This window comes from Mobula birostris, chromosome 8 (genome assembly GCF_030028105.1).
Source record: "Mobula birostris isolate sMobBir1 chromosome 8, sMobBir1.hap1, whole genome shotgun sequence".
Classification (NCBI taxonomy): domain Eukaryota; kingdom Metazoa; phylum Chordata; class Chondrichthyes; order Myliobatiformes; family Myliobatidae; genus Mobula; species Mobula birostris.
The window spans coordinates 77987365-78192934 of record NC_092377.1 but is presented as its reverse complement, the minus strand read 5'-3'; the positions used below and the strand labels follow the sequence as shown (position 1 = coordinate 78192934).

The 205570-nt window shown below is 40.5% G+C and overlaps 4 protein-coding genes across 9 annotated transcripts; 1 reads left to right on the top strand and 3 right to left on the bottom strand.

Annotated features, from left to right (window-relative positions):
- Window positions 1–7485: 7485 nt before the first annotated feature.
- Window positions 7486–21209, bottom strand: mkks (MKKS centrosomal shuttling protein). The gene is made up of 4 exons (XM_072265501.1): window positions 20218–21209; window positions 17295–17476; window positions 10329–10439; window positions 7486–9452 (listed from the first exon to the last, which is right to left on the bottom strand). Exons 1-4 carry the CDS (start codon window positions 21200–21202, stop codon window positions 9012–9014), a joined length of 1719 nt encoding a protein of 572 aa, XP_072121602.1. The 5' UTR covers window positions 21203–21209; the 3' UTR covers window positions 7486–9011.
- A 32-nt stretch (window positions 21210–21241) lies between these two features.
- On the bottom strand, window positions 21242–21610 carry LOC140201424 (uncharacterized). The gene has a single exon (XM_072265505.1). It carries the CDS (start codon window positions 21608–21610, stop codon window positions 21458–21460), a length of 153 nt encoding a protein of 50 aa, XP_072121606.1. The 3' UTR covers window positions 21242–21457.
- A 1472-nt stretch (window positions 21611–23082) lies between these two features.
- On the bottom strand, window positions 23083–28607 carry LOC140201423 (uncharacterized). Of its 2 annotated transcripts, none has more exons than XM_072265503.1 (2): window positions 28521–28607; window positions 23083–23296 (listed from the first exon to the last, which is right to left on the bottom strand). In XM_072265503.1, exon 2 carries the CDS (start codon window positions 23275–23277, stop codon window positions 23083–23085), a length of 195 nt encoding a protein of 64 aa, XP_072121604.1. In that variant the 5' UTR covers window positions 23278–23296; window positions 28521–28607. The 2 variants fall into 2 exon arrangements, with proteins under 2 accessions (XP_072121604.1, XP_072121605.1); XM_072265504.1 differs by lacking the exon at window positions 28521–28607 and adding an exon at window positions 28390–28502.
- Window positions 28608–28938: 331 nt separating this feature from the next.
- Window positions 28939–174852, top strand: slx4ip (SLX4 interacting protein). 5 transcript variants are annotated; one of them, XM_072265497.1, is made up of 8 exons: window positions 28939–29024; window positions 50276–50331; window positions 75361–75450; window positions 88960–89092; window positions 119517–119594; window positions 131087–131175; window positions 165341–165447; window positions 173682–174852. In XM_072265497.1, the coding sequence occupies exons 2-8, from the start codon at window positions 50305–50307 to the stop codon at window positions 174529–174531; spliced, it is 1374 nt and encodes a 457-aa protein (XP_072121598.1). In that variant the 5' UTR covers window positions 28939–29024; window positions 50276–50304; the 3' UTR covers window positions 174532–174852. The 5 variants fall into 5 exon arrangements, with proteins under 5 accessions (XP_072121598.1, XP_072121601.1, XP_072121599.1 ...); XM_072265498.1 differs by lacking the exon at window positions 28939–29024 and adding an exon at window positions 44732–44790; XM_072265496.1 differs by lacking the exon at window positions 28939–29024 and adding an exon at window positions 58974–59234 and having other exon boundaries at window positions 50279–50331.
- The last annotated feature ends 30718 nt before the right edge of the window (window positions 174853–205570 follow it).

Below are 205570 nucleotides of genomic sequence, written 5' to 3'. Positions count from 1 at the left end.
AAAAGAATTGAGGAATTGCTTTATATTCTGTCATCTGCGTGAGTTTATCTCACTCCCTGGTTTCTTATTAATAATATTAGACTCATCACTTTAATTCCACTTCCCTCGCTGTTCTCAAATTTTCTCACAGGGATTTGATGATTCGTTTATTTCACATGCCAAAATGGTGCATTTTTTTTCATTTTTTTCCACAGATTTTTGAACATTCTGCCGTTAACATTGGTAACCTTTAAATTGTTGTTTTATTTTAGTAATTATTCTATTGAAGGTATCAAGAAACACGCTGCTTTTTCTATTGCCACATTCATTAAACTATTTTCACGTTTGGTTCCTGTTTAAATGAGGTTTAAATTAGCTTTTTAAACACTGAAAGGGATGGAAAGTCCAATCAAGTTGCTCCATGGTGGTGAGTTATCTATTATAAGTACAATGGAGGAAAAGTAATCCCAGAAGAGTTCTAAGAAGGGTATGGTAGATTTCTCAATGCAATGCTTGTAATGATGGCAGTCAAAGCTAGAAAGTGACTAGGGAGAAACAACAGGAAGAAAGGTGGGAAAATTGTAAACCATTCTTTTTTAACAAGCTGCTGAACTTATTCTACAATATTTGAACCAACCATACTACAAAAGACAGAAAATCTCTAGTACATTCAGTTAAATGAACCTTGATTCAACCAAGCAGCTATCTGTTACTATAATTTCAAAATAAAAGCAGAAGACTATCAAATATTACCATAAATATGCCTAGCACGGTCTCCACCCAATATTTATACAAAAGCATTTCAATCAGGGGATTAATGAAAGCAACAAGCACTGTAAATACTTACAATACTTAGAAATGCTGATACCAACTGTGGCATTAGGCTGAAATCAGCTAATTCTGCACAGACTGAGGATCAAACTGGGATCCTGCCAATCTCCACGGCTCAGCACCTCAATGTGTAAAACTGACGCATTGGGGGAAGCTATAAGCTCTCAAGCATTTCAGCAAAAGTTCAAACACGATTTTGACAATTCACAGAATACACATTTATAAATGACCATGCCAGGAAGTTGCTTCTTAGGTTGTTTAAGATCTCAATTAAACACCTCAAGTCACTTAGGCAGTTAGTCAAATATTTATGGATGCTCAGACACATAACACAGAGTTCTGAACGTGCTCGATTTGAAAACAAACAGTGTCTGATGACAGGAAGTCCATTATGAAGGTTAAAACACCAAGTCTTTTGAAGTTAATGGCCTGGAAAGTCAGAGTTGGTGGATATATACAGGTTTCGGCATGCCCACTTATCGAAGAAACTTATAGCTTCATCAGCTATTTATTTATGGTTAAAAGTCTGACAAAGCATTTTAACTATTTGTGACCAGTTAGTCCATACCATGGTTGCCCAATCTGATGGAAGGGATCGTGTCCTTTTTAGACCTGAAGATAAAGTACAAAATTATACCTGAGGGGATAGTCCAATTCGTTTTCTCTCAGGCTTTTCATAAGTTGTGCATTTTGTGTCATGAATATCAATGTTATGTTCTGCCAAACAGTGACTTTTCTGGATTACCATGTAACAATTCTTGTACTTCAGCCATCAATTACTCACCCTCAGACAAAGTTCCCACACTTTTTCTAAAATTCATTGACGCTTTTGCCATATAAATCATTAAGTTTTTTTGGAACATGGCCTCTGTGTTACAGAAAAAAAACTGTAAAAAAAAGTGTGGTTGTCATGTACCAGACAGAAACAAATCCAAAAGGATTAGGGATTTTTAATAGTGGCAGTCACTTGTGAGACACACTGCATGTCAGAACACAGTTTTAAAAAAGAGCTGATACAAGAGTTTTCTTCACAGCCATTGTATCTCTACAAAATTTCTAGGGAGAAAATAATTTATACAATTGCTGGAGCTTTTCATTCACATTATTTCTGAGAAATTTGTGACTCAGAATAAAATCTATTGAAACCTTATTCCTGACAAATGGACAGATTTAGGAATAGGTCACATATTTGGGTAATATGATTTTAACGCAGTGAATCCAATTCCTAAGAAAAATTTTTTAAAACTTGTTTGAATTGGAGATAACTTTTTAATGTTCCCACAGTTCTGTATGGCAATATGTTTTCCATAACAAAACATGGTTCTCACAAACAAATCATTTGTGAGCTACACACATTGTCATCAGAGACAAACATTGAAAGATCCACACTATCTCAGCAAGTCTTTCAGGCATGACGTGATTTTTGTATCTGAGAAATTCAGAAGTGCTACACATGATTGAACAGGAGAAATATCAGCAGAATACATCTGTAATAAAGAAACCATTATAAGATAGAAGCAATAGGGAAAACATAAAATTTACTGTATGTGTTGAATGTGTTTTGCCACCAATAGCATATTTTTTTCCCCATCAATTCAAGTACTTATGCACTTAGCAGTTCTCATGAAATTGTTCTCTTTCATTTTAGGCATCTTTTTTAATGGCTTATTGAAAAGAAACACTGGAATAGCGGCAAGATTATTGTTTTGGAATACTAATAAAAAGTGGAAACATATTAAGAGTTGATACAAAGGAAGCAGCAGGTTAGCTGAAACTTAAAAGCAGGACAGTTAAGGAAGCCGCTACAGCCAGAAGTGAGATAAAAACCAAAACAAAGCCAAAGGAAAAGCCTTTGATAAAATGCTGCAGAACAGTTGTGTTGCAAGAATTAATTAAAAAAAGGGGCAGGATTAGTACAGGTAGGGAATTGACTGTGTCAGGAAAGAGTATTGATGAACATCTGGGTTCTCCCTGATGGAAGTGTGCAATGGTATTAGGACAACTCTCTTTCTTAATATATATTAATAATTTAGATATTAATATACAGATCACTATTTCCAAGATTGCTGGAATGAATGGCCATGTAGCAGAAACAATTCAGCATGGAAAATGTTGAGAATCAGGTTCAATATCACTGGCCAACAGTATATCATGACATTTGTTGTTTGTTTATTTGTTTGTTGCTTAATGACAGCAACACATAATAATAAAAATTATAAGTAGATATAAAAAATAAATTAAATAAGTAATGCAAAAAGAGAGGAGAAAAAAATGAGGTGGTGTTCATGGATTCATTGTCTGATGGCAGAGGGGAAGAAGCTGTTTCTGAAACTTTCAGTGTTTCTTCAGACTCCAGTACCACCTCCTTAATTGTAGCACTAAGAAGAGTACTGAATATCCTGGATGATGGGGATCATTCATGATGGATGCCGCCTTTTTGAGGCATCACCTTTTGAAGGTGTCCTTGGTGCTAGGGAGGTTGATGCCCATGATGGAGTTGGCTGAGTTTACAACTTTCTGCAGCTTTTTTCGATCCTGTGCAGTGTCCCTCTGTTACAGACAGTGATGCAAACAGTTAGAATGTTCTCTATATTATATCTGTAGAAATTTGTGAGTGTCCTTGATGATATACCAAGTCTCCTCAAACTCCTAATGAAATATATCCCCTGTCATGCCTTCTTTGTAATTGCAACAACACGTTGGGTCCAAGAGAGATCTTCAGAGAAGTTGACACCCAGGAACTTAAAACTTCACCTTTCTGAGCTCTATGATCAATTCCTTGTCATTGAGTGTAAGATTATCGTTACAACATCACTCAACCATCTGAGCTATCTTACTCCTATATGCCTCCTCTTCACCATCTGAAATTCTGCCGACAATGGTTGTATTATTATCAAATTTAGATGTGCTTTGAGCTGTGCCTAGCCACAGTCGTGGGTGTAAAAAGAGTAGAGCAGTGGGCTAAGCACGCATCGCATCCTTGAAGTGCGCCAGCGTTGATCGTCAGTGAGGCTGAGATGCTATTTCCAATCTGCACAGACTGCGGTCTCCTGGTGAGAACACAAGGTTCCAGTTACAGAGGGTGGTACCGAGGCTCAGGTTTTAGAGCTTGTTGATTAGAACTGAGGGTAGGATTGTGTTGAATACTGAGCTGTAATCATTAAACAGCAGCCTGACATAGGAATTGCTATTGTCCAGGTGATCCAAAGCTGGATGGAGAGCCAGTGAGATTGCATCCGCTGTAGACCTAGCTCGGCAATAGGCAAATTGCAATGGGTTCAGGTCCTTACTTAGGCAGGAATTGATTCTAGCCATGACTGATCTTTCAAAGGACTTCATGACATTAGATGTGAGTGCCACCGGGGGATTGTCATTGAGGCAGTTGACCCTGCTCTTCTTGGCCTCTGGTAATGATTGTCACCTTTTTGAAGCAGATGGGATCCTCTGACAACAGCAGTGAGAGATTTAAGAAGTCCTTGAACACTCCTGTCAGTTGGTTGGCACAGTTTTTCCAGGTACACCATCAAGGCCTGATATCTTATGAAGATTGAGAGATGTTCTGACGTCAGCCTCTGAGACAAAGATCACAAGATCACCAGATGCTGCAGGGATTCACACAGGTGTAGTTTTACTCTCCCTTTCAAAGAGTGCATAAAAGGCATTGAACTCATCTGGGAGTGAAACATCACAGCCATCGTTACAAGCACTTGCAGTTCAATGCTTTGAGTGATTATGCAGAAAGTTTGAAGTTAATAATTCATCTCCTACCTTAGGCCACAAACTTATCAATCACCCCTGATGAGCTATTAACTTCAAACTTTCTGCATAATCACTCAGAGCTGAACTGCATGTGCATGTAACGAGAGCTGTATAACTCATCTCCTTCAACCTTAGGCCACGCCTCAATCACCCCTGCTGTGGACACTTTCTGGAGGTCCAAGATCCGTATGCTCCATGACCACTGGACTAAGTGTGTAAATGTAGGAGGGGACTATGTTGAAAAATAAATGTGCCGGGTTTTCTAAAATTGACGCCTTCTACCTTAGGCCACAAACTTATCAATCACCCCTCAAAGCTATATTTATATAACCATATAACAATTACAGCACAGAAACAGGCCATCTCGGCCCTTCTAGTCCGTGCCGAACTCCTACCCTCACCTAGTCCCACCGACCTGCACTCGGTCCATAACCCTTCATTCCCTTCCTGTCCATATATCTATCCAACTTAACTTTAAACGACAACATCGAACCTGCCTCAACCACTTCTGCTGGAAGCTCGTTCCACAAAGCCACCACTCTCTGAGTAAAGAGGTTGCCCCTCATGTTACCCCTAAACCTTTGTCCTTTAACTCTCAACCCTTAACTAATTTAGTTAACACTTTCAGAAAACTTATGAATTATAAGAGATTTCTGAATTATAAAAGATTTCCAAACACAGGTAAAATTCTTCCAAACTGAAAGAACAGACCAAGGAATTGCAGGTGAATGAATCGCCCATTGCAGAAACTGAAGAATGAATTCTAGTTCTTTTCTGTCACCCTGTCTTTCTGGCATTCTCTTTGTCATTTCTAACTATTGCCAATGCTTTCTAAAATATGCATTTGGTGTTTTCCAGATATTTTCGCTGGGATAAAATTACTTACACAGATGGCCCCTGAAAAGTGAATTCCATCACACTATCAGCCCAAGTCTAGATATTGTCCAGGTCTTTCTGCATTTGTTTATGGCTTGCTTCTTTTTGAGGAGCATGAAAGGTGTAATCATCAGCAAACATCCTTACTTCTGACCTTTTGAAGAAAGGTCATTGCTGAAGCAGCTAGGCCTAGGTCATCACGATGAGGAATTCCTGCAGAAGTGTTATTTTGATGAGAAGATTGACCTTCAACTACAGGTCATCTTTGTTACGTGCTAGGTATGATGATCTGCTTAAATAGAAATGGGCCCCCATTAAGTGGCAACTTTTAAAAAGGAATTGGTAAATTTTTGGGGAAAAAAAGACTACAATGAATAAGCAAGGAAATATGAAGTACTGGGAAGAGGGGCACAGAAAAAATGGACTGAACAACCATCTTCTGTGCTATGTTTTTTTTAGAAAAATCTATTTACATAAAAACAACTTACTGTAATTCCTTTTTTGTTTACTTTCTTGCTCTGATAGCAAATATAAAAATGCAAGTAATCTGTCACCCAACCTATTATAATTTCAGAAGTTTTTAGTTCATTATTGTAATAACTGCCATGCAAGTAGCATGTGTTCTAATGGGAACTTAATCTAAGACCTTAGATCTTACCGTTTCATATGTCTCAGATACACATCTCATAACAATGCTTAATTTGTGATATGCTTTATAAGAAGCATTATACTATAAAATAAAATGCAATGCAAAATTACTGTTGTAGTTTTTCAGCATACACTCAAATAAAGTGTAACTTCATTGTTGATTGTTCAAAAAGCTTTGCAAGTTCTACAGATATTGTAAAGATTATCCTGAGTTTTGAAAACATTCCAAATTTGGGATGAATAGTTACCTCACATGATTTGTTTGAACGTGACCTGCGACAAATATCCAGGATGTTCCCTCAAATTCAGACTTACTTATCAAATATACATCCAAGCATACAATGAAATGTGTTGTTTGCATTAACAACCAATACACCTAAGGGTCTGCTGGAGGCAGCCTGCAAGGGTTGCCACATACTCCAGTGCCAACGTAAGATGCCCAAAATGCTCAGCAGAACAACACAGAAAATAACAAATTGGAACACAATGAGCAAGAAAACAAGCCCCCTTCCTCTCCCTCCCACACACATGGACTGTCCTCCAATTTCAGAGCCTTCAGGCTTCGGCCATTGTGCTATGACTTTTGATCAATATTCACACTTTGATCTTGAGTATTGACCCCTATATGCGCTGATGAAGGGACCCCATGGACCAAACTACGAGCTGACTGGCCCCCCTACTTCCTTGTGCCTCTTACTTGCACAGGCATGCACTGACCGACCTGGGACAGCCCGACAGCCACAGATATCCTTCATCCCCCATGTCCACATCATTGGCCATTGAGCAAGGAGCGGAGATCTGGAACCCCAGATGTCTTTCGTCCCAAATCCACATCGTTGGCCTTTTGACCATGGAGTGGAGGTCTGGACTCCAGATATCTTTCAGCTCAAATCCACATTGAGCATGGAGCAGAGGCCTTGACTCATCACCCAGCCACATCGCTGGCCTTTGTACACAGAGCAGACTCCTGATCTTTTAACTTCTTCACATCCCTGTCCCTAAACCTTTGACCTTTAACTCTGTTTTCTACCCACAAAACCATCCTTATGAACATAAAATGTCTGAGTGACAATCTCGATGGAGACCACAGCTCAGTGCCATCTTGAAGCCCTAGAGGAACATGAGCTACAAATTCTTGTATTACAGCAAACAGGAAGTGCAATGCAAGTATAACAATTCCTAACATGTGTTGCTATTTACAAAGTTCAGGGAAGTTGCCAGCTAGGGCCACAGAATATCGTGTCAGTTCTTCACTTAGTTAAAATGTTCCTTTATTATTAGAAGTACTTAGGCATTACTGTTGTAGATACATTTTGATTGATACATATAAAGAAGACACAATTGACCATGACTTCTTATACGTTAAATCTTTCACAAACTATTGCTTTTGAAAATATTCTATGATAAAGATAATAGAGAATTTAAGCAAATAACTTCATGTTTATTCAAATTTATTTTGCACCAGAAGTGGAATTTTATTAATACTAAAATACCAATAAGTTGATAATCTAATCACTTTCTGGAATCCTATTACAACACAAACGCTATATTTCCCTTTCAAAAATAGCTGTATTTCAAATGTACTTTGTTGACAATGAAGTACTTGGAGATATTCTGATTTTATGAAAGGCACAATTACAAATGACCATTCACTTTTAATAACATTCTAAAGCAAATAAATATATATTTCATATCTCAGAATTCACATTTTCCAAGAATTGTGCATTGTCAAATATGAAGTTCTTTGTTCATAATTACAAGCCATTTGTTCAAATGTCTTGATCTCTTCCTAAAGTAATCCTTTCACAATAGATAGGTTTAAAGAGCCTTTTGGCTCTCATCTCCATTACAGAACAAAGTTAGAGCAATCAACAAATCATCAAAGGGATGTGCAGTTCCCTAGCTGATCTGTGTTTGAACATAGTGGCTAAACTTGCAAAGAGTCAACTTTTGGATGGTCTGGAAATATGAAAAACACAAAAGGCAATGAATAACAAAGATCGACTTTATCACAATTAAATTAAGGTGATCAATTAAAAGACAGTTGTGATTATAATTAGATTTCAGTCAACAAGCTTTGACAAGATAATTTTACATGTTGAAAGTGTAGAAAGATTTGCTAAAATCAAACTTTTACATTTGCGAACATTATAAAATCCTTGTTAAACATAAACAAATCAACCACTAATAAGCAGAGAATTCAGATTTTTCTCACTGCATTTATCCAAGAACTTATGTGCAAAATTAGCATAGTATCTCCCATATAAGTACTCCAATTAATTTAAACCAACAATCACTGGTATGTTATTTCCAAAAATACAGCTTAACTGTATCTTGTCTAGCACTTTTGCACTGTACTGTGGTATATTTTATGTATTGCACTGCACTACAGCAAAAAAAATTGTGACATATGTGAGCGATCATAAACCTGATTCTGATAAGCATCTTGATTGCTGGCAGAGAGTGGGAAGGGGGCAGGGAGAGGGGAATCAAGGGTAGGAGAAGGGAGAGGTGAGGGAGCAGGAAGCACCAGAGAAGCATTGTGTAATGATCAAGAAATTAATTGTTTGGAATTATATGACCTTGCGTGGTGTCTCAGGGCTGGGTGCGTCTGCACCCACGCCACACCCCCTTAGCCTTGGCACTCCTTCTTTGCCACCTGTTCCACACCCCTCCAGTGGCACACCACCCTCGCCCTTCCCAACATCTTTGCTCCTGCCAGATTTACAAACTCGCTCTCCACTCCATGTTGACAAATATAGTTATGCAAAAACACGCATAATTTTTCCAATATTTGTCCACAACTTTGTCAGAACGTTTTAACTCACTACAGCTATGTCACCAGGTTGAAAACTATATCTTAAGTCTGGAATTGAGTAGGATAGAAAAGAGGCTTTAATTATAATAGGTTTGCAAATTTAATTCTGATCTTGAATAACATATTGCAATTCCATTATCAAATTAGCGGTTTCTACTGCTACTTGTATAGCATTAAGTTTTGCACTGTACGAGTCCAATATAGATTGATTTGGGAAATATTCACTAGGCTTCTCAAGTGATGTTTCTAAGCTAGCTATTGTTGTCTTATTACCTAAAATAGTCCAGTTCAGGTCTTGGTGTGCTGTATAAAATCCACAAACACATCTAGAAAATACTTCAGACCAGTGAACATGCAGAGGCGTATTGGGCAGGACTAACCAACGATGGCCATATTTGGCATCAATGAAGTTTTGCCCACCATCATGTTCCAATGAAGATGCAGTACGTGCCAGTGAGCGACAGAAACTATCAGCAACAACTTTGTATTCTGTTTGGGAGCAGCCCAGCTCTGCTAATTTTTCATCAGTCACATAGTGGCTCTGTGAAGAAAGTTCAGTTTAAAAAGTATTCCACAGTGTTCCATTAAATTATGATTTACATGCACAAGTGCAACAATCATATAATTAGCAAAAATCAAACTCACTAATGATTTCTCTTCTGTCTCCCTCTCATACGGTTACATTCCGCCTCTCTCCCTCCCTTCCAATTTCTCAAGGTATCTCTCATTGTCTGCATGTGTCCCTTTCTCTCTGACACAATTTATTTTCCCCTCATGCTTTTTTCCCTCCATTTCTGCCTTTTCCCTTCTCTTTTTCTCTCAGTTCCTTCTTGCTCTGTGACTCTGTCAATACTCATCTGAATGTTTCCCTCCCCCACTGTCACAATTGCTCCCTCCCTTTCCATCCACTGTAACTCTCCTATGTCTCTTTCTCTCTACCTCCCTCCCTGCTTTCCTCTATTCATCCTCCCCTCTTTCTCCCTCTGCTAATCACTTTACTCTGCCCTTCACTGTCTGGAGACATAAGGGGCATAAACGCTGGCACCTATAACAAAAAAAACAAACTGCTGAAGGAAATTTGGGGTCAGGGCAGAATCTGTGGGGGCAAAGGGATCAGGTCCTGATGCAACTACCCTATTGCCTCTACTGATGCAGCTTGCTTTTGTTTCCATGCCACATGAATATATGTACGAAATGGTGATATACCATGTACAGGCAGAATGGATTCGTTTAATTTGGCAGCGTGCAAGCCACAGACAACGTGTGCCACAGAGCCCGTTCCTGTTCTGTACTGTTTTATATTCTAAGTATAAAGCTCTTCCTCTGATTTGTATTGCAATGACAATATTATTATGAAAAAACTTTCATTAAAGGCAACAAACAGTTACCTTTAATGAATTGCAAATACAGCACAAACCTTATATTCTATGGTAGTAGCTAGATGACATTCAGTGCACCCTCCTCCGAGTAAGACAAAAGGCTCTTTGAGTGCCAGTTTCAGGACACATTCTGCTGATTGACAGACAACCTAAAACAAACAAGTAGATAATCTTTATAACAGTGTATACAAATGTAATAAAGGAAATCATGATATACTTAACTGTAACAACTGTCCTTTATATTATTACCACATTCAGATAGGTATATTTGAAAAAAACATAAATTGCATCATAATTACAAATAGAAAATCACATTATATTAGAAAATGATTAATTCAAATAATCAAGATCAGGTACAATATCACAGGCAGATTTTGTGAAATCTGTTGTTTTGGGGCAGCAGTACTATATATATACCTTATTGCAATTTATTACTATGTGTTATAATTTCTTTCCTCTTTTTGCACACACACACACACACACACACATATATATATATTTTAAAATATATAAATAAATTAAATAAGTGATGCAAAAAGAGGGGAAAGATACTGAGGTAGTGTTTATGGATTCATCGTCCATTCAGAAATCAGATGGCAGAGGGGTAGAAGCTGTTCCTGAATCGTTGAGTCTACATCTTCAGGCTCCTGTACATCCTCCTTGATGACAGGAATGAGAAGAGGGTACATCCTGGGTGATGAGGATCCTTAAAGAAGGATGCAGCCTTTTTGAGGCATCGCTTTTTGAAGGTACCTTGGGTGCTGCAGGGAATAGTGCCCGTGATGGAGCTGGCTGAGTTTATAACTTTCTGCAGCTTTTTCCAATCCTGTGCAGTGGCCCCTCCATACCCGACAGTGATGAAACCAGCTGGAATACTCTCCATGGTACATCTGTAGAAATTTGGGAATGACCTTGGTGACACTAAAGTCAGCTATATCAGTATTTACAATGGAATAAAGAGATTACTGAGGCACGAGAGAGGAGTTGGCCAGAAATGATTGAAAAAGAACACTGGCAGGGATGACGGCAGAGCAGCAATGGCTGGAATTTCTGGAAACAATCCAGAGGGCACACGATATGTACATCCCAAAGGAAGAAGTATTCTAAAGGCAAGATGACACAACCGTGGTTAACAAGGGAAGTCATAGCCAACATAAAAGACAAAGAGAGGGTACATAATAGAGCAAAAATTAATGGGAAGTTAAGAGTATTGGAAAGCTTTTAAATACCAACAGAAGGCAACTAAAAAGTCATTAACGTAAGGATGGAATATGAAAGTAAACTAGCCAATAATATTAAAGAGGATACCAAAAATTTCTTCAGATACATAAAGTGTAAAAGAAAGGCGGGAGTGGATCTGTTGGAAAATGACGCTGGAGAGGTAGTAATGGGGGACAAGGAAATGGCAGACAAATTGAATAAGTATTTTGCACCAGTCTTCACTGTGGAAGACACTAGCTGTATGGTGGATTTTCAGCTGTCAGGAGTCATGAAGTGTGTAAAGTTATCATTAATAGACAGAAGGTTCTTGGGAAACTAAAAGATCTGAAGGTAGTTAAGTTGAATGGAGCAGATGGTGTACATGTCAGAGTTCTGAAAGGGGTGAGTGAAGAGATTGTGCAGGCAGTAGTAATGATCTTTCAAGAATCACTAGATTCTGGAATTGTTCTGGAAGACCGGAAAATTACAAAGGTCACTCTACTTTTCAAGAAGGGAATGAGGCAGAGAAAGAAAAAAAAGTTGTCTGACGTCAGAGGTTGGGAAGATGTTGGAGTCAATTGTTAAGGGTGTGGTTTCAGGGTACTTGAAGGCACATGATAAAATAGGCCATAGTCAGCATGGTTTCCTCAAAGGGGGATATAAAAGGAAGGAGGTAATGTTGGGACTTTATAAAGCACCAGTGAAACCTCACTTGGAGTATTGTGAGCAGCATTGAGCTCCTTATCTTAAAAAGGATATGCTGAAACTGGAGAGGGTTCAAAGGAATTCACGAAAATTATTCCAGGATTAAATGGCTTGTCATATGAAGAGTATTTGATGGCTCTGGGCCTGTATTCACCAGAATTCATAAGAATGAGGGGTGACTTCATTAAAGCCTATTGAATAGTGAAAAGCCTTGATAGAGTGGATGTTTCCAATGGCAGGAGTGTCTAACACCGGAGGACACAGCCTCAGAATAGAGGTATGTCCTTTTAGAATGGAGAAGAGGAGGAATTTCTTTAGTCAGTGAATGGTTAATCTGTGGAATTCATTGTTACTGGCAGCTTTGTCTTTATGTATATTTAAGGCAGAGGTTGATAGGTTCTTGATTGGTCAGGGCAAGAAGGGATATGGGAAAGAAGACAGAAGATAGGGGCCGACAGGGAAAACGGATCAGCCATGATGAAACAGCAGAGCAGGCTTGATGAACCAAATGGACTAATTCTGCTCCTATATCTTATGGACATTCCAATTGTTCTCAAATTCCTAACAAAATATATCCATTGTTGTGCCTTCTTTGTCATTGCATCAATATGTTCGGGTCAGGATAGATCCTCAGGAACGCTGACACTCAGGAACTTGAAGCTGCTCACTTTCCACTTCTGATCCCTTGATGAGGACTGGTGTGTGCTCCATCGACTTATCATTCCTGAAGTCCACAATCAATTCCTTGGTCTTATTGTCATTGAGTCCAAAGCTGTTGGAGCGACACCTCTCAACTGGCTGGTCTATCTTGTTCCCGTACATCTCCTCGTCAATATCTGAAATTCTGCCAACAATATTTGCACTGTTGTCAAATTTATAGATCAGTGTTTGAGCTCTGCCAAGCCACACATTCATGGGTGTAAAGAGAGCACAGCAGTGGAATAAGCACACATCCTTGAACTGCACCAATATTGATTCTCCACAAGGAGGAGGTATTATTTCTGATCCACAAGGACTGTAGTCGTTGGGTGAGGAAGTCAAGGATACAGTGGCAGAGGGAGGTACAGAGGCCAAGGTTTTGGAGTGTTTTGATTAGAACTGAGGGTACGCTTGTGCTGAACGCTGATCTGTAGTCAATAAACAGCAGCCTGATATAGGTTTTACTATTGTCCAAGGCCAAGTGGAGAGATAGTGTGATTGCAACCACTGTAGACCTATTCTGACAACAGGCAGATTGCAGCAGGTCCAAATCCTTGCTTAGACAGGAGTTGATTCCAGCCATGACCAACCTCTCAAAGCACTTCATCACAGTAGATGTTGGTATCACTGGGTAATAGTCATTGAGGCAGCTCACCTTGCTCTTCTTGGGCACTGGAATGATGGTCACCCTTTTGAAGCAGGGTGGGAACCTCTGACTGCAGTTGGGAGAGGCTGGAGAGGTCCTTGAACACCCCTACCAGTTGGTTGGCACAGGTTTTTGGGGCCTAACATCTTGTAAGGGTTCACCCTCTTGAAAGATGTTCTGATGTCAGCCTCCAAGAAAGAGATTACAGTGTCACTGGGTGCTGCAGGATTCGCATAAATGTAGTTTTATTACCCCTTTCAAAGTGGACTCTTAAATAAGAGTTTCACACCAATGTAAAAATAATGTACCATAAAGCACTTACCAAATAGAAAGAGTCCTCCGAAACATGAGGTAATTTTAAACTGAGTGTTGCAATCTATTTAATGTGCAATTTGTCAGATTTTATATTACTAAAACATTCTGTCCATCATCAATTTAAGCCTGAAGATGGTTCACATTTAAAAATAAACGTGGAATTTCAATCCTTCTTTAAACTACATGCTGTAATGTTCTGAAGAAACAATATACGTACTTTGTCATCCCTTTTGGTTCCTGACAATATTATGATGCAAGTTTTGAGATTTTTAAATCATTCAATGTAAAAGTAAGAAAAAAAAAGTGCTTAAGAAGCTGGTGGATCAGCAATTGCTCCCAGATGTTCTTAAATGTGTTGTGGTGCCTTTCATAATGCACTTATAAAATATGGATGTATTTTTCCATGTTGCATTGTCTACTATGAAAAATGAGATGATTGTAAACAGCATAATAAAAGATTTTCTAGAAGACATTTCAAATAAGTACAGCAGATGAGGTACTTTATGAATCAAAATTCTCTAAGCCAAACAATGATATTGGTCTTCCTTGAACCTGAATTATGGGGTAACAATGGGCATTTGCGCAACGTAATATCTTATCTTTACCTACAACAGACCCAATGTGCCAGTAAACATGCAAGTCAACAATTACATAAAATATTTTGATTTTAAAATTATGAATTATGAAAATATTCTGTTTTTGTGCTGCTTCTAAAAATATAATTTTAATTAGGTTTCTCGTTAATAAGTTCACAAACATTGCTTGAAGAATCGAGGTGGTATTGCATTCGAAGTGGGCCACCATCCACACAAAAAAATCCTTTTCAAATTCTGGTTTATTTATTTCATTTATTTGGAGATACAAGTCAAGTTTATTGTCATTTAACTACATACATGTATATAACTTATATAACCATACAATATACATAGAAACAAGACGTTTCTCCGAACCAGGGTGTAAAGGGTGTATAGTACACATAACGCACAATAATTTATGAAGGCAAGGATAAAATCCACAAATGAATCACACATAAATAACAAACTAAATATTGTAAAGTGTAGAACAAATTAACCAGTGACACCTCGAATACGATGCAGCAAGGAGTTCAGAAGCCCAATGGTCTGAGGTAAGAAACTGTTTTCCATCCTGACCATTCTTGATTTTAATCTTTGGGGTCTCCTGCCTGATGTTAGAAAGTCAAAAGGGATGTTGGATCCTTAGTAATACTAAGGGCTCCTGATAGATGTCCCCAATGATCCTCTCAGCTGTTCTCACAGTTCTTTGTAGAGACTTTGGGTCCGATGCTTGGCTGCTCCTATACCAGATGGAGATGCAACTTGTCAGGATGCTCTCAATGGTGTCTCTGTTAAACACAGTTAAGATGGTGGGGGGGGGGGGTGGTGGCAGGGAGTGGAGGCACCGCCTTGCCTTCTTGTTCAAGTAGGTGATATTAAGGGACCAGGTGAGGTCATCTGTGATGTGAATTCCCAGGAACTCAGTGCATAGCACAGGCCCTTCCAGCCCAACAAACCACACTGCCCAGAAACCCCCACCCCATTTAACCCGAGCCTAATTCCATGTTTGAATAGTTTGTTCTATGAAGAATGTTTCATGGCTCCAGACCTGAATTCACTGGAATTCAGAAGAATAAGGGGTGACCTCATTGAAACCTATCGAATGATGAATAGCCTTGAAGGAGTGGATGTGGAGAGGATTTTTCCTGTTGTGGCAGAGTCTAATACCAGAGGACACAGCCTCAGAATAGAGGGGTGTCCTTTTAGAGCAGGGATGAAGTGGAATTTCTTTAGCCAGAGAGAGGTGAATCTATGGAATTTGTTGCCACTGGCAGCTGTGAAGGCCAAGTTTTATGTGTACTTAAGACAGAAGTTGATGGATTCATGATTAGTCTGGGCATGAAGCAATACAGGGGGAAGGCTGGAGATTGTGGCTGAGAGGGAAAATAGATCAGCCATGATGAAATAGCAGCATAGACTCGATGGGCCAAACGGTCTACTTCTGCTCCAAAGTCTTATGGTTTGATCACGGGAAAATTTACAATGACCAATTAACCTACCAACCAGTACGTTTTTGGCCTCTGGGAGGAAACTTGAGTACCTGGACCAAACCCATACTGTCACGGGAAGTAGGTACAAACTTCTTACAGACAGCATCAGAATTGAACTCTGACGCTCCAAGCTGTAATGGTGTCATACTAACCATTATGATACTGTGGTATCTTGTGATTCTCTAATTATTTCATAATATGACAGCAGCTGTCTTATTCTCTATCTTATTTGCTATTCCTCTGCCCCATTGATTTACTAACTAGTTGTTAGCTTCCACTTCATCTGATTTTTGTAAGCTAAAAATTCTGTTATTTATTTTACAAAGAGAATATTTTCATTCTCTTAATGTGTCATCAGATCGGAATGATCCAAAATATCATTATAGGTTTATGCTTCTTTCTAATGGCGAATTCTCCACTGGAGGTCTGTTGATTGACTTTGGATACAACCATTCAAGTAAGGTTTTGTCAGCATATTACACAGAACTAAACAGACTTCCTAAAAAAATTATACCCAAAATTTTAAACATTGCTACATCAATCAACAAAGTAAATGGTTCTTTTTCCTATAGTTAGTTCTTCATATTAATAAAAATTGGCTACTGTTTGTATATATGAGGAGCACCTCTAAATATCTCAGGTAAGCTCAGGTAAGCATTCAACATCCTACACTTTAAAAAAATAACTTATCAGCAAATTTGAAAATTCTAATCTAGCTCATTTGCTTACTGTTAAGTGTGCAGATCAAATCACTGGGCCATGGCATTGTTCCTTGGACGTTTCCCAGATCAAATAATACATTCATAATTAGTCTGAGTTTCCTTTTGCCTAACCAATTTTCTGTTCACTACTTCTGTAAATACTCAATTTTCTTAAGCCTCTAAAACAAATGGTTTTCAAAATCAAGAAGCTTAGTTTCACAGGGTGCCACACACTCTAAAGTTAATATCACAGGTCACTGATTTTTCATCAGAGAAAAACTTAAACATTGTTTTATTTTTAAGCCTAATTATGTTACTTAAAATAATCACAATAAGAGCATAAAGAGTTAATGACACCTCAATTCAAAGATTTTCAATATATTTTTCATGCTTATATGATCCCTTTCTCTATCCTTTGCTATTCCTCTGTCCCATTGACTTACTACTATTTTGACTCAATTTCTCGGTTATCTTTCTAAATCTGTTTTAAACAATTAAGAAAATAAAATACACCCAGAAAACAAAGCTGGTCTTGCAAATTGCAAAATCCTGATTCACTTTTAATTAGAAATTTGGTAATGGGTGCTCCTTGTACTAATATAGCTGCTGTGAAAAGGTATGATATCATTGGAACTGAAAAATCGCATTCTGGGGTACAAAAGATTGGGCCTACCTTTAACTCATTCAGTCCAGCTTCACTTCTATTGCAGAGTATTAAACTACATATAGGCTTGTTCTCATTTGGAATGAGATGCAGGAATTGCCTGGAACCACACTTCACAAACAACAGATTCTTAATATTGCCATAACAGCTTGGTGAAATGGGATGATAATACGAACTAATAGGCTGTGCACCTGGTAAATTCAAAGAGGGCAGAAATTACAAATTGTAGGCAATACAAGTGGATAATCACATTAAACATATTAAATTTGGAAAAAAATAATAAAAGTCCCACTAAACTTAGCACCACCAGCTTTTTATTGTCAAGAGGCCAGAATATTTGGACTGTCTCGGAAATGTACCTCAAATTCAAAAAAATTTCCCTGCCATAACTTAAATCAACTTTATATGAGCATGTATTTTGGACAATGTTTAAGAATATTACATTTTAATTATCAATAAAGTAATACATTTATCCTTCCTCTGAGTTAGTTTCAAAAAATGTTCTGAAGTCGACAGTACTCAGAATACTCATGGTTAGCAATGTATAGCCTTGAATAACACATATTTGGCTTGAGTAATTGCACAACCTTTGCTCTTCTAGATTTCAGAAATATGCTATTTATCCAATATTGACAATGACCTGGATTTTGAGGGAAAATTACGTTATAACTTCTGATATATCCCTATAAAGTTGTTAGCAACTTCAGCATTTTCATATGTGAGCATGTGATTTAAGAAGTTACAATTCTGCTGACTGTATTCTAATGTTCATTTCTTTGACTTCAGGATGGAACTTGTGGAGTATATTCACCATTTAGTGGGCAGAATTTGATTCAGGTCAAATGTTTGGAGAGCATTTCCCCAATCTTTTTAGTGAGTCTCAAGTGACTGGCCTCCAAGAGGACTAAACCTTGTCGTCATTTGGATGCATGTGTGCCTCAATGACCTAGAGAACTATGTTGGCTGGAGTCAGGGCTTTACGTGATGGCCTTTGGTAGGGTCACCCACACCAAACAAGTCAAAAGATAGAGGCCAGACGAAGAGAGGTCCACCAGGGCTCCAGGTTTGGGGTTCAGCTCTGGGCTAACAACCCTAACTAGTAAAACAAAATTGTTATGGAAACAGCAATGAAGAATCCTTTTACATCTGAGTGCGATGGTATTCCTGAGTCTCCACCCGGGACTTACACCTCTGACAGTAGTAAAAACAGAGAGGAAGCTACTGACATGATGAAGGAAGCCTTGAACACCACCAGAGATGGAGCACCTTCATTGCTGAACTAAACGCCAGCAGCATAACGGGCAGCGACACACAAGTGACTGGAAGAAGTATTTATTAGTTTAGTTATTTTTAAAATTATTTCATATTGACTATGTCTTTAATAGTATTTCTCACATCCTGTGAGGATCATCAAACTTAAGTTCAAAGTTTTCAGAATCTGATCCAAAAAAATAATGACTTGCCATAGACGGCAAATTCTGGCTCAATGACCTATATTTAAAGTCAGTTACTATTGCTTTGTAAGTAAATGAGAAATCCAGTGTTGCACCCAGATGAAATCTCGAATCAGGTGAAAGCCTCATACCTATGGAATCCATTCTTGAATTAATGTCAAGATTTGCTATTCCATCACTATTTGTACTTTTATCTGTTACTTTTACCATATTTAATATTCAAATGTTGTATGAAAAGCATTCCAGATCAGATTTTATACATATCTGGAGCAACTTCAATGGCCCAATTTAATATCAGACAATGTATACAGTATACAACCCAAAATTCTTACTTTTCACAGAAATCCACAAAACAGAAGGAAACCCCCACAGAGTGAATGACAAAACGTTAGAAACCCAAAGGCCTCCTCCCCCTTCCGTCCACAAGCAGCAGTATCAACCCACCCCCTTCACCTACCAGCCTCAGCTAAAGCATCAGCCCCCTACCACCCACCACGCGAGCAATAGCAAAGCTCCCAAAGAGACCATGATGTAGAGTCCATCCCAACACTTTGACATTCCACAGGCTCTCTCTCTCACCAAAATGGGAGAAAAAGAGGCATCACTCCTGCTCTAGTAATTATAGAGGTCTACAATATATTTCCTTTGAAAGTAAGATCATTCATTCCAATGTAACATTTCTATATTGGAACTATTAGCTCAATTCATATTTCTCTCTATTTCAGGGGTTGCCAACTTTTTTTATGCTGTTGACCAATATCATTAAGCAAGGGTCCTGTGGCCCACAGGTTTGGGAACTGCTGCTCTATTTAGATTTATTCCTCTAACACATACACAGCTGCATAACCAACTGCCAAGAATCTCTGTGCTGGTCATGGGTGTTATGAACTGCAAGTATGATTAACTTCATAATGTTGGCATGAACACATTGTCATTGGGTGCAACTTAAGAATTTATGATGTAGGTTGCAGTAGACAAACTTGATAATTATCTTGTCGTGACACTCGGGAAATATGTTAAAATGTACTTATTCAGTAATACATATATGAAATTCTCTAGACCTCAACAGGCATCGCAATTGCCTTGATAAATGTTATTTATCAAACAAGGTCATGTATACGAATTCTCTTAAAAATTACCACTTTGCTCAGCTGAAATAAAAATTGACTGCTGCATTTTTTACAGAAGTTACAGTATTTCAAAAGTACATTTACAGTACTTGGAGTCATCTTGAAGTAATAAAAAGATAGCTGAATGAACATTAATTTCTTAAAACTGTTATATTAGGAGGTAGATTTCCACTCACCTCCCCACACCAATCATCCCTCAATACACCACCTCATAGCTGTGTCATTTTGAGAGTTTAAGAAATGCACAATTGGTCAACTTTTGTATCCTTTCTTTCTGAAAAAGGATATGTGCATAACATTACATCTTAGCGTTAGAGACACTAGTACAAATATGCACAGCATTCTGACCTGTCATTTGGGCCAGTGGCTCCATTAGGGCAATCCCGAGGCGATCTTCCACTATTATATGTTGCTCCTGGAGATATTGTTTTAGAACCGGATGAATTACTTTCTGGCAGACCACGAGATGAACTTGATCACAAACAAGCTGTTCTCCCACCTTCAGCAGCTGTACAAGCGATTCACCTTCTGGGCAAAAACCTGATGCCACCTCCCAATGCCCATTCCCACTGTCAACAACATCTCCTGACATGGAGACACTGAATACTGCAATCTTAATACAACCAAATGTCAACTTTGCAGTATCAATTTTCATTGAATAAGATGCAAAGATTTCTATAAGGATTCCATGAAGTACACAGGAGTCAGTAACATTTTGTCCCTCAATAGGAACAATCAACGTCTTTCCCAAGGTTATGTTATCTCCAATTACTGAAGGAATTGTATGAAAGAATGCTTTTAACACCAATGAACTGATGTAGTCAGTTTCTTTGATAGTCAACATGCAAGTGGGTTTATTTATCACTGTGCCAACAAGTGAAAGCAACATTTTTGTGTTACTAAAATCTATTTGTATTTTGCAGCTACAATCCTCAGAACTCAGATAGCTGATGCAAATATTCAGAAGATCTTTCTGGATTTTGACTATGTGATTGCTTGGTATGTTAAGTTGTTTTGCACTTTCAGTCAAATTACAGCATAGAATTGTTGCAAATAGTCCAGAATCAGTAAATCGAGAAATGTGATTCCACATAGAAGCCATTAGTAGCTTTATCACAGGATGTGACAGAGAAAGATTACGCAAAAGGACTGAAGAGTGTGATGTGGTTATAATGTTGCCTCCAACAGCATTATGTATTAGTTTTAGTCTACCAAAAGGGCCGTAACAGGACTCCACAATTCCTCTGACAATAGAAAGTGCTTGACAAAGCACATTGCTATTTAAGGGTCCAGAACTACATGTGGATGATACTTTCGGTACAATGCGGGACATTGTTCAGGTGGGGCAAAGGTTTATAGACAGAAACCCGTGTTAAAGAATGACTCTTTTATTTTTATGAGAAAACTAAAGTTTACATACAATATTTCATATCTGATTTATAAGTATGATGCTTATATCTTTGCTGCATAGGGCAGTCATATTATTAAAGTGATGAATAATTATTAGCAATTTCTAAATGCAGATTTCCATAATAACTGAACTGGGGAATAAAATCTGGACACAGATGTCCTGTGTGACATTTCTGTATTATTTATCACCAATCTTCTTCTTAAGTTCTATATCTGACTGAGTTGATTTCTTTACAAACTTCTGCATCAAGTAGGTGACTGAATGAATTCCGAATAAGGACAGTCCTGCCACGAGAATCCAGTTTTGCCGTAACCACCTTTTATTCTTCATTCTTCAATCAGGATTTTGCAATTAAAGTATCTGCGATCTGATTTATATCTGCCTGTAACTGGAAAATACAGGAAGTTCAAAAATTTTAATTATACAAAGAATCAAATAACCTTTCAGCATTTAGCTCACTGCACCTGTGCCAGCTTTTAAGAATGTTTCCTTTTTAGTCATACTTATTTGCAAATTATTCCTCTGTAAGTACATGCCCTTTTAAGGTTGCTGTGAAATCTGAATGCATTAACCTTTCAGGTACAGCATTCTAGAGGACTTCTTTATTTCCTCTCTTGTTCTCAAGCCATTTATTTTAAAAATATGACATCTGGCAAACTATCAACGTTCCAAAAGAAACAAGGAAGAGTCCTTTCCTACATGCTCTATCAAAACCACTCATAATTTTAAATACCTCTTCTTTGTCTCCTTATATTCTTCCTCTTATAAGAGAAGATTCCAATCTCTCACATAACTGAACTTCCTCATGCCTAGTAGTTTCATAGTAAACCACCTCTGTTCCACTCAAGTGTTCTGGCATCCTTTATGTGGTATAAAGATAATTAAAACCTAATCAGGTATCTCTAAAGGTTTAGTAGACTGTACTCTTGTACTTAACATCACTATTTACTAAGCCCCATATCTTACATGTTTTAAATGCTATTCTAACTTAGTGCCTTCATTATAGATTTGTGAAAAATATTTTTCTTGTAATCCTATAAAAGTTGTACCAATTTGCTTCTGTGTGTTTTAGTTTCTGAAGTACATTCTGAATTAGCTGCACTGAACTGAACTCTGCTGCTATCATACTATTCATTACATTGCCAAAGTTAATCTTAGCTTGAAACTTCAATATTGTATAATATATTTCCAATGTCTAATATAACACTGACTCTATGTGACCTAACTGCATGCTTGTCCAATTAGAATATCACACTTTCAACAACTAGTTTTGGCTTTTTATTTCTTAACCTATTTCTTACTCACCTTGCCACCTAATTTAGTAAATGTCTTTCAAAATTCACATCAATTGTACTTCAACTTCAGCAGCATACTTAAAAACTAGAGAGAAGTCAACAAAGACTAGTTTTGTATCTGTAAGTTTTCAATTGGAGCAAATAGCACAAAACTCCCTCAAGTATTTAAGCTATTTAATACATTTGTTGAAAGCCGTAAGTGTGCATTATTTAATCACTTTTTTTTCTGTTGTTGCCTGATCAGTTTATTCATTTGTTATAATAGCCAAATTTGGCATTAGCTACACTTCCTAAATGTCATCTACACTAACCTGCAACTGAAAGGTCTCAGTAAATAAAACAATTTGACTCTTATGAAGTAAAATTGCACCTGGAAAAAATAGAAGCATCAACTGGAAAACATCAACCAAAATTATTTTCATCAATAATAATGTTAACTTACTCATAGTTCTTTGAAATACAAATTGTTTTATGTAATTAATGGAACACATTACCTAACAAATCCAGTTACTGTTTTCTTTTAGGCTGATTTTCCTGCTGCGTGATGTGTGTCACAATTCCAGGTTCTGGAATATAACTTTTGTTTTCGTTCTTGAAAACTTCACTAGACTTGATGTTATACCATCCCCAATGAATCATTGCAAGACTTGTTCCCATAACAATTAAAAACCTGTAATTCTTCCAAACAGTTTTAAGACTCATGTTGAATTTAAACAATTACCTGCAGATAAAATAATATTAATTCGATTAAATATATTAACATATTGCTTAAAGCTATTTTCTTCTCTAAAAACTTCATAATGTAACTCAAACTAATAATTATAAAATACAAAACATACAATAACAGATCAAATAGCTGAAAAATCCCATGCAAATATTTATACCCACGGGAGCCTCCTTCCATCTCTCATCAAGATACCCCTCATTGCCTTTTTTCCTTGTACTCATCTAGCTTACCATTAACTGTATCTTGACATTTAAAACAAAGCAAAACAACAAAACAATTAAAATAGAATTATTACAAAAACACAATTTGCTTATAATTGTGTGTTGTGAAATTTCTTGGTCAAGGACTACATCTGCAGCATGTTACCACCCACACTGGACCCTCTACAATTCGCCTAACGTAACAACTGATTGACAGATGACGCAATGGCCACAACTCTACACGCTGTCCTTAAAATACCTCGAAGAGGAGGATGCTTATGTGAGAATACAGTTCAGCATTCAACACCACAAGTCCCTCCAGGCTCGACAAGAAGATCAAGGACCTCGGCCTTCACCCTGCCTTGTGCAGCTGGATCCTGGACTTCCTGTCAGATCACCAGCAGGTGGTAAGAGTGGGCTCCTTCACCTCTGCCACTCTGACCCTCAACACAGGAGTCTCTCAGGGCAGTGTACTAAGCTCCCTCCTTTACACACTGTATATCCACGACTGTGTCGCCACCCACAGCTCCAATCTGCTAATTAACTTTGCTGACGATTCTACATTGACTGGCCTCATCTCAAATAATAACGAAGCAGCGTACAAAGGAGTCATCACCCTGACACAGTGGTCAAGAAAACAGCCTTTCCTTCAACGTTGTAAAAACAAAGGCGCTGGTTGTGGACTACAGGAGGAATGGAAACAGGCTAACCCCATTGACATCAATGCATCTGGGGTTGAGATGGTGAACAGCATTAAATTCCCTGGCAAACACATCACCGAGGATCTCGTTTGGTCTGTACATACCGGCTGTGTGATGAAAAATACATGACAGCACCTCTTTCATCTCAGACGGTTGAAGAAGTTTGGCAAAGTCCCCAAATCCTAAAGACTTTTACAGGGGCACAATTGAGAGCATCCTGACTGGCAGCATCACTGCCGGTATGAGAACTGTACTTCCCTCAATCACAGGACTCTGCAGAGTGTGGTGCGGACAGCCCAGCGCATCTGTAGATACAAACTTCCCACTATTCAGGACATTTACAGAGACAGGTGTGTAAACAGGGCCCGAAGGATCACTGGGGACCTGATTTACCCCAACCACAAACTGTTCCAGCTACTACCATCCAGGAAACGGAACCACAGCATTAAAGCCAGGACCAACAGGCTCCAGGACAGCTTCTTCCACCAGGCCATTAGACTGATTAATTCATGCTGATACAATTGTATTTCTATGCTACATTGACTGTTGTACAGTCAATTTATTGTTGCACAGTTTCTTACAAATTACTATAAATTGCACATTGCACATCAGGCGGAGACGTAACGTAAAGATTTTTATTCCTCATGTATGCAAAGGATGTAAGAAATAAAGTCAATTCAATTCTTGTATGCTACATAATTGTGACACCATTTCTTTTTGAGTGAAGAATGATTTGAGAACACAATGTCTTAAAAATTGAAATTTTCTTCTTTCAGAACCAGAGTCTGAATCAGGTTTAATATCTCCGGCATATGCTGTGAAATTTGTTAACTTAGTGGTAGCAGTACAATGTAATACATGATAATATAGAAAAAAATAAATAAGAAAATCAATTACTGCAACCAGTTACAATACATAGTTAAATTAAAACTAGCGCAAAAAAACAGAAATAATAAAAGTGAGGTGTGCAGTAGCACCTGTCCCGCGCCCTGTTCCAGACAGTGATGCAGCCTGTCAGAATGCTCTCCATGGTACATCTGCATAAGTTTTCCAGCATCTTAGGTGACAAACCAAATTTCCTCAAATTCCTAATGAAATAAAGATGTTGCCTTGCCTCCTTGATAGCTGCATTGATATGTTGGGACCAGGTTAGGTTCTCTGCGATTTTGACAACCAGGAACTTGAAACTGCTCACTCTCTCCACTTCTGATCCCTCTATGAGGATTGGTTCATGTTCACTCGTCCTATCCTTTCTGAAGTCCACAACAGGCTCTTCAGTTGTACTGACGTTGAGTGCAGTGTTGTTGCTGCAACACCACTCAATTAGCTAGTATATCTCGGTCCCGTACACCCTCTCGCCTCCACCTGAGATTCTGCCAACAATGGCTGTATCATCGCAAATTTATAGATGCCATTTGAGCTATGCCTAGCCACACAGTCAGGTGTTGCAGAGCAGTGGGCTAAGCATACATCTGTCAGGTACAGCATTGTTGATCCTCAGGAAGGAGACTTTGAAAGGGTATTTGCCTTTTCTACCTTTGAACAACCCTTCTTACAAAGTCAGGTCATTCAGATTTCTTCAAACAGAAATATTTCATTTTTGACTATCTTCATACCACCTTTATTTAGTATAAATCCACAATTCAAAAAGGCCAGGATGTTTCCAATTTCCTCAATTTTCTGTACTTTGATTTTAGATCATTAAGTCCGGATTTTATAATATAACTTGTAGAAGAGTATGCAAGTAACACATCCAGCGAAGCTTCAGCCAAATACATAAGAAAGAAGAATTGGAAAGGTATGGTGTGGTTATGGACAGACAGCATGGCTTTGTGCAGGACAGGCCATGCCTTACAAACTGAAGTATTTTGTGGAGATGACAAAGGTACTCGATGAAGGCAAGGCAGTGGATATGATCATTTGGACATTTGAAAAGATCCCGCATGGTAGTGTAATTCAGAACATAAAGATGCATGGGAACCAGGGTAAACTACAAACTTGGATATAGAACCGGCTTGCCTACAGAAGACAGAGTAGGGGTGGAAGGTGTTACTCTGGCTGGAAGTCCATGACCAGCAGTGTTCTATGAGGATTGGTACTGGGACCTCTGATGTTTGCAATATTTAGCAATGGTTTCTATGTAGAAGAATGGATTAGCAAGTCTGTAGATGACACTAGTATTAGTGGAGTCGTGGACAGCATAAAGGACTATGTACAGAATACAGGGGGTTATGGATCAGTTACTGATGCACCATGGAGAACATTCTAACTATTTGTATCATCGCCTGGTATGGAGGCTCCAATGCACGGGATTGAAAGAGGCTGCAAAAGGTTGTAGACTCACCCAATTCCATCACAGGCACAAAGCTCCCCACCATTGAAGCCATTTTCAAAAGGAAACATCCACCATTAAGAACTCTTACCACCCTGTACATGCTTCTTTTCATTACTACCATAAGGGAGGAAGTTTAGGAGCCTGAACACCCACACTCAACATTTTTGGAATAGTTTCTTCCCTTCTGCCATTAGATTTTTGAATGATCCATGAAGCCATGAACACTCTCTTGCTTTTGCACTATTTATTTATTTGTAATCGTAACTTACAGTAATGTTTTGTCTTGCACTGCATTGCTGCCACAAAAAAACAAATTTTATGACATACATCAGAGATAATAAACCTGATTCTGAATCCAGGCAAGTGTGAGTTATCACACTTTGGGACATCAAATGAAAACAGAGAGTATGCAGTTAATGTTAGATCCATCAATAGTATTGAGATACAAAGCATTCTTGAGGTCCAGGTCCATGGTCTACTGAAAGTAGCTATGGAAGTAGGTAAAGCAATAAAGAAAGTACATGCAAACAACTCTGCTCTCAAACGCATCTCCCCCATTTCACACACATCTGCTCTCACTCCATCCTCTCGCCACCCCACTAGGAATAGGGTTCCCCTTATCCTCACCTACCACCCTACCAGCCTCCGGGTCCAACATATAATTCTCCGTAATTTCTGCCACCTCCAACAGGATCCCACCACTAAGCACATCTTTCCCTACCCCACCTCTGCTTTCCGCAAGGATCGCTCCCTACGCGACTCCCTTGTCCATTCGCCCCCCCCCATCCCTCCCCACTAATCTCCCTTCTGGCACTTATCCTTGTAAGCGGAACAAGTGCTACACATCCCCTTACACTTACTCCCTCACCACCATTCAGGGCCCCAGACAGTCCACTCAGGTGAGGCGACACTTCACCTGTGAGTCGGCTGGGGTGATATACTGCGATGATATACTGGGGTGCTCCCGATGCGGCCTTCTATATATTGGCGAGACCCGACGCAGGCTGGGAGACCGTTTTACTGAACACCTACGCTCTGTCCACCAGAGAAAGCAGGATCTCCCAGTGGCCACACATTTTAATTCCACATCCCATTCCCATTCTGATATGCCTATCCACGGCCTCCTCTACTGTCAAGATGAAGCCACACTCAGGTTGGAGGAACACCACCTTATATTCCGTCTGGGTAGCCTCCAACCTGATGGCATGAACATTGACTTCTCTTACTTCCGTTAATGCCCCATCTCTCCTTCCTACCCCATCTGTTATTTATTTTTTATTATTAGTAATTTTTTTTCTTTCTCTTTTTCTCTCCCTCGGTCCCTCTCACTTATAACTCCTTGCCCATCCTCTGGGCTTCCCCCCTCCCCTTTTCCTTCTCCCTAGGCCTCCTGTCCCAATGATCCTCTCATGTTCCTTTTGCCAATCAACTGTCCAGCTCTTGGCTCCATCTCTCCCCCTCCTGTCTTCTGCTATCATTTTGGATCTCCCCCTCTCAAATCTCTTACTATCTCTTCCTTCAGTTAGTCCTGACGAAGGGTCTCGGCCTGAAACGTCGACTGCACCTCTTCCTAGAGATGCTGCCTGGCCTGCTGCGTTCACCAGCAACTTTTATGTGTGTTGCTTGAAATTCCAGCATCTGCAGATTTCCTCGTGTTCTACCCTACTCTGCAGCTTGTGCTGTAAAGGCAGGTGTTCGACAGGCCAGATAGAGAGATTATGAAGATGGATTACATATTAAACATTTCACGATTTCACGTAAAGGAGAAAGGTGGGTGGGGAACTCAGCGGGCAGTGAGAGGAAGGTCGAGGCCGATAGTCAAAACAAAGTTCAGAGAGTACTTCCGCCTACCGTTTTCCTTCACCTTTAACAAACACACCAAGCGCCTTTTTCCAGCACTACGGTGCTCAGACGGTTGGGAGATTTCGGTGCCGAGGTTAAATCCCGCATGGGAACCCCCAGCCGATGCAGGCTTGACTCACCTTCAGTTACAGCAGACGCTCGCCATGGAGCGACGTGACGGACGGCCTCAGCCCTGCAGCCAGATGGTGGGGGTGGCGGTGGAGGGCCTTACACTTTGGGGCTGTCCGCTACATTCCCTCCTACCGTATCCAGGCGGAACACTTAAAATCTCTTCGGCTTCGTACGAATAGAAATGGAGCTTGTTATTAAATTGCATTTTTTCGCCAGTTCACAGGCTGTACTTTATTTTCGTATTTTAATCCGGCGTCAATGCCGCCCAACCCTGCAAACATAATATATATTGATATGATTTGCGAGTGTTCGTTTAAATTTGATTATGAGGGAAGAGTGGGAATTATATTGGGATTTCGACGGCGGCAGCGGCGAGCAGGCCCTCCCGTATCCAAGGACCGGCGGCGCATGCGCGGTGGCTGATCGGTTTGAAGCGGGCCGCGGTTTTTTATTGTGCGGGTTAGCGGAGTTGGGACCTGGGGTGAAACATCAGTGGATGCGGGGCTGCAGTGGTAAGTGGACTGCTGCTGCCGTGGGCGAAGGGAAGCAAGTCTGCTTCTGGACGGATGGCTGCGTGTGGGTGGGATGCGGTGTTGGGTACCAATTTAGGCTGTGTGCGCTCTCGGTTGGAAGATGGGTTTTTAGTCTAGAAAATTGGACAGCACAACAATCTAGGTTGATTGATTCCCCCACCCGAAATATATTTTAGCCGTAACGCACAGAACTTGTCATTGTTTTAGTTCCCTGTACCACTTCACTATATTTACCTACAATATTGTAAATGTCACTGTTGTTTCAGCCCAAACGTTGCATAGGTGAGAAGTCGTTTTACAGAGTCCACCCTTCAGAACTTTAGACGCGATTCTGCCCCTACAACCGTGGTGGTACCTGCACCAAACTTCCCACCGCATGTACTCCTTCACCTTGGAAACTGCTAGCTGTGGGTGCCTTCTTGTACTGGAAGGCCCCAGAAACTTTGGGCAGAACAGAGTGCATCTTTATACTAATTGACTTAATAATCTTTCAGATGCAGTTGGCATGTGTCTCAGAATGTGATTCTGAGATCTTTTCATGGAGCACAAGGTCTTGTATTATTCAGCTGTTGGGGATGCACATCAAGAAAGACCATTGCTTTCTGAAGAAGGCTCCCAGAACTTTCTCCCTAAAAATAGATGCACAGGTTGAAAGGGTGGTAAAGAAGGCATATGGCATGCTTTCCTTTATCAGTTGGGTCATTGAGTTCAAGAGCCTGGAACCTATGTTGCAGCTTCATAAAGTTTTGGTTAGGCCGCATGTGGAGAATTGTATTTGGACCTGGTCGTCTCATGATGGAATGCAGAGACTTTGGAGAGGATGCAGAAGAGGTTTACCAGTATGCTGCTTGGAGCAAAGGGCTTGTGCTCTGAGGAGAGGCTGGACAAACTTGGATTGCTTTCTCTGGAGTGATGGAGGCTGAGGGGGAGACCTGATAGAAGTTAATAAGATTATAAGGGGCATAGAGTAAACAGAAAGTATCTTTTTGCCAGGATCTAGTGTTAGAGGATATGAATTTAGGGTGAGAGTGGGTAGGTTCAAAGGAGGTATGCAGGGCTTTACACAGAGAGTAGTGGGTGCCTGGAATGTGCTGCCAGGGTGGTATTGGAGGCAGATGTAAGATGTTCCTAAATAGACATGTGAATATAAAGAGAATGGAGGGATATGGACTCAAAAACAGTTACTTTCCCCAAGCTATAAGGATGATCAACACCTCCACCCACGAATTCCACCACTACTTTATTATTTCCGGCCAGTCACCTTATGTACAGTCTGGCGTACCTTTATGGACATACAATCAATCTATTTATATAGGCTATTTAGTGTATTCATACTTATTCTTTTTTTTAAATCATTATTGTGTTCTTTATCTTTCTTTTATTTTTGTGCTGTATCAGACCCAGAATAATAATTATTGTGTTCTTCTTTACACTTGTGCACAATAAATGACATTAAATAATCTAATCTTGAGTATGCAGAAGGGACTACCTCAGTGCGCTGTTGTAATGAATTGCTCTATATGCAAGGCAATTTTTTCACTGTATCTCAGTATATGTGATAATATGAACCAATTTTAACTACTAGTTTAATTTGGCACAACATCATGGGCCAAAGGGCCTGTTCTGTGCTGTACTGTTCTATTGCATCTATTTATGGCAAACCTACAGCCAACGAAGCAGTGATTGACCTCAACCATTTCACGGACACTTCCTGCTGCCTTAAAACTGATAGAGTTCCTCTTGTCCTTAGTGCCACCCTGTCAGCCTCTAACACATCATGCTCTGCATTTTCCACTATATCCTAAGGGATCCCACCACTAAACATATCATTGCCACCCGTTTCCTCTCCACTTTTCTCAGGGATCACTCCCTTCGTGATTCCCTTGTCCATTTATTCCTCCCCACTAATCTTTTTCCTGGCACTTATCCTTGCAAGCAGTCAAAAATGCATTCAGCTCATTCCCCCCCCACCCCAACTCCATTCAGAGCCCAGAACAGTCCTTCCAGGTGAGGCAACACTTCACCTCTTGTCTTTGTGTCCAGTGCTCCCAATGCAGCCTTTGTTACATTGGTGAGACCCATCATAAATTGGGGGAACCGATTCATTAAGCGAACAAGTGAAACTTTCCGGTGGCCAAATATTTTAATTCCGATACACAAAATGCGGCCAGCCAGCATCTATGGAAAAGGATACAGTTGACGAATTGGGCCGAAACCCTTCAGCAGGCTTGCTGAGTTCCTCCAGCATTTTGTGTGTTTTGCTTAGATTTCCAGCATCTACAGATTTTCTGTTGTTTGTGATTTTTTAAAATTCAGATTTCCATTTCAGTTCCAATGTGTCAGTCCATGGCCTCCTTGTGCCAAGATGAGGCCAGCCTAAGGGTGAAGGAGCAACACCTTATATTTCATTTGGGTAGCCTCTTACCTAATGGCATGAATATCAATTTCTCCTCTGATTAATAAAAAAAATTTCTCCCCCCCCCCATTTCCACTCTGACCCTTTACCTCTTCTCACCTGCCTATCACTTCCTCTTGGGTCCCCTCCTTCCCTTTCTCTTGTGGTCTCCTGTCAGATTCCTTCTTTTCTGGCCCTTGCCCACCCACTCACCTGGCTTTACCTATCACCTTGCAGCTAGCTTCCTTCCCCTCTCCCCACCTTTTTATTCCGGCTTCTTCCCCCTTCCTTCTCAGTCCTGAAGAAGAGTCTCCACCCCAAATTGTTAACTGTTTATTCATTTCTATAGATATTGCCTGACCTGCTGGGTTCCTCCTGCAGTTGGTATGTATTGGTTTGGATTTACAGCATATGCAGACTTACTCATGTTTATTATAATCAAGATGTTCTTTTACTGCAGAATTTTCTTTTTACAAGGGAGAGATGTTGTGGTGCAGCTCACCCTTGTAGGATATTCTGTGGCAATAGAGCCAGGCCCATCCTTTGAGTGAGCAGGGGTAGGCAGAACATGAGTGTGTGATGACACTTGACGTTTGCTTGGCCAAATGGCTTGATGCAAAAGTGATCATCACAATGACAGCTATGTTAGCTATGGTTTCCCCCTTTTACTTTGAGGCCTTACAAACACAAACTATTTTGAACCTTCAGATGAAATAATAGATGGTTCAGATGATTGCTGTGGTTCAGAAGTGAGTTAAATGTTATATGTTTCCCATCTGGTGTCTCTCCTACCATCGGGGGTGGGGGGAGTATGGCGTTGCCTCCATGTTACAACCTTATGCTTCAATTTAGCTATTTGCTCTAGTCAGTTCCTGCCATACATTGCTTCCAACACCTTAAGGAATTTGGGCTTGGTCAGTTGTACCAGAGGTCAAAATGGTAGGTTCAATTTGTAGAGATTAACTCTGGCCCTTAGATGGCTGGTGGTATAGTGGCATCCACACCAGACTTTGAGGTGAGAGATCCTGGGTTCGAATCCAGCCAGCTCCTTGCACGCTTTCCTTCTGTGCTGGGTTGAGCGTCGAACTAGCACACCAAAAAAACCTCGTAAAAACACACACAAAATATGCTAAAGAGATAGCAAGGTTGCCACCCGATGCGCCACAAGGCGCAGAAAGGAATAACAACAGGAGAGGGAAACCAGAGGTCCATGAGCCAGTACTCATCAGAGGATCAGAGGTGGAGAGGGTCAGTAACTTTAAGTTCCTGGGTGTCACTATCTCAGAGGACCTGTCCTGGCCCTGATGCTAATATCTCCTGATGGTCTCAGTATCTGAAGATGATGTGCGGGCTGCCTTCAAGAGAGTTAGTGCAAGGAAAGCATCCGGAGTACCTGGCTGAGTACTGAAGACCTGTGCTGACCAATTGACTGGTGTGCTCATGGATGTCTTCAGCCTTTCGCTATGGCAATATGTGGTACTCACTTCTTCAAACAGGCATCAATCATACCAGTGGGCAGAAAGCATGGAAACCTGCCTCAATGACTATTGCCCAGAGGCACTTACATACACAGTGATGAAGTGTTTTGAGAGGCTGGGGTTGAAACATAATCAGCTCCTGTCTCAGTGGCATCTTGACTCTGCTCCAATTTGCCTACCGAAGCAACGGGTGGTGTAGTGCCATCTGCCACAGCAGATGCCATCTTATTGGCTCTTCGCACAACCGTGGAACATCTGAGCAGTATACGTAAACTTAAAAAACGCCGGACCAAATAACCACAGCACAAAAGATTATTACTTATCCTTTCACCCGTTTATTTCTTCGAGTTTAGCCGTTGAGTGAACTTGGTCCCGACATCAGGGGAGAAGCATTCTCATCCCTCCGGTGGTTCAACAAGTTCACTGCCTGATGTCAGAATTGTTAGAAGTTATAAGGCCACCGATACAAAAGAGCAATCAGTTTGATAACCATTCTAGCTACGTCAATAGACTATTGATACAAAAGAACAATTAGTTTGATAGACACTCCAGCCACTTTAATTAAGAAAGGAATGTCCTATCTAATTTCCATCAGGTACTGCCTTTTGTCAAAACCAAAAGGTGTGAAGAATCAGGAGACATCTTATGTGGATCTGTGTGAACTTTAGCCTTTATCTTGCTCCAAAGAAGCAGCTGTGAGACATTATTCAAATAGACTGCAGTCACTCACAAAATACACAGACATGGTCAGTACTTAATCCATTATTTACAGGAATCTGAAAATTCCCCCAATTCCCTTAAACTTCATCATTCCCTCCTTTTTATTATTACATAATAACTTTTTCAGAACAGAATGTCACTTCTACAACATGATACAAAGCATACCCAACATGCTCCCCATTCTACTTGCTTAGCGTAGATATGGCAGGGAGACAGAAAAGTGTTAACCTGGGGCTTCCTGAAACAGGGGCAGGTCCCCTTCGGGTCATTAAAAGCAGCATTAACCAATACATTTTCCAGTCCTTATCAGTTCCGCCAGTAACGTGTTTGCAGTCCGTTTGATGTATCCACCAGAGCTGCCCTTCCACCTTCACTGCAGTAGGTGTTGTCAGTAGCACTTGGTACAGTTCTTTCCATCCCGGTTCCAACTTCTTACGATCCCAGTTCTTAATCAGGACAAAATCTCCAGGCTCGATGGTGGGGTAGTCACCCTTAGGCTGGGTGTCGTCCTCGTGATAGGCCTGTCGTACCTGTGAATGCAAGCTTTGGAGAGTTTTAGTTAACTCGCATAAATATTTTCCCATCTCCTCCCCTAAGGTATGCATATCCATCTTTTCAGGAAGGGGAGGTCGGGCCAGTTCCAACCCCCATGGGGTTCGCATGGGCTTTCCATAGATGATTTCTGCTGGGGATAATGCAGTTCTAGTCGAGGGTGTGATTCTCATGTGGAACAATGCCAGAGATAAAACCTTAAGCCAGGTTAGCCCAGTTTCTTGCATAAGTTTGGTTAGCTTATTCCTTAAGGTTCCATTTGCTCGTTCCACTATACCAGCTGCTCTTGGATGGTGAGCACGGTGAAGTTGCTGTTTTATTGCCAGTTCTTTACAGATTTTCTCATTTATCTTAGCAATAAAATAAGGTCCATTGTCTGAGCTTATTGATTCAGGTAATCCATAACAGGGAATCACTTCTCTTAATATTTTTACAACAGTATTATCAGTAGCGGGTATAACCTTTATCTGCTAAAAACATGTACTAGTACCAAGCAATATTTACGACAATGTACTCTAGGTAGTTCTATAAAATCAAGTTGTAAACAGGAGAAAGGTCCACCAGGCAACAGGGTAGTTCTGGAAACACAAGGCATTCCCTTTCCAGCATTCATTTTTTTTACATGCAGTGGCTCACTTTTCAGCTGCTTTCTGGAAATCAGGGCGCCACCAAGATATTAACCATTCCCTCCTTGCTCAAGTGTGTACAATTATTTACATAATCTATCAAGACAGATAAGAACACAGAGGGAACACAAACCTGTCCCGCGGGGGTCACCCATAAATTGGTCTGAGGTTCAAGGTGGCAACCCATTTATGACAGTAGTTTGTGCTCTCCTTCAGGGACGTCCCCCTGTTAGTTACTTATCTCCCCCTTGTCTGGCATACCTGTCCTTAGATTTTGTCTAATAGGAGCTTGCTGGGTTCCCGAGGGGACTAAAAGTGTGGGATTCAAGGCAGTTTGTCTAACTGCTACATCAGCCTGAGCATTGCCCATAGATATCTCAGATTCCCCAGTATGGGCTGCACATTCGATAATAGCCAAAACTCAAGGTAACTGAAGAGCGATGAGTAAGTTGTTTACAAAGGTAGCATTATAATGGGGTAGCCAAAAGAAGTCAGGAAATCCCCAAAGTTCCGTAGTCAGTGCATAATGGGAGTCTGTAAGTTTGCACTTTAGTCTGTTGCCAGGATACAGGCATGAGTCAGAGCAAACAGCTCAGCTTTCTGGGTGGAGACAGCTGTTTCAAAAGAGGCCTGCTCATTTGCTTCACTGTCTGACACTACTGCATCGTTTCCCTGCTGGATCCACAAAAGAGCTTCCATCCTCATAAAACGTCACCTCGGGCTTGAGAGGGTATTGCGGAGGGGATGGGAGAGTCTGTCTTTCTTTCAGTGATCTAGACGGAGGGTGGGGGGCAGTTGGTGCGACCGACTTCATGGCCTGAAATTTCCCAGCGATGTGGTACAACATCTTGAGTTCGGTCAGTATTAAACAAGTGTCTTACCAGATGTCCCGTCTTCACCTTTGATGCCTTCCAGTATCGGAGTTGGCCCGCGGCCAAGTCTTGCCAGTCACCCTCGGTGCTAGAGGCTTGTTTCGTCATAGTGTAGGCAAGGAACCCAGACTCTTTGGCTTGAACCCAGGGTAAAGCCTAACAGTGGTATGGAGAGCCACCAGTCCTGTCTGTCACCAAAGGAAATACGGAACTTCGGCCAGTAATGCACTGCCCTCTCTTCCTTTAACCTCTCCAATCACCGTGACTGGGAACTACTGTCCCTCGAGGGGTGCATAATACTGGTTTTCCTCAGTTGAGCACCCTGTAGGATCACAGCACAGAGTCACATGAGGGCCTGCCTCCGGCAGAAGGGGTTCAACCAAAGTGGAGTCCAAATTAAGTGCCCACCAGCAGGGGGGATCGGTAACTGGGGAAGCTGTTGGTTGTTTGCTAGTCCCAGGGTGACACCCTTGTCCATGCATACGATCTTGACTTCCAACAGACAGAGCAAGTCTCATTCTGCTAGATTACACCCCAGTGGCTGGGGATGTGAATACATGCGTTCCTTGCTTCGGTTCCCGTTTCTGATCCCCCAGATGTAGCCCGCTCGCATCCTTCTTCCTGCTGAACATTTTCACCTTTAATATTAGTTCATAGAATAGTACAGCACAGTACAGGCCCTTCGGCCCACAATGTTGTGCCGACCCTCAAACCCTGCCTCCCATATAACTCCCCACCTTAAATTCCTCCATATACCTGTCTAGTAGTCTCTTAAACTTCACTAGTGTATCTGCCTCCACCACTGACTCAGGCAGTGCATTCCACGCACCAACCACTCTCTGAGTAAAAAACTTTCCTCTAATATCCCCCTTGAACCTCCCACCCCTTACCTTAAAGCCATGTCCTCTTGTATTGAGCAGTGGTGCCCTGGGGAAGAGGCGCTGGCTATCTACTCTATCTATTCCTCTTATTATCTTGTACACCTCTATCATGTCTCCTCTCATCCTCCTTCTCTCCAAACACTAAAGCCCTAGCTCCCTTAATCTCTGATCATAATCCATACTCTCTAAACCAGGCAGCATCCTGGTAAATCTCCTCTGTACCCTTTCCAATGCTTCCACATCCTTCCTATAGTGAGGTGACCAGAACTGGACACAGTCCTCCAAGTGTGGCCTAACCAGAGTTTTATAGAGCTGCATCATTACATCACGACTCTTAAACTCTATCCCTCGATTTATGAAAGCTAACACCCCATAAGCTTTCTTAACTGCCCCTCTGGGGTTGATCGGGATTCGAAAGCTGGGTCCCAACAATATGTCAGCTCATTGTATTCGATTTTGATCATTGTCAGGCCAATCTATATCATTTGTTTTAATCATGTTGGCTAACTTAACTGGTAAGCATTGGAGCAGTAAGGCATTAAACTGGGGGGGGTGGGGGGTGGAACGGATTCCCATTACTAGAGGCTTGGTCTCCTGTGAAAGTGCCATCGCAGGCCACAAATCGCTCCCGACTGTCTGTAATCTGGTCTGCCTGTTCATTCTAATTATGGATTCCCACCTGTAACTCCTGATAGATTTGGTATCTTGATTCTGCCTTCCATTTCCTCCCCTCATCATGCAGCAGACACCGAATAAATTTTGCAGGGTGGCATTATACATTTGTATAGTACTGCAGACCTACTGAGCAAACTGTTGGTTTTTCTTTTTTTTCTGGGGCCTGATTCATGATCATTATCATTTCCTGAGGCTTCCAGGGGACGTATATTTCAATGGTTGGTGGTTGGTTGCCCCCCCCCCCACCCGCTTGGGGACTGGGCAACTGCCTAATAGGGCACTGCTGTTGGGGGTTCAGTTGGATTCCTCCAAGCTTATCACAAAGTTTAGACTATCCATCTCCAGAATCTCCGGGCCAAGATCCTCTCCGGGTTTGTTTTCTGGGATTTCTCTTTACTCGCTCTGCCACATTCGATCCTTCGGGGCCTGGTATGGTGGCGGGGGTGGTGTGGTTGGTTGTGAGAGGGGTAAGGAAGGGGGGTGGTGGCAGTCTAGGAACATCCCCACTCCTCATCCCTATCAGTATCTTCCGAATCATCAAAAAGAGTCGGTATGCCAGACATGGGCTCGGGTTCCCGATCAGGCCTCAGAGTTCTCCCACAGTGCTGTCGTCCTAATCCTTTCTGTCTGTCCATATCAGCCTTTGCCTGCTTACGCTGCCTTTCCTGCTCTCTCTCTTGTCACCCATCTGCCCACTCACACTCTGCTTTCAGTGTCTCCCAACTCTTGGGAGTCCCTTCTGCTGTACATACCTCTATCCCTTTATCACATGCATTATTCCTCCAACTGGCCAGTAAAGTGTTATTCCATTTTACATCTGCTTTATCTTTCCATTCCTTAATCAGGAATTTCCATTTCTTTCCACAGTTCTTTTTCCAGATTATGTTAACCGCTTGTTCACGTGACCCTATATCCCAAGTCCCACTCCCCCCGCCGCCCCCCCCCCCCCGGGGCCAAATATCAGATCCCAAATGTTTAGTAAGTGCAAAAACTTAATCTTTGTAAATTTCGTCCTCTGATTTAGGTAATTTTTCACACATACTTTGGAGGGGAGTTCCCTTTCCAGCTATATCAAGGGCCTATCCCATTATTGCCCTTATTATATTACCGGTTATTCTTATTTATATAGCACATTTAAAAACAAACCACGTTGACCAAAGTGCTGTATAAAGCAAAGCAAGTAGCTAAAATCAAGAATTACACGAAACACAGACAAACCAACGAGGCAAACAGCTTATAGGCACAAAATACACAACACAAGGGCCTAGGCACAAGCCAGAAAAACAGTCACTGTTTATGCCACTGGGTGAGAAATTTAGCCAGCCTGCTTCTCTGTTAATCAATTTCAACCGGCCATATTATCAGGAGGCAGCTGATATGGTGAAATCCGTCAGGTAGCGGTCCCACCTCTCCTGACCGGGGTCCCCAGTCCCGACTCTTTCCTTAGGAACGATACAGAATACGCAATGTCACCCGCAGCCTTAAATTCTCACAAAAACTGCTAGCCTATTTTCTGTTAATATTTGCAAGAAAAAAACAACTCTCACCTACTCTGGAGGCCTTTCCTCCTTTTATCCTGAACTTGTCTCATTAAATTTCAACCAGCCATATTTCTGCTGCCAAGGTGAGAATTTTACCGGGCTGCCAGTCTCATATCATTTTCAAATTTCAACCGGCCATAGCTTGAGACATGTGCAACCCCTTTTCCGAATCATCAAATTTCAACCGACCGTATCCTGTCACCTGCAGCAACGTAAAAGAGACAACTGCTTACCTTAAATCCTGTATTCAAACGTGTCATCTGATCCCGTCAAGGTACCGGTCCCAATGGGCGAGGGGCAAAAATGCTCGGTTGGACACAAGGAGTAGCCAGAGGTAAACTACCTCGGGGCGCCCTGCCACTCAATTGTGTTTGATTCAAGCCCCCTGTCACTTACTCAGCCCAGAGAGACGATCCCTATGTTGGGATCCGAGTCACGGCACCAAATGTAAACTTAAAAAATGCTGAACCAAATAACCACAGCACAAAAGATTATTACTTATCTTTTCACCCGTTTATTTCTTCGAGCTCAGCCGGCGAGTGAACTTGGTCCCAACATCAGGAGAAGTGTTCTCATCTCCCTGGTGGTTCAACAAGTTCACTGCCTGATGTCAGAGTTGTTAGAAGTTATAAGGCCACCGATACAAAAGAGCAATCAGTTTGATAACCATTCTAGCCACGTCAATGGACTATTGTTACAAAAAAACAATCAGCTTGATAGACACTCCAGCCACTTTAATTAAGAATGGAATGTCCTGTCTAATTTCCATCAGGTATTGCCTTTTGTCAAAACCAAAAGGTGTGAAGAATCAGGAGACATCTTCAACTACTACACAGAGTCTTGTCATCTTCAGAAGTGTTCTGATGACTCTGCCATAGTTGGATGCATCAGCAAGGGAGATGAGGCTGAGTACTGACGTAGGAAACTTTGTCACATGGTGTGAGCAGAATTATCTGTAGCTTAACGTGAAAAAGACTAAGGTGCTGGTGGTAGACCTGAGGAGAGCTAAGGCACTGGTGACCCCTGTTTCCATCCAGGGGGTCAGTGTGGACATGGAGGATTACAAGTATCTGGTGATACGAATTGACAATTGACAATAAACTGGACTGGTCAAAGAACACTAAGGCTTTCTACAAGAAAGGTCAGAGCTGTCTCTATTTCCTGAGGAGACTGAGGTCCTTTAACATCTGTCGGATGATGCTGAAGATGATCTACGAGTCTGTGGTGGCCATTGCGATCATGTTTGCTGTTGTGTGCTGAGGCAGCAGGCTGAGGGTAGCAGACACCAATGGAATCAACAAACTCATTCGTAAGGCCAGTGATGTTGTGGGGATGGAACTGGACTCTCTGACAGTGGTGCCTGAGAAGAGGATGCTGTCCAAGTTGCATGCCATCTTGGACAATGCCTCCCATCCACTACATAATGTACTGGTTGGGCACAGGAGTACATTCAGCCAGAGACTCATTCCACTGAGATGCAACACAGAGCGTCATAGGAAGTCACTCCTGCCTGTGGCCATCAAACTTTACAACTCCTCCCTTGGAGGGTCAGACGCCCTGAGCCAATAGGCTGGTCCTGGACTTATTTCCTGGCATAATTTACATATTACTATTTAATTATTTATGGTGCAACTGTAACAAAAAACAATTTCCCCTGAGATCAATAAAGTATGACTATGACTATGTGGATCTGTGTGAATATTAATCTTTATCTTGCTCCAAAGAAGCAGCTGTGAGACATTATTCAAATGGACTGCAGTCACTCACAAAATACACAGACATAGTTGGTACTTAATCTGAGAATCTCCAATTCCCTTAAACTTTATCACATAGATGCATACATCAGGATGCTCTTTATCGATTACAGATCGACATTTATAACCATCAGCCCCTTAAAGCTAATCAGTAAACTCTGAGACCTGGGCCTCAATAGCCCCTTGTGCAGTTGGATCCTGGATTTCCTCACTTGCATACCCCAGTCAGTTTGGATTGGCAAAAGCACCTCCTCCTCAATCTCCATCAACACAGGAGCACCGCAGGGATGTGTGCTTAGCCCCCTGCTCTACTTGCTTTACAACTATGACTGTGTGGCAATGCACAGCTCCAACAGCATGTGCAAGTTGTGGGCTGTATCGAAGGTAGTGATAATCAACATGAAGGAGGGAGACTGAACATTTGGCTGAGTGGTGTAATAACAACAATCTCTCTTTCAATGTCAGCAAGAACAGAACTGATTGTAGACTTCAGGAGAGGGAAACCAAAGCCAGTACTCATCGGAGGTGAAGAGGGTCAGTAACTTTAAATTCGTGGGTGTCACTATCTCAGGGGACCTGTCCGGGACCCATCATATAAATGTAACTGCAAAGAAAGCACGGCTCTGCCTCTACGTCTTCAGGCGTCTGTGAAGATTCGGCATGTCATCTCATCAAAAATCTTGGCAAACTTGAATAGGTGTGAGGTGGAAAGTGTATTGACGGCTGCATTAAAGCCTGGTATGGGAACACCAATGCCTTTGAGCAGAAAATCCTACAAAAGTTAGTGGATATAGCCCAATACATCATGGATAAAGCCCTTCCAGCCATTGAGCACATCTACATGAAATGTTGGCATAGAAAAGCAGCATCCATCATCAAAGATCCTCACTACTGCTTTTCTCGCTGCTGCCATCAGGTAGAAAGTGCAAGTGCTTCAGGACTCACAAAAACAGTTATTACTCCTAACCATCAGGCTCTTGAACAAAAGGCAATAACTACACTCATTCCATTTCTGGTGTTCCCACAACCGATGGTCTTACTTTAAGGACTCTTTATCTTGTTATTTCATGCTCTCTCTATTTAGTGCTATTTATTTATATTTGCATTTGCACAGTTTGTCATTCATTTTGTTTAATAGTTACTGTTCTATGGGTTTGCTAAGTATGCCCGCAGGAAAAAGAATTTCAGGGTTGTATGTGGTGACAGGTATGTACTCTGGTAGTAAATTTTACATTGAACTTTAATTCAGACTAATGGCAGATGCTGATGAACAGCTGGTCTCGGGAAGCTCTAAAATGAGTGTTCCTGCTGCTTGAGATTCTCATCTCCCTTAAATATGCGTCCTTTTTTCTTACAGAAACATATGCATGATGCTAAGCTAGGGCACAGTGATGTTACCTGGGGCTGTCAGGTGTTTCGGGTCTTTCAACATCATACACCCTCGCCCAGGCGACCCGACCGGGGTTGATCAGACCCCGGCCTGTGCCCTAGCAGCAACCCACAGATCTGCCCTCTTTATCCAGAGCCATCTTGATGCTTTCTCTGCTGTATCTGGTGGTAGAAATGGCTCTCCTTCTTCTCTCTCCCGTGATTCCAAGTGCAGTGTACAGTCGGCCCTCCTTATCTGGGACCCCTCGCGGATACCAAAAAATGCGGATGCTCAAGTCCTTATTCAACCTGTCTCAATGCAGTGGACCTTAGGACCCAGCAGAACCCCGGACCTTATTTAACCAGGCTCAGTGCGGTGGGCATTAGGACCCGACGGCGGAGCTCTGAATCCGCAGTGTTTCTGCTCACAAAAATAATCATGATTGCGATTTAAAATAAAGTGGAGATAATAAAGCGATCAGAAAGAGGTGAAACACCGTCGGTCATTGGAAAAGTGTTAGGCTACAGTCGGTCAACGATCGGAACAATTTTAAAGGATAAAATGAGAAAGGCTCTGCCCGATAAAAGCAACAATTATTACGCAGCAACGCAGTGGTTTAATTATTAGGTTTTGGGGTTTTGGGTTTTTGATCCTTCACATCAACCCGGCAGGGATGGACAGCGTGCTCGGGAGTGATCTGTCACTGGATCGAACTCGGGAACTTCTGTTCCCGAGCCCGGCGCTGAAACATATGTTTCTTAAGTATTTTATATGCATAGAAAGGTAAAATATGTACTATATATTAAGACAAACGTTTGACTAACTGATGCTGAATAACATCGGATGTACCTGTTCCGACTTATTTAGTAAGAGAACTTCCGGTTTTTTTTCGATTCCGATCCACGATAACCTACGCACGTCCTCCTGTATACTTTAGATCATCTCTAGATTACTTATAATACCTAATACAATGTAAATGCTATGTAAAATAGTTGTAATACTGCATTGTTTAGGGAATAATGACAAGAAAAAAAAAGTCTGTACATGTTCGAACAGCAAGTGCTGGAAGAGCACTTCCGGGTTTTCTCGATTCGCGGTTGATTGAATTCGCGCTTGCAGAACTCGCGGATAAGGAGGGCCGACTGTATACTTTGCAGAACGACTGGCCTGCAAAGCCACGACACCCAACCTCCAGGGGCCAACACTTTGCTCTCCAGCCTCTTTGGCAGTTGTTCTTCAGATCTCCATACTTGGCTCTTCTCCGCTCATAGGCCTCCTCCATGCATTCTTCCCGCGGCATGGTACGCTCAAGCATAAGGACGTGCTGCAATGAGTCGGACCACAACACAATGTCAGGCCGCAGTGTAGTCTCTGTAATGTGGGTAGGAAACTGCAGCTGTTTTCCCAGGTTTGCTTTTAGCTTCCAGTCCTACGCAGTGAAGAGTAACCCGGTTGCTTTCTGGTGTTCTGTTGGTCTTTTCCCCCTTCGACAAAGCAGATGATATTCTTGACCGGACTTGTCTTCCGGCAGATGCTAAGGGTGCTGCAGATTGTCTCAGCAATTGTCCGGAGGACCTGGTCATGCTGCCACCGATAACGGCCATCAGCAAGAGTTCTGTGGCAACAACTCAGAATATGCTCTAGTGTACCGGTCTTCTCACAGAGGGGGCAAGCTGGTCATTCTGCAAGGCCCCAGCAGTGCAGGTTGGATGGGCTAGGAAGGACGTCATAAACAGCCTGGATAAGGAACTTGATGTGGTGTGGATCCACCTTCCAGAGATCGTTCCACGTCATCTTTTGCTCGATCACCTGCTGAGTATTCATAAGTATTTGGCAAAAGGCTTGGTAATACCAATATGACTGAGTAGAGACTAACCTTGCCTGACTCCAGATTTGATGGGGAATCTTTATGTACATATGGGATATTCTGTCAGAGACCTTGGGCATGTAAATACACCACCCTAAACCCTATTGTCCTGCGTATAGGTGATTGTAGTCCTGAGTATCGCAAGGCTGTTAGAAGCATTTCTACCAGTTACAATGTTGATCCGGTCTTGGTAAATCATGAGGTATGGAGAAGACTCAACTCAGTGCCAACAGTCTTGGACAAAACCTTGTAATTTGCATTTAACCATGAGATGGATGGCCAGCTCTGATTTCCTTTGCCTCCACTTCCAGCAGGTCACTTCTATCTAGAGTAACACACACAAAATGCTGGAGGAACTCAGCAAGGTAGGCAGTGTCTGTGGAAAGGAATAAAGAGTTGATATTTTGGGCTTAGACCTTTCATCAGGACTGGAAAGGAGGGGGTAAGAAACCCAAAACAGGAGGGTGGGGGGGGGGGAATGAGTACAAGCTAGCAGGTGATAGGGGTTAGGTAAAGGAGAAGGTAGGTAGGTTGATGGAGGAGGGATGAAGTGAGAAGCTGGGATGTGACTGCTGGGGAAGGGCTGAGGAAGAAGGAATCTGCTAGGAGACAAGAGTGGGCCATTGGAGGGGGAAGGAGGAGGGACACCAGAGGAAGGTGATAAACAGGTGAAGAGAAGAGGAAAGAGGGGAGCCAGAATGGGAATGCAAAAGGGTGAAGGGGGAAGTGGGGAGAAATTACCGGTAGTCATGCCGTCAGGGTGGAGGCTACCCAGATGGAATATGAGGTGTTGCTCTGCCAACCTAAAAGAGGCTTCACATGGCAATAGAGGAGGCTGTAGATTGACATGTCAGAATGGGAATGGGGATTGGAATTAAAATGTTTGGCCACAGGGAAATCCTGCTTGTTGCAGGCAGAACAAAGGTGCTCGACTAGGCTCCGCTTTTCTACTTCAGGTCTCACTAACGTAGAGGTGGCCACTCCGGGAGAACAGAATACCGCAACAGACCCACAGGTAATGTGTTGCCTGACTTGGAAGGACTATTTGGGGCCGTGAATGGGCAGATGTAGCACTTTTTCCATTACAAAGAGTTCACTTCTATCCACTTCTACAGTACCAAGTGGAATTCTGGTGCCTAACAGGCAATTTCCAGAGATTGGTTCCCTGAACAGAACTTGTCAGGTCCTCCAGGGTTAATGGTCATTTCAGACTTGTTGATGTCTCTCAACCTTGGCTGATGGCTGCAGTGCAACAATTGAGGGAATGCTGTACCTTCAGAGATGCTGCATGCCTGTGGCCTGTCAAGAGAGCATTGAAGATGCTATGGCAGAATACTGAACAAGGCCTGTGGAGTCTTTCCCAGTATCTTAATTAATATTTATTTCTCAATCAATTTCACTGAAATATCAGATTATCTAGTAACTGGTGTATGTGGAAGCTTGCTGTGCTCAAATTTTGTTAAGTGCATCCTCAATGTAGTACACTGATTGTAGAACCTCCAGAGGTTATTAAAAACATTCTTTAAGAAAATGTGTATATTTTACCACCTTGCTTTGAGGTGAGGTACATTCTGTATGTGTTAATGTGATGTGGATCCAAAGTACAGGTAGTTCTGCTATACCAGGATAGTTGTTTCCTTTTTCTCTTGGTTAATTTTTAAAGAATTACAGACTCAGGAAAGGAGGTGGAAGAGGTTTCTGAGTGTTGCAGGATGTGCATGGGGTCACAGACACAATGTGACCTCCTGGTCAAGCATAGATTAGGCCACTGTTTCACGAAGCACTTGCACTCTGCCTAAAGTGGCCATCTTCATTTTCTGGTTGCATGTCAATTTAACTCCTTCCTGCTCCCACGCTGACCCTTCTGTCCTTGACATGCTCCTTTGATACAGAAAAGGCAAAACACAATTTGGAATAACAACATTCTTGTATTCTGCTTGAGTAACTCACAAACTGATTATATGAATGTTGACATTTCCCACTACGGGTAACCAATGCCCTCTCTGCTTCCTCCACTTGCTTCACCTGTCTACCCAGTTTTCTATCCCACACCAGCTCATACTGCTAAATATTGGCTATCTTTCCCTCCTCTCTCAGCCTTGATGCAGGGTCTTGACCTGAAACATCAACTCCACAGATGCTTCTTGACCCACTGAGTTCTTCTAGCATTCTGCTTTCTGTTATTGCTTGGAAATTGTGTACATAGCTTTATAAACCATGGGTATTTTTATGCAAGCTAACTTACCTGTTATGACTACTTAGATAGAGTTAATCAGAAATCCTTTGACATTACACTATATTTTTACATCAAATTATAAGTTTGATAGTTGACAGGCTGTAGTGGTGAAATGTAATTTGAGACAAGTTGAGACTCGATCAACTTGCTTTCAGCACATCATTATAAAAGTCATTGTATGTGCACTGAACCAGGAAAGGCCATTTCAACAGGAACTTAAACAAATGGGAAGCATTCTTAACTTTTTCATTCTTCTAAGTGGTTCATTTTTCAATGTAACTGAATATTCAATTGCAGCACTGTCTGAGAAAATCTGAAATATACTATAGCATAGAATGTTATATAACCCAATTGTAAAACCAATTGCTGCCTTTGTTGTTAGTATGTTGTCATCTGAGACCAGAAGAAAAAAGGATTACCACAGTGGTAACTCTTATTTCATCCCTGGTCTCTTCTGCGTAAGTGGGAGTACACATCCCACTACCTCTAAAATCTGGAGGTAAAAAGGCATCTCTAGTTGAAAGTGTGGCTTTGAGAAAGTTGCTAAGGATTGCGTTGCCATTTGTGTCATGGTCTGTGATTGGCAAAATCCATAGGAATTAATGCTGTAACCTGAATGAGGAGAGAGAAATAATTTAGTACCTTGGTGACTAGTCAGTAATTTCAGAAAGGGAAAGAGGTTTGGACATAAAGAAAATTACATAAAAATAATCACGTGACAGTATTTTCTAAATTGATGTTGGTTACATTCGAGTATGTGTTATTTTCATTTTTCACAAATGATTTGTAATCAATTTTATACTAATGTAACTCTCAGTTCAGCTAGCGGCTTAATATAGGGGATGATAGCCCCCCCCCCCCCAGCCCCGCCAAACTTAAGAAATCTCCTTTGGATGGATGCTACGCAATGTGTCTCCTGTTACAAATCAGTACCACGAAATAACAAACAGTACACAATATGTGTTTAAACGATTGAGCTGTATAATTCTCAATTTGACTGTGTGGTTAGTAAAGAAAACAGAAAAAGAAAAAGGGCCCATTCTCATGAAACAGTCTAATGTGCAACGTTGGAGCTCACTGATAAGGTCGCTCATCCACCATCAACCTCCTCCGATCATTGCTGACCTTTGGACCCTTGCTCCAAGTCCACCCCATCCGAGGTCTACCAACTCTCTCCATTCGTGTCTTCTCTCCTCATCTCTCCCTGGCAAAAGACCATGAACTCCCGGCTCCCAGACACACAAGAAAGAATAACATCCTGCTCATTGGTTAGCATGTCCCGTTATCTCTAGTCGTAACCCAAACATTGCTGCTACAGAGATACCATTACCTCAGCAGTGGAAGATTACAGAGAAGCCATTATATTAGCAGTGAAACCTTAGAGCATGTTACACTAAAATATTGAATAACTTCCTTTTAGTACAATTTGATCATTGTTGATGAGATTGACAGATAATCACTGTCTTTTTGGGATCACGTTGTCTCCAAATAGAATTTCTGGTAGTGTTAGTTTGTAACTGAGTCAATCCTGTTTGGCAAATATCTGGTAATCTTAGCTTATCAGACCTTCAGTGCTGAAAGACTTGACGAATGAGCTGCCAGTCTGGCTCATTGATAAGCTTTGAAGTTGGAAAGGGTTAAGATTCCTCACACTTGGCTTCAGATGACTCTACTGCAAGCCAGTGCCATTATTAGTAGTTAGGACTGATTCAAGCTAGACAAGCACCCTGTATGGATGGATACCATACATTCCATTATTTGGAAAAAATAGTGACTTGATCCATTAAATATGCTTGTGTAAAAGAGCATCATGGATACTGCACTAATTGATTAAACTGCTCAGGTTTAGCTGGCTAAATTCGGCAGTAGCTTATACACTGTCTATTTCATAGCAATGATGGTCCATATTAATAAGCAGAGATTTAGGATGCTAAATGTCTTAATTTCCTTCTTAAAATAAGATCAAGAGGACTAGAGTGTTCTTGTGTTCTTTATTCCGTGTAAGTGCAAGCATGTTGACTACATCACTTATAGAACTTAATAGAAGTTAAAATTTAATATAAGTAAATTAAATTCATTTTCACTGGTTAGAAGCAAGTAGCCTGTGTGGCACTGAAATACCACCCCACCAGAGAAAAGTGATGCAGTTGATATTTTATTGTTTCTGAATTTTCCGAGACTCAGTCTTTGAACTGTTTGACATGATTCAAAGGCTTCAGGGAGGAAACTGCTTGCAGATATATTGCATCTTTCAAAACTTTAGAGTAACAATTTTTATTTGCATATCTAGTTTCCACGAACAGGAAAAAATGAGCAGTTTGGGTTTCTTTTTTGATGGTCTTGATGAATAAGATAGTCTTGTACATGACTGAGAGAACTTCTTACTCATTAAAAAGAACTAAGTTCTTTTCATATTCATTCAACCATTAACATTCCATTCTCAAATATTGGAGTGGTTCCTCCACAACATTTCAGATATCAACCTGGATCTTGTGCTGCTGTTTTAAAAGTGAAGTAAAATACCCACAGTCTTTCTGACCAACAGATGGGTGTTGACGATGAGACAAATTGGCACTGTGCTCGTGTTTAATTAATACAGGTTTCCCCTGCCATCCAAAGGTAGAGCGTTCCTATGAAACGGTTTGTAAGCGGAAATGTCGTAAAGCGAAGAAGCAATTATCATTTATTTATATGGGAAAATTTTGTAGCGTTTGCAGACCCAAAAATAACCTACCAAATCAGTCCAAATAACACATAAAACCTAAAATAACAGTAACACACAGTAAAAGCAGGAATGATATGATAAATACACAGCCTATGTAAAGTAGAAATACTTTTCCACAATCATTACTGAACTGTTCTCTGTAGCAAAAATCTCACACAAGCGCTGTCGGCAGAAAATCTCACGCAAGTGCTGTTGGCAAAAACCTGGTGCAAGCGCTCTCCGGTAACCTTTAAGCTATGAAACTGCCAAATCATACCAAATAACACGTAAAAATACACAGCTGATATAAAGTAGAAATAATGTATGCACAGTGTAGTATCACTTACTGGAATTGGGAAGACAGCGCAGAGCACACTGATGATGGTGTGTTAGACTGAGTCATCGCAGGTTGGGGTGGTGCCGTGGCCCCCACCCTCCAGGCCGCCGACCGATACATTGCCGCGAAGCATGCAGGGGTCCAGCGGTAGCTGAGAGGCATCCAGCACATCATTAAGAAAAAAGCCGAAATAAACATGCTAAATAATTAGGTGCTGCCCGGCATGTAATTGTCGGCCCAGATCAGTGCCGATTGCCGATTGCATCGCCTTTGATTTGGGCTGACATTTAAGTGTGGGGCGGCACCTAATTAATTAGCATGTTTATTTTGGCTTTTTTCTTAAAGATGTGCTGTGAGCCTCCCAGCTACTGCTGCATTCTCCGCGAATCGGTACAGTACCTGTCCGCAGCCTGAGTGTTGGGGTGGTGGGACACTGGGGTGTCATCAAGTCGTCTATTTCCATTAGACAGGCAGCTCATCTTCTCCTATGACTGCCTGCCTCGATGTCGAAGGTCGAGGTTCGTTGTCTGCTGTGGCTGATGTGGAAGGCTTGCTTGACTGCTGAGCCTCGCGCATTTTTCTATCACGCAGTTCTTTGTAAGGACTCAAACCATGCTGCAAATATCTCCTAAACCTACGTACCCTATCAAAATTAAAGTCGTACTTATCATTGCAGCGAAAATCTCACGCAGTTGCTTCACGTTCATTTCGCTACTGCATTCGGTTTCGATTGTTATCCTTTCCTCTTCCAATTGCATCAGCTCTTCATCTATCAGTTCTTGGTCATGGGATGCCAAAACCTTTTCAACATCATGTTCGTTAGCTTCCACAAGCCAAACTGACTTTGTCCTTACTTTGTTCACCACGATCGAAACGCTTAATTATGTCTAGTTTTACGCTAGGTGTAACACCCTTACGAGCTCTTTTAGGCTTTTCCGACACCATAGTACTCACCTTGCAAACGGCTGCTCGGGGCCTTTTATCGCGCGCTGATTTTTTTTTATCGCACGCTGCTTTTTTTTCGTAACAGTGAAAACGCCTTTGAAAGCGAAAGCAGGGTACTAATGTAGGTCTTTCGTAACAGTGAGGTTTCGTAAAGTGAACGTTCAAAAAGTGGGGGACACCTGTATTTTGTTCCATCTCATGGTTTTTATGTCTTTATTGAAGTTGGCTGACTGATTCTGTGAATGAGATTATAGTAATTTATTAAACTATCGTTGCAGGTTAAGCAGGATATATTCCTACTGCAGTAATGTCCTCAAATAAATTTGTACTTAAGGTAAGTTTTTGCTTCTTTTCCCTTGTGATACTTTGTAGCTTATGCAAGTAATCTTTTTGATTTAAAACTAATGCTTATCTTATCTCATTCTTGTTTCAAAACACATTTTTAGATTCTCTACGAATAAAATAAGTAGTAGTATTTTAAATTGCCACATAGAAGGGTGATTACATTTGTTCAACCCTTTGGCCATTAATTCTTCTAAATAAGAAAAATTGGATTTGGGTTTGCATGCTTTAATAACCTCATTGCAAGCAACTCAAATGGCAATTCTTTATTTGAGAGCAAACATTGAGCTGGTGGAAAGGAAGAAAGAGAAAGGGATGGCAGCAATGGAGGAGATTTTAAGACATTAAGGAATTAGCTTTATTTGTCATGTACATGGAAACATCGAAGCACATAGTGAAATGTATTGTTTGTGTCAATGACCAACACAGTCTGAGGATGTGCTACGGGCAGCTAGCAAGTGTTGCCATGCTTTTGGCGCCAACAAAGTGTGACCTCAACGTACTAATCCTAACCTGTATGTCTTCGAAAATGGGAGGAAACCAGAGCACGCAGAGGAAATCCATGCAGTCACATGGGAGAATGTACAAACTCCTTAAAGATATTGTTGGGAATTGAACCCCAATCGCTGGCACTGTAAATTGTGTTAATTGCTATGCAACCACGAGCATCAGCTGACGACTTGGTGGAGGTGCTAAATATGTAGCATGAGATTTTATTTTATGATGGGACTGTCTATTTCAAGAGTCTGGTGTCTTTGAGTCCAAGCTCTGCTGTGGTAAAAGACGGGCTGATGGATTAAGAAAAAGATTGAAGGATGTGCTCAAAGCCTCCTTGGGGGGGAAAAATGCAGCATTTCCAGTGGCTCCTGAGAATTTGGCCATGGTCAAGGAGGAGCATTTGGATAATATTGAGACATGAGTGGTGGAACGAATAAACCAGTTCACAAATTATTCACTCCCCTATCTGTTGCTACTTCAAGTTTCATTTCTAGAAAACTCATTGGTTTCTGCATTAGCTCCAATAGTCATCAGTTTCATCTTGCAGGAGAGAAGAGAATCTGAGAAGTTTTAGGAAATTAAAGTGATTTAGGTTTGGCAGATGAAGGCAATGCCACTGATGGTGGATCAATTAAATTTGGAAATACCCTAGAACCTAGATTTGGAAAGGTGCAGGTATCTCGGAGTATTATAATGCTGGAGGATATTACAGCGATAAGAAGGGAAAACCATGGACGGATTTGAAACTAGGGATGATCATTTTAAAACTGAGTTGTTGCTTAACTGGGAAGCAGTGTAAGTCAGAAAGCATGCAAGTGTTGAGTGAATATGTCACAGATTTGAAGGTGTGCAGTTGAGCGTTAGATGGAGAACAAGAAGAAAAAAGCGTAGCTAACAGTGAGAAGAAATAGTAAGACTTGGAGATAACAAAGAGATGACAGTTTCAGCAGCAGATAAGCTTAGGTGTAGACAGAATTGGGTGATGTTAAGGAAGTGGAAGTTGACAGTCTTTGTGATTGTATGACCATGAGGTCAGAATGCAAGGTGGGGTTATGTGGAACTAAAACTGTGAACAGTTTGGATTATTTTTGGACAGTAGCTAGGGAGAAGAGTTAGTGGTAAGGAACAGTTTATAATCAGAATCAGGTTTAATATCACTGGCGTATATTGTGAAACTTGTTAATGCGGCAGCAGTACATTGCAATATAATAATAAAAAATGCAAATTATAGTAAGAAGTGCTTTTAAAGTTAAATTAAACAGAGAGAAAAAAAGTAGTGAGGTAGTATTCATGGGTTCAATGTCCATTCAGAAATCTGGTGGCAAAGGTGAAGAAGCTGTTGCTGAGTTGTTGAGTGTGTGCCTTCAGGCACCTACCTATACCTCCTCCCTGATGGTAGCAATGAGAAGAAAGCTTGTCCTGGGCAATAGGGTTTTTAATGATGCTGACTTTTTAAGACATTGCACCTTGAAGGTGTCCTGGATGCTGGGGAGGCTAGTGCCCATGATGGAGCTGACTGAGTTTACAACTTTCTGCAGCTTATTTCGATCCTATCTGCAGACCCATTCCGTGCTGAAGCACCCGGATCAAATCACACAAAAAAAGAGTAGCTAGAAACCAGAGCACATGTTCCATGAAGCCAAAGTCAGAACATTTTTCAAGAGGGTGAACCCTTGCATGGCATCAGGCTGTAATGGTGTACTTGACAGGGCATTTAAAACCTGTGCCAACCAACTGGCAGGGATTGTTCAAGACCATCTTCAATCTCTCAATATTGCAGTCAGAAATTCCCACCTGCTTCAAATCAACTCCTGCCTAAGTTGACCTGGGCCTGCTATAATTTGCCTATCACCAGCATAACTGTACAGCAGATGCAATCTCACTGCCTTTCCACTTGGATCACCTGGACAATAGTAATACATTCTATAGCTGCCATTTATTGACTACAAATCATTGTTCAACACAATCATACCCTCAGTTTTAATCATCAAACTCCAGAATCTGGGCCTCTGTAGCTCCCTCAGCAACTGGATCCTTGTCCACCTCAGCGGGAGACCACATTCTGGATGAATCAAAAGTAACATCTCCTCCTCACTGACAATCAACACTAGCACACCTCAAGGATGTGTGCTTAGCCCACTGCTCCACTTTCTCTACACCCACAATTATGTGGCTAGGAACTGCTCAAATGCCATCTATAAATTTGCCAGCAACACAACCATTGTTGGCAGATTTCAGATGTTGATGAAGAAGTGTACAGGAGTGGGATAGATCAACTGGTGTCACAATAGCAATCTTGGACTCTATGTCAGTAAGATCAAGTAATTGATTGTCTTCTCAGGAAGAGGAAGTGGAGATAACATACACCAATGAATAAGCAGTGGAACAGTGAGCAGTTTGAAGTTCCTGTGTGTCAACATCTCTGAAGACCTATTCTGGGTCCAACATATTGATGCAATCACAAAGAAGTCATGACAGCACCTTCCTATTTCCTTAGGCATTTGAGGAGACTTGGTTTGCACCAAAGAGTCTTGCAAATTTGTACAGGTATACTGTGGAGAGCATTCTAACTGGTTGCATCACTGTCGGATATGGAGGTGCCATTGCAAGTCCTGGACACTAGCCTCCCAGCATTGAGGACACCTTCAAAACGCAACACCTTAAGAAGGTGGCATCTATCATTGAGAACCCTACCTGCCACCATGTCTCACTAAAGTAAAAAATGAAACTAAGACATGTTATTCCCAGCTTTGTGTATTTTTATCAATTGGTTTAATGTTTTGGTGATGGAACGCAACAGTGGTGACAAAGAAGTTGTAAACAAACATGAGACAACTACCTACCTGTTGAAGCACAGCAAAATGTTTGAGTTTTTAAAAAAGCACAGCAGGATATTCGAGTTTTTTTAAAAAATTGCAAACTTTTTTTTCCTTGCAGAGGAGAAAGACATTTGAGTTTAAAAATAGGCAGAAAGCAGATGAATTCAGGGTTCATAAACAGTGAGTTCTGGCTGATGATCATAAATAAAAAATGCAGAAGTGGCTGGCTATATTGGAAAGATTGATGCATTCGATTGCCCAACAAATTAATGGATTTTGTGAATTGAGCAGTATTTTGAATAGATGAAATAGCCAATGAAAAGCAAGTGCCAGTTTTGTTGAGTGCAGTGGGTTTAAAGGCATGCAGTTTGCTTCCACCAAACTGATACTGTGAAAGTAATGCAGGAACATTTATTACCAAAAGCATTGTTGATTGCAAAATGCTTCAGGTTTCATAAGTGGAGTCAAAAGGAAGGGGAGTCTATTTCAATATACATGGCTGAATTGCAGAAATTGTCTGAGCATTGCCAGTTCAAAGATGGGCTAAATGATTCACTGAGTGATCCCTTAGTTTGTGGAATCTTACGAGAAAGTAGTCAAAAATGGCTCCTTACTGAAACACAACTTACAGAGCGGTTGAAATCGCTGTATCAAGGGAAATAGCAGACAGAGATGCAATTGTGTTGCAGTCAGGAATGCAAGTGAGCGTGAAGCAAATTGTACCTTCTAAATAGAAACTGGTCTGGCCATACAAATTGTGTTACTGATGTGACAGGGGCTCACGTACACCAGACTAATGCGGATTTAAAGGTAAAACTTGAAGAAAATGCAACGAAGTAGGGCACATACAAAATGCAAATAAATGGACTGCACAGGGAAGAGAAAAAGATTTTTTAAAAAGTCAAGTTGCAGTTTCAAAAAGAGAACGAATCTGCATACTGCTGGTGAAATTTCTGATGATGAGAGTGACGCAGGACTGGTAGATTTGAGGATTATAATGTAAAAACTAACACGAGACATGCAATATGGCTTACACCAGAAGTGAATGTCAAATTAATTAAAATAGATTTGGACACTGGCTTGGCTATTTCAGTCATTCCACAAAATGGCTTTTCAAAGATACTGAAGCCTACAAATATCCAACTAAGAACTTATACTGGAGAAAAGATAACTCCTGTGGGAATGACATTCGTACCAGGGAAATTCAACAACCAACAAGCTACATTTGGCTTGTATGTGGCAAAAAACAGGAGGTTGGCATTGGCTGAGACAACTACAACTTGATTGGTGATCCATCCACCATTTGTATGCCACATCCTCTTTGCATAGAGGCTGAAGGAGTTCTCTCCATGGTTGCATTATGCTCATGGGTAATGCCGGTGGTCCCAGTAGCCAAGAAGAATAGGTCTGTCAGGATCTGTGAAGATTTTAAGGTCACCATCAACCCGATACTGAAAGTAAATCAGTAATTTTTTTTAAGGAAGTTACCAGGAAGGGGGGATGAAGGAAAGGCAGTGGATGTTGTCTACATGGACTTTAGTAAGGCAATTGACAATGTCCTGCATGGGAGCCTGGCCAAGGAGGTTCAGTCACTCAGCATTCAGGATGAGGTAGTAAATTGGATTAGACTTTGGTTTTATAGGAGAAGTCAGAGAGTGGTCATAGAGGGTTACCTCTCTGACTGGTGGCCTGTGATGTGCTGCAGGAATCAGTGCTGGGTCCTTTGTTGTTTGTTAACTATATCAATGATCTGGATGATAGGGGTCGTAAAGAAAGCTTTTGGCACATTGGCCTTCATGAGTCAGTGTATTGAATATGGAAAATGGATGTTATGTTGAAGTTTTATAAGACATTGGTGAGGCCTAATTTGGAGAATTGTGTGCCATTTGGTCACCTACTTAGAGGAATGATGTAAACAAGGTTGAAAGAGTGCACAGAAAGTTTACAGGATGTTGCCGTGTCTGTGGGACTTGGGTTTTAAGGAAAGATTGAATAGGTTAAGAATGTATTCTTTACAATGTAGAATATTCAGAGGAGTTTCAGCAGACGTATACAAAATTATGAGGGGAATAGATAGAGTAAATACAACCAGAGATTATGGCTTAAAGGTGAAATGGGAGAAGTGTAAGGGGAACATGAAGGGAACTTCTTCAGTGCAGGTCGTTGGGATCAGGCAGTTTAAATGGCTTTTTGGCATGGACCAGATGGGCCAAGGGACCTGTTTCTGTGCTGTACTTCTCTATAACTCTGACACTCTGCCCACAATAGAGGATATCTTTGCAAACCTTTCTGGAGGGAATCACTTCAGCAAAGTGGACTTAGCTGAGGCCTTCCTATAGATGAAGAGGGGATGGAAGAGGAGTCCAAAGCGTTTCTCACCATAAACATTCACAAAGGGCTTATTTTTGGAGTAGTATCTGCACCTACACTCTGGCAGAAAACTATGGAGCATGTGCTGCAACGCTGTCCAGGCACTCACTCAGTGTTACCTGGATGGCATCATCGTTACTGGTAAGGATGATAAGGAACATCTCCAAAGTTTCAGACAGAGTTAAAAAGATTAGAATTTTATGTGCTCAGAACACAATGCAACAAATGTGAATTCATTAAACCGAGCATCACTTACTGTGGTCACAACATTGACACATAAGGATTACACCAGTGTGTTGGGAAAGCTCAAGTAGTGGTAGGTGCCCCAAGGCCAAAGGACGCGTCACAGTTGCAGTCCTTTTTAGGATTTGTCAATTACCGTAACAGGTTCCTGCCAGACCTGGCTACTCTGCTCCAACCTTTGAACCGATTACTACAGATTGGGAAGAAATGGCAATGGACAAAGTAGTGTGAAGTGGCTTTTCCATAAGGTAAAGAAAACCGTGACGTCAGACGCTGCACTCACACATTATGATCTATGTGGTCCAATGAAGCTAGCCTGTGACACCTAATCTTACGTTATAGGTGCAGTTATGTCACATGATATGAGTGATGGAAGTGAATGTCCCATATTCCTTTATTGTTACAGAGAAAAGATATGCAAAAATTGACAGAGAGACCTTGAATCTGATTTGGGGTAAAAAATGTTTCAACCAGCACTCGTATGGGAGAGAGTTTACCCTTATTACTGATCATTGATCACTAGTGTCCATCTTCAAGCCACAGCAGTGCATTCCACTAATCGCAGTAGCACAGATGCAGGCATGGGCTCTGTTTCTTGGAGGATGCAATTACAACATTGAATTCAAGAGGACAACTAATCACGAATATGCTGATTGATTGTCCCATTTACTCTAGAAAAAGAAATACTGGCAAATTTACAAAAGGGTACACTCCTTGACATATTTTCACCAAATCAAATCAAAAGTCTCCCTATTATGGCAGAGATGATCCAAAGGGAAACCAGAAAAGACCCCACACTGTCTCAGGTCTACATGGCCAAACAAAATGGCTGGAATGTGCAGCAGAAATTCTAATTCCCCCATTTTTGTTAGCGACAGTGTGAACTTGCCTTCAACAGAAGTTCCCTTATGTGGCAATTGAAAGTTGTTGTAGTCCAGTTGCAGAGGGAAGTACAGAGGCCCAGGTTCTGGAGCTTTTCAATCAGAATTGTAGGAATGATGCTGTTGAACACTGAGCTGTAATCAATAAACAACATCCTAACAGAGTTACTTCTGCTGTCCAGGTGATCTAGGCTGCGCGGAGAGCCAGTGAGATCATGTCCACCATAGACCTATTGTGGCAATAGGCAAATTGCAGTGGGTCCAGGTCCTTGCTGAGGCTGGAGTTGATTCTAGCCATAACCAGCCTCTCAAAGCACTTCATCATCGTAGATGTGAATGCTGCTGAACAGTAGTCATTAAGGCAGCTCATCCTGCTCTTCTTGGGCACTGGTATAATTGTTGGCATGGACAAAGTATGCCAAGGGCCTATTTCTCTGCTGTATGACTTTTACTCTGTACTGTATTTGCTGCACCTGTAGATAATATCAACCAGAAGAGGGAGCTCTAGAGCTGCATTTATTTATACGGTAATTAAGTAGGCAATATTCTTTTTGAAAATATGTAATGTAACTTCATTTTGGAAGTACCTTACCTCTGTTTAACTACTTACTTTCAATATTATTTGTTTGAAATCACAAATAAATTATGCCCAATGAATTTAAATTTGAGTGGATCCAAACTAGAGATGCATGTGAACAAACAGTCCAGGAATAATACATATACACAGCAGTTCTGTTAAACAAAAGTCCCAACTTCTAATCCACCATTGTTAACTTGGATTTGTCAATTCTGGTATAGCTACTAAAAGTGCTATATTAACAATTGTGTCCAGTTTATTTTATAGATTCTGTTGCACTTTGGATTTTTTTAATATAACATCTAACAAAGTGAACAAACTCAATCCTGTCTGATAATTCAAGTTATATTACTAAATTTCTTCGTTCATTATTTCTGAAGAAAAGCAGAGTAGTGTTTTCAGAACTGCCAGTTAGTTGTATTAAAGTTATGTTCCATTGTAATTGTGACACTTTGCTTTTGGATCAATCATCACTTTCTACTGTTGCTTACTTCTCATCAGAAGTAATGATTGACCAACCACAAAATCGAATGTCTTTGACGGTGGGTTAATTGTTGATTAATAGGTGTTTGTTCACACTATCATTCAGCTGGTTCCAGCTGTGAAGCTGACTGGTCCCCCCCCCCCCCCCTTTGAATTAGGCCTTGGTCTACTTCTTAGCATTAGCTTGGCTTAGTTGACAAAGTTACATACCTCCAAAATGCAAAGGAATCAGTATATAAACACATAATCGCGCCTATAAGAAGTAAATACTGGTTATTCATCTCACTGCTGAAACAGTATGCTTGCACATAGGTCATGGAAATCAATGGATGTAATTAATTGTGGGAAGCACACTTGACGTATTTCAATCATATGCTATGTAAATGCAAGTAGTTATTATCAATTGGCATTGTAAGGGTACAGCAATGTATGATAATTATTTTATAGCAGCTGCCTTTATTTTGCCATAACAGTGAAATTAATTCAAAAGAAATGCACATGATATGTTTTCAATCCATTTCTGAAGTGATTGATAACAGGAATTATCGATGGTTTACATTTCACCATTTGTCACAAGGGTGGAATTCAGGTCCCCAGAGATTTCCTTCTATCCTATTTTTGGTACTTCCTTTACTTCTCCAGCAAGTTGTTGAATGTTCTGAAAAATGGAATTGTTAATTTAATAAAGTTGTACTCTTTCTTAACTCACCACCTTCATTTGGTGAATATTGCAGCTGTCTTTTTCTCACTTTCTTTCACTCAGCCCAAAATTTTAGGTGCTGGTGGCTTTGGCCTATGCTGAGTCTTTTAGTGGTCTCTTCGTCTGATCAACTAGACCCTTCTGTTACTTCAAGATCCCTTGTATCCTGTTTAGACATGATAGAACTTCTGTAATTTCCATCTTGTCAGAAGGATTGGCAGAAATCCTGCAAGTTACTCCATAGATAAAATAGATTGCGGTTGGATGGATCCAGAGACAGAAATCACATCCTACTGGAACTCCAACCCAGAGAGTAGAATCCAGGTATGGCTGGGATCTTTTTGGTAGAAATTGTATAATATCTGCATTATTCTAAAAGTGTTTTATTTGCGTGTCAATGTATGGCTACTTTCTAGCATTTCTCTTAATTGCTTGTTTGTTGCTACCTATATGTTGATAGAAACAACAAATATCCTGGCTATAAGCCAAAAATTAGATTAAAATTGTGAAATCTAAGAATTAACTTAATTTACTAATAATATAAATAAAATGTAAGCAGGCCATAATAACTGAAGCCCAAGAAGTTGGTTTCATTAATGTGAAGTTCAGTTTCTCATTTAAAAAAAAGAAAAGGAGTAATTTTATTTTCTTAACATATATTATTACCTACTCAGTTTGGAGCTGTAATACTTTCATATACATACAAAGGAGCATTTTTTGGTTTTGCTAGTAAGGTTATTACCAACATGGATGTATGCATGAATTTTTTTCAGACAATTAAAGCAAATTCAGAGGTATTTTGTTGAAAAATGGGGATTACTTACATGAGGAAACCCATCAGCCTGTAGCTTCTAGGTATTTCTCATTCTATGGTAGGGCATTTGAAGCTATTTCAAAAAAACTCAATTTTTTGCATAAAGCATTAATGCCTTATAAATTTGGAATGAAATATTGCTTTTAATCGCATGTAAACTATGGTATACGTATTTATGTGGTCAGTAATAGTTGCAGATCTATAAAGCCAACTCAATGTGGTATTTTTGTGCTGCTTAACTAATCATGTTTCCTGAGCAAAATCAATTTTTGAAAATCACTTTACTTCTGATCACTGAGTAATGCAGTCCAGTTTGCTCTTAATTTTTAAAGTAACATTGAAAGGTGTAGACAAAGTATTGTTCAGTTGAGTGAAAATTGTATATTTTGTATTTGAATCTTTGTATCTTGTTTTTTTCATCGAGCTGCTTCCTGTTTTTAAACGAGATGCTATCTATTGGCCTCATTAGCTCACTGTTTTTCAAATATCTTCATCTTAAAATCTCTGGTTTATACAATGCTTTCTTAGGCTCTTCCTATCTGTGTAACTATCCTTGCCTCTCCAGCTGGAAGCCATTTCTCTAGATCTAGCCTGTGAAAGTATACACATCACTAAAAAACACAAGAAATTCTGCAGATGCTGGAAATCTAGAACAGCACGCACTGGATGCTGGAGGAATTCAGCAAGTCAGGCAATATCTATGGATGGGAACAGACTGTCAAAGTTTTGGGCTGCTGAAGGTTCTCAGCCTGAAACACTGACTGTTTATTCTCCTCCATAGAAACTGTCTGAATTGCCGAGATCCTCCAGCATTTTGTGTGTGATGGCTATCACTCTCATTGGTTTCTCCCTTGTAGCTTTATCCACTTAGACCCCATTTATCAGAATTCTCTCCTGTAACCTTTACATCTCCTGTACCTAATTTTCTGTTGGTTGCAGAAAATTGCCATGGGATAACCAAAATACAGCAAATACTAAAGTGTGGCGAATGCATTGGCACTGGATTTACCGGTTCAGTATTCTTACCCTGGAATTGGTTTATTATTGTCACATGTGAAAAGATTGTTTTGCATATTATTCAAGCGGATTTAGGATGGGTTTGCTTTAGAGAGAGTTTTACCAGGATGCTTCCTGGATTGGACAGCATGTGTTAGGTGGGTAGATTGAGCAGGCTAGGGCTTTTTCTCTTTGGAGTGAAGGACAATGAGAGGTGACTTGATATAGGTATATGAGATGATAAGAGACATAGATCAAGCAGACAGCCAGAAACTTTTTCCTAGTGCAGAAATGTTGACTATGAGGGGTCATAGTTTTAAGGTAATTTGAGGAACGTGTATGGGAGATATCAGAGGAAAGTGTTTTTTTTTACACAGAGAGTGGTGGGTGAGTAGAAAGTTCTGCCAGGAGTAGAGGCAGATACGTTAGTGACATTTAAGAGACTCTTAGATAGGCACCTGGATGATAGAAAACTGGAAAACTATGTGGGAGGGAGGGATTAGATTGATTTTAGAGTTAGTTAAAGGGTCATCACAGCATCCTGGGCTGACCTTTTAACCAGCTGTCCTGTAATGTTCTGTGTTGTAGATCAAATTACTTCTCAGTGCACTGAGGTAGAACAAAGTAAAACTATAACTGTGCAGGATAAAGTGTAGTAGCTACAGAGAAAGTGCAGTGCAGGTAAAAAATAAAGTGTAAATTCATAACAAGGTAGACTGTAAGGTCATGAAACCATTCAACAGAAGAGGAAGGTACATGCACACACACACTCTCTCTCTTTCCTAGTTCTGATAAAGGGTCCTTGATTTTAAATGTTCACTGTTTTTCTTACTATAGATACTGTTCGACCTGCTAAGTATTCACCATACTTACTCTGTTTTTATACCATGAAATTGTATTTACAAAGCCATTTATTGATGCCATTTGCTATTTTGAAAAATTACCAGAGGCAATCATTACATGCTTAATGATATTTCTGAAAATGTTTAAAAATTGCAATGTAGTGTAAGTACATTTTTGTATGCTATACAAAAATACTATAAAATAGTAGCATACAAGTATTGTATATTTCCCATTAAAGTTGTCAAGGGTTGTATAGAGATCAGAAACAAATGTATTTCTCGTCAGGTATCTTACAGCTTTGCAAAGTGACTCTAAGTTTTTCTGGCACATGAAAGGATGACCTAGATATCAGATCAGAAAACAACATACAATGAGTTACGATAGTATTTCATTGTTGGGCTTGCAATTGTAAAGGTAGGTGAGTTGTTATAAATTAGGTGGTGTTATCTGTAAACTATTTTTCCTCTAGTTCTGTTTATTTGGATCTGTTTTTGGTTACTGGTGCTGCACACAATATGCACATTATACTAACTGGTTGTGGTTTCTGTAAGACTTCTGACAGTGTGGCAGCCGAAATCCTGTAGCTTGATAGCGGTGTCAAAGGGCTCAGAGGTGCTGAGCAATGCTTTCATTTATGTTGTGGATTACAACACTACAAAAACATAGCTTGGTAGTGGGAAACTAAGCCGGAGATAAGAGGTAGTGGAAAGATGCCTGAGAGCTGTGAGTGATGTAGAACAGAGCTGGGATGGGCAAAATGTGAAAAGATTTTTCATTCATGCTATAAATTTGTTTTGACAATTAATAGTCTAACACATAAAGCTGAGAGCAGATGGAGTGTGATCATTAAATATATCATGCAGAATAAAAATCCATTTAATGGGAATAGGTAGTACTTTATGCAAAATAACATTATGAAAACTGAGTTTGACAAATCTGTTTTTTGAGGATATATGTAGCAAAGAAGATGGGAGATTACCAGCAGGTCTGAATTCTTTGAAAGGCTTTTGATAATATGCTGTAGAAGAGGTTACTCTATGAGATGAAGTCACATAAATTTGGGATTATATATTAGTTTGATGATGCAAAAAGTGGCAGATGAAATATAATACAGGGAAATACAAAGCTTCCTTTGTTAGAAAGACTGGGAAAACAGAAACGGATTCCACTCCCTTAATCCTATATACCCTCTTCCTTCTAAACTGCTGATCACCTAATGTTCTTGTCTATTTCACATTACCAAATACTGTTAATGGTTTTCTCTTTTCCGGTGCCTCTTCCAGACCTCTCGCCTTCTTTCCTGTCATTAACTAAACAGAAAATGCTGGAAATATTCAGCAGGTCAGGCCACGTCTACGGGAATCTTGTCATTATGTGCTTCCACAAAAAAAAACACTGTTAACCCTTCTGTTCTTGCAAACTAACTCCTCACCTTCAACTTGGCCATCCACCATGAAGTCCTTGAATGTGCTGTGTCTCCCAAATCTATTCAGTTTTTGAATTCTTTCAATTATCTTTCCATCCCAAACAAACTCTGTTCCCTTTCAGACTGCTACTAGCCCTGGTAGGTGTTCTGAGCTTGAACCTGAGTATACTCAGACCAGTGATTGTTGGATTCTTGGGGACAAATTAAATAATTAGGGATGAGAAAATCAAACTGGGAAGTAATGGCATGGCATTATAGTATTATAACTATTTCATTGAATGACAGGATAGACTTTTAGGTGGTGAATGGCCTGGACCTTATGCTTTTGTAATGCAATATTAAAATACTGCAGAATTTCCTTATCCTTCCATAAAGGATAACAATCAAATTCAGCAAATTATTCTTGATTCCAAGACATCGGCTAATTGTTATTCCTTACGCAACACTGTTTCACACATATCGGGAAACCGACTGGCTTTAATTTTAGTGGCTTTTAATTATTTTGTCTTGAGTTGCAGTGAACATAAATATAGTTTCCAGTTAATAAACAGTACAGCATGTTGTCTTAATGTTTTAACATGAAACACAAAGGACTTGCGTATCTATTGTACTCATTTTGAAAACATCGGGCTAGAATCAGATCTTATCCACACTATGGGCCAAGGATGCATTCATCACTAATAGGCTTATTTGTAGGAATTTGAAGAAGCTTCGAAAAGTAGTTCCTTAGTGCACAAGGATAAAAGTACATAGTAGGCACAACTTCCCAACTCAGTGATATATTCCATTCTATAGCAAAAATATTTCATGTTTTAGTGTCACTTTCTGCTTTTTAAGCTGTCTACAGTTGAGGATAATCACTATGATTAAATTTTTATTTCATTTCAGCTGTATTAATCTAGCTTTGCCCAGCTAAACTCATTATTTAAAGAAATACTTCAAAAGCACAATTTTGAAACAGCTTTCCAATACAAGTGCAATCTTGGACAATTTGTATCAGAATCTTTGGAGACAGTCTGTCGACCGATATCTTTTATAAACCCACTGATTCCCACAGGTACCTGAACTATATCTCTTCCCACCCTTTGTAAAAATTCCATTCTCTTCTCTCAGTTCCTCCTTCTCCACCTCATCTGTTTTCAGGATGAAGCTTTTCATTCCAGAACTACTGAGATGTCCTCCTCCTTCGAAGAAAGGGGCTTCCCTTCCTCCACCATCAACGCTGCCCTCACTGCATCTCTTCCATTTTGCGTACGTCTGCCCTCGCCCTATCCTTCTGCTGCCACTCCAGGAATAAGGTTCGTCTTGTCCTCATCTACCACCCCACTAGTCTCCGATTCCAACACATAATTCTATGTAATTTCTGCCATCTCTAACAGAACCCCACCACCAAGCACGTCTTTCTCTTACCCACCCCCCCACTTTCTGCTTTCCACAGGGATTGCTGTCCACACGACTCTCTTGTCCACTCATTCCTCCCTTGCTGGTACTTATCTTTAAAGTGGAACAAGTGCTACAACTGCCCCTACACCACCTCCCTCACTACTATATGGTTCTTTCAGGTGAGGCGACACTTCACCTGTGATTCTGTTGGGGCCATCCACTGTCTCCAGTGCACCCAGTGTGGCCTCCTGTATCCTGAGATCCGACATAGATTGGGAGACTGCTTCACCGAGCACCTATGTTCCATCTGCCAGAAAAAGTGGGATCTCCCTGTAGCCACCTGTTTCAATTCCACTTCCCTGTCCATGGTCTCCTCTATGGCCGCAAGGAGGCCACACTCAGGTTGGAACAGCAACACCTTATATTCTGAATTGGTAGCCTCCAACCTGATGTCATGAACATTGATCTTTCCAACTGTCCATAATTGATCCCCTCTCCTCTCCTTCACCATTCCCCATTCCCGTTTTCCTCTCTCACCTCATCTCCTTACCTGCCCATCATCTCCTTCAGGTGCTCCTCCCCCTTCCCTTTCTACCATGGTCTTCTATCCTCTCCTATCAGATTCCCCTTTCTTCAGCTCTGTATCTCTTTCACCAATCAACTTCCTAGCTCTTTACTTCATCCTCTCCTGATTTCACCTATCACCTGCCAAATTGTACTTCTTCTTCCCTTCTCCCCACCTTCTTACTTTGATTTCTCCCCTTCCTTTCCGGTCCTGAAGAAGGGTCTTGGTCCGAAACATTGACTGTTTTCTCTTTTCCATAGATGCCTCCTGGTCTGCTGAGTTCCTCCAGGAGTTTGTGTGTGTTGCTTTGCATCAGAATTGCTAATCATGGTCAATTGTTCTTAGCATTTACAATTGCATAAACCTGACCAGTTTAGATTGTTTTATAACTAAAAAAGAAAAGAAGTAATTGTTCAATCAGAGGTTTTGTTAAATAAGCCTATCAGATTTGACTTGGTTTCCCTGTTGTTGAAAGGCAAGTTGTTTTTTTAAAGCCTACAGTATGCAGGCTCATTAGTGCTTGTTAAGAATGTAGCCAATGGTGATTTGGTTCATTTTTATGCACAGTATACTCTTATACATTTCTAGTGTAACTCATACACAGTTTGATTGGAGCATTAGACTCTATGTCCCTTTTATATGCTGGAAGTTTGCAAATCTGGGCAAAAAAAGGGAAATATCTAGTGGTTGGAGTTATATTCATCAGAAGGGAGATGGTTGTGGTTGTTGAAGGTCATTCATTCCAGCCCCAGGATGTCACTGGAAGAGTTCCACAGGGCATTGTTCTAAATGTAGGCACCTTCAGATGCATTATCAATAACCTTTCCAAAACAGTTGTACAAACCCCATTTCCAGAAAAGTTGGGATATTTTCCAAAATGCAATAAAAACAAAAATCTGTGATATGTTAATTCACGTGAACCTTTACTTAACTGACATAAGTACGAAGAAAAGATTTTCAATAGTTTTACTGACCAACTTCATTGTATTTTGTAAAAATACATACATTTAGAATTTGATGGCTGCAACACACTCAACAAAAGTTAGGACAGAGGCATGTTTACCATTGTGTTACATCACCTTTCCTTTTAATAACACTTTTTAATCGTTTTGGAACTGAGGATACTAATTGTAGTAGATTTGCAATTGGAAATTTTATCCATTCTTGCTTGATATAAGACTTCAGCTGCTCAACAGTCTGTGGTCTCCGTTGTCTGACCCTCCTCTTCATGATGCACCATACATTTTCAATAGGAGCTAGATCTGGACTGGCAGCAGGCCAGTCAAGCACACACACTCTGTGTCTACAAAGTCACGCTGTTGTAGCCCATGCACAATGTGGTCTGGCATTGTCCTGCTGAAATAAGCATGGACGTCCCGGGAAGAGACGTCGCCTTGATGGCAACATATGTCTCTCTAAAATCCTAATATACGCCACAGAGTCAATGGTACCTTCACATACATGCAACTCACCTATGCCGTGGGCACTGATGCACCCCCATACCATCACAGATGCTGGCTTTTGCACCTTTCACTGATAACAATCTGGATGGTCGTTTTCATCTTTGGCACGGAGAACTCAACGCCCATTTTTTCCGAAAACTAGCTGAAATGTGGACTCATCTGACCACAGCACACGGTTCCACAGTCTTTCGGTCCATCTGAGATGAGCTCGGGCCCAGAGAACTCGCCGACGTTTCTGCATAGAGTTGATGTATGGCTTCCTCCTTGCGTAATACAGTTTCCAGTTGCATTTCTGGATGCAGTGACCGACTGTGTTGAGTGACAATGGTTTTCCAAAGTACTCCCGAGCCCAGGTGGCTATAATTGTCACAGTAGCATTACGGTTTCTTAGGCAGTGCTGCCTGGGGGCTCGAAGATCACGCGCATTCAACAGTGGTTTCCGACCTTGCCCTTCACGCACTGAGATGTCTCTGAATTCTCTGAATCTTTTCACAGTATTATGTACTGTAGATGTTGAAAGACCTAAATTCTCTGTAACCTTGCATTGAGAAATGTTCCTTTTGAACTGACTAACAATTCTCATGAATTTTGGCACAAAGGGGTCTGTCCCAACTTTTGCTGAGTGTGTTGCAGCCATCAAATTCTAAATTTGTGTATATTTACAAAATATAAAGAAGTTGGTCAGTAAAGCTATTGAAAATCTTTTCTTTGTACTTTTGTCAGTTAAATAAAGGTTCACGTGAATTAACATATCACAGATTTTTGTTTTTATTGCATTTTGGAAAATATCCCAACTTTTTTGGAAATGGGATTTGTAGATGAGTGTGTCCCACAAAATCATCCAGCGCCTTCCCCAACCAGAAGCCCTGGAAGAAGAATAAGATTCTCAATCTTCTCGCGGCCAGATCAGAGACATTCAAGACTGGTGACCGAGAAAGTTACAAGAGGTCTAGGTACAATCTCTGAAAAGCCATCTCATAGGTGAAGTGGCAATTCCAGACTAAACTTGAATCAATGAAGGATGCTTGAAATTTGTGGTAGGGCTTGAATGATATTACTTCTTGTAAAGTTACATCAAGCTTCACTTCCAGATGAGCTTAATGATTTCTATGCTTGATTTGACCATCAACACATAGAGGAACCACAAACTCCCACAGCCCCCAGTGATCCTGTGATTTCAGTCTCTGAGGCCGATGTGTGAACAGCCTTCCAGAGGGTGAATCCACGAAAGACCTGTGCTGATCAACTGGCTGGATTGTTCACTGAGATCTTCAATCTCTCGTTTCGTCAGTCTGATGGTATTGAGTGCTTCAAGGAGACTTCGCTTACACCAATGCCTAGGAAGAACATCATAACCTGCCTCAAAGACTTATCATCCAGTAGCATTTACATCCACAGTGATGAAGTGTTTTGAGAGGTTGGCGATGAAATACGTCAACTCCTGCCTGAGGAGCGACTTGGATCCATTCCTCCCCTCCCCCAACCTTCTTACTATGACTTCTCATCTTTTTTCTACAGTTCTGATGAAGGGTCTCAGGCCAAAACATCGACTGTTACTCTTCCATCGATGCTTCCTGGCCTGCTGAGTTTCTCCAGCATTTTATTGCTTGGATTTCCAGTATCTGCAGAGTTTCTCTTATTTGTGATTGGATCTGTTCCAGTTTGCCTACTGGAACAATAGATCCACAGCAGATGCCATCTCTTTGACTCGCCAGTCAACCCTGGAACATCTAGGCAGCAAAGATGCATACATTAGGATGCTCTTTATCAACTACAGCTTGGCGTTCAATACCATCATCCCCTCAAAACTAATCAATGAGCTCCAAGACCTTGGCCTCAATACCAACTTATGCAATTGGACCCCAGTCAGTTTGGATTGGCAACACAATTTCCATCAGTACAGGTGCACTACAAGACTGTGTGCTTAGCCCTTTGCTCTACTCACTTTACACTATGACTGTGTGGCTAAGCACAGCTCCAATGCAATGTACAAGTTTGCTGATGGCACCACTGTGAGAGGCTGAATCAAAGGTGGTGACGAATCAGCATATAGGAGGGAGACTGAAAATCTGGCGGAGTGGTAACATAACAGCAACCTCTTAGTCAATGTCAGCAAGACCAAGGAACTGATTATTGACTTCAGGAGGATGAAACCAGAGCCCCATGAGCCACTCCTCATCAGACCATCAGGGGTGGAGAGGGTTAGCAACTTTAAATACCTCAGTGTTATTATTTTACAGGACCAGTCCAGGGTCCAGCACGTGAGGGCAATTACAAAGAAAGCACGGCAGTGCCTCTACTTCCTTGGTAGTTTTTGAAGATTCAGTATGACATCTAAAACTTTGACAAACTTTTATGGATGCGTAGTGGAGCGTATATTGACTGGTTGCATTGCAGCCTCAGCATGGAAACACCAATGCCCTTGAATAGAAAATCCTACAAAAAGTAGTGGATCTGGCCCTGTCCATAATGGGTAAAATCCTCCCCATTATTAAGCACATCTACATAAAGTGTTGTCACAGGAAAGCAGCGTCCATCATCAGGGACCCCCATCACCCTGGTCGTGCTCTCTTCTTGCTGCTACCATCAGGAAGGTACAGGAGCCTCAGAACTCATGCTACTAGGTTCAGGACATTACCCCTCAACCATCAGGCTCTTTAACCAAAGGGGATAACTTCACTTGCCACATCTTTGAAATGTTTCCACAACCTATGGACTCATTTTCGAGGACTCTTCATCTCATGTTCTCAATATTAATTAATTATTATTAGTTCTTTCTTTTTGTATTTGCATAGTTTGTTACCTTTTGCACAATGGTTGAATGCCCAAATTGGTGCGGTCTTTCATTGATTATATTATGGTTATTATTCTATTAATGGATTTATTGAGTATTCTTGCAAGAAAATGAGTTTCAGGGTTATATATGTACTTTGGTAATAAATTTACTTTGAACCTTTGAACTTTGAACTTATTTGACCAGGCTATTTCAACAACACTTCTTTGACTTGGCTACCAAAAAGAATAAGGATTCCAATACTCATTGGAATAGAGCCATCTGCCAGTTCTCCAAATCACACACCAGACTTTGAAATTTATAGATAGCTCTAAATCCAGGAAACACTTCACCAGAAGAATTACAGCAGTTTTTTAAAAAAATCCATTACCTCATTTTTAAGGGCAATTAAAGATTGACATAAATGCAAGGGTACAGTAGCATAGTGGTTAATGTAATGCTATTACAGGTCCAGCGACCCACATTCAACCGCTGCTGTCTGTAAGGAGTTTATACATTCTCTCCATGACCACATGTGTTTCCTCTGGTGCTCCAGTTTCATCCCACTTTCCCAAGAAGCATGGGTTAGTTGGTTAATTGGACACATGGGTGTAATTGGGCAGTGCAGGCTCATTGGGTGAAAGGGCTTGTTACTGTGATGTATCTCGAAATATATAATTTTAAAAAATGCACTTTGACCAGCAATACCCAGACCCTAGAATTTGAGGCCTCTGTCGGTTAAGGTCGATCATGGTTGTTGCGTCCTAGCAGTCTAGATACTATGGAGAGCAAGTTGTTGCCCATATATATATATATATATATACACACACACACACACACACACACACACACACACACACACACACACACACACACACACACACACACACACACACACACACACACACACACACACACACGATGAACCCAAAGGGATGGCAGAGATTGATACAGTTTGGCACCAGCAACCTCAAAAGAGCTGTCAGTCAGCATTGAACTCGACGTAGGACTGCCTTTGGGATTCCAACTCTGGATTTTCCCTTGGGGTTTACTCCTGAAGCTTTCCCCATGAGTGGGTACCGACATAAGGCAGTGGAGGTTTGAAATTGGAGTTTTCTTTCTCCCAGTTGAGCTGCCAGCTACGGCTGACAAGCCCTCTCAGCCTGAAGCGACTGATTTTAAGATGCCAGTAGCCCGCCTTTGCCCCTTCTCCAGTCAGTAGAAACAGATCTGCTGGGCTTAGTAGCTAAGTCACACGTGAAGGCCAGGAGCTGGACTTGGTTGTCAGAGGCTATTTGAGTTGCATTTAGGAGCATTTAATAGGTAGTGGGAACTTGTCTACACTTCCATTCCCTGCTATAACAACCTTAAGGAACCAGACCATAAGAAATGCATAAAAATGGATTAATTAGTTTGTATGGCTGATTTACACCTGCAGTTGCATTACAACATGTGCTACATTTTTTTTCAAAGTACAGCACACAACATACTACAATACCCCAAAGGCATGCTGGAAGCCATCCCAAAACCTGGCCTTTGGTGCTACCATGCGATTTTGATCCCTTGGTGTGGGGTAGCGAAAATCTGCCCAAGAAATGGAGGTGCATGACCCTTTATTTGCTTCCTCCAATTGATATGGACTGTTGATCACAGTCTTGGTTATGATAATCTTCAGTGGGACAGTGTATTGTCCCGAGCTGGTTGTCATTGGATGCTTGACCAATGATTGATAGTTTCATCCTGCTCTATAGATATTTTGCCAGGTTGTCCTTACCTGAGGGTCTGGAGTCTCAATGGCTATGCAATTGAGCAAACCGTGGTCTGCATTCATGGTAACTTTGACTGCAGAATTTGTTTTAGAAACCTATTTTCTTTCTGGAATACACCCTTTTGTAGGTAACATGATCATGATCAAGTTTTCTGGTCATTAATTTAGAAGCAAAGTTCAACTTATCAGGTGCAGTAAGTAAGTGGAACTCATTGGTTTGAGGAACTACAAGAGAACCAAGCTGTTAACAGACAACTCTTGGAGTTTCTTCTGCTGCTCCACCAATCACAAAGCACAAAGCTTTTTAAGAGAGGTTTTGGATATTGAAGCTTGAAAATACTGCTGTGTGCAAAGTTATAACCTACTGAGTGTTCCAACATTTTCAGTTTTTATTTTGTATTTTTAATATCTGCAATATTATACATTCAATCTGGCTGTTTTGCCAGTGCACTATGCATATTTTGTGCAATTCTGGAGCCAAGAATTAATCTGTTCAATTTCCCTGGTCTGCTTTAGTTAATAATCTGTAAAGGTCTAAAATTAGCATTTGTAAAGAACTGAAGTGAGTATCGGATCTATTAACTAGCAGTTTGTGATAAGATCGCATATCAACATGGCAAATGTATATTTAAAGTTACATTTTTTTCCCTGTGAACTATCAGGATGTTAAAAGTGCTCTCATTCTCCCTGACCATTAACTAAAATGTAACTTGAAGCAGCATCTGTTGATAATTTGAAACATTAATGATTATTATCAAGATGTTAGATAAATTCTGGAGAGAAATGCAAAACCATTTCACATGTTGATACATGTTGATTGCTGAAGTATCTTCTTTGCTCTTGTAATTTAGATTAAAGCACAATTGATAAAGTAATGAAAATGATTAGCAGTAAGCAAATCAAAGATAATCATCTGAGTCACTGGATGAAGTTACTCTTGCAAAATTATTTCCTTGCATCCTTTAATTTTATGTTTTTAAGATAAATTTCAGGAGTTTGTGACCTTTTTTTCACCTTGAATTAGATGCTTTGTCAGAGATTTGCTATGATGCTTTCTTTAATTGGGGCATATTGACATCTTTTGAAAAATTTTAAAGTTTATTGAATTGTATTTTCAGTCTGTTAGATAATCATATTTATGCCTGCAACTAACCAATTATTTTTTTAAATGTACTTTTAATTAGCTCAGATACTCATGTAATTCACTAATATACACAAAGAGGAAAGACTCTGAGCTCATTGTGTTTCTTTAGTTAACGTTTTAACTCTCTACAAACAACAACAATTTTTAAATAAGCAAATTTACCGATTCTGAAAAATGTGAAATAACTCACCAATTATGTTATCATCTGTTGCTGGAGTTCATATAATACCATTTAGACTCCATTTTTTGTGCCTATTCTGCACTGCTGATGGTCTGTTTGTTCAATCTTCAACCATGTAGCATATATTTTAATTTGTGTGTCGTGCATGTGAACTTCAGTTTTCTGTAGCAACTTTCTCTAGCCACTGGACAGTAGTCATCGAGGCAAGTTATTGTTGCCCTTTTGGGCACTAGGATGATGGTGTCTGCCTTGAAGCCTGCAGGGACTGTGGGCTTTTCCAGAAAGATGTTGAAGATGCCTGTTGGAACCTCTGTTGACTGGGCTGTACGCTCCCTCAGCAGCCAACCAGGTATGTTATCGAGCCCCAGATCTTTATGGGTTGACCCTGGCTAGGGCTTTCCTCACATCAGCTGTGACCAGACAGAGTGTCTGCTCCTCCGGGAGAGCAGGGGCCTTCCTTGCCAGCACATCGTTCCGTACATCAAACTGTGTTTAAAAAAAAACATTCAGCCTACTGAAAGAGAGGCATCACTGTCATGGTGGCTTGCAGTCCGTTATGGTCTGAATGCCCTGCCACATGTCACAGAAATGGCTGAATATTCCCTGTGAGTAATCCTGTTTTGCCTTTCTGATGATGCAGAACAGTGCAGCTCTTGCTGACTAAGAGCCATCTTGTGCCTTGATCTAAAGGCAACATCCTGATCTCTCAACATTGCCCGGACCTCTGCTGTCAGCCATTACTTCTGACAGATTGGTTTAATTGCCTCACATTGATTGGTTTAACAATGGTGTTTAATAAAATTGGGATGATCAGCACAAATGGTGGCTAATAAAAGCTCTAGTTTGGGATAAATGTTTGGGTCTTGAGCACTATGGATTTTAAGATATGTGCTAGATCATCCCCACAACTTCTTATCTTGTTTAACCTGATTAAATAGAATGGTGTTGGATATTTATTATTATACAGTATATACAACTAAATAATGTATCAACTAATGAAAATTCTATTTTTAAATTGTCCTCATTACTGTGGATAATAACTAATAATGTACAGTATTTGAACAACCTGCCTTGGCATGTCAAGTCTGCTGGCAAGTTCCCACACTGTCACCGAGTTGACTTCAGTACCATATGGAGGTTATAAAGAGAAAAACTATATACTTGCCTATTGTTTTCTTTATTCTTCAGCACTACCTTCACAATTTTTCTTCTATCTCTGAGCATTGTGAAGAGCTCTTCATTTTTGAATGCAACCTGAATTATCATATGAACCTTTAATGAGCTGTGGGGAATACCCTATGAGATGGTGCCAATATATTAAAAAAACATCTCAAGTGGAAGCCATCCCTCAAGTTATTTCTTAGGCCATGATCCAGGTCTGGCTTCATTCCAGCTATGAGTGGAAATACTTTCTAGCCAAATAGGCTCTACAAACTAGGTAATCTTCAAGTATTTTATAGTTCATAACATGAAAGAAAAAAGACCACCTAATATTTGGCTACACGTCAGCGTGAGGATTTTTTAAAATTAAATATGAATGAAGAGAATATGGAGCATAACTTAGGATGTGAGCTACAATCAGCCTGACTTGCTTCATGCCGCATAAATATTTCATTCTGCATAAGCTTAAGTGGGTCCAGTTCATTTTCTGCCCTTGCGGTAGCTTCCGAGATAGATTTTCTGAAGACATCTTTTAGTAAAGCTGGCCTGGTATAAGTTAGATAACAGGAAATGAGGATTAAGAAAGGAAACATGCCAGACACAACAGAATAAGGAGTCGGATAATGCACATTTTACGTTAAAGTCTGGTGGTTTTCTGGGAACAAATTCCGGGGAAGCTGTAGGTGGTAAATATAAAAGAATCAGAGACTATTGCATTCCCGAAGAGAGAATCAACTGAGAGATTTGATAAGGAGCACAGATATTAAAGACAAAGATTAAAGATTATTTTGTCACATATACATTGAAACATCAAAATTTACAGTGAAATGCATTGTTTGCCTCAACAACCAACATGGTCCAAGGATGTGCTGTGGATAGACTGCAAGTGGTATTATACTTCTGGCACCAACATAGCAAGCCCATAACTTAGTAACCCTAACCTGTATATCTTTGGAATGTGGGAGGAAGCTGGATCACTTGGAGGAAATCCACGTGGTCATGGGGAGAACTTAAAAACTCCTGACAGAGAGCTGCAGGAATTGAACCCCAATCATTGTAAAGCAGTACGCTAACCGATTTGGTAGGTGGCTAGAAGGTGCCTTTCTGTTTAAATTTTCATCATTCTGGTTTGGCTTGGAGTTGATAGTTAGCATTATTTCCTTTAAAGTCCCTAAAGTGAAAATTCTTTATATAAAAAAAGACTCACTCCAACATTGAGATGAAGGTGTTCATTTTACCCATTGTTTGGGGCCGATGGTATTTTGCTAAAGAGCTAAAATTCAATGCAACTGTATCAACACCATTCATTCACATTTGCTTATTTTTGTATTATTGTATGGGATAGAGCATGGTTTCAAAAGATTATACAAACATTTTGTAGTGCAAGGAAGTACCGAAATTGAACAGTAAATAATGGCACTGCGATCATTATGAACAAAAACGTTTAAAGCAGCTTTGAAATACGAGATACAACAATTTGGGATTGTATTTCAGTGAGTGAAAGTAATTGAATAAAGCAGTAATGTATTATTCTCATCTTGGAAGATGTTAAGTCTTGTGGTTGCTTTGGTGCTAATCCGGATATACAACTAACTGTAGTATAAATAAATTGAAATTTGTTAGTGTTGATTGACTTTGATATTAGTACTTTGTATAGTTTATGTCTTAGTCTTGGTGCAATTTTATGATGGATGTAGCTAATGCTTTTATAGCTAATATAACACATTTTGGAATTAAATTGATTTTCAGTGTATTCTTGTAAAAGGTGTCCACTTAAAACATTAAATCTTGATTTAAGTTAGTTGATGATCATCTCAGGCTAAATATTATTTTTTATTCAAGAAATCAGCTGTGTTAAAGTCTGATAGTAATTTTTTCTATCTATAACACAAGTATTTTCCAACAGTCAGTAACATTTCCTTTTGTTTTGTAGTGTGGGAACTTCGCAGTTCTTGTGGATCCTCATATTTTGCCTCAAGGAACAAATAAAGACACCAGCTGGTTTACTGAACACCATAAGGAGGTATAAAATCTGCTTTCCTGATCAAAAAACAGATAGCTGCAAGAAAAGAATGGAACACAATGAAGTATATAAATCTTGAGCATTGTTAGGAGGCTAGTTTGAAATCCCAACAATTCTTGTGATATCAAAAATTTATGGTATATTTTATTTTGTCTTGTCATATAATACTTTTTAATATAGTTAATATTTTTCAAAATGAGATTTGAATAGCAAGCTCATCTAATTTGGCCAATAATATTTTCAAAATAATTAATGAGATTAACTATCTACACAAAATGAAAAATAATGGCATGAAAAACCATAGGCCATACTTTGCAGGAGTGAGACATTTGACATCTATCCAGCTGGACTTTGAACCTTGAGGTTTGGAAGAAAATTAAAAAGTTGCTGTTTGCGTGAGGTGCTAACATTGCAACAAGGACAGCAAAACATCTGTGTCAAGTTATCTTTCTTAATCAATGATCTTAAGGATTGGGAAGTAGTTATGGAGAGACAAAGACTGAGTGAAATAAAGAGCTGAAAATCAATGCTAACCACTGTACATGAAGAAAAGTAAATAATAGCCAGGCTTTTGAAAAGATCCCAAATGGTCATCCAGTCAAAAGAATAAAATTAGAAGCATGAGATCTAAAGTAAGTTGGATCCAGAACTGGTTTAGTGGCAGGAAGCAAAGTAAAATGTTGGCAGTTTTGTATGTTACTGTAAGATTGTTATCAGTGGTGTTTCTTAGTGTTCCTTTTAAGACCATAAAACCATAAGACATAGGAGCAGATTTAGGCTATTTGGCCCATCGAGTCTGCTCTGCCATTCAATTGTGGCTGATCCTTTTTTTCTCCTCCTCAACCCCATTTCCCAGCCTTATCCCCATAACCTTTAATGCCACATCCAATAAAGAACCTATCAATCTCTGTCTTAAATACGCCCAACGACCTGGCCTCCACAGTTGCACAATACTTAACTGTACGCAATACTTAACGTGAGACCTCACATTAGCATCACATCCCTGTTCTTGTATTCTAGGCCCCTTGAAATGAATGCTAACATTTCATTTGCCTTCCTCACCACAGAATCAACCTGCAAATTAACCTTTAGGGTGTTCTGCATAAGGGCTTGTGACGGACTTGTGCACTCAGTAAATGCATCTATCAATCTATCTATCTCCCCCCACCTCTCCCCTCTCTCCCACCTCTCCCCCTCCTTCTCCTCCCTTTCCCCTCTCTCCTTCCCCTCTCTCCTTCCCCTCTCCCCTTCCTCTCTCCCCCTCCCCCCTCCCCCTCTCCCCTCTCCCCCTCCCCCTCTCTCTCTCTCACCCCCTTTCCCCCTCTCTCTCACCCCCTTTCCTCCTCTCTCTCTCTCACCCCCTTTCCCCCTCTCTCTCTCTCACCCCCTCTCCCCCTCTCTCTCTCTCACCCCCTCTCTCTCCTCACACTCAACTCGTTATTCTGCTGCTGTTGTGCTGAGTGTACACACTTCAATGTCTTCCCCGGAATATTCTCATAATGGGTCCTAAATTGAGCTGATACACTCGGATTGGCTTTATAGTGCCTTTCCCATCATACACAGCAGAATATTCCTTTTCTTTAGTAATGGGGATGTGTAAGTGTTGATTGTATATATTATGTAAGGTAAATCATTCTGTTTATTTTGCAATATGATTGTAACTACATTGTGGGGTACATCATATTCTAATTCACATTTAATCTTAAGGGAATTGTGGGGGTAATTAAAGATGGTATGTCCTGGTGCCTAATAAAATGGGGTTCTTCACTCTCACTCAGTATGAGAGAGATCAGGGCTTCCAGGAGTTCACACTGAACAAGTATGGAGCAATAATTTTTTTCTGGTAGATGTCTTTTTGTAAATATTGGCAGTTTTCTTTTCACTATTTTTGCAAGCTTGAATTTTGATGTACCTAATAAACCCACTTGCACTTAAATACTAAGTAACTCCAGCCATTTTTCCTTTGGATTTAACCCACATATCTACACCTTTCATTTTTTTAAATAAATTTATGACTTAGTCCAAAATGTTGGAATCATAATGAAATAGTTTGCATTTGATTCAGAAATTGGCAGCATGATTAACTGGGTGGAACAAAACTGTAGAGTATAACGTTGTCTGCCAAATGAAATTTAATCTAGAAAAATTTTACTGTGATGAGTTTGGGAGATGAAATAAGGCAAAGGGAATACACAATTAATGGAAGGATATTGAATGGTAGCAGCAGGTAGCACTGTCACTAAGCTCATTTAAAAGGCTTATGGAATGATTTCCGTTGTCAGCTGAGGCCTAATTCAGTCAAAATATAAGATGGGCACAAAAGAAGGGATTGGTAAAAGAGATGATGAAATTGTCAGATTGTTCTAAAATCCCTAATATGTAGTATGCTGGAATTTGTTACCGTGCCACTATATATTAGAATGTGGACCACTAAACATTAATTAATCAGAATCAGCTTTATTATCACTGACACACGTTGTGAAATTTATTTTGTGGCAACTTTATACTGCAAGAATAAAAGTTACTGTAAATTACAGTAAGTTGTGCAAAATAGGAATAGCAAATTAATACACACAAAATGCTGGAGGAGCTCAGCAGGCCAGGCAACATCTATGGAAAAGTTGATGTATTGGGCAGAGACTTTTTATCAACATTAATAGCTAACTAATGTTCATGGGTCCATAGACCATTCAGGAATGTGATGGTGGAGGGGAAGAAACTTCCAAAAATGTTGAGTGTGTGTCTTTAGGCTCCTGTTCCTCTTCCTGATGGTAGTAATGGGAAGAGGGCATATCCCAGATGGTGAGGGTCCTTAATGACGGATGCTGCCCTCTTGAGGCATCGCCTTTTGAAGCTGTCCTCAATGGTGGAGAAGTTCATGGAGCTGGCTTAATCTAAAATCCTCCGCAACCTCTTTTGATCATGCACCTTGGAGCCTCCATACCAGGCTGTGATGTAACCAGACAGAATGCTGTCTACCATGCCTCTGTAGAAACTTGCTCATCTGGTGACAGACCAAATCTCTTCAAGCATTTAATGAAGTCTAGCCACTGGTATGCCTTCTTCATGATTGCATCAGTGTTTTGTTGCCAGAATAGATCCTCTGAAATATTAATGCCCGGGAACCTGAAGCTGCTCATCCTTTCCAGTGCTGAACCCTCAATGAGCACTTGTGTGTGTTCTCCTGATTTCCCCTTCCTGAAGTGTACTATCATTTCCTAGGTCTTTCTGACATTGAATGCAAGGCTGTTGTAACACCACTCAACCGGCTGATCTATCTCACTGCTGCATGCCTCACCAAGAACATCGGGTACTGCAGGGCTACTCCATCAGTGAGCTGCTTGTTGATTGGAGTAGCTGGACTGGTGTCAGTGGCAGAGCCAGCCGAGTTGTTGAAGGAGCCCGTTCGCTGGCTGCATTCTGTGTTGATGCCCACTGCTCTGAAGCATCGGAGTATAACTGTGGGAGATTATCTCGGACTTTCACTTGCGATCATACACTCTGTTAACAATGTTGTAAGTTGCTGCAGGCCTGTTAGCCTAGTCTGGTGGAGGGACAGCTGACATGGGAGCTGTGTAACCTCAGTTGTAGCGAGAACCAGGCCTCAAGCTTCGGGTTTACCTTTGCTGTGGAGCAGCTGAAAGACAAGGAAGCGCTACAGCATGGTTGAGCTCGGCTGGGGCCTGACCTTGTCGTTCAGTGCTGCCCTCCAGTGTTCAGCCAGTGGAATGACAGGCTGAATTGTGCACATACGTACACTGCCAGGAGACTGTACCATCGATTGGTGGACATTGTTGCTCAGGGAATTGTACTATATATGTTTTTTTTTCGAGTGAATATGGTTCTTTGCTCGATATTTTGGATTATGTTATTCACTAGTTTTGAATGTTTCAAAGGTTTCAAAGCTACATTTAATGTCAAAGAAATGTATGCAATATACATCCTGAAATTCTTTTCCTTTGCAAACATCCACAAAAACAGAGGAGTGCCCCAAAGAATGAATGACAGTTAAATGTTAGAACCCCAAAGTCGGCCCTCCCAGCTCACTCCCACCCACGTGTAAGCAGCAGCAAAGCAACGACCCCCACCCAGCAAAAAAGCATCAGTGCCCCCCACCAAGCATTCAAGCGTGCAGCAAAGCATCAATAAAGACACAGGCTTGCAGTACCCCAAAGACTACTCGTTCACCCGGTAATTCAACATACCACAGGCTCTCAATGTCTCCCTAATAAGGGAAAAAGAGGTGTCCTGTTTCACAGTGAGAGGTGAGACATAACAAACAACTCACTGATTTATGGTGTTAAAAGTTTGTTGTGTTGCTTTTTCCAAACTCTGTGCACAAAGAACTCAGGTGTGTGGACATACAGCCCTCAACAGCCTGCCTGTTGCTTCCAACCTTCTGTGTTCTCCCATGACATGCCCGTTTCCTGCGGTGGCACCGACCTTGAGTCTGTCTGCCTCCGGAGCCACAAAATCCCAGAACCCTGAAGGCACACTAATCTTCCAGGACGCGTCCTTGGCATATCGAATAGCTGTCAGTCATGAGACTCGAAGAGTAGATCCCCTTCCCACAGAACCGAAGTCAGCATGTAACTCCAGGTTAGGGTCTTCAAAACAACCCTGAAAGGGAAAAATAGAGATATTAAAGATAGAAACAGAGCTGTTGCCAAAGACACAAGCAAAAGAGTCGCCGATAGGCACCATCATTCTCCTAATCTTGCTATTTTGAATATTTTGCACCTCGGCCCTAGAGGCACGCTGTCTCGATCAGTTGTACCTTTGTATGGTTTGAATGATAATTAAGCTTGATTTGATTGTCAACTGAGGCTACGTCTACACTATGCCGGATAAGTTTGAAAACGCCGGCTTCGAGTAAAAACAACAGGCGTCTACACTAAGCGTTTTTCAAAATACCTCCGTCCACATTAGGCGGATATTTGGGGGAATCTCCTCCTACTGGGCACGCACAGGATACACAGAAAACAAGCGAAGAGGAAATGGTATACTTGGTGCGTGTTTGTCCAGTTACAGAGTAGAAAAACTTAAAAGGAATTGCTCTTGGCTCTCGCGCAGGAGAACTTAAAACTAAAAAAAACAAATACTGGAGCGTATGGAGGCAACCAACAGGGAGTTCACGGACAGTATGACCCGGCTGACGACGAACATTGGAAAAACTGACTAACTCTGTTGCATTAATAAAGCCCCTTGTGAAATGTATGCATCAGTGTTATCTTGTATTTCCATACAATGTTACATTAGGCTGTTACACATCTATTGTCAGAGAAGTACTTGCATAAGTAGGTAAGCCACCTTCTACAAGCAAGGACAGAAAACAGGGCAAAGTGAGTATACTTATTTATTCAGTAAGCTATGGGTCAAAGTATTTGGTGAGTACATTTCTAACTCCTCTGGCTTCAATCTCGTTGCCATCTGTTCTGAAATTTTTAGGTTATGTGGGGGGTTGCGTTCAAGAAAACAACGAAATGCCGCACTGCGGCCATCTGTTCCGGCACGCCATGACAGCGTTTTTAAATAGTCAAAAAAGCTCACTTTACAATTTAACTCTCACACTGTTCACACCGACTGCGCATTATAACGGCCATCCGGCAGTGCTTGTGCAGTACCAAGCAGAAGCAGAAAAAGCATTGTTGTTGTGGTGTTGTCATGAGAGTGTTTTTAAATCTCTCCGTTTACCCCGTACACACTACAACGGATATTAGGCGTTTTCAGATTTATTCACTCTGGAGACCGTTTCTGAAAATCTCCGTTTTCGGGGGATGAAAACGCCGTTTTAGTGTGGACAGAGGGTCAAAACGAAGAGAAAAAGCTTCGTTTTCAAAATTATCCGGTGTAGTGTGGACGTAGCCTGAGATTCTGCCAACAACAGTAGTGTCGTTAGCAAGTTTATTGTTAGCTTTTGAGCTATGCTTAGCCATGCAAATATCTAGTTGCAGAGGGATGTGCAGAGGCTCAAGATTTGAAGCTTTTTGGATAGTACTGAGGGAATGATGGTGATCTGGGTGACTGAGTAAACCCCAAATTTCATAAATGATATACATAAGTAGTCTGGTCAGTACTAGAGTAGTTCAGTAACCTGTCCATTTAAAACTGACAATTGAGGGTGTTGGGGATTAAGATGTTATGGAATTATATGAACATAGCAGATATTTACTCAAACAAGAGCCAGTCTTTAGTCTTCAATGTAATTTGCAAGCAGTAATCATTTTGATTTAAAGAGCTTTGTTACGAAAGCCTCTGAGGTCTTAAGTTTCCCGTCACTATCCAATTGACACATGGCATCTTGATAAGGAAAGATAGACTCCTTGGTTGTGTGGCTATTTTGAGTGATGGTAGAATCAAGAATGTGAATCACAGCCACTGCTGTTTCATTAGGTTCTGCATCCGTGGCCCCAGCATGAAAGCTCGTTTGATAAAAGCCATGTGCTCCTGAAAGGCCTGAGACAGTGCTGCAAGTATCAATGCTGCTGTAGCCTCAAAGCCAGTACACAAGACCATGAAACCGAGGAGTAGAATTAGGCCATTTGCCCATTGAGTCTACTCCACCTTTAAATCATGGCTGATTTGTTATCCCTCTCAACCCCATTCTCCTGCTGTAACCTTTGATGCCCTGACTAATCAAGAATCTATCAAACTCTGCTTTAAATATATTCAATGACTTGGCCTCCGCAGTTGCCCATGCAAATTCATTCCACAGATTCACCCCCCCCCCCCAGCCCGCTAAAGAAATTCCTCCTTATCTCATTTCTAAATGGTCATCCCTCTATTCTGAGGCTGTGCACCTCTGGTCCCAGACTCACCTACTATGGGAAGCATTCTCTCCACATGCACCCTAGAGCTGCTCAGGCCTTTCAATATTCAATAGGTTTCAATGAGATTCCCCTCCTCATTCTTTTGAACTCCAGCAAGTACAAGCCCGGAGCCATCAAACGCTTCTCATATGTTAACCCTTTCATTCCTGGAATCATTCTTGTGAATCTCCTTCCTCTGGACCCTTTCTAATGTCAGCACATCTTTCTTTTAAATATGGGGCCCAAACTTCCTCATAAGATCTGTCAATTCTTTATTGATCCCAGAGCCGAAAAGAACTGTGTCAAGATGTGACTCGAGTCTCAGATTAGGAGGAATTGTGTTACTGGTTTTGAGAAGCTCTGTGTTTGACTAGTAATCAGAAGGATTCATGACATTGCCACAAAGGGAAAATCTAGGCCTGAAAAGTGAACCTGTTTGTTGTACAACCGCAGAGATTAATCTCTGTATGTGTACATTTATCTACTGTTTTTTTGAAGATCTTATCATGTAGAGTATTGCCCATATATTTCTGTCTTGTGAGTTTGAATGAGTTAGCACTCTCTTGTCTTTTGTGAGAGTGTTGTGTTTTCTGCGTAGTGCATCAGTACTATCTATTCACCTCAGGGTGCAAGTAATTAAACTGAGAGCCACAAGTACTGATAGTTTGGGGCAGGAAAGTAAAGGAGAAACAAATGGAAAGCTAAACAGTATTTCTTATAATGCCATCACTCTCTTTGTTGACTATGTCGACATGAGCCATGCGAACATCTCCTTGTTAGAGCCAATAGTCAGTGTTTGGGTTTCTTTGCAGAATAAACCATAAACAAAGGAGCAAAGCTTTACAAATCCAACAAATGCCTGTTAAACATGAGCAATTGTGGTTTATCCTTTCCAGTTAATAAAATGTCCCGTGGGTGCTCACGGGTGAGGCTCTGTAATATTTAGTTAATCCTAATGTAAATTAGTCAAATTTAACTAACTGGAAGACTGTTTACTCACTTCTCAGTTCACTAATATTTTAACAGAGATTGTACTTTTTTATTGTATGTGAATTGTATTGTCATGATAAATATGAACTTTATAAGTTGAAGTTATTTTTCTTTTAATTTCAAATTAACTTCCTTTGCTTTGGCATTAGAACTTTAAGAATCCTAGAAAAAAATTTCATTGTAATTTAAATACAAAAATTTATATGCCAAAACTAAATTGCAAGAAGTTAACTTTCACTGTATATTAAAACCTATTCCAATGTCATTTGTTGGTTGATAATTGTCTAATTCCCCACTCAAGAAAGTGTTAACACAGTAAAAAGTAAATTATGGCAATGTAATTCCAGCAACATTGCCTTAAACTAGCAGGTACCTGTGAAGTGTATGGATAAACTGTTTTTAAATTTTGTTTTCTAATCATTTTGGCTCTTGGTGCTGTTTCAAAGTTATGTCCATTCCAGAATCACAGATAGCCCCTCCCTTGCCTCAAGATTGTTGCTGGACTGAGAAATCTATAGAAAGAACCATGTTCCACATTGCAAGATGTTGCCAAAGACTAGAAAACAAGATAAGATGTAATCTAGAAAGCATAATTGGGTTTTATTAAGTAAATGTTTGAACATCTGTAGATTGTAAATGACAGAGGGAAGTTGTGTGCCTGGGAAAGAATGTATTGGAAGTGGTGGAGGCTGGGGAGTTGATTGGGGTTTGACATTCCAAGGCATTTCAATGCCAGTAGGGGAAAATAGCAACAAAGTTAAAAGGAGCACTGCCTGTAGTGTAGTCAATATGATCATGGTTACACAGGGCGAAAGAGATTTGGGTAACTAACTTCCTGCAGCAGCTCCTCAGTGCTTAACAATAAGCATTGTATGGCATCACAAAATGTATGGTTCAGTATGTTTTCAAGTTTAAAATGAATTTATTGTCAAAGTATGTATAAGTTACCATATACTACCTTGGGATTCATTTTCTTGCAAGCATTTACAGGGAAAAAAGAAATACTGTAAAGTTTTAATAAAAGCTGTGCATAAAGATTGACAAACAGCAAAAGAGGACAAAATGTGCAAGTAAGAATAATTCTGGGAACATGAGTTGTAAAAGTCATTGAAAATGAACACACTAAAATTCAGGCACTGCTGAGGCCCTGTTATAGAAGAAGACAAGCTTATCAAATTTTAAAGGCAAAGAAGCAAGTTATGATAGTGCGAATTAGTTTGCAAATAGAAGATAGAGTTTAGAAAAAAGCATCTGCTTTTATAGAAAAAAATAGAAATTATAGTAATTGATTGACTGGACTCTTGCAGGTACTATTACATGCTATAATTGATTTTTTAAAGTTATGTGTAAAAGTTAATGAAAAAAATAAAACAAAGAACTCGCCCATTCAGGGCCTCAGATATCCCTTCACGGTGAAGCCACATTTCACATGCAAGTCTTTTGGGATCATCTATTGTATCTGGTGTGAGACCTGACAGGGATTGGGATACCACTTTGTTGAGCACCTTCAGTCTCCCACGGCTACCTATTTCAATTCAACTTCTCATTCCTATTCTGATATGTCTGTTCATAGCTGCCTGACTGTCGTGGTGGTAGCTATCCCTCGAGGTCGAGGATGATGGTCTTCGTTCTGAAGAAGTGGCCCACAGAGTGAAGACGCCTGTGCGTGTATTTGTTTAACGTGTACTTGATGTTGCACTTCAAGAAGTACACGATACTTCACAAACCTACCAACTGATTCCAATGGCATGGAAACCACGACGATTGGAGCTGATGGATTTGTTGCAGCCTTCATCCGCGAAGTAACTTCATCCGCCTGTTCCACTGTTGAGGTCTTGGCTGGATTGTTCTTTGTCAGGGACCTCACCCTCGACCTTACCGCCATGGGTGACCCTACCAGGAGCATAGCTCCAGGCGGCATTGCTCTCGGGATCACAGGACTACACGAGCTTCTCCACCACGACAAGCCTGACTGTATTGCCACGATGAGGTCAAACTTGGGTTGAAGGAACAGCACCTCATACTCTGTCTGTAGCTTCCAACCTGGTGACATGTACATTGATTTCTCTAGCTTCTCTTAATTTCTCCCCCCTCCTGTCTTTTTCCATTCCTCTTCTGGTTGCCCTCTCACCCCTTATCTTCTCCTTACTTGCCGATCATCTCTCTATGGTTCCTCCCTTCCTTCCCTTTCTTCCAAGGTCCACTGTCCTCTTCGATTATATTTGCTCTTAGACCATAAGACATAGGAGCAGAATTAGGCCCATTGAATCTGCTCTGCCATTCCGTCATGGCTGATCCCGGATCCCACTCAACCCCATACACCTGCCTTCTCACCATATTCTTTGATGCCCTGAGTGATCAGGAAGCGATCAAATTCTACCTTAAATATACCCACAGGCTTGGCCTCAACCGCAGTCTGTGGCAGAACATTCCACAGATTCACTACTCTCTGGCTGAAAAAAGTTTCTCCTTACCTCAGTTCTAGGGGCCGTGGACAATTCTGATTTGATGGAGAATGGACGTGAAAGCACAGAGGAACATCTGGAGAAATTTCTGAAACGCCCGTTCGCTGCTGTTATTACTGTGTGATTGGAAATCTTTCGAAGGGTAGGCCTCAAAATCCCCGGCCTTGCCTGCTTTTGATGACCGAGAAGGAGGTCGAATCGTTCGGACAGAGATGGCGCTCAGTACTCGGTGTTGGAGAGCTGATCAGAGCTCGAAGTTTTCGGATGACTCAGAGGCGGATTGTGGTCAGCATGGCAGGGAGCGTTTTTCTTCCTTCTCCCGTCTGCGTGAGATGTGGGACATTTGAGAAACTTTGAACTTTACTGTGCTCATGGACTTCTTCATCAAGTTATGGTATTGTGCACTGTTGTAACTGTATGTTATAATTATGTGGTTTTGTCAGTTTTTTCAGTCTTGGTTTGTCCTGTGTTTTGTGTTATCACACCGGAGAAAATAATGTATCATTTCTTAATGCATGCATTATTAGATGACAATAAAAGAGGACTACATGTCTTCATAATCTAAAAGGTTGCCCCTGAATTTTGAGGCTGTGCCCTCTAGTTCTGGAAACCCCCACCATAGGAAACATCATCTCCACATCCACCCTATCCACCCTTTCAACATTCGGTAAGTTTCAAAGAAATTCCCATGCATTCTTCTAAATTCCAGTGAGTACAGGCCCAAAACTGCTAAATGTTCCTTGTTTGCTAACCCCTTCATTCCCAGAATCATCCTCGTGAACCTCTGCTGGACTCTCTCCAATGACGACACATCCTTTCTGAGATATGGGGCCCAAAACTGTTGACAATACTCTTCTTTAGCCTTTACCTCTTCCACCTGTCCCCTCACAGTTTCTCACTTTATCTCCCCTCCCCACCCCGCCCACCTTCATGTATCACCTGCCTGCTTGTACTTTTTCCCTCCCCCTCCGCCACCTTCTTATTCTGACTTCCACACCCTTGTAATCCAGTCCTGATGAGGGGCTCGGCCCAAAACATCAACAATTTATTGCCCTCCATAGGTGATGCCTGAGCTGCTGAGTTCCAGCATTTTGTGTGTTTTGTTGAAGCAATGAACTTGAATTTATGGAACAACTTTAATAACTTAAGAACATCTAGTTTGATTTGTAGATAATGGAAAAATGCGTTTATTGGGAATTGAGTAGGAGGATGCATAATTAAGATACCCAAGGAAGTTTTCTGAGTCTCGGCTAGGACTTAGTAGCAAGAACATAATTAGATAAATAAGATATAGCAAGGATATTTAAAAAAAAGGTAGGTTCCTAACCAGGATCAGAACTTTGTCTGGAGTAGGGAGGGTTGGATGGTGGTTGGGGTCCTAGTAGCTGAGTTTTAGAAAGGGATCTTGGGAATGTTGGGTCAGGACCAGAGCCAGAATAAGAGCAGGAAGAAAGCCTACTCATGGGGATTTCAGCCCTGCAATGAGACATGAGTGGCAAATGATACCCTTAAAACAAGCTTGTTCTGAGAGTGCTCAATGACAGTACATTTCAGAACAACGTGCATTTATGCTTTTAGGCAATACTCTTTAGATTAGGCTAGATTTTTACAGGTGTTTTTACACTTTACAGGTGTTCCTTGAAGAATTCTATTACTCAATGTTACGTTCTGCTGATGCCGATTTTTGAGGCTTCTGATCATAATTTATATTAATTTTATATCTTTACGCTGTACTGCCACCACTGAACAACTGATTTCATGTCATGTAAGACAATGATAATATTCTGATGCTGACCCACTTAAGCAATACTTTGACATTTGTACAATAATACACCCAACCTTTTGCAAAATCTTTGTAAAAGTGTAAGTGCGTTTTCTGACTTGGTATTTTCCTGTTCCATGTTTTATTCCCTAATGACTTCGAATGTATTATTTATTTTAGTTATGAAGATATTTAAGAAACTGTGTTTGAACTGAAAGAACAAACCTGATGTGTGGAACCTGTAACTAATTGTTTTAGACTCTAGGGTTCCCATTCCCAAACCCATTGCTATGAAAGGCAATAATTGAAGCCCAGTAGCAAGTTCAAGGCAACATTACCATTCATCTGGACATTCTCCAACACCTTCTGAAGCAGATTGTGTACGATTTGGGAAGATCAAAGTGAAACAACTGAAGTGCAATATTAATCATGTGCATTGAAATGTTTGTTTAGCAGGTTCAACCATTGACAGGCCAGCAGTATTGTGTATTTGATGATTCAGCACGGTGATTAATAAACACATCAGCATTTCTGTTGTACTGTTCTTTCTAGTATGTTTTATGATACAAGAAGATCAATCCTATTATTTTGCTATTTAGCTGTGAGTTTTATGAACTGAAAATTTGACGTTTGGAGTAAAACTTTTGGAGTAAAACATTTGGAGTAAAAATTTTGTGCATGAATTGCAAAAAGTTGGCTTGCAGGTAGAGCAGGTTATTAAGGAGGCAAATGGAATGTTGGCCTTCATAGCTAGAGGGGTTGAATTCAAGAGCAGGGAGGTCATGCTGCAACTTTACAGGGTAATGGATAAGTCGCACCTGGAGTACTGTGTGCAGTTCTGGTCTCCATACCTGAGGAAGGATGTGCTGGCTTTGGAGGCAGTGCAGAGGAGGTTCACCAGGTTGATTCCAGAGATGAAGGGGTTAACCTATGAGGAGAGATTGAGTCGCCTGGGATTACACTCTCTGGAATTCAGAAGAATGAGAGGGGATCTTATAGAAACATACAAAATTTTGAAAGGGACAGATAAGATAGAAGTAGGAAAGTTGTTTCCATTGGTAGGTGAGATTAGAACCAGGGGACATTGCCTCAAGATTCAGTTGAGAAGATTTAGGACAGAGATGAGGAGAAATTGTTTTTCCCAGAGAGGGGTGAATCTGTGGAATTCACCACTGCCTAGGGAAGCAGTTGAGGCTTCTTCACTAAATATATTTAAGATACAGTTAGATAGATTTTTACACAGTAGGGGAATTAAGGGTTATGGGAAAAGGGCAGGTAGATGGAGCTGAGTTTACGGACAGATCAACCATGATCTTATTGAATGGCGGGGCAGGCTCGATGGGCCGGATGGCCTACTCCTGCTCCTGTTTCTTATGTTCTTATGTTAACTACAAATTTCAATGTTTTTTCAGGGCTTCTATTAAGAGAAATATTTTGGATGCTAATTTTAAGGTGTAATCGTACCTAATTTTTCTATTTACAGGAGATAAGTGCACTTTTAAAGGAAAATATTGATTTAAGGATCAAGCAATATCTTGAAGCAAGAAAACAACGTGGAAATACACAAACTAAACCAAAGAAAGAACTTACACCCAATAATCCACTTTGCATCAAAGGTAAAATAGAATCTGTATTAATATGTTAATTAATGAAAGTAAAATCTCTATTGAAATTAAACTGTTGCCAAATTGTAAATCAAAAGCACAAATCTGAGTCCACTAAATTGAAAGAGAAATCTTCTTGCAGGAAGAAGCAGATTAAATGTGAGATGTTTGATAGGCTAATCCTTATTTTGTTTTCTGGGGCATGCCACTGTAATATTCCTTTAAAGGATCCAACAAGCATCAGCACTTGATGAATGGCCTAAAGTGTGGAGTGGGAGGATTGAGGATCAAGGGAGCTGTGAGAGTTTTTTTGACTTACAATGTTGTTTGACAGGACAGGAGACAGAACTTACAGAAGAGAAGGTAGAGTTAATGAAGTTCAAAAGTAAAATAGGAGAAAAAGATTTGTCAGAGCTGTATCATTAGTTTTTCTAAATGTATTATGGGAAAATGGTGATCAGCTAAAACAATTCTGCAGTCTGGGTATAGTACCAAATTCTTATTGGAACCAAGAGTGGTTACCTTGTGTTTCTGTCTATTGTAGCTCCATAGATTTATTTGATGTGAATACACCCAATGATAGCCAGCTTTTTAAAGTATGCACTTTCATTCGAACAAAATTCTAATAGCTCATTAAAAGGGCATGGGACTTCTCCTCTCAGATAACATCCTAGGTGATGAAGACAGTCTTATCTGTAAAGGCAGTTTAATCAGCAATTCCCAGTTTGGATGTTCTGATTTTGTAGTGAAATTTATTGCTTCGGAAAAACTTTTTGGCAGCAATTTCTCCTGTGGAATCTGAGTGTCTGAGTTTTGCAGTCAGTATTTCTTTTTCATCTTAAATTCAGTATTAGTTTTCAATCTCTGAGATGTCAGTTGGAAATAGTGGGACAATCTATCTAATTAATGCTTGGTACATTGTTCCCTCACTATGCTCTGTGATTGTGATTGTTGACCATTGTTCAGTTTATAATACTCCAGTCTCTGTGTTGGAGGGATTTTGGTTCAAATCATACTCAGGAGAGTTGATCTCAAAATTCTTGGCTGTTATTCCGTTACAGTTTTGAAGGACTGCTGCAGTGTTGGATGAGATGTTAAACCTAGGCTCCATCATTCTCTCAGGTGGGCATAAAAGGCCCAGTGCCATTTTTTCAAATAAAAGGTATCTCAGCTAATATATATCCCTTATTCAATATCTTTAAAACAGGTAATTAGGTATCACGTTGCCATTTCTTTACAACTTGGCAGTATCCTATTACAATGACCATGTCAAGAACTTAAGTGACTTTGAAGCACTGGTGTGTATTGTAATTATGCAATGTGTGTCTTAATTGGAAGCCTTTCTTTTTTATGCCTTGAACTTCATGGAAAAAAACCCCTAAAAGTAAGCAGTCGTGGTCATGACAATTGATATAATCTTTTAAAAATAATTTATTCTAAATTGACTAATATGTGATGAATTACTATGCTAGTGCAATGTATACTCCTATTTGTATGATGCCACACATATGCTAATCTAACCCAATTCTTCTTCACCATTAATTCTATTTACTCCACCATGCTCCTGATTTGTTATGCTGCTTGTTCAATATCCATTAAGAGACACTGACACTCACCACTTTATTAGGTACACCGGTACACCGGTACACCTGCCTGTTAATGCAGATATTTAATCAGCCAATCATGTCGCATCAACTCAATGCACGCAGACGTGGTCAAGAGGTTCAATAGTCCAAGAAGGCTATAGCAGTTACTTGGAAATCGGATTCGTATTTAAGTATGGATCATTGGAATAATGAAATTTCTAGTTGTATTCCACTCGAAAAAATTACTTATAATTTAAGAGATAAATATGATACATTTTTGAATATTTGGCACCCATATTTACAAAAGATAGGATGGCATATTTAGTTGCTCCGATGATAAAGATGTTGGTCCCTTGGGGAAAGTAATAAATAAATATACTAAGTTTATTTTGAATTCCATGGAGCATGTGGAACCTTCCAATATCCAGGCAGTTCTTCTTTCTTCTTTCTTTTTCTTTTCCTTTCTCTTTCTTTTGTTTCAGGTAGGGGTATATATCGGGGGGAAGGGTTAAGGGGAGGGGGGAGGGTAGATATTACTATTTTATGTAATCATTTCGAAAACTCAATAAAAATTATATTTTAAAAAAAAAGAGGTTCAATAGTTATTCAAACCAAACATCAGAATCAGGAAGAAATGTGATCTAAGTAACTTTGACTGCGGAATGTTTGTTGATACCAGACTGGGTGGTTTGAGTACCTCAGACACTATGGATCTCCTGATATACAACAGTCTTGAGTTTACAGAGAATGGTTCGGAAAAATGAGAAACATCTAGTCGGTGGCAGTTGTGTGGGTGAAAACACCTTGTTAATGAGAAAGGTGAGGGGAGAATGGCCAGACTGGTTGAAGCTGACGGGCAGGCAGCAGTAACTCAGCTAAGTGTATAACAACAGTGGTGTGCAGAAAAACAACTCTGAACATATGTCAGTCCTTGAGGTGGATGGCTACAGTAGCAGAAGATCATGAGCACACACTCGGTGGCCACTTTATTAAGTGACTGAATGTATGTCTAAGTTTGATAGTTCTTGGGAATGTTATCCAGATATACAAATAACCATATGACCATATAACCATATAACAATTACAGCACGGAAACAGGCCATCTCGACCCTTCTAGTCCATGCTGAACTCTTACTCTCACCTAGTCCCACTGACCTGCACTCAGCCCATAACCCTCCATTCCTTTCCTGTCCATCTATCTATCCAATTTAACCTTAAATGACAACATCGAACCTGCCTCAACCACTTCTGCTGGAAGTTCGTTCCACACAGCTACCACTCTCTGAGTAAAGAAGTTCCCCCTTATATTACCGCTGAACTTTTGCCCCCCTAACTCTCAACTCATGTCCTCTTGTTTGAATCTCCCCCACTCTCAATGGAAAAAGCTTATCCACGTCAACGCTATCTATCCCCCTCATAATTTTAAACACCTCTATCAAGTCCCCCCTCAACCTTCTACGCTCCAAAGAATAAAGACCCAACTTGTTCAACCTTTCTCTGTAACTTAGGAGATGAAACCCAGGTATCATTCTAGTAAATCTTCTCTGTACTCTCTCAATTTTGACATCTTTCCTGTAATTCGGTGATCAGAAAATAAATAGTGCCCAAGAATTTAATTTTTTTTTAGCTGATTTCAAGGGCTACACAGGCAAGGCCAGATTTTGTAGCCCAAACCTAATGGTTTGTGAGGTGGTGGTGGTAAGTTGCTGTTTTACCATCACCTCACAAACCATTAGGTTTGGGCTGCAAAACAGCAACTGGATTGGCAGCAACACAGACAAAATGTTGGAGGAACTCAGCAGACCATGCAGTAACTCTGGAGAAGAGCAAACATTCGACATTTTGGTCCAAGCCCTTCATCAGGACTGGGAAAAAAGATGAGAAGTTAGAGTGAAAAAATGGGAGGAGGAGGGGAAGTACAAGGTGCTAGGTGAAACTGGAAGGGGGGAGAAGTGAAGTAAAGAGATAAAGGACTGGAGAAGGGCGATTCTGATAGGAGAGGGTAGAAGAGAATGGAAGAAAGGGAAGGGGGAGGAGCACCGGGGGAGGCGATGGGCAGGCAAGGAGGTAAGGTCAGAGAGGGAAACAGGAATGGGAAATGGTGAAGGAGAAGGGGGGCAATTACTGGAAGTTGGAGAAATCAGTGTTCATGCCGTCAGGTTCAAGGCTACCCTGACAGGATATAAAGTGTTACTCCTCCAACTCGAGCGTGGCCTCATCGAGGCTGTAGAGGAGTCCAAAGGCTGATATGGGAATAGGACGTAGAATTGAAATGGTGGCTACCAAGAGATCCCACTTTTTTGGCAGCTGGAGAGTAGGTGCTCCACAAAGCGGTCTCCCCATCTACGTTGGGTCTCACCGATTTACAGGAGGCCACACCAGGAGCACTGAATACAGCAGATCACCTCAACAGACTCACTTGAAGTGTCGCCTCACCTGGAAGGACTGTTTGGGGCTTTGAATGGTAGTGAAGGAGGAGGTGTAGGGGCAGGTGTGGCACTTGTTCCACTTGCAAAGATAAGTACGAGGATGGAGACCAGTGAGGAGGGATGAAGTGAGAAGGGAGTTGTGTAGGGAGCAATACCTGCAAAAAGTAGAAAGTGGGGTGGAGGGAAAGATGTGGTTGTTGGTGAGATCCTGTTGGAGAAGGTGGAGGTTACAGAGAATTATGTGCTGGACGCAGAGGCTAGTGCAGTGGTAGGTGAGTACAAGAGGAATCCTATCCCTGTTGTGGTGGCGGGTGAATGGGGTGAGGGCAGACATGCGTGAGGGTAGCATTGATGGTGGAGGAAGGGATGCCTCTATCTTTGAAGAAGGAGGACGTCTTCTTCGTTATGGAATGAAAACCTCATCCTGAGAGCAGATGTGGCGGAGACGGAGGAATTGAGAGAAGGGGATGGCGTTTTTACAAAGTGGGAGGTAGCTGTGAGAGTCCATGGGTTTGTAATAGACATCAGTAAATAACCTGTCTCCGGAGATAGAGACAGAGATTGAGAAAGGGGAGGGAGGTGTCGGAAATGGACCAGGTAAATTTGAGGCAGGGTGGGGTGGAAGTTGGAGGCAAGTGGCTGAAGTTGACTAGTTCAGCGTGGACGCTGGAAGTAGCACCAATGCAGTCATCGATGTAGCATGGGAAAAGTGGCTGATTACCAGTGTAGGCTTGGAATGTAGACTGTTCCGCGTAGCCGACAAAAAGGCAGGCGTGGCAGGGACCCATGCTAGTGTCCATTGCTGGGAGGAAGTAGGAGGAGCCAAAGTAGAACTTATTGAGAGTGAGGACCAGTTTCATCAGACAGAAATGAGTGGTGGTGGAACGGAACAGGTTAGGTCTGTTGTCTAGAAAGATACAGAGAACTTTCAGGCCCTTCCGATCGGGGTTGGAGGAGTAAAGGGATTTGACATCCATGGTGAAAATGTGACGATCGAGGCCAGGGAACTTGAAGTCATTGAAAAGATCCAGAGCGTGTAAAGTGTCACTGATGTAGGTAGGAAGGGACTAAACTGGGGGTGATAAAAACAAAGTTGAGGTATGCAGACATGTTCGGTTGGCAGTAACAAGCAGAAACAATGGGTCTACCTGGACAGACAGGTTTATGGATCTTGGGTAGGAGATGCAGGGAAAGGGATCTATGCGATTGGTGGCAGTGGGTGGGGGATCTGCAGAGTTAATAAGGTCAGAGATGGCCCTCCTTAGTGGAGTCCTGATGGAGGGGTAAGTAAGAGGAGATGTCTGAGAGTTGTTGCCTGGCCTCAGCAGCCAGTTTTAGAAAAACTAGATTGCCAGGATGAGCCTACAATTTACTAGCTGTAAGCTCTGGTGGAGTATCAGATTTGAGTTTATCCAAAATTCTGCCACCGGTAGCCTAATTCCTCTCATGACGCACCTTCCCATCAAGCTATACTTTCTCCAAACTGCAAATCACTTGTTTCCAAAATTCTGATTCTTGTGTCCAAATCTCATAATGACTTTGTCCCCTTCTTTGACTTCCTTCAGTCCAAATACCCTCCACATTCCACCAATTCTTTCATATTCTGGAATTGCATTACTGTGCGGTTAGCAGCAGTGCCTTTAGCTGCTTTAACACTAAGCTTTGGCATTTGTCTGTAAACCTTTCAGGCTCCCTTCTCCCTCCCTAAACTTCTCTGGCTCTATCCCTCCCTCACCTCCTACATGGGTCTTTACTTTGAATTTCTTTTGCTATGCTTTCTTTAAAAAAATTACTTTCATATCTTGTGCAGCTTAAATGTATTTAGTCTATAAACACTCCTGTTATGTAATTTAAATTCAGTTTGTGTAATAGTAGTGTAGCAGTTAGGGAAGCATTATTACAGGTCAGGGCGTTGGAGGTCAGAGTTCAATTCTGGCATACTCATTAAGAAGTTTGCACGTCCTTCCTGTGAGTGCGTGGGTTTCCTCCTACATTCCAAAGATGTACCATTTAGCAGGTGAATTTGTCATTGTAAATTGTCCTGTGATTAGGCTAATGTTAAATAGATGGGTTGCTGCGTGGTGAGGCTCGTTAGATAGGAGTGGCCTGTTCCACGTTGTATCTCTAAATTAAATAAATAAAAACTTGCAAAGCAACTCAAATATCTTTATTTCGGCCAATACTTGAATATGAATGGTGTTTTATATTTTTAAAAAATCATTTCTAATTAGAAAATTAGGGAAAAAAATCCATTGAAATATTTAAGTCTCTTTGCTAAATGGAATTTTGTGATGTGTTCAATCCACATACATACATACACACACACATTTGCTGCCTATCATAAACTGGTATGTGTGGTCCACTCTTCAAACTATTCTATCTGTTCAGACATGGCTGATTCCTAGCAACAAACAATAAAGCATTGCAGAGGTGGAAATCATCAAGTTTTCTATCTTGAAAGAAGTCTTTGGCAACCCATGCTATACATTTATTGTGGTTTCCTTTTCCTGAGATTGTTAACACTGGTTAATCCATTGGTGTGCCTTTGCTTTCCTGTCCTTGATAACTATGAAAGTTGTCTGCACCTGTTCTTAAATTATTATTTGATGTTTATCTGTTGGTGTTTCAATGGTGCAAAAGATGCGACGTCTTCAAAGAAGAAAGTTCAAAGTAAATTTATTCTCAAAGTAAGTATATATTACCATACACTACTCTGAGATTCATTTTCTTGCAGGATTCACAGCAGACCAAAGAAATACAATGGAATCATTGAAAAACTGCACACAAAGACTGGCAAACAACCAACATGCAAAAGAAGACAATACAAATAATAATAATAATAGTTAGAATCAGAGTCCTACAAATTATATAGTGAATGATCCATTATTACAGATAGGGCAATTTATAATAACCATCCAGATATAATATTACAGGATAGACAAGCAAGAACAACTTACTTAATAGATATAGCCATTCCAAACACATAACAAAGAAATCAAGAAGTGAAAAACACCAGAAATTGTTGAATTAAAAGAGGAAATTGATCAAGGTATACGTTGGCTACAACTGATAGCATCCCAAAGTCACTATACAATAGCATTTAAACAATTAGATCTACACAGCAATATTTATGTAAATCTCCAGAAAGTCACAATACTAAACATCACTGGAATAGTCCAAATGCTCCTAGCAGTTGAGAAATGGGTGTACTTGACTATGGCTGTACCTCAGGTTTTACCAACTTGAGCTATGTTACGTAACCGGAAACAATGAATATTAATCGAGACAGGTTATATAAAAACAACCAAACATTTATTAAACACGTATAAACGATAAGGGAAAAAAACAAAGGAAAACTTTAACCGCAAGTTAACTGAAATGCAGCCGTTCACCAACTCCACTTGGCTCTGGTTCTTAAAATGTTAAATGCGAAAACAGTTCTTAAAGCGATACAGTCAGATATAGTTCTTAAAGCGATACAGTCAGATATAGTTCTTAAAGCGATAACTTCGAAAGTCCAACAGATTTACACATTCAATTGGGAGAGACTTCTCTGGAGAAAGATTTCTTCACAGACTCACCTTTACTGCTGGTTCTGTCCACAGGATTCACGATGCTGAAAATAAACAGATTAAATCGACTGACCTTAAATTCCTTTAGAGGGAGAGAGCACCTTTTTGCATGAACTCATTGTTCTTTCTGACAAGAGTTATCTCGATGCAAGTTGCTACTCCAACGAAGTCTCAATAAGGTCGATCCTTTATTAAACTGCCAAACGATGCTGACTCCTCTCGATCCTTCGATTCTGCACTTCGATGAATTCTTCACTCTCCCTTCGAATGTTGGAATTGAGTAAATCAACACATCTAGCAAAAATTTCCAGTCCAATAATAGAATATCTTGTAAGAGAACGCATCTTCCATTTTAAAAATGAAACTGCGTCAGAAAAACAAACGCAACAGAAACGGACGCACAACACATTCTACCTGGAAATCTACAAACTCAAAAATCCCACTGCATCACCTGAGTCGACCCTTATATAGTCACGGGGCACATGTCATCACGTGACCTCACATCGGCGGGAAAATCACATCAGGTGACCTCCAAAAGACCATTACATCATTCTCACAAAAAAAACAGCTCTCCTTGAGCATGTAACAGCTGAGAAAAATAAAAATACAACAATAATAATCATAAGTAATAGACAATAGGTGCAGGAGTAGGCCATTCAGCCCTTCAAACCAGCACCACCATTCACTGTGATCATGGCTGATCATCCACAATCAGTACCCTTTTCCTGCCTTCTCCCCATATCCCTCCACTCTGCTATCTTTAAGAGCTTTATCTAACTCTTTTTTGAAAGAATCCAGAGAATTGGCCTCCACTACCTCTGAGGCAGAGCATTCCACAGAACCACAACCCTCTGTGTGAAAAAGTTTTTCCTCAACTCCGTTCTAAATTGTCTACCCCTTATTCTTAAACTGTGGCCTCTGGTTCTGGACTCCCCCGACATCAGCTCTAGCGTGTCCAATCCCTTAATAATCTTATATGTTTCAATCAGATCCCCTCTCATCCTTCTAAATTTCAGTGTATACAACCCCAGTCACTCCAATCTTTCAATACACGACAGTCCTGCCATCCGGGGAATTAATCTTGTGAACCTACGCTGCACTCCCTCAATAGCTAGAATGTCCTTCCTCAAATTTGGAGACCAAAACTGTACACAATATTCCAGGTGTGGTCTCACCGGGGCCCTGCACAACTACAGAAGGACCCCACGCTCCTATACTTAATTCGTCCTGTTATGAAGGTCAGCATGCATTAGCTTTCTTCACTGCCTGCTGTACCTGCATGCTTACCTTCAGTGACCGATGAACAAGGAGACCTAGATCTCGTTGTACTCCCCCCCCCCCAACCTGACACCATTCAGATAGTAATCTGCCTTTCTGTTCTTGCCACCAAAGTGGACAATCTCACATTTATCCACACCAAACTGCATCCACCCACCCACCCAACCTGTCCAAGCCACCCCGCACTCCCACAACATCCTCCCCACACTTCACACTGCCACCCAGCTTTGTGTCATCTGCAAATTTACTAATGTTACTTTTAATCCCCCCCCATCCAAATCATTAATGTATATTGTAAATAGTTGCGGTCCTAGCACTGAGCCCCGTGGCACCCCACTAGCTACCGCAGTACTGAGAAGATGAGATATAGAGTCCTTGAAAGTGAGTTCATAAGCTTACTTAGTTCAGTGTTTAGTTAAGTGAAGTTATCCTCACTAGTTCAGGAGCCTGATGTTTTAAGGGTAATAATTTTTCCTGAACATGGTGTGCTTGGCTTTGATGATGGATGTTGCTTTCCTGTGGCAGCGTTCCATGTAGATTTGCTCAATGGTGGTGCCATATACTCTTTAGACCAGTGTTGGGTGCTGGAGTGCGTCAGGTCATGGCGCTCCGACGCACCTGAACATCATTGATTTGTTTTAACTAGAACTTGTTATGTGATTAGTGTAGTCATTACATTTTCCTTGTGTTTTTCATGCTGCTTGTTTTTTGAATGTGGGTTCTATATGTATCCTATTATTAGTTTATTGAGTTTTGATTTTGATACACATGGGATTCCCGTGCTGTGTACTCTATTTAAGTTCATCACAACTGACGTTCATCACTGAGTCAAGAATTTGTGTTCCAGGTGCACTAACGCTCTGTGTACTGTAGCTCTTTTGAGTAAGTACGCTCTGAGTAATTTGTTACTCCTCGGTTATGTTCTTTGAATGAATCCTCGGCGTTACTTTCTATGTTCGAGTCTTGAGTTTACTCTGTGCCTAGGTTTGTTTGCCTGAAGGTCTAATTACAGATGGAGAGAGCCTTTCCTTTGATGGACTGGGCTCTATCCACTACTTTTTGTAGGCTTTTCTATTCTTGGGCATTGGTGTTTCCATACCAGGTCATGATGCAATCAGTCTGGATACTTTCCACTGCACATCTACAGAAGTTTGTCAGAGTTTTAGGTGACATCCTAACTCTGTGCAAACTCCTGAGAAAATAGTGTCATTGTATGATATTCAATTATTGTTAATTTTCATGAAATTAGATTTTGTGTTATCTTACAGATGCTACATATCCATGATGTACAAGTTGTGATTTTTTTTTCTCATTTTATTTACTTAATTGACACCCAGAGTCCCATAATTTACTAGTACAATGGTACAATCAAGTAACACAGCCTGTTCAAAAGTGTGTGGTGACTTTTTTAAAATGGCAGAGTACCTTATTCCATACAATTTATCAATTAGATAAATTAAAAACTCGATTTTGCTGGAAGTGACTATGGGAATTTATGTTTTTTCTTGTCATGGACAATCGTGATTCACTTATGGCATTTTATGATGTGCGGAACTGCCCATCAAAATGTAAATGAGAATTACTAATTTCTTAGTGAGAAGAGAATTGTAAAACAATTTTAGGTAAAATTGAGTATATTTTATAGATGGATTCTATTCTACTCTATTGATTTTTATTTTGTTAAATATTTGCCAGTTCCATAAGAGTAACTGATTAGTTTTTTGTACTGGTTATATTAATGTAAGAGAGCTATAGTGGTTTCTGGTGTCTGTTTGAATGCCGGTGAGAGAGCAAAGACCGAAGTAAATGTTTGATGTGGTGTGTGGTGCTTTTAGAGTATACAGGCAGATAGTAACATGTTACTTCAATGATTCTAATGGACAAGCACAGTTTGATTAAATAATTGATATTGATGGAGCATCCCTGTAGAACTACCTCATATTTTAACCCTTTTCTCATGGTCTGCGATAGATGTGACCACTTTTTAATCAGAGTGTGGTGAGATCTAACAATGCCACAGGGCTTTCAGGCAGCACAGGTTCAGCTGCTGATGATATACGAGCTGTTTTTCCTGGTACTTACTTTGTAAGTAAAAATAAAGAACTAGCTAGGTGATCTTTGAATAGCACAAGCCTAAGTTTTGTCTGAAGTCACATGATTCTGATTTGTATCCATAATATCCTTACTTCCCATATTTCTGTACATGGACAACAGAAAAAGCAGATCTTTTCAGTTCAGAACCTAAAACTTCCAATTCCCTCCAATATATACCCATTTCCAATATTGAAATTATAGTACATTTTATTTGTATTATTAGTGTTCCAAACTTGATCTTTGAGCCAGAAGAAACTTCTACAGGCCCAAATTTTGGTGACCCAGTTAATAAAATGGAATATAGGTTATGATGGTATAACGTGACTTATTCAAAGCCTCTCCTTATCCTCTCTATCAAAATAACTGTAGATGGATGGTGTAGAAAATAAACTGAAGTGAATTGAATGTTCAAAAAATCGTGTTTCTTTTTCCTCTCTTCATAAAATTAACAAAAACATTATTATTGTTTCAAAACATTAGGCATGGGATGTTTTTCCTCCGTCAGACTATCTTAAACTTGGGGATATTTGATTTCTTTTAAAAAGGCTTCCACTTAGGTGGCATCTTGGCAATATAGTTGTAATTAATACAAATGTTAGCTCTATTTGTAACTTCTTATTGCATCCCTAAATTTAATGCTCAGTATATATGGCTATGCCTAATGAAGTTCAGGTTGAGGAAGGACTGTACTTGAGATTGAATAATCTGATAATAATTGAGGTAATATTACAAAATCTAGGAAATGCATAATTTGGTATTTAAAATTTTCTTTAGTTTTTTTCTCCGCTTAATTAAAAGATTGTGCGTTAAAGCATCAGACCAGGAACCTAGGTTAACACATAAATGCAATAAGAATAGAACACAGATTGGTAAAGGTACACTTTTTATGATAAAATGACAACCAGGTTTCCATATTGGAAAAAAAGGCAGCCCATTCTTGGTGTTCTGGCCAGCAAACTGCCTTTGAAAGTAGAGAATCAATTGGTTGGTCATTTACTGTATTTGGAATCTTCTCACAATTTAATTAGTTGTCACCATTATCCAAGTGGCAAAGGTAATTGCATTTCAAAAGTAGCACATGATAATTTTTCGTTTCTGCCTTTTACTGATTTTTTTCCCTTTATCTTTCCCTCTCTCTATTTTTCTTTCACATTTCCTTGCAAACATCAAAAAGAATAAAGGTGTAAGTTTTACCCCCTATTTTCAGAATGGTGGCATAATCTTACAAAGGTAACTTCGCAACCTCAATTCAAGTAAGCTTTTTTGCAAAAGTGGTCAAGTGGCCTGAAAACAGGTTCTAGAACAAATCATGCAGCAAGTGCACAGGAGAAAAAAATTTGTATACTCCAAGAGAACAATTTGCAGTGCATCTCGTAATTACCGTAGTTTCCCATATGTGAGAATCAACACCAGTTTGAAGATGTCAGTAATGATTGGTGAAACAGATATAGATTGGGCATTAAAGTATTTGGGGTAAGTTGACTTTAGGCCCCTTGTGTTAATTTCCTTCTGTAGTTGATATTTAAGCCATCACAGAAGATTTCTTTCAGGATCATTTGGGTAGCTGTTAGGTTGCATGTCACTGGGGAATTTAATTGAAATATTTTTCAAAGCAGATTACCTGTATATCATAAGAAATCATGCAGACTTAAGCCTATAGTAAAACAGTAAAAAAATGATTGCCTAGAAGAATTGAAGTTACAAGGAATGTTCTTTGAAAGGACAGCTGGTTGTGGAATTAAGGTAGAAAACATCGAGTAATGTGAAGATGTGGTCAAGGTTTGGGGAAAAGTCTGCAAAAGGCTTTAATCTGAGGTGTATGTTGCTGATACATACAGTAGCTACACTTGACATTTTTTTTTCCTGAGGTTTCAAAATGCTCTGGACAGCTCTTCTTTCCTTGTGGATGTATTATTAAATTTCATTTTCAATTGTACATTGACTTTGATTCGTCTTGTGTACTGTTTTTTAATTGTTGTATCTTGTAGTTTTCAGAAGTGGAAGCATTTGCATATGTATTGATCAGACAGAAGAAACTTGACAATGATTTTGGGCATAATTTAAACAAAAAGGATGTGCCACATTACTTTACACTTCACTATGTAATGAGCAGTGTTTATTCTGTGACTAAATTAATGCTGTATTGTTCAAGCTACAAAATTAAATGTCATTATATATTTTTTTAAAAGAATGAATGTAATCTTTCCACAAGTGACCACAACATTGGCTTCTTTTAGTGTGAGAGAAAAGCCAATACCCAGTCATCAATTTTCCAATTGCTTGAATAATAATTTTCCAAATCGTAGGTTGCACATTTTGTGGTCCAAATCGCCAGTTTCAATTCTTATGTAAGTAATATGTACTTCAGTTTAGATTCAGGTATGTCATGATATTCAGTACATTTTTCATTCCTGGATGTTGTGTGTTGGCAGACCTTTTGGCCTGTGGTTAATACTGATCGCATTTTAAACTTTCATCCTGATTAACAAAGACAATTGCAGCATTGTGCTGGCTGTGGTCATCTAAAAGGGAATGACTGGAGTTCAACCACTCCCTCCTAACTAAGTATTGCAGTGGGACTGCTGTGTTAGGTGGGGAATTGAACTCTGTTCTGAAGCCAGTAAGGATTTGAGTCCTTATTCATTTGAGCATTAAAAAATAAAAAGCAGGAGGAGGCCACTTACCTCCTTAAATCCACCTTTTCATTCAATCAATTCATGTAATGGCTGAACTGCGCCAAGCCTCAACTCCTTTACCATTTTCCTATAACCTCAATTCCCAGATCTTTCAAAAATTTACCTACTTCCTCTTTAAATATTCCCTGTGAATTCTCAATATCTTTTACAAGGAAGAAGTACCTACCTGTCTCCACTTTCACATTCAGTCCTCCAACCTAGGTTCATTAATGCTCCTTATGCAGTCCAGATATATACATTAACAGATTAGCTTGTGCACTATGAACTATACTGAGTGAAGGTATTTGCAGTTGCCAAATTTTGGGTGCAATGGGAATAAGACAGCCACATTATGTGGTTAACTAGGAAGGCTATGGTGATCCAAAATTGAGCTGTGGATCTCAGATAAGTCAAAAGTTGACTGCCTGTTGCTCTGTTACAGGCAGTTTGTTCTACAAATAGGAATCTTGAGCATTTGGACTTGCTAGCAGTGGCTTCAGTTATGTGTAGACATTTGAAGTGCAAGAGAAAAGGAATGTTTCGTGTCAGGGGTGCTGTTAGAAACTGTATCTCCTTTTCTAGCTGCATAGCAAAACCTAAAATGTTTTTACTTACTTTACTGGTGGTATACACTTGTTGGTCTGAATCCAAGTGAACAAAAGGTGAGTGGAGCAGACACCCGATAAATCTATATTCCTAAGAGGTCTTAAAGCTGGTATTACTCCCTTATTAGGTTTTTTGCATATGTTAATGCCTGTTTTATGTGGCTTCCTCAATGCAACTTGAAAATCTGGACCATGGGAATTGTCCCCGGTCAACTTCCTCCGAGCAGGGAATGTTTTTTTTAATATAGACAGTTCCCAGGTCACTTAGTTTCTGAGGACTATTGGTAACCTGGAATTACTTTAAGTTGGAAATACTCTTGGCTAAGATGGCAAATGTTGTACTGGAAGGTTAATTAGCCTCAAATTAGGAACTGTCTTAATTACTTCTAGCTCTTAGTTAGAATTAATCAATTAGTATTGATTTGTTCTACAGATTGAAAACATGCTGGACCACCAGAGTTGCCAGATCACCGAATGCCGATCAGGAGTTTCAATCTGTCCTACAAATTTCAGTATTGGAACAAAATGAGCACATCTGTTTCTGAACAAATTTTATGAGAAGAATTCCCAGTCAGGAGTTCATTACAACTTATAATTTTATGCAGAACACAATTTACATATAATTTGTGTACATTTAGTATTTGAATGGGAATCCTTTTTAACAGAGGTTAATGAAATTTGGGGTAAAATCTGAGGTCATTTAAATGATTGAAATGCAACATTATTATTTACAGATGGACAGCTTTGTAACGTAAAGCACTTTCAAATCCACACATGCTTCTCGTTCCCAAGGGAGATTAAAAACAGGAGCAAGACTGATAGCATAGGCCAGCTTCAGCCATCTAGTTGTCACTACGCCATTTTCAGATTTTTAGTTATCAATTAGAGGATGCCAACCAACAATACGCAGGACACTTTTTATCCATGGCAAAGAGCCACAGAAATGAAGCATGAGGAGTGATTAGAATGATAATCTTTCCAGATGTGCAAGATGTTTGAGGTAGTTTTATCAAAGCACTTCTGCTTTATTTCTAGAATAACTTAATATCTGACTGCATGAACTCCATTTTGAGAAAAGTGGTTTTAATTTTCAGCCACCACCTCAAGAAAGCAACTTGGATACCTGTTATGTTTGCACTACTTCATTCTTATGTAAGATTTTCAGTACCCTGAGGGTGAAACATGTTTTTATTCACCATGTTATTTAAGTTAATGCTTAATACACAACTAATAGTTTTAAAATTTTGCATTCTAAGCTATATGACTTTGAAAAAAAAATCTGCTGAATTATGTTTCTGTAGTTTCAGCTAAGATGTTTTCAGGAAAACAATGTGCCTCCTAAAGTCTGATACATAGTTCTGAGAAACTATCACTAGTGTTCATAGTAGAGTTATGCAGGTGCCAGATTCTGTTGGGACAAGAACACCTGCCAGGCTGCTCCAGATAACTCAGCAGCTTTAAGGCATTTTCCCAGGCTCCCAGATGAATGGTCACTAATAGCCGTGGGAGAGGGCTTCCAGTGTCGCATAGTGTACAGTACCACAGTCTCCACTTGGCAGCGTACGTAGCTGGAGCCTGCTTGGCTGTGATTGCAATTTTTGTAAGAAGTACTGTAGAAATATGTAGCCATGGTTTTTGCTTTATATCTCGAATTATTCTTGAATTCAATAAGCAAAACACAATGATCTAATTTTAAAATGGTAATTTTAAAATGCAGGCAACAGCAGTATCGCCTAAAATGGTGTAACTTGATTACAGTCCGCATATCAGATAAGTATGCTGCTGGAAAAAGGATGAAGGTAGCTGCCAAAAAATGACTCAAAGTAATTACACATCATTCAGCAGTTGGTGAATTTATTTTGAAAGTTTACAGGACTTGAAATGCTCAGACTTTCTTGACCACTTCCCACATTCAAGTGGAGACATGTAACTATGCTATCTCCTGGGAAATAAAAGACATTCACTGAAAATATTATTATCAAATCCCAGTGTGGTCAGCATTTAAGATCTGTTGGTTAGAGCCATTCTTCATAATTATATTCAGAAATGCATCTTTTATGTTTTCCTGGCTTACTAGTGTAACAAACATACAAACAGTTTACAGAGTTCTGTTTACCATTGAATAGTGAGGTATATAATTTCTTTCTTAACAAATTGGTAACAGCTTTTTATGTTGCACATTTTTGAGATTGCTAACTTGACTGCCTTGAAAGATGTTGTATAATATTATGTATGATAATAAAATGTAAAATTTTTCTCCTGAAACCACAGTTGCAGGGGTATCTTCTTCTGTCTCTGTAAGTGTTCTTACTATGATTTTCATTTTGACCATCTTTCTTACTCTGATAATTTTCTAAAAATATTTTTTGAGGTAATAGAATTTGGTTTGTAGGGATTCTGGGAATTGTTCAATATAGCTTATGCTGAAAGTATTAATTCCTTATTGGGAAAAATATCTTATTGGTTGATACAGGTTAGGATTGTAATGGGTGATTGGTGAAAGCCTTTTAAATTCTTCTCTCAGAGTGCTTTTGAAGATGATGAGGTTTGAAGAATCCCTAGGGGCACTACCTCCTTAAATCTCTAAGTTTCTCACATGAATGAGTCTCTTGGGGGAGCAGCTAATAAAATCAGCTACAATAGCTTAACTTCTCCCTTACAGCAGACCAACTTGATAACGTGGCTAGACTTAATTCTGTTTACTTCTCTCAGTGGGATCAATGCTGACTGCCATTATACCCTTGAGACTAGAAAGGTTATTAAAGGCTCTGGCCTAGAAATTCGGACATGAAACCTTTCAACATGAAATATTTCAACACAATATGTGTGAACTTTTTTTCCCCCAAAGTGGAATCTGATTGTGACTATTTTAGATCAGATCAAACCACTCCACACACAGGCAGTTATAGTTAAGATTCCTTCTTTCACATCTTTTGTGAACCCTGTCAAATCCTCATTAAATGATGTTATTTGTCTTTGAACAGTTTTTTAAATCCGGTATGTATTTGACATGGCAATTGCTTCTTGTTTTCATTTTAAAATATCCAGTACTCTTCTCTCTCACCTGGTTTTATCTTTTTATATGTCAACTAAATTAAGTTCTTAAATGTTATATTTTTCAGCTAAGTGTCCACTTCATTTTGTTATATTTGTGGGACTTTTGTTTGATGAACCCAATGTGATTTTGGTTTGATGAACCCATTTATATACAGTCCCGTGTTTCAATTTAGCAAAAAAGATTTTGTCTTTACTCGTGTTTTAGAGGACTGAATGCGTTTTAAAAATCCATTTAAAGTAGTATAATAATTATACACCTTTTTATAAGTATACTTTGTATCTACACAAAATACTAAAAACCCTTGGGGTAGAATTCATGGTAAGGAATGAATATGTTGCAGACATATAAATAAGATTTGATCTTACTTTGGCAATCCAGTCAGCTAGCTGGATCCTTTGCAGTGAGACCCCATGTATTATAAGTCTTTGCTGTAATGGAATCATATAGTGATGGAGAGGTAGTACAAGCCCCACCTATAAAAGTGAGGTTTCAGCTAGCGCACAAAATTCTAGAAGGTCTCAGCAGGTCAGGCAGCATCTGTGGAAATGAATAACTAGTCGATGTTTTGGGCCAAAACCCTTCTTCAGGACTGGAAAGGAAGGAGGAAGAAGCCAGAATAAAAAGGTGGGGAAGGAGGATAGTTAGAAAGTGATAGGTGAAGCTGGCTGGGTAGGAAAGGCAAAGGCCTGGATAAGAAGGAATCTGATAGGAGAAGGAGAGTGGACCATGGGAGAAAGAGAAGAGGGAAGGGCACCAAGAGGAGGTGATAGGCAAGTGAAGAGAGGAGGTAAAAGGCCAGAGTGGGGAATAGAAGAAGAGGGAAGGGGGGGGGGGAAGATTGCTGGAAGGAGAAATCAAAGATCCTGCATCAGTTTGCAGGCTACCTAGAGGGAATATGAGGTGTTAATCCTCCACCCTGAATGTAGCCTCATCGTGGCAAAAGAAGCAGCCATTGATAGACATGTTGGAACGGGAATGTGGATTGGAATTAAAATGGCTGACTATCAAGAAATTCCACTTCTGGCGGATGGAGCAGAGGTGCTTGACAAAGCAGTCCCCCAGTTTACGCTGGGTCTTTCCAGTGCAGAGGTGGCTGCATCGAGTGCACCAGTTACAATAGATAATCCCATCAGATTTGCAGGTGAATTTTGCCTCACCTGGAAGGACTGTTTGGGGTTCTGAATAGAGGTAAGGGAGGAGGTGAATGGGCAGGTATAGCATTTCTTTTTTTCTTCTTTTTCAATCTTTTTATTAATTTCAGAATACAGAAACAAAACATAGCAATAATACAGATAATAGGAGATGCATTGTTACACTTAAAAAAAGTAATTGCAAAACCAAATAGTGGAAATTAACAAAACTCCCATACATGTAGAACTAATCACGGATAATACAAAGCAAAAAAAAAAGGAAAGAAAAGAAAAAGAAAAAAAACCCATTCCAAAAGAAAAAAAAATAATCAACTAAACTAAAAGACTTGGGCAAAACTAACAACTTAAAAATGGAAAAGAAGAAAACCTCAGTGTCGACGACTCCATTCCCCTCCAACAACAGTACAGAGAAATAAAACAAGTTTGGAAATGATCAAATTACATCAAATGAAAATGCTGAATAAATGGCCTCCAATTTTTTTCAAACTTAATAGAAGGGTCATAAACTGCACTTCTAATTTTCTCCAAATTCAAACACACCATAGTTTGTGAAAACCAATGAAATACAGTAGGAGGGTTGATCTCTTTCCAATTCAACAAAATGGACCTTCTAGCTATTAAAGTAAATGCAATCATCCTTCGTGATAAAGAGGTTAAATTATTTAAGTCTATCATTGGTAGTCCAAAGATAGCAGTAATTGGATGAGGTTGTAAGTCTATATTTAGGACCGTTGAAATAATATCAAAAATATCTTTCCAATATTTCTCCAACAAGGGACATGACCAAAACATGTGAGTTAAAGAAGCAATCTCAGAATGGCATCTGTCACATATTGGATTAATATAAGAGTAATAACGAGATAGTTTATCTTTGGACATATGAGCCCTGTGGACTACTTTAAACTGTATCAACCTATGCTTAGCACATACAGAGGATGAATTCACCAACTGAAGAACTTTTTCCCATTTTTCAGTCGGTATATTAATCTCAAGTTCTCTTTCCCAGTCAGCTTTAATTTTATTAGAGGCATCAGGACATAGATTCATAATTATATATAATTGCTATTACACCTTTCTGAGAAAGATTTAAGTCTAAGATTTTTTCCAAAGTGTCCATTGGATATGGGTGTGGAAAATTAGGAGAGACAGTAATTAAAAAGTTTCTAATTAGTAGATATCTAAAAAAGTGAGATCTGGGTAAGTTATATTTATTAGAGAGTTGATCAAAAGACATAAAACAGTTATCCAAGAATAAATCGCGAAAAGATATTATACCTTTGGTTTTCCAATCAAAGTAAGCTTGATCCATCGTGGAAGGTTGAAAAAGAAAATTTGATATAATGGGACTTGCTAGAATAAATTGATTAAACCCAAAAAATCTTCGGAATTGAAACCATATACGTAAAGTATGTTTAACTATTGGGTTATTCATTTGTTTATATGATTTAAAAGAAGTAAAAGGAAGTAAAGTTCCTAAAACCGAACCCAAGGAAAACCCTTGTAATGAATTAGATTCAAGATTTACCCAACGAGGGTTTAAGGATGCGTCCAAATCTTGTAGCCAAAATTTTAAATATCGAATATTAATTGCCCAATAATAGAATCTAAAATTTGGGAGGGCGAGCCCCCCCTCCTTTTTAGATTTCTGTAGATATCTTTTACCTAACCTAGGATTTTTATTCTGCCAAATATATGAGGAAATTTTTGAATCTACGTTATCAAAAAAAAGATTTTGGGATAAAAATTGGAACCGATTGGCATATATACAAAAATTTGGGCAAAATGATCATCTTAATAGCATTAATCCGACCAATCAAAGACAGAGATTGGGGACCATTTGGTAAATAAAAGTTTAATCTGATCAATTAAAGGTAAAAAAATTAGCTTTAAATAAACCTTTATATTTTTTCGTAATTGTTATCCCTAAATATATAAATGAATCAGTAACCAATTTAAATGGTAAACGTCCATAAATAGGTACATGCTTATTTAAAGGGAATAATTCACTCTTACTAAGATTCAATTTGTAACCAGAGAAGTTACTAAATTGAGCTAACAGATCTAAGATAGCAGAAATTGACTTCTCCGGGTTAGAGATGTATAACAACAAATCATCTGCATATAATGATAATTTATGTATTTCGTTTCCACGGGTAATACCAACAATATTTGGCGAGTCACGAATAGCAATTGCTAAAGGTTCAAGAGCAATATTAAATAGTAAAGGACTAAGAGGGCAACCTTGCCTAGTACCACAAAAAAGACGAAAAAAAGGAGATCTATAATTATTTGTACAAACCGAGGCTACCGGGGAGTAATATAACAATTTAATCCAAGATATAAATGTCAAATTAAAATTAAATTTCTCAAGAACATTAAATAAATAGGGCCATTCAACTCTGTCAAAGGCTTTCTCAGCATCAAATGAGATAATACATTCCGGGGTAGTAAGTGAGGGGGTGTAAACAATATTCATTAACCTCCTAATATTAAAGGATGAATAGCGATTTTTAATAAATCCGGTTTGATCCATGGAAATAATTTGAGGTAACACCTTCTCCAGTCTAGTAGCTAGAATTTTTGAAAAAATTTTTGTATCTACATTCAGAAGAGATATCGGTCTGTATGATGCACAATCCGTAGGATCTTTATTCTTTTTAAGAATTAAGGAAATAGAGGCTTCATAAAACGATTGTGGTAACTTACCTAAACTGATTGCTTCCTTAAATATTCTAGACAACTTAGAAGAAAGAATGGAGGAAAAAAATTTTTTAAATTCCACTGTAAACCCATCGGGACCGGGTGCTTTACCAGAATTCAATGATAAGATTGCAGTTATTATTTCTTCCTCTGAAATGGAAGTTTCTAATGATAGGCAATCTTCGGGAGATAGTTTTGGAAAACTCAATTTACTTAAAAAAATCATGTATGAAAGTAGAATCATGAGGAAAATCAGAGTGATATAAAGAGATATAAAATTCTTGAAAGGTTTGGTTTATCCCAACATGATCAACTGTGAAAGAATCATCCTGTTTGCGGATCTTAGTAATTTGACGTTTAACCGAATCAAATTTCAATTGGTTAGCCAGTACTTTACCCGATTTATCACTATGAATATAAAAATCACTTCTAGTTCTCATTAATTGATTTTCGATCGAGGATGTTAATAATAAGCTATGTTCCAATTGGAGTTCAACTCTGTGTTTGTACAGCTCCTTACTAGGAGAAATGGCATATTTTTTATCGACTTCTTTAATTTTATCAACCAGCAGAAGTATTTCATTGTTAATACGTCTTTTCAAACCAGCCGAATAGGAAATAATCTGACCACGGATAAAAGCTTTAAAGGCATCCAAAACAGTTCCGTTGGAAACTTCTTCTGTAGTATTAGTTGAAAAGAAGAAATCAATCTGCTCCTTTATAAGTTTGACAAAGTCCTGATCTTGAAGCAAAATAGGGTTAAATCGCCATTGTCTGGTAGTACAAAAGGTATCCATTAACTTGGTGGAAAGTTTCAATGGAGCATGATCTGAAATAGCAATAATGTCATAATTACAATCAACTACATATGGAATCAAACGAGAGTCAATCAGGAAATAATCAATTCGGGAAAAAGAACGATGTATGTGTGGAAAAAAAGGAGAATTCCTTGTCATTTGGATGTAGAAATCTCCAAATTTCTGAAATCCCAGCATCCAACATAAAAGAGTTAATAATAGTAGCCAACTTATTCGGTAAAGCCGGACTACTTATGGATCTATCCAACATGGGATTCAAACATAAATTAAAATCACCACCCATTATCAACATATACTCGTTTAAATTAGGAAAGGAAGTGAGTAAGTGTTTAAAGAATTCAGGATAATCCACATTCGGAGCGTAAACATTAACCATAGCGACCTTTTTATTAAAAAGTACCCCCGTAATTAACAGAAATCTGCCATTAGGATCTGAAATAATGTCTTGATGAATAAATGTAATTGAGGGATCAATAAAAATTGAAGCGCCTTTAATTTTGGCTTGAGCATTTGAATGGTATTGTTCTTCCTTCCAAGACTTAAAGAAGCGTTGACTGTCCTCTTTCCTTACATGAGTCTCTTGAGCAAAGATAATATGAGCATTCAGTCTTTGGAATATTTTGAAAATCTTTTTCCGTTTTATTGGATGGTTTAAACCATTTGTATTAAACCAAAGTGATAGGTGAAGCTGGCTGGGTAGGAAAGGCAAAGGCCTGGATAAGAAGGAATCTGATAGGAGAAGGAGAGTGGACCATGGGAGAAAGGGAAGAGGGAAGGGCACCAAGAGGAGGTGATAGGCAAGTGAAGAGAGGAGGTAAAAGGCCAGAGTGGGGAATAGAAGAAGAGGGAAGTGGGGGGAAGATTACTGGAAGGAGAAATCAAAGATCCTGCATCAGTTTGCAGGCTACCTAGAGGGAACATGAGGTGTTTATCCTCCACCCTGAATGTAGCCTCATTGTGGCAAAAGAAGCAGCCATTGATAGACATGTTGGAACGGGAATGTGGATTGGAATTAAAATGGCTGACTATCAAGAAATTCCACTTCTGGCGGATGGAGCAGAGGTGCTTGACAAAGCAGTCCCCCAGTTTACGCTGGGTCTTTCCAGTGCAGAGGTGGCTGCATCGAGTGCACCAGTTACAATAGATAATCCCATCAGATTTGCAGGTGAATTTTGCCTCACCTGGAAGGACTGTTTGGGGTTCTGAATAGAGGTAAGGGAGGAGGTGAATGGGCAGGTATAGCATTTCTGTCGCTTGCAGGGATATGTGCCGGGAGGGAGCTTAGTGGGCAGGGATGAAAGGACAAGGGAATCATGGAGGGAGTGACCTCTGTGGAAAGCAGAGATGATGGGGAAGTAAAGATGTATTTGGTGGTAAGACCCTGTTGAAGATGGTAGAAGTTACAGAGAATGATGATGTGTTGGATCAGAGGCTGATGGGTGAGGACAAGAGTAGCAGGAAGAAGGGGTGAGTGCAGATGTCTGAGAAATGTAGGAAATGCAGGTAAGAGCAGCATCAATGGTGGAGGAAAGGATACCCTGTTCTTTGAAGAAGGAAGACATTTCTGATATCCTGGAAAAGAAAGCCTCATCCTGGGAACAGATTGAGCGGAGACAAAGGAACCAAGGAAAGGAATTAGCGTTTTTACAGAAGACAGGGTGGTATGATGATGAGGTACAGTCAAGATAGCCATGTGAATCAGTAGATTTATAAAAGATCTTGGTAGACAGTTTGTCTCCAGAGACCAAGAATAGGGAGAGAAGTGTCAGAAATGGACCAAGTAAAGTTAAGGGCAAAGTGGAAGTTGGAAATGAGATTGACGAGCTCAGCATGGGTACATGAAGCAGCACCAGTGCAGTTGTTGATGTAGTGCAGGAAGAGTTGGGGAGCATTATCAGGGAAGGCTAGGAACATGAACTGTTTTACGTAGCCAACAAAAAGGCTGGCATAGCTGGGGCCTATGCAGGTGCCCGTGGCTACCTTTTGAGTTTAGAAGTTTGAAACCCCTTGAGGTTTCATCTGACTAATCTGTGCCTCCTATTTTGTGTGGCAGTGCAAACTCATATAAAAACTAACAATTTCTGAATTGTTTCATTCAAAAAAATAAGTGTTCAATACCCATTTTTTCTCTTTATTAATAAAACAAAATACTACTTTATTTTTGAGTGTTTTTGTTCCTTTTAAATCCCTCATAATTGTTCCTCTCCAGCAGTGATAACTCTCAACAAGATGTTCATGTGATGGCCTTCTTTGAGTGATTCAGAATTAACACACCTTTGACCCTGTGAATCAGGATCAGGTTTAATATCACTGGCATATGTTGTGAAATTTGTTAACTTAGTGGCAGCAGTGCAATGCAATACATGATAGACATCAAAAAACTGAATTACGTTTATATATCTATTAAATAGTTAAATTACAATATTAAAATAAATAGTGCAAAAGCAGAAATGAAAAAAGTAGTGAGATATTGTTCATGGGTTCAATATCTATTTAGAAATCAAATGGCAGAGGGGAAGCTGTTCCTGAATTGCTGAATTTGTGCCTTCAGGCTTCTGTACCTCCTGCCCGATGGTAACAATGAGAAGAGGGCATGTCCTGGGTGGTGGGGGTCCTTAATGATGGATGCTGCTTTTCTGGGGAACCAGTCCATGAAGATATCTTGGATACTAAGAAGGATATGTGCCATGATGGAGCCGGCTAATTTTACCATTCTGCAGTTTACTTCAATCCTGTGCGGTCACCCCTTCCTTCCCACACCGGACAGTGATGCAGTCACTCAGAATGCTCTCCATGGTACATCTGTAGAAGTTTGAGTGTTTTAGGTGATAAGCAAAATCCTCTCAAGCTGCTAATGAAATATACTCACTGACTTGCCTTCTTTATAGCTGCATCAATATGTTGAGACCAAGTTATATATAGATATTGACACCCAGGAACTTTGCTCACTCTCTCCACTTCTGATCCCTCTATGAGGATTGGTTTGTGTTCCCTCATTTTACTCTTTCTGAATTCTACAATCTGTTCTTTGGTGTTACTGACATTGAGTGCCAGATTGTTGCCGTGACCACTCAGTTAGCTGGTACATCTTCAACACACTAGCATTAGACTGCAGTTTGAGAAATAGCAGTGAACCATTGACCAAAATTTGGAGATTTCAATGCTTTAATTTGCATTCACATATATGTGAAATTCAGATGTTACAGTTGCATATTGAAACCTTATCATTTAAGTCAAGAAAGCCATAATTGTCTATGAATGCTTACAGTCTGCTGAATTTTTTTTTTCTTCCTGAAGTCAATCCCAGTGGTATTTCATTATTTGGGTTTGGATCTCCCAGCCCATCCCTTACCATCATATTTTTATGCCTTGCTATTTAAGACAATCCTTATGCTTTTTATTTCCTGATTGTATTCTGTACAATAATTTACAACAAGTAAATCTTGGACAAATTATTTGCCTGCTGTATTCAAAACTCTACCAGAAGATCAGGGTTGTGGGGGTGGGGGGGGGGAATGGAGTTGCCACTTTGTTTCCATTACCATAGAATGAGGTACATCACCCCACTCCCATTTGATAGTAGCCCAAATAATATATAATATTTTGGATGGCATTTTTGATAATAACTGGCCAGCATTCCTTGGCTTATACTGCAGAGGAACACCTTTATATCAATCAATAATTGTTCTTGAAAAGGTGTTGCTAGAAGTTTGGAAAAAGGGGATGGCGTTTTAGGAAGATTTTTAGAGAAAGAGCAACTGACAGGCAGAGATGTTATAGAAAGAAATCCCTGACCTTGTATATACTGCTGAAGGCTTGGTTGCTCATGAGTGATGCCTCAGAAACTAGAATCAGGGCAGACTTCTCAGAGGGATATATGACTAGAAAAAGCTATGGTTTTAGATGTTTAAACATGAGGATAAAAATGTTTAAGTGTAAGGTACAATTTTTAAAAATTGATATTATTTAACATTAATCATAATCATCAAAGATATTTGGATGTACAATTTTCTTAAAATGTCTGCAATGCTCTAATGTAATTAAACATGCTTTATATGCAGAGAAATTTCATCTTTTCCCCACTAAAATGCACTTGCATAATGTACTTTGCACAAATCTAATGAGTTGCATACAGATATCTTTGTTGTCTTAATTCAACACCAACAGCACATCATAAGACTATAAGTCCATAAGATATAAGAGCAGAAGTAGGCTATTTGGCCCATCGAGTCTGCTCCGCCATTCAATCATGGGCTGTTCTGATTCTACCAGTCATCCCTACTCCTCTGCCTTTACCCCATACCCCTTGATGCCCTGGCTAATTAAGAACCTATCTATTTCTGCCTTAAATACACCCAATGACTTGGCCTCCACAGCTGCTCGTGGCAACAAATTCCACAGATTTACAACCCTCTGACTAAAGTAATTTCAACGCATCTCTGTTCTAAATGGACGTCCTTCAATCCTAATGTCGTGTCCTCTTGTCCTAGAATCCCCTACCATGGGAAATAACTTTGCCATATCTAATCTGTGCAGCCTTTTAACATTCGGAATGTTTCTATGAGATCCCCCCTCATTCTCCTGAACTCCAGGGAATACAGCCCAAGAACTGCTAGACAGTCCTCATACGGTAACTCTTTCATTCCTGGAATCATTCTTGTGAATCTTCTCTGAAACCTCTCCAATGTCACTATATTCTTTCTAAAATAAGGAACCCAAAACTGCACACAGTACCCCAAGTGTGGTCTCACCAGTACCTTATAGAGCCTCAGCATCACATCTCTGCTCTTGTGTTCGATACCTCTAGAAATGAATGCCAACATTGCATTCGCCGTCTTCACAACTGACTCAACCTGGAGGTTAACCTTTAGGATATCTTACACAAGCACTCCCAAGTCCCTTTGCATCTCTGCAATTTGAATTCTCTCCCCATCTAAATGATTGTCTGCCCGTTTATTTCTTCCACCAAAGAGCATGACCATACACTTTCCAACATTGTATTTCATTTACCACTTCTTTGCCCATTCCCCTAAACTATCTAAGTCTCTCTGCAGGCTCTCTGTTTCCTCAACGCTACCCGCTCTTCCATCTATCTTTGTATCATCGGCAGATTTAGCCACAAATCCGTTAATACCGTAGTCCAAATCATTGACATACATGGTAAAAAGCAGCAGTCCAAACACCGACCCCTGTGGAACTCCACTGGTAACCGGCAGCCAGCCAGAATAGGATCCCTTTATTCCCACTCTCTGTTTTCTGCTGACCAGCCAGTGCTCCACCCATGCCAGTAACTTCTGTGTAATTCCATAGGCTCTTGCTAAGCAGCCTCATGTGTAGCACCTTGTCAAAGGCCTACTGAAAATCCAAGTACACCACGTCTACTACATCTCCTTTGTCTACCCTGCTTGTAATTTCCTCAAAGAATTGCAGTAGATTTGTCAGGCAGGATTTTCCTTTCAGGAAACCATGCTGGCTTCGGCCTATCTTGTCATGTGCCTCCAGGTACTCCATAATCTCATCGCTAACAATCGATTCCAGCAAGTTCCCAACCACTGATGTCAGGCTAACAGTCTATAGTTTCCTTTCTGCTGCCTCCCACCCTTCTTAAATAGCAGAGTAACATTTGCAGTTTTCCAGTCATCTGGTACAATGCCAGAATCTATCGATTCTTGAAAGATCATTGTTAATGCTTCTGCAGTCTCTCCAACTACTTCCTTCAAAGCCGATGGTGCATTTCATCAGGTCCAGGAGATCTAGATTAGATTCAACTTTATTGTCATTGTGCCGAGTACAGATACAAAGCCAATGAAATTCAGTTAGCATCAGACCAGAAATGCAAAGAATAGTGTTATTTACAAAATAACTGCGAATAAAAAGTAAGTGCTACTACAGCACACAAATCTAAAAGTACTGAGACAGTACAATATGGGTGCAATTCTGCTTAGCGCTGTGATGCGAGGTTCAGCAGGGTCACAGCCTCAGGGAGAAGCTCTTCCTGTGCCTGCTGGTGCGGGAGCGGAGGCTCCTATAGCACTTACCAGATGGGAGGAGAGTAAAGAGTCCATGGTTAGGGTGAGATGCATCTTTGATAATGCTTTTCGCCCTGCCCAGGCAGTGTTAATGGTAGATGTTTTCAATGGTGGGCAATTGGGTGCCAATAATCCACTGGGCAGTTTTCACCACACGCTGGAGTGCTTTGCGGTCCGATACAGGACAATTGCCATACCACACTGAGATGCATTTGGTGAGTATGCTCTCAATGGTACAGTGGTAAAGGTCCATTAGTATCCTTGGACAGAGGTGAGCTTTTTTGATGCTCCGCAGGAAATAAAAGCGCTGTTGCACCTTTTTGATCAGGATGGAGGAGTTCAGGGACCAGGTGAGATCCTCAGAAATGTGGACACCAAAGAATTTGAAGCTTGATACACGCTCCACTACAGCTCCTTTGATGTAGATGGGGACATGAGTGTGGCTCCTAGCATGCCTGAAGTCCACAATGATCTCCTTGGTCTTCTGGGTGTCAAGGACCAGGTTGTTGTCAGCACACAATGCGGCCAGCTGCTGGACCTCATCCCTGTAGGCCGTCTCGTCATCCCCTCTGATCAGGCCAACCACCGTGGTGTCGTCTGCGAACTTGATTATGGAGTTAGAACCATGTACAGGAACGCAGTCATAGGTGAAAAGGGAGTTCAGAAGAGGGCTCAGCACACAGCCTTGAGGCACGCTGGTGTTCAAGGTAAGAGTGGAGGAGGAGAGGTTGTCTAACTTAACTGATTGGGGTCTGTTAGTCAGAAAGTCCAAGGTCCAAATGAAGAGGGATGAGCTGATACCAAGCTGGCGAAGTTTGGCGATCAGCTTGGAGGGGATCACAGTATTGAATGCCGAACTAAAGTCAATGAACAGCATTCTGACGTAAGAGTTGGGGCTGTCCAGGTGGGTCAGGACAGAGTGAAGTGCCATGGAGATGGCGTCCTTTGTTGACCTTTTGGTACGATAGGCAAATTGATGGGGGTCCAGGGTAGTGGGTAGACAGGATTTCAGATGTGATAGAACCAGTCTGTCAAAGCACTTTGCAATGACGCGGGTGAGTGCAACTGGACGGAAGTCATTCAGGCCCATGGTAGTGGAATGCTTCGGCACTGGCATGATGGTGGCGATCTTGAAGCTTGTGGGGACAACTGCCTGGGCCAGGGACAGATTAAAAATGTCCGTGAAGACCCCGGCCAACTGCCCTGCACAGACTCTGAGCACACGGCCAGGTATTCCATCTGGACCAGCTACCTTCCGTACATTCACCCTGCTCAGGGTGGCGCAAACATCGGAGGTGGAAAGTGAGAGAGGCAGTTCACCAGGTGGGAGATCCGCTTTTAGGGTGACCCTGTTCTCTCAGTCAAAGCGAGCGTAGAGGTAATTGAGCTCATCAGTGAGGGAAGCAGAGCTAGAAGGTCCACCCTCAGGTCATTAAGCTTCCTGAGCACCTGCTCAGTTGTAATTTTCACTGCACAAACTTCACTTCCCTGACACTCTTGAGTGTCTGGTATACTGCAGACATCTTCCACTGTGAAGACAGATGCAAAATACACATTCAGTTCCTCTGCCATCGCAGCATCTCACTACAATATCTCTAGTGTCATTTTGCATTGGTCCTATATCTACCCTTGCCTCTCTTTTACCTTTTATATATTTAAAAAAGCTTTTAGTATCTTCTTTGATATCTGTCGCCAGCTTCCTTTCATAATTCATCTTTTCCTTCCTAATGACCTTCTTAGTTTCTTTCTGCAAGCTCTTAAGGTCTCTTGAGGTCCAGCACTGACCTGGTTTTCCCAATCCACTTTCATGTTAAAATCCCCAATGATTATCATGTAGCTATTGCAACCTTTCTCCCCTTATTGAATTAATGCCTTATTTTTCTCTGTGAACAATTGGTTAACAAATGTTAGAATCTCATCTTATGGTTGTCTGTCACAAGAACGAGAAAAGGATTTTCAGTTTTTTTTGTGCTAAGCAAAACAGCTATGGCAAGTGTTGGAATATGGTATGCTGTCCCCATGTCTTTTGATGAAAGAAACTACTGCATATTAGAATATAATTTCTGAAAGGCAGAGTTTCCATACCATTTGATGGAGCAGAATTTGATATTGAATGGATATTATCATCATTCTGTCCTCTTCAAAGAACAACATTTTTTAATGTGTGAGTTAGGATAACTTCACCCACCTACTGCAATGCACCCCTCCCCAACCCCTGTTGACATTACCGTAAGCTGGATGTCAATAATTCTTCCATTTCTACTGATCATGTATCCCTGTATTTGGAATACCTCACTGAACATGTTGCATTTGGAATGCCTCACTGAACATGTTGCATTCCAGACATACATACAAATAGAAACATGTAATATGCATGTGATCATTTGTTCAAATCAAAATATATTTTTAAGGTGCACTAATTTACATAATTTATTTTGTAGGTCAAAATTTCCGTCTTGCAGCTTATTTCATGAAGAGGCATGCAAACTTAAGATGTGTCACAGAACAGAAATTATGTGGTAGGTACTCATTTTGTAATGGTTAAAAACTAAATCACTTCAAAAACCCCAAAATATGTATTACTTTCATGCTTTTACCTTTAAGACTTAAAAAACTAGTTATTTTTGAAAGAATAGCTTTTGTAATCATGTTCAATCATTGTTTTACCTAATATATTTAATGCATTTTACATAATATTATATTCTCCTTGTAGTTTTGACACAATGGAAGGAAAAGGAATAACTTCAAGAACACAATAAACTATAAAGAAATAGAAAGGATAACCATTGAATAAAATGCCATTTTGGTGATATCAGTGCAGACAACATCAAAACATGGCTCTGTATGGAAATAAGAAATGGTTCAGAGCAACCTAATAAATTGGAGGACGGCCATATAGAGGCACAAATGACAATGAAGATATTGAGGAAAAGTGCAGCTCAGATTTAGGTAGAAGCCCAACCAGGCTAGGTTTTAAAAGACTTAACGTAATCATCACTACAAAAGCTGATGCCATATTACCAACAATTTTTTAAAAAGTTGCTGAAAGCTTGCAGTTAATATTTTAGATCAAAGGCCTATCAGCAGAACTGGAGAAGAGAGAAACCAAATTTATTTGAAGGTACAGAGATGATGTGCATGGGATGGATAAGATGAGATCATGTTTGTATTGGGGTGAGCTGTTGATGAATTAAATAACTGATAGATTAGTGAGAACAATGAGAGAGAGGTAACACAAACTAAGAAGCTATGATATGATGCCAGTGAGAGAGAGAATATAAGAATGTAAAAGCTGCTAGTTACGAAGCTGTAAGGAATACTGGCAGAAACAAGAGAAAATCTGCAGATGCTGGAAATCCAAGCAACACATACAGAATTCTGGAGGAACCCAACAGGCCCACCACCAAGCACATCTTTCCCTCCCCCCCCCCCCCCCCCACCCACCCACTTTCTGCTTTCCGCAGGGATTGCTCCCTATGCTTCTCCCTTGTTCCAATCCCACTGCTGTCCCTCCTGGCACTTACCCTTGCAAGCAGAAGAATTGCTACACCTGCCCCTACACTTCTTCTCTCACTACCATTCATAGCCCCTAACAGTCCTTCCAGGTGAGGTGACACTTCATCTGTGTGTCTGTTGGTGTCATCTACTGTATCCACTGCTCCCGGTGTGGCCTCCTGTGTATCTGTGAGACCCGACGTAGATCGGGAGACCGCTTTGCTGAGCACCTATGCTCTGTCCGCCAGTAAAAGTGGGATTTCTCAGTTGCCATCCATTTTAATTCCACTTCCCACTCCCATTCCAACATGTCAGTCCATGGCCTCCTCTATTGCCACGATGAGGCCACACTCAGGCTGGAGGAGCAACACCTTATTTTCCTTCTGGGTAGCCTCTATCCTGATGGCATTGAGTATCACTTTCTTGAACTTCTGGTAATGGCATCCCGCCCCCCCCCCCCCCACTCACTATTCCCCATTCCTATTTCCCCCTCTCACCTTCTTATCTGCTCATCACCTTCTGGCGCTTTTTCGCCATCCCTTTCTTTCATGGCCTTCTGTCCTCTCCTATCAGATTCCCCCTTGCACCAATTGACTTTGAAGGCTCTTTACTTCATCCCTCCCCCCACCCAGTTTCACCTATCACCTTCTACCTTGTACCTCTTCCTCACCTCCCCCCACCTTTTTACTCTGACTTCTCACCTTTTTTCTCCAGTTCTGCTAAAGAGTTTCAGCCCAAAACGTCAACTGTTTTACTCTTTTCCATTGATGCTGCTTGGCCTGCTGAGTTCCTCCAACACTTTGTATGTGTTAAGGCTAAGATAGTATTGTAAAGGAAAGACTCTGATAGAACTGGATACTTTTGATGTAGGGTGCAAATTATTTGAAATTATTAAATTCATTATTGAGTCCAGAAAGATGCAGCTTGCCCAGATAGAACATCAGCTGCTGTTCAATGAGCTAACATTGTTACAGTGTAGGAGGCCATGAAAGGATAGGTTAGAGTGAATAGCCTGCTAAGCTGAGAAGAATCTGTTTATCCTTGCTGTTTGGTTTCTGTCCAATAATCAATTCTAATTTAATTCAGTATATTATCCCCCAGTTTTGTGTGCTCTAACCTTGTTGACTGACCTGTTGTGTGGGATCTTACAGAAGATGCTGGTCAACAAGGTCAGAGCACACAAAATTTGGGGATAATATACTAGAAACCCTCAAACAGATGAGGGGGAACCATTAGATGCATGATACCTAATAGACCCCCCTTATCTAATCTACTTGTTACATCTTCAAAGAACTGCACCAAGTTACTCAAATGTGATTTTCCCTTCCTGTTTCTGTGTTTACTCTGCTATATCCTGTTATTCTTTTCCAGGTATTCTATAATGAATGATCTGATAGAAGATTCCAATTTTTCCCCCACCACTGACATGTTATAGTTCCTCATTTTATCTCACTTCCTTTCTAACATAGTGGGATAATTTTTACATGTATAATGAAAGGAAGTGTGGGTAGGTGCCACACACACAAAATGCTAGAGGAACTCCGCAGGCCTGGCAGCATTTAGGGGTCTTGCTGAATGGTCTCGGCTTGAAATATCGACTGTACTTTTTTCTGTAGATGCTGCCTGGCCTGCTGAGTTCCTCCAGCATTTTGTGTGTGTTGCTCGGATTTCCAGCATCTGCAGTGGGAATGGAGAAATGGAACCCATTCTAACAACTTTTGTTTAGAATAGTTAAATGCAACGAGAGCCTTTTGGACTATATTGCAGCATAGCATAGTCAAAAGTAACAAGCTGGAAAATGACTTGGAAGTTGAGATTTATAAGTAGCAGAAGGGTTATTACTAAAGTAGGTTAACTTGCTAGGATATATACAGTTAGGGCAACTAGATACTAAACTAAATGTACAAGCCATTCCTTTTATAAAGCTTAAATGCTCCAGAATGCTCTGTCTAGTTTTGGACCATTCTATAAGTGAAAAACATAACAAAGTGCTGAAAATGGTTTAGGAGAGGATTATTCAGCCAGTAAGTAATAATACAGCAGCATTAATAAATGGGTGTATGACTGTGGAAAAGAGCAGATGAAGCAAATTGATATAAAATAATGCAGGAATTTAATGCCATCTACATTGAATGAGTTGTATTTAAAAGGCAAAGGATGTCTCGGGGGGGTGAGGGGGTGCAGATTGGTTACATTACAACCTGGTATGGGGCTTCCATGTACAGGATTACAAGGGGCTGCAAAGGGTTGTAGACCCAGCGAACCCCATAATGTACACAAGCCTCCTCACTATCAAAGACATCTTCAAGAGGCAGTGTCTCAAGAAGGTGGCATCCATCACTAATAACACTCCTCATCCAAATTTTTAAACAATGGATACATTTAATTATAACTGAAATGTGCATGTTCCATCCACTTACTTTTTCAGAATCAGGTTTAATATCATCTGCAGTTGTTGTGAATTTTTTTTAACTTTGTGCCAGCAGTATAAGGCTGTATGTAATAAATTTAGAAAAAATCTGAGTTACATTTATATATCTATTAAATAGTTAAATGAAAATATTAGAATAATTATATATGTGTATATTAAATAATGAAATTAAAATAGGTAGTGCAAAAGCAGAAATAAGTAAACAAAAAAGCAGTGAGGTAGTGTTCATGGGTTCAGTGTCCATTTCGAAATCAGATGGCAGAGAAGAAGCTCTTCCTGAATCACTGAGTGTGTGCTTTTGGGCTTCTGTAACAGTAACAATAAGAAGAGGGTGTGCCCTGGGTGGTGGTGGTCCTTAATGATGGATGCCGCCTTCCTCGAGCACTGCTCCTTGAAGATGTCGTGGATATTACGGAGGCTTGGATATTACCCATGATGGAGCTGACTAATTTTGCAACTTTCTGCAACTTTGATCCCTTGCAGTAGCCCCGCCCCCCCACCCCACCCCATACCAGACAGTGATGCAGCCAGTCAGAATGCTCTCCACGGTACATCTATAGAAGTTTTTGAGTGATTTAGGTGACAAGCCAAATCTCCTCAAACTTCTAATGAAATATTGCTGCTGTCTTGCCGCCTTATAGCTGCATCAATATGTTGCATCCAAGTTAGGTCCTCAGAGATATTGACACCCAGGAACTTGAAATTGTTCTCTTTCCGTTTCTGATCCGTTTATGAGGATTAGTTTGGGTTCCTTTGTTCTACCTTTTCTGAAGTCCACAATCAGCTCTTTAGTCTTACTGACATTGAGTGCAAGGTTGTTGCTACGACACTGCTCAACTAGCTGGTATATCTCGCTACTGTTTGCCCTCTTGTCACCATCTGAGATTCTGCCAACAATGGTTGTATCATCGGCAAATTTATAGATGGCATTTGAAAGAAATAGTTTACATTTTAAGAAATATCTTTTAGTTATATTATTAATTTACAAAGCAATGTTTTTCTTTGTTAACCATCTGTTTCTTATCATTGGTATTGAGCTGATTGGCAATGTGGTCAGTATCCAGTTAAAATGTTATTTTTGTCAGGCCTTCCATCTCTTAGAATGTAATATACCTGTAGAAGATCTTTCTATTCCTTTTTTCTGTTTTGTTGTTAAACTTTTATAATTTCTATCCGTTTGTTTTACTTTTTGTAATTTCTCTATGCATTTATCTGAAGTTTTGAGTTAAGTATATGCCCCATATCACCTTTTAAATGGCATATTTGCTGGAATCATTCATTCATGGACTCCCAGTCTTCCATTCATTCTTGTTATTACTTCTTTCTTAAATTCGGATTCAGATTTATTATCACTAACCTATGTTGTGAAATATTTTGTTTTGCATCAGCAGTTCAGTGCAGACATAAGAATGACTATAAGTTACAGAATAAGTAAATAGTGCAAAAGAAAAGGGATAATGAAATAGTGTTCATGGACCATTCAGATGGTGGAAGTTGTTCCTAAATTGTTGACTGTGGGTTGTCGGGCTCCTGTACCTCCTCAATGATGGTGGGGGTGGCATCCGTTAGTCTCGCGAGACCATGGATCTGCGCCTGGAAAGTCTTGCTTCAGTCTGTGTTGGTAGAGCAGTGTCTGTTGTATAACTGGTGGACAGCTGCTTTCTGTGTTGTGCCATCGCGGTGAGGCGACGCTGGAGTGTCCTCTCCAGGGCACAGGCCTGGGCAAGGTTGTATGGAAGACCAGCAGTTGCCCATGCAGCAATTCTGCCGTCTCCATGACGCTGATGTTGTCCAAGGGAAGGGCAAGGGTCGATACAGCTTGGCACCAGTGTTGTCGCAGGAGCCGCCAGAATGAGGTTGAAGGCAACGTCGGACTGCCTTAGGGACTCCAGGTCCAGGTTTGTCCTCAGGGTTTACTCCCAAAGCCTTTCCCATGAGTGGTTATGGCCGCAAGGCAGCGTAAGTTTGAAATCAGAATTTTCCCTCTCTTAGATGGACTGCCTTCCCAGGCTGACGAGCTCCATCAACCCGAAGCACTGGTTTTAAGGCGCCAGGACCCACCTTCGCCCCCTCTCCTGTCAGTAGAAACAGTTCTGCCGGGCTTAGAGGCTAAGCCACATGAGAAGGCCAGGAGTTGGACTTGGTTATCAGCGGCTATTTGAGGTGCATGCCTTGAGGAGCACTTTTAGGTAGTGGGAGCTTGTCCCCACTACCACTCCTCGGCTTGACAACCTTGATGGTAAAAATGACAAAAGGACACGTCCTGGATGATGAGTGTCATTAGTGATAGATGCCACCTTCTTGAGGCATGGCCTCTTGAAGGTGTCGTTGGTGAGGAGGGCAATGCCCATTATGGGGTTTACTGGATCTAGAACCTGCTGTAGCCACTTATAATCCTGGGCATTGGAACGCTCGTGCCAAGCTGAAATGCAACCAATCAGAATGATACTTTATACTTCATTGTCGCCAAACAATTAATACTAGAACGTACAATCATCACAGCGATATTTGATTCTGCGCTTCCCTCTCCCTAGATTACAAATATTAAATAGTAAAAATTAGTAAATATTAAAAATTTAAATTATAAATCATAAATAGAAAATAGAAAAATGGAAAGTACGGTAGTGCAAAAAAAAACCAAGAGGCAGGTCCAGATATTTGGAGAGTATGGCCCAGATCCGGGTCAGGATCCTTTAAGCAGTCTTATCACAGTTGGAAAGAAGCTGTCCCAAATCTGGCCGTATGAGTCTTCAAGCTCCAGAACCTTCTCCCAGAGGGAAGAGGGACGAAAAGTGTGTTGGCTGGGTGGGTTGTGTCCTTGATTATCTTGGCAGCACTGCTCCGACAGCGTGCAGTGTAAAGTGAGTCCGAGGACGGATGATTGGTTTGTGTGATGTGCTGTGCCGTGTTCACGATCTTTTGCAGCTTCTTCCGGTCTTGGACAGGACAGCTTCCATACCAGGTTGTGATGCACCCTAGAAGAATGCTTTCTACGGTGCATCTATAAAAATTAGTGAGTGCTTTAGGGGACAAGCCAAATTTCTTTAGTTTTCTCAGGAAGTAAAGGCGCTGGTGGGCCTTCTTGGCAGTGAACTCTGCTTGGTTGGACCAAGTCAGGTCACTTGTGATATTGACCCCAAGGAACTTAAAGCTTTTGACCTGTTCCACTTGTGCACCACCGATATAAATTGGGTCATGTGGTCTGCTACTCCTTCTGAAGTCAACAACCAATTCCTTTGTCTTGCTGACGTTGAGGGATAGATTATCGTTTTTGCACTATGCCACCAGGTTCTTAATTTCCTCTCTGTACTCAAACTCATCATTACCCAAGATACGGCCTACAATTGTTGTGTCATCAGCAAACTTATATATTGAGTTTGATGGGAACTTGGCTACAGAATCATGGGTGTACAGTGAGTACAGCAGGGGGCTGAGTACACAGCCTTGTGGGGCACCGGTGCTCAGAGTGATTGTAGAGGAGAGGTTGTCCCCTATTTTTACAGCCTGGGTCCTGTCTGTGAGGACGTTGAAAATCCAGCTGCAGATCTGAGTGCTAAGGCCCAGGTTCTGGAGCTTAGGAATCAGTTTATTTGGAATGATGGTATTAAAGGCAGAGCTGTAGTCAATGAAAAGGAGCCTTACATATGCGTCTTTATTCTCCAGGTGTTCTAAGGAGGAATGTAGGGTCAAAGAGATGGCATCTGCAGTTGACCTGTTGCTCTGGTAGGCGAATTGCAAAGCGTCGAGGTTGACTGGTGGGCTGTGGTTGATGTGTGCCATAACCAATCTCTCGAAGCAGTTCATAGCAATTGATGTCAGAGCCACAGGTCGATAGTCATTCAGGCATGCCACCTTGCTCTTCTTCGGCACTGGGATTATCGTTGCCTTCTTAAAAAACGAGGGGATCTTAGACTAAAGCAAAGAGCAGTTGAAGATGTTAGCAAACACTCCAGCTAGCTCGCTTGCACAGGTCCAGAGAACCCAGCCTTGTTTGGATTTATCTTTAGGAAGGCCCTCCTAACGTCCTCCTTGGTGATGATGAATCTCGATGCCACCAGGTCCGGTTCATCCGGAGGGAGTGGGACGCTCCTCTTCTGTTTGAATCTTGCGTAGAATACGTTAAGTTCATTAGGAAGAGAAGTGCCACAGTTATTGATATTCCCAGCCTTTTCTTTGCGCCCAGTGATCTCATTTAGACCCTGCCATAGTCTACTGGCATCCCTCTGGTTAGCCTGGGCTTCCAACTTGGAACTTGATATCTATTGTACATCCGTAGAAACTTGCAAGAGCCTTTGCTGCATATTAAATCTCACTAAACCTCTGAAGTAGTGTGTTGGGACTGGTTTGCGTTCTCCTGACTCCCCCTTCTTGAAGCCCACAGTTTATTTGTCTTACTGACATTGAGTGTGACGTTGTTGTTGCCAAACTATTCAACCAGCCGATCTCTCTCACTTTTGTATACCTCTTGATTGCTCTCTCGAGTCATACCTTTCTGAATATATCTCATTGCTGATCTGAAGTCTATCTGCAAAGGTGTGCTTTTTGATAATATGAGCAAGATCCTTGATTCATTTTGCTCTAATTTACTCTCTTTTGGTCAAGAGCCCTTATTCTCTTTTTACTCTTTTTTATTATTCTTGCACTGAACCTTATAATTCTGCTCACTGGTTCTCATTTGTACTTTTAGGCCCTACTTTCTCCATTCAATGAATCAGATCAAGTGGTGCAGCATATTGATTGAGATTACAGTACTAAGCATACAATGCAAAACCTTTATATATAACTACTACATTTCTTACTGTCGTCCCACTTTTGAATAAATGGATCCAAATTTTACTTTACTGTTGAACTTTGCATTATTGGTTTGCGTGAAAAACACTTAAAGTAACGTATGCCAAAAGCCATTTTCCCACCTTTTTCAAACTCTATATTTATTTATTTATTTATTTATTTATTTAGTGGTGCAGCACGGAGTAAGCCCTTTTGGCCCTTTGAGCCATGCTGCCCTAATAAACCCCAGTTAACCCTAACCTAATCGCAGGACACTTTACAATGACCAAAGAGCAGAATTAGGCCATTTGAAGTTGAATGCTGCTGTTCAGCTTGCTATATCAGAAAAAAAAGTATTCTTTTACCAGATGCTGTCTGGGAGTCTTGAGCCAAGAATGATCTGTATTTCACTGGGTCTGTTGTAACTCTAAGGAAGCAGGCCATCCTCCTCTTGAACTGCTCGGTCCTACTCCCACAGTATGTGAAATGTTGAAAATGAGCAAGAAATTAAAATTGCTTATCATTACGAGGTTCCTCATTCTACAAACTGTCTTTTACATACCATGATGTTTGCCCCCTGACCGCCTTGGACTAGTGGTATAAATTTGTATCGTGTTGTATTTTAAGCTTTCTATGGGAAATATTTCAAATAAAATTAGAGTGTTGATTAATGTTTAAAATACCTTAAACAGACTGAAAAAGTACACTTTTTCTTCAATACCAAGTCAGAACTTTGATTGAAAGGATTCATCAGACCATAAAACATAAAAGCAGAATTAGGCCATTTGGCCCATCAAGTCTGCTCCCTCATTCAATCATGGCTGACTTATTATCCTTCTCAACCCCATTCTCCTGCCTTCTTCCTGTAGCCTTTGAGGCCCAGACTAATCAAAAGCTTGTCAACCTACGCTTTAAATATACCTAATGACTTGGCCTCCATCGCCGGCTGCAGCAATGAATTCCATAGTTTCACTACCCTCTGACTAAAGAAATTCCTCCTCATCTCTGTTCTAAGTGGACACCCCTCTATTCTGAGGCTATGCCCTCTGGTCCAAGACTCAACCACTATAGGAAACATCCTCCCCACATCCACTCTATCTAGGTCATTCAATATTTGATAGGTTTCAGGGAGATTCCCCTGCCCCCCATTCTTTCTGAGATAAGAGGACCAAAATTACTCACAATACTTCAAATGCAATCTGACCATTGCCTTATAAAGCATTAGCATTACATCCTTACTTTTATATTCTCATCCTATCAAGATAAATGCTAATATTGCATTTGCCTTCCTTACCACTGGCCCAACCTGTAAGTTAACTTTTTAGGGTGTCCTGCACAAAAACTCCCAAGTCCCTTAGCACCTCTGATTTTTGAATTTTCACCCCGTTTAGATAATAGTTTATGCCTTTATTCCTTCTACCAAAGTGCATGACCATTCTCCCAATCTGTCTAAGTCCTTCTTCTGTGGACTCCCTGCTTCCTCAACACTACCTTCCCTTCACCCATTTTCATATTGTCTGCAAATCTGACCACAAAACTATTAATTCTGTTATCCAAATAATTGGCATATAATGTGAAAAGAAGCGGTCCCAATACTGACACCTGTGGAAGGCCACTAGTCACCAACAGCCAACCTGAAAAGGCCGCTTTATTCCCTCTTTTTTGCCTCTTGTCAGTCAGCCAACCTATTCATGCTAGCATCTTTCCTGTAATACCATAGGCTCTTACCTTGTTAAGGAGCCTCATGTGCAGCATCTTGTCAAAGGCCTTCTGATAATCCAGGCAAACAACATCTACTGACCCTCCCTTGTCTATCCTGCTTGTTATTTCCTCAAAGAATTCCAACAGATTTATTAGGCAATATTTCCCCTGAAGGAAACCATGTTGACTTTGTACCCCAAGTACCCCAAAACTCCATTCTTAATAATAGACTTCAACTTCTTCCCAACCACTGAAGTTAGGCTAATTGGCCTATAATTTCCTTTTTTTTGCCTCCATCCCTTTTTAAAGAGTGGAGTGACATTTAAAGAAATGATACCATCTTCTGAAATGAAGTGAGCTCTTTGTCGTATTCTGACAATGAAATAACTGTTTGTATGGAAATGTAAGGATGTGTGGAATTGTTATAAATTCCCATCAAATATATAGCCTAACTGAGAAAACTGATGCTAAATAATCTATGTAGTTGTAGTTGTAAAACAACTTGCAAATGATTAGCAGTTTTAATAGGATTGTTGTCAAATGATACTTGATGCCATGTGTTGGGAAGATGAATAATAAAACCAGGTGAATTTAAGAAGTGTCTTAAAGGAATAGAGAGCTAGGCAAGTTTCAGAAGTGAATTACAGAGTTTAGAGTTGAGGTAGATGTTTGAGCGCTCAAGATTGATACTGGAAGAATGGAACGATCTTTGGAAAGAGGCGAAAGTTGCTGGAAATTGATTAAAAGTGGAGAGGTGTAGGATTAGTGCTGGTTGGTGTTGCTGGTCTGGAGAAAGTCAGTAAAACGGAGAGGGTTAAGACTGAGGCATCACAGGAGAGGAAACAAAGTGCTATATTTATTTTGCATGCCTTTTATCATTGGGCTAGTTCTACAAGAATTTTTCCCTTTCCTCTTTTCCCCCTTAATGATCATAATTATGTTTCAGTATTGAAAAATTATTTTTAGCAACCAAGACTTTGAGAACAGAGTTTGCACATCTTAATTTCAAGCTGCTTTTAGAGATTAGTATGGTGCATTGGAGAAGCATAATTTTGCAAATACCTATAAATAAGTCCAAATATGGTCTCTATGCATTAACGCCCATACTCAAAATCTTTGATAAAATTGATATACAGTATGATGGTTAATTATTTTATAACAGTACATTTTATTATAGGTGATCTAAGTAATGTGGTCATTATATTACTTTCTGACCGGTAAAATAATTTGTTATTTCAAGATACAGCAATGTTATTTTAAGTCCTTCCTTAAAATATAATGTGCCCATTTTTGATTTTTAGTACAAATACTTAAAAACAAAGGTCCTCGTCAGCTTATGAATGCCTGACTTGTGTATAGCTTGGATATATGAACAAGCATTTGAAAGATTGGGGGAGATAAGGTTACCGGTTGCTGCGCTGCTGCAAGCATCTTCCGCCATGTGAGGATTCTGTTCAGAGCAGTTGCTTCTAAGTTGTGAACTGTTGGAGTCCTAGACTGTTTTTGGGATCAGAATGCTATCGTAACCTGGGAAGGATCTGTATTAGTAGCACCAACAAATTTTGGTGCAGATATTTAAACATTAAATGAACAAATGAATCTTTTTCTTTTTAGGACTTACCATGTTCCCTGATCGTTTTATAGTATGTTTGACACCCTGTGAAGCTGGTCCAAAGAAAAGAATGGCTGAAGAACAAATGATTGTATGTATCTTTAATTCTATCAATTGAAATGATAAAATCTATTATGAATCTGTTTTGTAAAACTTCAAAATATTTAGTCACATCTACCATCATCCCACAGGATTTTTAAGATGTTGTATCCTGGTAATAGGCGTCCGTTAGTTTCGTGAGACCATGGATTTGTGCCAGGCAGGCCTGGGCAGGGTTGTATGGAAGACCATGCTACAAGTCTTCCCTCTCCACGCCACCGATGTTGTCCAAGGGAAGGGCACGAGGGCCGATACAGCTTGGCACCAGTGTTGTCGCAGAGCAATGTGTGGTTAAGTGCCTTGCTCAAGGACACAACATGCTGCCTCAGCTGAGGCTCGACCTAGCGACCTTCCGATCACTAGACCAACGCCTTAACCACTTGGCCACGGTATCCTGGTAATGAAGTTTAATATTAGAACAAGTACAAAGAAGCAAGGTATTTTCCAAAATCTTGGATCCCAGATAACAAACGAGAAAATCTGCAGATGCTGGAAATCCAAACAATACTCACAAAATGCTGGAGGAACTCAGCAGGCCAGGCAGCATCTATGGGAAAAAAAGTACAGTCAATGTTGCAGGCGGAGACTCTTTGGCAGGACTGGAGGGGGAAAAAAAGCTGAGGAGTAGATTTAAAAGGTGGGGGGAAGGGAGAGAGAAATACCAGGTGAATCCTGGAGGGGGAGGGATGAAGTAAAGAGCTGGAAAATTGATGGGTGAAAGAGACAAAAGGCCATGGAAGAAAGGAAAAGGTGGGAGGAGGAGCACCAGAGGGAGGTGATGGGCAGGCAAGGAGATGAGGTGAGAGAGGGAAGAGGGGAATGGAAACAGTGAAGAGAGGGGATGGTGGCAATACCGGTAGTTTGGGAAATCGATGTTCATGCCATCAGGTTGGAGGCTACCCAAACGGAATATAAGGTCCAACTTAAGTGTGGGCTCATCACGACAATGGAGGAGGCCATGGATGGATGTATCAGAAAGGGAATGGGAAGTGGAATTAAAATGGGTGGCCACTGGAAGATCCTGCTCGTGCTACACCTGCCCCTACACTACCCCCATCACTATCATTCAGGGCCCTAAACAGTCCTTCCGGTTGAAGCGATACTTCACCTGTAAGTCTGTTGGGGTCATATACTGTGTTCGGTGCTCCTGGTGTGGCCTCCTGTATATCGATGAGATCCAACCTAAATTGGGAGACTGCTTCGCCAAGCAGTCCACCAGAACAAGTGGGATCTCTCAGTGGCCACATAGGACTGTACGTTTTTCCGTAGATGCTACCTGGCCTGCTGAGTTCCTCCAGCATTTTGCATGTCAACCCAAATGACATTTGCTGTCACTGCTTGAAGGTAAAGAAGGCAGCTCCGTTTGAAAATAGAACTATAATATGTCAGAGTTTTTCTGCATTCCGACCCTGCAAGATTTCAAGTTGGGAAGGAGCTGCATAACATTTCTTTTTAAATGTATCTCATTCTTTACATTAATTAATAAATTGACACCAGAAGCTGGATGTCATAATTTATTCAAAGGAATGTAAGTGTTATTCCAGATATACATAGAACAGTAGAATAGTACAGCGGTCCCCAACCACCTGGCCGCAAGGCATGCGCTACCGGGCCGCGAGGAAACAGTATGATTTGGCGATATGAGTCAGCTGCATCTTTCCTCATTCCCTGTCACGCCCACTGTTGATCCATTACGCATGCGAGGTCATTACCCGCGCATCATCCATGTCAGCGCGGGAAGGAGATCAACTCCTCGAGCTTGCAAATGACGACGGGCTGAGAAGTATGTTTGACATAATGTCTCTGCCGGCGTTCTGGATCAAAGTCAAGGCTAAATATCCTGAGATAGCCAGGAAAGTACTGAAAACGTTGCTTCCATTTCCAACATATCTCTGCAATGAATGCAACGAAAACCAAATTGCGGAATAGACCGGACATAAGGAACCTCCTTCGAGTATTGCTGTCTCCCGTCACCCTTCGATAGGACTGTCTTGTTGCAGGAAAACAAGCCCAGGGCTCCCACTGATTCAGCGATATTGGTGTGTTGCAATGATTTTATATGTTCATACGGGGAAAATATGTGCTGTGTGTTTAATATCCAAACGATATTTAAAATGTTACGATGCTATTGACTTACTTATAATATAATATAATAATTATATAATAATTACAGCACAGAAACAGGCCATCTCTGCCGATCTAGTCCGTGCCGAACGCTACTCTCACCTGGTCCCACCGACCTGCACTCAGCCCATAACACTCCATTCCTTTCCTGTCCATGTACCTATCCAATTTTTCTTTAAATGATAATGTCGAACCTGCCTCTACCACTGCTACTGGAAGTTTGTTCAACACTTTGTTCAGCTCCCCTGATAATTGACTTATCGCTATATTCATGCGAGGAAAATATGCGCTGTGTGTTTAATATTAAATTTGTTAGATAAACCCTTTTAGAAACAAAATTGCGTATATTAGCCACTTATCACCGATATTCCGGTCGTGATTAACACCACCCCTGCCCGCCCCCGAACAGAATCGTCGAAAACGATTTATAGAAAAAATGGGTACCTACATGCATGCGCACTTGTACCTGCGCAAGGCTTCATGGTCATTGTAGTCTCATGGTAAACGATGTATTTGACTGCTACTTTTGTCCGTTGGCAACCCTACCTGCTCCCCCGGGTCGGCTGGTCCGCAAGAATATTGTCAATATGAAACCAGTCTGCAGTACAAAAAATGTTGGAGACCCCTGGAATAGTAGATTGACCATTCAGCCCATGTTGTGTCGGTCCTGACGCTAATTTATCTAAACATTCTCCTCTTCCTCTGTATAATCGATATCCATAAGACATGGAAGCAGAATTCAGCCATCTGGCCCATCGAGTCTGCTCCGCCATTCAATCATGGCTGCTCCTTTTTTGCAACCTCCTCTTCAACCTCCGTTCCCAGCCTTCTCCCCATAACCTTTGATGCCATGTCCAATCAAGAACCTATCAAGCTCTTCCTTAAATACACCCAATTGCCTGGCCTCCACAGCTGCATGTGGCAACAAATTCCACAAATTCACCGCCCTAGGCTAAAGACATTTCTCCGCATCTCTGTTTTGAAAGGACTGTGGATGTGGAAACCCTTTCCACATCTAATCTGTCTGGGCCTTTCAAAGTTCAAAAAGTTTCACTGAGATCCTCCCTCATCCTTCTGAATTCCAGCGAGTATAGACCCAGAGCCATCAAACGTTCCTCGTATGATGACCCTTTCATTCCTGGAATCATCCTTATGATCCTCCTCTGGACCCTCTCCATTACCAGCACAATGGAGGCCCGAAACTGTTCACAATACCCAAGGTGAGGCCTCACCAGTGCCTTATAAAGCCTCAGCATCACATCCCTGTTCATATATTCTAAACCTCTTGAAATGAATGCTATGATATTTGCTTTCCTCACCACCGACTCAACCTGCAAGTTAACCTTCAGGGTGTTCTGCACAAGAACTCCCAAGTCCCTCTGCTTCTCAGATTCCTGGCTTTTCTCCCCGTTTAGAAAATAGTCTGCACATTTATTTCTACTATCAAAGTGCATGACCATGCATTTTCCAACGTTGTATTTCATTTGCCACTTTCTTGCTTATTCTCCGAATCTAAGTCCTTCTGCATCCTACCTGTTTCCTCTACACTACCTGCCCCTCCACCAATCTTCGTATCATCTGCAAACATGGCAACAAAGCTATCTTTTCCATCATCTAAATCATTTATATACAGCACAGACATACCACCCTGCAAAAACTCATTTCAGGGAGGTAGCACCATCAATTTGTGGGAGAATTCCGGGAGAGGTAGGATGTCTGCAACAGAGTAGCTCCTTAGCAGCTAGCTACCTAGTTTAAATAACGTTAGCTATGCTAATGAACGAATGACACCTGTTAACTTACCTCAACATGTCTCTTACAGTCTTAACCCACCATGGGCAATAGAAAAGTTACTGTAGCAAATAGTGCAGCGAGCAACACTCTCATTATTTTTGACCCCTACTAGGCAGGGGTACACTTTAGTGTAGTCTGGGGTGACGTACATTTTATATTTTTTTTTGGAACACTCTGCCGCAGACTTTTTTTTGGAACTCTCTCGCTCGTGGTCGCTCTCATTTGTACTCGCTCTCTCGCGCTTGCTTTCTCGGTCTCCCTCTCCCTCTCCCTCTCCGTCTCTCAAAAAAATTGATTTCCATGATATTGTATATAATTTGCAGGCATCAGGGAGCCACTATTAATATGCGGGAGACTCCCGGAACTTCCGGGAGAGATGGGATGTCTGATAGCATAAAAAGAAGTGGTCCCAACTCCGACTCCTCTGGAACACCACTAGTCACTGGTAGCAAACCAGAAAGGGATCCTTTTATCCCCACTCGCTGCCTTCTGCCAATCAGCCAATGCTCTAACCGTGTTCGTAACTTTCCTGTAATACCACGGGCTCTTAACTTGGTAAGCAGCCTCATGTGTGGCACCTTGCTAAAGGCCTTCTGAAAGTCCAAATGTACAACATCCACTGTATCCCCTTTATCTATCCTACTTGTAATCTCCTCAAAGAATTCCAACAGATTCGTCAGGGGAGGATTCTCCCTGAAGGAAACCATGCTGACTTTGTACTACCTTGTCCTTTGTCACCAAGTACTCCATTACCTTATCCTTAACAATTGACTCCAACATCTTCCCAACCACTAAGGTCAGGCTAACTGGTCTATAATTTCCTTTCTGCTGCCTTCCTCCTTTCTTAAAGAGTGGAGAAACATTTGCAATTTTCCAGTCCTCTGGCATCATACCAGAGTCCAATGATTTTTGAAATATAATTTCTAATACCACTACAATCTCTAACACTACCTCTTTCAGAACCCTAGGGTGTAGTTCCTCTGGTCCGGGTAACTTATGTACCTTTAGGTCTTTCAGCTTTTTGAGCACCTTCTCTCTTGTAACAGTAACTGGACCCACTTCTCTTCCTTCACACACTACAAAATCAGGCATACAGCTAGTGTCTTCCTCAGTGAAGACTAATGCAAAATACTCACTTAGTTCATCAGCCATCTCCTTGTCCCCCGTTATTATTTCTTCTGCCTCATTTTCCAGCAGTCCTGTAACCACTCTCATTTCTGTTTTATTTTTAACATACTTGAAAAAACTTTTACTCTCCACTTTGATATTATTTGCTAGCTTGTTTTCATATTTTATCTTTTCTCTTCTAATGATTTTTTAAATTGCTCTCTGTAGGTTTTTAAAAATTCACAATCCTCTATCTTCTCACTAATTTTTGCTTTGTTTTATGCCCTTTCTTTTGCTTTTACAATAGTTTTGATTTCCTTTGTCAGCCGTGGTTGTACTATTTTACCATTTGAGTACTTCTTCATTTTTGGAATACATCTGTCCTGCACCTTCCTCATTTTTCCCAGAAACGCACGCCATTGCTGCTTTACTGGCATCCCTGCCTGCAGGTCCTTCCAATTTACTTTGGCCAACTTCCTCTTATACCACTGTAATTTACCTTACTCTGCTGAAATACTGCTACATCAGACTTTACTTTCTCCTTATCATATTTCAAGTTGAACTCAATCATATTGTGATCACTTGCTCCTAAGGCTTCTTTTACTCTTAAACTCTAGTTCATTACATAACACCCAATCCAGTACAGCTGATCCGCTAGTAGGCTCAATGACAAACTGCTCTAAAAAGCAATCTCTTTGGCATTCAACAAACCCACTCTCTTGAGGTCCATTGCCAACCTGATTTTCCCAATCGACCTGCATGTTAAAATCTCCCATGATCACCATAGCTTTACCCTTTTGATTTGCCTTTTCTATTTCCTGTTTTAACCTGTGGTCCACCTCCCAGCCACTGTTGGGAGGCCTATATATAACTGTCATCAACGTCCTTTTACCCTTGCAGTTTCTTAACTCAACCCACAAGGATTCAACATCTTCTGATCCTTTGTCACACCTTTCTACTGATCCTTTACCAGTAAAGCCACATCACCCCTTCTGCCTACCTTCCTATCCCTCCAATATAACATGTAACCTTGGACATTCAGCTCCCAACTACAACCATCCTTCAGCCACAATTTAGTGATGGCCACAATATCATACTTGATAATCTGTAATATTGCAACAAGATCATTCACCTTATTTCTGGTACTACTCGCATTTATATACAACATCTTGAGTACTGTAATTGCTATCCTTTCTGATTATGCATCCCTAATAATTTGATACTCAGCCTGTTAGTTGCAACTAAGTCCTGTCACCTGCCGGCCTTTCCTGACAACCTGACTTTTTTACCATCCATCCTTTCCTGAGTCTCTTCTCTCCAGTTCCCACCCCCAGCCAAGTTAGTTTAAGCCCTCCCCAACAGCTCCCCCTTATATTATTGCTCCCCCTTGGGTTCAAGTGCAACCCTGTCACTTTTGAACAGGTCATACCTCCCCCAGAAGAGATCCCAATTATCCAAGATCCTGAAGTCCTGCCCTGCCCTCTGCACCGGCTTCTCAGCCACACATTATCTGCCAGATCATCCTGTTTCTACCCTCTCTGGCGCGTGGCACAGGCAGCAATCCAGAAATTACTACCTGGGAGGTCCTGCTTCTCAGCTCTCTAAATTCTCTTTTCAGGACCTTATTGCCTTTCCTTCCTATGTCATTGGTACCAATATGTACCAAAACATCTGGCTGCACCCCTTCCCTCTCCAGAATGTTGTGGACGTGATTTGAGACATCCCTGACCCTGGCACCAGGGAGGCAACATACCATCCAGGTGTCCTGTTCACGTCCACAGAATCTCCCTCCATTCCCTTCATTTACATGTCTATCTAAAAATCTCTTAAAACTCCACTGAACTCCTGCTTCCACTACTACCCAAAGGTAACCTCTTCCAGGCACCTACCACTCTCTCTGTTTTAAAAAATGCCATGTTTATTTGTTTTACTAACATTAAAAGCATATCCTCTGATGTTTGACATTGCTACCCTGGAGCAAAGATTCTGACTGTCTAGCATATCTATGCCTTTCATAATCTTAAAAGTCTCTTATCAGGTCTTCTCTCAGCTTCTGTCACTCTAGAGAGAATAACACAGGTTTGTCCAACTTTATAGCTCATATCTACTAATTCAGTCAGTGAACCTCATCTGACCCCTCTTCACAGGCTTCACGTTCTTCATATAATGGGGAGACCGGAACTGCATGCAATATTCCAAGTGTGGTTTGAGTGAAGTTTTATATAGAACAGGCCCTTTGGCCCATAGTTTGTGCCAAGCTAATTAAGTTCATATAGCTAGAAAAAAAGGATACTAGCTATCTACTCTTATATATACCTCTCAAAATCTTATAAACCTGTGTCAGATCTTCCCTCTGCTTGCACTGCTCCAGAGAAAACAACCCAAGTTTGTCCAATCTCTCCTTATAGTACTTGTGTGCCAATCCATGCAGTATCCTAGAAAACCTCTACTGCACCTCTCTAAAGCCTCAGCACCTATAATAGGGGAAGCAGAACTGAATGCAATACTCCATGTGTGGGCTAGCACAAGTTTTATAAAGCTGCAGCATAACTTTCTGACACTTGATCTCAATTCTTCTAATAAAGGCAGGCATGCCCTATGCATTTTTAACTACCCTATCAGCCTGTGTAACCACTTTCAGGGAGCTATGAACTTGAATAACAAGTTCAAGGACGGTCCCCCTGCTCTCATCAACGCTGTTAAGGGCCTTGTTGTTGGCAGTGTACTGTCTCCTTACATTTGATCTCCCAAAGTGCAGCACTTCACTTTGGCTGGATTAAATTCCATCTGCCATTTCTCCACCTATATCTGCAACTTATCTATATCCCACTGTGTCCTTTGCGGTTTTCTTTGCAATCTACAACATAGAATGCTTTCCTAATTGCCAAGGGTTGTTCGTGGCCCCTCCTGGATTTTTAATTCCCTTCTTGAGTTCTTTCCTGGATTCTTTATAATACTGAAAACCTCTAGTTGATTTCAAATTCCGAAACCTTACATATGCTTCTGGTCTCTTCTTGATTAAACTCACCACCTCTCTCGACATCCAAGGTTCCCTTACCTTGCTATCCTTGTCCTTCTTACTGGAACATACCAATTCTGTACTCTGTACAATTGGTCTTTAAACATTTTCCACATGTCCAATGTGAAATTTCCCAAAAATAATTGTTCCCAATTAACTCTCCCTGGTAGGTGAGAATTAAACTAGAGGACCTAGCTTCAAGATTCAGCTGAGTAGATATAGAATAGAGATGAGGAGCAACTGCTCTTCCTTGAAAATAGTGAATCTGTGGACTTCTCTGTCCAGAAAAGCAGTCAAGGCTATTTCGCTAAACATAGATAGTATTTACTTATTTATTTGGAGATGCATCATGGAGCAGGCCTTACAAGGCCAATGAGCTGCACTGCCCAGCCACCTGGATGTAAGGCACAGATTATTCCACAGTTGGGGAATTAATGTGATGGGGAAAAGGCAGGTAGGTGGAGCTGAGTCCATGTGAAGATCAGCTGTGATCTTACTGAACAGCGGAGGAGGCTCGATAGGGCAGATGGTCTCTTCCTGTTCCTTTTTTTATATTCTTAGAGTCTTGTAGATAATTTCTACTGCTTTCACAAATAAGAGAAAATCTGCAGATGCTGGAAGTCCAAGCAACACACATAAAATGCTGGAGGAACTCAACAGGCCAGGCAACATCTGTGAAAAAGAGTACAGTTGACGTTTCGGGTTGAGACCCTTCGGCAGGACTGGAGAAAAAAAGCTGAGGAGTGGATTTAAAAGGTGGGCAGAGGGGAGAGAGAAAAACACCAGGTGATAGGTGATAGGTGAAAAGTGGAGGGGGGAGGGATGAACTAAAGAGTGGGATGTTCGTTGGTGAAAGAGATACAGGGCTGGAGAAGGGGGAGTCAGATAGAAGCCCATGGAAGAAAGAAAAGGGGGGAGGAGTACCAGGGAGAGGTGATGAGTGGGCAAGGAGATAAGGTGAGAAAAGGAAAGGAGGACGGGGAATGGTGAAGGAGAGGGGGGTGGGGTGGGGCATTACTGGAAGTTCGAGAAATCGATGTTCGTGCCATCAGGTTATAGCTACCCAGATGGAATATAAGGTGTTGTTCCTCCTACATAAGTATGGCCTCATCACAACAATGATGGAGGGAACTGGTTTGGCCTGATGTTCAGAAAGAAATGGATAGACATGTCAGAATGGGAAATAAAAATGGATGACAACTGGGAGATTCGGCTTTTTCTGGCAGATGGAACGCAGGTGCTCGGCAAAGTGGTCTTCCAATCTATGTTGAATTTCACTGATATACAGGATGCAACACCAGGAGCACCAGACGCATCATATGAGGTGTTACCTCATCTGGAAAGACTGCTTGGGACCCTGAATAATAGTGAGGGAGGAGGTGTAGGGGCAGATGCAGCACTTGTTCTGCTTGCAAGGATAAGTGCCAGGAGGGAGATCAGTGGGGAGGGATGAATGGACAAGGGAGTTGCATTGGGAGCAATCCCTGTGGAAAGCAGAACATGGGGGAGGGGTGGAGGGAGTGAAAGATGTGCTTGGTGGTGGAATCCCATTGGAGATGGCAGAAGCTTTGGAGAATTAGTTGGTGATGGGTGTGGGAGACAATGGCCTGGTGTTCCTTAGTGGGGTCCTGTTTGAGGGGTAAGTAAGAGGAGGTGTCTGAGTGTCGGCGCTGGGCCTCAGCAAGGTAGAGGTCAGACTGCCAGACTACTACAGCACCTCCCTTATCTGCGGGTTTGATGGTGAGGTTAGGATTGGTGCAGAGGAAATGGAGAGCAGAGCGTTCAGAAGGAGTGAGGTTAGAATTGGAGAGAGGTGTGTTGAAGTCTAGATTGTTGATGTACCGTTGGCAGTTAGCAATGAAAAGGTCTAGAACAGGCGGAAGACCAGGGTGGGGTGTCCAGGAAGAGGAGGAGGATTGGAGATGGGAGAAGGTGCGGAGTGGAGAGTCCTTGCCAAAGAAATAGGCTCGGGGAAGGAAGTGGCGAAAGAAGAGCTCAGCATCGTGGTAGGCGTGGAACTCACTGAGGTGTGGGTGCAGGGGGACAAAAGTGAGGCCCTTACCGAGGACAGAATCTTCTGCCTCAGAGAAGGGAGGGTTGGAGGGAATGTTGAGCTGGATAAGAACTGTGATCAGAGGGGGGAAGGGAGTTGGTAGTGTCTCAGGGGAAGGGAGATTTGGGGTGTTCAGGGATGGCGGGGTGAGTGGAAGATGGAGTCTCCGAGGGCCCAAGAGCTGGCAGTGGGACCTGAGAGAGACAGAATTGTGGAATGGTGGTGGGGAAGGGGAGACGGGGGTTCCAGCGGCAGCACGTGAAGATCCGGCCTAGAGATCAAGGCTGGAGGCAAAGTTGGAGGTTGCGCAGTCAGCACTTCGGAGGTGTCCGAGGTCATTGGAACCTGCATTGATGGCAGTGGAGTCCGGGTTTTGATTCTGCTTTGCCCTCATCAAGCTCCTTTTTCACCTTCTCAAAAGACTCAATTTTTTTTAAGGTATGACCACGCTGACTATCCTTAACAGGCCATGCTTTTTCAAATGCATATAAATCCTATACCTGCGAATCCCTTCCAGTACCTTCCCTATCCCTAATTTAAGGCTCTCTGGGTTATAATTACCTAGATTATCCCTATTTCCTTCCTTGAATGAAGTTATAACATTTGCTACTCTCCATTCCTTTGGTACCTCATCCATTTCTCATGAGGATAGAAGTATCTTTATACGTTTTATTTCTTATTGTTTTTGGTCTTAAATTGCATCCGTATAGAAGCATGTTTTGGTAGGCTGGTTAGCAGTTTATGGCAAATCAGAGGACATGTGGGAATGACATTTAACAATAGTGGAGTATGAAACTGATGATTAAAAGCTAATTGTTGATACTCTTATGTAAGGGTTGTTAATCCAATAGTTTTAATTTGTTCTATTTTTAACATCAAAAGGGGAAGTTATGATGACCTGTGCGTCTTGAAGGCAAAAGAATGTTTAGTCTTAAATAGAAACAGCTGTCCCTGTTTATTCATGACATGCATAATACTAATACATAAGCTGTTTAGGCCTCATTCTCTAATGTAAGTGGAAGTGTATACTTAAGATAGGTCATCAAGTATATATGGAAATTACTTCTTTGTCATTTGTATATTCAAGGATTATACCAAGATTTTTAAAAATAGTTTTACACAATTGCAAATATCGTGGTAGAAATTTACCAGTTACAAATGCATAAGGGCATAAGAAATATAAGCAGGAGTAGAAAATTCTGTTCAACAAGATCTTGGCTGATCTTTTATCCTCGGACCACTTTTCTGCACTAACCCTATATTCCTTAATACCAAAAAAAATCTATCTCTGTCTTCAATGCATTCAGTGACTGAGCATCCACAGCTCAGGGTAGATAATTGCAGTCTCTAGCCTCAACATGAAGAAATTTCTTATCATCTCAATCCTGAATGATCTCTTAGTTTGAGACTTAAGCCCTGGTTCTAGGTAATCTAGCCAGGGTAAACATTAGTTCTGCATCCATCCTATCAAAACCGATAAAAATTTGGCACATGTCAATAAGCTCATTTCTGATTTTTCTAAACTCCAGAGTTTAAACGCAGTGTGCTCATACTCATACGCTAGGAATCAGTCAGTCTGTGAATGTTTGATTCAGTCTTATTACCTAAGCTATGGACGTTAGACCTTCATGTTGTATTCCAGTGCAGTCTCCATTAATAGACTTTTTCCTAGACCTTGATTTCTTTCTGATTTTCTTTAGGCACTCATAATGGTAACAGTTGCTAAAAATCTTTTGCCTTTGAAATGTTTTTTTCAAATATTTGAGTCCTCATTTAAACTTGCTTATTAAACCTACATTCATATAACAATATTTAGATTTCACAATTATGGTGAACAAAAATAAATATATGAAAGTAATGTTTCTGGTTATACTGTTCTGTGCAGGTTATATAATCCTCATTTTTTTAAAAAGCATTGGAATTAGTAACTCTTAAGCAAAAATGCATTTCATTTACTTATATTAAGAGACAAATAATCAATTAAATTATTTTTCCTTTCTCGTGTACATGTATTATATTTAACTATGCTTTGTCTAACTCAAATCTGCGTGGTAAACTGCGTAGTGAATTATAGACCTAGAAATTAGTTTCTATGAATAAACTGCAACAAAAATCCCTGTTTGAGATAAAGTCCACTACAGTGCTATCATCTGCAAACTTATAGATGGAGTTAGAGCAGAATCTGGCCATGTAGTCGTGTGTGTACAGGAAGTAGAGTAGGGAGCTGAGAATACAGGTTTGTGCACCATTGTCGTTGCTGTCTGTCCTTACTGATTGTGGCCTGTTGGTCATGAAATCAAAGATCTAGTAGTAAAGAGAGGTATTGACTCCCAGATCTCAGAATTTGAAGATGAGTTTAATGTGCAATTTTGCTTTGAAGGTGGAACTGTAGTCAATAAACATAGTAGTCTTTAATGTCCAGATGCTCCAAAGATGAGTGTAGGGGCAGCGAGATTTTATCTGCATCGACTTGTTTTAGCGGTAGGCGATTTGCTGTGGGTCAAGGTTGTCTGGGAGACAATGCATGCCATGACCAGCCTCTCAAAGCATTTTATGATTATGAATTTCAGAGCCACCAGGTGGCAGTCATAAAGGCATGTTACTTTGTTTGTCTTAGGTACCAGGATGATAGTGGTCTTCTTAAAGTAGGTGTAAACCTCAGAGTTAAGCAGGGTGAGGCTAAAAATGTCAGCAAATACACATACCAGCTGATCTACACAGGTTCTAAGGACACAATCAGGGACTATCTGTGCCAGATGCTTTCAAGGGGTTCACTCACCAGAAATTTGATCTAATATCTGCAGTGGTAGCTGTGGGTTGAAGTGCATTTGAAACTGTTGTGGTGGATGGTGACATTCCAATCCCCTTCTGTTCAAAATATGCAGAGAATGCATTAAGCAGATAGGGAAGGGATGTACTGTTGTCAGCAATGCTACTTGACGTTATTTGTTGCAGCACATATAAGCCATGTGACAACTGACAGCTGGTCTGGCACTCAATTTTGGGCTGGTATTGTATTTTAGCATCCCTGATAGCTTTATAGAGGTCATATCTTGATTTCTTGTAAATATCATTGTCACCTGATTTGAACACCACACTCCTAGATTTCAGTAGGGTTATTTGATGGTTATTCCAGACCTCTCTCCTAATCTTTCTACTTCACTTCCTGCTTCATCCAAAGTACTATGGAGTATTTTCTCTCATGAAAGATATTAAATAAATATTGATACCAGAATTACATTTTCAAATATTCAACAGTTCTGAATAACAGAAGTGAAACTATAGACAATTTCTGTTCTTTATTTTGTCATGTTATTTTCCTCCTTTCCTGATAGTGGGATCATCGAGCGGGGGATTTCCACGAACATCATTTCCCTTCTGATTGTTAAATAACCCTTCCGCGTGTATAATCCCACGTCGTCACATCTCCTGTTATGACTTCAGAGTAGAATCTAGTTCTGTTTATGCCTGATATTGTGGATTCCCCTTGTGTTTCTCTCTACATGAGAAGTTACTTGGTTAAGAGATGAGGAAAGTAAATGAATCTGAGGCTTCAGCCAACACTGTCACTGCATTTGCTGGTTGAAGCAGTTTAAGAAATATTCTTTGTTTGTTGAGATACAACACAGAATAGGCCCTTCTGGCCCTTCAAGCCACTCCAGCCATCAATCCCTCGATTTAATCCGAACCTAATTATGGGACAATTTACAATGACCAATTAACCTACCAACTGGTACGTCTTTGGTCTGTGAGAGGAAACTGGAGAACCCGGAGGAAACCCATGTGGTCGCGGGGCGAATGTACAAACTTTACAGGCAGCAGTGGGAATTGAACCCGTGTTGTCTGTTCTATAAGGCATTGTGCTAACGACTATGCTACCTTGCTGCCCAAATATGGTATTATTACTCTGTCTTCTTTCCTCACACGATCAATTTCTTCAGCCATCTCCTTATCAAGCTCCTGTCCACTGTCATATATTGAGAATTGTAATATATGTCAGTGGATTTGTGTCTTATTTATATACCAATGATTTTATCTCCTTTGGTCAATATAAAGGACATGGCGGAATTTTAGATCAAGGTGGGTGGAGAAGGTCTGGATGGGAGCCTGTAATAAGCTCACTGGTGCTAATAACATCAACTGCCATTCTCAGGTCAGACAACAGATTGATGGAGCCCGTGCTTTTTGTGCGCTAGTGCTGGCTGCCAGAGGAATGACTCCTTTGATCATATGTTTATCTCAAAACACATTATTCAAGTTTCTTTAAGGTAGAACACTCAGGAGAGATTCTTCTTATTCAAAATTTTTGCTTGAGCAGAAAATGTCAGTTCTCTTGAGTGCCATACTCGTCTTTTTGTTTTTCTTTAAAAGAAAATCATGTGTTCAAATAATGTTTTTGAGAACAGACAAAACCACAATGATGTATTTGCTATTACTCTTGAGTTCAGTCAGAGAATGTTTAAATCAACCCTGTTGAGCTACAGTTGTACATGTGGCCAGTTATCGTTCAGGAAAAAAAAACTAAAATAAACTAAAATTAAGCAACACACATAAAAGTTGCTGGTGAACGCAGCAGGTCAGGCCTGAAACGTCGACTGCACCTCTTCCTAGAGATGCTGCCTGGCCTGCTGCGTTCACCAGCAACTTTTATGTGTGTTGCTTGAATTTCCAGCATCTGCAGAATTCCTGTTGTTTGCGTTTTTAAATAAACTAAAATTACTTGTGTTTTGTTACAACAAGCCTTCTCCAAATGGATCATCTCTTCTAACATCTCCGAGTTATCACTCTTCTTAATATGTGCTCTTTTAATCTAGAGAGACAAAGTGGTATGAAAAATCAGTTTGCTCATTAATGCCCGAGGCAAAATGGACCTGGAGCATTCATCAGGTGATGCTATGTATTTTCATGACTAAGTATCCACCCAGATACTCGGTGATGGTGACACAGCTCTATACATCTGATCTTTGTAAATAATTGGCAGGTCAGCAGGACATTTGTCATCCATTATGCTTGGCGTAAGGCCTTGCCAAATTCAGCACTGGACTTCATCTGCTTTCACTCAGTGAGCTGTGGGGATGGTGGGGCAGTTGGATGTATGTAAGCAACTTGCTCATGCCATCAGCTTGAGTTGTTACGACATCAGCAGCCACTTTCAAGTCAAACTAAGGAGCAGTGCAGGCAGTGTTTAGTGGCAACTGATGGTGTTTGTTGCAGAAATGACGGCTGACCCAGTGGAAATTGCATGGTCATCCATAGCAATATTGTAACATCACTAAACCTCTGGAAGAACGAAACAGTTTTTGAAATTGGAAGTGTCAGTAATGCAGCATCTTATTTCAGCATTCTCCCTTGGTCTTGTTTGCTTCTTATCTAATCTTTTGTATGTAATCCAATGTATTAAAGAATATGTTTTGCTTTTCTAATTCTAATTGGTTAAATATGGATGTTATATTTATTGGTTGAGTATTTCAGTAAAATGTCAGTTGAGTAGTAAAAAATAATATATTTTCCATCTTGTGAAAGATCCTGGGTTGAATTAGAACAAGCGAAATCGGTTAGACATCAGCTGGTAACACTGAAAACACCTTGCAACACACACAAAATACTGGAGGAACTCAGCAGGCCAGGCAGCATCTATGGAAAAAAGAAAACTGTCAACGTTTCAGGCTGAGACCCTTCATCAGAACTGGAAAAAAAAAGATGAGCAGTTAGAGTAAGAAGGTGGGGGTAGGGTAGGAAGAAGTACAAGGTAGTAAATGATAGGTGAAAGAGATAAACAGCTGGAGAAAGGGGAATCTGATAGGAGAGGGTAGAAGACTACAGAAGAAAGGGAAGGAGGATGGGCTGGTAAGGAGATAAAGTGAGAGGGGGAAACAGGAATGGGGAATGTTGGGGCAGGGAGAGCAATCACTGGAAGTTCATGCCATCAGGTTGGAGGCTACCCGGATGGAATATAAGCTGTTGCTCTTCCAACCTGAGTGTGGCCTCATCATCGCGGCAGTTGAGGAAGCCACGGACTGACATATCGGAACGGGAATAGGAAGTAGAATTGAAATAGGTGGCCACTGGGAGATCCCATTTTTTTGGTGGACGGAGTGTAGGTACTTGGAGAAGTGGTCTCCCATTCTACGTCGTCTCACCATTATACAGGAGGCCCCACTGGGAACACCAGATACGGTAGATAATCCCAACAGAAGTGTCGCCTCACCTGGAAGGAATGTTTGGGGCCCCGAATGGTAGTGAGGTAGGATGTGTAGGGGTAGGTGTGGTACTTGTTCTGCTTGCAAGGATAGGTACCAGGATGGAAATCAGTGCATAGGGATGAATGGACAAGGGAGTCCTGTAGACGCAATCCCCACAGAAAGCAGAAAGTGGAGGAGAGAGAAATGTGCTAGGTGGTGAGATCCTGTTAGGGATGGCGGAGGTTACGGAGAGTTATGTGCTGGATGTGGAGGCTAGCGAGGTAATGGGTGAGAATAAGAGGAACCCTGTCTCTGGAGGAGTGGCAGGAGGATGGGCTGAGGGAAGATTTGCGCAAAATCACTGATTGTGGCTGAAGGATGGTTGTAGTTGGGAGCTGAATTCCAAGGTGACACGTTGTATTGGAGGGACAGGAAGGTAGGAGGTGGGGGTGGCATGGCTCTGCTGGTAAAGAATGGCATCAAATCAGCTGGAAGATGTGACATAGGATCGGAAGATGTTGAATCCTTGTAGGTTGAGTTAAAAAACTGCAAGGGCAAAAGCACCCTGATGACAGTTATATACAGACCTCCCAACAGTAGCTGGGATGTGGACCACAGATTACAATGGGAAATAGAAAAGGCATATCAAAAGGGCAATATGATAGTCATGGGAGATTTCAGCATGCAGGTCAATTGGGAAAATAAGGTTGGTAATAGATCTTGAGAGTAAGTTTGTTGAATGCCGATAAGATGGCTGTTAGAGCAGTTTGTTGTTGAGCCTAGTAGGAGATCAGCTATACTGGATTGGGTGTTAAGTAATGAACCAGAGGTGATTAGGAAGCTTAAGGTAAAAACACTTAGAGAGCAGTGATCACAATATGATTGAGTTCAACTTGAAATTTGATAGGGAGAAAGTAAAGTCTGACTTAGCAGTATTTCAGTGGAGTAAAGGAAATTACAGTGGTATGAGAGAGGAGTTGGTCAAAGTAAACTGGAAGGGGAGGCTGGCATGGATGACAGCAGAGCAGCAATGGTGAGAGTTTCTGGGAAAAATGAAGAAGGTGTAAGATAGATGTATTCCAAAAATGAAGAAATACTCAAATGGCAAAGTAGTACAACTGTGACTGACAAGGGAAGCCAAAGCAGAAGAGAGGGCATACAACAAAGCAAAAATTAGTGGTGAGACAGAGGATTGGGAAGCTTTTAAAAATCTACAGAGAACAATTTAAAGAATCATTAGGTGGGAAAAGATGAAATATGAAAACAGGCTAGCAAACAATATCAATGTGGATAGTAAAAGCTTGAGAGATGAGAGTGGATATAGGACCGCTAGAAAATGAGGCTGGAGAAATAATAATGGGGAACAAGGAGATGGCAGATGAACTAAATGAGTATTTTGCATCAGTCTTCACTGTGGAAAACACTAGCAGTGTGCTGGATGTTGAAGGGTGCGAGGGAAGAGAAGTAAGTGCAGTTACTATTACAATGCTCTCTGCATTGAAATATACGTAACTCAGAACATTAGGCCCTCAATGCTCAACCTTTTGATTCCTGACATTGTATGTAGCTTAACTACATCTTTCTCCTTAACCAATTCGCTATTGTTCTAGCACTCTGTTTACCACTCCCCTGCACCTATAGTTTAAACACCACCCCCCCCCCGCCCCCACCGTGCAGCACTAGCAAACCTTCCCACTAGATATTAGATTTCTCCAGTTCAGGTGCAAACCATTTCTTTTGTACAGGTCCCACCTTCCCAGGAAGAGAGCCTAATGACCCAAAAATATGAAGCTCTCCCTCCAGCACCATCTCCCTAGCCATGTGTTAAAATGTATGATCTTCCTATTTCTGGTTTGTTTTAGGGTTAATCCAGTTCCAACTCCAACTCCTGGATGCACTTCCTGCAGGTGTAGACTTCAGGGACACTGGAAGTCTCCCTGCCTTTGCAAATGGAGCATTTCACTATCCTGCTGGCATCCCCACTGTTCTAAAAGTTCAATAGGAAAGAAAAGATGTATACATAATGAAAAGAATTACCTATGGCCTACGCCTCTCCTCGCCTAAGCCTCAACTTCCCACTCGTAACAATGGCTGCTCCGCTTAAACCTAACCTATTTTTATTGGATCATGCCAGTGCCTAATTATACATAATCCAATGTCTCCTCCGGAAGTATGGTATGCAAACTGTGCCGACTGTCCCTGTTTGCTTCTTTTAAATTCTCTCTTTTTCTCTCTGTCCCTCTGCACCATCTAATGTTTCCTTGGAAACTGTGGTGCACAAAGAATGCTGACTGCCACTGCTCACTTCTTTTAAATTCTCTCTCCCTCTACGCAAACCTCAGGAACTGTGGCATGCAAAATGTGCCAACTGCCCCGCTTGATTCTCTTAAACGCTTACTGTACGCAATCCATTGTCTCCTTGGGAACTGCGGTGTGAAAAAATTAAGGGGTTATAAGAAAGGCACAGGAATGAAAGAGAAACGGAGGGTTATGGGCTATGTATGAGGGAAGGATTAGGTTGGTCGTGGAGTAGGTTAAAACGTTTGCACAACACTATAGGTCAGAAGGCCTGTACTATGCTGTACTGTTGTGTGTTCGAACTGAGGATAAATAAAAACAAGTAGAAAAGCATGAGATTCAATTGGAAGTAGGGAAAAGGAAGGGAGGCTACAAAATGTACTGTCTCTATTGGCAGTATTTTCACTGCCAGGTTGTTCATCAGTAATACAAGGTCAACCACATTCCCCCATTTATCAATTGTCTTACTTTCTTTTCCTATCTCTTGTTACTGCTGATCATGTTTCTGCCAATAAAAGAACACCTGAAAGTAGATGTTAAAACCTGATGTTGTACACTCACTGACCACTTTATTAGGTACCTCTTCTGCACACCACTGTTATAAGGTTTTTTTTTTAGCTACTATCATCTTCTTGTCAACTTAAAAACAGCCTGGCCATCCTCTTCTGACCTTTCTCATTAACAAGGCATTTTTGCCCACAGAGCTGCCAGTCACTGGATGTTTTTTTTTTGTTTTTTGTACCATTCTCTGTAAACTTTGGAGCAGTGGTTCCCAAATATTTTTGGGTTACTGCCTCCAGAGCACATTCCCAATGCCCCCTCTCCTGTTTCAGCCATTACATAAAAACTATAAAGAATTTTGGTTTACAATGTACATTGACAAATAACTGCAAAAATTATTTAAAGGTATAAAATAAAATTATTTAATTGCAATAAAAATAAGTTTCATCAACAATTTTAGAGCTTACATTAATAATCCAACTATTCACGTGGAAATGAACAAACAGTTGAAGTTTCAGACTGAGACGCTTCGTCAGGACTGGAAAGGAAGGGGGAAGATGCCAGAATAAAATGGTGGGGGGAGGAGAAGGAGGATAACTAGAAGGTGATAGGTAAAGCCAGGTGGGTGGAAAAGGTAAAGGGCTTAAGATTAGAAGGAGAAATCAATATTAGAAGGCGTCCAGTGCCCCCAATGTGGCCTCTTCTACATTGACGAAGCCCGTCATAAATTGGAGGACTACTTTATCAAGCACCTCCACTCCATCCACCTAAAGTCAAACTTCCCAGTAGCCCAACATTTTAATTCTCATTCTCATTCCCATTCCAGTATATCGGTCCATGGCCTCCTGTTGTGCCATGGTGAGGCCACATCAGGGTGGAGGTGCAACACCTTATGTTCCTTCTAGGTAGGTTCCAACCAGATGATAAGAACATTGATTCTCCTTTCTGAAAAAAAATACATTCCCCCTCCCCCTTTCTTCTATTCCCCACTCTGGCCTATTATGTACCTCTTCTCATCTGTCTATCACCTCCCCGGTGCATCTCCAACTTCCCTTTCTTCTATGATCCACTCCTCTCCTATCAGATTCCTCCCTCTCCAGCCCTTTACTTTTTCCACCCACTTGGTTTCACCTATCACCATCTAGCTATCCTTCTTCCCCTCCCCTCACCTTTATATTCTGGCACCTTCCCCCTTCCTTTCCTGTCCCAAAGAAGGGTCTTGGCCTGAAATGTTGCCTATTTGTTCATATCTATGGATGCTGTCTGACTGCCGAGTTCCTCCCAACGTTTTGTGTGTGTTGCTTTGGATTTCCAGCATCTGCAGAATTTCTTAGGTTTATATTCACTACGTTGTTTTTTCATCTTTCAATGAGGTTGATGGACTTGGTGCAGTAATATCAGCTTCGCAACATCGAGCTGAATGGCACTCAGGAGTCTCAGATGACCACGTCCAGTAACTTGCAGTCTGTTTCATTGCTTTGAAAGAAAGTAGGCGACTGCACTGAAACCACACCCCATTAAATATGCTGTTGTAAAGGCAATAAAAAATATCTTGACCTTTTTCACAGTGCAGGATAGTGTTGAGAGATTTCTTTCTGCAACCAAGAGTCCTGATATGATTTTTTGGAACCATGACTTCAGCTCAAAGACATTTTGCAGTGAGATCAATCTTTCCTCCATCCTTCCTGTTAATTACTCATTACAAGGAATGGATTTATTGCCCACCCTGGAACTTGGATCAAGAGAAGATCCTGTAATCTCTCTGACATGTCTTTATACAGCTCACCCAGGCAGGCACAGTATAGTTGAAAATCATCATCTGGTATTCTTTCTTTCTCTTCCAACTCAGAGAGGCTTGGCAATGGCAGTTTATCAGTTTCAAAAAGTGCATAAAAGAATCTCAGGTAGTTTTCTTTTGAGAGCCATTTGACTTTTGTGTGCAACAGAAAACAAACTGTTCATCATTCTCAATACAAAGCTCTTGAAGTAGTTGAAAATTGAAAACATGGGACTTGATTTTATTTGCCTCTGTGATAACAGTATTTAATGGTTTGTGGAGCCGGTCCCTTCGCTTTTTTTTTGAGACAAGATGTTGTCTGTGAATTACATAGTGAATGATAATTATGTTACGTACAGTTTTTTCAAGAAAGTTCATTGATGATGCCCCATTTGCTGCACAAGTAAGAATATTGGTGAGTGGAATATCTTTCTCTTCACCTTTGTCCCCTCAGTGAGTCTACGCCCACAATGACGCTGAGCTGTTCTTCTGCTGCCTCCTTCTCTGTGTTTACTTCTTTGGCAAGGACTCTCTAGGCCACACCGATGACCCTTTCTCCCATATTCAACCTTGTTCCTCTTCCTGGACACTCTGCTTTGATCTTCTGCCTGTTCTTTGATCTTTTCATTGCTAACTGCCGACAGGGCATCAACTGTATTGACTTTACCACTCCTCACTCCAATTCTAACCTCACTCCTTCTGAGCACACTGTTCTCCACACTATCCCAACCTCACCAACAAATCCACAGATCCTGGTACTTATCAATGTAAGTGGCACAATTACCTTACCTGCCTCGACATCTCCTCTCTCACTACCATTCAGGGCCCCAAACAGTACTTCCAGGTGATGCGACACTTCAACTGTGAGTTTGTTGGGGTCATCTTCTGTACCCAGTGCTTCTGGTGCGGCCTCTTGGATATTGGTAACACTCAACATAGATTGGGAGACCGCTTCTCTGAGCACCTACACTCCATCTGCCTGACAAAGTAGGATCTCCCAGTGGCCACCCATTTCAATTCTACTTCCCATTCCCACTCAGACATGTCAGGCCATGGGCTCCTCTACTGCCGTGATGAGGCCATGCTCAGGTTGATGGAGCAACGCCTTGTATTCCGTTTGGGTAGCCTCCAACCTAATGGCATGAACATTGATTTCTTGAACTTTTGGTAATTGCTGCCCCCCCCCCCCCATCCCTCTTCACCGGTCCTATTCTCATTTCCCTCTCTCACCTTATCTCCTTACTCACCCATCAGCTTCTCCCCCTTCCCTTTCTCCCATGGCCTTCTACCCTCTCCTATCAGATTACCCCTTCTCCAGCCCTTTATCTCTTTCACCTATCACCTACTACCTTGTACTCTTCCTACCTTCACCCCAGCTTCTGGCTCTGACTTCTCGTCTTTTTTCCTAGTCCTGATGAAGGACCTCAGCCCGAAACGTCGACTGTTTACTCTTTTCCATAGATGCTACCTGGCCTGCTGAGTTCCCCCAGCATTTTGTGTGTGCTGCCCAGAAATAACACAATTTCTTCAGTCCAAATTTCTCATGATATACCAAATACAGAAGTGCCACATTGCTTTTCAACAACTATAACGAGCTTTAGGCAAAGTCTAAGAGAACGGTGGGTTAGCAGGAGATGCAGTGATTATGTGATTATTGTAATTATGAGGCACTGAGGATCAAATATAATAAGTAATTCATTTATTAAATTAAGCCTGTAATCCTTCATCTGTCCCCCTTGCTACTGAGCTTCCCCCCCCCACCCCATACCCCTTTATCTTATCATCACCCACTCTGAGAACCTCTTTTCTAGAGACAATTCAAAATTCCAGGTTTCTTCCAGGTGCTCCGGTTTCCTCCCACAGCCTAAAAACGTACTAGTTTGCAAGTCAATTGGTCATCATAAATTGTCCTGTGATTTGGCTGGGGTTAATTTGGTGAGTTGCTGCGTGGCGCGGCTCAAAGGGCTGGCAGGGCCTGTTCCGTGCTGTACCTCTAAATAAAAACTAGAAAATAAGTAACATTGATGCATAAAATCTTAGAAGCTGAGCCCTCTAGAAAGAAAGTCAAAAGCAGTTAACATACAGAACTGCTCTAGTGGCCATTTTTAAGCAGCATTGACTAATAGTGCATTCTGTGATTTTTAGAATATCCAATTGATCTATTCAGTGATGCAAGCAGGACCAGTTGTATGCATTAATCATTGAAATAAATAGGTAATAATCTTTAATATTTTGCCTTTAGTTCAATGAAAAATTGCAGGTTACTCAGATGGATTGGTCCCTACACCTGTTTTCACATGTTACCTGGTCTTTAGTCACACCATAATTCAGTGGTTTAAAAATAGCCCATGTTAGTTGCTCCATGTAGTGTAATAAATAACAATGGCTGTTACTATTGCAAAGACCATCTGAGTTGGGAGCACAGGGTGATGCTCTGTTTCTATTTCCTTGGCACAATACATTGAATTTGAAATCCATGCAAAAGTATGTTCTTGGATCTGAGAATCTGTTTTAGGTCATTATACTAAGCAACCTTCACTTTCAAATAAATGTAATTTTAATTTCCTTCTGAATATTGACTATTATTCAGTTTTTAAAAGTATATTTCTCCCTGGCACTTACAGAAATGTGTACAGAAAAGAGTAGCAATAAATTAAATATTCCCTTTCAACATTTGTGTTGAAGTTGAGAAGTTGCTGCAGTTTATAATTAGATGTATTATAATGCATATATAGAATTTGTTCCATCATATTCTTTTACTGTTAGTATCGTGTAGCTTTTTTTTGTGCTGTGTCACATATGAAATTAACCAGTTAAAGCTGTGACAAGCCTCAGCTTGCTTTGCATGATCATTGAATGCCAAGCCCAAATACCATACATTTTTATTAATGCAAAATAACTTTTGTTTTATGCACCCTCTGTAGGTGTCCTCCTTCTACCTTTTTGGAATGTTGTTTTGTTCATTGCACTTCAGAGGTATTATGATCTGTTTTATAGCTTTCCATAACCCTTTGCTACTGTATGGTTTTATCCTTACCTTGTAGGTCCAGCTGGAACTATGAGGGGTGATTGATAAGTTTGTGGCCTAAGGTAGAAGAAATCAATTTTAGAAAACCTAGCACATTTATTTTTCAACATAGTCCCTTCCTACATTTACACACTTAGTCCAGCAGTCGTGGAACTTTCTTTGTAGAAGTCGGCGTCTTGGACCTCCAGAAGTGGTCCACAGCAGGGGTGATTGATAAGTTTGTGGCCTAAGATGGAAGGAGATGAGTTGTTAACTTCAAACTTTCTGCATAATCACTCAAAGAGTTGAATTGCATGTGCATATAACGAGAGCTGTATAACTCATCTCCTAAACACAAAATACTCTGCAGATGCTGGGGTCAAAGCAACACGCACAAGTGTAACTCATTTCCTTCCACCTTAGGCCACAAACTTATCAATCACCCCTGCTGTGGACCACTTTCTGGGGGTCCAAGATGCCAACTTCAACAAAGAAGGGATCCATATGCTCCACGACCGCTGGACTAAGTGTGTAAATGTAGGAAGGGACTATGTTGAAAAATAAATATGCTAGGCTTTCTAAAATTGACACCGTCTACTTTAGGCCACAAACTTATCAATCACCCCTCGTATATGACATGCAAATTATTTAAAAGCTGCTAATATATTCATTATGTCAGCGAAACATTTAAACTGTAAAACCTCTTTTATTAAACGTTAAGGATTGGACTATTTTGCAAAGAATATTTATTTCAGGTTTTTGTATTTGTTAAATCACTTTGCTATTTTCTTGGAGAATGATTAGACATTTCATAAATTAAGGTAAAAATTTTGTACTTGATGCATTGGCAATAGGTCAGTTACTTTGCCTGTTTAGAAGTTATGTCTATTTACTTTTGTGGTCCAGAATTTTACTGTCAGCTATAAGGCTAAGGTGCTTTTTGTTGGCATGGAAAAATAATCCCCATTAAGATCCTGTACCCTGTGTACAGAGAGTTTAAAATTTGCCAGCTTAAATTTTGCCAGTGCCACTGCAGTATCAGGTGTCGGTCAGTTTGGTGGGAATTCCTAATGCCTAGCAACTAATATCACTAATCTACTTTACCAATTACATTAACTAATTTTCACAGACTGGAAGGAGTTTTTTTCATTAGCTTTTTAAGCTTTATAAGGAGTACCAACTAAAGACTGCAATATGCATATAATTTATTAAAAAAATAGAAGTTAAAAGGCTTTAATCTTTTTATAAATTGTTAAAATCCCTTGTACATGAAAATGTAAGAAATATAACTATAGATAAAGTCTAGTTCTTTCAGAGTCAGATAATTTGTTAATCAAATGTCAATAAAAACTTCAACATTTACAATGAGACTAGATAGCTTTAAAAGGTTTAAATATGCATTGTTTCCAGTGATTTTAGTTTGCATCCTTTGAGGAAGACTGCTAACAGCACAGCTTGTTAAGGGTTTTTGGAACTCTGACACCAGCTTTAATATTTCTGTGTAAAAACGCACACAATCTGCTGACGGTTGATGAAGTATTGATTGAAAAAGCCAGAAGCTTTGCCCTTAATGCTGGTGCAAATTCTGCGCCATGTGGCATTTTTATCTGTTTTATTAAAACATTTGATGTAAACTTTTGAATCTGTTGCATTTTGACTAGAAAAATGCTAGTAGAGTTTTTTTTCCTTAGTTTTAGTTACCTTGAAGTGATTATTCCACTCTCATCTGAAGCAATTTTAACACCTTGTTACTATAGTTTTTGCTGTTTGATTGAGAGATGTGAAATGAATTTGTGCTGCCACATAGGACAGATTGCACAATTGAAACAAATGGTGGTGGATTCGCTTAGGTATTGTTCTTTATTTTATTCAACATTGTTTTCAACAGAAGTAAATCTTTTTTGAGAAGCGTACAGCTATAGATTTTGTATGAATAAAAACAATGCTGTAAAATATGCAAAATGTCACTGGAAAATTGGTATAATAGAGGTTTTGTGGTACAGAATTATATGGTCTAAAAATAGATGCTGACCACCTAATTATGAGATCTAATATTTAGCACATTGCCATATTTTTATCATATGAAGTAAAAATAGAACTTTAAGCAGAACAGTGCATTCCTTTTAATCAACAAGCATCTGTGCCCATCATTGTGCTGTTTTGTTTGTTAAAGTTGCTTAATTAATGCTTAGGGGAAGGATTACTATAACAACCAAAATGTTTGTAAAGTTATTTGTCTTGTAGTATATGAGACAGTTGCAGATACTCTAATTTCATTTATGCATCGGCTATTCTAAACAGTGTCTGATTAAGTTTGAGGAAGATCACAAGATATAGATCCTTATTAGTTCAGTGATTGCATTGACTTGTATTCCATGTCATGTCCTTTGACTTTGCTTGCAACAGCTTCCCTTTGTGGCTCATTTCCAGCCTGAGGGAGTTTACATAATTCCTTCAGTAGAATTTTCAGCAGTTCCCACAGTGTCAAGGGCTGACTCATACATCAGGCTTTTAATTGAACAATTCTGCATCTATTTTGTGTGTTTGTTTCATGTTTTGTTTTGTTTTAAAACTACTCTGGGGAATCAGGAGAGAGAAACACTTTTGACCTACCCAGACTGTGACCACTTGTTTCAAGAACTTGTCTTTGTTAACGCTTTCAGAACTATAGAAATGTTACAGGATTTCTCATTTATATCTTACGCTGTAAGTTCACTACGAATCACTAAGAATTAAGAAACATGCCACTTATTTCCTTAAGTTCTAAATTTAGAATTGAAGGAAACCTCATTTTCATTTCAGTAAAAAAAAAGTTTTTGAAGTTGAGCTCGGAGTACTTGAGAATTACAACTACTGTTTTATTTGGAATGGGAAAAGATACAAGACAAGAGACAATAGGTGCAGGATAGGCCATTCGGCCCTTCGAGCCAGCACTGCCATTCACTGTGATCATGGCTGATCATCCACAATCAGTATCCAGTTCCTGCCTTATCTCTATAACCTTTGATTCCACTATCTTTAAGAGCTCTATCCATCTCTTTCTTGAAAGCATCCAGAAACTTGGCCTCCACTGCCTCCTGGGGCAGAGCATTCCACATATCCACCACTCTCTGGGTGAAAAAGTTTTTCCTCAACTCCGTTCTAAATGCCCTACCCCTTATTCTTAAACTGTGGCCTCTGGTTCTGGACTCACCCATCAGTGGGAACATGCTTCCTGCCTCCAGCGTGTCCAGTCCCTGAATAATCTTATATGTTTCAATAAGATCCCCTCTCAGCCTTCTAAATTCCAGTGTATACAAGCCCAGTTGCTCCAATCTTTCAACATATGACAGTCCCGCCATCCCTGGAATTAACCTTGTGAACCTACGCTGCACTCCCTCAATAGCAAGAACGTCCTTCCTCAAATTTGGAGACCAAACTGCACGCAATACTCCAGGTGTGGTCTCACCAGGGCCCTGTACAGCTGCAGAAGGACCTCTTTGCTCCTATACTCAATTCCCTTTGTTATGAAGGCCAGCATACCATTGGCTATCTTCACTGCCTGCTGTACTTGCATGCTTGCTTTCAGTGACTGATGTAGAAGAACACCTAGATCTCATTGTACTTCCCCTTTTTCTGACTTGACTCCATTTAGATAATAATCTGCCTTCCTGTTCTTACCACCAAAGTGGATAACCTCACGTTTATCCACATTAAACTGCATCTGCCATGCATCCGCCCACTCACCCAGCCTGTCCAAGTCACCCTGTATTCTCATAACATTCTCCTCACATTTCACACTGCCACCAGCTTTGTGTCATCTGCAAATTTGCTAATGTTACTTTTAATCCCTTCATCTAAATTATTAATGTATATTGTAAACAGCTGCGGTCCTAGCACTGAACCCTGCAGTATCCCACTGGTCACCACCTGCCATTCCGAAAGGGACCCGTTAATCGCTACTCTTTGTTTCCTGTCAGCCAGCCAATTTTCAATCCATGTCAGTACTCTGCCCCCAATACCATGTGCCCTAATTTTGCCCACTAATCTCCTATGTGGGACTTTATCAAGAAACAGCATAGGTTCACAAGAAACATTTTTGAGTTAGTGAGTTGTTGAATGTTGACAATTTCTCATGACTTACATAGAAAAGTAATGAAATAAATAGTGTAATAAGTATTATAGTATGATGTCGTGTGTTTTTCATTACATAATGTTCAGTGAGAGATTTTGGATGTGAAATGGGTATCACAATGACAGGTCACCTGATATTTTTGCTGCATGTAAGAGCCAAAAGGGCATATATGCACAGACTTCAGCTTCGGATCCTAGGAATTTTACAGTGATGAAGCTCCCATTAGTAGTTGCTATACATCAGAAATGCAGTATGGTGTCTGTATTCCTTAGGATTTCAGATAGTCTGATTTGGCACTAATGCTGCCATTTTAGAGCTCAACTTTCCTGGCAATACTTTCCCTTAATTCGATAATGAAACTTATTTAAGCAGTAAAGACTTATTCCTTGTTTCACTGAACTTACTCCCTCCCATCCACAACACTGTATCCATCTCAGTCAGAGCAGTGCAAGCTAATGTTGCCCTGATATGGTCTGATTTTATCCAGGTTGAAGCTGGGTATATTTCGAGAATCTCATTATTTAGATCCAGACTGTGCAAGGAAGATAATGGACTCTCCACTCGAAGACAATTAACCATATTACATTCACTTACCAAAGATCAAGCAAGCGAGAACTTGGGCTTCCCAATGATGCTGACCACCTCATTATGAGATCTAATATTTAGCACATTGCCATATTTTTATCGCTTGCAACTTGCTGCATGTTGACTACTGTGCACCAAAGCCAAAAGAGATTCCATTCTCTTTGCATTCAACTGGTGTTCAATCAAAGGCGGGGAAATGTGCAGGTAAAATAACAGGCATTTACCTGTACGATTCTCTAGGCTTCGTCACACACCAAATGAATGATAAGGGAGTTGAATCCCTTTGGATTTGGTACACAAGAGTCGATGTGTGTGTAGTTATTAATACCATTGTTCTATGGCAGTTCATTGTGTCAGCTGCACTGGAACAGCCATGTCATTCCTTATTTGCTAATGGTGTGACAAATTAGAGCAGTGTGCATCCCATGCATACATAGAGGTTGATACATTGAGTACTGTGTGGTATGCAAACCATTGGGATGCTTTCCTTGCATACACTGCTAGTTCTGCAAATATGCATAGTGAACATTATGATTCACAGTGATCTCTACAAACTACAAAATCATGCTAGTTAGATGGTCCTTAACATGCCTTGCTTAAGGACACGCCTCACCCAAGGCTCGAACTAATGACCTTCAAATCACTAGACGAATGCCTTAACTACTTGGCCATGCACCAACACAAAATACATGTAGGTCACTATATACTATCCAGAGATTAATTTTCTTACAGGCATTCACAGTAGAGCAAAGAAATTCAATAGGATCGATGTCAGACTGACAAAGAACCAGTGTGCTACAGAAGATAAACTGTGCAAGTGCAAAATAAATAAATTTTACTGAGAATGTGAGTTGTAGAGTCCTTGAAAGTGAGTCCATAGGTTGTGTAATCAGTTCAGTGTTGAGGTGAGTTATCCACGCTGATTCAGGAGGGTAATAACTCATGATTTTAGGGTAATAACTGTTCCTGTGTGTGATCAGGGAGCGGGAAGAGGAGGAGGTAGTGCAGGTGTTGAACCATCTTTCTGCCTTTTTCAGCTCCAGAAGTGTGTGAACAGCCACTTGAAGTAATTTAAGATTTAAGATTGTTTATTATCATTTTTTAGTTACGGAAGTGTAAAGGAGGTCATATTGATTGTTGCTCTGGATCCAATGCAGCATAAAAAAGTACAATAAAAATACAAAATAAAATATTTGCTATTAATTATGTTATTTATCTATTAAACATGATTAATCTTAAATTAACTCCCTATAAGAGGAAAATCTTGCCTGACAAATCTCTTGGAATACTTTGAGGAAATAACAGGCAGAAGAGACAAAAGATAGTCAGTGGATGTTACTTATTTGGATTTTCAGAAGACCTTTGACAAGGTGCCCCACATGAGACTGCTTAACAAGGAAAATGCCCATGGTATTACAGGAAAGATACTAGCATGCATAAAGGATTGGCTAACTGGCAGGAGGCAAAGAGTGGGAATAAAAGGGGCCTTTTCTGGTTGGCTGCCAGTGACTAGTGGTATGTCGCCAAAGTCAGTGTCGGAACAACTTCTTTTCATGTTATATGTCACTGATTTGGATGAAGGAATTGATAGCTTTGGGGCCACGTTTGTAGACGATATGAAGATAGGTGGAGGCACAGGTAGTGCTGAGGAAGCAGAGTGTCTGCAGGAGACCTTAGATAGATTTGGGGAATGGGCAGATGGAATATAGTGTAGAGAAGTGCATGGTCATGCACTTCAGCAGAAGGAATAAAGGTGTGGACTATTTTCCAAATGAGGAAAAAATTCAAAAATCAGAGGTACAAAGGGATTTGGGAATCCTCATGCAGGATTCCCTAAATGTTAATTTGCAGGTTAAATCGATGATAAGGAAGGCAAATGCAATGTTAGCATTCATTTCAAGAGGACGAGAATACAAAAGCTTTATAAGACATTGATCAGACCATATTTGGAGTAATGTGAGCAGTATTGGTCCAGAGGAGGTTCACAAGAATGATCCAGGAATGAAAGGATTAACTTACGAGGAGCATTCAATGGCTCTGGGCCTGTACTCGCTGGAGTTCAGAAAAATGAGGGGGTATCATTAAAACTTATCGAATATTGAAAGGCCTAGAAAGAGTAGTTGTCGAGAGGATGTTTCTTATAGTGGGTGAGTCTAGGACCAGAGGGCACAGCTCAGAATTTAAGTATGTCCATTTAGAACAAAGATGAGGGAATTTTTCTTTGGAAAAATCTGTGGAATTCATTGCCACAGTCAACTGTGCAGACCAAGTCATTGGATATATTGAAAGCAGAAGTTGATAGATTCTTGATTAATCAGGGTGTCAAAGGTTACGGGGAAGATAGAAGAATGGGGTTGAGAGGGATAATAAACCAGCCATCATGGTATTTCAGGGCAGACTGGATGAGCTAAATAGCCAAATTCTGCTCCTACCTCTTATTTATCTACAATGAAAAAGTAAAAATCATCATAAAATAAATGCCTTTAAACAAATTTAAGAATGCAATTATGTCTTTTCGCTTTTAAGCATAAACTATATCATGTAGGGCATTCATTTAATTTCTTTTAGCAATGCTGCCATGCTTTATATGTTGTTTTCCTAGCAGCCTCATCATTTCTATGGCAAGTTCAGTAAGTACTAGTGGAGGAGACTGTTGATGTCCTTGGAGACTGAACTCCAGTGATTCTAGCCTGATCGACCTTGTTTCAAATTGCACTGCCGTGGCATGGGCAGCAATAACATAGGTTGACCATTGAATTGGTTGATTGACTGATGGCAGTCAACAAAAACATCAACAAAGTAGCTAAGATATGATTTTGTGTTTCTCAGAGGTTGACTACTGGCATTGGACTCCACAGTTAACTCCTCACAGTACCTTTTCAATTGTGCATCTGGAAGGCCTCCTGTTGACACAGGACATCACTCCTAATGTCTGCCGGTTGTTCCTAGGATATATGTGTGGACTCAGGAAACCAACCCTCTCTTGGGTTCAGTTATTTGCATTGGTCCCCAGTCTGATTCATTTCCTGTATGATTGCAGTTACCTGCTGCACCCATAGTGCACTTCCCCTTTAAGAGACATATGCTAAGTTTAACTAATGCTGGCAAGTTATAATTTTCAGTTTCCTTGTGAAGCCTGCAGTCAATCAACTGTTTATGCTGACTGCATGCAGAAATCATTGTAATGAGCATGTAGCTGGCATATTGCCTACAATGCAATCAATGGACATTGGTTGGTAGCATCTAGTCAGCTTCATGCCTGTTCTCAAGTATCCAATTTAGACGTCAGTATATTGATAGTTTCGTAGCATATGCTAAGCCCAATCATGCATTATATTGTTGAGATCATGCAGGTCCTGAAAAGTTGTTAAGAAATATTTTCATAGTGATGGAGTAAGGAGGTAGCCTAATGTGGAATCCAGTGGAAGCTAGAAATCATTGTGCTGAGCTGACTGTGTGACTGAATTGAGACCTTTTACCACTAGGGCATATTCTATTCTACTAGTCAGGAACATTTTGATATGCTCAGTAGGCCTAAATATTTCATGCTTTCCCAACTGGATCCTACATAAGTGAAGTCAGAATTGATCTGAATTACTTCTGAATGGACCTAGCCTGGCAGCACGAAGTTTCTCCTAGTTGTTTACTGATTGCTCATTTGGTTATTATCTGTTTCCAAGAGCATATATGATGTGGTTGATGTTCGAAATGGGAATCCCAAGTTGATGTATTTGCATGCTGTTATTAGATGGGCATTGATACTGAGTTTATGTTATCTGGAAAATCAGGATAGCAAAGATGCATACATCGGGATTATCTTTATTGAATACAGCTTGGCATTCAACACTATCATCCTCTCAAAACTAATCAATAAGTTTCAAGACCTCAACGTCAATACCTCCTTTTGCAATTGGATCCTTAATTTGCTCCCTTGCAGACTCCGGTCTGTTCAAATTGGCAACATCTCCTCCACAATCTTCCTCAGGACTGGTGCACCACGAGGCTGTGCTTAGTCCCCTGCTCTACTCACTTTATACTAACGAGTGTGAGGTTAAGCACAGCTCCAATGCTTTGAGATTGCAGACTTATCACTGGTGTTGGCCGAATCAATGGTGGTGACGAATCAGCATATAGAAAGGAATTTGAAAATGTGGCTGAATAGTGCCACAACAGCAACCTCACACTTAAGGTCAGCAAGACCAAGAGCTGATTATTGACTTCAGGAGGAAGAAACCCGAGCTCCATGAGCCAGTCCTCGTCAGAGGATCAGAGGTGGAGAAGGTCAGCAGCTTTAAATTCCACCATGTTATCATTTCAGAGGATCTGTACTGGGCCCAGCACATAAGTGCAATTATGAAGAAAACACAACACCAGTGCCCTTGAATGGAAATGCCGACTAAATGTAGTGGATATGGCCAGTCCCTCTTTACCATTGAGCACATCTGCATAGTGCGCTATCACAGGAAATCAGTATCCTTCATCAGAGACCCCCTCCATCCAGGCCAAGCTCTCTTCTTGCTGCTGCCTTCAAGAAGGTGGTGCAGGAGGCTCAGTACCCATACACTGGGTTCATGAACAGTTATTGCCCCTCAACCATCAGGCTCTTGAATCACAAGGGCTAACTTCACTCACCCTGTCGCTGAACTATTCCCACAACCTGTGGACTTGCTTTCAAGGACTCTTCATCTCATGTTCTCAATACTCATTATTTGTTTATTTATCTTTCTCTTTTGTATTTGCAGAGTTTGTTGTCTTTTGCACATTGGTTGTTTGTTTGCCCTTTGGGATGTGGTCTTTCATTGATTCTGTTATGTTTGGATATACTGTGTATAGCCGCAAGAAAATAATTCTCAGGTTTGTATATAGTGACATATATGTACTTTGATAATAAATTTGCTTTGAACTTTGATGTACCTAACTGTGCCTCACCCACACTTAGTATGTTTACTTAACGTAAACAGCAATTGTAGGTGAAATTTGAGATAATGCAGCTTAGTAAAAATAATTGTTTTTGTATTGAAAGCAAAATCAATTATTCTTATCAAGATGTATTATTGCACTATTAATTTTTTTTACTCTGTGTCTAGCAATAAACTTAAATTCTTTGAAGATAATGGAAATGTGAAAATTGGGATCAGCTGGATTTTTGTAGTGGATCAGCTCAAGCTGTGGTATGGCATGCAGCCAAATAAAATTGATTTGGTAGAATGCAGCCAGTTCACTCTGATGCCAACATTCAAGATTTTTAATTATCTTTTTTAAAAAAAGGCACAATGTAACAAATGTGTAGATGGAATATATCCCACTCCAGTAATCATATCAAAGTGAGTGTTGCAGGAGCAGTTAATTTTTTTACATTAGTTTGACCATCCCTTTTGTCAATAAAAGTATCCATGATATGACCTTAGATGTCTTGTCCATACCTGACCTGGAAGTGCTAATGCTGATTGTAGGTGACTTATGAAAAGTGCTTCATTTCCTTGATGATGCTATGGATATTTGGATATTGCACAGTGTGATAAACAATTGTTTTGTAGTTGGTGTCGTTTCTATCAGTTTGTGTATTTTTTTAGTGAAATGCTTTTTTTTTTGATAGATTACCAAACATGGAGCTTCAGAATATTTTACCGGTAAATCAGAAATGAAAAAGCCTTGCAATGTCTCTGTCTCAGTTGAGAAGAAGAAAGAAGCTTTGAAGCAAATGTATGTATTGCTACGTGATTGGATATAGAATTGTTCCTGACTGTAAAATAACAAGCCCAACAGTTTGGTCCTTTACTCAAAGGAAATGTTGAATTATGCAGTTGTTGAAGTGAAACATAAATTGTTTATTTTAGAATTTGTGCAAATAAGCCAGCATTTTCTGCTCAGTTGAACGAATAAACTCTTCTCGAGCTTCAGGCCGGGTACAGGTAACGATTATAACTGACATTTCGATGACAAACTCTGCCATCTTCTTCAGGGATGAAAGCACTAGATCCTTTTTTTAAACCCAGTTGAATTCCATTCATTTGAAAATACTGTTTTGCTAATTCTTGTTAGAGATCTAGTTTTATCCTTCTTGGCAAGTATATCAGGTCTTACATTATTTTGATCAATAGTTATTGCAGTTCTGTTTTCTTTCCTGATACCGAAGACAGAGAATGTTTTTCTATATGCCGTTTTGCATTTTTAATATTAATGTGTATTGAGCTGTAACTTTTTCATTCAGATAATCTCATCACCTTTCGATCCTTTGAGAGTTATTGTTTGAAATACAACATCTTGAACTTTATGATGCTTTAACGAAATGCTTCATATTTCTCAACATTTCGTTCAGCACATTCATCTGCATTTCACTCAGACAGAACTGAAGTCAAATTTAATTTTACTGACAGCAGGAGTGACAGAACACAATTCTAAATTAGTATCTCTCCTCTGCATATTCATTTACTGTTTGACAAATTACAGTACACACTAAGGTCGAAGTATTCCACTACCATGAAAGCTCTTGGAGAGTAACAGCAGTATTATACTCTATTTCCAATTTCACTTGTGTTTAATGTTGTATTGACCAGAAAATGCTTCACCTCCCTCACGCCCTTTAAGATTCTCAAAGCTCACCATTTTGAGTACCACTCCTAATATTTCCTCAATTAGATTGGCATCTAATTGATTACCTGGGGGAAGCAACAGTGGTCGAGCCTCTGACAGAATCTGGCCTTGTGGCTCAGAAGGGTAGGGAAAGGAAGAGGTTAGCAGCAGTGATAAGGGACTCTATAGTTAGGGGGTCAGACAGGCCATTCTATGGATGCAGGAAAGAAAAATGGATGGTAGTTTGCCTCCCAGGTGCCAGGGTCCGGGATGTTCTGATCGCATCTTCGATATCCTGAAGTGGGAAGGTGAATAGCCAGAGGTCATGGTACATACAGTGGCATGCAAAAGTCTGGGCATCCCTGGTCAAACTTTCTGTCACTGTTAATAGCTAAGCGAGTAAAAGATGAACTGATTTCCAAAAGGCATAAAGTTAAAGATGACACATTTCTTTAATATTTTAAGCAAGAAACTTTTTTATTTCCATCTTTTACAGTTTCAAAATAACAAAAAAGGAAAAGAGCCTGAAGCAAATGTTTGGGCACCCTGCATGGCCAGTACATAGTAACACCTCCTTTGGCAAGTATCACAGCTTGTAAATGCTTTTTGTAGCCAGCTAAGAGTCTTTCAATTCTCGTTTGGGGGATTTTCACCCATTCTTCCTTGCAAAAGGCTTCTAGTTCTGTGAGATTCTCGGGCCTCTCGCAGGTCTATCCACAGATTCTTGATGATGTTTAGGTCAGGGGACTGAAAGGGCCATGGCAAAACTTTCAGCTTGTTCCTCTTGAGGTAGTCCATTGTGGATTTTGAGGTGTGTTTAGGATCATTATCCTGTTGTGGAAGCCATCCTCTTTTCATCTTTGGCTTTTTTACAGACGGTGTGATGTTTGCTTCCAGAATTTACTGGTATTTAATTGAATTCATTCCTCCCTCTACCAGTAAATGTTCCCTGTGCCACTGGCTGCAACACAAGCCCAAAGCATGATCGATCCACCCCCGTGCTTAACTGTTGGAGAGGTGTTCTTTTCATGAAATTCTGCACCTTTTTTCTCTAAACATTGCGGCCAAAAATTTCTATTCAAAAGGTTCAAAGGAACATCTAAACAAGCCTGATGCATTTTGGAAACAAGTCCTGTGGACTGATGAAGTTAAAATAGAACTTTTTGGCCGCAATAAGCAAAGGTATGTTTGGAGAAAAAAGGGTGCAGAATTTCATGAAAAGAACACCTCTCCAACTGTTAAGCACGGGGGTGGATCGATCATGCTTTGGGCTTGTGTTGCAGCCAGTGGCACAGGGAACATTTACTGGTAGAAGGAAGAATGAGTTCAATTAAATACCAGCAAATTCTGGAAGCAAACATCACATTGTCTGTAACAAAGCCGAAGATGAAAAGAGGATGGCTTCTACAACAGGATAATGATCCTAAACACACCTCAAAATCCACAATGGACTACCTCAAGAGGCGCAAGCTGAAGGTTTTGCCATGGCCCTCACAGTCCCCTGACCTAAACATCATCGAAAATCTGTGGATAGACCTCAAAAGAACAGTGCATGCAAGACGGCCCAAGAATCTCACAGAACTAGAAGCCTTTTGCAAGGAAAATGGGCAAAAATCCCCTAAACAAGAATTGGAAGACTCTTAACTGGCTACAAAAAATGTTTACAAGCTGTGATACTTGCCAAAGGGAGTGTTACTAAGTACTGCCATGCAGGGTGCCCAAACTTTTGCTTCGGGCCCTTTTCCTTTTTTGTTATTTTGAAACTGTAAAAGATGGAAATAAAAAAGTTTTCTTGCTTAAAATATTAAAGAAATGTGTCATCTTTAACTTTATGCCTTTTGGAAATCAGTTCATCTTTTACTCGCTTAGCCATTCGCAGTAACAGAAATTTTGACCAGCGGTGCCCAAACTTTTGCATGCCACTGTACTGGTACCAACAACATAAGTAGGAAAGGGGAGGAGGTCCTGAAAACAGACTACAGGGAGATAGGAAAGAAGCTGAGAAGTAGGACCTCAAAGATAGTAATCTTGGGATTACTGCCTGTGCCATGAGACAGTGAGTATAGGAATAGAGTGAGGTGGAGGATAAATGCGTGGCTGAGGGATTGGAACAGGGGGCAGGGATTCAGATTTCTGGATCATTGGGACCTCTTTTGGGGCAGGCATGACCTGTACAAAAAGGACGGGTTGCACTTGAATCTGAGGGAGACCAATATCCTGGCAGGGAGGTTTGCTAAGGTTGTTGTGGAGAGTTTAAACTAGAATTGCTGAGGGGTGGAAACCAAACTGAAGAGATGGAGGAAGGGGCGGTTGGCTCACAAATAGAGAAAGCTTGTAGGCAGTGTGACAGGGAGAATAGGCAAGTGATAGAGAAAGGATCTGCTCAGACTGATGGTTTGAGATGTGTCTATTTTAATGCAAGAAGCATCATTAACAAAGTGGATGAGCTTGGAGCGTGGAGCAGCGCTTGGAGCTATGATGTTGTGGCCATTACAGAGACTTGGATGGCTCAAGTTCAGGAATAGTTACTTTGAGTACCAGGCTTTAGATGTTTCAGAAAGGACAGGGAGGGAAGCAAGAGAGGTGGGGCATGGTATTGCTGATCAGAGATAGCAACACGGCTGCAGAAAAGGAGGAAGTCATGGAAGGATTGTCTACTGAGTCTCTTGGGTGGAAGTTAGGAACAGTAAGGGGTCAATAACTCCACTGGGTGCTTTGTATAGACCACCCAATATTAACAGGGACATTGAGGAACAGATAAGGAGACAGATTCTGGAAAGGAGTAATAATAACAGGGTTCTTGTAGGGGGAGATTTTAATTTCCCAAATATTGATTAGCATCTTCCTAGCCCGAGGAGTTTAGATAGGGTGGAGTTTGTTAGGTGTGTTCAGGAAGATTTCCTGACACAATAAGCCTACAAGAGGAGAGGCTGTATTTGATCTGCTATTGGGAAATGAACTTGGTCAGGTGTCAGGTCTCTCAGTGGGAGAGCATTTTGGAGATGGTGATCACAATTCTATCTGCTTTACCATAGCATTGGAGAGGGATGGGAACAGACAAGTTAGGAAAGTGTTTAATTGGAGTAAGGGGAAATAAGAAGCTAGCAACCAGGATCTTGGAAGCATAAATTGGGAACAGCTGTTCTCAGGGAAATGTATGGCAGAAATGTGGCAAATGTTCAGGGGATATTTGTGTGGGGTATGTTCCAATGAGACAGGGAAAAGATGGTAGGGTACAAGAACCGTGGTGTACAAAGGCTATTGAAAATCTAGTCAAGAAGAAAAGAAGAACTTACGAAAGGTTCATAAAACTAGGTAATGATAGAGATCTAGAAAATTTTCAGGCTAGCAGGAAGGAGTTTAAGAATGAAATTAGGAGAGCTAGAAGGGGCCATGAGAAGGCCTTGGTGAGCAGATTTAAGGAAACCCCCAAGGCATTCTACAAGTATGTGAAGAGCAAGAGGCTAGGACGTGACAGAATAGGACCAATCAAGTGCGACATTGGAAAAGTGTGTATGGAACTGGAGGAGATAGTGGGGGTACTTAATGAATACTTTGCTTCAGTATTGATTGCGGAAAAGGATCTTGGTGGGCGTAGGGATGACTTACAGCGGACTGAAAAGCCTGAGCATATAGACATTAAGAAAGAGCTGGAGCTTTCGGAGAGTATCAAGTTGGATAAGTCACTGGGACTGAACGAGATATACCCCAGGCTACTGTGGGAGGCGAGGGAGGAGATGGCCAGAGGATCAGCAATGATTTTTGCATCATCAATGGGGAAGGGAGAGGTTCCGGAGGATTGGAGGGTGCAGATGTTGTTCCCCTATTGAAGAAAGGGAGTAGAGGTAGCCCAGGAAATTATAGACTAGTGAGTCTTACTTCAGTGGTTGGTAAGTTGATGGAAAAGGTGGAGAGGCAAGACATATGAACAATTGGAGAGGCATAATATGATTAGGAATAGTCATCATGGCTTTGAGGATGTGACTAAACACATTGATGAAGGTAGAACAGTAGATGTAGTGTATATGGATATTAGCAAGGTATTTGATAAGGAACCCCATGCAAGGCTTACTGAGAAGGTACGGAGGCATAGGATTACAGCAGGACATCGATAGGATGCAAAACTCGGCTGAGAAGTGGCAGATGGAGTTCAACCCAGATAAGTGTGAGGTGGTTCAATTTGGTAGGTCAAATATGATGGCAAAATATAGTATTAATGGTAAGACTCTTGGCAGGGTAGAGGATCAGAGGGACCTTGGGGTATGAATCCATAGGACACTCAAAACTGCTGCACAGGTTGACTGTGTGGTTAAGAAGGCATACGGTGCATTGGCCTTCATCAACCATGGTATTGAGTTTTAGGGCCGAGAGAGAATGTTACAACTTTATAGGACCTTGGTCAAACCCCATTTGGAGTACTGTGCTCAGTTCTGGTCACCTCACTACAGGAAGGATGTGTAAATTGTAGAAAGGATGTAGAGGAGATTTACAAGGATGTTGCCTGGATTGGGGAGCATGCCCTATGAGTCAACTTGGCCTTGTCTCCTTGGAGCGACAGAGGATGAGAGGTGACCTGAGAAAGGTAAATAAGATGATGAGAGGCATTGATCATGTGGATAGCAGAGAAAGATTTTTCCCAGAGCTGAAATGGCTAACATGAGAGGGCACAGTTTTAAGGTGCTTGGAAGTAGGTACAGAGGAGATGTCAGGGGTAAGTTTTTTTACACAGAGGGTGGTGAGTGCATGGAATGGGCTGCTGGTGACAGTGGTGGAGGCGGATATGATAGGGTCTTTTAAGAGACTCCTGGATAGGTACATAGAGCGTAGAAAAATAGAGGGCTATGGGTAAGCCTAGTAATTTCTAAAGTAAGTACGTGTTCGACACAGCATTGTGAGCCGAAGGGCCTGTATTGTGCTGTAGGTTTTCTATGTTTCATCCATTTTTAAATTTTATTCAGAGTATTTCCCAGATTACAAAATTCCTTATATCCTGTTGCCACCTTCCTTGTTCCATATTTTATTTTATTTTAGAGATACTGTGTGGATTAGGCCCTTCTGACCCTTCAAACCACAACTGCCCAGCAACCCACCCAATAACCCTAATCTAATCATGGGACAATTTACAATGACCAGATAACCTGCCCAGTACGTGGTTGGACTATGGGAGGAAACCAGAGGACAAGGAGAAAACCCACGCATTCCATGGGGAGGACATACAGATACTCCTTACAAAGGACAACAAGACTGAACTCGGAACTCTGACGTCCCGAGCTGTAATAGGATCGTGCTAACCGCACATGGTCATCTAGACTATGGATAACTATAAAATTTATATATATTCATTGAATTAGTGATTTCTTTAAACCATAGGTTGCCATCATTGAGGTTATTTTGGCTATACTCCCAGATGTGAGTGGGGAAAAAAGCTATAAATCATTTAATATCTAGATTACTCTGACCAATGATTAATTAAGTATTTTGGGACTTTTGGTTGTTCTTTTTTTGTGGAAAGAATTTAAAAGTTACAGTTGATTTAAAGTGTTTGTGGTTTAGAAATTTTATTCCAGTCTGAATTTGCTGGTACAAAATTGGAATTTATACATAATCAAGCCTTAAATCTTACAGAAGGATAGAAGGCTGTTCGTAAACCTCTGCTTGGCATGGATCTCAATCTATACTTGGAAAGTTCAATGCAAGTACCTATAAAGGCATGTGTAGAAAAAGAGCTATTTCCATTTATGATCACAAGCAAGTTCTATTGCCTGATTTCCAAATGGCAAATAGCTCACTTTTAGAATATCTTGCATTCAAAAGAATACTTACAGTAAAACACTAAATTTGTAACAGTTTCATACACAAGGATCATAAACTTGACAATAGACTTAGAGTTATCAAATCTGCTAAGTAGTATCCACTAGGTTGGAGGAACAACACCTTACATTCCGTCTGGGTAGCCTCCAACCTGATGGCATGAGCATTGACTTCTCAAACTTCTGCTAATGCCCCACCTCCCCCTCGTACCCCATCCGTTATTTATTTATATACACACATTCTTTCTCTCTCTCTCCTTTTTCTCCCTCTGTCCCTCTAACTATACTCCTTGCCCATCCTCTGGGCTCCCCCTCACTTTTCCTTCTCCCTGGGCCTCCTGTCCCATGATCCTCTCATATCCCTTTTGCCAATCACCTGTCCAGCTCTTGGCTCCATTCCTCCCCCTCCTGTCTTCTCCTATCATTACGGATCTCCCCCTCCCTTTCCCACTTTCAAATCTCTTACTAGCTCTTCCTTCAGTTAGTCCTGACGAAGGGTCTCAGCCCGAAACGTCGACTGTACCTCTTACTAGAGATGCTGCCTGACCTGCTGTGTTCACCAGCAACTTTTATATGTGTTACCTATCACCTCAATTATTTCTGGCCTAATATCAACATATTAATATACAATTTCTTGAATTTCACATGAAGTGGCATAATAAGTAAAGCAAAAACAATAAGTTGCCTTTTTATTCCATTAAATTGAACTGATAGGTGAGGTGCAACACAGAAGATATACCCATCTTTTCCCTGTGGTTGTGGAGCTTTGAGCTCCCTAGCTCCCGATCTCAGGAACTGGAGCTGAAGATCTTTCTATTGTTCTTCCATTGCATTCTGTAATTTTTCTTCCAAGGCTTTTCAATTATCTTGGTTAATTTTTCTCCCAGCTGCGTACCTTTTACTTTTGTTGCTCCTTTGTAAAGTGTCTTAGGGCATTTTCTCTGTTAAGGGCATAAATACTTGTTATTGAAATACTATTCATCAATAAGTGTGTGAAGCAGTGTGTTAAAACTTGTCATTGCTTGAAAGGCTCATCTGAAGTAGATGAGCCAGGAAATCGGCTTGTCCCATGGATGACTACACAATGCTGTGCACATATATCAGGATTTCTGGTTTTATTAGAATCAAGCTTGGTCACTTCTCTATGGGAGCATAGGTTTCCAATAGAAATATTTCAGGATTTTTATATGCTTGACTTTCTGCTTATTCCACTGAAGGAAGAAACATAGTCATTCTTAAAGAAAAGTATCAGTTTGAGCAGGCAGTATGTTACAGGAAGCATTCTTTTTGGCTTATTTCAGAATTAACCTTTTTCTTATTAACTCTACAAACTGTACTTCCTGCTTTTGCTTTTGTGCTTAATATAAAGTTTATGTGAATTCAGGGTTAGTTTTCTCAGCTGGAAACATCTGAACTTCTTGCAAGAGAGAATTAAGATTGACATATATTTTGGAGGGGGACATTTTACATACAGAATGCTTCAATCCATATTCATAAGTACTGGCCAGTTATAAACCTCTTCATTCATACTGGATTTTTTGTTTTTGTTCCCAGTGTTAAAAAGAGTTGCTGCACAAAGATGGAAAACTGTAACAAAGCTGACTCTAGTGATTTCTTAATAAAAGCTCAACTTGGTGTAACAGAAGATGAACAGAATGTAGCTCAACCTGTTGCAGGTTTCAACCATGAGATTCAGGATATAAATACTGGTAGAAGAGAAGATTGTATGAACTCAGTTCAAAGCAAGTTATTACTTCCTGCAATAAAACTGGAAAAATACATTAACAAGAAGCAGCCAGCTCAACAGAACTGCCAACAACCTCAATCTATTGAACAGCTGAAGGCAGGTTTGAAAAACATTGCAACCGACAGTGAGTCAGCACTGCAGGGTCTCAACCAAAATGAAGCAAGTGAAAAAGTACACACTAAGCGCAGGAGAGTCTCCTCTCAAAATGGAGCTAATAGTGCTGTGAAGATCATTTCTGGAGAGAGGCCTGCAACCCCTATTGAAGTTACAATGGAGATGAACTCTCCTGAGTCCTTAAGAAAGCCAATGAAGAAAAAGACACTAGTAAAACATAATTGCCATTCTGAAAGGTCAGTCAAAGGTAAACCAGACTGCTTTGTCCACACCAGCAGAGATGCAGATGGATACTTGTTTTCTACAGGCAATTCTCCCCAAGACTTCTGCCATGTAAATAAGCATAAAAAGAGAAGATTAACAGTACAGAATAATTCAACAAAAAAGTCAGAGGTGACACCAAGTCCTTCTGGTTTTAAGTCTCAGAATTCTGACCCAATATTGATAAAGGGCGAATCAGAGAAAGAAAATATGCCAAGAAAATCAAGAATTCAAAGACTAAGGAGAGCTGGAATTTTCAAGAATGACAATATTTCTGTGTGATAGTTTCTAGTGTTTGACAGTTAGTGTTCATATGCTACAGACATAATTAAAGTTGTGCATCTACATTATTTTGTAAAAGCACATTATTCTGAGGTTTAACATTTAGTCTAATAATAAAGTCAAGTGTGGATAAGTTACTCATCTTTAATTTAGCCCAATCTTCTTTTGATAGTCTTGATTAGTGAAAGGAGGTTATTATTGGCATCCAGAGCACTGTCAAATTTGATTCTAGTCCTATTAATATTAGATTGGCTTAAGTGTATGTATTATAATATTTTTAAATTTTAAGATTTATTCTTTGCTATATTACTTAGCATATAATTGCCATTTCAAGATTGTTTCAACTTGTATTTCGCAATAAAAGTTTGATTACATCTGCAAACTGTTTCCTAGTTCTGTCGTTCGGCTTTCACTTTCAGAAAATCAGGGGTATCAATATTTAATTATCACTGCTCATTCTTAAAGCCATGGAGGTTTGATAAAATCATTGTGTATTCTATCATGTTATCAAATTAACAAGGTAATGTTTAAATAAGTAATATGTAAGGCATTAATTGAAGGTAATTGAAGTCAGAAAGGCACAAAACATTCGCCACTAAGACCTAGCTTTTTCCTTCCATTTTCTGTTATATACACATTACTAAGTAAAGACTTTACACACATTAATAAGTGCCACACCTGCCACATATGAAGGGTACCAGAAAGGGTAAGAAATCCTATTCATATTTTGATGCTAAAATGGTACAACCAAATAATTCTAGTATAAATCACAGTCCCTATTTATGTAAGAGGTAGTTGCAAAAGAAAGCATAATTATAAATCTGATGATCATGTTAAGCTTGGAAAATTGTAGAAAAAATTGGCATTATTCCTGGAATAGTTTTGACAAAACCTACTTTGTTTTGTTTCCAATGGTAAATTGTGTTTTTTTTTCAAATTAAACCTTTCAACATATTTTGTGTAAATGCAGAGAGTTTGATGCTGATGCTGGTTACAGATTAGAAAAGTGCTTTGTTTGCCAACAATAAATATATTTAATCTACCTTTAACATGGAAGGATGTATTAGAACAGCTTACTGAAACTTTGGTCAAAAAGGTAACCTCAGAGAGGTTAAGGAAGATATTTAAAAGCTTGGGAACCAAGTAGTCAAGGCAGTTATTAATGATTGATTCAGCTGGGAATGTTAGGACAGAATTATACGTGGAAATCTGATGTGGCTGGTATCTGTGGCAATGGCAATGAGATTTTAGGATTTGACGACATAACAGAGATAAAGAACAGCGAGGCATGAAAAGATTTGGCAATAACAATGTCAAAATTGACTCACTGCCAGACCTGTTTATAATCCTGAGCTTTGAGCATAGTGCTGATGGGTAAACAATACTCAGTAGAAGTTAGAGGAAATGGAGTAATGAAGAAGCTCGGGTTTATGGAAGGTGGGAGATAGCAGCAGAGCACTGAGAGAGTTTGGTTTAGAGATAACAAAGCCAGAAGTTAGAGTTCCACAGGAGGTAAATTACATCAGAAGAAAATGAAATATTGATAAACAAAAGAGGTTGCTGAAAATCCAGAGTAACACGTACAAAACTCAGCAGGTCAGGAAGCATCAGTGAAGAGTAAAAACAGTCGACATTTTGGGCCAAGTCCTTTCATTAGGACTGGAAAGGAAGGAGAAAGAAGCCAGAATTTTAAAAAAAAAAAGGTGAGGGAAGGGGATGGAGTACAAACTAGGAGGTGATAGGTGAAGCCAGGTGGTGGGGAAGGAGTGATGAAGTAAGAGGCTAGAGGTGATAGGTAGAAAACGTAAATGGCTGGGTAAAAGCCTCTGACTATCCACATGATCAATGCCTCTCATCATCTTATACACCTCTATCAGATCACCTCTCATCCTCCGTTGCTCCAAGGAGAAAAGGCCAAGTTCACTCAACTTATTCTCCTAGGGCATGCTCCCAATCCAGGTGACATCCTTGTAAATCTCTTCTGCACCATTTCTATAGTTTCCACATCCTTCCTGTAGTGAAGTGACCAGAACTGAGCACAGTACTCCAAGTGGGATCTGACTAGGGTCCTATACATCTGTAACATTACCTCTCGGCTCTTGAACTTAATCCATCAGTTGATGAAGGCCACTGCACCATATGCCCCTCAACCACACAGCCGACCTGCGCTGCAGCTTTGAGCGTCCTATGGACTTGGACCCCAAGATCCCTTTGATCCTCCACACTGCCAAGAGTCTTACCATTAATACTATATTCTGCCATCATATTTGACCTACCAAAGTGAACCACCTCACACTTATCTGGGTTGAACTCCATCTGCCACTTCTCAGCCCAGTTTTGCATCCTATCAATGTCCCGCTGTAACCTCTGACAGCCCTCCACACTATCCACATCACCCCCAACCTTAGTGTCATCAGCAAATTTACTAACCCATCCCTCCACTTCCTCATCCAGGTCATATATAAAAATCGTGAAAAGAAGGGGTCCCAGAACAGATCCCTGAGGCACACCATTGGTCATCGACCTCCATGCAGAATATGACCCGTCTATTACCACTCTTTGCCTTCTGTGCGCAAGCCAATTCTGGATCCACAAAGCAAGGTTCCCTTGGATCCCATGCCTCCTTACTTTCTCAATAAGCCTTGCATGGGGTACCTTATCAAATGCCTTGCTGAAATCCATATACACTATATCTACTGCTCTACCTTCATCAATATGTTTAGTCACATCCTCAAAAAATAAGATCAGGCTCGTAAGGCACGACCTGCCTTTGACAAAACCATGCTGACTATTCCTAATCCTATTTTGCCTCTCCAAATGTTCATAAATCCTGCTTCTCAAGATCTTCTCCATCAACTTACCAACCACTGAAGTAAGACTCATTGCCCTATAAATTTCCTGGACTATCTCTACTCCCTTTCTCGAATAAGGGAACAACATCTGCAACCCTCCAATCCTCTGGAACCTCTCCTGTCCCCATTGATGATGCAAAGATCATTACTGTAGGCTCAGCAATCTCCTCCCTCACCTCCTACAGTAGCCTGGGGTATATCTTGTCCAGTCCCGGTGACTTATCCAACTTGATGCTTTCCAAAAGCTCCAGCACATCCTCTTTCTTAACATCTATATGCTCAAGTTTTTCAGTCCACTGTAAGTCATCCCTACAATCGTCAAGGTCCTTTTCTGTAGTGAATACTGAAGCAAAGTATTCATTAAGTACCTCCACTATCTCTTGTTCTGTACACACTTTTCCACTGTCACACTTGATTGGTCCAATTCTCTCATGTCTTATCCTCTTGCTCTTCACGTACTTGTAGAATGCCTTGGGGTTTTCCTTAATCCTGCTCACCAAGGCCTTCTCATGGCCCCTTCTGGCTCTCCTAATTTCATTCTTAAGCTCCTTCCTGCTAGCCTTATAATTTTCTATATCTCTATCATTACCTAGTTTTATGAACCTTTCATAAGCTCTTCTTTTCTTCTTGACTGGGTTTTCAACAGCCTTTGTACACCACGGTTCCTGTACCCTACCATCCTTTCCCTGTCTCATTGGAACGTACCTATGCAGAACACCATGCAAATATCCCCTGAACATTTGCCACATTTCTGCTGTACATTTCCCTGAGAATATCTGTTTCCAATTTATGCTTCCAAGCTCCTGCCTGATAGTTTCATATTTCCCCTTACTCCAATTAAATGCTTTCCTAACTTGTCTGTTCCTATCCCTCCAATGCTGTGGTAAAGAAGATAGAATTGTGATCATTATCTCCAAAATGCTCTCCCACTGAGAGACCTGACACCTGACCTCTGAGTTCATTTCCCAGTACCAGATCAAGTACAGCCTCTCCTCTTGTAGGCTCAGCTGTTCATTTAAGAAATGAGAAATTCTGCAGTCTCAATGTCTTCTTTTCTAGGAGATACAACACTGGGCTAGAAGTTCTGTCTTTTTGGATATATTGAACTGATGCTTCCCGGGGAACATTTACTGTTTATGCTGATCTCACTGAGATGTGGTTTTCATTGACAAATGAAGTGTATATATGTATTGAGCAATGTATTATTTGACTTGCCACTGCATGTTGGGTGCTTATCTATAGCCGAAAACTGCACATCAGTGGACACATTAACTGAAACTAGTTTTCCAGGTTAAGGGGGCACCTGACCAGCTTATCGTCACAATAGGTCAACAGTAGATGCCATTTCATTGACTCTTCACTGTATCCTGGAACATCTGGTCAGTGAAGGTGCATATATCAGGATCCTCTTCATTGACTAAAGCTTCACGTTGAACAGTATCATTTTCTCAAAACTAATCAATAAGCTTCAAGACCCTGGCCTCATCACCTCTTTGTGCAACTGGATCCTTGATTTCCTCACTTGCAGGCACCAGTCAATTCGGATTGGCAGCAACATCTCCACAATCTTCCATCAGCACAAGTGCATCACAAAGCTGTGTGATTTGCCCCCTGCTCTTTGCACTTACAACGGTGAGGCTAAGCATAGTTGCAACACCATCTTTAAGTTTGTTGGTGATACCACTGTCGTGGGCTGAATCAAAGGTGGTGCCAAAACAGCATATAGGAAGGATGTTGAAAATCTGTCTGCATGATGCACAACAACATCCTCTCACTATCAGTAAAATCAAAGAGCTGATTATTGCCTATATGAGGAGGACACCAGAGGTCCATGAGCCAGTCCTCATCAGAGGATCAGAGAGGCTCAGTAACTTTAAATTCCTTGCTATTATCATTTTAGAGGTTCTGTCCAGGGTACAGTACATAAATGCCATTACAAAGAAAGCACAGTGCCTCTACTTTCTTAAAGTTTGCGAAGATTCGACGTCATCTAAAACCTTGCCAAACTTCTACAGATGTGCAGTGGAGAGTATACTAACTGGTTGCATCATGGCCTGCTATGGAAACACCAATGACCTTGAATGAAAAAGCCTACAATTGTAGTGGATACAGTGCAGTCCATTACAGTTTAAGTCCTCTCAATCATCGAGCACATTTACAAAGAGTGCTGTTGCAGGAAGGCAGCATTAACTATCGAGGACCTCCACTATCCAGACCATGCTCTATTCTTGCTGTTGCCACCAGAAAGGAAGTCCAGGACCCTCAGGACCCACACCATCAGTTTCAGGAACAGTTATTACCCCTCAACCATCAGGCTGTTGAACCAGAGGAGATAACATTACTCAAGTTCACTTGTCCGCCCCAACACTAAACTGTTCACACAACCAGTGGACTCACTTTCAAGGATTCTTCATCTTATGATCTCTGTATTCATTGCTTATTTATTTATTATTGTTATTTTGGTTTTTTTTTCTTTTTATATTTGCACAGCTCGTTTTCTTTTGCACATTGGTTGTTGTCCATCTTGTGTATAGTTTTTCGATGATCCTATTATGTTTCTTTTATTTGCTGGGAAAGCTCAGAAGAAAATGAATCTCTGGGTTACATATGGTGACATATTGTTTATGTACTTTGATAAATTTATTTTGAACTTTGGACTTCTAGAACTAATTCCTACACAGGCTGCTACAATGTGTACAAGGAAGTTCAAATGGACAGGACAAATTGCCTCAGCTAGCAATTCAGTGACTGGTTTAGAGGCAGAAGTAAGATCATTTGATCATGTATCCTGGAATAATAACCCCAGCTGTGATGAGCTTGTTCTATCGGTTAAATGAGTTCAGGTACCAAACCATCTAGGGCCTGCTAACAATGCAGGAAAAAAATCACATCACATCATTCATTTGATCAAAGTTAAGTGTTTCAACGTACCCCAGTGTTCTATTGATTTGGATAATGGGGCAAAAATATTGGCACCTGTTCTGTAAAATAGCTAGCATCATTACTGGATATTTAACCTCGAGTAACCTTCCTGATGTCTAAGGACGGATAAGAATGGAGAAGGGGGATGCAACCTTAATGGAATTTGTGCAGATAAGTATCAGTAAGGATGGGTGAATTTGGCCATAATGAATCTATTCCTATGCTGTATGTTTCCATGATTCTAGGAGCTTTATGGCTAGCTGTATGCATTACTGAACCTTCCAGGAATGATACGAAGTCTTCTGGATGCCAGATAATTCTCTTCTCATTGATTTTACGTCCAGACTTAATGATATTGTATAATCACCACAGTTGGCACGTGGCCAAGTGGTTAAGGCATTGGTCTAGTGATCGGAAGTTCGCTAGTTCAAGCCTCAGCTGAGGCAGCGTGTTGTGTCCATGAACAAGGCACTTAACTGCACGTTGCTCTGCGACGACACTGGTGCCATGCTGTATCGGCCTTTCCCTTGGACAACATCGGTGGCGTGAAGAGGGGAGACTTGCAGCATGGGCAACTGCCGGTCTTCCATACAACCTTGCCCAGGCCTACATCCTGGAAACCTTCCAAGGCGCAAATCCATGGTCTCTCGAGACTAACGGATGCCTATCAACATCATCATCATATCACCACAATGAATTGGTAAGAAAATGATGTTTTAGCCACAAGAGAACAAGCCCTTCCAGCTCAATGAGCCCGCAGCACACAATTACACCAATATGACCAATTAACCCACTAACTCACATGTCTTTGGAATGTGGGAGGAAACCAGAGCATCCAGAGGGAACCAGTATCATCATGGGGAGAATATACAAAGTCCTTACAGGCAGCGGCAGAATTGAACCTGGGTTGCTGGCGTTGTAATAGTGTTACGCCAACCACTACACTACGGTGCCACCCCTCTGTTCTGTGTTAATGGTCAAGGCACTCTAAACCGCATCTGTGGTGGACATTGACCATGGTTTAAAGAAGCAAATATTGAACTGAAAAGAATTAACTTGCTCCGGTAATTTGATCAAAGGATTTAAAAGACAAGGAATGTCAAAATGGGCTGATACTCTCCCTGTCCCTTCCTCCCTGCAAAGGTCTGGAGCTAGGGATGTAAGGTTGTTGAGAGAATCTCCAGTCAATGACAGGCTCTCTGCCAGCATATCCAGAGAGGCATTCATTCACCACAGTCTTTCAATGAGCTCCTGTTCAGGCTGCTGCTCCGACTCTTTCTCCTACTTCTGAAGACAGTGACTGAACTCCGATCATGGCTATGTGGTGGAATCTACGACTGATAAGATCACCAATTAGTAGATCACCGCAGCACTAGAGAGCTAACTGATTTCCTCTAAACAAAGAAAAAAACACTTCTTCGCAAACAAGCAGAAAGCAGATTTGTGACAATTGTTTTTTTGGTTGTTAAGTTCATGAAATGATAGACACACAAGTGCAGTTTATCACTTCCGGAATGTACCAGAGAAAGTGCAATCCTCACAAGAATACTTACTGCAGAGCACCAATGAAATGGAGGTGGTGCCTCTCAAATCTCATCTGGAGGATCCCAGTAGCACTATCCACGTGTTGTGTTGTGGATGAAGGTCCACTCAAAGAACAGAGAAGCAAGTGGGTCATGCTGAATGGTTTTGGCCCAAAACGTTGACAGTAATCTTTTCCTAGATTCTGACTGGCCTGCTGAGTTCCTCCAGCATTTTGTGTGTGTTGCTCAGATTTCTAGCATGTGTAGATTTTCTCTTGTTTGTGAAAAGCAGATGCTACAAGCTTTCATTTAATTTCAAGCATAAAGAGGAAATTTCTGTGGGAGAATCTTCAGGAGAGTCAAAATATGTTGTGCTTTATGCATTATGGTTATAGTGATGATGTGTGACAGGTGATTGGCAGCAGATCAAAAATAACCGTGACTATTTTTGGTGGAGGATGATGCCTAAGTAGCTATCTTTATCTCCCATGATCCTATGCGCAAATTTGAGATGCAAAGCCATCTTGGAATTTCTATGTTGCAATAGTACCAGCTGCTTTTAACTCTCAGATGTACTATGTCTCACATGGCTGATGTCATTCATACCTTGTCTGCTTCCTATCGATAGCTCTTCTCATTTTGCGCCTATTTGCAATACAATCATCAGTTGCTCCCCCTTATCTCTGTTCATGGAGCTTGGATTTTCAATGTTATGAATTCCAGTTAGCTCCCTTCAGATTCAGAATCAGATTTACTTATCACATGTACATTTAAACATGCAATGAAATGTGTCATTTGCATTTGCAACCAGCAAACCCAAGATGTGCTAGATGCAACCTGCAAGAGTAAGGCTGTTTCCCACCCCATCACACACACACACAGACAGGCCCCCAGCCCCAGGAGAGGTCGCCGCTGGGCCTCCAGACCTTGCCAGTCTTGGTTTCATCTGTCTTAATGTTCCCTATTAGATTAAGCTAAGTATCCCTCAACACCTCATCGTTGTGTCTCATTTGCAATCTGTCCTAATACTGAACAAACATATGCATTAATATACATATTCAAGATAAAGATGTCTCGCACTGAAACTTTATTATGGTCAGCCCAGTTCTGTATAAATACCATGGTTAGTTTTGAAAGCCAGTTATGTCATGGGGCTGTAGTCTGTATAAACACTATGCAGCTGACATTGTAATCAATAGCAGTCTTTGTTGACACAGATGTCTCTGAGTGATTTCAATTGTCATAGAGTATGAATCTATGGTATTAATACAGGATACAAGAGAAATAGATTGAAGGCTGGTGTTTGTTTATTGTTCTTGTTTTCTTTATTAACTATATACACTATTTTTCTCACCCTTACTCTCTCTGCTCCCTAACTGGTGCTTTGCAAGACAGCCAGATGATTGAGAGGCCAAAGAAGAAAAGGATAACACTTGGCAAGGTGACTTCGCATATACTACTGCTACAGTACCTCTCAACATTGGTGACCTGGCTTCAGTCTTATGTGGTTTCTATGAAGTGTGCATGTTCTCCCCGTTTCTATTGGCTGCTCCAGGTTCCACCCACATCCAAAAGAGGCAGTGGTAGGTTAACTGGCTACCATAAATGGCCTTCAGTGTTGGTAATTGGCACATAAAGAATCCAATGAAGACTAATGGACACATGAGAATGCATAAGTTGAGGGGTTAGAGGGGAATAATAGGGAGAAATGGACTGATGGAATTGCTCCTTGGAGAATAGGTATGGACCCAATAGGCCAAATAGCCTCCTGTCTTGCAATGAAGTCACTAAAGAATTAGCCCTTTGTGTTAGCAAAGAGCTTAACAAGTGGCAGGTATTATAGGCTGCCTGGGAATAAATAATTTGAGTTCCCCCAAAAGACTGGCAGACACAGTGAAAATGTTCTTGTTTTCATGCACCAAATCTGGGAGTGAGAGCCCTTGTGATTCACATAGAGACTAAGGATTACGCGGAGAATATTAATATCCATGAGTGCAGTGCAGCTCATCACAGTCTGAATTTATTAGAGATCGCAAATTTTCTTTCTATCGCTGGTAGACTTTGCTCTAGAAAGAGAAAGCATCCCTTTTCCTTGTTTAGAAAGCATGTTACCTTCCTAGTATTGCAGTGATCTGCTAACGGCTTCTGGTGTCTGAAACAAACTGGAAGCCAGGAGGTTTGGGGTGACAATGACCTTCACCTCTGCAGGCAGGGAGTACCATGGATGAGGACATGGCTGATCTTTGCCATCCCTGACTTAGCCTCACAGAATCAGAGAGGCATGCAGAATAGGAACAGGCCCTGTAGCCCACCAAATAAATCTATGCTGACTACCAAGCACCCATTTACACTATCCAGATTTATTCTCCCCACATTCATCTTGGCGCATCATTCCTAGAAAAGATGTGCATAACAAAATGACATCCTGAATATCTTGGGGAATTGAGTACAGGGATATGAGCCCTTTGAAGTCAAAGTCGAAGTAAATTTATTATCAAAGTATGTATGTGTTTTCCTATACATACTATATACCCTGAAAAAGAATCTCAGGGTCGTATGTGGTGACATGTTTGTACTCTGATAATAAATTTTACTTTGAACTTTGATACTACCTTGAGATTCATTTTCTTGTAGGATCTTTGGGAATGCTCACCCTTCAGCTTTTATCATGCAGCACCTAATGTACAACGCACCCAGCAGGATTACGGCAGAAGCAATCATATAAAAGAGTTGATAAATAGCGAAACGTAGGATGAATAGGATAAATAGGGAAAAGTCTCCTGAATATGCATATGCCACCCACCTACAAAAGTAGAGATTTGCTACTTTCACAGTATGTGCTTGTTTGTTTATCATTATGTTTTAGAAAATCAGCCTGGACACTAATCAATGAGTTGGATCTGGCATGGTATGTAATCATTAGTTATTTATAACTATAGGTGTTGAATGATATTTTTTGCAGATTTCTTTCCATTAACTTCCTTGTATTATCTGCTGATCCAGTGGGAGGGCTGTGAAAGGAATAGTTGTTCATTTGTCAGATTCCCTTGAACCCAAGTTATATGAAGTTCTTATTTGCTATTTCTAAGCTGCTAGTAGGATTTTTTGTCTCTATCTTCCTACACTAACATACTACACTTAGATCACCTTACAAAACTAAGAAACAAATTCTCCGACTGTATTGTTTTTGTTTACAGTCTGTAAGCTTTAAAAATATTTTAATAGCTTCAGCTGTGACTCACTTCTGTAAAGAATATGAATAATGCCAAATAATGATTTCATACAGTGCCCCTTCCTTAATAGTTCAGTACTTTCTCAAGAATTTCACGTGTCTGACTCAAGACTCTATCCATTAATTACACTGGACAATAATTTTTTTCAAAACTGTTGCTTCCTCAATGTTTTCTGTTTATGATAGACTGCTTGAAAGCTGAACACAAATATAATTTCAGTTTCAAATATTTCTTTCAGTTAGTCCTGACGAATGGTCCCGGCCCAAAACATCGACTGTACCTCTTCCTATAGATGCTGCCTGGCCTGCTGCGTTCACCAGCATTTTTTGTGTGTGCTGCTATAACTTCAGACTCTTTGTATTACATAGGAATTTGGAGAAACTAACTTTTATTAGAAATTAACTTTTATTAAATATAAAGTCGTTAATTGCATAACAGCACTAACGCTTCACAATAGTTCAACGAAGCTAACAATGTTGATGATTTTTATCTGTACTCATTGTCTGAGGCTTCTCGCTTAAGTGTCCAACAATAATCTGGCAGCATTGATGGATTCCAGTTGCCCTGATACCATGACCGCAATGTCTTGGTGAAACCTTTCACCATGATCATCACTGACAGCGCCAAGATTTGAAGGGAGGAAGTTTAAAAGTGACATGTTGCACTTCATGGTTTTTGTATGCTTGAAGCATGTCGCAAAGCAGCTGCATGTAGTTTGGTGTTCTGTAGTTGCCGAGAACATTTTCAGCAATATCCTTGAATGCTTGCGATGTGATTTTCTCCATCTCACTAGAATTTCTTTGAATCGCCTGTCATTGATGACCTCTTTGATTTGTGGATCAGCAAAAATGCCTTTCTTAATCTTGGCATCAGTTATTCTGACATAAATTATGAATTGAAATAACAAATATAGGCAACTTCTTTAAAAAGTGGTGTATGATAGGGCAATTTTATTGTGATTTTCAAGATCAGCAGCAACCAAAATCCGTAAAATACACCCAAAGGTATTCAGGAATCAAAATCTTTGTTGTCCAGTGATTTCAAGGAATTGCATGGAGGAATTCATCAAATGTGAGCTGACTGAATATGAATATCTTGTAACGATTTTTATGTATGAAACAGGTGTCGCTGTTCCAAAGGTCCATCTCTTCATCTTTCCTGGAAAGACAAAAGACAGACAAGGTTTGATACCCTCTGCTGAAATTCTCCTCCAAGATGTCCAATTTGCCTATAATACCAAGTAATTAATGAAAAGATAACATGACACCAACAGGGAATTGCTCATTTTTCATTTTTAATTTTTATTTTCTGTTTCACAATTGCTTTGAAGTAATTCAGTTTTAGCCCCAAAAAAATTTTTAAAAAACAAAATTAGCACTCTGGAGATACGAAAACCTTGAGTCACTGTGGAGTTTCTTACTTTATTCATTGGCGAAATGAATAAATGCACTCACAGTCGTCAGTGTTTTATATATAATATTGATTTGTCTATTGATTGTACTAAACAAATCGCGTAATGCTACTACAGCGCCAGTGACCTAGGTTCAATTCCACCGCTATCTGTTTGTACGTTCTCCTTTAAAGGTTAATGTTCAATTGGTCATGGTCACAAGGGCGGCGAAGGCTTGTCGATCCAGAAGGGTCTGAAATCGTCCTGTAACTCTAAATAAGTATATATGACCACTTTCTGATTTGATGACGTTGCTTTCATTGAATTTTGTCTTTTCCTTTTGGGACTTATTTTGTGATGCCAATGTTTAGTACTATAGTTTTAAAATAATGAGATGATGTGTTTGTTAGTTCTCATGTATCTTGTGATTTATGTTGCAATTTCTGTTTTTGTGCTTCCTGGAGGCAATTAGGTGCCGAGTAATTGTTGTGCAGAGTTATAGATCAAGATTCATTTCCTTCTAGATATGAGGGGTGATTGATTAGTTCATGGCCTAAGGTAGAAGAGGTCAATTTTAGAAAACCCAGCACATTTATTTTTCAACATAGTCCTCTCCTACATTTACACACTTAGTCCAGCGGTCGTGGAGCATACAGATCCCTTGTTTGTAGAAGTGGTCCACAGCGGGGGTGATTGATAAGTTCGTGGCCTACGGTAGAAGGAGATGAGTTATTAACTTCAAACGTTCTGCATTTTCACTCAAAGAGTTGAACTGCACATGCATGTAACGAGAGCATCTTGGACCTCCAGGTGGTCCACAGCAGAGGTGATTGATAAGTTCGTGGTCTAAGGTAGAAGGAGATGAGTTATATAGCTCTCGTTACATGCACGTGCAGTTCAACTCTTTGAGTGAAAATGTAGAAAGTTTGAAGTTAATAACTCATCTCCTTCTACTTTAGGCCATGAACTTATCAATCACCCCTGCTGTGGACCACTTCTGGAGGTCCAAGACGCCAACTTCTACAAACAAGGGATCCGTATGCTCCACAACCACTGGATTAAGTGTGTAAGTGTAGGAAAAATAAATGTGCTAAGTTTTCTAAAATTGACTCCTTCTACCTTGGGCCATGAACTTATCAATTACCCCTCGTATTTACAGTACACAGTAAAGAAATGTAATAGAATTTATGAAGAACTATATATAAACAAAGACATATCAAATAAGACCGATACAAAAGAACAATTACTAAAAGAGGAGAGAGATACAAAACTTGTTCTGCCATTCGTAGGAGGGTGATTCTTCAATTAGGGGCACTTCTGACTACTTGAAATTCTGAAAAATGAAATCTCTTGAAATTATATTGTGTTTATGTTACAACCTTTATTTTAGGCTCTGGAATGAAGACCAGATCTTGGCAGTGATCAACCTTTAAGAAAACCTTTATATTTTAAGGTGTTTTTGCAAAGTTTTCACCAATGAGTGTCATTACCATCACACCATCAAATTACTGAATTTAGTTTAAAATCAAATGACAAACAAAGATTTCAAAGTCAATCCTGCAAATAAAAACCTTGCTCTTTAATGAATTTGTTTTAACTTAGTTTTTAAGTACATTCAGAATATATTTTTGAGACACATTTTCTTAAATGTGTCAATATTTTCCTTGGCTAAACAACGAAACACTTGTTTACTGATTAGACTCCTGGAATTTTAACCCTTTTTGACAGAATGCTGATGTTGGCATCAAAGCACTTGACTCCAGCAAATGAGTTCAGACCAATATTACTAAATAAAACTTTATTTCCAATCAAAATGGGCACTGTGATGGTAATGACAAAATACTTTTGACATTGGCAAACAATGGTTTTAGTTTAACATTAACTGACAAAACATCTGTCCAACTAAAAGAAGCAACACTTACAATTAAAAACACATCCTTGCAATCTGCACTATCTATCAAAATTCCATAAGAGATCACAGTTTTTAAGGCAGGCGGCTAGAGAACTTTCTTAAAAAAATCCACATGAAACATGAACATAGGCAGCCCAACTAAACTAGGCAATGTCTAGTCTTGTTACAATAAAACAATAATCCTTACAAACATCTGTCTAACCCTTCCCAACTCTGGAATAAGCAGCAATTCAAATTTCAAATAGATTATAGAAATCATAAGTAAGAGAAAATCTGCAGATGTTGGAAATCCAAGCAACCCACACAAAATGCTGGAGGAACTCAGCAGGCCAGGCAGCATCTATGGAAAAGAGTACAGTCAATATTTCAGGCCGAGAGCCTCAGCAGGACACTATAGAGATCATTATTTTACAACTGCCCACGAGAGAGAACACTTTTTAACACCGACAAAACATTTACTCAACCCTCTACACACTTCTTTTTATGAGTAGGACATATGAAATATTCACAGAAAAAACAACACTTGAAATTTAAAGCACCTTCTTGTAGTCTACCTTAGAGCATAGTTGAAGCCTCAGGAAGATGGAGGTCATTCTTGTCTTGTTGCTGACCTAATGGAGATTCTGGTGGGGTATTCTCCGCTATAAAACTTTGTACTTTTCTTACCAGCAGCCCTCTTGTTTCTTTGAGTAAGTCTCCGCTGTCGTCTCTTCAGTCTCTGTTTGCGCTTATGTAATTGTGAGATGATTTTTAGTTTTCCTGTCACCCTTCTCTTTCAAGTTACTGCTGATATTTCACTGGGTCTTCATTAATTGTGTCTCTGTAATTTTTTGATTGGTCTGCTGATAATTTTGGGGTTATCTTGACCCTTACACACCGCCAGTTGTGTGATGCTAAAGATATGATGATAATAACATTTCTCACTTTTTAAAGAAAAGGTTGGCTAAGTTTCATACTTGCTAACTCAACTGGATAACTAGTTTGTAAATACAAGTTAAATATACAGAAATAAGTTAAAGTTATTTATTTTGCAAGTTAAGACACTCAAATAGTAACTCGTTTGGTAATGACACATAATAAGCATACACTCAGATCAGGAAATATGAATCTTTAAATTATTCACATTTCTGGACATCGAAATATCAGTCTTCTGCCATGAGAGCCACGTGCTCCTATGTCACTTCTCATTTCCATGGCAACCACAGAAGAAGTTGTTTCAAAAAACTTGACTGGTCTCTAAAATGTGTTGTGTGTTGGTAATGACAGAAGTGTTGGGGACAGCAGTTTTGTCATGAAAAATGTACAAATTGTATAAAAAATAACCCACATGAATTTGACATGTGTTTTAAAAGTTCTTGTGAGAAAATACAAACTTAAAGTTTCATGAATTTAATACTTATTATTACTTTATTTTGAAGACAAAGTACAGAGACTGGGTAGGGGACAAGCACAAATTCTGGCACATTCAAGTTTTTAATTCACTTAAAAATTAAGAAAATATTATTTATGAAGCATACTGAAAAAAGTTTAGAGTTACTATTACCTAACTTTTAAAACCACAGTATTTGTTTTTGTAAAAACTATTTTTTTGTGGAAAATCTACCCCAGGGACAGAAAAGCTACCCTAATTGGAGAATCACCCAGGAATGCATGTATGTTGGACTTCTGGATTTAATAAAACCCATGGGAGCTAGATTGCATATCAGCGGTAGCCATAACCTGGGCACAGCCTGTACGTCGGAAAGCAGGAGGAATTGTGTCACGTCACACAACATGGAAACAGGTCCTTCAGCCAGCCTACTGAGTTGATGCTCATCAACCTATGCTAATTCCAAAGCAAAATGTTCGAGCAACTCAGCAGGCCGGGCAACATCTGTGGTAAGGAGTACAATCGACATTGTGGGCAGGACTGGAAAGCAAGCTGAGAAGTCATGGTAAGAAGGTGGATGGAGGGGAGAAAGAAATACAAGGTATAGTAGGTGATAGGTGAAACCAGGAGAGGGGGAGGGGTGAAGTAAAGAACTGCGAAGTTGATTGGTAAAAGAGATAAAGGGCTGGAGAAGGGGAATCTGGTGGAGAGGGTAGAAGACAATGGAAGAAAGGAAAGGGGGAGGAACACCAGGAGAAGGTGATGGACAAGCAAGGAGATAAGATGAGAGAGGGAAAAAGGAATGAGGAATGGGGAAGGAGAGAGGAGGGAGCAATTACTAGAAGCTCAAGAAATTGTTGTTCATGCCATCAGATTGGAGGCTACCCAGACAGAATATAAGGTGTTGCTCCTCCAACCTGAATGTGGCTTCATCACGGCTGTATGGGCTGGCATGTCAGAATGGGAGTGAGAGGTAGAATTAAAATGGGTTGTCACTCGGAGGTCCGGCTTTTTCTGACAGGTGGATTGAAGGTTCTTGGTGAAGTGGACTTTCAATCTATGTCAGACCTCACTGATATGCAGGAGGCCACACTGGGAGTGCTGGATATGGTAGATGACCCTAACAGACTCACAGGTGAAGTGTCGCCTCACCTAGAAGGATTGTTTGGGGCCCTGAACTGTTATGAGGGAGGAGGTGTAGGGGAAAGTGTAGCACTTGTTCCACTTGCAGGGATAAGCACCGAGCGGGAAATCAGTGAGGAGGGATGAGTGGACAAGGGAGTCACATAGGGAGTGATTCCTGTGAAAAGCAGAAAGTGGGGTGAAGGAAAAGATGAGCTTGGAGGTGGGATCCTGTTGAAGATGGCAAAAGTTATGGAGAATTATGTGCTGGATGTGGAGGCGAATGGGGTGGTAGGTGAGGTCAAGTGGAACCCTATCCCTGGCGTGAGGGCAGATGTGCGCGAAATGGAAGAGATGTGGGTGAGAGCTGTGTTGATGGTGGAGGAAAGGAAGCTCCTTTCTTTGAAGAAGGAGGATATTTCAGTAGTTCTGGAATGAAAAGACTTATTCTGAGCGCAGATGTGCTAGCGATGGAGGAATTGAGAGAAAGGGATGGCATTGTTACAAGTGACACGGTGGGAAGAGATACAGTTTAGATACAGTGCCCATAAAAAGTATGCGCCCCCTTGAAAGCTTTCATGTTTTATTGTTTTACAACATTGAATCACAGTGAATTTAATTTGATTTTTTTACACTGATCAACAAAAAGGGACTCACGTCAAAGTGAAAGCAGATCTCTACCAAATAATCTAAATTAATCACAAATATAAAACAAAAAATAATTGATTGCATAAATAGTCACCCCCCATTTAATATGACACACCAAATCATCACTGGTGCAGCCAGTTGGTTTTAGAAGTCACATAATTAGTTAAACAGAGATCAATGTGTGTAATCAAGGTGTTTCAATTGATTGTAGTAAAAATACACCTGTATCTGGAAGGTCCATCTGCTGGTGAGTCGGTATCCTGGCAAAAACTACACCATGAAGACAAAAGAACACTCCAAGCAACTCTGCGAAAAGGTTATTGAAAAGCACACCAGGAGATGGATACAAGGAAATTTCCAAGTCGCTGAATATCCCTTGGAGTACAGTTAAGTCAATCATCAAGAAATGGAAAGAGTATGGCACAGCTGTAAATCTGCCTAGACCACGCTGTCATCAAAAACTGAGCGATTGTGCAAGAAGGAAACTAGTAAGGGAGGCCACCAAGAGACCTGTGACAACTGGAGGAGTTACAAGCTTCAGAAGCTGAGATGGGAGCGACTGCGCATACAGCAACTGTTGACCAGGTGCTTCACCAGTTGTAGCTTTATAGGAGAATGGCAAAGAGAAAGCCACGGTTGAAAAAAACTTACAAGGAATCTTGGCTAGAGTTTGCCAGAAGACATGTGGGAGACTCTGAAGTCAGCTGGAAGAAGGGACTATGGTGTGATGAAACCAAAATTGAGCATCATCAGACTAAATACTATGTTTGGCAAAAGCCAAACACTGCACATCATCAAAACCACACCATCTCTACTGTGAAACATGGTGGTGGCTGCATCATGCTGTGGGGATGTTTCACTGCAGCAGGCCCTGAAAGACTTGTGAAGGTAGAGGGTAAAATGAATGCAGCAAAATATAGGGAAATCCTGGAGGAAAACCTGATGTAGTCTGCAAGAGAACTGTGACTTGGGAGAAGATTTGTTTTATGGCAAGACAATAACCCCTAGCATAAAGGCAAAGGCACATAGGAATTGCTAAAAAAACAACAAAGTTCATGTCCTGGAGTAGCCAAGTCAGAGTCCAGACCTCTATACAATTAAGAATTTGTGGCTGGACTTGACAAGGGCTGTTCACTCATGATTCCCATGCACTCTGACAGAGCCTGAGCAGTTTTGCAAAGAAGAATGGGGAAAATTTGCAATGTACAGATGTGCAAAGCTGATTGAGACCTATCCACACAGACTCAAGGGTGCAATTGCAGCCAAAGGTACATCTACTAAATACTGACTTGAAGTGAGTGAAAACTTATGAAATCAATTATTTTGTGTTTTACATTTGTAATTAATTTAGATCACTTTGTAGAGATCTGTTTTCACTTTGACATGAAAGAGTCCTTATCTGTTGACCAGTTTCATAAAAAGCCAAATTAAATCCACTGTGATTCAATGTTGTAAAACACTAAGTATGAAAACTTCCAAGGTTGGGGGGAGGGTGAAATACTTTTTATAGGCACTGTAGCTATGAGAGTCAGTGGGTTTATAGAATATATCAGTAGATAGGCTGTCTCTAGAGATAAAGACACAGAGATCGAGAAAGGGGGGGAGGGGAAGTGTCAGGAATGGACCAAGTAAACTTGAGGGCAGGATGGAAGTTGGAGGCAAAGTTGATGAAGTCGACAAGCTCAGAATGGGTGCAGGAAGCAGCACCAATGCAGTTGTCGATGTAGCTTAGGACAAGTTGTGGAGCAATACTGTAGGCTTAGAATATAGACTTTTCTGTTTAGCAAACAAAAAGGCAAACATAGCTGGGATCCATGCGAGTGCCCTTTTGTTTGAAGGAAGTAGGAGGAGCTGAAGGAGAAATTACTGAGGGTTGAGATGATAGGGGCTAGGGAGTTTAAAGTCATTGAAAAGATCAAGAGCATGTGAAATGTCATGGATGTAGGTAGGAAGGGACTGAACTAGAGGGAGAAAACAGAGTCGAGGTATGCAGATATAAGTTCAGTCGGGCAGGAACAAGCAGAAACAATGGGTCTACCTGGACAGTCAGAGTTATGGATCTTGGGTAGCAGGTAGAAATGTGAGGTGCAAGGTAAAGGAACTATGAGTTTGGTGGCAGTGGATGGGAGATCCCCAGAGTTGATAAGATCATTGATAGTGCAGGAGACAATGGCCTGGTGCTCCTTTGTTGAGTCCTGTTCAAGGGGTAAGTAAGAGGTGGTGTCTGAGAGTTGCTGCCTGGCCTCAGCAATATAGAGTCCAGTCTACCAGACTACTACAATGCGAATTCCATTTTATTCTCCCTACAATCCCATCAGCTCCCACATCTTTGTAAGGTGGGGGGAATTCTGAGCACCAGGAGAAAGACACATTCTCTTAAGGAGCATGTAAGCTCCACACGGACAGCACCCAAAGTGCTGGAGCAGCTCTCCCAACTGTACCATTTTGCTACATACAGCTCAAAAGGGATGGAGATGCTAGCTGAAGGAGGCTGGTAAAAGCTACTGAAAAACAGAATCTGTGCTTGGGAAGGCAAGTTATTCAATTAAAAATATGAAGATTTTTACAATAGCAAAAGTAACAAGACAAAGTTATTTTGAAAGAGAATTCTACTGAGTTGCTTGACAGACAGAGGGGAAATGAGGAACTTACAATTATGGGAGATCAAATGAGAAACCATAAGTCAAAGAAGAGCATTTAGATTAAAAAATTAAAAAATCAGAGCTACTGAATAAGTAGACCAGAAAATGGACAACAGAAATAAATAAAGCCTTGTTGCTTTGGGTTGTTCTGAGTTAAATATGCATCAAATTAAACCCTTTTTTTTATGTTAGGTGTTTTAATCTTACAACTTGAAATTTGTTTCTGGGTTTTTATTTTTATTTTTAACTCTGCTCATGTTGTAGCAAACTTGACTCAAGGTAGTGGGTTGAAGTCCCACTTCAAAGATTTTAGAATGGAGGTACAGCAGTAGTGAAAAAATGCAGTATCATCACAGGAATCATCCTTTCTAAGTCTGAGGTGGATTGGAAAGATCCAATGCTACAATGTCAAAAAAAAACCCCCCAAAATCCTATTCAATCCTTGGTTTCTTGTCCAGTGCCTATTACTCAACTATCATCTCAAAAACGACTCTAAACTGATGCAGGATCGGCGAGATAATTCCCCAATAGAAATGTTTTATATGTGGACAGGAGATTATTTGTCCAAAGCTGTATGTGCCTCTTCTGTCAGATAATGACTCATGATCGGATCCTCATTTTAATATCATCATGGCAAATTTAAAATAGTTAATGATTTTTCTTCCAAACATAAGTGAATTTCTTCTCGTTTGTTTGAAAGCAAGACATTCATAGTTCAAGTTCAGAGTAAATTTATTAACATAGTATATATATATATATATATATATATATATATATATATATATATATGTCACCACATACAACCCTAACATTCATTTTCTTGTAGGCATACTCAATAAATCCATAGAATAATAACTATAACAGAATCAATGAAAGACTGCAACAATTTGGTCATTCAACCAGTGTGCAAAAGACAACAAACTGTGGAAATACAAAATGAAAGAAACAATAATAATAATAATAAATAAATAAACAATAAATATCAAGAACATGAAATGAAGAGGCCTTGAAACTGAGTCCATAGGCTGTGGGAACATTTCAATGATGGGGCGTGAAGTTTGGTTCAAGGTCCTGATGGTTGAGGGGTAGTAAGTGTTCCTGAACCTGGTGGTGTGAGTCTTAAGGCTCCTGTATCTTCTTCCCGATGGCAGCTGTGAGAAGAGAGCATGACCTGTGTGATGGGGTCCCTGATGATGGATGCTGCTTTCCTGCAACAATCCTCCTTGTAGGTGTGCTCAATAGTGGGGCATATTACATGAAACTGTACCTGTAACAGTGTAAATCAATAATGTGTATTTGTTAAGGAGCATAAGAAGAAGGAGAATGCTAAAAAAAAAATACAAACCTTTAGTAAAGGAATTCTAGGGCTGAGAAAGGCATGGTGGTGAGTGGTGTAGTGATTAAAATCTGGATGCACAGGAGACCAGAATTAGAATACAAATATCAATGAGTTTCAGGACTGCAGGTAATTAGGATTGGGGAAAATTTATAGTTAACAGAGAGAATTGAAAACAAAGGAGATTGTTTTTAATTCGATGTTACTTGACCAGGAACTAATGAACATCAATAATAGATTGATGAGCGAGCAGAACTTGTGTTTATGGGGAGCAGAAGCCATTGGAAGAAGGAAGCCCAGCTAGGCATGTATTGGAATAGTCTAGAGATAACAAAGCTATGGATGAGAACTTCAATGCTGAGGCAAAGGTAGATTCAGATTCAGTTAAGTCTTAACAATAGTAGATATATATAGAGCAGTGGCCAATTGGAGAGATTGGAAGCCTGAGAAGATGTAATCCACTCAGGTTCACTGATCAAGTGGAAAAGGCAGCAACTTGCGGCAGTTTTGGAGCTTTGAGCAGCAGCCAATCGGAGAGGTAGTTACACCCAAGGTGAAGGTCACAGTGCAGAGTACCCCTTTGGCCATCCGCCTCAACGACAGGTGTATCACTTTGGAACCTGTTTGGGGGTGGTGGTGAGTAGCAGAGGAAAGCCACAGAGATTGGGTCTCTGGCACTGAATCTGACTCTGCGATTCAAAAGAGATGGGGTCAGAAGAAGCTAGCTGCGGTGATGGGGAATTCGTTAGCCAGGGAAACAGAAAGGTGGATCTGTGGATGAGAATGAGATTCCTGAATGGTACGTTACCTCCTGGGGGACAGGGTCTGGGACATCTTGGATAGGGTCCTCAGCATTTTAAAATGGGAAGGTGAACAGCCAGAGGTCGTGGTCCATGTGGGTACCAGTAGCATATGTAGGAAGAGTGATGAGGTTCTGCAAAGTGAGTTCAGGGAGTTAGGTGCTAAGCTAAAGGGCAGGACCTCCAGCGTTGTGATCTCAGGGTTGCCACCCCTGTCACGTGCTAGTGAGGCCAGAAATAGGAAGGTTATACCGTTTAACCTGTGGCTAAGGAGCTGGTGTAGGAGGGAGGGCATAAGATTTTTGGATAATTGGGATCTCTTCCAAGGATGGTGGGACCTGTACAGAAGAGACACCTGAACTGGAAGGAGACCAATATCCTAGTGGAAAGGTTTGTTAATGCTGCATAGTGGGGTTTAAACTGGATATGCAGGGGGATAGGGACCGGAGTGCTGGAACAGTTAGTGGAGAGGTTGTGGAGACAGATGTTGGTAAGACCTCAGGCAAAGTCAGGAATCAAAAGGCTGAGCATGGTGTGACTATGTCCTGAGCTGCGTATGTTTCAATGCAAGAAATATCATACGAAAGCCGGATGAGCTCAGTGCATGAATCAACACCTGGAATTATGACATTGCAGCCGTTAGAAAGACTTGGTTGCAGGAGGGGCAGGACTGGCAGCTCAGTACTCTGGGGTTCCATTGTATTAGATGTGACCAAGCAGGAGGGATTAAAGGAGGACGGGTGGCAATACTAGTCATGGAAAATGTCACAGCAGTGCTCAGTTGGGACAAACTGGAGATCTCCTCTTGTGAGACATGATGGGTGTAACTGAGAAAGAAGAACGGATTGACCACATTAATGAAACTATATCACAGACCATCACCAGGCTGGGGGATTTAGAGGAGCAAATTTCTGGAGAGATTGCGAAGTATTGCAAGAAACATAAGGTTGTTATTGTAGGTGATTTTAACTTTCCACATATTGACTGGAACTTCCATACTGTAAAAGAACTAAATGGGATATAGAGTTTGTCAAATTTGTTCAGGAAAGTTTCCTTAATCAGTATGTAGAAGTCCCAATGAGAGAGTATGCGATACTTGATCTGGTACTAGGGAATGAGACAGAGCACGTGACAGAAGTTTGTGCAGGGGAACTCATTGCAACTAGTGATCATAGTGTCGCTAGTTTCAAAGTAAATATGGAAATAGATAGATCTAGCCCACAAGTTGAGATTCTAAATTGGATAAAGGACGATTTTGGTGGTATCAGAAATGAACTGGCAAGTATGGTCAGACGGTATTCTTTCAAAGGTGTACTTGGTAAATGGGAGGACTTCAGAAGTGAAATTTTAAGAGTACAAAGCTTGGACGTGCCTGTCAGAATAAAAGGTAAAGATAACAAGTGTAGGGAACCTTGGTTTTCAAAAGATATTGATGACCTGGTTGAGAGAAAATAGAAGATGCATTGCAGATATAGGCAAGTAGGAAAAAGGAGATGCTTATGGAGGATAAGAAATGCAAGGGAACACTTAAGAAAGAAATCAGGAATGGTAAAAGAAGGCATGAGGTTTCCCTAGCAGACAAGGTGAAGGAGAATCCTAAGGGACACTACAGATATGTTAAAAGAGCAAAAGGATTGCAAGGGATAAAATTAGTCCTCTGAAAATTCAGGATGGTAATCCATATGTGGAGCCAAAAGAGATAGGAGATATCCTAAATGAATTTTTTGCATCGGCATTTACTCAGGAGACGAACACAAAGTCTATAGCAGTGAGGCAAAGCGGCATCAACTTTGTGGATTGTATACAGTTTACAGAGGAGGAGGTGTTTGCTGTCCTGGGGCAAATCAGGTGGATAAATCCCTAGGGCATGACAAAGTGTTTCCCTTGGACCACAAGTGCAGAAATTCTGGGGTCCCAGCAGAGACATTTAAAATATCTTTAGTGACAGGAGAGGTACCAGAGGACTGGTGGATAGCCAATGTTGTTCTGCTGTTTAAAAAGGGCTCTAAACATAAACCAGGAAATTATCGGCCGGTGAGTCTGACATCAATAGTGGAAAGTTATTGGAGGGTGTACTAAGACAGTGTGTATGTAAATATTTGTATAGACACGTACTGGTTTAGGATAGTCAGCATGGCTTTGTGTGTGTAGGTCATGTCTAACCAATCTTATAAAGTTTTTCAGGGGAGTTACCGGGAAAGTTGATGAAGGCAAGACAGTGGATGTTGGCTACATGGACTTTAGCCAGGCACTTGACAAGGTTCCCCATGGGAGGTTGGTCAAGAAGCTTCAGTCTCTCAACATTCAAGATGAGGTGGTAAATTGGATCAGACATTGGCTTTGTGGGAGAAGCCAGAGAGTGGTGGTAGATGGTTGCCTCTCTGACTGGAGGCCTGTGACTAGTGGAGTGTTGCAGGGATATGTGTGGGTCCATTGTTGTTTGTCATCTATATCAACAATCTGGACGATAATGTGGTTAAAGGATCAGCAAATTTACATTTGATACCAAGTCTGGGCGTGTAATGGACAGCAAGGAAGACTGTCATGGTCTGCAGAGGGATCTGGATCAGCTGGAAACACAGGCTGAGAAATGGCAAACGGAATTTAATTCAGACAAGTACAAGGTTTTGCACTTTGATAGGACTGACCAGGGTGGATCTTGCAGAGTAAACAGTAGGGCACTGAAGTGTATGGTAGAACAAAGCAATCTGGGAATACAGATCCATAATTTGTTGCAAGTGAAAGACACAGGTGGACCAGGGTCATAAAGAAAGCTTTTGGCACGTAGGCCTTCTTAAATCAAAATATTGAGTACAAGAATGAAGGGTCTTGGACTGACACATTGACTGTTTACTCTTTTCCTAGATTCTCCCTGGCCTGCTGAGTTCCTCCAGCATTTTGTGTGTGTTTATGGACTACAAGAGAAGGGGAGTTATGTTGGTATAAGATATTGGTGGGGCCCCGTTTGGAGTACTGTGAAGTTTTGGTCACCTATGTACAGGAAAGATGTAAATAGGGTTGCAGAGAAAATTTACAAGGATATTGCCAGGTCTGGATGACCTGAATTATAAGAAAAGATTGAATAGGTTAGGACTTTATTCTTGGAACGTAGCAGATTGAGAGGAGATTTGATAGAGGTATACATAATTATGAGGGGTATAGATAGGGTAAATGCATCCAGGCTTTTTCCACTCAGGCTGGGTGGGACCATAACCTGAGGTCATAGGTTTAGGGTGAAAGGTGAAAAATTTAAGGGAAACATGAGGGGGGACTTCTTCACTCAGAGGGTCGTGAGTGTGGAATGAGCTGCCAAAACAGTGGAGCATGCAGGCTTGATTTCAATGCTTAGGGGAAGTTTGGATAGGTACGTGGAGGGCTACGGTCCCGGTGTAGGTCAATGGGAGTAGGCAGTTTAAATGTTTTTGCCATGGACTAGATGGGCCAAAAGGCCCAGTTCTGTGCTGTACTTTTCTGGGACTCAATAAAATCTTCAGCTTGGAATTAATATGTTCTACTCATTCTTTCCTGGACTGGAGACATGGTGGTGAAAGACAAAATGATTAAAGTCAGGGTTGCAGAAGAGGCCAAAAATAGAGGACAAATTTCACTTAAAACTGCATGAAATTAAAATTGGAAATGGTTATAGCCATTAGAATGATTTAAAAGCAAAGGAAGGTACAATAAAATGCCATTACTTAAATCTTCCTTTTACAGCTTGGTAATGTTTAAATAGTTTGAGAACCAAGTTATACCACATAATCATGATTCAATAGTCTCCTAAGTTAATGGATTCAAAGATCCTTTAATTGAGCCCTTTTATGTTTTTTTGTGTGCTTGGATCCCAGCTTCGGTATCTTTGAAGGAATAGACATATTAATCACTATCCTCACCCCCATTATAGAAAAATTTGACAGTGTTAGCATCCTGTTATGTCACCTTTAAGAATTTTTTAAAATTCATCGCTGAATGATGCCAATTTTAAGAGTTCTGTATGAAAACTGGATATTGTGATCTGGGACAGAAGATAAAAATGACAATCATTTTGCACTAAATCATGCAGTGATGTTATAATGATGAGTTCTAGAAACTGAATGGAAGGTGGGGTGAGAGAATGGGGGAAGCAGGTTGGGGGCAAATGAAGAAAATAATGGATCACTATGGATAATTATCAGCCCAGATGAATAGGTAATACTTCATTTCACTGGCTCACCATCTGTTGTACTTGTTCCATTATTCCCTTACACCTTAGTAGGCTTCTAATACTCCATCTTAAAAAGCTACCACTGAGGTACCAATATAAGTTTACTAACAGAACTTAGTCCAATCGAAAAAATTCAATTTGACAATTTATTCACTTCCCAAGTGTACTTTGAAATACAAAATGAAGCCCCTGCAATTTTAGTTCAGTTATTAGAATTACAAGATTAGAGAAACATAGAAAATAGGTGGAGTAGGCCATTCGGCCCTTCAAGCCTGCAACGCCATTCAGTATGATCATGGCTGATCATTCAACTCAGAACCCTGTACCTGCTTTCTCTCCAATACCCCTGATCCCTTTAGTCACAAGGGTCATATCTAACTCCCTCTTAAATATAGCCAGGGAACTGCCTCAATTGTTTACTGCGGCAGAGAATTCCACAGATTCACCACTCTCTGTGTGAAGAAGTTTTTCCTCATCTCGGTCCTAAAAGGCTTCCCCTTTATCCTTAAACTGTGACCCCTCGTTCTGGACTTCCCCAACATCGGGAACAATCTTCCTACATCTAGCCTGTCCAATCCCTTTAGAATTTTATACGTTTCAATAAGATCCCCCCTCAATCTTCTAAATTCCAGCGAATGTAAGCCTAGTCGATCTAGTCTTTCTTCATATGAAAGCCCTGCCATCCCAGGAATCAATCTGGTGAACCTTCTTTGTACTCCCTCTATGGCAAGAATGTCTTTCCTCAGATTAGGGGACCAAAACTGCAATACTCCAGCTGTGGTCTCATCAAGGCCTTGTACAACTGCAGTAGAACCTCCCTGCTCCTGTACTCGAATCCTCTTGCTATGTATGCCAACATACCATTCGCCTTTTTCACCGCCTGCTGTACCTGCATGCCCACTTTCAATGACTGGTGTACAATGACACCCAGGTCTCGTTACACCTCCCCTTTTCCTAATCGACCACCATTCAGATAATAACGTTTTCCTGTTCTTGCCACCAAAGTGGATAACCTCACATTTATCTACATTAAACTGCACCTGCCATGAATTTGCCCACTCACCTAACCTATCCCGGTCACCCTGCATCCTCTTAGCATCCTCCTCCCAGCTAACACTGCTGCCCAGCTTCGTGTCATCTGCAAACAAGGAGATGCTGCATTTAATTCCCTCGTCTAAGTCATTAATATATATTGTAAACAACTGGGGTCCCAGCACTGAGCCTTGCGGTACCCCACTAGTCACTGCCTGCCATTCTGAAAAGGTCCCGTTTATTCCCACTCTTTGCTTCCTGTCTGCGAACCAATTCCCTATCCACATCAATACCATACCCCCAATACAGTGTGCTTTAAGTTTGCACACTAATCTCCTGTGTGGGACCTTGTCAAAAGCCATTTGAAAATCCAAATATACCATATCCACTGGTTCTCCCCTATCCACACTACTAGTTACATCCTCAAAAAATTCTGTAAGATTCATCAGACTTGATTTTCCTTTCACAAATCCATGCTGACTTTGTCCGATGATTTCACTGCTTTCCAAATGTGCTGTTATCACATCTTTGATAACTGACTCTAGCATTTTCCCCACCACCGATGTTAGGCTAACCGGTCTATAATTCCCCAGTTTCTCTCTCCCTCCTTTTTTAAAAAGCTGGGTTATGTTAGCCACCCTCCAGTCCTCAGGAACTAATCCAGAATCTAGAGTTTTGAAAAATTATCACTAATGCATCCACTATTTCTTGGCCTGGAGATTTATCTGCCTTTAATCCCTTCAATTTACCTAACACCACTTCCCTACTAACATGCATTTCCCTCAGTTCCTCCATCTCACTAGACCCTCGGTCCCCTACTATTTCCAGAAGATTATTTATGTCCTCCATAGTGAAAACAGAACCAAAGTAGTTATTCAATTGGTCTACCATGTCCTTGTTTCCCACGATCAATTCACCCATTTCTGACTGTAAGGGACACATTTGTCTTGACCAATCTTTTTTCTTTTCATATATCTATAAAAGCTTTTACAGCGCAAACACGAGGAATTCTGCAGGTGCTGGAAATTCAAGCAACACACATCAAAGTTGCTGGTGAACGCAGCAGGCCAGGCAGCATCTTTAGGAAGAGGTACAGTCGACGTTTCAGGCCCAGACCCTTCTTCAGGATGAAGGGTCTCGGCCTGAAATGTCGACTGTACCGCTTCCTAGAGATGCTGCCTGGCCTGCTGCATTCACCAGCAACTTTGATGTGTGTTGCCCAAAGCTTTTACAGTCAGTTTTTATGTTTCCTGCCAGCTTTCTCTCAATCTTTTTTCCCTTTCCTAATTAAGCCCTTTGTCCTCCTCTGCTGGACTGAATTTCTCCCAGTCCTCAGGTATACCACTTTTTCTGGCTAATTTGTATGTTTCTTCTTTGGAATTGATACTATCCCTAATTTCCCTTGTCAGCCACGGGTGCACTACCTTCCCTAGTTTATTTCTTTGCCAAACTGGAATGAACAATTGTTGTAGTTCATCCATGCAATCTTTAAATGCTTGCCATTGCATATCCACCATCAACCCTTTAAGTATCATTTGCCAGTCTATCTCAGCTAATTGACATCTCATAGCTTCAAAGTTACCCTTCTTTAAATGCATTACATCCTTATATCATTACGATTGTCTATTACATCCTTAAAACATCTCATTAATTGGTCCTGATTATAACATTATACTGAAAAAAAATCAACTTGTAGAGGGATTGTTCTGTGTTTTGTTCAGTAAATTTAAAACACGTTAAGATCAGTGGATGAAAATCCGGCTGAGTGGTACCGCAGCAACACCCTCCTACTCTTCATCAGTAAGACCAAGGGAACAATTACTGACTTCAGGAGGAGGAAACCAGAGGTCCATGAGCCAGTCCTCATCAGCAGATCAGAGGTGAAGAGTTAAATTGGATATCTATATGGACAGGGAGGGAATGGAGGGTTATGGGCTGAGTGCAGGTCGGTGGGACTAGGTGAGAGTAAGAGTTCCACATGGACTCGAAGGGCCGAGAAGGCCCGTTTCCATGCTGTGATTGTTACATGGTTATAAGAGGGTCAGCAACTTTACTCTTTTCATTTTGGAGGATCTGCCCTGGGTCCAGCACGCAAGTGCCATTACAAGGAAAGCATGGCTTCTCCTCTATTTCCTTAGAAGTTTATGAAGTTTCAGCATGCCACCTAAAACTTGGCAAACTTCTATAGATGTGTGGAGGACAGTACATTGACTGGTTGCATTACACCCTGGTACAGAAACCTCAAAGCACTTGAACAGGAAAGTCTCCAAAAAGTAGTGGATATGGCCCAGACCATCTCAGGTAAAACCCTCCCCACTACTAAGAACAGGTACATGGAATATTGTCACAGGAATGCAGCATCCATCATCAAGGACCCTCACAATCCTGACTGTGCCCTTCTCTTGCTGCTGCTATTATGAAGGTGGTACAAGAGCTTCAGGACCCACACCTCCAGGTTCCAGAACAGTAATCTCTCAACCTTTAAGCTCTTGAACCAGAGGGGATAACTTCACTCATCCTATCACTGAACTATTCCCACAACCTTTAGACTTACTTTTGAGAACTCTTCATCTCATGCTGTTTAATGCTTGTTTATTATTTCCTTTTTATATTTGCAATTTGCCTTTTGCACATTGGTTGTCCATCCTGCAGTCTTTGATTATATTGTTTCTTGAATGTACTGTGATTCCCAGTAGGAAAATGAAGCTCGGGGTTGTATACAGTGACATACAGTGTATGGTTCTGTTTTAACAGAAGGTATTCAGTATACAACCTGAAATTCTTGCTCTTCACAGACATCTACAAAAAAAGCCTGAAAAGAATGTATGACAGAAAAACACTAGAACCCCAAAGCCTCCTCCCTGCACAAGCGGCAAACTGTTTATGTGACAGTTCAACATGCCTCGCGCTCTCTCACTGAGATATGTACTTCAATACTAAATTTACTTTGAACTTTCAACATCTGGAGTGCAAATAAATGTCTCTGCAGCTATCACAGGACAAGTTAAAAATGTACTTTTAAACAAGCTTACAAAACCTGCAGTCTTACTTCACACTACACCATCTCTTAGAGGTTTATCTGCTGTTGTTAAACTACGGAGACGTGTACCCAAGGTAGAAACAAAATGTTTTAAGTTTGAACTATATGTTTAAAAACACAGAACTAAACAAAGGATTGGTCCAGGATACAGAACATGCATTTGTAACATTAATTACTTTATCGGGTTACAAATCACTACAGTCTTTGATCAGAAAACAAACTCCATGCTAATCAATTACAGGAAGAAAACTGTATACATCAGCACCCCTGACTAACCTAGCAATAGTATAAAAGCCAAAAACCACATTCAGAATTGGGACACTGACTTTGTCAGGATAAACAATTGTATATTAGTTTATGGCTTCTTTGAAGAAAAATTTTCATCAAGTATGTATAGAATTTTATCTGCCAAGGTCAAATTTAGTAATCTATTTTGTTTTCCTTCATTGAGGGCCCCAAGTTAACAGTCTGGCAAAGAACATACACATGTGGCACATACGGTCTAAATTCTCTCAGCATCAGGACTCAAACTAAAGAGAATAGGTTAAGAGGCAAATACCTTTGCAATACTGCCAAAATGCTGAATGCAAATACTGATTTTCATTTCTCCAAGCTATTTGTAAATGTCATCTCACTACTAATGGTTTGCAATTGAGGGAAACGTGGATTATTAATCTGTATTAACCAAAAAGCTACTAATGTAACAGTGAAGTAATGCTTCTAAAATGAGATAAAAACATTCAAAAGTACTTTAAATCTTGGCAGTCTTCAGTTCAGTAATTGCTGCATTGCTCTTACTTGCCTGAATTACTTGGGAATGCTTTCCTGCCTGTAAACTGCACAGCCCGTTCTTTTCAAAAGCATAAAACTTTGAATGTATATAACTGGCTGTAATAGATGGCTCTACTCAATAAAAATCTAGAATTGTTACCAAAAGTAATTTGGTCACTTCCAATGTCAATTTTAATGATTAAATTTACCTATTCCCTAGCACCAAATGTTATATTAATCATCCAA

Excerpts from the sequence above, each read along its gene's own strand:
- mkks (XM_072265501.1), bottom strand. The coding sequence starts at position 21,202 with ATGTCCCGCATTGTACCGAAAGTATCATCCACATGTAGTTCTGGACCC. Across the intron at positions 10,440-17,294 it reads CTGGACTGAATGAGTTAAAG|GTTGTCTGTCAATCAGCAGA; the intron begins GTAGGCCCAATC and ends TGTTTGTTTTAG. Across the intron at positions 9,453-10,328 it reads CTACTACCATAGAATATAAG|AGCCACTATGTGACTGATGA; the intron begins GTTTGTGCTGTA and ends CTTTCTTCACAG.
- LOC140201424 (XM_072265505.1), bottom strand. The coding sequence starts at position 21,610 with ATGAAGAATAAAAGGTGGTTACGGCAAAACTGGATTCTCGTGGCAGGA.
- LOC140201423 (XM_072265503.1), bottom strand. The coding sequence starts at position 23,277 with ATGAGTCTTAAAACTGTTTGGAAGAATTACAGGTTTTTAATTGTTATG.
- slx4ip (XM_072265496.1), top strand. The coding sequence starts at position 59,175 with ATGGATCCAGAGACAGAAATCACATCCTACTGGAACTCCAACCCAGAG. Across the intron at positions 59,235-75,360 it reads ACCCAGAGAGTAGAATCCAG|TGTGGGAACTTCGCAGTTCT; the intron begins GTATGGCTGGGA and ends TTTGTTTTGTAG. Across the intron at positions 119,595-131,086 it reads CACAGAACAGAAATTATGTG|GACTTACCATGTTCCCTGAT; the intron begins GTAGGTACTCAT and ends TTTTCTTTTTAG.